This window comes from Elgaria multicarinata, chromosome 11 (assembly GCF_023053635.1).
Source record: "Elgaria multicarinata webbii isolate HBS135686 ecotype San Diego chromosome 11, rElgMul1.1.pri, whole genome shotgun sequence".
Classification (NCBI taxonomy): Eukaryota; Metazoa; Chordata; class Lepidosauria; order Squamata; family Anguidae; genus Elgaria; species Elgaria multicarinata.
In genome coordinates this window covers 17,095,083-17,380,169 of record NC_086181.1, presented here as the reverse complement: position 1 = coordinate 17,380,169, position 285,087 = coordinate 17,095,083, and the positions used below count along the sequence as shown (strand labels likewise).

At 47.8% G+C, this 285,087-nt stretch overlaps 9 protein-coding genes across 21 annotated transcripts; 6 read left to right on the top strand and 3 right to left on the bottom strand.

Moving 5' to 3' along the window:
• The first annotated feature begins 32,196 nt into the window (after positions 1–32,196).
• On the top strand, positions 32,197–44,001 carry LOC134406903 (brain-derived neurotrophic factor-like). The gene is made up of 3 exons (XM_063138557.1): positions 32,197–32,251; positions 40,512–40,871; positions 42,740–44,001. Exon 3 carries the CDS (start codon positions 42,761–42,763, stop codon positions 43,373–43,375), a length of 615 nt encoding a protein of 204 aa, XP_062994627.1. The 5' UTR covers positions 32,197–32,251; positions 40,512–40,871; positions 42,740–42,760; the 3' UTR covers positions 43,376–44,001.
• A 3,738-nt stretch (positions 44,002–47,739) lies between these two features.
• On the top strand, positions 47,740–51,811 carry LOC134406177 (neurotrophin-4-like). Its single transcript, XM_063137469.1, has 2 exons — positions 47,740–47,899; positions 50,947–51,811. The coding sequence occupies exons 1-2, from the start codon at positions 47,890–47,892 to the stop codon at positions 51,612–51,614; spliced, it is 678 nt and encodes a 225-aa protein (XP_062993539.1). The 5' UTR covers positions 47,740–47,889; the 3' UTR covers positions 51,615–51,811.
• A 6,602-nt stretch (positions 51,812–58,413) lies between these two features.
• Positions 58,414–65,781, top strand: SAXO3 (stabilizer of axonemal microtubules 3). Its single transcript, XM_063137923.1, has 5 exons — positions 58,414–58,884; positions 59,454–59,642; positions 62,547–62,708; positions 63,553–63,680; positions 64,073–65,781. The coding sequence occupies exons 1-5, from the start codon at positions 58,591–58,593 to the stop codon at positions 64,479–64,481; spliced, it is 1,182 nt and encodes a 393-aa protein (XP_062993993.1). The 5' UTR covers positions 58,414–58,590; the 3' UTR covers positions 64,482–65,781.
• A 4,919-nt stretch (positions 65,782–70,700) lies between these two features.
• LOC134406651 (lutropin subunit beta-like) lies at positions 70,701–74,474 on the top strand. The gene is made up of 3 exons (XM_063138169.1): positions 70,701–70,721; positions 72,922–73,116; positions 74,241–74,474. The coding sequence occupies exons 1-3, from the start codon at positions 70,701–70,703 to the stop codon at positions 74,472–74,474; spliced, it is 450 nt and encodes a 149-aa protein (XP_062994239.1).
• Positions 74,475–75,422: 948 nt separating this feature from the next.
• On the bottom strand, positions 75,423–101,674 carry MED25 (mediator complex subunit 25). Of its 4 annotated transcripts, none has more exons than XM_063136494.1 (20): positions 101,576–101,674; positions 99,748–99,893; positions 97,782–97,827; positions 95,280–95,404; positions 93,318–93,416; positions 90,601–90,721; positions 87,145–87,301; positions 85,208–85,326; positions 85,021–85,114; positions 84,672–84,868; positions 84,379–84,504; positions 84,195–84,277; positions 83,084–83,141; positions 82,193–82,300; positions 80,230–80,403; positions 79,314–79,415; positions 79,063–79,140; positions 78,262–78,435; positions 76,511–76,718; positions 75,423–75,688 (listed from the first exon to the last, which is right to left on the bottom strand). In XM_063136494.1, exons 2-20 carry the CDS (start codon positions 99,882–99,884, stop codon positions 75,579–75,581), a joined length of 2,316 nt encoding a protein of 771 aa, XP_062992564.1. In that variant the 5' UTR covers positions 99,885–99,893; positions 101,576–101,674; the 3' UTR covers positions 75,423–75,578. The 4 variants fall into 4 exon arrangements, with proteins under 4 accessions (XP_062992564.1, XP_062992560.1, XP_062992562.1 ...); XM_063136490.1 differs by having other exon boundaries at positions 80,230–80,400; positions 101,576–101,653; XM_063136492.1 differs by having other exon boundaries at positions 84,195–84,274; positions 101,576–101,653.
• Positions 101,675–101,932: 258 nt separating this feature from the next.
• FUZ (fuzzy planar cell polarity protein) lies at positions 101,933–112,630 on the top strand. Of its 2 annotated transcripts, none has more exons than XM_063137482.1 (11): positions 101,933–102,094; positions 103,924–104,045; positions 106,788–106,872; positions 107,690–107,758; positions 109,456–109,560; positions 110,436–110,633; positions 110,740–110,835; positions 111,151–111,257; positions 111,423–111,493; positions 111,816–111,917; positions 112,237–112,630. In XM_063137482.1, the coding sequence occupies exons 1-11, from the start codon at positions 101,993–101,995 to the stop codon at positions 112,440–112,442; spliced, it is 1,263 nt and encodes a 420-aa protein (XP_062993552.1). In that variant the 5' UTR covers positions 101,933–101,992; the 3' UTR covers positions 112,443–112,630. The 2 variants fall into 2 exon arrangements, with proteins under 2 accessions (XP_062993552.1, XP_062993554.1); XM_063137484.1 differs by having other exon boundaries at positions 112,203–112,326.
• Positions 112,631–115,131: 2,501 nt separating this feature from the next.
• On the bottom strand, positions 115,132–156,168 carry AP2A1 (adaptor related protein complex 2 subunit alpha 1). 7 transcript variants are annotated; one of them, XM_063138470.1, is made up of 24 exons: positions 156,011–156,168; positions 148,229–148,297; positions 145,463–145,605; positions 143,265–143,458; positions 140,137–140,266; positions 139,491–139,592; positions 135,724–135,832; positions 134,621–134,771; positions 133,773–133,941; positions 132,284–132,421; positions 131,918–132,100; positions 130,583–130,680; positions 127,995–128,226; positions 126,844–127,008; positions 125,949–126,014; positions 125,672–125,832; positions 122,666–122,737; positions 121,832–121,914; positions 121,089–121,177; positions 120,816–120,940; positions 119,908–120,024; positions 119,168–119,237; positions 117,226–117,360; positions 115,132–116,429 (listed from the first exon to the last, which is right to left on the bottom strand). In XM_063138470.1, exons 1-24 carry the CDS (start codon positions 156,075–156,077, stop codon positions 116,352–116,354), a joined length of 2,946 nt encoding a protein of 981 aa, XP_062994540.1. In that variant the 5' UTR covers positions 156,078–156,168; the 3' UTR covers positions 115,132–116,351. The 7 variants fall into 7 exon arrangements, with proteins under 7 accessions (XP_062994540.1, XP_062994541.1, XP_062994544.1 ...); XM_063138471.1 differs by having other exon boundaries at positions 134,621–134,768; XM_063138474.1 differs by lacking the exon at positions 122,666–122,737.
• Positions 156,169–160,901: 4,733 nt separating this feature from the next.
• TSKS (testis specific serine kinase substrate) lies at positions 160,902–195,451 on the top strand. The gene is made up of 12 exons (XM_063137334.1): positions 160,902–161,068; positions 162,561–162,795; positions 166,848–166,943; positions 170,287–170,370; positions 178,936–179,019; positions 182,709–183,043; positions 183,936–184,121; positions 185,755–185,913; positions 188,216–188,351; positions 193,459–193,583; positions 193,992–193,994; positions 195,128–195,451. The coding sequence occupies exons 1-12, from the start codon at positions 160,902–160,904 to the stop codon at positions 195,300–195,302; spliced, it is 1,785 nt and encodes a 594-aa protein (XP_062993404.1). The 3' UTR covers positions 195,303–195,451.
• Positions 195,452–197,836: 2,385 nt separating this feature from the next.
• Positions 197,837–253,267, bottom strand: CPT1C (carnitine palmitoyltransferase 1C). 3 transcript variants are annotated; one of them, XM_063137333.1, is made up of 20 exons: positions 253,239–253,267; positions 252,752–252,817; positions 228,837–229,001; positions 227,303–227,442; positions 225,115–225,286; positions 222,473–222,574; positions 220,768–220,905; positions 220,596–220,673; positions 220,390–220,497; positions 216,641–216,725; positions 212,173–212,368; positions 210,555–210,743; positions 209,985–210,090; positions 209,721–209,837; positions 208,236–208,400; positions 204,468–204,602; positions 201,916–202,068; positions 200,884–200,997; positions 200,509–200,601; positions 197,837–198,270 (listed from the first exon to the last, which is right to left on the bottom strand). In XM_063137333.1, exons 3-20 carry the CDS (start codon positions 228,975–228,977, stop codon positions 198,172–198,174), a joined length of 2,331 nt encoding a protein of 776 aa, XP_062993403.1. In that variant the 5' UTR covers positions 228,978–229,001; positions 252,752–252,817; positions 253,239–253,267; the 3' UTR covers positions 197,837–198,171. The 3 variants fall into 3 exon arrangements, with proteins under 3 accessions (XP_062993403.1, XP_062993401.1, XP_062993402.1); XM_063137331.1 differs by lacking the exon at positions 216,641–216,725 and adding an exon at positions 217,414–217,501 and having other exon boundaries at positions 253,239–253,265; XM_063137332.1 differs by lacking the exons at positions 216,641–216,725; positions 252,752–252,817; positions 253,239–253,267 and adding exons at positions 217,414–217,501; positions 249,321–249,393.
• Positions 253,268–285,087: the final 31,820 nt, after the last annotated feature.

The window sequence follows — 285,087 nt, the reverse complement described above, 5'->3', positions numbered from 1 at the left end:
AGTTGCTAGACAGCCTGTGTGTGTATTCTTCATCATCCTCCTCTCCCTTTCTCTCTGCTGCCCTCTGCAGGTCATCACTTGACTCTGCTACATTTATTTCAACATGCAGCCTTCCCTTTTTCAAGGCCTCAGGGCCAAACTGCACAGGATGGTCCTTGTATATAACCTGCAGGGTTGTTGTTTAAACCAAATAGCATTTGCTGAGCAGGGGAAGGGGTGTGTGTGATCATAATTGGGAAGAGAGCAGACATGGAGGATGAATGTAACCCTCCCTTGCTATAGTCTTAAGGGGAAAGCCTCTTTTGAAGCTAGTATTTACTTTGGGAGTGGGTGTGGGAAATCCCCCAATGGAATGGGGTGGAGGGAATTTCCCATCCACCCCTCCAAAGCATGTATTAGCTTTGGAAGACTATTTTCCCCCTCAGGACTGCAAAAAAGGAGGAAAGGATTAGCACCTCAGCACCGAGTCTGATCTAATTTATTATCATTCCTTCCCCACCCCTTCCCCTGCAATTTGTTTTTTTTTTAAATCTACAATTTGGATGCAAAGTTTGGCCCTCAGGATGAGTAATAGTACAGTGTAAAAGACATGTTGTTAAAGTAGGGTGACCATATGAAAAGGAGGACAGGGCTCCTGTGTCTTTAACAATTGCATAGAAAAGGGGATTTCAGCAGGTGTCATTTGTATATATGGAGATGAAATTCTTCATCACCACAGCTAAAGGTGCAGGAGCTATACTAGAGTGACCAGATTCAAAAGAGGGCAGAGCACCAGCTTTAAGCATTGTGATGAAGAGGAAATTTCACCAGGTTCTTCATATATACCAATGACACCTGCTGAAATTCCCTTTTCAATACAACTGTTAAAGATACAGGAGCCCTGTCCTCCTTTTCATATGGTCACCCTAGTTAAAGGGCATTTGTGACCACTAATTTGCAATCCTATACTCACTAGCCTGGGAGTAGGTCCCCTTGAACTTAATGGGGCCTACTCTGAGGAGTAGACATGTGCTATTAGTTTCCCCATAGAATAAATGCACATTTATTACATATTTATTATAGAGGACTAAGACAATATCCATCACAGTGGCACTTCTGTTCCCATAGTGTGATCATATGAAAAGGAGGACAGGGCTTCTGTATCTTTAACAGTTGTATTGAAAAGGGAATTTCAGCAGGTGTCATTTGCATATATGGAGAACCTGGTGAAATTCCCTCTTCATCACAACAGTTAAAGATGCAGGTGCCCTGCCCTCTTTTAAATCTGGTCACTCTAGTATAGCTCCTGCACCTTTAACTGTTGTGATGAAGAAGGAATTTCTCCAGGTTCCCCATATACACAAATGACACCTGATGAAATTTCCTTTTCAATACAACTGTTAAAGATACAGGAGCCTTGTCCTCCTTTTCATATGGTCACCCTAGTTCCCAGGAAACTGCCTCTTTCCACCACTCAGGTTAGAGCATTTTTGTTACTGAGAGCATGGCATTCTTTCCCCAGATAGTGACCCTGTTCAGACAACATGCTAAGCCATGGTTAGGCTGCTAACCCTTTTGCAGCAAATGGTTAGTGAGCATGTTTAAACCGTGGTTATGTAGCCACCGTGGTTAGGAATGGTTCAGACGACACACTAAGCCACAATGTTTAGCTAAAAATGCTTAACCGCCATCGCTTAGTGTGTCATCTGAACAGGGTCAGTAAGTATGTCCCTTTTGCACTGTTTGCAATGTGGTTACACCAATTATTTACCTATTGGTAAATCCCCCAACCTGAGGATCCCCCAGATGTATTGGACAGCAACTCCAATAATTCTCAGCCAGCATCTGGGGGGCATCAGGTTGGGGAACACTGGGAGCATCATCACACAGGAGGGAGGGAATTGCGTTTCCTTACCATCGTTTCCCTGCCCACGTGTTTGTCCCTCATTACTTCCTCTTTTGAAAGAGGAAGTAAACAACGTGCATGTGGCCCATTCAGTGGGCCATTTTGATCGTGCTGCTTCTCCTACACACTGCCAGAGATAGCGACATTTTCCATCTTTAAAAATAAGTCAGACTTACTGGGGTGGTTTTTTGTTGCACGAAGAAAGCTAGAAGGGGTGGGAGACGCACGGGAGGCAGACAATATTGTGAGAGGGACCCACGAAAAATCCACGAGTGCCCAGTAACAAGCATGCAATAAAAGTCTCCTCCGATGGAGCTCTGAGGTGGTGCCTATATCATCACTAGTGACAAGCAAAATATTTTCCTACTCACTGCACATACAATTTGTAAACTTTAATTTTGCACTTTGCTTGTTCTTTCTTTCTTTCTTTCTTTCTTTCTAAGGGCTAGGTTGGAGATGAGTTACCTCTGCACCTCCCACCCCCACCCATTCTGCCATTCCAGAAACCTTCACTTGATTTTAAAAAACAGCAACACCCTTCCAGTTAGGCACTTCTCCACTGGAAGCCAGCACTGGAGTTCTCATTCAGCTCCATTTACAAAAACAAAATTAAAAAGAAGTTGAGAACAGTGTTGTGAATATTTCTTCAGCAAGGTTTCTGCTGGTGTGGGGATAGGGGAGCGCAACTCAGAATAACATTCCTCAGTAGTCTCTCAAAAGGTATTTCTTTTTACAGGCAAAGGCTTGTACAAATAGATGACTACCTTATGATATAACCCGAACGGGGGAGGAATTCATGTCCCTTTTAGCCTCGGATCTCCCGGTGGCACAAGGTAGCTTGCAAGTTGCAACCGTGACGGCTGGGTAGGGTGACCATGTGTTCTACTTTACAGTCCTCTGTTTGAGGGCTGTCCCGTTCGAGTCCAATTTAAGCATAAAGAAGCATAGGAAGACAAGGCAGAGGCCTTGAAGTTGCCCATCAACTATTAGCAGCTACGCAGCAGCCTGACCAGATAGGCACACAGTTCTCTGATCACAGTGTTTCCGCCTGGGTAGGGTGACCATATGAAAAGGAGGACAGGGCTCCTGGATCTTTAACAGTTGTACAGAAAAGGGAATTTCAGCAGGTGTCATTTGTATGAATTCACCACCTGTTGAAATTCCCTCTTCCTCACAACAGTTAAAGCTGCAGGAGCCCTGCCTTCTTTTGTATCTGGTCACCAGAGTATAGCTCCTGCAGCTTTAACTGTGGTGATAAAGAGGGAATTTCACCAGGTGCTGCCTGCATACAAATGACACCTGCTGAAATTCCCTTTTCTATGCAACTGCTAAAGACACAGGAGCCCTTTCCTCCTTTTCATATGGTCACCCTACCGCTGGGATATCTTGTATTTCTATTTAAATGGTAGTTACATTGACTATATTTGCACCTATACATTTATTCTAGTGTATGCAAATTTCACGCAAATCTGTGTTCTCTTTTGTCTTCATTTTTTGGTAATGCATAAATGGCCACCCTACTGACGGGTCCCAATTTCACACAAGGCTAAAGTTACTTTGTAGCTCCTACCTTGCAGACCTTTATTATATTTGAAGCTGCAGATAAAGCTGGAATTAGGAACTGGGAGTGGGCCAACTCCGCTCATACACCCCCAAAACAGCCTTTGGAATATCCCAAACCCACTGGAGGCATATGAGAGCTGCTCATACAAATTGTGCTGGCCCAAAGCTTATTGTATCGATTGAATCTGTTTACTGCCCTTAGTGCCTTTCTGCCAAGTTACTCGAGGTGGTTTTCAATATTAAAACACTAAAGGAAATGTAAAAAATGAAATAAATAACAAAACAATAAATCAAGAGAAATCTCTCAGGCTGATGGCCTCTTGAGGAGCTGATAGCAGGAGGAAATCTCTGGCCTGGCCTCAGGGCCGGCCCTACCATTAGGTAGAATGAAACAACTACCTCAGGCAACAGATGATGTCCTATCATTAGTGTTGAAGGAAGATTTCAACGGCCAGTCCAGTTAGCTTCTCTACAGTGGGCAAAACATCTTGTCCTTTGCCTCAGGCAGCAAAATGTCTTGGACCAGTCCTACATGGCCTTCTGCTAACCTTCCTACAGGGCATACACAAGGGAAGGGCTGTCACCAACTTTAATTCCCTCAGACCTCTAAAGGTTTCTTCAGGAGATGACTTGATCTCTCCCTGGCCTGGGTTTCTCTTCAGCCTCCCCTCAGCATCTTGGGTAGATGGCGAAGGTGCTGTCACAACAATTCTCTCAGGGCTTCAATGGTCTCTTAAAAAACAGACAGCAGGAGCTGCCTGTCCTAGCCTTCCCCACCCCCTCTTCCTTTCCAGGGCATCAGATCTTTAACTAGCCCCTGGGAATGTGGGGCAGAGGCTGCCCCAGCTGGGATCTTGCAGGCCCTCGCTGGTCTCTTCAAAACCCAGAACTTTTTAAATCTCAGTTACTTATCATTGATTCCAGTATGAGGATGGAGGTTTGCCATTTGGAACCGAAGAGGGATTCCTAGAAGCAAGTGTGCCTTCCCACTCGTTTAACTATTCAGGAACCTTGGATTGCAACCTTGGTACAAATGGATTACTCTGAATATTCTCCCTCTCCAAACACCCCCTGGGTTAGCATGATGGCTAACTAGGCCAAAAGATGGACTTATCCTCAATATTCAATGTGCTTCAAGATAACCAGTGAATCTTTCTCAGGGACTATAAACTATCAGTGAACAAACGTTAACATTATTCATAACCATTATTATTTTTCACAGACTGCCAGTTGTTGTCATCTGGATTTATTGTATGACTGATTTATGACCAATGAAGATACACCAACAACTTTTTTAAAAGATATAAGACAGACAACATCAATGACCACCCTAACCCAATTCAACAACTATTTTCAGAATCATAGGCCTTAGCTAGACCAGGCTATATCCTGGGGCGAACCCCGGGATCATCCCTGTGCATCCACATGATGCACAGAGGATCCCAGGATCAGGGAGGAATCATCCCTCCCTTGCCCCAGGATACAGCCCTACCCTTTGGGCCTGCTTTTTCTGCGGTCTTGGGCTGAGCCCGAGACCGCAGAGCATGTGGCCCATTTCCGCGGGTTTATCCGGCTCCGCGCGCTTACTCACGGGGAGCTGCGCCCATCAGGGTTAGGGTGGGGGAAGTGAGGAAAGTAGGTGTTTTTTTTAAAAAAAAAAACTTACCTTTGCGCACGAGCATTTGTGCGCTCCGTCTCCTTTAAGAAAATTTTAAAATTTTAAAATGGCAAGCGTGATGCCTCTCTTCCTGAGGTCGTCGCGCCTTACGTGTAAACGAGGGCGAGATCTCACGTTAATCGCAACGCGAGGTCTCCCCTTCTCTCCCCCGGAACAAAAGGTAGGTCTAGCTAAGGCCACAGTTTCAATTTTTTAAAATAACTTTTTAATTATTTTTGTAAGGTTTCACACAACAGTCCTCTCTATAAGAATAACAGCACAACCTTATCTGTGTCTACTCAGAAGTAAGTCTCACTGAATTCAATGGTGCTTATTCTCAGGTAAATTGGCATAGGATTGCAGCCTAACTAATTTATTGCGGCATGAGCTTTCATAGGCCAAAGTTGCATCATCAGATGCATCAGACTAACACGGCTTCCCCTCTGAAACCTCTTTCTAAGGTCATTTCCCAGGAGGCAACTGTGCCTGTTTCAAACAAACCTCCAGGAAGCTGAGTTTCCACAGCCCATTAGACAAAAAGAAATATAGACTGAAGAAATTTCTTCACATGTGACCATGCTAATGTGCTTTATGTCATCAAGTGTCCTTGTGATTGATTGCATGTGGAAAAGACAACTAGATTAGCAGGCAGAAGAAACAACTAAAGCAGCCTTCCCTCACCTGGTGCCGTCCAGATGTGCTGGACTGCAGCTCCCATCATTCCCAGCCTGCATGGCTACTCTTCGCATTGATTCATAGTATAGCCAGTTGTGGTCTACAATATTTTAAATATGACAGCACAGGTAGAAATACAGTGATCCTTGAGGTTTTATTTTTCAATCCCATGCCTAATAAAACAACAACAGCATTTACAGAATGTGGCACATTTCAAGTGTTGAGAGTGCTTCCAGAAAGTGTCTCAGTAATGCTAACAGCAGCCGTGCAAGATGGGCTATTCCTAGACATGGGCCACAGCTAGACCTAAGGTTTATCCTGGGATCATCCAGGGTTCTCCCCTGCCTGAGCACTGGATCCCCTGTGTGTCACCTAGATGAACAGGTTTGACCCCTGGACGATCCAGGGATAAACCTTAGGTCTAGCTATGGCCATGGTCTTTTTCTACTCCTTCTGCAAACTGAGTCCATGGGCTCATCTACACCAAGCAGGATATGCCACTATGAAAGTGGTATATAAAAGACAGGAGCCATACTACTGATCTATAGTGGCAGTGAAGTGCACTGCAGGATCTACACTACTGCTTTATAGTGGTACTGAAGTGCACTGACGACTGTGGGGGCCCAAGACACATCTACACCAAGCAGGATATAACACTATGAAAGGGGTATGAAAGGGGTCTATGGTATGTGTCAATGGGCCCCAACAGTTGTCAGTGCACTTCCATACCGCTATAAAGCCGTAGTATGGCTCCTGCCTTTTATATACCGCTTTCATAGTGGAATATCCTGCTTGGTGTAGATGGGCCCTATGTTTTCAGAGAGCTTGACTTCTTTCTTTACAACGGGATATCATGCCTCAGCTCCTGGGATCTTCTGGCTGTAACCCACATAGTCTAATGCTTCCTTATTACCCTATTTCTTAGATTCTAAGACACACTTTTTCCCCCATATAAACATCTCTTAAAATGGGGTGCGTCTTACAATCGAAGAAATACGGTAATCCTCCTACACAGGGTCAGCTTCAAGGATAGGCATGGTTGGGCACCTGCTGAGAGCCCGTACCTCAGCAGGTGCCCTCTGACCAGAGCCCCCTGGACTTCCCCATTTACCATTGCAACCTGCTTCTTCACCTGCCTCTCGCTCTGAACCAGGCAACGGGGTTGGTGAGAAGGAGGAGGAGTAATGACACTGTCTGCTTGCTCCCTGGCTCTCTGCCTGTCAAGCAAGCAAGTGGTACTGTAGAGACAAGTAAGAGGATGAGGAGCAACAGCAGCTGGTGACAGTGATGAAGAGAAGGTAGTCTCACTGAGGGAAGGGGCCTATGAAGTGACTTGCGTATGGGCCCTCCAAAACCTGGAGCTGGTAGTGCTTCTGCATCTCCACCCACCCCACCCCCACCTATACCTTCCCACCCTATCTGGATCCTGTGCCTCTCACTCCCCTCCCATTCTTCCTGTTTTGCTCCTCTCATATGTCAGGTATTAAATAATTTGGCAGTGGCAGGTAAAGCCAGGTCAGTCCGAAATCCACACCTGCTTCAGGGCGGACAGCTTGAAATGGGAGCAGGCTCCTCCACCCCCACCGCCCGCTTACGGAAGAGTTTACAAGCAGACTGGATTGAAACATCCACATAGAAAAGCCAGGTGGCAACTGGGTAGGATTGCGGCCTTGGCTTGGAGTAACTGACTCTACACAGCGTACTGAAGGCGCACGCAAGCACCTTCAGTGCGCCCCGAAAACGCCTGTGTGGATCCTGCCTTCCGAGGCGCAGGAAGAGGCGGAGGAGGAGGTGGCTGGGGAACCGGCCGCATCCTTGCCGCCGCCGCCACCTCCTCCCCGCCAGCCTCCTGCTGCCGGGGTAAGAGCCACCCAGGTCGGAGAGCTCGGCTTCCGTTTCCGCCGAGCTCTCCAACCTAGGTGGCTCTTACCCCGGCAGCAGGAGGCCAGTGGGGAGGTGGCAGCAAGGACGCCGCCGGTTCCCCAGCCTCCTCCTCCTCTGCCTCTTCCTGCACCTCAGAAGGCAGGATCTACACAGGCGTTTTCGGGGCACACTGAAGGCGCTTGCGTGCGCCTTCAGTACGCTGTGTAGATTCCCCCGAGGTCCTACATGTATCACTCACTTGTCATCCTTTCTCCCTTACTTTGTGAGAGGCAAAGATCTCCCTCACGAATTCTGTTGTCACCAGCAGCCATTCCAGCCGGTTGTACTGAGGGTGATAACACATTTTTAAGACTATTATGTCTTTTCGAGGATATATTTGTCCCAAAAGAAGCACCAGCATTTAGGCTGCAGAGTAAATGGATATAGCATACAAAAAGTGAAGCTGTTTCTCTCTTATTGTTTATGTATCTAAGAGCATCATCACACAGGGGGAAATCGTGTTTGCTTACCGTCGCTTCTCCGTCCACGCATTTCTCCCTCATTACTTCCTCTTTTGAAAGACAAAGTAAACAACTTGCACGTGGCCCATTCAATGGGCCATTTTGATCCGGCTGCTTCTCTACACAGGAGGAGATAGTGGCAACTTCCATCTTTAAAAATAAGTTGGACTTACTGGGGTGTTTTTTGTTGTTGCGCGAAGATGGCTAGAAGGAGCAGGAGGCACACGGGAGGCAGCCGACGTCGTGAGAGGGACCCACGAAAATCCATGCATGCCCAGTAATGAGTGTGCAATAAAACGCTTGTCTTATAGAGCTCTAGATCTGAACAGGTCATATGACTGTAATAAAAATAATTCATTCAAAGGTAGAATCAAGTCTCCAGTAATTTGTAGTGTGAGGGAGGACTCAGGCACTGAACTGTTGGAATGGGAACTATGGGGTTCCAAACATGCCCCTATTTTCGACCGTGATGTGCTGATCCTAAGCAATGGCAATTCCCCCAAGTTACTTTTTGTCGGCCAACTCAAAAACTTATCTCTATGTCTGACCTGACTATGTGAGCTGTGTTTCCCTGTTGCAGCCGACATATGTCTCATGGGGGCTATCTATATGTTTTCAAAGCCCCACGGTGAATGCGAATTGATGCTGCGTGGGTATATAATGCAGTGGCCGATTCACAGCCACCACAGGGCTTTCCCCCAAAGCTGTGCTTTCAAAACGTCGGGGACTTAACCCGACTATTTTCTTCAAAGCGAGATCACTATGGCCCTTCCACCACATGACCGTACTCTGCGTTGATCGGGGGGGGGGGGCATTCTGGTGTGGATGGCGACCGATGATTGGTCATTGGAAACTAGGAAGAGGGCAGGGGCAGGCTCCGGTACTCGGATGACCACCAGAAAACCCTGCGCTCCCTCCTGCCATGGGGATTTCCCACCCCCACGCTGCAGCCGTAACACTGCGGGGTTTCAGGGGGAAGGAGCGGCAAAGCGGTGCTGTGTGAACAGGCCCATGTTGTGCTAGTATTGGATACTTGGCTGATCAGGAACCTGTCCACTAACCTGCTTTGGCAGGAGTGTGGGGATTGCATCTGGGGCTGACCATGTATTTACAGCTGATAACACTCGTGTTTTCTATGTACTTCGTTGAACAGGTGCACAAGGTGTCCTCATCCTGGAATCGTGGCTTGGATTCTGAATTGTGATGTCAACCTTGCATCCATCCCCATTACACCCTTTTCTCTGCCCACACGTTGTCCCTGAGCCATGCCGTTGCAACCAAGTGCCTACACAGCGAAAGCGGCTTGTGCTATTACACCACAGTTTCCAGTTCAGCCTGGCGCCATGACTCCTACTTTTGCGACTCACACAAAGCAGCAGGAGGGCAGGACTGTGGTGTTAGTCAACACAATTACTAATGAAGTGCAGCTCAACGGCCAAATACACTCCAGGGGGAAATTTCAATGGGGAGCCCGGGGGGGGGGGGGCTGGGAAGGTAAAAGCCCAGGTGAAAGACAACGCCCAGGTAAAGTAAAGCTGACTGGGACACAGAGATAAATTGCTCTGGGGCTAGTGAAGGACAGATTATTCCCATGGGCCAAGAGCTGCAAGGAGCCAATTTATTTATTTATTTATTTATTTATTTATTTATTACATTTCTATACCGCTAGGGTGACCATATGAAAAGGAGGACAGGGCTCCTGTATCTTTAACAGTTGCATAGGAAAGGGAATTTCAGCAGGTTCTCCAAATTATATATGGAGAACCTGGGGAAATTCCCTTTTCATCACAACAGTTAGTGCAGGAGCTATACTAGAGTGACCAGATTTAAAAGACGGCAGGGCATCTGCAGCTTTAACTGTTGTGATAAAGAGGGAATTTCACCAGGTTCTCCAAATATACAAATGACACCTGCTGAAATTCCCTTTTCAATACAACTGTTAAAGATACAGGAGCCCTGTCCTCCTTTTCATATGGTCACCCTATATACCGCCCAATAGCCGGAGCTCTCTGGGTGGTTCACAAAAATTAAAAACATTCAAAGTATAAAACCATAATATAAAATACAATACAATGATCCCTCTTGGCAAGAAGAGCCCCCAATACTGCAAAAGTAAAATAGCCACATGTCCTACTTTTCAGAAGACAGTCCACTGTTTGAAAGGCTGCCAGAGGACAGTCCTCTATTTGAAAGACTGTCTAAGCCAAAATAATGAGTCACAAGACAGGAAATCAAACAGAAGCTGCCCATCAAGAGTTAGCACCATTGGGGTAGATGTAAATTTTGAAGTGCAGGCGTTCATCATGACAATCCCTGTAGCCATGCTGTCAAGGAGAGTCTAAATTTTTAGGTAGTTCTATGTTGATCATTATCAACAAACCAGTCCTAGCAGTTTTAATCTCTACCAGGAACAGGTCTTTTGTAAAGCTAATGGCACTTACTTGCCTACTCATGACCAAGCTCCCCCAAGTTATGTTGCATCACAACAAGGAAAATGTAAATTGTTGCTGAGAAAATTCCTTTCTCTCCAGCTGCTGTGATGATTGCAGCTAAGCTAAGGACAGATCTACACCAAGCAGGATATGACACTTTGGAAACGGTTTGAAAACTGTCTATAGAGTGTGTCCTGGGCCCCAACTGTTGTCACTACTGTTTTAAACAGTTTTAAAGCAACAGTTTCGATCCTGCCTAAGAGGAAACACGGAATTCTGATCGGAGGTGTGTGGTGGGCAGCAGATGATATCAGCATCCCTGCTAATCAAAAAGTGCTGGTGCTGCATCTCTGAGAGCCCTGGTTGCACTACACCACTGGTTATTATTATTATTATTATTATTATTATTATTATTATTATTTATTTATTTATATAGCACCATCAGTGTACATGGTGCTGTACAGAGTAAAACAGTAAATAGCAAGACCCTGCCGCATAGGCTTACAATCTAATAAAATCATAGTAAAACAATAAGGAGGGGAAGAGAATGCAAACAGGTACAGGGTAGGGTAAGCAGGCACAGGGTAGGGTAAAACTAACAGTAGAAAGTAACAGTAGAAGTCTGCACAACATCAAGTTTTAAAAGCTTTAGGAAAAAGAAAAGTTTTTAGTTGAGCTTTAAAAGCTGCGGTTGAACTTGTAGTTCTCAAATGTTCTGGAAGAGCGTTCCAGGCGTAAGGGGCAGCAGAAGAGAATGGACGAAGCCGAGCAAGGGAAGTAGAGGTTAGCACCTGGGCAGCAAATTGAGCAGGCTGGCACACAGGTTGGGTGACCATATGGAAAGGAGGACAGGGCTCCTGTATCTTTAAGAGTTGTATTGAAAAGGGAATTTCAGCAGGTGTCATTTGTGTGTATGCAGCACCTGGGGAAATTCCCTCTTCATCACAACAGTTAAAGTGCAGGAGCTATACTAGAGTGACCAGATTTAAAAGAGGGCAGGGCACCTGCAGCGGAAATTTCACCAGGTTCTCCAAATATACAAATGACACCTGCTGAAATTCCCTTTTCAATACAACTCTTAAAGATACAGGAGCCCTGTCCTCCTTTCCATATGGTCACCCTACACACAGGTCACCTGGTCACAGCCTTCCCGACTATGGTGAGATGTACTGAATTTCTCTTCAGATTATAGTAGTCATTTCCAAATTTGCATCTGTGCATTAGTACCTGTGAATTTTATGCCCACTGGTGTTCTTTTAAGCTATGGGTGGAGAACCTCTTTCAGCCTGAGAGCCAGATTCAAAAAATACCAGCGAATCATAACTTAAAGCTCTTATAACTGCGCAAAAGTTGAGAAACCTCTAAATGATTGCTGGTGGTTGCAGGGAAAGGGGATGAAGGCAGAACAGGGCTATCTATGAAACCCCAGATGAATAGAATGGGACCCCAAGAGGGCCAAGTTTGGCTCCCGGGCCTGAGGTTCCCCTCCCCTGTCTTATGTCCTCTGTTTTAATGCTTCGTTTTTACCTCAAGATGTGGTGATGGCCATTAATTTGGATGACTTTAAAAGGGGGTTGGATATATTCCTGGAGGAGAAGGCTATCAACAGCTACTAATCCTGATGGCTATGTGCTATCTCCAGTATCAGAGGCAGTAAGCCTATACACAGGAGTTGCTCAGGAACATGGGTGGGAGAATGCTGTTGCACCATGTTCTGATTGTGGGTCCTTGGTCAACAGCTGGTTGCTGGACTAGATGGACCCTCGGTCTGACCCAGCATGGCTCCTTTTATGTGCTTATTTCCTATTTTTTTGGCAATGTGTAAGCGACCACCCAATGCAAAAGGTCTGGGGTATTTGGGGATTCTTCAAAGAAATTTTAAGGGTGCCATTATCTATAGACACTGTAAGGTTCTCAGCGCCTTAGGGATATATCATGTATGAGAGAGAGAGGGCTAAACAAATCTTGGTGGGGGGGCAGGAAGACTAGCTTGGAGTCAGGATGTCGCAGCATCGGCCGTCTTTCCTGTTCCACTCAGCCCCCTCCCACTTCCCACTCCCTTTGCCAACCCAGCCATGCCTCTGGGTTTGGAAGAAGATGGTTTGCATTACCTAACAGAGCAGCCATTGCTCGGCCCTTTTCTCCACTGAGGTGCACTTCCTTGCCTCTAGAGAAAGGAGGCACTTGCAAGACGTGAGGCTCATTTAGTGCGGTACTGCATGGCCCTGCAGGCTTTGACCTCTGACGTCCCACCATTCCTTCCTCACTCACTCAGTACATCTGCAGACTATACAGACAAAGGAAAAACTAGAAGGCTAGAAATGGGGAGGATGGACCGCCAGCCACAAATCTTAATTTGTCAGTCTTCACGTGAAGAAGAGCAAATGACTCTCTTGATAATGGTTACTGTAAAAGATGCATCTTAGGTGCTTCCAGATGGAGGGCTCCTAGCACTCCAGATTAGAAGGCATTGTGCAGCTATTTTGACTTGTTTCTCCTTAATGGGTGTTGGGGTTTTTTTGCAGGAAGACAAATGATGGAAGAGATTATGAGAGCCAGTGGGGTGTAGTGGTCAAAGGGTTGGACTGGGACTTGTGAGATCCGGGTTCCAGTCCCCGCTTGGCCATGAAGCTCATTTTGGGCCAGTCACTCACTGTCAGCCTAACCTACCTCACAGGGTTGTTGTGAGGTTAAAATTGAGAGGAGGAGGAGGGGGAAGAGCAATGTAAGCTGCCTTGGTTTCCTTGCAGAGGAACAAAGATGAGGTATAAATGTAATAATAAAAGGTGGGGAAACACAGGAGGGTTATGAGAGGAATGTCACGGTCCAGACCCCTGTAAAATTCTGTGAATGAAGGTAATGGTGCCATAAAAGACTCATTTGGAAGCAGCTGTTATTTCCAAACTGCTCACATACCTGCTTTCCATACTGAAGTATTGACCTCATTCCCCCCCACCCCCAAGGAGAGTTATTGATATGCCAGTTGTTGATATGCCAGAGCTACTTATCTCCTGCTCTTCTTTCTGGGCCATGTTGAAGTTGGTTATTAGTTCTCAAAACAGAGCTCTATTACTAAACTGAATAAAGACCTGAAGTAGCTTTCCTCCAAACTGGCACCCTCCGGATGTGTTGGGCTAAAACTCCCATCATCCCCAGCCAGCATATGATGGGAGTTGTACCTAACACACCCTGAGGGTGCCATGTTGGGAGAGGCCTAAATACCTAATAAGGAACCAGGGACTAGTAAACAATTTCAACAACTTGCTGTAACCAAACTTCTTCTTCCAGGTCTCAGGAATTACAAGAGGGCTTGTCAGTGATCCCGTTCCTCTGTCTCTTGCTCAGCAGATGTTACATCCAGGCCAGGCCACTAGTTATTTTTAATTTACTTGCCCCTTCTGTCCCTCCCCTTTCCTCATCCATCCACCCATGCATCCATCTAGGAGGGCAAAGGGAAGACTTCAAAGCGCTCACAAACATATCCCTTCAAGCATATTCATTCCTTGCATCCATTTTATTAATTTGGAGAGTGCTTTTCCCCCTTCTTTTTTGAGGGCAAAATGAACAATAAAAGAACAGCTCACATGGACTGTGCACTGGTGGATTAGGGCACTAATATTTACCAAATGTGGGACAATCCCCCACCCAACCCCCCACAATTTCCTATCCCTCCCACTTCAGCAATGTTCTTGATTGGTTCATTCATCTCCCCCTCCGCCCCCCCAGCAAGCCCTTTAAAAAACGTATGATTTGACCCATTATTCTTTGTCAAAATGGTCGGTTTCTGTTTTTCTTAGGACTAAGGGGTGGGTGGGAATTCCAAGAGGAAGGGAGCAAGACGTAGCTGGGAAAACCAGAAATCCTGAGTTCTGTTACAGCACAAATATCAGGAGCTAGGGCAGGATCTACACTACTGCTTTAAAACGGTTTATAACAGTAGTGGCAACTGTTAGGGCCCAGGACACACTCTATATACAGTTTTCAAACTGTTTTCAAAGTGTCATATCCTGCTTGGTGTAGATCTGCCCTTTTTTGACTAGGTTTTCCAGAAGATAGTAGAGTCTGGAGTGGGAGGTAAGGTGTGAGAGGGAGCAAACCAACCCGGTTTCCTCCACTTGTTTTAGACTTCAACTCCCATCAGCCCCAATTAGCATAGCTAATGGACAAGAATGCTGGGAGTTGTAATCCAAAATATCTGGAGGGCACCAGGTTGGAGAAGGCTGATACAGAACTCCACATTCCTGAATCCTTGTAATAGGGCTTACAGCAAAATGCACTAGAGCCTTTTGTGTCAAAGCAGGAAGGTGTGTGACCCTGTTCCGACGACAGCTAAGCCACAGCGGTTAAGCATTTTGAGCTAAACATTATGGCTTAACATGTCATGTGAACCATGACTTAGCAAGATGGCTACATAACCATGGTTTAAACACACTTACTAACAATTTGCTGCAAAAGGGTTATAGGCTTAATCATGGCTCGGCATGTTATCTGAACAGTGTGTGTTTTAAAAGGCAAGAGTTAGAATCTGTTGACGCTATTCTGCTAATATTTCTCCTATATTGAGAGCTTACTGTGATGTAAAGCAGGAGTGGCAGAATCTCAGAGTGATTTGCAGAAGAAGATCAGCAAGGCTTTCCAACTCCCAGTGGATTAACCACAACAAAAAGGTCCCCTCCCCTCCCATCATCTCCTAAATCAGGCTGCTTAAATCAAGAAAGCTTAGGGGGAAATAGGATTCAATTTGTGTGCAAGTTCCAGTGATGTATAGGTAAATTTTGAAGTACAGGCACTCATCATAACAATCCCTGAAGTCACGCCTCCCAAGCGAAGTCCAAAAATGTAGGCAGTTATGTTGATTTATATCAACAAACCAGTTCTAGTAGTTTTCATCTCCACCAGGAGCAAGTCTTTCATAAAGCCAATGAGTCTCAATTGCCCATTGAAGACCAAGCCACTGAAAAATAATTTGCATGAAAACACGGAACAAGATATTGGTGATGGGAAAAGTCATTCTATCCCCTCTTCCCCCCTCGAGCAACTGTGTGGGTTGCAGCTAAGCTGAGAGGAAACACAGGGAAGTCTGAGTGGAGTGGCAGATGACATCAGCGTCCCTGCTAATAAAAAAGTGCCAGGGCTGCGTCCCTGTGAGGCCTAGCTCTATTACACCACACTTGAAAACCTATTCCTGGGCTGAGCACAGGCACCTCGCTCCACAATTCTATGCCTGCTTTTCTGAGCCACTCTTTTGCAACTGGCTTTTCTTGATAGTTTAGATCCTGTAAACCTAAGGTCTGCGGCATCCCTGGTGTAGTGGATACCGTATTGGGCAAACGTGGGTTCAATTCCTTGCTTAGACCATGGCCTCAGCTAGACCTAAGGTTTATCCCTGGATCGTCCAGGGGTCAAACCTGTTCATCTAGGTGACACACAGGGGATCCAGTGCTCAGGCAGGGGCGAACCCTGGATGATCCCAGGATAAACCTTAGGTCTAGCTGTGGCCCATGAATCTCACTGGATGGCCGGCAAACAAGTTCCATTGCTGTTTTAGGAGCCCTGGAACATGTTTTGGAGCTAAGGCAACTAAACAGTGCTTTTGAACATGCCCAAAGGGCCTTTTCCTCACCGATGTCAATTCACGTGCTGTGTGTGTGTGTGTATGTTATCCACAGCACCCTTTATTCCTGTTTGCATGCTCAGAGAGGGCGAGCGAATAGAGGTCGCAACAGCAAGGAGGAAAGGGAGGAGGAACAGGACTGGATCAGCACTGGACCACCTCTGGGAGTGTAGTAGGCCTTGAGAGATGCTCAGTGATGATGCAGCCTCCTTACACCTCTTCCATCACCTACAGCAGGGCCAGGCAGACTTCAGGCTTCCAGGATTGACTTTGTTTTTTCACTAGCATCCCAGGCTCCACTACTTGGAGTCAGGTGAAAAATCGGGGCTGCATGCAGATATGTAGGACTAAAGAAAGAGTGGGCAGAAGGAAGTTCTTAAGATGTTTTGGATTTCAACTCCCCTAAGGCCCTGCTACCATGGCCAATGGACTGGAGGCTGAAGTCCAAAAATCTGGAGAACTACCTTCTGCCCATCCCTGAACTTAGGAACAGGGTGCTCCTGAGCACATGGCTCAGGCCAAGAATTTGTGTTCAGGATCAGAACGGAGCTTGCTTTCCTTTCATGCAAAAACCCACTCCTGATTCCTGATTTGTACAAAAATCCACTTGGAATCTGCAGTCCTTTCATACAAAAATCCACCTAGCTTTCTTGATTTCAGCAGACTTATCTAAGCAATGCAGGGTGGGCGGGGAAGCCTTTTGTTGTTGCTCTTCTTAAACTGGAAGTCGAAAAGCCACCCTCAGATCTACCTTCGCGACCTACCTTCTGCCCCAACCCGACCTAAAGCCCTCCAGTTGCAGATCCCTAGCAAATATGAACCTATGAAGCTACCTTGTATCAGGTCCTCTAGCCCGATATTGCCTACTCCATGGGGTGGGCAGAGTTCAGGCTTGTACGATGAACTATATTTTTAACAGAACACAGGGAACCACCTATGAGAACTTGGCAAGGAAGACATATGCTAAGAATTAAAGTATATTGAGCCCAAGGAATTTGTTTCAAGTAGCACAACTTAACAGAGCTCACAGTCCTTTTGCACACAAATCCAATCCAGTGACCCCAAGCTTTCTTTATTTCAGCAGCATAATTCAGGCAAGGGATGAAGTCATTTTGTTGCTGCTGCAACAATTGGGAGTTAGAAACACTTGCCGATCCAGTGGCCTGGGTGAGTGGCTCAGTGAGAGAGCACCTGCTTTGCTTTCAGAAGTTCCCAGGTAACTCCAAGTAGGCTTGGGAACCCTGACTGAAATGCTAGAGAGCTGCTGTCAGTCAGTGTCAACAATACTGGGCTATCCAGATGAATCCATCATCTGGATTCAGTATAAAGCAGCTTCTTATGTCCCTATATTGCAGTGCAAATCATGCAGAGATCTATCAGTAGATCTAGATCTACCTTCTGTCCACCGCTAGTCCACTCTGACTGGCAGCAGCTCCCCAGGGGCTGAGTCAGAGGCTTTTCCTCTGCTATCTGAGTTCCCTTAGCTGTGGATGCCTCAGACTGAATCTGGGACCTTGGTGCATGTAAGACATGTGCTTTGCCACTGAGCTACAGCCCCCCTTAAACCATGAATGAAATGAAACTGCTTTAATTACTGCTGTTGGGATTATTCAATATTAGATGCCTTGCCTCTCTACTGCTTGCATGTGTTTATGTACAGAAGTACCTTTGATACTCTGTCCCCATGATCAGGGCTGGTTCTAGGTTTTTGGGGCCCTTGGGAAAGACACCCTCAATGGGATACACACACAGACATGTGAGCCTGCCTTTTCACTGCCATTGTCACCAGCTGCCATTGCTCCTCATCCCTCTTTCTCAGCGTTGCTACTACTCGCTGGCTTGAAGTGGAATCTACCATGCCTTCTTCTCATCCCCATCATTGTTTGGGCCAGAGCAAGAGGCAGGTGAACAAGCAGATTGCAATGGTGAAGCAGAAACCCTGCTGGGATGTACGGCCTTGACAGGTGCCTGACCATACCTATTTTTGGCTTCAGCCCTTCACATGATGAACAGGCCATGCCTTCCAAAAATAGAACCTATTTTATTGATACAATGTGTAGGGTGACCACATGAAAAGGAGGACAGGGCTCCTGTAATTTTTCCAGCTGAATAGTAAAGGGAATTTCAGCAGGTGTCATTTGTATGCATGCAGCACCTGGTGAAATTCCCTCTTCATCACAACAGTTAAAGCTGCAGAAGCCCTGCCCTCTTGACCAGATACAAAAGAAGGCAGGGCTCCTGCAGCTTTAACTATTGTGATGAAGAGGGAGTTTCACCAGGTGCTGCATATATACAAATGACACCTGCTGAAATTCCCTTTTCTATGCAACTGTTAAAGATACAGGATCCTGTCCTCCTTTTCATAAGGTCACCCTAACAATGTGCGTTTCCCTGCACAGGCCACGGACCCAAGAATCCATGCGTCGGGATGTGTGTTGAAACACATTTCATGCACGCCTAACTTTGTTGGACTATGGCCAGTATGTCTACCCAACTGGCACTTAATACTGACATGTGCAAAACGATTACGTTCCCATATGGCTGGCCAGATACCAGCTCCGTTGTTGTACAATTTGCTATAAGAAACATGCTAATTTCACTTGATTTCTAATTTCTGAAACTGACAATATTAGATAGATGCCAATGACACACTGAGAAAAATATTCAGGCATGTGGTATCAAAATGCAAAAAGCTAAATGGCAGTGATATGCCTTTAAAAAAACCCATGCACACACTAGTGAATGGACCTGGCATCGCATGGATTAGATTGTAAGCCTATGCGGCAGGGTCTTGCTATTTACTGTTTTACTCTGTACAGCACCATGTACACTGATGGTGCTATATAAATAAATATTAATAATAATAATAATAATAATAGCTCTTTGTTTGGTACAGAGAAGCCTTCAAGCAAACTTACACAAGTGTCAGAGTTGGACACATTTTGCCCGCCTCATCTGAATGAAGCTATGCCTGCTGGCACTCCTAGGGTATAGCCCTTGCCATGGTACATTCCTATTCATTTTATTTATTACGTTTCTGTATCACCCAATAGCCAAAGCTCTCTGGGCGGTTTACAAAGATTAAAAACCTTAAAAATACAATATTATACACAATATAAAAACCATTTACATGCAGAAATATAAAAAGACAGGGCACACATAGGGTGACCATATGAAAAGGAGGACAGGGCTTCTGTACCTTTAACAGTTGTATTGAAAAGGGGATTTCAGCAGGTGTCATTTGTATGCATGAAGCTCCTGGTGAAATCACAACAGTTAAAGCTGCATGAGCTATACTAGAGTGACCAGATACAAAAGAGGGCAGGGCTACTGCAGCTTTAAATGTTGTGATGAAGAGGGAATTTCACCAAGTGTTGCATACATACAAATGACACTTGCTGAAATTTCCTTTTGTAAACTACTGTTAAAAACACAGAAACCCTGTCCTCCTTTTCATATGGTCACCCTATATAAGCAATCTAAACAATCAAGAATAAGAAAAATCCAAGACCTGATTCATACCTTATCATATGTTGCCAAATGCCTGAGAGCAGAGGAAGGTCTTAACCTAATGCCGAAAAGATAACAATGTTGGCACCAGGCGGGAGATACTCCATAATTGGGGGCCACCACAGAAAAGGACCTCTCGCTTGTTGCCACCTTCCAAGCCTCCCTCAGAGGAGGCACATGGAGGAGAGCCTTACATGATGAGCTTAGTAAATGTGTAGGTTTGTGCCAGGAGAATCCCTGAAGGATGGGCCTGTTTGCTCCATTCCCCTGTGGGGGAGATGCCTGGTACAGACATTTAACTGTGTCCTTCGGCCTAGTAATCTCTCCTGGCTTCAAACTGTATGGACTGCAAAGTTATATGCTGGTTAAGGAAGTCTGCCCCTAGTGGCTGAAGATGCTATTGCAGGCTTTAATCACATGGACACCTTCAAATTAATTTAAATTAATGAATGAGTTTAAAACAAAATAACCGTGAGGTGCACACCCTCCTGGGTCCCTTAGTATGCATAATAAATTTAAGGTGTTTAGCTTTCATGGAGCAATGACAGTGACAGATGGACAGACAGAAATCCTCTTTTATTATTATAGATCTGGTTTGCTAGGCCACGAATCCCCTCAAAGTGGCTCGCAGATATCCTTTAACTTCTGTTTCACTAGTAGAAATGTGTTCTTTTGTGCAATAAATGCCAGACTTACCCAACACGGTGCCCTCCAGGTGTGTTGGATTTCAAAACCTATCGACCCCAGCCAGCATGGTGGTTGAGGAAGGCTGGTGTAGGCCATATTCCTGGTATGTGCCAGTATGTTCAAATATTAAACAGAAATGACAAATACAAAGGAGAGAGACTCCCCCAAATAGCAAGGAAACTATAGGCAAAATCAATGGCACCCATAATACGTGAGAAAATGAGTGTTATTACTATTAGAGAATAACAGCATTTCATATTTATTACATTCCTATATTGCCCAAAAGCCACAGCTATTGGGGTGGTCTACAAAATAAAGTACAATACACGATGTACAATATTTTGCAATGCTGCATCTATAAAAATTGCTGTGGCCCAAAAATATTTATATAAACTATTTGCTTACACTGAATCTCAATTGTGGAAAGAGTCTGAGATGACAAGAATTCCGGATTATATCAAGTTTCAGAACCACCTAAGGAAATTTTCTCACGGAAGGTAGTTGAAAATAACCCTCTGGCCACTTGAATATATATTCCAAAGACGGCTTCTCTGATGGAACCCATCTAGAAAGTCTTCACAAGGCAAACTCCCCACAAAGGGGTTTATTATTCCCCATAAGGTTCAATCTGAAAGTCAATTCACAGAAATGTGGAAATCTAAAATAATCAAAAGATGGCGACTGCTCTTCCACTGTAAGCTACAAACAGAATCCCGGTTTATTTATTTATTTATTTATTTCATTTCATTTCTATACCGCCCAATAGCTGAAGCTCTCTGGGCGGTTCACAAAAATTAAATTGACTTTCCACACTATCTGAGGGACACTGCCTTTTCTAAGAGTATACCCTGCTAGGCTCCATCCACACTAGTGGACATGATACCGCCATGTGGTAATGAAATAACTAGTGAAATTCACTTGAACAGCTAGCTATTCAAGTGATCTTTTTTTATTTTTTCAAAAATCAAAAATTAATTTATGCTATTAGTGGGTATATCTGGCTGGGTCCAGGAGGTTCTAAATTCCTCCTTGAGAGAGGAAGTTTTGCTGACCTCTTTAAAAGAGGTGGTAATTAGGCCACTCCTGAAACAATCTAGTCTAGGGTGACCATATTTGGGAAACCAAAAAAGAGGACACCTAGTGTGTGTGTGGGGAAGCAGCTTTCTGAGTCCTGCAGAAAGTACGTTATTCCCCCGCCACCTTAAAGAACCCGACTGGAGTGGAGGAGGGGAAATTATTTCATTCTGCACCACCACCATCCACTCCAATTGGGGCCTTTTCTATAATGTCCACGAATGACCCACTTTCCCCTTTAAGACCTCAATTGGAGCTCGGGGTGGGGGAATGATGTGCCTCAAGAAAGCATGTCACTCCCTCCTGCCATGCTACTGGCAGCCTTAAAGAGGAGGGTGTGTCATTCCAGGACATTATTGAAAATTATAGAAAATCCCCCCTGACACCATGGAAAGAACAAAAACCGGGACAAATCCGGGGAAATCCTGACAGTTGGTCACCCTAATCTAGTCTGGCCCCAGAGGACGTTAACAACTATAGGCCCGTAGCTCACATCCCCTTTGTGGGCAAGGTGCTTGAGGGGTTGGTTGCAGGACAACTCCAGGCAGTCTTGAAGGAAATGGGTTATCTAGATCCATTTCAATTGGGCTTCAGGCTGGGGTTTGGAAGGGAAACTGCTTTGGTTGCCCTGTAGGATGATCTTTGTCAGGACAGGGACAGGGGGAGTCCGACCCTGTTGATTCTCCCGGACCTCTCAGTGGCTTTCAGTACCATCAACCATGGTATCTTTCTGGATAGGTTGTCTGGGCTGGGAATTGGGGACACTGCCCTGCAGAAGGAGGCACCCATAATTCACATTCAGCAAACCTGCAGCCATTGGGCTCATTTCATGCAGCCCGCAGGGTTGGAGTGAGTTCCAGAGAGGGAGGGAGAGAAATGAGGTGGCATAGAAAGAAAGTGAGAAAGAGAGAGGCAGAGAGACAGACACAGGGTAGTACAGAGGGGGGAGGAGACATCAGGTTGTACAGAAAGAGATAGTCAGAAATAGGTGAGATGGCTCAGAGAGAGAGAGGGATGGGATGGTTCAGAGAGAGAAAGAGAATGACAGAGAGCCGGTCTTGAAGAGGGGTTTGCCCCAGAGTGGATTTGGAGTGGTGGCAGGTCATCTATATGACGCAGCTGCCATACCGAAGCCATCCAGGGGCAAACCCCCGATTGGTCGCCATTGTCTGGAGGAGGGCCGGTTTGGGCGTTGCACGTCCCTGTCTTCCTCCCCCTCCCGCTGCCCCATTGCTCCCCCCGTTTTATTTTATTTTAATCTGTACATGCGAACCTTTGCAACTATAGATTTAAAAAAACCTGAACCGGCTCTCCTCCCTCTGATCTCCCTCTGGCTGCCCCATTCCTCTCCCCACCCTCCACTTTTTTTAAAATCTGTAGATGCAAAGGTTCACATGTACAGATTTTAAAAGTGGGGGGGAGAGGAATGGGGCAGCCAAAAGGAGGTCAGAGAGAGGAGAGCCAGTTGCCCCGTTCCTCCCCCATCCCCGGTGCTCGGTCCATTGGTGCCAGGAAGGAGGCCTCGTGCCGCTGTCAAGACAGGGCCAGAGACAGATGGGGTGGGGTGGCACAGGTCGGGGAGAGAGGCAGAGGCAGCGAGAAGGGGTGGCTGAGAGAGGGAAATGGGATGACACAGACTAAGAAAGAACTATACAGTCTTGTAATGTTGTAAACTCCACCCACTTTTGGCTTCAGCTCAACGCCCTCCCCCCACCCTCACCCTGATTGACATTTCTCCTAGGTCAAAGGCCCTTCATAGGAAACAGTTTCCTCACTTCTGCTATATCTATTACTCAAAAACAAGCCCCACTGAGTTCAATGAGTACAGGTTTGCAGCCTTAATTTACTCTTACGATGGTTTCCCCCAAGGGGGAGGGGGAGCTCTGTTTAGATTTTCCATGCTGAAGGGTGTTGGGCTGGCCCTGACTTGAAAACTGTATTGCACATACATGACAATGAGATAACATTGTCACCGCAAAGGCGAAAAGACATTTCACAAACTCCTCCGCTCTTCTCGTGATTTATGTTCAGATGCCTCAGCTGTGGCCTGGTGGGGTCAGGAGAGGTCCTCTCCCCCTGCCCTGCATACGATTTGGGCAGGGATCCCTTCTTTTCTTTTAGGGTACTGCTAGCTACTACCACCATGAGTAGGGTGACCATATGAAAAGGAGGACAGGGCTCTTGTATCTTTAACAGTTGTATTGAAAAGGGAATTTCAGCAGGTGTCATTTGTATATATGGGGAACCTGGGGAAATTCCCTCTTCATCACAACAGTTAAAGCTGCAGGTACCCTGCCCTCTTTTAAATTTGGTCACAGTATAGCTCCTGCAGCTTTAACTGTTGCTATGAAGAGGGAATTTCACCTAGTGCTGCATGCATACAAATGACACCTGCTAAAATTCCCTTTTCTATGCAACTGTTAAAGATACAGGAGCCCTGTCCTCCTTTTCATATGGTCAGCCTAGTAGACATGGCCACAGAAACTTGGGTGTCGCATTGCTGGTGTACAACTACTGTCTCCATTTACCTGGGGCTGCTGCAGTTTTCTGGTACCTGTCCCTGGTACATCACTAGAACTACTTTTTTTGGCCTTTTGTGAGGGATGCCTTCTTAATATTTTGATAATGGATTTCTCTAAACCAGCGATTTATTGCATGCTCGTGATTGGCCACTCATGAAAGTTTGTGGGTCTTTTAAACAATATCGCGAACAACCAGAATATCTCCCATGGCATCCATTGTAAGTTCGTCATGAAAAGGACCACTTTTAAAGTGGTAAAATCTGAAAAAAGTGGGATCTTCCACTACTAGATGGTGCTGTCTCAATGGAACTGAATGGAACTGAACAGAGGGGAAGTATTCAATTCAAACCACATGGTTGCCCCTCTCCATCCATGTAATTAAGCCCCTAACAATTGCGCCAAAAAGCAGGAAGCACAAACGTCCCGGGTAAGCAACACAATTTCCCCTTAATGTAAAAATGCCCAATGTGATTTGCTAGCAGTGTCATACACTAGGGCAGGAGTGGGCAAATTCCAGTTTAAGGTGGAGAAGGCAAACCTAGTGAGTTAAGCTTTAAACTAGCACTTTTGGCCAATTGGTAGTGCCGTTATAGAATTGATGAGGTATGATTTGACCCTCTAGCCCAGGGTTGTTGAACCGCTTTCAACCTGAGGGCCAAATTCAATTTTGGAAAAGCTCTCAGGGGGTGCATTCCAGTGGTGGGCAGGGCAAAAGGAGTGGGGCCAAAATACCAAAAATACCAGCATATTTTAGCTTACAGCTCTTACTGCTAATAATTAAGCTGTGGGAGAGATGTTTCAATTTGAGAATGGGGGAAAGCATGTAAAAGGTGGGAAGCTACCAAACAATTGGTAATCAGAAGAAAGGGGGTGGGACCAGACAAAGGGGCCATGGCCTTCTGGGAAACTGCAGAGAACCCTAAGCAAGCCAGATTTGGCCCACGAGCCTGAGGTTTAACACCCCTGGTGTAGCTCCAAAAAGGGCTCAAGCAGCCACATTCTGAACATTTCCAAGTCATCTTCAAAGGTAGCCCCATGTAGAGCATATTACAGTAATCCAGTCACACAACCATCATTGACTCTATTGTGCACCTCTTCTGTGTGTGGCAGATGATTGTCTAAATTCTGTAGGCTGAGGCGGTGGGAAGAAGCTGGTGGGTGGATTAGGGTTTGGACTCAATGGCTTCGGAGCCTCCTCCATCTCTGAGAATCTGTTCATTGTATCTGAGGAGACAACCTATGAAAACATGGCCCTGCCTTGCCCTTGGCTGTTAAAGCGTTCTTTTCACAAACGTCTTTGTGTGGAATGTCCAGGTTTTGTACCTATATAGCTGCTTCAAAAGAAAGCGTCAGATATGCCCCCTTTGAAGGCTTTTAACCCTCTTTCTAGCAGGTTTTGTTTCCACCTGGAATTAAACCATTTTGAGGGAAATGAAGGGGAGGCAAGGAATATGTCTCTCTCTCTCTCTCTCTCTCTCTCTCTCTCTCTCTCTCTCTCTATTTTCCTGGGTAATTGGAGAAGGCCATCTTTGTTAATTGCTTATGTCTCTGTCCCTCTTTGAGGCAGACAAGGCCGCCTATTCATGCTAACAAAAGCCATGAAGAGACAGGTCTGGGATTTGCAACGCCGCGGCCCACTGTTTGATGTGAGGTGCTGAAAAGAGGCAGCTGCCTTTGTTGTCATGAAGAAGAAGAAGAAAAAAGTCGTGTCACCGGTGCCAGGACCCAACCCAGAAAAGGGATGCTGGGGAAATTCTGCTTTCCAAAAGGTGAGAAAAGATTGGATCCCGAATGCCAGAGAGAAGCGAAAGCAAACCCACCCACGTTTCTGAGACTCTCCAGAGCAGCAATTGTTTTGTAAGAACTTTGCCTTGTTGGTAGGTAGGGTGGCCGGCCACTTAATGCCAAAAGAGGAGGGCATGCATCTCACACACCCCCTAAAAGAGGGAAACGATTTCCATGAAATGTCCATACGTTAATTGATATGTACAGATGCAAATTTGGAAATAATGGGTATAATTGAAATAGAAATACAATATGTCTCACCATTGTGGAGACGTCTGGAACTCCATGTTTGCCTGCTGCCCAGGTTCTAACTACTAATGACAGACAACTGTTGTTTTATACTGTTGTTTTTATATTTTTGATGGTTTAAAATTTTGTATATTTTTTAATGTTCACTGTTTTTAACTTTTGTAAATCGCCCAGAGAGCTTCAGCTATGGGGCGGTATGTAAATTTAATAAATAAATAAAATAAATCAACTTCAAGGACCCTCTTCTCTCTGCCCTTCGAATGGTTCATTATCTTTAAACCAGACTGAGCCCTTAGCTAGACCTAAGGTTTATCCCAGGATCATCCTAGGGTTATCCCTGTGCATCTAAATGACACACAGGGGATCCCGGGAGCAGGCAGGGATGACCCTGGGACAATCCTGCGATAAACCTTAGGTCTAGGTAAGGCCTTAGACTTCAAATAGAGCTCACCAAACTGGTTCCCTCCTAGCATGCCCCAGACATAAAGGAAAGAGGACTCCTAGCAGTCCTCTTTCAAATAGAGGACTGTCGTCTGACCATCCTTCAAATAGAGGACTGTTAAGAACACAAGTAGAGCCATGCTGGATCAGACCAAGGGTCCATCTAGTCTGGCACTCTGTTCACACAGTGGCCAACCAGCTGTTGGCCAGAGACCAACAAAACAGGACACGGTGAAACAGCACCCTCCTACCCATGTCCCCCAGCAATGGTGCATACAGGTTTACAGACTCAGATACTGGAGGTAACACATAGCCATCAGGGCTAGTAGCCATTGATAGCCTTCTCCTCCAGGAATTTATTCAACCCCCTTTTAAAGCCATCCAAATTGGTGGCCATCACTATGAGCATCATCAGAAGAGCATTTTATCTCATGCTCACTACTGCCCATTTACGGATGTCCACATGTCCTTTAGCCGACAACATGCGCTTCCTGCTCCTTCTTGCCTGTTTTCCATCACAAAATGGACCCCTTTTAAACTGACTTTTTTTAAAAAACGGGATGTGCTGCCATTTCCTGCTGTGTGCAGGAAAAGTGGTGTGATAGAAAAACAGCCCCTGAATTGCCCATGTGGTCCTTATTAACTTCCTCTTTCTTCTCCCAGTAGAAAGAGGAAGTATTGTGGGATAGGAGCAGGGACGGAGAAGTGATGGTAGAACCGTGATCCCCCTATGTGATGATGCTCTACATCCTGTGGTAGTGAATTCTATAGTTTAACTATGCATTGTGTGAAGAAGTACTTCCTTTTGTCTTGAATCTCCTACCAATCAGCTTCATGGGTTGACCCCGGGTTCTAGTATTATGGGAGAAGGAGAAAAATGTCTCCCTATCTACATTCTCCATACCATTGCATTATTTTGTACACCTCTATCACATCTCCCCTTAGCCTCCTTTCTTCCAAGCTAAACAATCCCAGTTGATGTAACCTTCCCTCACAGGAGAGATGCCCCAGCCTCGTGATCATTTTAGTTGCCCTTTTCTGCACTTTTTCCAGCTCTATAATATATATTTTTAGGTGTGGTGACCAGAACTGTACACAGTATTCTAAGTATGGTCGCACCATGGATTTGTATAAAGGCAAATGAATACTGGCAGTTTTAGTCTCAATTCCTTTTCTATTAATGCCTAACATGGAGTTTGCCTTCTTTACAGCAGCTGCAGAGTGGGTTGACATTATCATTGATCTGTCCACCACAACCCCAAGATCTCTTTCTTGTTCAGTCACCACCAGCTCAGATCCCATCAAGTTATAGTTGAAGTTCTCTGTTGTCTGTAAAGTTGGGCACATGACCACACTACTTGATGGATCAGGCCATAGTCTGTAATCCAGTATTCTGGAAGATGGTGACGCAATATCTGTGTCCCCAGAATCAAGTACTGACTTTAAACATGGAGGACCCATTTAGTTGTCATGGCTAACAGCCATTGATAGCCATTAATATGTCCTGTCCCTTTAAAACAATATTTCCTGGTCTCCACATGCAGAAAAATGATGTAGGAATTACATGGGGCAAAGCCTGAGGGGATAGGATGGATTGTACCATTTCAGACTGTAGGTGGGCATCTCATTTCGGAATGCTCTGTTGTGTAAAGAGTTCCCTGCTAATGGAAGAAGCTACCACAGCAAGGGATGAGCTGGGCAAAAGACTTTTTCCCTGGAGACAATATTAATCCTCCCTGTTTGACTTAATGGTACATTTGAGTGACTGGCATATGGTTGTTAAACTAACCAATGTTATTGTAGCAATAGACTACTGGATAATAATTTTATGGAAATATGGAGTTGATTTATTGTGTTTTGGAACAACAAAGCATAGCCGTTTGTTTTATTAGGAACATTAGAAATATATAGGATGTTTAAGTGAATAAAGGTGCAATCCTATGCATGTTTAGATAGAGAAAAAAAAAATCTTACCACTCCCAGCATTCCCAAGAGAGCTGTGCTGGCTAGGGAATGCTGGGAGTTGTAGGACTTTTTTCTTTCTAAACATGCATAGGATTGCACCCTAATTGTGTTTGTTTATTTAGTAATGAAAAGAACAATAGTTTTGTTTTTGTTTATAGTTAGACATATGATATATATATATATATATATATATATATATATATATATATTCTATTTTTTAAAGTATTTATCACTTATAAATGATTTTTAAAGCAATAATAATGAAATACTTTCTCCCGACGCTCTACCTTTTACTTGCAGGTTGTTTTATTTATACATGGGGGAGTATTCAAAAATGGCATTCATCTCACCTGTAGTCTGAAGTGGTACAATTCACTCTGCCGCTTCAATATCCCACCCTCTCATCCTGCTTGTATGAGCAGACCAGGACACAGCGAGTGCCCATCACCACATCTTGTGGTAGTGAATCCCATGAGCAAGGATGGCCCAAGACATTTGATTCCCTGAGGCAAAGGGCAAGATGGCACCCCCACATCCATATGCAGAAGCTGACTGGACAGGTACTTGAATCTTACATCAATGCTGAAGATGGGACAACATCCTCAACCACACCTGACAGCAGCAGGCTAGCTTGCCGCACAGGCAGATTGGCACACACAGCTCCATCCGCCAACACCTCACCGCTCCTGAGCATCTGCTGCCTAAGGCAGCCATCTCACTGTCTTCAGGTAGGGCTGGCCTTCCCACATGTTAACTGTGCATTGGAGATCTTGGAGATCCTATGTCAATCTGGAAGAGAAGGTATACCCAATGGTGTGGGTTTTCCAGGACCTTTTCCGGAAAATAGGATCACTTGCGTAGGAAACTTTTCAGTTTACATCAGAAAATGTTCCAAGACATATAATTTAGTCCAAGAGACATATAATTTAGTCCATTTGTTTTATTTATATTTAGTAAACAAAGCTAAAAAAAGTAGCTAATGTTAATTTTTGGTCCCAAAATACCACAAGTATTTGACCCAAAATATTTGAGGGGGGGAATTAAAGCACACAATGTGACTTAAGTTTTATATTATGAAGAACATGCTATTCAAATACATATAATAATAATAAAAAGACAATAGCATGTACTTCCCTTATGTTATTTAATTTTAAGGAAAAAGCACACAAAGGTACTGAAAAATTGTTGACACCCTAATTAATTTTAGCAATCCAAAGACATGTGCAAAATATGTTGACAACCACTCATCAATTCAACTGTCTTGAATTGTTGTTGGGGCACCTTCTCTTTCGTCCTAATACTGTTTGCCTATTTATTAATTAGAAGAATAGAAAGAATTTTGTTATATATCGTCATTATTTGTTAGTTCCATTTCACCCTGAGACATATATGTATTCTGTCACATATTTGCTAAAGATAATCACTTAAAAACATTAATTACAAGTTTAATTAACTGCTAAGCTTGTAGTTGCAACTGGCATATATTAATTTTTACTCATCAACTTATGAAACAGAAAATTTTCCATGGAAAAATAAAGCACTGAAAAAATTTCATTTTGAAAGATTTTCTGTCCCACATCAAGGGGGAAAGTACATGCTATTGTCTTTATAGTGCAGCCTTCCCCAACTGGGGCCCCTCCAGATGTTTTGCACTGAAACTTTCAGGATTCCTGATCATTGGCCATGCTGGCTGGGTGATGGGAGTTGAAGTCCAAAACATCTGGAGGCTGGGGAAAGCTGACCTAGTGAGTTAGAACATGTTGTATGGGATGCAAGGCTCTGGTGTTGTCGGAAAACGAGGATGCCAGAAGAACTGGGACAGGTAGCAGATTGTACTCCTGAATTCTCTGGGAATATAGGTCCATAGCCTTAGTAGGGTGGTAGCTGCATTGTAAATCACTGACCAAGTCTGGACAAAAATTAGCCTTCTGCTTGCGGATGCAGCCCCTTCGTTCTTCCCTTTGCACAAGCTGCTATTAAACTAGGACATCTTTAATTTAACCTTACTTTCTCATTTCATTTGAACTGGGGAACTATGGTTAGCAGTTTTAGAACAAACCAGGATATTAAACCACAGTTTGAAGATGGTTTAATATCCTAGCTTATTCTGAAGCTGGTAACCATAGATTCCAATTTTGGATAAAGTCAAGGTGCATAGAACTCAAAGCTGCCAGGTCATTTTGATATCTGAGGTGTAAAATCCCACAACGGCCTCTCCTTGGGAATAAAATAAAAGGAAATTAAACAATGGGACAATTTGCTGCCCTTTTGTGGCACTCAGAAGCTGCTGCCTGAGGCTGACTATGCACCCTGCCTAAAATGAGGCTGTTGATCTTCTTTCAGCCCAGAGACCGAATTCTATTTCGGAAAAGCTCCGTGGGGGGGGGGGTGCATTCCTGTGGGGTGCAGGGCGGAAGTAAAAGGGGCTGGGTCAAATATATCAGGATATTTTAACTTAAAGCTCTTACTGCCAGTCACTAAGCCTTAGGAGAGGTATTTCAACCTTTTAGAATGGGGGTAAAGCTGCACATAGGCTGGAAAACCACCAAAAATCAGCAATGGTTCAACACTCCTGACCCAAAGAGAGGGCCAACCCCCATCAAGTGAGCGGGAGAGAAAATGTAATCAGTGGGAGACAAATGCCCCACTGATTACAAGTGTCGAGTCCTGTGACAGTTCTACCTAAAGCTAATGGGTAATATCAGTACTAATTTAAGTCCCATTCATTTCAGTGGGCCTACTCTACATAGGACTAGTGTTGTCTATTACCCAATGTAAACAATGTAAGCATAGGACATCAAAGCTTTACATAGGGCTGTCCCTGGTTGAATTTCTTACATTTCATGGTCCCGTTGTTTACAGCAGCCCTTCCCAAACTGGTGCCCTCTGTGTGTTGGGCTACAGCTCCCAGCACGGTCTAGGTGTGAGGGATGGGAATTGCAGTTCAACACATCCGGAGGACGCTAGTTTGCAATCTCTTTCTTTCTCCGTGCATCGAATGAAATTTGCTCCACTCCACCAAGGCTTATGCCAGAATAAATCTGTGTGCCTTTTAGGTGCCCCAAGTATCTTTGTCTTTGGTTTGAAGACTTCGGGGTGGGTGGAAGCACCCCCTGTCTAGATTGCACATTCGATTTGAAACGAAACTGGTCGGTACTGCTGCCTGTCCCGTGTTAGCCGCATTCACACGCGAGGCGTCGGCTATCCCTGTGGAGCCTTTTGCCGTCGCGCCCTCCGGACCCACGCCTTGCCGGCATCTTCCGCTTGGCGGGTTTTTCTCTCTCTCTCTCTCTCTCTGTGCTCTTCTGCTTCGCCCTCCTGCAGGTTTCGCGGGCTCGCTCGGAAAGCTGAGCCGAGCGGCGCCGACGAGAGACGAAGAGAAGGACATTAACTTAATTGCCTCGGGTCTCTTCTCGGAAACCCCAGCCTGGAGGCTTCCGGGCTCAGCCCTGGAGACGGGATTTCGAGATTAAGCGCCGCGAGGAGGAGACGACCGCGATCCTTCGCCCCTCGCGAGCGGCAGGAGGCTAGTCCGCATTGATCCCGGATCCCTTCGCCTGCCGCCACTGGAGTTCCTTCCTTCCTTCCTTCCTTCTTCCCATCCTCGCCGCCTGCCTCCCTCCTTCCCTCCCTCCTTGCAGCGGAGGTGGGTCTTGCATCGACTCCTCGCCCTGAAGACGCCGCCGGCGGGGCGTGTGCGCGTGTATGTCAGGTATGGGGCTCTGTGGGGGCCTGGCGGGACCTTTTCGGAGAGTGACAGCGCCGGCAAGGCCAGCTGCTTGGCAGGCGGCTGGAGAGGCTCAGTCAGGTAGGGCAAGATCGGACAAGCTGCACGGAGGGGAGCAGGGGAAAGCGGAGCGCCGCCGCCTCGACGGAGGGCTTCCTGCGCCGTCCACCTTCCACCTCCACGCCCGCTCTTCCTCGCGCGCTTCCCCATCACCCCTCCTTTTGCATTGCTCCAACAACCCATTTCCTCACGCTCCTTCCTTTCCTTTCCTTCCTTCTCCGACACCTCCAAACCAGTTCCTCCGGTCCTTCCCCACCTGGGTCTTTCCCTTCTCCCCGCGCCGTCCTTCTCCCACCCAGACACCCCCCACTCCTGTTTGGGGAGCGGAGCCTCCACGGACTCTTCTCTCCCCCCCCCCCCCCCCGCTCGCCGTGCGCGCCACGGCCGCCCGCCCGCCCGCGCCAACTGCACCATCAGCCTTTGCGCTCGCTTTAACAGCAAAGCGGGGAATGGGATCCCGACGACGGCGAGCGAGTCCCGCTTTGCATGTGGAGACCTGAACAGACGCATGTCTGGCTGAGGAGGAGGAGGAGGAGGAGGAGGGGGTGGTGTGTGCCCCCCCCACACACACACGCATGCCAAGGGGCAGGAGGAGGACGGCCGGGGGCACAGCGAGGGCACCGTAAAGGTAGGAGGCAAATGGCTGAAAGAGAGTCAGCCCTTACTTACACTCTCTGTGTGTGCCAAGAAGCTCCCAACTCCCTGACTGTAGAACCCAGGCGTCCCTCAGGCTTCTACCAGACCCTCCCCTTCTTCCAGCACGCTAGAAATTACTCTCCCCCCCCCCCCCCAGCACCCAGTCTCCAGGATTCCCATACACTCCTCCCGCCTCCAGGGCTAGATCGTACTCCACTCCTGAAGAACTCAGGTGTCCGGGATTCCCTCGTACTCTTCTCCCCTGCACTAGATCTTATTCCCCTACCAAAGAACCCAGACATCCGGGATCCCCTCACACTTCAGCCCCCCCCCCCACTAGACTTCAATCTGCTTCCAAAGAATCCAGACATCTGGGATTCCCTCATGCTTCTCCCCCCCCCCCCCACATACACACAGTAGACCTTTCTCCCCTCCCAAAGTACCCAGGCATCCGAGATTCTGGTGGTAAACCCCTCCCCAACACACGCACATAAGCACATTAGACTCTTTCCAAAAGAACCCTGGGCATCCGGGATTCCAGCCTCTCCTAGGCATTAGACCTTGCTCCCCTTTTCAAGAACCCAGGGATCTGGTATTGTCCAAAGCGCTTAAAACGGTTCAGCTCACCCCACCCTGGTTTGGGACAGGCATCTGTTCCTGCCTATCCATCCCGCTTAGGTAAAGTTGGGGTGGGGGGAAGAGAGGACATGGCTACGGTCAATATACCACCTTATGCATGCATGCACGCACGCACACACAAACACACACACGCACGCCTATGAGGAGGGTTAGATGGAAACCAGCTGGAGCGAGAAGAATGGAAAAGCGGAAATATCCCTGGCTTGTTCGCCCCTTCATCCGCCTGGTTTGGATTATGTGCTGGTGATGGAAAGCAGGACGCCTGGGTTCCCTGGAAGGGAGAGCGATCCAGAAGCCAGGGCTAGCCCCAAATACACATCAGCCCTTTTGTTTGGATTCATTGAACCCAAACCAATTGATTGGTCGTCCCAAGGAGAAAGGGTAGATTAGAACCCTTGACCTTCAAAGAACAGAAATCAAAGCCAGTTTCTTGTACTTCAAGGGACTACCGCATGGCTGGTATGACGGAAGGGTCAGTATGATAGGATCCAAGGCCAGCCGTCCCCAATCTGGTGCCTTCTAGGATAGACTACAACTCCCGTAATCCCTAGGCAGCATAGCCACAAGTCATGGGAATTGTCACGTTGGGAAAGGCTAATTTTAGCAATCTCTTGTCCAAGATGTAGCCCTGAGTTTACTGGGAAGAGGTGGGATCCAGGTGCAAAGGTGGTGCATGTTTTGTAGGAGCAAAAATGCTGAAGATCGTAGCAGTCTGTGTCGTCATTCCCACCCCAACCTCCGTAATTCTAGTCTTCCCATCTTTCTATTCCACATGGCTAGGAGTGCCATTTCAATGCATAAAGAGGGCTTGGCCAGTTCACAGCCATACTTAAAGGATGCATTCAGGATTAAACTGGAAGAAAGCAGCATAGTGGAGGAGCATTAAGTTGCAGTTACCTCATCATCATATGTTATCTATGCAGTTAGCAAAGTCCAGAACTTTCAGAAATGGGACAGCAGTTAGAGCAGACGCCAAACAGAGTTAGTTATATCAAGACAGGTCAGCCAGTGACTTCCCCTTATCAAATGTAGGCACACAAAGGGGATTTGTGCCTTTGGCATGCACGCTTGGTACAGTTTCTTTATTAAATTTATATCCTGCCTTTCCACCGAAAATGTTGCTCAAGGCGGCTAACACTTATAAAAACTGAAACGAAAACAGAACCTTAATTAAAGCATAGCATAGAAACAAATAAATTAAAACACGGTTACGTCGGCCCTTTTCATTGATTAAAAACCACAGTTGCTGGGTAGAACGGATGGGCTGTCTGGAAAGGCTGATGTTCTTGGGAAATAATAGCATATGGTCTGCAAGAAGGTAGGAGTGATGTATGTGACCCTACCACACATTTTCTTTAAATGGTGCTTCCAAGGTTAGGTCACAAGAGGGTGGAAACTGGGTACCAGGACTCCTGGATATATGTGGGGGGTTTTCTGAATATGGTTTAGTCTTCAGTCTGTTTGTGTAATGGGGGAGTAATTGTTCCTGGATGCTCAACCTAGTAGCTTAGAGCAGGGTGGGCAGAAGTAGATCTGGATCTACTGGTAGATCTCTTGGTGTTTTGCAGTAGTTTGGCAAGGGTTTCTAACTCCAAATTGTTGCAGCAGCAACAAAATGACCTTCTCTCTTCCCTGAATTATACTGCTGAAATGAAGGAAGCTTGGGGTTACTGGATTGGATTTTTGTGCCAAAGGACTGTGAGCTCCGTTCAGTTCTGCTACTTAAAACAAATTCCTGGGCTCCACATTCTTTAATTCTTAGCATATGTCTTTTGTACCAGGTTCTCATTGGTGGTTCCCTGGGTTCTACTAAAAATATTGTTAATCCTACAAGCCTGAACTCTGCCCACCCCTGGAGTATGCAATATTGGGCTAGATGACCTGATACAAGTAGCTTCATAGGTTCATATCAACTAGGGATCAGCAACTGGAGCACTTGTAAGTCAGGGATGGGCAGAAAGTAGATCTGAGGATGTACAGGCAGATCTCAGGGAGACTTGCAAGCTTTCTGACTCCCAGTGATTTAATAACAGCAACCAAAAAACCCCATCCCTTCCCACCCTGCACTGTTTAGATGAGGTTGCTGAAATTAAGAAAGCTGGGTGGAATGGTATATGACTTAGGAGTGGTGTTCTGTATGAAATGTTCTGATCCAAAAACAAATTCTTGGCCTGAGTCATGTGCCCAGAGGCATCCTGTTCCTTAGTTCTATTAGGTGCCTGTCTGCACAGAGCCACTATTTTGCACTTGATGCCAGGTGATGGACCCAGAGATGCTAGTGAAAAACCAGAATAGAACCTGGACTCCTGAAGTACAGTGATGGAGGATGTGTCAGAAGGAGACTGATTTCAGCAGTCGAATTTAGGAGGTGGGAAACGGTGTTTTATTAACTCTCCTTTGGGAGTTGGAAACACTTGCTGATCCACTGCAAATCACCAGGAAATCTACCAGCAGATTGCAATCTACTTTCTGCCTGGAGGCTAGCAAGGGAGGGAGATCCCTGGATTCCTTCTGGGCGCATATGTCAGCAGGACTCCTGGGTTCTCTGGAAACAATTGGATCTCATCATAGCCTGAGTGTCTCACAGGTTCTTTTGTCATGTGATCCAAATGTTGAGCAGAGTTGGCCCTACCGTTAGGCAGAGTGAGGCAGCTGCTTCAGGTGGCAGATGCTGAGAGGTGGCAGCAAGGTGTTGGAGGAGAGAGCTATGTGTGCCACGTGACCTGCTCTGACCCCCTAAGTTAGTCTTTGGGGACGATGCAAGTCCTATCTTAAGTGTTGAAATAAGAATGAGCTGCTTGACTAATTCGCTTTTGTGCATGGAATGGGAGGCCTCAGGTAGTCAAATGTCTTGGGCTGGCCCTGATGTTGAGGCCCTTTCTCTATGTGAGGCCGTTGTTCCAAGGTCATCCTCAGGTGCTGAACTACTCCAGTGCCCCAGCTTCAAATCTCCCCTCTTGATTTCCTGGGGCAGCAATCACACGGAGGCATCTACGTTCTCTTCAGGTTGAATGCAAAGCTACTTGATGGACATAGGGCTCATCTACACCATGCAGGATATTCCACTATGAAAGTGGTGTATGAAAGGCAGGAGCCACACCAAGCAGGATATAGCGGTATGAAAGCGGTTTATGGTATATGTCAGTGCGCCCCAACAGTTGTCAGTGCACTTCAGTACTGCTATAAAGCAGTAGAGTGGCCCCAACCTTTTATATACCACTTTCATACCACTTTCATAGTGCAATATCCTGCATGGTGTAGATGAGTCCACAGTGAAGCATGACAAGTGTTGCTAAAGCACATGAAGAAGCCAGGAGGCAGGGTTGTCGGTAGGCACTTACAAGTTTCAGGGTGCAGGGTCACAGGACACAAAGCTGCATAAAATCTACATATGCTAATTTAGATCTATAGACGCAAATTTAGAAATAATTACCAGGATTTACTCACATTTCACAATGCTAGATACTTAATTTCTCATCCAAATCCCCTCAAATAAATACGTTCTTCTGTTCATTTGCACCCTAACCTAGGTCATCTGAAACCGATGGGAAACCTTTTTTGCTAAGCTTCATTGTCATGCAAGGGAAAAACCTTTTTTGAGGGCGTGTTGCAGTGTGTCTCCTCAGCTGCGATTCCCCTTGAAAACCCCTACATGGCAATTAAGATGAGGGGGGAAAGAACCTCTGGACACTCAGTACCATTGGACACTCTGGGTTCTGTAGCGTAGATCTGGGGTCGTGGGAAATAGTTTTGGGGCCAGGCCTACCCATGCTTCTGCCGGGGTGGGGGAGAGAAAAGACATGGGGGGCAGATGTTACTTCCCAGACTCTATTCATGGCTGTGCCCAGGCAAGGCTACAAGATCCTCTAAAGGGGATTGGTAAGGAGGCTTATAGATTCAGATTTTATGGAAAGGGAGATCTCCTGGACCCAAGGAGGTTGAGAAATTCACCGAAAGCACTTTATTAGCATTAAAACTAAGACTGTATTTCACATGTATTTCCCTAGAGCCGTTTCAACGAATTTGGTGCCTTCGGAATTTTTTCTTTCATTTTATGCAAAAGCAAGTTTCCGACCCTCATGGAAAATGCACAAGTTAAATTTCAGAAGGCGGAATGGATCTTGGGTGGTGGGGTGTTAGTGGTGCTTCAGCGCTTTGCATGTCTCCTCTTAGCTTCTCCTTGTCTACTACCACCTGTTGGCCCAACATAATCCCCTTCCCCACTCTTCTTACCCTTCCCTCTTCCAGTTCCCCTCAGTCCACATGTGGGTGTGTGGTGATGGTGAAGCTTCCGTCTTGGAAGCACAAAGTAACAATAACTGCAATTGCACTGAAAATTCATGTCATTTAATTTGGTTTCGGAATCAGGATTGTCTTGCACAGAATTTGGGGCTCCTCGGTTTTGATACAGTGGGTTGCCAAAGTAGTAGCCACTGGATACAAGTGCTGCCAAAGTAACTGCAAAGGCCCAGATTTCTCCTTATCGGATGGGGTGGGGGGAAGAATGAACAGAGCACCAGGTGCCATCTCTGTGGAAGCTGCAGGCCAGAACTGTGGACATCCTGAAAGTAGCTGCAGCTTCCTGCTTGTTGATGAGCGTTTAGGCTGGGAGGCGGCAGGTCGGAGCCTGCCCGGTGCTAAGCTACGCATACCTCCTCGGAGCAGGGGCTGGTTCTCCTCCGCGCGCGGAGTGCCTGCAGCGTCGCACGACAGGCATCCGCACCCCCCACTCTTTCACACGGGAAGCAGCGAGGTCACGGGCGGGCGCTGGGCATGGTGGGAAAAAGAGAGAGAGAGAGATGCCTATGCAAATAGCCTAAGGGTCAGGCTTAACTCTCTCTGAAGAGATGTTTGCTTAGCCACTAGGCACCACTCCCCTGCCAAAGAAACCCGGGCATCCAAGCCTCGCCCTGCTGTAAGCCAAAGAACAACAGATTCCCGGGTCCTTGCGCTTGCTAACCCTAGGGAAAACAAGACGCCATAGCAGCACTTAGGCCTCCTCATCCCAAGGGACCCAGAAGGCCTGCTTCCTGATCCCTCTGACCTAATCTGTTAGATCTCACTTTGTTTCCAGAGCCCCCGTGCAAAGCAGGAGAGATCTCCCCCTCCCCGCGGCCCTATTTTTTCTCTTCCACTAACCTACGTACTTTGTAGGTAAGATAGGCATATTGGCTCCTAGCTCTTTCCTGCACGCCAGTCCCTTCCGGCTTCTCTCATTCTGCCCACTAGGAGGTCAAGGAGACGTCTGTGGCTTAAGCAGAAACACATGCAGGCACATGTGTACACACACACTCTCCGTGTTCATGGGTCACCCGGTCCAATGCTGAGCCCCCATCTGTGCATCCTCTCCCAACCGCTCCAGCGGAGGAGGGCAGTTTATTTTCTTGCCCCCACTTAGTCCCTGTCCCTTCCATCTTACTCAACCACCACCACCCCCATGATGAAAATGCATATATTGGGGTGGGGGTGCAGTAGGCAGAAAGGATGGGTCCAGCTCTGCCTAGATTGGCTGGATTGGTGGAGGAACGGGAGGGGGGGGAGTAGAGCTCCATCAGTGTCAATTTCAAAGGCGAGAGGGATTAGCCACCCTCCCTACCCCATCCCCCGTGTGGTAGTCCTCCCCAGATGTTGCCACATCTGGATCCCATTCCCTTGGCTCCCGACAGCAGCTGCAGAATTCGCAGGCGTCACCTGATGTTTCCCAGCTGCCCCTGGGATGGGACAGGGCGGCGGCGGAGCTTTTGGGCTCAAAGGTGTTTTGTAAACTGTAATCTCCTTTCAAAAGGAGGAGCTGCAGGTGGGGAGAGGGGGTGGTAGTATTTGTGGCATAATACCAGACCCCGGGGCGAGTTCAGCCTCGCAGGTTGTGCATTCTAGAGGGTGATGTTCTCCATCTCTAATATGAGAAATATTTCAAAGGGGACACGGCAGCCAGATTCACTCTCTGGGTAGCGCTGGAGTCTTAAGCATTGAGCTTTAGGTAAAAGATGGAGGAGCTGTGGCCAGTAATTAAGTCAGCCTTGCTTCAACCTTCCAGATGGCGCCTTCCAGATGTGTGGGGCTGCAAACCCCATAATCCCCAGATAGTGGGCTAATGGCCATGCTGGTGGGGGATCATGGTAGTTGTAAGTGCCAGCTCTGGGTTTTTGAGTCCCTTGGGCAAGACACCCTCATTGGGCTTCCCTTCCTCAGTGAGTCTATCTTCTCCCCACTTTTGTCCCCACCTGCTATTCCTCCTCGTCCTCTTCCTCCTTTCTACTTGACAGGCAGAGAGCCAGTGAGCAAGAAGGCAGTGGCACCTGCTGCTCCTCCTTCTCAGCACCACTGTTGTCTGAGCCAGAATGAGGGCCAGGTGAGCAAACAGGTTGCAGTGGTTAGGAGGAGTTGCCACTCCAGGAATCTCTTGTCAGTGGGCACCTGCTGGGGTGTGGGCCCTCAGCAGGTGCCCAGCCATGCCCCCTCTTGTCACTGGCCCTGGGAGTTGTAGCCCAATACATCTGGAGGGCATCAGATTGTGGGAAGGCTGAAAGAAGAGGTATTGGAGATCAGGTGAATTTCTTGCCTGGAACGTGCCAGGGTGTTGATCAGTACTTAGAAAATATGTTTCTTCTTTATTTTATCTCTATTATATGCCACCTGGGGTATCTTGTATATAGGTGGGATATAAATGGAATTATTATTATCATCATCATCATCATCATGATGCCCTGATGTATTGAAATTGGTAGGGTGTCCCGATACAAAAGAAGACACTATTTAACTTCTGCAGAACGGGGAATTTCATCAGGCATGTCACTCGCTCACACACTGAAGCCTGGGGCTCTCCAAATGTATTGGACTATAACTGCCATCATCCCAACCATGCTGGCTGGGATGCTGGGTCTTGAAGTCCAACACATCTGGAAGGCCCTGCATTGGGACAGGCTGGGGTTCAAAGCAGGGAGAATATTAACCTAGAACTCATAGGTCCTGTCTACTGAGAGTTTGTTTTTGTCTCCTTTGCTAGATCCAGCAAGCGATACTGAGCCCTCGGCAAAGTCTACATCCATTGGCATCTTCCCATCTCCCTTTGCCAGCAGGGAGACAAAGCATTTACCTCTGGGCAAGGGTCCGTTCTCCTCGCTCATCCCATGGAGAAACAAAAGATGCAGCATGAGATTTGCCGAGACCCTGAGGAGTCCAGGCTTTCAGGCACATGAACTGCGAAGAGGTACCAGCACCTGTTAGGGACAGGGAAGCAGGAAGTGGTCCTCGCAGCCCTGCCAAGAAAGTTCCAACTCTTCCCAGGCTGGCTTACATCAGGGAAGGTCATGAGTAAAACCCAGGATCTGCTTGGCTGGGACTGAAGGAAGCACTGAATCCACAGGTAACACTTCCCCACCCCCTGCCACTCGTGTCCATGGATCTCACTCACAACCCCTGGCACTGATTTCTCACCTTCGCCTGGACCTCTCCCCGGTTTGACTGAAGTCACTGAGACCTTACCATTTCAAAAGGCTCAGTCTTTACAACAGCAGTGCCAAACCTCTTTTGGTTCGAGGGCCAAATGACATTTCTGAGAGGCCCACGAGGATTTATTTCAGGGGTGGACAGGGTCAAATGCTGGTATTTTGGAGCCAAAATACCAGCAAGTTGTAGCTTAAAGCTCTTACTGCTTTAAGTATTATAAGGACCTATGGGTTCTAGGTTAATATTCTCCCTGCTTTGAACCCCAGCCTGTCCCAATGCAGGACCTTCCAGATTTGTTGGACATACTTTTTGGGAGGTGGGGAGTGATTTATAAGTGGCCATCCTTGGCTGGCCGCATTTGACCCCTGGGCTGGGGTTCTGCCCCCCCCTCTTCTAGAGCAGGCTGGTCAGTCTTCAAGCTTAAAGGATCTCCTTTGTTATTTTTTTTTTCTTACTAAAACCTTAAGATCCACTAACTGGATCTTGTTGCAGAACACACACCCTTTGCTAGTCCCAAAATCCTGTAATTCAATTTGTTTTGAGTATCAACGTTGAATGGAACCAACAGTCCTTCCAAATCCAACCTACTTTGGCCAAGCTTCCTTCATTTCAGCAGCATAATTTAGGGCAACTCCCAAACCTGGTGCCTTCCAGATGTTTTACAATGGTCAGAGCTGATGGGAGTTGTAGTCCAAAGCATCCAGAGTGGACCAAAGCAAGGAAGCCATTTTGGGTGGGTGGGTGCCATTTTGTTGCTATTGTTAAACAATTGGGAATCAGAAATCCTTGCTGATCTAGTGCAAATCAACCCAGGATCTAGCAGTAGATTCTACACTTCCCTGCCCTAAAGTTAACCTCCAGCGATATGTGACAGACTGAAGCCAGGATGGGCATGAGTTGCCTCTTGCCCGATAACAAATACTTCATTTCAGAGTGCAATATTATGGCCAAACCTCGAAAAAACCTCCAATGTATGACACATTATAGCGATTGCACCACCACAACTCACCTAATATATCTATTAACCCTCTCAGATTCTTGCTTAATGCTGCCAAATTACTCTAGACACCTGCTTTGAGGTAGGTTTGCAGCTACCTAAAGGTAAATTCGGCAGCTGCTAGCCGGCACAGCAGACAAGAGGTCAAGTGTCACAGTATCCGGATACTATGACAATAAGGCTGCAATCCTACACACACTTACCTGGGATCAACGTCCACTGAACTCCACAGAGCTTACTTCTGAGTAGACATGTATACATTGCTTCATTAATACTTTAACCTGTGCAATCCTGTACATGCCTATTCAGAAGTAACTCCTCGGGTTCAGAGGTACTTACTCTGAGGTGCATGTGGATAGAACTACAGCTTTAGTTGCTATACTGATGATGAGTAGCTGCTGCTGTCTGCTACTGCCAGGAACAGTTTTCCTAATCCACACTTGTTTGCTCCTGTATCTTTAACAGTTGTATTGAAAAGGGAATTTCAGCAGGTGTCATTTGTATATATGGGGAACCTGGTGAAATTTCCTCTTCATCACAGCAGTTAAAGCTGCAGGAGCCCTGCCCTCTTTTCAATCTGGTCACTCTAGTATAGCTCCTGCACGTTAACTGTTGTGATGAAGAGGAAATTTCCCCAGGTTCCCCATATATACAAAAATGACACCTGCTGAAATTCCCTTTTTAATACAACTGTTAAAGATACAGGAGCCCTGTCCTCCTTTTTATATGGTCACCCTATGATAGGTGAGACATTTTTGAGATTCCTTTCTTCCTTTCTTTCTTCACAGGTCCCCGCTGTGCAGGGAGTGATGCTTATTCTGCTCCATGCCATGGTCACCCCATTGCTCTGTGTCATCCGTGCCGCTCCCCTTCCCGACACCACTGCCCTCTCTAACACCACTGATATCCTCGGGGGTGAGGCTTCCTTGAGGGATTGGGACCTCTTCTCTCCACGAGTCGCTCTTTCCAGCCATGAACCAGCGGGGCCCCCATTGCTTTTCCTCATGGAAGACTCCAGTGCCCAGCCAGGGCAGGCTGCCAACAGAACGCTCAAGTCCAAACGGTCGCTGGATGGTTCCATCCGCCGGGGAGAGATGTCAGTGTGCGACAGTGTCAACGTCTGGGTGACGGACAAGCGGACGGCTGTGGACATCCGTGGCAAAACCGTGACGGTGCTTTCTGAGGTCCAGACACTTACAGGCCCCCTTAAGCAATATTTCTTTGAGACAAAGTGTAATCCGGCGGGGGGGACAGTGGGGGGTTGCCGGGGCGTGGACCGCCGCCACTGGATCTCCGAGTGCAAGGCTAAACAGTCATACGTGAGGGCCCTCACTATGGATTCTGACAAGATTGTGGCCTGGCGATGGATCAGGATCGACACCTCGTGTGTCTGCACCCTACTCACTCGCACCGGCCGGACGTAGGGAGGAAAGGGTCGTAATCCGTGTTGTTGCTTTGGCTAAGGCCGCCTCCCTGGCCCAGGACACTCTCAGCCATTGATTGGTGCGATCTCTCAGCCCAACATGGTCTCTCATTGGCCAAGGGGCGTGTGCGGTGTTCGCACTGAACAGGAGGAAGGGGGTGGTCCCTACTGATCGACAGACATCTGGCCACCATGCCCGGCTCCGCTTGCGCTCCAGCCAAGCCAGGGTTCCATGTCAACCAGATACATCGTCATGACAACAAGCAGTGGCCATTGGCTGACTGGGGAAAGGAACTTGAGGCACTGCTAGGAGCTAACCAGGCAGCCTTTTGTGGAGTGGAGGGCTGGTTGGGGGAGGGCTGCAAAGACATTAATGGGTCCCTGGTGGTCCAAAGGGTATGTGTGCCAGCTCCAGGTTTTGGAGGGTCTTGAGCAAGGCACCCTCAGTGAGCTCCCTCCTTCAGCGACTCTGCCTTCTTACTGCCATTGTCACCAACTGTTTTTGCTCCTCATCCTCTTTCCCATCATGGTTGCCACTTGCTTGACAGGCAGAGCCACTGAGATAGGAGGCAGGGGCCATTGTCCAGGCCAATGGACCCCTCCGCCATTGTCCAGGCCAGAGTGCGAGGCAGGTGAGCAAGCAGGTTGCAAGGGTGAAGGGGAGGAGCAACTCCGTGAGGCTTTTGCCAGCGGGCCGCTGCTGGGGTGTGGGCCTTCAGCAAGCGGCTGACCATGGCTAACCTTAAGGCCTGTCCTGATGATGTCACCTTGCGTGATCAGGGCGCAGGTGTCTTGGGACCCTTGCATTGAGCCATTTGGGGCTGGCATTGACTGCCTGGCCCGGCCCGGCCCCACGAATCCTCCCTTCGCCGCTTGCAATGCACAGTGCGCTCCGGTGCTCCTCCCTCCGCGTTGTCTTCTAGATCAGGGTTTTTCAACTGTCTGCCCTGGGGGAAGCCTTTCCATCTCAAGACATCTGCCAAGGATTCCCTGCATGCGATTAAAAAAAGTTGTTCTGGGGCACGTTTTCAGGTGCATTGCCTGTACATGTGTGGCCATCAGGCACACCTGCTAGGCCTCACCATTGCTCTGTGCGCACGGAAAGTGCACAGCCTAGAACATGCCCAGCAGGGGAAATTCAGTCGTTGTGGGAGGTTTGACCACCGTCCCCGACCTGTTAATTGAGGAACTTCTGATAAACTATGGAGGAATCCTGGAGTTCTTTTGAAAACCGGTGTGCTTGATGGTGCAAGTTTACTTCTGGAGTCCCCCTTCCTTTCTTTTTTCGTTTCATATTTATTGCCTCCCTTCCCTCCAGCTGCAGTGTTTCTGTCTGACCCGTTCCTGTCATTTTAATTATTAACTTATTTGTGTACATTTACTCTCTGTGGGGGATACATTCTAGGGGAGAGTGTGTGTGTGTGTGTGTGTGTGTGTGTGTGTGTGTGTGTGTGTGTGTGTGTGTGTGTGTTTGGAGCCTGGGGCAGGGAGTGGGGAAGGATTAAAAACAAAAAATATGTCTGCTACTTCACTTCTAGTGTCCTGATGTCTTACTTTTCGGCAGGCAGGGGGTAGGGGAGAGCATCTGGAAAGCAAGGCTCTTGGAAATGAAACATGGTTTGCAACTAGGCCCTGCTGATATCCCAGCCGTCCTAACGTTTCTCAATTGCAACAAGCTGCATTTTGTACACACATGGCATCCCACCCCCTCTGCAGCGGCCTGGAAGTTCGGGAGGAAACTGGTCTCTGGCCCTCAAATGCCACCTTATGGCTGGCAGTGGAAATTGCAAGGCCTTATTGTGAGAGGGCAGAAATGGGCAGAGATCTGGATTTATTGGTAGATCTCTGGGTGATTTGTGGGAGATGGACAAGGATTTCTGACTTCCAGTTGTTTAACAGCAGCCTCAATGAAGCCTCACTGCCCTAAATTATACTGCACTATGATGATGATGATTTATATAGCACCATCAATGTACATGGTGCTATACAAAGTAAAATAATAAAAACAGCAGCACCCTGCCACATAGGCTTACGTTCTAATACAGCCTTCCTCAACCTGGGGCGCTCCAGATGTGTTGGACTGCATCTCCCAGAATGCCCCAGCCAGCTGGCTGGGGCATTCTGGGAGTTGTAGTCCAACACATCTGGAGCGCCCCAGGTTGAGGAAGGCTGTTCTAATAAAATAACAAGAAAACAACAAGAAAGAGAAGAGAATGCACCAAACAGGCACAGGGGACAACAAAAGCAACAGTGTGAAAGTAAGAACAAAGTCAAGTTCTGAAAGCTGTAGAAAAAAAAGAAAAGTTTCCAATAGAGCTTTAAAAACTAATTGAACTCGTGATCCGCAAATGCTCTGGAAGAGAATTCCAGGCATAAGGGGCAGCAAGAGAAAATGGACGAAGCCGAGCAAGAGAAGTAGAGACCTTTGGGCGGGTAAGAAACATGGCATTCGATGAGCAAAGAGCACGAGCGGGGCAATAATGTGAAATGAGGGAAGAAAAGTAGGAAGGAGCTAGAATGTGACAAGCTTTGAAAGTCAACAGGAGAAGCTTATATTGGATTCTGAGGTGAATTGGAAGCCAATGAAGGGATTTCAGAAGTGGAGTAACGTGATCAGAGCGTTGAGCCAAGAAGATGATCTTAGCAGCAGAATGGTGAATAGAAACCAACGAACTGATGTGAGAAGAAGGAAGGCCAGTCAGAAGAAGGTTACAACAGTCCAGCTGAGAAATAACCAAAGCATGAACAAGAGTCTTGGCAGAAGAGTCAGACAAAAACCATTGGATCCTGGTAATATTATATAAGAAAAACCTATGCTGGGGAACATGGGTGGGAGGGTACAGTTGCACCATGTCCTGCTTTTGGTTCCCTGTGGCCACTCTGAAGAGAGTGCTGGGCTAGGTGGACCTTTGGTCTGATCCAGCATGGCGCTTATGTTCTTAGGCTGAAATTAAGGGTGCTTCCAGGTGAGGCTTTATTGTGCAATTGCCCTGCCTCGCTCACAGAATTTTCCGGTGGTTCTCATCGCCTTCCATTTGTAAGCCTCCTGTGTTTCCCCACCTCTCCTTTTGTCTCTTTTTTTACCTCAGAAAATCCATTAAGGGGGGTATGGAATAGCTGACCAATGCCTCTTGGCTGGTTGTGCTAGCAGTTGTCCTTCTGGAAGCACCCAAAGAGAGTTCAGAATTACCAGAAGTGATTCTAGTGCAGAAGGACCGCTCTCCATTTGGCTCTAATACTCAAAACAAAATTCTTGGGCTTAGAATTCCTTCATTCTAAGTGTATGCTGTTCACCCAGAGGTTTTGGTTTCTGGATCTCAGTACCAGTTTAATATTTATTTGTTACATTTTTATACCGCCCAATAGCCGAAACTCTCTGGGCGGTTCACAAAAACAATATACTTTGCAAGCATGGTGACAGGGCGTTGCTTTGGCCATGTATTGGCAGTCCTGCAGAACAGGGCCAGCCCTCCCATGAAGCAGGGTGAGGTGCCCACATCAGGCTGCACCCCACCCCAGCCAGGAGTGTATGAGGTTCTCTGCAGCAGCCACCCACACTCCTGCTTCCCACATTGTAAAGCTCCCTTACTTTTACCACCACCATGTTGGTCCTTTAGAGAGCTGCGTGGTTGGAAGTGGCAGCAGTCGGGCTCTCGCACAACCTCATCCGGGTCTTGTGAGAGCCCCACGACTGCTTCTTCCGGCCTTGCGGCTCCATAGATCTGCCACAGTGGTGGCAATGGGAAGGGAGATGCGCAACGGAGGAAGGGGGTGCGATGTGGCAGCAGAATTAACTAAGCCTTGTGGGAAGGGTTTTGACTGTTTAGAATGGGAGGGGTGGAAGCTATGCAAAACCCAGAAAGCTACCAAACAATCAGCACTTAGGGGGGGGCAGGAGAAGAGGGTGTGGCCCTTTGGGGAACCCAGAGGGCCGGATTAGGACCCTAGCCAGACAAGAGGTTCTGCATCTCTGCATCTCTGCTCTAGAGTTAAACTCCAGTTGTTCCTGACAGAGTAAAATCATGATGGTCTTGGGTCACTAATTGGCCATCATGAGGTAATACTGCTTTTCAATCACCATGAAGTCAATAGAGCGCAATATCACGGCTAAACTTCAAAGATGCTGCCCATGTGTTTGGCCCATTAGCTGCTGTACCACCATAATACTCCTAGCGTGTGTGTTTGTCCTGTCAAATACTTGAAAAATACCTCCAGATTATTCTAGCCCCCTGTTGAAGTATTCCTGAAGCCACCTAAACAAACATTCAGCTGGTGGTAATTGGTACTGCAAACAAGAGGACAAAGTCCTAAACGGTGTAACATCGGATACTGTAACGTCAGGGCTTTTGACCTCTTGTTGTTTGCTGTACCAAGTGGAAGCTGACAGAAACTATTCTGTTGACTTACGGTGGGCTGCACCAGCTACACCATGAACGTCAACTGGGCCTAAAGGGGAGAGACTGATAGAGCGAAAAGGAGAGGGATAAAGAAGGACAGCGAGAAGGAGAGGTCTGAATGGATAAAGGTAAGAATATATTTTGAAAAATTTAAATCAAATTTGGGTGCCATGGGGGCAGATAGGTGTTGTTAATGCTGGGCCGTGAGTCTAGAAAAATTGGAAGTTGGCTGTTATAACAAGTGGGTGAAAGGGCACAGTTTAAACCAGAGGCAGGCAAGCTGGTGTCCTCCAGATATTTTGGACTACAACTTCCATAGTCCCTGGCCATTGGCCATGCTGGGGCTTATGGGGTTTAGACTATCGTTCTCTCTTATTAGCCATGCTCAGGAGTGAGTGCCAATTTTTATGGAGCCAGGATGGCACCACTCACATGCAAGAGCAGCCTTCCTCAACCTGGGGCGCTCCAGTTGTGTTGGACTACAACTCCCAGAATGCCCCAGCCAGCTGGCTGGGGCATTGTGGGAGATGCAGTCCAACACATCTGGAGCGCCCCAGGTTGAGGAAGACTGTGCAAGAGAGAGGGCATGTCTTTCTGGAACCTTGAGCAGGAACACTCCACGCATGAGTGGAGGCTGGTGGCTCTGATTTTGGTGGGGCTGTGAATCCGTTCCAGGTTTCAGTCAGAACCAGCCAGAACTCTAAAAGAGTCTTCCAAGATGCGGAACCTATTTTAGGGATGGAGTTTGGCACCCTGGATAGCTCCTTTAGAGTTCTGGCTGATTCTGACTGAAAACCAGAATGGATTCAAAGCCCCACTGAAATTGGAGCCACCAGTCTCCACTCATGCGTGGAGTGTTCCTGCTCAAGGTTCCAGAAATACATGCCCTCTCTCTTGCACGTGAGTGGTGCCATCCTGGCTCCATAAAAATTGGCACTCACTCCTGAGCATGGCTAATAAGAGAGAACGATAGTCTAAACCCCATAACACCATTTGCTATGATTTTCTTAAATGCAGAGATTCCCAAGCAATCTAGCACCTACCACTCAGTTTGGATCCTTTAGCTTTCATTTTGATAAAAGTTTATAGCCCTTATGATAGAAAGGCAAAGCTTTGCAGGCAGTATGTGCAAAAAAGCCTCAATCTTCTGCGACACAAAAAGCTTCTTTGCCTTTTATGGTTCCTCTTCTATAAATAGGCTTTGCATCATAAATTGGTGAAAATTGAGTTGGGTTCCTTTCTCCCCCCACCCTTTTCTTCCTCTTTTGAGGCAGGGTATAGCAAGAAGTTAGTTTCTGAGAGTCCCCAGTAGCCAGAGCTACCTTGCATTGAGTCAGACCAAAAGAATCTCACGCAATGCTGCTGCTGTCTAAAACAGTAGTGCCGACCCAGTTTTTTGAGGCCTGAGGACCCTCAAATGGAGGTGGATGTGCTCTACCACTGAGGGTTGACCCTCCTGGGACTCTGAACAGATATCGGTGTGGTTGTGGCCCTTGTTGTGCCCCCCGCATGAAATTTGCATAGGGTCAGTTATAATTATCAGTGTAAATTTAGAAATAATTAGAAATTAGAGATATACAGTACATCTCACCATAGTGTGGATGACTGTCATCAGGTGACTTGTGCACTTACCTCTTCAGTCTGCTGTTAAGGTGCTAACTGTTCTAGGGTGGCCATGTCCTCTATTGCAGAGAACAGTCCTCTATTTTGAAGGCACCGTCCAACCTAAGCCTGGTTTAAAGATTCAAAAAACAACCACACCCAATCAGGACAGCAGACTGAGCAAGTTGCACAGATCATAAGAACATAAAAAGAGCCAAGCTGGATCAGACCAAGGGCCCATCTAGCCCAATATTCTGTTCACACAAGGGCCAACCATGGGAAACCCACAAGGAGAACATGGGTGCAACAGCACATGCACACACACACATGTTCCCCAGTGAGTGGCGTATATATGTTAGCATAGGTGACTCCATTAGAAATGGAGTCACCTATGCTAACATTTCCCCCCTTTAAAGCAATTTAAAACTCAAGCTTGCTAGCTTCTTCTAGGTCATCTATGGCTAAGGCTTCATAATGCAAATACATTTGCTGGTGGATTACAGATTTTGCAAGATTTTTTTTTTTTTGAGGGTTCAAAGGTTACTCAAAAGTCCTGGACCCAAGGCTCACCTTCAGAGCCATTGTCTCATTGAATCCTGCCACATTGATGCCTGAACTACAAGGAAAAGAAGATGTTCCAGAGCATGATTTCCTTGAAGCCTTGCAATTTGGCACCAAACCTCGCCCAGACCTATATGATGAAGCTTTAGCAGATGCAGACCTCGAGTTGTTTACCGATGGATCCAGCTACAATTAAAACTTCCTAGCAATTTTTCTGCACAAGCTGCTGAACTCATAGCATGCACAGAGGCCCTGAAACTTGCTTCAGGGAAAAGACTAAATTTACCAATTCAAAATATGCATTTTCTGTAATCCTGTCCCTGGGCGAAGAACATTTATCTAACACATAGGCATACAGCTTCTGATACTGGAGGTAGCACATAAGAATTAGAACTAGTAGCCATTGAAAGCCTTCTCCTCCAGGAATTGGTCAGCTGGTCATGACCTTTCATACCTAATTATTATGTGTTGGACTGTGAGTCAGGAGATCCAGGTTCTAGTATGCACTCCACCATGGAAGCTCACTGGGTGACTTTGGGCCAGTTACAGACTCTCAGCCAAACCGACCTCACAGGGTTGTTGTAAGGATGAAATGGAGAGGAGAGGAACCCAGGCAGGATATGAATGTAAATAAATTAACATATATAACTGTTATGCAAATTGGTGTCCTCTTTTCGGGTGATCCATAATTGCCATCCTATTTGCAAACCCAGCCCACTTTGTAAACTCCACCCCTTTGGCTCTGGCTCCAACCATGTTGGGCTCTGGCTGTACTTAGCTTGGGCTCTGGTCACACGCACTGCTGGAATGTGGACCCCAACAGGTATTAACTGAAGTAATGTAGAACTTGACAACAACAACAAAAGGTTTCCCACCCATTATAGGCTAAGCCAGAGTGGCAGCCGATGACAGAGAGAAAATGGAGGTAGGAATGGGATACCAACCAAAGAATCTTTCTCAGTGACTGACTCGAGCATTTTCCTAGACCTGTTTTTCCTCCCTTCCTGCACAGGTCCCCACACCATGCTTTTTCTACTCCTTGCTGTGGTGACGCCATTGCTTTATGGCACCTGTGCCACAACCCTTTCTAACACCAGTGCCATCTCTGGCATCACCGATGTCCTCTCCACCAAGACACCCCTTCGGGACTGGGAGTTCGTCTCTTCACACGTTGCCCTTTCTAGAGAAGAGCCTACGGTCCGACCCTCATTGGAGGACTCCCATGCCCCGTCGGTGCTGACAGCCTGTGACATGATCAGTACCTGGGTGACAGACAAGCGTACGGCTGTGGACATCACGGGTAGAAATGTGACAGTGCTTTCTGAGATCTACACCCCTCAGGGCCGACTCAAGCAGTATTTCTATGAGATCAAGTGCAGGCCAGATGGGGCCACGAGAAATGCTTGCCGGGGAGTGGATCAACGCTACTGGAAGTCTAAGTGCAGGACAGCCCAGGCCTATGTAAAGGCCCTCACCATGAGCGCTCCCAACGTTGTAGCCTGGCGATGGATCAGAATCGACGCTTCATGCAGATGCACTATATCCTGTGCTTACCCCACACACGGGCCAGAGGGAGGGAAGTGTAGGAGGAGGAATGGGACGTCAGTGGTGCAACTAGGCCTGGACCTCGGGGAACAGCCCACGGGGCCCACAAATGACCCCCCAGAGAGCGGCAAGTGATGGGGGCAGTTCCAAAGAGGCTGGGTTGGCATGGGCATGCTGGGCCCATGAGGGCTGACACTGCTTGCTACAGCATCCTTTCTCATTCTGAAACATTTTAGAGATAAGGAGCAGCCAGCTGGTCGTGTGCATGGTTACAATTCCTCATTTTGTTATTTTTTTACTTTAAAAATATATCATCCTTTTCTGCATCAGAATGGTGCTCATTATTCCCAAGTCAATGTGTTTAGGATCAGGGTAGCAAAAGCATTCTCAATCTTATTCTTATAGTGATGGTGTGATGATTTAAGTGAGTTTAAAATTCAGATCTGCACATGTTCAGAATATTTCTTTTGGGAAAACAGTCAATTTTTTTTGCTCTATGTGAGTGATTTGTTACACACTGATGACTGGCCAATCACGGAAGTTTGCGTTAATTTACATGATGCCATCAACCTCCAAGATTTCTCCTGTGCTTTCCCTCTCTATTCTCAGTATAAAAAACATCGGCATGATGGAGTATTTTAAATAATCACAGGATTAATTCTGCCACTACATTAGTATTAGTATTTTTTTATGGTCATTGGAAGTGTTTTTAATGCTGTATTTTAATGTTGTGTTTTAAAAATTGTATTTTAATATTGTGAACCGCTGAGATATTTTATTATATGCAGCGATATGCAAATTCCACAAATATTGGCCACCAATCATACCTACCAAGTGCTCTCTGTTCCTCTGGAATTCATGCAACATTCACCTTCTGCTGTGCATTTGAAGGCAAGTCCAGTTCCTGAGAAGATAGTTCACTATTACTTATCTTCCCATTAAGGAACCGCTGATATGTTTCTGAGGAATCTTGCAGCTCCTTCAAGCGCATGGGATGGAAAAGTTCTTTCTTGATTCAATTTGTAGTTGCTTGCCATTTCATAAGTCCTTTATAAAACCAAACTGCTTCCATTGAAGGTTGTCTGAGAAAAGCATGTTATAAACCTCAACCTGGTGCCCTCCAGATGAGTTGGATGCTGGGACTTGTAGTCCAACACATTTGGAGGGTAGCAGGTTAGGGACAGCTGCCCTAGGGAATGGATATTCCCTAGTACCCACCCAAATTCCTTTGGTATGGAAAACCACTTGCTGATATGCTGGACAGTGGTGACCACCCTTGGCCAAAAAACATTGCATCTTAACAGTCCTTCCCTCCCTTTGAAGTGGCAAAAACAACAAAATGTCTTTTAGCACCTTAAAGATTAAGAGCTTTTTTACACTAATCTGCTGTATACATTCAGTTTCGTCACTGAATTGAGCTCTGAGCACTACACAAAGAGTGTTTCTTTTCCTGTTTTTCCACTACATAACTTCGAGATGGTACTGTGGTACAACAGAATAGCATAAATACATAAAAGAAAAAAACATTTTATTTCACATTTACAATTAAATGCCGCCTTTCCCCTACTCTAAAAAGAATTTGATTGTAGGGCAGATTAGTCCTAATACAAGCCTCTTCTCCCCCCCGCCCCTGGTGTTAGTAGTACATTTATATCCTACCTATCATTCTTCCATTGTGGAATTCAAGCAGTTGTATCATGCCCTCAGACAACACCCATGTAGAAGATAACTTCATCTTTTACTTTCTTTTCTACAAGCATTGTTGCTCTTTGAGGTTGTTGCTTTTATCTCTGGGTGTGCTGGTGTGAATATGCAAGTTCCAAGACCAAGAGAGGATCTTGCAGGCAGCACTCTAAGGACTAACAAATGTATTATGGCTTAAATGTTTGTGGACTAGAGTCCACTCCATCAGATTTGTTGTTTATTTGTTCAGTCGCTTCCGACTCTTCGTGACTTCATGGACCAGCCCATGCCAGAGCTTTCTGTCGGCTGTCGCCACCCCCAGCTCCCCAAGGTCGAGTCTGTCACCTCCAGAATATCATCCATCCATCTTGCCCTCGGTCGGCCCCTCTTCCTTTTGCCTTCCACTTTCCCTAGCATCAGCCTCTTCTCCAGGGTATCCTGTCTTCTCATTATGTGGCCAAAGTACTTCAGTTTTGCCTTTAATACCATTCCCTCAAGTGAGCAGTCTGGCTTTATTTCCTGGAGTATGGACTGGTCTGATCTTCTTGCAGTCCAAGGCACTCTCAGCATTTTCCTCCAACACCACAGTTCAAAAGCATCTATCTTCCTTCGCTCAGCTTTCCTTATGGTCCAGCTCTCGCAGCCATAGGTTACTACGGGGAATACCATTGCTTTAACTATGCGGACCTTTGTTGCCAGTGTGGTGTCTCTGCTCTTAACTATTTTATCAAGATTTGTCATTGCTCTCCTCCCAAGAAGTAAACGTCTTCTGATTTCTTAAACCAGTCCGTTGTTCCATGGTCTGTTCTTACCGTTGCTACTTGTTCGTTATACAGATTCCTCAGGAGGCAGACAAGATGACTTTGTATCCTCATACCACCAAGAACTTGCCACAGTTTGTTATGATCCACACAGTCAAAGACTTTAGAATAGTCAATAAAACAGAAATAGATGTCTTTCTGGAACTCCCTGGCTTTCTCCATTATCCAGCGGATATTGGCAATTTGGTCTCTATCAGATACAGGATGTCATATCCTAGATTGGCAGGTATATATACACATGGCACACTGTGCATGAGTGTGTGTGTGAATGAGAATTGCAAGCAGTGAGGTCGGAGGGAAATGCCAAAATTACAGACTATGACAATTATGCTAAAGGTTAAATGCATGGGGAAAAACACACCGACTGGACTGATTGAAGATGGGCGATCCGTCCTACCACCCTAACCTTTCTCAGAGCAGCTCAAGACATTTTGCTGCCTGAGGCTGGTGCCTAGGAAATTTCAGCAGGTGTCATTTGTATATATGGGGAACCTGGGGAAATATCCTCTTCATCACAGCAGTTAAAGCTGCAGGTGCTCTTCCCTCTTTTCAATCTGGTCACTCTATTATAGCTCCTGCAGCTTTAACTGCTGTGATGAAGAGGGAATTTCACCAGGTTCCCCATATATACAAATGACACCTGCTGAAATTCCCTTTTCTATGCAATTGTTAAAGATACAGGAGCCCTGTCCTCCTTTTCATAGGGTCACCCTACCACATAACACTTTGTGCACCAGAGGCCAGCATACTTACGTAGAGACTGCATGACAGGTCATATTGTACACACAGACCTCTGTCCTCCAACAGCATGGAAAGGCCAGGAAGGGTTCAGGAAGAGCAGCTGAGGGGCTTGCAACACTGCCCCAGCCCCAGAACCTGCTGTGTGAGATGGGCCTCATTCTGACTAATGTGAGGGCCGGCTTTATCCTAATGTATAAAGCTGCATACCTATCCCTCCCTCCAACCCCATGGGCTGATCTGTAGGAAATCCCATAAGACCCTGCCAGGATCTTCAGAAGGCAAAAGCGTTCTCTGGCCTCGAGTTCCACCTAATGGCCAGAAGTGGAATTGCAAGACTTTATCATCTGAGAAGGATTGTGGTTGATGGGTGGTTGTCTGCAGAGAGAAATCGGTGCTAGAGAGCAACAAGTTAGGTGGACGCTACTGCAAGAATGTTATTGCAAGATGGAAATCATAGAATCATAGAATAGCAGAGTTGGAAGGGGCCTACAAGGCCATCGAGTCCAACCCCCTGCTCAATGCAGGAATCCACCCTAAAGCATCCCTGACAGATGCTTGTCCATCTGCCTCTTGAAGGCCTCTAGTGTGGGAGAGCCCACAACCTCCCTAGGTAACTGATTCCATTGTCGTACTGCTCTAACAGTCAGGAAGTTTTTCCTGATGTCCAGCTGGAATCTGGCTTCCTTTATCTTGAGCCCGTTATTCCATGTCCTGCACTCTGGGACGATCGAGAAGAGATCCTGGCCCTCCTCTGTGTGACAACCTTTTAAGTATTTGAAGAGCGCTCTCATGTCTCCCCTCAATCTTCTCTTCTCCAGGCTAAACATGCCCAGTTCTTTCAGTCTCTCTTCATAGGGCTTTGTTTCCAGACCCCTGATCATCCTGGTTGCCCTCCTCTGAACATGCTCCAGCTTGTCTGCGTCCTTCTTGAATTGTGGAGCCCAGAACTGGACGCAATACTCTAAATGAGGCCTAACTAGGGCCGAATAGGGAGGAACCAGTACCTCACGTGATTTGGAAGCCATACTTCTATTAATGCAGCCCAAAATAGCATTTGCCTTTCTTGCAGCCATATCGCACTGTTGGCTCATATTCAGCTTGCAGTCTACAACAATTCCAAGATCCTTCTCGTTTGTAGTATTGCTGAGCCAAGTATCCCCCATCTTCTAACTGTGCATTTGGTTTCTATTTCCTAAATGTAGAACTTGGCATTTATCCCTATTAAATTTCATCCTGTTGTTTTCAGCCCAGCACTCCAGCCTATCAAGATCACTTTGAAATTTGTTTCTGTCTTCCAGGGTATTAGCTATCCCACCCAATTTTGTGTCATCTGCAAATTTGATAAGCGTTCCCTGCACCTTCTCGTCCAAATCATTAATAAAAATGTTGAAGAGCACTGGGCCCAGGACTGAGCCCTGCAGTACCCCACTCGTTGCCCCACTCGTGGCATGAGAAATGCCTTGTGCTGTGTTTCATACTCAAAGAGCAGCAAGAGTTGCCCTTGCACAAATGGATATGCACACATCCGTGACAGCAGGATAGGGGGAACCTGTGGCCCTCCAGATACTACTGGACTACAACTCCCATCATTGGCCATGCTGGCTGGAGTTAATGGGAGTTGGAGTCCAACAATATCTGGAGGGCCACCGGTTCCCCATTTCTGCAGTATAGCAATTCATTAACTTGTGTTAGAGGGAGAATATTTAAAACTCATCCAAATATGAGTAATGGAGGGGGGGGGACATTATTACTGGGAGAATCCAGGACACTATTGTTGTTTTTTCAAGCATTATATAATTACAGTAGTTACCCAAACAATTAAAAACAATTAACCCTCTTTAGGCATTGCTGTTGGTGTTATTCTAATATTTACATTTATTTGTTCATTCATTCATTCTTTATTTCATTTATTATTTATTAATTGGTAGGGGGCAGGTCCAGCTTTTTCCAGGTTCTGCTTGAAGCAATGCAGAAGCCTTCAAGCACTTAATCAGAAGCTCATGGAGAAGAGAGAGAAATGAGTCTGTGGACTGCAGGCTCTACAATATTGATCCAGGAAGAAGACGACCAATAATCACTAATCGGTGCAAAGATAAATGAATCAGTGCAACCTGAGCTGCGGAAAACTCTTATTTGAGGTAAAAGACAATTCAGATGGTAATGTGTCTTAGGGTGCAATCCTATACACGTTTAGACAGAGAGAGAAAAAGGCCTACATTGTCCAGCATTGCTGGGAGTTGTAGGACATGCCTAGAAATGCATCCTTATTCAAAAGCATAGACATCATCATTGCCTCTGCTTCTGATTTGCAAGCTGTGAATGCGGTTGCTTATGGAGCCAAAATACTACCACTGGTGCTCAAGCACAAGGTCTCAGCAGCTTGGGGAAACCCCGCAATTTGCAGAAGTAGAAAAAAAACATCTTTTAGAATAAAATCCTAAGGTGGGTGGGAACTCCCAAAACTTCCCAATGAGGATTGCATGTCTTCAGTGGTGACTCTTGTCATTGGCAGAAGAGGCTCCCCCTGATGCCATCTGGCCTATAGGATAGTGGGGAGGAGGGACAATCCGGGTCCTGGATCCAAAACTGTTCCCACCCCTCATAGGAGTGCGCAGCACATTTCATTAGGGTGCACACTCAGGGATTTGTTTTTAAAGGCAAACATTTATTGAGTACTCAATCATAAAGGACATTATTTGTATTCATTTATTTTATTAAACACTGTAGACACTGATGCCCTGCTCTGCGTTCGGCTTGCCTGACTGCAGGAGGGCCAAGCATTGGTGGGGCTTTGTGGTGACACTGGCTGGAGAAGGGGCTTACAATGCGATATTAGCGCTCAGGATGGGGGGGTCCCTCATCCTAGCCTCTTTGAAGTGTGGGTCCTGGCAGAGAGGCTTCCAGCACAGCGATTCCTTTTTGCTCCTGCTGCCGTGGAATGCTGACTGTCTTTGGGTGTAGGAGACAAAAGAGGGTGGGGAGGTGCCTGGAAATGGGCATGGCTGTCTGGAAACCAGAACAAGTAGCAGTTCACATTTATAATAATAAAGATGTTGATGAAGATGAAGATGATGTGGCCTAACTAAAGCCGCAATCCTAATGCACCCTTATATGGAGTAAGGCAGAAAAAGACTTATGGCGGCCTTTCCACAACCTGGTGCCCTCCACGTTTTGGACTTCAACATGCTGGCTGGCTGGGGCTGATGGGAGTTGAAGCCCAAAACATTGGGACGGCTAATGAAGAGGAATGTGAGCTTACTTCTGAGTTGCCAGGCAGCAGAGGATTGGGCTGCATGCACTAGAACAGCCTTCCTCAACCTGGGGCGCTCCAGATGTGTTGGACTACAACTCCTAGAATGCCCCAGCCAGCTGGCTGGGGCATTCTGGGAGATGCAGTCCAACACATCTGGAGCGCCCCAGGTTGAGAAAGGCTGCACTAGAAGCTTGCAGCGCTACCTATTGGTGAACAGTAGCAGCGCAAGCTTCCGTTGCATGGAGCCCCATCAGATCCCGTCGATGTCGACTCACTAGCAGCGATGCGTTTATCCAGGGGAAGCTGGTGGCTCCGATTTCGGTAGGACTATGAATCCATTCTGGGTTTTAGTCAGAACCATCCAGAACTCTAAAGGAGCTATCCAAGGTGGAGAACCATGTCCCCAAAGTGAATCCTTTTGGAGTTCTGGCTGGTTCTGATTAAAACCCAGAATGGATTTACAGCCTCGCCTAAACTGGAGCCATCAGCCTTCATTGCTTTTATCCGCCTCTCATCACCAGCGTCTCCTGAAGTCCTGGCTCCCACCTATTGCCACCTTGCTCTTCCCTCCCCAGGGCCCGATCGAATCCAGAGCTGACAAAGGGCGGATGGAATGCTCGGCTGCCAAGCGTTCCATCGCCATAGCAACGTTTGTCCCAAACATTCCATTCGTCCCGCCCCTTTGTTGGTGCCCGCGGCTGCCTCTGCACCCGCATTCGCCTGCAACCATGCCCAAAAAGCAGAGGCGGCCATGGCAGGCACTTTCTCCGCCTACCCCATCGGCTGGGAGGTGGACTCCGAGGCGCTGGGAGCCCCCGAGGGACGCAGGCAAGACTGGAGACTGACCAGCAGCGGCGTGGGGCTCAACTATAGCCCTCCTCTGCCTTTCCCACCGCCCTATGCACGAGTGAGCAAGCAGGCGGCATCGAGGGGGGCTGACTGGCTCGATTCGCTTTCGTGAGATCAATATGATTGGGGGGGGCGATCCCCGACTTCTGGGTTCTCCACCAGCAGGAGGGGCAGTGGTGCTTGGAACCAGGACGCCTGGGTCCTCTGAAGGGAAATGGGTCTAGTGCAGCTGCCGAATCCAACCAGCGGCCTTCCAGATGTGCAGGACTACAACCCATTCCCCAGCCATCTGATTTGGGGTTATGGGAGTTGTAATCCAAGACATCTGGAGAGCACCTATCGCATTCCCTCTGTACGCGTACAGGAAGTGAAATAATGGCATCTTTGTATTATTTTAATATGTATTTTTCTCCTCGAATTTGGTGACCTTGTTAACTTGGCGCCCTAGGTGACCTCCTAGTTTGCCTATATGGTCGGACCGCCCCAGCCCGGTTAGGGAAGGCTGGCCTAGTGGGTGCTACAAGAACACCTGGGGACTGCTTGCATCAGTTCACCCACTTTTTCTGATTGTTTGCTGCCTTTTATATTCCCCCCTCCACCGCCACCACAACCGCCACCCATCACCAGTCTACAGTCCACGAGCCGCTGCCCCCCGCCTCTGAGAAAACATGGCGAGACGAGGTCATTCCCCGGCTGGCCACTACCACGCAACTCACCCATGGCCCGAAGACCCATGGGGGAGTGCTGAGTCAGCCCCGCTACTCTGTCGCTTACGCACACTGGAACGTCCTCTACAATAAAGACTTGCGAGAGAAGGTACTTGATGGCGTGTTGGGAGGGGGAGAGGGAGGCTACAGAAGGTGTTGTTGGGGTGGGGTCCTGTGGTCAGTGGAGGCTGGTGGCTACAACTTCGGTGGGACTGAGAATCCATTCTGGGTTTCAGTCGGAATCTGCCAGAACTCTAAAGGAGCTATCAAAGGGGCTGAACCTGATCACCAAAATAGCTTCAGCATCTTTAGAGTTCTGGCTGAATCCCAGAATCGATTCACAGCCCCTCCAGATTCAGATCAACCAGCCTCCACTGTCTGTGGTGTAACAAATGCCGTGGGACTATAGGAAACCAGTTGATGGCTTTGTTAGAGAGTGAATGGGTGGGAGCCTTGCATCCCAGCAGGAATCACATTATTATTATTATTATTATTATTATTATTATTATTATTATTATTATTATTCCACCTTTTGTCCAATGCTGAGCCTCAAAGTGGCATTACAAAATTTTAAACATATACATTTCAAACCTATAAATAGAGATATACAAAAGTTAAAAGTATATTAAACATATTCCAATATTAAAACATTTAAAATGGCGATTTTCAAAGTTCTTGGCACAGACGGAGGTCCAGATCATTCACCAAAGGCCTACTGGAACAGAAAAGTCTTTGCCTGCCTCCTAAAGCACATCAGGGAGGTAGCCAATCTAGCTTCCCTGGGAAGAGAGTTCCAGAGAATGGGAGCAGCCACCGAGAAGGCCCTCTCCTGCGTTCTCACCAGGCATGCCTGTGATGGTGGTGGGACCGAGAGAAGGGCTTCCCCTGAAGATCTTAAAGCATGGGCAGGCTCATAAGGGAGAATACGTTCCTACAAATAACCTGGACCCGAACCATATAGAGCTTTATAGGTCATAACCAGCACTTTGAATTGTGCCCGGAAACAGACTGGAAGCCAGTGGAGCTGTTTTAACAGGGGACTTGTCTGCTCCCTGTAACCAGCCCCTGTCAACACTCTGGCTGCAGCTCTTTGAACCAGCTGAAGTTTCCGAACACTCTTTAAAGGCAGCCCCATGTAGAGTGCGTTACAAGTAATCCAATCAGGATGTAACTTAAGGCATGTGTCACCGTGGCCAGGTCCGACATCTCTAGGAACAGGCACAGCTAGCGCACTAGCTTTAACTGTGCAACTGCAAATGCACTCCTGGCCACCACTGAAACCTGGGCATCCAGGCTCAGGGCTGAATCCAGGAGTACACCCAAGGTGTGGACCTGTGTCTTCAGGGGGGAGTGTAACCCCATCCAGCACAAGCTGAATCGCATGGCAAGGGGAAGACCAGGCTAGCCCCATCCATGAGCCAGAGAAGAAGAAACTGGAAGTAGCTACTTCCAACCCTCCCTCCCTCCATGACAGATATTTTGTTGCCCTCCACAGATAGTTTGGATTGCAACTCTCATAATCCCGGGCTAGAGTTTACGGCAATTGTGTTCCAAACCATCTGGAGTGTACCAGGTTGCTTACCTTGCCTTGAGTTTGCATGGTTTTTTCCCCTCCTCTCTCCTAACCCCTTTTTCTTCTGTTTTTAAATCCAGAGTGGATAGACTTCAGATTTGCAGGATCTACTTGGGTGGGTTTGTTATTATTTTTTTACCTAGGACCCAGTGATCCACCAACCAAAGCCTGTTGAAAAAGACACACACTTAGAATTAAGAAATCCTGAGCCCAGGATGTGCTTATTTAGGGTGCTAGAACTGAATGACACTCATAGCCTTTTATCCCACAAATCCAATCCTGGTTACCTCAAGCTCTCTTCAGCAGAATCATTTAGCATTGGGGGTGGGGGGTGGGGCTGAAGTGCTTTTTTTGTGCTATTATAAAACTACCAGAAATCCTTGGCAATCTACTCAAATCACCCCTGGTTGTGCTTTTTATATTGTATTTTGTATTTGTGTTTTAACCTGTTGGTTGTTTTATGATGGTTTTAATTTTTGTGAACCACCCAGAGAGCTTCAGCTATTGGGCGGTATAAAAATGTAATAAATAAATAAATAAATAAATAAATAAATCTACCTTCTGCCCACCCATTATGTGAACTGCCCAGAAGAGCTTTGGCTATGGGGCAGTATACAAATGCAATAAATAAATTTAAAAAATCGTAAACCTGAGGGCTGATACTGACTAATTAGTGGTCTTGGGTAGTGTTATTAATGACCTTGCAGGGTGCCTGGTATATCTCGGAGGGGATTAGCCACCTTCGGTTATGGCCCAGGCAGGGGAAGGGAGCCCCCATGGGGAATGTAGAAGAAATGTTCTGGAGAACATGGTGCAAAGAGACTTCTAACTTATGAGGTGAGCCAAATAATCATGAGGACTGGAAGAAATCTTCCGTGTAAATTGAGCAAAGGAGGAGATGGGGATTGGAAATAGCAGTTCCTGTTTCTTTCCTCCAGAGGGCGCTCTTGCTCAGCTTCGGTGGCCGTCCTCCACCCCCACCCACCCCATTTATTTATTTATTTATTTATTTATTACATATCTATACCGCCCAATAGCCAGAGCTCTCTGGGCGGTTCACAAAAATTAAAAACATTCAAAGTATAAAACAACAGTATAAAATCATAATATAAAATACAATATAAAAGCTCAACCAGATAAAAACAGCAGCAATGCAAAATTACGAATTTAAAACACCAAGTTAAAATTTATTTATAGACTGTTAAAATGCTGGGAGAATAAAAAGGTCTTCACCTGGCGTCTAAATGCATATAATGTAGGTGCCAAGCGAGCCTCCTTAGGGAGCTCATGCCACAGCCGGGGTGCCACAGCAGAGAAGGCCCTCCTCCTGGTAGCCACCTGTCTCACTTCCTTTGGCAGGGGCTCACGGAGAAGGACTCCTGAGGATGACCCCCACTTGTATCCACCCCCAACTTTCTGAGCTTGTCTTCTTCCCCACAGCTGAAGCTGAGAGCATGGAGGTTCCCACTGACCATGGGCAACCAGAAGAGTGAGATGAGGGACCACTACTCTGGCTGGCCCAATCTGCCACACGAGCCCACCTTCCACGCCGGGCCTCAGCCATTTGGCTTGGCTGCTCATCACAGAGATGGAGCGTCAAAGGTATTCCCCCACCTCACCCCCAACAGCCTTCGTCCTTCCAGCCAAAACAGCCTTCTCTAGCCTTGCCAGAGTCAGAACTCTCAAATGATGCTTCATTTTGCACAGTTTGCAAATAGGGGTTGGATCCAAAGTCGGCCTTCCTTGCGATGAACCACTCCACTGGTGGAAAGTCCCTCTGCCTTACTTTTGAGGACCCCCCCATACCCCCCTCCACAACAACTCACGTGACTCTCTGTGAGGCATTTTCAGGGGGCTGGAGGGGATGCTGTGGGGAGGTGGGTGGTGCAGATGATCCGGTGTAAATCTGGATCTAACCCATTGCTTGCATGCATTTGCACACTGTGCGTGGAATGAGGTAGATTATTGTTCGCTGTTTATGGTATTCCTGCTGTGTATGCGTGTGCTTGTGTGTCTAAAGGAGTGGGACAGCGTGTGTTTGAGATGCAGGAGCTATGGCTATCTTGCAGTCAGGCCCAGCTCCAGTTTTTTGTGTGTGTGGTGGGGGGAATCTACTAAATCACTGGCCCAGGAAGGCCTTGTCTAGCAGCAGTGGCAGCCGCTCCAGGGAACTGCTGTTTACATTTCCCATAATGCTCCAGACGCAGCATTGCTCCAGGGCATTGTGGGAAATCAGACAGCCCTACAGCCCAGGTGAGTGAGTGTGTGTAGATTTCATTTCAGCACAGCAGTGGGTCCTGCCAGGGTGCCTGTGTGCTGAAGCCAGACCTGGATGGGGCGAATAAACTCCTCACTTGTTTCTTCTGCAATGGAGGGAGTGCTGGCTGAGAGGTACAACATTTCCTTGCCTAATAATGGGCCTGTACGTTTGTTGTTCCATCTGCAGTCCATCGTGGCCAGCACACGGAACGAAGAGCTGGCGGGCAATCCCTTCTACGTCCGTGACAAGGCGGTTCTGCGGCTCAACGAACCCTATATGTCCATCACCACCCAGGACTTCCGGCCCTTCACGCAGTCAGTAGTTTTTCCGGTGTTCTCTCCCCTTGCCTCCAATTCCTACACACATTGCTATTGCGGACAATTCCTTGCGGCACCAAGGGCCGGTCAAATAATAGGCCTTGCCCACAGAGTTCTAAATCTATTTCTGCAGTCATAGGGGCTAGGAACTTGCTATTTGAAATGAAAGGTGATCTTCTTTGGGAGTTGGATTGTATGGCCAATACCATACTCGGCATGGTTTCTGCAATCCCCAAGAATACCAGCACACGTGCACACACACAGGCTTTCCTGTTAAGTGGCCTCTTCCCTCCCTGCAAACATTCTCTCTTGGCTACTTGGTTTTGCTCCCCGTCTAGAGAAAGCAAGCGTTCTGATTCTACCTCTGCTCTCTTTCCGTTCCCCCTCAGGAAAGAACTACAAGGCTATGCCCGGAAGGATGCTCTCACGTACTGGCAGTGCGAGGGTTACCCAAAGGCCCGGGGCCATGGCTTGAAGGAGAATCCCCAGGCACGGGATTCCTACCCTCTGATCCGCGCACCCGGGCCAATGCGGGACATCAGCCAATTTCCAAAGGCCACCCGGGTGCCCCGGCTGCCCCCAAACGTAACGGCTGTTCCCCACCGTGGTCTCCTCAGCCTGGCAAAAGAATCTTACCAAATTCCCAATGACTACAAGCGCACCTGGGACCGCTTCTGCCCCGTGGAGCAGCCTCCCACCGTCTCCTGCCAAGTGCCCGTGGTGGAGATCATGTGCGTGCCGCGCATGTACGAGACAGAGTACAAGTGCTATGGAAGCGGCAAAGCCGTGCCAGTGTGAGAGGCCAGGATTTGGGTCTACTCCTTTCTCCTACTCAAAAAAAAACCCACCCCAAACAATATATCGCTTTTATTTGCTTCTGTCTTGGTTTTGCTGAGGTGAGTTCAAGGCTTGACGTTTAGAGTCGCCTTCCCCAACCTAGTGCCCTCCAACTCCCCATCATCCTGGCTGTGGATGATGGGATCTGTAGTCTGACATTTCTAGAGGGCACTAGGCTGTAGAAGGCTCCTTTAGAGGTATTAGAAAAAAGAGCCGTGCTTTGCAAATTATCTATCCCAAATTCAAAATTAGCTAGTTTAAAAGCCTTCTGGTGTTTTGTGCTTTAATTTTAAGATTTGACTGGGGAAGCACGAAGGCTACAATCTAGGGGTGCAGAGACAGCTTTCGGGTGGGAGACATCTGGCTCTCTTGGGGTCCCCAGTGGCCAAGCTCCCTCTACCCGCACCAGCCCCCAATCATCTCATCATGTGCTGGCGTTTGTGCCTTTTCCCTCTCTCCATTCTAAAAGGTTGAAATGCCTCTCCTAAGTCTTAGTTGCTGGCAGTAAAGAGATTTAAGCTAAAATATGCAGGAATCCTTCAGCCCCACCCACACCTCAAACGCAGCCCCTGGGAGCTTTTCAAATAGGGAATTCAGCCCTCAGATGGAAAGAGGTTCAGCAACATCCCTGCTCTAACAATTACACACTCACCTGGGCATCAGGCCTGTTGAACCCAATGGGACTTAACTTCTGGCTAAACACACATAGGACTGGGATTGCATGGATGGATTCCACAAAGAGCAGTGCATCGCACAATGGAAGATAAAATACATTACTCGTGTCAAAGAGATGTTCCACAGGGGTCTTAAGGAGTGAAAAGAAATGAATTGGGTCCTGAACATCTGCTTGCAAGGTGTTTTAATCTCCCATCTATCTCCATCTATATATGGGAGGTGCTTGGAGCATGGCAATGATGACCTGACTGAACACAGTAGACCGGGGTAGGTGACTCGTGGCCCTCCACCTGTTGTTGGAACGCAACTCCCATCAGCCCTAGGCAGCATTACTGTCGCTGAGGCATAATGGGAGTTGCAGTCCAGCGAAAGGGCCACACAATGGCACCAACACCTGGTAGATAGGGCTAGTGTGTCCAGAAATGTGGGGAGGGAACCAAGACAATTTGCCCGCTGGTCCCGACAAGGGCTCCCTTGGCTCAATTTTCTGGGTGTATCGGTGTCCCCTGCCTTGGTGCTGCTGTATTGGTCACCAGAGGGGGGTTGCAGGAGCAGGGCCCCCAATATTAGGGTGACCATCAATAAAATGAATATGTTAAGGTGCACTCCTATGCATGTTTATTTATTTTATTTCTTTATTACATTTTTATACCGCCCAATAGCCGAAGCTCTCTGGGCGGTTCACAAAAATTAAAACCATAGTAAAACAAACAACAGGTTAAAAGCACAAATACAAAATACAGTCTAAAAAGCACAACCAGGATAAAAACCATGCAGCAAAATTGATATAAAATTAAAATACAAAGTTAAAACAGCAAAATTAAAATTCAAGTTAAAGTTAAGTGTTAAAATATTGAGAAAATAAAAAGGTCTTCAGCTGGCGATGAAAGGAGTACAGTGTAGGCGCCAAGCGGACCTCTCTGGGGAGCTCATTCCACAACCGGGGTGCCACAGTGGAGAAAGCCCTCCTCCTAGACATTAGATATAATGTTTAGACATTAAAAAGAATCCTACAATCCCAGCCTGCTCCAGCCAGCCATTGCACCATTACTTACTTTAGTTACTTTACTTGGGGAGCAATCCTATGCATGTTTAGACGGGGGGGAAAGCTAAAGTTCCCAGTATTTGCTGGAAATTGTAGGTCTTTTTTTCTGTCTAAATTTGCAAAGGATTGTGCACGTACTTTACTTACTTTGCTGTCATTTTAGGACTCCCAAAACTGGCTGCCTTATTCATCTTACTGGTAAGGCCAGCTCATGAGACCCCAGTATCAGGCTGAGAATTAAGTGCAAACTTTACGATTCCTATTTTGTTTTGCCGGCCAACCTAACGTTTCTGTCTTATATCCAGTTGCCAGCCCTGCCTTCGATAGAGGATATGTGCACGTTTAGCCCTTTTGGTTTGATTATAACAGCCTTCAAGTGTTAAAGCTGTGATGAAGCACCTGTTTTGCATGCAGAAAGTTCCAGGTTCGATTCCCAGTGTCTCCAGATAGGTCTAGAATAATCCCTGCTTGAAACCCTGGAGAGCCATTGCTGCCAGTCCATGTTGACAAAACTGGGCTAGATGGACCAAGAGTCTGACGCCGTATAAGGCAGCATCCTGTGCTCCTAAGCTATTGGTTGAGACATAGCAGTGAACTAGCTGGCATTGTTAAAACACATGTTTAAAAATGGCTCTGAAGCTTGAAATGTTTTTTTTCGTTTTCTTTCGAAAGGTCTTTTCAAAACACACGCTGTTGTTCACAGGCGATGAAATAGCTCACGCCTGGAAGCGGTTACATAACGGCATGGAGGGCCTCGTATTAGGTGGCTGTTAATCGATCCCCATGGGCCACCTGCTGCTACCTGGCGCCGCCGTACTCAAAAACACATGGAAACAACAAGAGCCAAGATAGTGTAGCGGCTAGAACATTTATTGTTCTACATTTCCTCCCGGAGGTTCAAGGCAGCACATGTAGTTCTTCCCTGCTCCACTTTATGCTCACAACAACCCTGTGAGGTTGGCTAGGATGAGTGACTGCTCAAGGTCCCCTAGTCAATGTTCATGGCTGAGCAAAGATTTGAACGAGGGCTTCTCTGTCCTACTTTGAAACTCTAACTCATGAGTGGGGTAAGTGTGGCACTTCAGATGTTGGATTACAACTCCCATTATCCCTGACCATTGGACATGGTGCCTGGAGCTCATGGGAATTAGAGTACAACAACATCTGGGGGTTCCTCACCTTCTACTTTAACCACTACATCACACTGCCTCGCAAATGCTGGATTTGAACCTGGGAAATCTGGCTTCAGCTCTCTATCAGGAACAGGTCAATTCTACACATGTTTACTCAGATGTAAGTCTCACTATATTAAGTAAGGCTTACTCAATTCCATTTTTACAGCCAGGAATGGGAGGAAAGGTGCTTGTGGGGTTTTATGTCTCAGGTGCCAAATAACTCAGCTAGCCTTGGGAACGGAGAACCTTGCCTTGAGCAGGGGATGGCTACTATTTGCTGCTCCATCTCAGGCAGCAAATGGTCTTTACCATGCCCTGACTGGGGCTTCCTTTCAATGCAATCAAGTTCACAAGAGGTTGCCCCTCTCCCCCCCCCCCCCCGTTCACAGTAATTTTAGTTATCTCTAATTTATTTCTCTATTCACACTCCATCCTTCCCTCCAAGGACATCATGGCAGCATACATAGGCGTATCCCATTTTCTCCTCATAATAACCCCACGAGGTAGGTGTCCAAGGCTACATGATACGCTTCGCAGTTGATAACCTACCCCCTGCAGTGCCTATTACAAAATGAGCAACCCTGAGCTATTTCAGAGATTGTTTTTGTATGTTTTTCATCCATGATCCCCTCCCACTTGGCATTGGAAATGTCCTTTTAAGCTCTTCATTAGAAAACTACTTTTATCAACATTGCCTACAATGCCGAGTGCAGCGTCTTTTTCTTTCGTTCTTTGGCTGTGTTCTGGCAACTTAATAGTCAATGATGAGTTAATAGTCAACTCCACATTTGATTATCAAGGGGGGACTTCCCACACCTCATGATTATAATCAACCATGGTGTGGCTTAAGGCCAGAATCAAGTTGACCATTTGTCGACTGTTTAATTGACATATCCTCCACCTTCCAATCCTTCTGCTGGTATCCCATCAGCCATTGCTACATTGCAAGTTCTGCTGGTTGGACTAGAGTAGCAGCCACCACTTTGGCCACTCTTGCCCGGGGACTCTGTAGTCACCAAAAATAACCACCTGTGTGCAATGAAATAGTCAGTGGTCCCCGACACCCAACAGGATAATCAACTCTGCACAGCATTGGTTCTCTGGGCTGAGTAACCAACTGTGGTGTGAAAAAGTTGCGACAGACAACACTAACCAACCATTGACTATTTAACACACCATTGACTATTTAACCCACTGTTGGTTAGCGTGTCATCTGAACCCAGTCTTTCATTCCTTCAAAGGCAGGGCTAGGAAAAACTCTTGTCTGAGGCCCTGGAGATCTTCTGGTTAGTGTAGAAAATAATTTGGATCAATGGCCTGACTCTGGCAGCTTCTTATGTTCCAAGAAGAGTCCACAAGAAATTCCAACATGCAATAGTAGAGGGAGTGGAGGCTTGAAAAATGATCCTTGTAGAAGACACACACACATACCACTCCCAATTTTCTACTGTTTGCTCTCAGAACCCAGCTGAAGCCCTGTCAAGGGCAACGATGACATAGGGAAGGGGGCGAATTAGGAAAAGTCATCCTTGGATGAGTCAGGAGAATGGCAACTCAGCCGTGCCAGACCAGCACTTGCCTGCTTTACACGGCAAGCCACACGGATGCCCTTCACGTTGCTACAGCTGGAATTGGCGTCAGGGACAGCACACTCAACAGCCCGGGCAGGATGCGACAAAAGCACCAAGGGATTTCTCACCTAGCAACACACCTGGTGCAGCCCAGAACCAGCGGCCTTGGATGAGAGATGGAAATCCATGGCCTATGGAAAATCTCTAGCGGGTTTCGTTTGTTACGGCTGCCAGGCGAGGAAAGCTGGTTGCCCATCTGGAAACTCAGAAGAGCTTTTGGCCCCCAGGATTAGGTTGATCCATGGGTCAGGCCTAAAATGTGCTTTGAGCCAGCGGAGTCCTTAAAGCGAGAAGGAAGATCAGAATTCGCATGAGCATGTGCAGAGTGCCTTTCCCTTGCCAGTGTGAGCAACCACATCCTGTCCCTCACCCAGTATCATGGATGGGAAGCAAGGGAGGCATTTCAAGGCAACGTTTCCATGATCCACCTCTACCTCTACCTCCACCTCTATTCCAGTGGACTAGGATTCCGGGTTCCCAGTACTTCCCCTTCTCAAACATGAACTACCTACCACCTGATAACCAGCACGTCCTAACAAGACCTACTAGCACCTAATCCTCTCTGAGAACCCAGACTTTCTGGCACCCATATTGTAACCCTCTTTGATCTCCAGATCCCAGCTCTAAAGCCACCTTCCCTTCCCAAACTTTCCTCCCAAAGAACCTAGAAGCCTCGGCCCCTAGAACTGATCAGACCCAAATCCTGCTGCAAACCCCAAAAGCGGGGGGGGGGGGAACTTGGGCAGCCCAGGGCCAATTTCTGACCCTTAGACTTCCTGGGAAGCCACACTACTGTCACCAAACTGCCCACAGTAGCAAAAAAAGAAGAAGTGGCAAACCGCTATGGAGACTCAAAGCTTGAAAACAACCTAAATCTGGCCTGTTTGAGTCTCCTTAGGTGTTTGTGGTGGAATTTCGGCAACAAACTGCCAACGTTTTGCTGCTGCACTGCCAAATTTCAGCAGTGCAGGGGCAGTGGCGGCAGGTGTGGAGGCTGCACTCAAGGCCATCCTGCCCTAACAGGATGCCCCCCCCCATTTCCCTAAAGCCTTGGGATCTTTGCATGGAAGAGCCAGTGTAGTGGATAACTTGTTGCTCTTGGACTGGGGAGTCCAGGCCAGCATCTACACACTATTGCTTTATAACAGTACTGAAGTGCACTGACAACTGTTGGGGCCCATGACACATGCCATATACCGTTTTCAAACTGCTGTCAAAGTGTTATATCCTCCTTGGTGTGGATCTGGTACAGGTTAAGTCCCCTGTTCGACCACGACGCTCACTAGAGAACCTTGGACCAGTCCTTCTGTTGCGATGATCAAACAGGAGTGAAGACACAAATAATGACCCATGTTGAGCTCTTTGCTGTAGGGGTACAGAACTTCAGCCCATTGGCACCTTGTGACATCACCAGGTCTGTTCAAAACTCAGACTGGCTGAAGCAAAAGGGATTCTAACCTAGCAGTGGAAGCGAAGGCTTCCAGGGAGAAGAGTGCAGGTGCCTTTTAGCATCCTTCAAACAACAGGGCACAGCACCTGTCTTTGCTTGTCCTTGAGTCTCCTGTCAGTTGGATGATGGGAGTGGGGAGGTCATATAAAAGAAGATGCAAGGTAGGGGAGAAATACTCTGATCCAGCCCAGCCCAGGAGTCACTATGAAGTTCATACAGGTACGTGTGAATGAAAGAGCAGAGGCGCGAGCAGAACATAGGACGCACGCATAGTCCTTGCTCGCTCACTGCTAAAGGCAATGGCCGGAGGACAGTGTGAGCTACTGTGATTACAAGACAATGGATATCATTTTGTCCTTTTGAATGTGAGATGGGTTAAGAGGGCAGGACCGGAATGAATGAGTGGAAATTGCAAGGGAGCAGAGTTCAGCTAAATTCTTAGGAGGAACTTCCCAACAGTAACAGGTACTTGACAGAAGAACAGAGATTGCCACGGGAGGGGCTGGGAGCTTTTCGCAGGTATTCTTTCGAGAGCCAGTGTGGTGTAGTGGCTAAAGTGTCAGACTGGGAGCCGGGAGAAATGGGTTCTAGTCCCCACTCGGCCATGGAAACCCAATGGGTGACTTTGGGCCAGTCAGACTCTCAGCCCAACCCACCTCACAGGGTTGTTGTTGGGAGGATAAAATGGAGAGGAGGAGGATTATGTACACCGCCTTGGGTCCCTTAAGAGGAACAAAGGTGGGATATAAATGCAATAATAATAATAATAATAATAATAATAATAATAATAATAATAATGATGATGATGATGATGATGATGATGCAGAGGCTGGACAGCTCTTTCAGAGATCCCATAGTCACAAGATTCTTCCACCAAGCAGGGGCTTCGACAAGATGGTCTCCCAGGTTCCTTCCAATCTAATATTCTAAATGTTTCAGGCAGAAGGGAGACAGCAAGCAACCTTTTGCGCTGTTCTTTGGAAGCAAGTCCCATTAAATTTAATGGGCACTGCCGAGCATGCATGCATAACATTGGGCTGCAAATTTAAAAAATTGTGTGTGGGGGGGGGAAGGCGCTTCTCTCTAGCAAAATGTAAAGAGCTCTGATTCAGAGGCTTGGATGATCTATACACCCACAAGGGGATTTAGGAAAAGTTTCTCGTCTTTAGCGATTTAGCACTCTCATTCGTGCCTGCCAGCCCTGCGATGCTGTACTACTTGAGAGTCATCCAGCAGTCATTTTTCTTACCCTTAACACTTGGGATTGAGCAAGCCCACAGACAGCAATAAAGGGAGGGTGTGGCCTAAAGAAAAGGCACCAATTCAAAACGTGGAGGGCACTCAATTCCCCACTAAATAGTTGAGAAGCTGCTCCTTCTCTCCCACCCTGCCCTGCCCCATGGCGTGAGCTTAAATGTAAGGTAATGGAATCCTCATTGATTTATTCAATAATTTTGGATCGATGACATATTTACCAAGTGAGCACCCAAGTGCTTCTCAGTTATCCTGGAGTCTCTGGGCTCACTGACCAGAACACTGGAAAAAAACCTCAACATTTAATTCTGACTGTGCAGTTGGGAAAACCATCTGTACGTTTTCCCTTGTATCAACATAAGTAAAAGAAAGAGCCTTTAAATTAGCATTTTACCATCATAGTCCTTTAACTCTGCTGTTTTAAATCTGCAGTTCAAATCTCTACATTGCTGCTAGGTTTTATTCTGCTTGTACTTTTATATTGTTGTTTTAAGCTTTCATATATATTTTTTATTTTGCATTGTCTCTTATGGTTTAAACTTTTGTGAACCGCCCAGAGAGCTTTGGCTATTGGGCGGTATAGAAATGAAATTGCTTTTTACACACACACGGGAGCGGTGTGTGTGTCTGCTGGAATATTCCCCTGGAGACCAGGCTCCCAAACTGGTCCCTTGCAAATGTTTCAGACTACAACTCCCACAACTTTCAGCCAGCAAAGTCAATGGGGATGATTGGACTTTAGTCCAACACATCTGGAGCAGGCAAGGTTGCGGGAGGCAGCCCTACAGCATCCTCACCACAGCTGCAGTCCTGGGGAGGAGAGAAAAATGAACTGCTTGATCAGCCATGCTCAGCAGCCTTTGAATTTTATCAAGGGCAGGGGAGGAGCATTCAAACCAAATAGCTGCATTGAAGAACATGCTTTCAAGAGATATCTGACCGACTGCAGCCAAGTGGTCACCCTCTCCTGGAATTCCTTTAAGACACAACGCAAACGAGGAGGTGGCCACCTAGGATCTTACTACTTGGGTTGCGAAGTCTGAGCATTCAGGCACTGATGCTCACCAAGATCTGCCCACAGCGACATCAACATCGGATGCAGATCCTGCACTAGTCTTGATCGCCAGAGTTCTCAATACCTATTTCCCCTCTTCTCTCCCTCTGTGTTCAGAATCCCTTGCTGGCAGCCTTCTTATTCTTGGCTGCTACTCACTGTGCCAGCCAGAGGAGTGGCCCAGGCAGCAGTAGCAGTAGCAGCAGCCTGGCCTGCCGCCCTGTCAATACCACCATTGCGGCAGAGAAAGATGACTGCCCCATTTGCATGACCATCACCACCTCCATCTGCAGTGGCTACTGTGAAACCAAGGTGTGTGTGTGAGAGAAAGAGAAAAGGGGGGTGGGGAAAGGGGTGGGTGGGGAAGAAATTCTTTAAAAAAAACACCAGGCATCCACGTAGGATTATTTATTTATTTATTTATTTATTTATTTATTTAGACTATTTATATACCGCTCCCCATTGAAAAATTTCGGAGCAGCGTACAAGGTAAAATGAAAATAAAAACAGAATAAAACAGTTAAAACAAAATTTAAAAAGAAGCAAAAATCAGAAATCCAAGGCTGCAAGTTAAAGAAAGGCTTCTTGGAATAAAGATGTTTTCAGGAGGCGTTGAAAGGAGTACAAGGTTGGAGCCTGCCTGACGTCCAGAGGCAGGGAATTCCACAGGAGGGGCGCCACCCCACTGAAGGCTCTTCCCCTGGTGGATTCCAATCGGAGGATGGATCTAGGTTGGAACCACCAGGAGAAGGCACTCGGATGACCTCAGTGACCGGGCAGGTTGGTAAGGGAGAAGGCGCTCTCTCAGGTATCCAGGATGATGCCATGGAACTGAGAAGCAGTGTGTCTAATGCTATCTTAGCATTAGCCTCATTTAGTGGGTGGTGGGAAGTGTCAACGAGTTCACTGAGCAGCTGGCTGCACTTCTCCAGAGCAGCTCACTCCTTACACTCTTGAGAACCATTTTGAGGAACGAAAAGGTGCGCAGGTAAATGCAAGCACCTTAAACGTCTGGTTTGGGCCTTTCAACGTAAGAGAACCTCACAGTGCCCTCCAAAGAACAGGGCTGGCGTGACCACCACCACGCCCGGCTGGCGTCAGCAGCCCTGGTCTCCCATCACCTTCCGCCAGTAAAGACCCAGGCACCCTACAGCTTGTAGGGAAAGAGCACGCCTGTGGCAACATAGCAGGCTTTGGGATCCCACAGTGTTAGCATATGCATGTCTGGACTATGACAAGAGGCGCACAGCACAACGGAATTCAAATTTACTCACCAGGATAGGATCGTAAAAGCTGGCACAGATGTGCATCAATATCCACCCGAAGTGTAGCATTGTAGGACTTCCCCTTCCTTTAACTGCTGCCTTCCCTATACCTTAGCCAGAGGAAGCCGATTTTGTGTACCACCCCCCTTTCTAACTCCCCATCTTTTTCAGGAGATGCTGTTGAAGACTATCCTCTCTTCCTTCAACCAGAGAGTCTGCACCTACAAGGATGTCCGCTATGAGACTGTGCTCCTGCAGGGATGTCCGGCAGGCGTTGACCCGTCCTTCACGTACCCTGTGGCGCTCACTTGCCACTGTGACCTCTGTAAGATGGACTCCAGCGACTGCACTGTCCAGAGCACTGGGCCCAATTCCTGTAGCAACCAACAGGTCTTTGCCGAATGATTTAAAAAAGGGGGGGGATTAATAATAAATGCCATCCAAGGCCAACAATGGTGAATACATCTCTGGGGGTGTTTCAGTCAATATACGCAAGGAACTCAAGAATCCCGCTTTCCACCCGTTTCGCCTGCTCTATTCCCTTTTCTTCCTTTTAACAGGCTTTACTGCCTTTCGTAAAGAATCCAGATATCCTGATTCTAATTTATTTATTTTATTTATTGCATTTTTATACCGCCCAATAGCTGAAGCTCTCTGGGCGGTTCACAAATTTCCTGTTCTCTTGGGCTTTAGCCCACTAGGACGAATGTTAACTCCTAAAAGGATCCCTGATTCTGATTCTAATTATCCATAGACCTAGATTTCTGCGCGGAGAGAACTTGCACTTCGGAAAACAAGCCACGCAATCCCAGCGATGCAGTCTGAAAACTGGCTTGAACGTGCTGGATATGCACGGCAAGGTTTTGCGTGGTGATGAAACGGGGGCAAGGGTACAGAATTGTTCAGGGGCCTGGCTGCGCAGGGACTGGGTGTCACAGTAAACTGGGAGAAGGACATGAGGGCAGGCGTGCTGGGAGGCTGGTTCAGGACGTCCAGTTTTTGAATCTTCAAGGAGAACAAAGCCAGCTCCGTCTCGCGCTTTGCGCCTCTCCTCTCTCACTGACGCCCCAACTCTCCGAACTGCCTTTCCTCCTTTGAAAGCGTTTAACCCCCTAAACTCCACTCCGAGGACCCAGGGACTGTGGGTCACAGCCCCACATCAAAGCTTGCAGGAGTCCTGCTTCTTAGGCAGCCCCACTTCGAATTCCCAGCTCTCCGTCCTCCCAAGTTGTGTCAGGTGTGGCAGAGCCAAGCGGTATTTCTGAAATGGCAGCGGATGGAGGTAGGGACAGGCAGAGTTGCTAGCATGGTCTCCGTGGGGCAGGAACCACTCTCAGAAAAAACCAAGACACGAAGGGAAGAGGATAACATTTATTAATACATTTGGGGGGGGGGGGGGAATTACGCACAAGAGAAAGGAACGGTAACATTCTCCAGGAGGGAAGCAGCTCCAGAGCACAGAAGCAATTCCAGCCCTGGTTGAGACGGGAGCAGGGCTCTCCTCCGCCATCAGATGAGGTCCCTGAGGATGTCGTCCTCCATGATGCTGGGGGCTGGAACCTGCTGCAGGCCTGGCTGAGATACAGGGCCCCGGGGACCAGTGTTCATCAGCATTTGACCTGGCAGGAGGTACAGTGGGGTAGAGGAAGAGACACAGCCGGTAGGAATGAGAAGGTGCATTTCTGGGATGGCAACTTTGGGAATGGGGCCAAATGTGTCCCTGTGTTTAATTTCACCCTGGAGCATTTCCAGGAACACTTCAACTATTCCAGGGGTGTTGAACCTCAGGCCCGCAGGTCAAATCTGACCCTCCAGGATTCCCCAGAGGGCCATGCTGCTTTTTTGATGCTTTGCTGACATTTGCGCCGATCGTTTTGAGTGTCCTGACATTTGCACATTCCCTCCCCATTCTAAAAGGCTGAAATGCCTCTCCTAAGGCTTAGTTACTGGAAGTAAATGCTTTAAGCTACAACAAGCTGGTATCTTTTGGGGCATTTGGGCCCCGACCCATTTGCCTTGGACGCCCCTCGCCCACACCTGAAATGCAGCCCTCATAACCTTCTCTGAAATTGAATATGACCCTTGGGCTTAAAGAGGTTCAGTGCCCCTGACCTGCTCCCTTAAAGAATGTGGAAAACCTTTTAATTTTCCTGATCAAAAGAGCAGGTGTATCTCTTCGCTTGCCTCCCCTCTCCAGGAACAGTCAGGATACTGTTCCTGCGAATACAATTAGGAATCCATAATACAATGAATTCATTAACTGCTTGTGTGTGTGTGTCTCTGCCCATTGATTCCTGCCCCCGCCTCCACCCCCCACCCCCCCCGTGCTCAGAAAGTCAATAGTTCTCGATAGAAAAAAGGGTTCCCTGCCCTGGTTTTATAACAAAGATCCTTTCCCGGCTCTCAGATGCTTTTTTAGCATGAACATAGCCCCGCTGTACCTTGCAACGGTGCCCGAGGGGCCATCTGGGCCGGCCACTGTTGTCCGGGGGCTTGGTGCATGAGGGGCTGGCTGGAGAGCTGGAGCTGCTGCTGCCCAGGAGGCTGATGCCCCAGAGCCTGCCCCATGGGCTGGTGCGGCAACATGCCTGGAGAGCCTTGCTGGAGGTGGTGGAGGGGCTGCTGGGACTGAGGAACGCCGGGCTGGGGCTGCACAGGGGAGAGGAAGAGGGAAGGGGCAGGAGGTGAGGACCTGAGAATCCACTGGCAGTGGAAGGAGGGAGGGATCACCAAACAGGCCAGTCATCCCATAAGAGGAGTCCTGCTGGATCGGACCAGAAGCCTCTCTGGTCCAACGTCCTCTTTGCCGGAGTGGCCAAACAGGAAGCCGACAAGCAGGACATGACTGCAGCAGCACCTTCCTGCTCAAGTCCCCCAGAAACTGGTATACAGAGATAGCCATCGTGACAAGTAGCCACTGATGGCCTTATCCTCTAGGAATGTGTCGATTCCCTTTTAAGCTGTCCAAGTTGGTGGCCGTTACTACATCTGTGTGCAGTGAATTCCCAAATGTATTTACGCGCCGGTTGAAGAAGTTCTTCCTTTCGTCTCTCCTGAATCTCCCACTGTTCAGATTCATTGGATGCCCTCGGGTTCTAGTCTTATGAGAGAGGGAGATCATTTCCTCCACACCACACGTGATTTTATACGCCGCCAGCAGGTCCAATTACCCTGCTGTCTTTCTAAATTAAGACTCTCTCTCTCAACTTGGCTGGTGTCCTACCTTCTGGGTGCCAATCTCTGCCCTGGGTGGCTCACAAAGGGCCACCCCCTATCCTCCCTCCCCAACAGAACGCAACTTCCCCCCTTCCACCCACATGACGAACGTGGCCGGTGTGTGGAAGCACCTCTCCCGACTCACTGGAAGCTCTGGATCCCAGATCACTCTCATTGTCATGAGGAGGGACCATCATGGAAAAGGGTGGAATATAAATCAAAGGAACATCAAAAGCTGGAGATCCCACTAGAGCTCTCAATATGCCCTGTTCTCCTGAAAAAGACCAGACAGAACCTGATAGGAAAGGGGTGAGGGATGGATTGGCCTCCGCTAAAAGGGGGATAAAGCACGGGTGCAGAACTTCAGGCCCACGAGGGTGCAGAACTTCAGGCCCACCTGGGTTCTCCCAGCCCCACCCCCTTCCTCTGGCCCCACCCCTTTTGACACAGCCGTGGATTGCTTGGTGGTTCCCAGCTTTTACACGTTCCTTACCCAGCCCCATTCTAAAACGTTGAAATGCCTCTCCTGCAGTTTAATTACTTGCAGTAAGATCATTAAGTTAAAACAGGGAGGTATCTTTGGTAGTTTGGCTCTGCCCCTTGGCCCTCATCCCATTTTGCCTTTGGGCACGCCGACCACTGCAATGTGGCCCTTTATTCCAAAACTGAATTTGTCCCTGGAGCTGGAAGATGTTTGACATCCCCGGATAAAGCCGTCCCTCAGGAGACGACCGGGAGGAGCTGCCATCTCCCTGACACGCTCCCTCGGATGAGGGAGAAGAGGTCACTCCTCACCAAGGGCCTGGCACATCCGAGGAAGGAGAGGATTATGGGATATCCTGCCTTCCGCAAGAGTCACTGACAGAACCTCTCACCCCCAAACAAGGTCCCATCTCTTAGCAGGGGTTAATGCTTGCACAGTTCCAAATAAGGACTAGGTCCTTGGCAAAGCGGAAAGGAGGCGGATGGCGCTTACCGGCTGCTGGCTCAGGAGGAGGCTTCGGAGCTGAGGATTGGCTCCTGGGTTTTGGGGCCGGAGCATAGTACCCCCTTGGGTGGCCTGTGGCCCAGACTGTGGGGGGCCTGACGCTTGTGGGGGTTGGCTGGTGGGTGGGGCGGCTGTCTGAGGCTGCTGTACTCGGAGTTGCAACTGCGAAAAATAAAATTGAAATATTATCCCACTCGCTGGAGGTCGCTTAGCACTGTCCATCCTCCCAGTAAAACCAAAGGTGTGGCAAACAAGAGACACGCGCAAAAGAGATCAAGCCACAAAAAGGGAGCTGTCACCGAAGGTTGTGCTAAACTCCGAGTGGGGCTGGGAGGGGGGGAACGAAACTGCTCTCCAGCACGACTAGGTGAGTATTTGCAGGACCTCTGCACTGGCTGGATTACTAAAGGGTTTTAGGAGGCCCTGGGGGAGGGCAAGACAGGCTGAGAGAAAGCTTTTTTTAAGCAAAAGAAACTTGGGATCTTAAGTGCCCCCACAGCCACCCAGCCTGCCTCTGCACTTGGACTGGGTGAGGAAATGAGGGCAGCCCTGAAAAGCAAGGTCTAAATATTGCTGCAAGAGTCACGCGACTTCCAATACAAGCACTACATTCAGTTAAGCAATTAGACGGCTGGGTGAATCCTCTGAACTGACATCTCCCTTCTGGGTCTAGAACCCGACTCCTCGGGGCCGATGAGGCCGAGCGGCAGGAAGCAGAGGACTCCTGGGATGGGATGAGCCCGCACTCCCAACCAACGCAACAGGCTCCTACCTCCGCGAGAGACTCACCAGCCCCTGTTGCTGCCGTTGCTGTTCTTCCATGATCCCCACCTGAGGCATGCCGGGGCTCACCTGCTGGCTACCCATCTGCAAGAAGATTAGGGTGTGGGTGTGCGCGTGCATCTGGCCAGGAGGTGTGGTGGCCAATGAGACAGGGGGACTGATGGCTCAAACAGGCAATAAGTAGCGCCCCCCCCCTCTTGTGTAGCTGCTCTCCGCAAAGGGACCAAGGCAAAAGCTCATCTCATTCACTTTCCTACCTGTTGCTGGACCCCCTGCGTCACTGGCAAAGCGCCAGGCTGCTTTGTTAGGAAGGGCTGGGAGTTGGGCGCGGACCCCAAGGGCTGGGACCCCCCCATCTGCTGTAAAGAGAGGGAGACACAGGAGATGTAAGCGCACACGGAGAGGGGCCAATGGGAACCAATGGGGCGGGGGGAGATTTCATGCCAGGAGAAGGGACCATCTGAAGGCTTCAGTTCGAATCAGCTCCTGCCTTTCCATCACTAAATGTGAATGGAGGCAAAGATTAGTACAAGTCAGGCGTAGGCAACTTAGTGCTTTCCAGATGTTATAGGCCTTAACTCCCATAATCCCAGGCCATTGGCCATGGTGGCTTGGGTTTATGGGAGCTGCCATCCAAAACCTCTGGATGATAGATCGCCTATCCCTGGTCTAAGAGCACACGTGCAGGCAGAGGCACAAATAAAGAAATGGACAAGAGGCTGGATCAGGACGTAAATCCAAGGCGCAATCCAGTATGAAGAATCGCCTGCAGAGCTCCAGTTCATCAGCCAACCCAAGAACCCCACGACGGGTATGTCAAGGGCAGCTGGGAGTTATTCCTGTCGGGCCCACGGGCTATTTCCCATCTTCCCATCTGAAGGCTTCCTCCTCCCCAGGGGGATTCACGGGTCAGACACCAACATGCAAAACTCTGCTAGCAGAAGCGCGAGGTGGGGTGGGTGATTCTGGGGGACGGCGGTAGCATTTTTGCTATGGCAGCCAACGACAGGCGGGCAGCGGTACATTTCGAAGCAGGAGAGAGTGAGAGGTCTCAACCCAGGGAGATCCAAGGGGCCTGGTGGAAGGGGGCCCGTCCCCGTCCCCCCGCATATACCTGGTGCGGGAAGGGGGTGGCGGAAGAGGACGGTGCCTTTTGGGGGAGCAGCCACTGACCTTTTGCTGCTGGACTTGCTTGTGGTTGGTGATGACCTGCCGGATGCCGTTGACGAAGCCGCTCTGGTCGTAGGGAATGAGCCCCATGAAGATCTTCTTCTTGGAGGAATACAGCAGCATCAGCACCCGCACCTCACAGGGGGTCGTGTGAGGGAAGTGAACACAGCCCGCCTGCTCGTATGACAGGAAAGAGGCACATCTGCTAAAGAACCTGCCCTGGCGGGGACTGAGGAACTTTCCTCCTCTCTTCCTCCGAGAGCAGTAAGAAGGCTCTGACCCCTGCGCCTCAGAAGCTTCACCTATGAAGGGAAGGTCCCCCCTACGAGGGCAAGAGTCACCAGCCCCAACTGAACAATCCCACCCCTCTGGGCAGGAAATCCTGCAAAGCATCTGAGAGAGGAGAGGGGGGAGTGCTTTGGGTCCAGCCGCTGATGTCAAGCGAGAAGCTCCCTGGCCGCGAAGCCCTCCTCAGCGTCGTGCGCCCCCCTGCTCATTTAGAGTTTCTCCGTGCAGAGGGAGGCATGGCGCTCTGGGCCTCCCTCCGCATGGGGAAAAAAGGGACTTGGATGGCACTTGGGAGGATCTGTTCTGCCAAGCCGCAGCCAAGTCAAGCACAGCCCTTGTGTGGCAACCTGAGTGGGGCTGTGGGCAAGAGGCAAAAGGAAAGGATCCGGCTGACGCTTGCAGGAGCTCCTGCACCCCCTTGGCCAAGCGCTCCACACTTAGAGCAACGCTCCCCCAGGGGAAGCCCCTTCTTATCACCCATTTGCGGGGAGGGCCTGCGGAGGGGACCCAACTCTCCAAAGGCCAGATGGGGGACCTCCGTGGACCAGAGGTACCCCCATTCCTGATCCCAGACATTTTCGTCATCAAAATCTGATAGCCTAGCTACAGTTATCCATGCTCTGATAACCTCTCGTTTGGATTACTGCAATGCGTTATACGTGGGGCTGCCTTTGAAAACGGTCCGGAAGCTTCAGCTGGTACAAAACAGGGCAGCCCGTTTACTAACAGGGACCGGCTGGCGAGATCACATTACGCCAGTCCTTTTACAACTTCATTGGCTGCCAGTCCAGGTCCGGGCCCGATTCAAAGTGCTAGTATTGACATTTAAAGCCCTAAACGGTTTGGGGCCAGGTTATTTGAAGGAACGCCTCCTCCCATATGTACCTACCCGGACCTTAAGATCATCTACAGGGGCCCTTCTCCATGAGCCCCTGCCAAAGGAAGTGAGGCAGGTGGCTACTAGGAGGAGGGCTTTCTCCGCTGTGGCACCCCGGTTGTGGAATGAGCTCCCCAGAGAGGTCCGCCTGGCGCCTACACTGTACTCCTTTCGTCGCCAGCTGAAGACCTTTTTATTCACTCAGTATTTTAACACTTAATTTTAACTTAAATTTAAATTATACTGTTTTAACTCTGTATTTTAACCTTATATCAATTTTGCTGCTTGGTTTTATCCTGGTTGTGCTTTTTATATTGTATTTTGTATTTGTATTTTTAACTTGTTGGTTGTTTTATGATGATTTTAATTTTTGTGAACCGCCCAGAGAGCTTCGGCTATTGGGCGGTATAAAAATGTAATAAATAAATAAATAAATAAATAAATAAAATCCACCTGCGGCTGCCACCACCCATATGGATGTTCAAAAAATCCTAACAGTGTATATATCAGACTTTGCCAACTTGGTGGCCATCAGGTTCTGGTCTACAGCTCCCAGCATTCCTGACCATTAACAAGGCCTGCAAGGGCTGATGGGAGCTGAAGTCCAAAACATCTGTAGGCCACCAAATGGGGGAAGGGTGATTTATAACATGAGAGGGATGGATGGGTTCTGATAACTTTAACGGTGGACTGATCTGACTTGTCCATCGTGACTAGCCCACAGGGAGGGGAGACACTGCCTCCTCCACATCCATTGGGACACCTCAACCCCCCCCACCTCCACCACCTGTAGTGCCTTACAAATCCATTGCCCATGATCCGGTAGAGCCCCTTCAGCGATTCCAGATCCTTGTTGGTGAAGTGGAACTGTACCATGCGGGAGTTGCGAAACAGGTGGCCCAGAGTCGTCTGCAAGGGAGAGACGGAGGTTAGTCCAGCCGGAGCCTCAGCTCGTGTACAAGCCGTGCCGGTGCGGCCGTAGAGAAGGGGGAAAGAATCAAGGCGCAGCTTCCCGGGGAACACGGAGCGGCCAAAAGCACATCTGAAGAGGCACGGCTCACCCGACCATACGCACTGCAAGGAATATCTAAGGAGGACTCGTACTCCTTTAGAGGGACGGACTAATTTCTGATGCAGGAAGGCGTGGGGAAGAAAGGCCTGCTCAGGGCACAGAAGTTCCAGCCTCTGACAGCTGAGCACAGCCAAATAAAAGATTCAGCACATCTGCTGAAACCTGCAAAAGCTCCAACGTGCTTCTCTCTCCAAGGACACCCACCTGCCTGCTGCCTGTAGTGCGACCCCTGACCTGACAGGCTCCTATGCAAATTGTGGAAATCAGCAGCGGTCCCACAGCTCCAGATACCCTTTCCCACGGCTTTCGGCGTCACGTGAGTGGCTTCCCCTGACCGCGTTGCCCACAGTCTTACGTGGCAGGGCCATTCCACTACCCCACTTTACTGCTGATTCGAAGCCAGACCCAGTGCGCTATCTAATGGTCCTCCCTGGGGCCTTTCTGGGTCCGCAGATGCTGGTGGAGTACGGTTCTCATCCTACTCAAGCCTTGGTCACGCTGGCTTGGGAAGGATGGGAGTCACAGGCCAAAAGCATCTCCAGGCTGGGAGAGGGGAGAGGGTCTGGCGCTAGGCCAGGCTCCGCCCACAGCCGCCCCGTAGGCCCCTTCCCTTCCCTTACCAAGAGCTGCTGGGGGATCAGCTGCATGATGAGCTTCTGGGGCCACTGCTCGGCCTTCCTGGAATGGAACAAGGAGAGGCAAGTCAGCTGCTCGTTCCTCTTCGATTGCATCGGCCTTCCCCGACACGGTGCCCTCCAGACGTGTTGGACTGCAACTCCCAGTAGCCAACAGTCCTCAACTCCCAGCACCCCTCAAAACTAGATCTAATTTCTCAAGAATGATGGGCTCTCGCTCCGGCAGCTCCCAAGATTTAGAGCCGGGGTGGGGATGGGGAACCTGTGGCCCTCCAGGAGTTGCTGGGTTACAACGCCTATCATCCCTGACCATTGGCCATGTTGGCTGAGGCTGATGGGAGTTGGAGTCCAGAACCACCTAGAGAGCCACAGGTTCCCCATCCCTGGTTTTGAGGCTTTCTAGCTCCTCATCCGCCTCAGGCGACAGCCCACCCTCGCCCCATTCAGTTTCCCCAAATCAGGGAGCTTCCTATTCTTTTCGACCTCAACAGACAGGGGAACCTTGTCCTGGCCCTAGATCCTTTCCACATCCCCACCTCCTCAACCAAGGGTGGGGAACCTCAGGCCCAGGGCCAAAACTGGCCCTCTGAGGTTCCACAGATGGCCCCGTCCCCTTACCACCAAACACCAATGGTTTGGTGGTTTCCCAAGGTTTGTGCTGTTTTCCCCCCATTCTAAAAGGTTCAACTGCCTATTCCAAGGCTTAGTTACTGGCAATAAGAGCAGCAAGCTCTATTTTTGTGGCTTTGGCTTCCTCCTTTGGCCTTCCGCCCTGCCCAACACTGGGACGAAGCCCCCGAGAGCTACTCTGAAACTGAATTCAGCCCTTAGCTTGAAAGAAAGCCCCACCACCACACACACTCCTGCCCTAAGCCTACAGCAAGGACATTGCTGAGCCAGGATCGGAAGCCCCCCCCATCCTCTGCATGGCTGGGGATGACCCTTTCCTCGCTTACCTGCCGTCCCCAACACTCTGCCCATTTCCGCTAACTCCAGAACGCCAGCTTGGCTTCGCGCCCCCCAGCTCCCCCACGCCTGCCTCCGCCCACAGTGCCGCCACGCTCCCCTCCCCTGGGCGGCGCAGACCGACACTCACAGGTTCTCTCCTTGATTGACGTACACTTGGCAGGGCAGGGAACGCGTCAGCTTGTTGGAATCCACAGAAGCTGGCTTGGGCTTCTGGGGAAAGAGGGATGGGGCAGACCGTCAAAACAGGCCAGGGGGAGGGTTCGCCTTTTCCCCAGCTCGCCCCTCCTCCTCCTCCACGATTCGTCGCTCACCTCCTGCCACTCCAGCACGCCGCTCCACGCCATCACCTTGTTTGTGACCGACTGCTGGGTGGCGCCCAGCTGGGCCTGCGTCGGCTGGGTCACGTTCATACCGCCGGAAGGCACGCCAGTGGACTGCTGGGGGCGGGGAGGAAGGAGGAAAAGGAGAGGGAGAGATGGGCAACGGGCACTTGTGGGTCAGCCACTTCAGAGACGGAAAAACGAGCGATCAGCCCTCGATCAGGAGGATTCTGTGCACGCATCCCTTCCCCTCCCCTCCCCAGCTGCCGGGGCCTCACATGTACCATGGCCGAGGCACCGGACTGCGGCGGAGGCTGCACGGGCGGCTGGACCAGCAGGCTGGATCCTGTGGTTACCGTGGAGACCAGGCTGGACTGAGAGGAGGCGGGGAGCTTTTGAGGCAGGGCTGGGACGGAGCCCGCCGGGAGCGTCTGCGTGGGAGCTTGGCTGAAGGCGTTCTGCATGTGGCCCAAGGGGGTGACTGCGGAGAGGGGAGAGAAGGCAAGGGGGTCATGGAACCTGCCATTCTTCACACACGCTCCTCTAGCACCTCTTCAACATCCCTTCCTCCCGGTCTAAGCCTACAGAGCCTCCTCTTCCCTCCCCAAGGCTGAGAAACAGGCAAGGACTCACAGCGGGTGCCCAGGCTGGCTTTCTGGTTCTTGGCAGCCTCCACGGCGGACTGAGCGGCGGCCTGGGCAGCGGTGAGAGTTGGGGACGGCGTCACCTAAAGCCAGAGAGCGACGGTCAGAGCAAGGCACAAGCCGCGGGAGTCGGGGTCATCCCGTCCCTCACCCGCCTCCCGGGGCCCATGATGTACCTGGTAGGGCTGAGAAACCGAAGGCGGGGCGGCAGGGAGCTGGGGCGGCACGGTGGGCAGCTGGGGCGGCGGCACGGCCTGTTTGGGCTGTAGGGAGTTGGCGGCGGCTCCTCCTCCAACTGCAGAGAGAGAAGCAGGAGATGGCAGAAGTCACCAGTGGAGTGGCGATGGCGGCGGTCCGACTCCCCAACAGGAAGCGGACGTTCCCCATCCCCTCAGTTTCTCTCTCTCACTCATACAGACACAAAAATAAATTCAAGGAACACCAAAGGCCTGCAGCACATGGCGGAGCTAACCCTGCAGCTTCGACGATTAAAGTTCCTATCTTTAAAATAGTAAAGAAAATCTCATCTTTACTATCGTTTGTGTATAGATTTACTGCAATTGCTTTATGCTCAATGTGGTTAGCCACCGCGAGCATACTAGTGGCAAGGCAGGTGATGCGTTAGAAATGAAAAGCATAAAACCACTAAAAATAAATAAATAAAACCAACGGAGGGCAAGTGATACAGTCCACGTGCTGAAGCTAAGCCAGTCCGGTCTGGGTCAGGGCCTACATGGGAGGCTACCTGGGAACCTCTGCAAGCTACGCCTTGAATTGCAAGATGGAAGAATAGCTCTGCTGGCTACAACAGTGTGGCGTAGTGGCTAAAGTGTTATGGGAGTCGGGAGATCCATGATAGCACTCCTCAAATACTTAAAAGGTTGTCACAAAGAGAAGGGTCAGGACCTCTTCTTGATCATCCCAGAGTGCAGGACACAGAATAATGGGCTCAAGTTACAGGAAGCCAGATTCCGGCTGGACATCAGGAAAAACTTCCTGACTGTTAGAGCAGTACGATAATGGAACCAATGATCTGGGGAGGTGGTGGTCTCTCTCACACTAGAGGCATTCAAGAGGCAGCTGGACAACTGTCAGGTATGCTTTAAGGTGGATTCTTGCACTGAGCAGGGGGTTGGACTTGGTGGCCTTGTAGGCCCCTTCCAACTCTACTATTCTATGATTCTATGAATTCTGAATCTAATGTCATAACTGACGCTTTTTTCTGTGCTTGTGCATTATTATGAAATACATCTTGCTTTGTCAATAATTTGATCCTGCTGGAAAACAGACTTAGTCATGACTAACTTAAGTCCCATCTATTTCAATGGCTCTACTCTGAGTAAAACTACATCTGGAGTTAAGCCAATGACCCCTCGACCAGAGCACGATTCCAGTGAGCCTGACCTTCAACCATCTCCCTGTAGTTAATAGACTTTCTTGAATCAAAGGTTGCCTATTCATAATGCTTAAGCCAGGCAGGTTTGGGAGGTGAGATGGCATATAAAATTATGCACGGCGTGGAGAATGTGGATAGGGAGACGTTTTTCTCCCTGTCCCATAATACTAGAACCAGGGGTCATCCCATGAAGTTGATTGGTGGGAGATTCAGGGCAGATAAAAGGAAGAACTTCTTCACACAGCGCACAGTTAAACTGTGGAATTCACTACTGCAAGATATGGTGATGGCCATCAATTTGGATGGATCTAAAAGGGGGTTGGATGAATTCCTGGAGGAGAAGGCTATCAATGGCTACTAGTCCTGATGGCTAAGTGCAACCTCCAGTATTAGGCAGTAATCCTGTATACAATAGTTGTTCGGGAACATGGGTGGGAGGGTGGTATTGCACCGTGTCCTGTTTTGTGGATCCCTGGTCAACAGCTGGTTGGCCACTGTGTGAACAGAGTGATGGACTAGATAGACCCTGGGTCTGATCCAGCAGGGCTCTTACGTTCTTAAACTGTCCACCCACCCACCCACCCTGCTCCTTGTGGGATGTAAAGTCTTCCCCATTCCTCTGTCCATCCCTTTCCAGGCCAGACTGGTCAGCTTGCACAGACCCAAGAAGATGCTTTCTAGCACTAGCCAACAGCTCACTCCTAGGTCAGCTCCTACCTGGAAGCACCATGCCACGGATGAGGATCATATGCCGGGGGTCCTGGCTGTAGTCCTTGAGCTGGGTCTCCAACATGCCCCCCGTCACGGCTTTCTCAAAGAGAATGCGCAGGGCTGGCAACTTCCGTGGGGAGATAATAGAGAAGTGGATTCCACGCTGGGGGGGTAGATAAAGGCAGAGCAGGTGAGCAGAGAGGATATCGCATCCACCCCTTTGCCCCATGCGATCTCAGGGCAGGATCTGGAAGACAAATCTCCAAAGATCCCCGTCCCCCAATCGCTGATGCTGTCTAGCTCTTTCCTAGCATTTTGGCAACAAGCACAAAACCCAGGCTGTGATCTGAGGGCACGTGAAGCAGCAGCCCTGTTAAAGCTAAGTTGGCCTGGGTCCAGTCAGCGTTTGGATGGGAGACCGACGGGGAACGCCAGGTATGCGATCTGGAGTTCCACAATGGAAAGAAGGCAGGATATACATAGCCTTTCCTAACCGTGCACGCTCCAGGTACGTTGGTCTTCTATATAAAAATGATGTATAAAATCAAAACAAACACACAAATATGCAAGTGTGCACGCTCCCATTCCTGCTACTTTAACCGGAGCAATTCCAGGTTGGGAGGAGGAACCTCGGCAAGGTTGCACTGGGGAACACAGCGGAAGGCCAAGACTGCCACCATTATCCCACAAGGATCACCTTCTCCTATAGACACCTCCCCAAGCCCTAACATCCTCTTGGGGGGCCACAGTCTGTGTTCCCCCACCAAGGGAAGTGAGGCTATTAAGGACAGGGCCTTCTCTGCGGTGGCACCCCAGCTGCAGCTCATCTAGTGCCTCCTTTTTGGTGTCTGTTTATTTATTTGTTTTATTTATTTAAGGATTTTTATGCCGCCATTCAGCCAAAAAAGGCCCTCACGGCGGCTTACAAAAGTATTTCTTGACAGTCCCTGCCCACAGGCTTACAATCTAAAAGACATGACACAAAAGGAAAGGGGATTGGGAGGGAGGGAGGAGGAGGGGGGAAAGGAAAGCAAATTCAGGCACTACAATCTTAGTTGGAAAGTTCAGCAGATACAGTTGACAGCAGGAGGGAGGGGGGGCTCTCAGCTGGAGCTGCACCCAGGCACGGTGGAGAGGTGCCTGGGTGCTGCTTCCTCCCTCACCGGTGGCCTCTGCAGAGACAGTTGGTAGCAGGATGGAGGGGGCTCTCAGCTGGAGCTGGACCCAGGCACGGTGGAGAGGTGCCTGGCTGCTGCTTCCTCCCTCACTGGTGGCTTCTCCAGAGACAGTTGGTAGCAGGAGGGAGGGGGCTCTCAGCTGGAGCTGGACCCAGGCACGGTGGAGAGGTGCCTGGCTGCTGCTTCCTCCCTCACTGGTGGCCTCTGCAGGTCTGTTGAAGACCTTCTTATTTAGCCAGACCTTTTAAGACTCCTTGGACTCTTGAAGTTTTAGTATGGTTTTCAATTCAAGCAGCTAATTGTTTAATGCTGTCTCTATTAGAAGGAAGCGCTTATGCTGCATCTTTAATGTTTGTTGCTCTTAATTATGTTCTTTTGCTCATGTTTTAACATTTTATTTTGCTTTCCTGACCTGTAAGCTCAGGTCAGAGCATATTTGCAGTGGGCGGCCATATACGTTTAACAGATTAAAATCAAGTCTCACAAGACAGTTCAATCCATTGTCTTGTTTTTATGACTGAAACAGTGAGCCATGTTTTTACACTCTCTCTCTCTCTGTGTCTCATTACCACTAGATAAAATATGTTTTTCTGTGTGTTGTATGCCGGACTGGGCATTGAACGGAAATAAAATAGTCAGAGCAGTGGTTGGGGTGAACTTTAGTCTGAAATAAGTCATGAAAACTAATCATACCTACCAACCCATAAAAAAAGCTAAGGGGCAGATTGCAATACCAGCAATCTTCTTTATAACAGGCAAAAATGACACACCATGGGAATCACTGTGACATACTTACTCTTAATATATAAAATTATGACTGCAAGGTATAAGGTCAAGGCCTCTAAGGACACCTTTCCCAACCCTGCATCCTCCAGATGTGTTAAGACTGCAAATCCTGTCTTGGAGCTGATGGGAGTTGTGGTCCAATACATCCGGAGGGCCCCAAGTTGGGGAAAGCTTCTCTATTATATGACTAATCTAATTAGTGGATTTCCTAACATTCGAGTTCTGTTGGGTGAGCAACAGACAGTGAAAAAAACAAAAATGGGAATGTATCAGGGTTACATTTGATATAAAAGGGCAGCAACTCTTTGATGTGACTATCCTAAGGCGAGATCTGTCTGATTTTGCTTGATGAAAGGTTTTATTAGAATTCATTTTTCTAACTAAGTCTACTGTTCAATCAAACTTGGAGATTGCTTCGCACAGATAAGAGATTATTGCCTGTTGAAAAACAAACTGCAACTCAGGGCTATTAAACTAGATAGTTTGGTTTCAACTCTGAAACTGGAAGTTCCTTCAAAGGTAGTTTGGTTGATAGTGAATATTTCTTGGTTAAGAAAATGTTCACAATGGAAAATGCAAATATGTTTTGAAACCTCATGACTTTCCACACTTTCTTTTACTGAGTGGGAGGTAAATGAAATTCAGGAAGTCAGGCAATTTGAGATGACTGGTGACATTCAACTCTCCATCCAGAGAACATGACTGGCCATCATGAACTCATCTCTAGGCTGACTCCCCTAAGCTGCCTGCATATGTAGAATTGCTTCACTATCTCAAAAAAACACATTTATCCATGGATCTGCTATCCAAACATATCTCTACCTGAACACATTGGTTCTCCTTTGTGAGCTACTAAGGTCACAGAGCTTAGGCTCTGGTTAATAGGGCTTGATCTGGGCCTCCGGCTGGCCTAGCCGGATTTAAAAGATCAACACGATGGGGAGGAGGCAGCCTTCTTGAAGAGGCGTTGAAACAGATGGGCAGCAGACACACAGTTCTTTCAACGGATTGCCTAGCAACACGTCTGCAATGCCTCTTTTCAACTTCCTTCCCAAGGGACACATGGTTCTTGCTCTAATTCACTTGGCATTTGAATTCCCTCAGAGACAGACAAGTGGGGAGAGCACCTACCTCATGGCACCTTCAATTCTAAATGATCCAGTTCACCCCATGCCTTACATGTCAGGATTCCCATACATCTCCAAGCTGCGCTCTGTTCCAACCTAGTAGATCAGCCTTGCCAAACAAATGCTCTCCAGGTGTGTTGGGACTACAACTCCCAGAATTCTGGAGGGCACAAGGTTGGAAAAGGCTGTAGATGATGTTTGGGAAGACTGGGGTAGGGCAGTACAGCCAATGGTCAGGATCGCTGGGAGCTGAACTCCAAAACACCCAGAGATTCTACTTTCTGCCCACTCCTTTTCTAAACCCACGATACGTCATCCATAAATCCAGAGAAATTAGAAAGCCAGGTTGCCGCCAGGCGTCTTCCACTCACCTCACCAATCTTCTGCACCAGGTTCTCCGTTGTATAGCCAGAGTATGTGGTGCTCTCCACAGCTGGAAGCAGGTAGGGTGGGGAGTTGCAGATCAGGATGCAAACTTTGTGCGTGGGGCCTCTGTTTGGGGGAGAACAGGAATAGGTGAGGAGCCCTGGAGAACTACATAGCCAAGCGTGCTGTGCTTGGACCCGGTGTAAGGTTTCAACAGCAGTGCGCTGTTGTGGCACATTTGGCCTATCTTGGACCAGCTTTCTGCATGGCAGATGTATATCCACCAGGGGAAGAGCCTTCAGCGTGGTGGCCCCCCTCCTGTGGAACTCCCTGCCTCTGGAGGTCAGACAGGCTCCAACCTTGTACTCCTTTCGGTGCCTCCTGAAAACATCTTTATTCCAAGAAGCCTTTCTTTAACATGCAGCCTTGGATTTCTGTGTTGTTGTTTTTTGCGTCTTTTTAAATTTTGTTTTAACTGTTTTATTCTGTTTTTATTTTCATTTTACCTTGCACACCGCTCCGAAATTTTTTCAATGGGGAGCGGTATATAAATATTCTAAATAAATAAATAAATAAATATGAATGGATGCAATCCTGACATTTCTTTGGGTTTTTTTACTTTAAAGCAGCTGCAAGAGGGGGCTGAAGGGGAAGCTCCAATTATGTTTAGAGCAGAGGTGCTGGGACAGAGTGTTTTAGAAGTTACACAGACATATATTTTTTTAAAAAAAAACACTTCCCTCCCCCGCTGCCTGAAACTTTGAGCCACTTGGTGAATTGGGGAGCACAGAACATTATTTAAAAACAAACAAATGCAAGAAAATGTTCCAGTAGCTGGCACAGACACTCCCAGATCACCGCCTCCCTGCAGGCTTCCATTTTTGTCATATCTTATTATGACTTTCCAAAGGAAATGGTAAAAGGCTCTTTTTAAAAAAAATGAGAAAAAACAAAACTCAGCTCACACTGTTTCTCCCCCTCCAGTGAAACATTTCCGGGCACACAGAAACCACAAAACAAAATAAAACTTTTCAAAAATTTTAAACATGACTCATGAGGATGTGCTAATATTAAAAACAGATGGGAACCTTCATGGACGCTCAACGGAGTCCTGAGATTCAGCCCACCCTTCAACCCTGCCCAAGTTTATTATTATTAATATTTATTTAAATAGCGCCATCAATTTTCAAGGTGCCGTACAGAACAAAATAAAACAGAATACCAAACACCCTGCCATATGGCTTACATTCTAAAATCACAGTAACAAACAAACCGAGAGGGGAAAGGCCAACCAGCGTGGGGGACAATAAAGCAAATAATAAAAACTAGTATCGTCACACTACGGATTATAAGCTTTCGAGAAAAGAAACGTTTTCAAGTAAGATTTAAAAACTGAGATCGACGTCGCGGTTCGCAGGTGCGCTGGAAGAGAATGGAAGGGGAAGGGGGCAGTGAGCGAAAACGGGCGAAGATGAGCGAGAGAGGTAGAAACTCTTGGGTGAGTAAGAGACATAGTGTTATGAGAGCGAAGGGTGCGAGCAGGAAAGTAAGGTGAAATAAGAGACGAGAGACAGGGAGGAGCCAGACCATGGCAAGCTTTAAAAGTCAAAAGGAGAAGCTTGTATCGAATTCTGTAGGAGATAGGGAGGTGGAAGAAGGAGAGGCGAGCTCTGGTGCTATGTGTAAATAAACAATGAACGTTTTTATTTTTGTAACGATGTAAAACGCTTGACGTTTCGGATTCAGAAGAACCCTTCCTCAGGAGCTGTAATGAGAAAAAAGGACGGACAAGCTGCAGACAAGCTTCCTCCAAAGGAAGTGAGGCAGGTGGCTACCAGGAGGAGGGCCTTCTCTGCTGTGGCACCCTGGCTGTGGAATGAGCTCCCTAAGGAGGCTCGCTTGGCACCTACATTATATGCTTTTAGACGCCAGGTGAAGACCTTTTTATTCTCCCAGCATTTTAACAGTCTATAAATAAATTTTAACTTGGCGTTTTAAATTTGTAATTTTGCATTGCTGCTGTTTTTATCTGGTTGAGCTTTTATATTGTATTTTATATTATACTTTATACTTTGAATGTTTTTAGTTTTTGTGAATCGCCCAGAGAGCTTCGGCTATTGGGCGGTATAGAAATGCAATAAATAAATAAATAAAACTGCAAACACAGTTCGCTTGATTAAGAAGCCTCAGCGTTTGTTTATTGAAGCTCACACAACCCAGAAAATTTGTTAGTTCTGATAGCAGGACACACAACAAACGCTGAGGCTCCTTAATCAAGCGAACTGTGTTTGCAGTTTTGCAGCTTGTCCGTCCTTTTTTCTTACTACAGCTCCTGAGGAAGGATTCTTCTGAATCCGAAACGTCGAGCGTTTTTACATCCTTACAAAAAATAAAACGTTCATTGTTTATTTACACACAGCACCAGAACTCATCCCTCTTTCTTCCACCTCCTTACTGGTGCCAATTCTCTTCACCTACCAGTAGGAGATAGGGAGCTAGTGAAGGGATTTTAGAAGAGGGGTGACGTGATCAAAACGACGAGCCAGAAAAATAATCTTCGCCGCAGAATGATGACTGGAAACCGATGGGGAAAGATGAGAAGAAGGAAGACCAGTCAACAGGAGATTACAATAGTCCAAGCAGGAAATAACCGAGGCATGAATGGGAGTCTTGGCGGAAGAGACCGATAAGAACGGGCGAATTCTAAAGATGTAAGACTTACATTTGCTCTCTCATCTTTTTGAAGTCATCAAAGAGTTGCAGAGCAGTGCTGAGCCCTTCGGAGATGAGACTGCAGCTCTCGCCGCCGCCACCCACGAACCTGAGAAGATCAGGAAGACAAAAATTGACCAAGGGCCAGGGCTGGGAACCAACAGCTTCACAGGCCGCATTAGGGTTATCAAAGCCTCTCGGCCATGCACACACGGCCTGTTTGGGGCAGCAGTGAACGCAGCAGGAAAGCTTCCATTAGCGAAGGTCCCCTGTCTTTTCTTAAATGGGAAATTGTGGTTAACAGATTCAGAACGAGCCAGGATATAAAAGGATGGTATGAAATTGACTTCATAGACTGGCCGATTCGAAAGCCGTTATTCGTACCAAAAAACCCAAAAACAAACTAACAAGGACAAGAAAGGGCTTTCTACGAACAAAAAAATTACAATTAAAGGAAGAGTTCCTGGTTTGTTTGTTTCCCCTCTCCTCACTCCAGGGACGAGCAACGAGGCTGCGAGTGTGGCCAAAAGGCTTGTTCATCTCTCAGTTTATTAAGATGAGACATAGTTGTCTGAACAAGCCCATTCTCAAGCATCAGACAGAGCCCAGAGAAGGAATGAAGTGGATGTACTGAGTCAGTGCTTTGGTCCATTTACGGTCTCCAAATTTTAGGCAGAGGTTTTTCCCACCCCTGATTTTTAAGATCCTTTAATGTGAAATGCCTGGGATTAAACTTGGGACCTTAGAAGATGCGTGCAAAGTTTGGGCTCTACCACTGAGCTATGCAATCTTCTGGATGTTGTGGCTAGCACTGCGGTGAGCTTCACCACCCACCCTAACTTTTGCATACTATCCAAGGGACCTAGAAAGCTTGGCTTCCAGCCCACTCACTACAACCCATCACACCCCGTCTTAGCCCTAGAAAACCTAGAAGCCTTCCCTTCCCGTCCTCCTTAGACTGACTGGGCTGGATGAATCCCCCAAAGGCCATCCTGTTCAACCCCCTGTGCCAAACGAACCATCGTCTACCCATGGATCAATTTTGGCCATAGCACTTTGCAAGCAGAGGAGAAAGATAACTGCAAGGCATGGACCCAAGCTCACAGCAACCAAACAGGACCAGTATGTTATCACTTCATCCTGTTTCCCCTACATATTTGCTATACTAATCCACTGAGACACATTTTCTGATCCCCAAAAGTCACAACTAAGACACTGGATTCCTCTCCCATTCTAAAGCATTACTCCAGGAGTAGACAACCGGTAGCATGCTACCATACAGTCTGCCTTCTCCCGTACAATCCACCCTGCAGACTCAGGTCCTCTGGGAAGAATCTATTTCAGTTTGCCAAAATTAGGCTGACAGGTATCACCCAGAGGACCTTCTCTTCTGCTGCTCCCAAACTGTGGAATGGCCTGCCAGAGGAGACTTGTCAACTTAACAGTCTTTTAGCATTTAAGAAAGCGAGACTGATCTCTTCCGGCAGGCCTATCCAGTGGAATTTCAGGATGTTTTTAGGATGTTTTAATAATGTATACTATGTTTTTAATTCAGTTTTATATATTATATACTTCTTGTTGTTCCCTGCCTCGATCCAGATGGAGAGGTGGGTAAGAATAATAATAATAATAATAATAATAATAATAATAATAATAATAATAATAATGGCATTTACTGACACACACACACTCTGGATGTCCTGTTGAAAGTACTCTCCATTCTTTCCCCCAGAGATCCTCATACAAATCACCCTTGCCCTGCTGCTGCTAGTAACAAGGAAAAAGCAATTTGTATCAGAATCACTAGTGTGTGTGTGTGTGTGTGTGTGTAGATGCACATATGCAGCTGTGTTTAGATGCGCAGGTGTGCAGCTCCTGAGCCAGCATCACTTGAGGCCCTCAGGGCCAAAAAGCTTCAACACTGAAACATAATCTCGAGCGCAGAATTAAGTATGTGCTCTCTTAGACTTACTGAATGCTGTCAAGCCACGTGACAAACTCGTAAGCGCTGCTCGTTGGTGCATGGCACTGCACGTATGACTCGGGCGCGCAGTCCACCGTATTGAACACCACCAGGCTGTACTGGGTGCCACCATACTGCAGGAGATGGGGGGTGGGAGGCAGAAGTTGGTTAGGCAGACTGGCTCTGGGCTCAGGTATTTTCAGCACGGTGACTCTTTGGCTGGGCTTCTGCTTGGCTGTGTGAATGTGTCACGAACCAGTGATTTTGGCTTCTGCTACAGCAGGGCTGTGCCTGTACCTTCAAGTTGTCTGTAGTGTGCACATGCTCATGCAAATATTTGTAAGGAGCAATTTGTTATCAGTTAAGTTCCTATATGTTTTTATTTATCCACCAAGAATACTTTTGTCGAAACTGGAGAAAGTAGAATCTAAGCTCAGTGGCAGACTTCAGTTGATCCTCCAAAGGACTGGGAGTGATCTCTGTGCTCACATATTCCTTTCTTCCTTGTCTGCACGCATGAATTCATCTATTACTTTCACATCTGATCTCATTATGCTTTGCCTTTGTGGGCAAAATATGGTTTTATCAAGCCAAGGGCTTGCTGCATTTGGAGGCAACAACAACTAGGCATTGATCAAACCAGGAAGGAACGCACCGGAGCATGCACATGATGGGAGTGGGGGACAGAGTGCACAACGCCACACTTGTTCCCAATCCTTCGAACTATGATTTGGAGGATTGTCTGAATGCAGCTATTGCAACCCAGGTTCATTATAAAATTAAAACACGGTAACTCCATGTAAATCACTGTGTTGAGATCCTTGGAGGAAGAATGGGATAACACTGGCATGTGGCATGGCTCACATGTTTTATTATTATTATTATTGTTGTTGTTGTTGCATTTATATCCTGCCTTTTTTCCTCCAAGGAACCCAAGGCAGTGTACATAATCCTCCTCCTCTCGATTTTATCCTCACAACACCACCCCTGTGAGGTAGGTTGGGCTGAGAGTCTGTGACTGGCCCAAAGTCACCCAGTGGGTTTCCATGGCCAAGTGGGGACTAGAACCTGGATCTCCCGACTCCCAGTCCAACACTTTAGCCACTATACCACACTGTTAACAATAAACTGTGGTTTAGGTTTTGTGTATTAGCCTTAGGGCTCACATGCCACCTCTTCCCCATTGGCATGGCTGCAAGGTGCTCGGAACCTTTCACTAACCAGAGTTATCCATTATGTCTGAACCTGCACAAACTGAGATTTGTCTTAACTATGGTTTAGCTTAGGGAAACAAGCCAATTTCAAACAGTGTTTTATGATCCTGGCTTGTTTCCTTAGACCAGTGGTTCTCAACCTGGGGCACTCCAGATGTGTTGGACTGCATCTCCCAGCTGGGGCATTCTGGGAGTTGTAGTCCAACACATCTGGAGCGCCCCAGGTTGAGAAAGGCTGCCTTAGACCATAGTTAATACTAACCAATGTTTGCCTGGGTTCAAACATAATGAGTCCCAAACAGTTAGCTGAAAATATAAGCCAAAGTTTCTGATCTCCTCTTCATGGCTACACCAGAGGTGAGAAGGGAGGAATGCATGAGCCTGAGGCTCAACCAGGCTTCTTCCCTTAGTGCTAAACTGAGGTTTAGTGTTACATCAAAGCACACTCAATGTGATAAAAACAAAACTAATTAACACCCGTTTAGAAACAAATTTTATGCAGTAGAAGCTTTTATTCTAGGAAATTTCGCTTCTTCATTCTTTGCTTCAGACAACAGCAGCAAATATGGGTTGATTAAACCCACAATAAACGCATGGGTTGTGTTTCTGGCATGTGCCACCACCATTTGGAATATGCAAGCTCTGATCAGAGGTTACTTCATGACATGTGAACCTGGACACTATGGTTTAATCGTGGGTTAAACAACCCACAGTTAACCTAAGAACTAGTTGTAAGTTAACTGTGGGTTGTTTAACCTACGATTAACCCAGTGTCCCGGTTCACACATCAGAAAGTAACCTCAGATTGAGCCAATCGGAGGTTGCATATTCAAAATGACAGTGGACATAATTACATTAAAACTGGAAAACCCATGAATTCAGGCTTCTGGAGCACTGAACCCAGGTTTTTCTATTGTTCTCAAGACTGCATTTGCTACTCCCCAGCCCCTGGTTCCCCTGCACCATTTTTCCAAGCCATGAACTTTCCTGTTTGGATGGGTGGGTAGGAAAGCACTAAGGCAATTTTGCTCAGGAAAACAAAAACAAAAAAGTACATTGTTTACACACATTTGTGGCCTCATGAACATAAATTAATTTTAGCTATCCTCAAGTTAATATAGAAAGGATGCATGTGCAAGGAGAAGGGCACCAATTAGCCACCCTGAGTGCCATTTTCTTAGTGAAAAGGCGGGGCATGAATTGAATAAATAAATAAATAAATAAATAAGGAGCTCCCCAGAGCCTACTCAATTCTCTGCATTCACAAACAACTTCAAAAGTGCATTCACACACTCACATCTCCTCCAAAATCTGTTTCAGCTGGGGGTCCACCATTAAAATATCTGGAAATAAAAGAGAAGAGTCTCTTTCAAACGGGCAAAAGTGAGGAAAGATTGTCTTACACTGAACACACCAATAAGAATTATGAAACGTAACCATAAACTACTCACTCAAGAAAGAGCTTGTGAAATCACAGGATTATTTTTTATGATCACTATTCCAATTTAGTTACTCACCATGTTTTACCACTTGCCCATTTCCCAGGGGCAAGTATAAATTGTAAACACCTCAGCGACCTTTATATTATGTTTTACACCTGATTTAGATCTTGTAAATGTCCAAGTCAGCTTATTTCTGCTAGTTTAATTTGCAAGCTTGCTTCCCCAAGAGAATCTATATCAGGACATTTCTCTCAAATGTCCTGATATAGCATTATTTGGAAACTGGAAGGTTAATTATTCTATGTACTTGCAACTATTTCTTCAACTGGGAAAAAACCTTGATCCTATCCATTCTTACATAGAAGCAAATATGAATGATTTCAGTAAGACTTACTTCCAAGTAGGCGGCAGTATCATGCATACTTAAAATCATAAAATCCCACTGCATTGAACACGGCTTATTTTATCTCAGGGGTGGGTAGATTGGAATTTATAGAAATTCAGTAAATAAATACTGCAAAATATCTAGTTGATTTTCAGTAGATCTGTACAAGTTTCTGATTCCCAGTTGTCTAACAATAGTGACAATTAAAAAGCTTACTCCACCTAGATTAGTGAAAAAACACTAGGAGGAAAGTCATGTATGGATTTTTGTGCGAAACAACTTCCTGCACTGAGCAGGGGGTTGGACTGGATGGCCTTATAGGCCCCTTCCAACTCTACTATTCTGTGATTCTATGAATCTATGATTACGTACTTATCATAAATTTCTGGGCTGAACATATGCTGAGAGGCACCCTAGTCCTAGTTTTTAATCCCATGCCCTGCCACACTTTGCAGACATGGAAAGAGACTGGTTCACATCTGCTAATATTTTATTCATTACATTTCTATATCACCCAATGGTCAAAAGCTCTCTAGATAGGTCACAACAATTAAAATCATAAATACAACATCATAAAACATAACATAAGACTCTGTAAAACTACAGTATAAAACAAAGCAAAAGCCAGCATCGGTGTAAAGATCTAAAGATACCACACCACATTTAAAGACAACAAAAACTGAAGAACCAAAATGCTTGCAAGAACAAAAAGGTCTTCACCTGGCACCAAAGACACCACAATGTAGGTCCCACACAAGCCTGTTTTTGTGGGGGAAGGGGCATTCCACAATTAGGGTGCCATGACTGAAAAGACCCTCTTCTTTACCCTCACTTCAACTGGTGGGGGTACCTGGAGGCGGGCCTCTAAAAATTATCTTAGGGCCGGTGGAGACGATCCTTCAGGTAACCCAGTCCAAGGCTGTTTAGGTCTTTAAAAGTTACTATCAGCACTCTGAATTGGTCACAGAAATGGACCACAAGTTAGTGCGGATCAAAAAGCACTGTTGTAATATGTTCATATCACCCAAATTCTGGTAACGACCTCATTGCCCTATTTTGGATCAGCTGAAATTTCTGGACTGTTTTCAAAGACAGTCCCACCTATAACACATTGTAGTAATCCGCCCATGGAGCTGCAGCTATTGGGCAGTATAAAAATGTAATAAATTAATAATAATAATCCATACGAGATGTTACCAGAGAATGGATAACTAGTCTTGCCTATTGGACCAGAGTTATTAGAAGAGGGCCTCTTGTAAACAAATCTGCATATTATAAGGGTTTTTTAAAGTCAGTATGGTGAGAAAATAGTAGTAATTAAGGTTAATAGTTGCAGCCCTTCCCAAGAAAGGAACCATTTTCCAGCCTTCCCTTCTTCATGAGTATCTCCTTTCAACAAAGCCAATGTTGCATCCTGGGACCATGTGAACACTCACTCAATGGCCGGAAGAAGGTAATGCTTGCGCAAGGATTCAAAGTAGGGTCCGAGATTAGCAGTGCCCTCAATGACGAAGACCACATCAGCAACCATCCCCATGGGCTGAGCAGGCATGTCCAGCGTTGACACCACCATCTCCTCCAGCTATCCGTGATGAAGCATGGATATACAATGGCAATATGGCAATCAATGACTATTTAGCATTTATTCCGTATCAAAACACAGAACTAACAAGGGTCTGGTCAAAAGTCACTATCTACACTAGACAAGCAAGCAAGACAGATGAGAGGGGAGAGGTAAGAGACTGAGAAAAGAGTAACAGGGGTAGAAGCAAGACAAACAGAAATTAAGCTGCAGGTAAGGTATGGACAAAGTGGTGTGTAGGGCAGGAATGGACAGACTTCAAGTATGCACCCAACTGTCCACTAATTAGAGCCAAATGCAAAATAGCAGTAGGGGGCATAGACTTTGGATTGAGGCAACCCAGGCATTTGTTTTGAGAACCATGGTACTTTCACACACAAAAATTACTCCTGGTTTTCTACCAAGCGTTATTTGGGTGTTTCCAGACGAGGCTTTTATTGTGCATCGCACTGCCTCATTCCTAAAGCTTTACAGGCATGGGGTGATCCGTCATACTACATCTTTTTTTCTTAACAGAAAAAAACAATTAAGGAAGGAAGGATGGAAAAGTTGCAGAATGCCTTTTGATAGTTAGCGATAGGAGCCCTCTGTCTAGCTGCTTTTGTTTCAGAAGACTAATTTAGAGGGGGGAACATTTATATAGCTGCTATTGTTGAGTTAATTGGGAAACAAAACCCAATCATCCAGCAGCTCCTAATCTACCTTCTGCCCACCCCTGGTGGAGGGGACACAAAAGCCTTGCTGAGTCAAAGGAAAAGTCCATTTAGCCCTACAATCTATTTCCCGTGGTGATCATCCAGATACTCCTTGGAAGGCATGAAGACAACAGCTTACCAATTGTTCTCTCACATACGCACACCACAACATGTATTCACTCTTGACACTGTACATGGAAGTGCCATTTAACTATGGTGCCTATCACCAGTTGATGAGGTCACCTATGCCTATGAGTTTGTCTCTGCTTTTCTTTCTTTTTTTAAAAGTCATCTAGACTAGTGGCCATCATCAACATCTTATGGCAATGAGTCCTGTACATAAATTGTGCACCGTGTGAATACCTAGGGAGGTTGTGGGCTCTCCCACAGAGGCAGCTGGACAACCATCTGTCAGGTATGCTTTAGGGTGGATTCCTGCCTTGAGCAGGGGGTTGGACTCGATGGCCTTGTAGGCCCCTTCCAACTCTGCTATTCTATGATTCTATGAAGAACAACTACCTTTTGTCTACCTCAGGGGTAGGTAATCTGGCGCCCTCCCGACGTTCTGGACCATAACTCCCATCATTCCTGCCCATTGGCCATGCTGGCTGGGCTTTCTGGGAGTCATAGCCCAAAACATCTGGAAGGCACCAGGTTGCCCACCAGGTTACCTTGAATCTACTCTCCAAAAGCTGGGGAGCGACTCATGACAGAGAGGCAAAGCGGGGTCGGGGGGAGCGACCCTCCCCGTTTCTCCATATATCATGCATTACTTTGGCTTTATCAAGGAGCAACCCGTCTCGAACGAGGATTTGCAGGAAGGGAGGCAGAAACCATGAAGGGATGCATCAAGTAAGAGGGGGACGCAGGGAGAGGAGACATGCCTGGCCTCGGCCTCTGTCCTCCCCCCTCCCCAAATACCGCTCGCAGGCTTTGACTCCCCTCCCTCTTCCGCCCCCTCTGCCCGACCCCCGTCTATTCCCGTACCCGATGCTGACATCCGGCTTCTCGGCCCCGCTTGCTCCACAGCCACCGGAAGTGATCCCCTTCGGGTCCTCTCCTCAGCACGCACGCGCGTAGACGCGCTTCTCCTCCCCCCCCCCCCCCCCCCCCACGATTGACGAAACCTCCAATTCCTCTTCCTCTTCGGTCACGGGAGAAAGCGAAACACACACAAAATTGGGGGAGGGGAAAGAGAAGAAAGCAACCAATCATCAAAGGACGTCCGTTGCTATGGCAATGGCGCCGCTTGTATCCCGGCATGCAGCGGGCTCCTCAAAATGGCGGTCCTGAGCCGGTAGAAGCTAGTAGTGATGGGTGCGGGATAGAAAGAGCGGGGAACGAGGCCCGACGTGGGAGCTACTGCCGGCTGCCCAACTCAGGAAAGGCATCTCGGGTCCCAACATGTGGGAGGAAGCGGGGGGCTCCGTGACCTTGCTGTGCCTCACGGCCAGCAGCGGGGTCCCCTTGTATTGCAGGAGTCGGGGCAGCTCTGCCAAGCAGCAGGTGAGGGCTGTGGTGGCATCAACTCTCCCCACCCCGCCATACATTTCTAAGTGAATCCCAAAGGGTTTTTCGGGACAGGTAGCCTGAGCCTGTGTACAGCATATGGTAGGGTGACCATATGAAAAGGCGGACAGGGCTCCTGCATCTTTAACGGTTGTATAGAAAAGGGCATTTCAGTTGGTGACATTTGTATGCATGCAGCACCTGGTGAAATCCCCTCTTCATCACAACAGTTAAAGCTACAGGAGCCCTGCCCTCTTTGGTAGAGTGACCAGATACAAAAGAGGATAGGCTTCCTGCGCCTTTAACTGTTGTAATGAAGAGAGAATTTCACCAGGTGCTGCATGCATGCATGCAAATGACACCTGCTGAAGATCCCTTTTCTATGCAACTTAAAGATGCAGGACCCCAGTCCTCCTTTCCATATGGTCACCCTAGCATATGGTACAGCACACATTTTGTCTGCAGATAATATCTTTGGGAAAGATCTCTGCTTGCAGAGCTTCTGCAACCTTCAGCCTGGTGCCCATCTCATTGCGTTGTACTACACCTTCCATCTTTCTCATCATGGCCGTGCTTGACTGGGAAGGATGGGTGTCCTAGTCCAACACATCTGGATGGCATCGGGTTGGGAGAATGCCATAGTAAACAATAGTGGACCAACTAGACCAATGGTCTGACTAAATAGCACCCTATATTTCTCAGGAACATCCATAGTTCCGTGATAGAACACATGCTTTGCAGAAGGCTTCTGGATCAATCCTTGGCATCTCCAGCCAATCCCAGCTGATGGATCTGGGAAAGATAATCAGAGGAGGAGTCAGTATACTCAGGAGAACTCCAAAGTTTGCAGAAGTACAAATATTTTTAAAATGAAAAAGATTAAAGGGGGGGAACAGTCCAATGACTTGGTTCACATGTAACAATAAACTGTAGTTTAACCATAATTTGTTGAATTGGGGGTTATTACATGTGAACCTAGAACTATGGGTTAACTATGGGTTGTTAACCATGAACAACTCATGAAGAGAACCTATGGTTGAGCTTATAAACTATGGGTTCTTTAAACCATGGGTTGTCATTACATATGAATCCAGAATCGTGGCTTGTTCTGGTTTCCCCCTCCCCCCCAGGTTACAGAGGCAGAGGATAAAAGCAGTCAAAATACCTAGCTGCTTTACATGCCAGTACTGCAGTGCCTCAAAGGCAATTGGGATACAGTGAGGGTGCAGGTGAAAGAGGAGGAAACAAAACCCAGGGATGAAAAACTAAACCATGGCTTGTTCAATCATCTGCCAGACAAACCTCTGGTTAAGACAACCATGGTTTCAATAAATCATTGGTTAGCGTTATGTGCAAATCAGGCCAAAAATGTTGAGTGGCATTTTGAAAAGAAAAGGGGTGGGAAGAGCGTGGAATACCCTGCTTGAAGAGTATGTTTGCTTGGAACCTGGAACCATTCTTGTTCCAACCACATAGCTACTCCAGAAACTACTCATGTTAGTGTTAGTAACCTATTTCACAGGTTGTTGTGAAGGATGATAACTGTAAAACACTTTGCACACTAGGAAGCGTTGTAAATTTATTCAAGATGGCTCATCAGTTAGTGGTGGTAAGAGTACATGGATTATGTTCAGAGGAGTTCAGCCACAGTCTCTGACATCTGCTTTCAAAAGATCTCTGTTTGTGCTGGTGGGAAAGACCTGTGTGGGAGACCTTGGAAAGCTGCTATCAGTCTGAATAGCTGGAACAGTGGTCTGCCTCTCCACATAGCACCTTCATATGTTCATATATATGTATTATACCAATGCTTATGTCTTATCCTCTAGCTGCCCTTCTCTGTGATAGGCTCCCTGAATGGGGTTCATATGTTTGGCTCCAACCTAGATGTCCTGCTGACAGCTGCCTGCACAGAGAATATTCGTGTGGTTTGGAAAGTGTTTCATAACAGGTGAGCAGCCGTGTTCTTAGCAACCAATCAGTGGCTCAGTTCGGGCGACACATTAGTCAACGATAGACTAGTTAATCAACCGTTGCTTAAATAGTCCACTGTTGACTATTGTGTCATCAGTCGGGCAAAAAACATGCCACGGTTGGTTATTTGCAAAAAAATAACCAATGGAGATAACCAACAGTTTGCGGAGTTGTTTTTCTGCACAACCTTTGGTTATCGTGTCGTATGGTGGGCTCTGTTGATTATTTCTCCTGCTGGCAGAGTCACAAGGCAAGAGGAGCAGAAACCCTGGCCGCTCTATTCCAGTGGGGCTTCATTGGCAGGGGAAACAATCTCGTGTACTTGGGGAGCCCCGATCACGCTGTCCCTTGGTGGTCCTTGGCTCCCTACGCTAGTCATGTGTACGTCCCCTCCCACCCCCCTCCTCCCTTCCATCCCCTCAAGCTGATCCCCAAATGGATTGCAGGGTGGGGCCAAGGATGCCTCCCGCAACTGGACGTGAAATGTCCAACCGTGGGAGAAATCCATCTGTCGATATCGGGCGGGGGAGGATCCGAGCTGCCGCTGTGACAAGCAGGACGGATTCTTCCACATCCCCTCTTGTACCCATTCAAGAGAACAGAAGGGCAATCCTTTGCTGATGCAGGAGGGATGCAGGGGAATCGGATGCGCAAGCATCCCTCCTGCCTCAGCAAAGGATTGCCCTTCTGTTCTCATGAATGGGGATGGGACGGGATGCAGAAGAATCCATCCTGTTCGTCACGGCAGCAGCTTGGATCCTTGCACGCCCCTCCGTTACCATCATTTCCATAGTAACGGGGCAGTGGGCGGTGTTGTAGCTGCCCTCATCCCTGTTGCTATGGAGACGAGGGCAAAGGATGTGTCGGTGCGGAGAAAACTTCTCAGCTGAGAGGGCATCAGTTGTATTGGCAGCGCCTCTTCCGTCCCCATCTAGTTTCGAGGTAGAGAGTGGGGAGACCTGTGATCGTCAACTGGTGCCCTCTCCACACCGACGGGGAAGGATACGTCGGCGCCAAGCCATGTGATCCCCTGTGAAGGATGATGTCGCTCAGCATTGACATGACCTTCGCCAGACGCTGGATCGTGCACCCTAACGCATGAGATTGTTCCAAAGCCTCTTGCTTGAGCTGCGGGGGCTGCACATATTTCTCCATGTGCTGCCGCCACAGAAGCAAGAGGCTTCGGAGCGGTCTTGTGTGTCAGGGCACGCGATCCAGCCTCCGGTGAAGGATGCATCAACACCGAGCAACGTCCCCATTGCCTGTCCCTCTGCGGTGGGTGCAGTGACAACCAACGGGCGCATCGTGGCACACCTGTTGCCAAGTGGCAGAGGATCAATCCCACATCCTGTCAAGAGGAGGGATGGCTCCATCGGGGCTTCTTTCTCCAGGGACAGCCACTGTGAAAGATGCACTGTTGCTGGAGGTCTCTCTCCTCTTCACAGGAGGTAGGATTGATGTGCCATCACTCGGCAGCAGCTTCCCCCCCCCCCCCACGGAATGGTGGCACCCCAGTAAGGTAAGCCATAACCAGTGCCGCCATACACTGGGGAAGGCCGAGGGGGATGGGAAGACGACAACTCAGCGGAGTGGAAATAGTCCACTCCATGGAGCAGCACTTCCATGTCACCCAAGGGCGCCACGCAAATAGCCCTCCATGTAGTGAACTATTTCCACTCCGTGGACTAAAGTGTCGTCCGAATGCACCCAGTGTCTTCAGTTGTATCTAGTACAAACTGGAACTATTTTGTCACCGTAATCAAGAGGCTTCGGTATCTTCATTGCTGCAGTCAAACATCAATAGCTGAGGAATACAGAGGATATGTGTTTCCATGCTTGATAGATGAGCAAGTGTCTAGCATCTATGAATATATACAAAAAAAAATCTAGAAATACCAAATGACTGGCTACTAGTCCAAGTGCAGGATGCCTTTATTCAGCACAGATCTTGGCTGCTTTTCATAGCCCCAAATCCTTCTGCTTTTTACATCCTGAATGTTCCTCAAATGTATTGTTCCAGCGCCAGGCCCCTGCCCCCAAAATCACTCAGCATGGAAAGTATTTTTCAATTAAGCAAGCTTATGTAAATTTGTTAAATTTACTCCAGCTTCAGGATTCAGTAATTTTGCCAGTGGTATCACAGATTCATTTTGTGGAATACAGCTGGACTATCACGTGCCCGTTTGCTTCTGTGTAACTTGAATTACCAGAACCGCAAGTCGTATAGGTGGAGCAGTGAGGTAGTTCAATGTAGATGTGTAATCCAACTCCACCCATTTTCTTGGAAGTAAGTCCCACTTTATTCAGCCTTTTCTAAGCAGATATCCTAGCTCTGGACTTAAAACTACCTGATTTTAGTGTCACATGCACTGCATGTTGATTGCAGCTCAGAGAAGGGTTTTCCTGACTTCCTTGGAGTTGGTTATGGCAAAGGAGGTGCATTTTGTCCTTCCTCCCACCAGAGTGCAGGGATTTTAATCCAGAAGGAGTTAGGTGAGAGAATCACTGTCATCTGCCGAATATCCCATAGCATAGAGTGTTCAGTATTTTATAAACCCAGTACAGTCGTCGTCCCCCAGCTCAAAGCTGCAGATTAAGGGATAGATTATTCCGTATCTGTCCACTGCAAAGGTGTCCAACTTTTCATGGATTTAGCCTCTGTCTGTCTCTCTCTCTCTCACACACACACACCTCTACATTTTATGTTTGGTGTTCTCAGCATCACCCTGATTGTCCTGTCTTCAGATGAAGGTGCCAGCGACTTCAGCCTTGGGAGGCTCCTTGAGAATGTCTTCAGTGCCATGGTGAGCAGTCAAAAAAGCAATGGAATAATGCCCTGTCAGCCTTCATCTGAAAGTGGGAGGCAAGCCCATCCATTGGGGTGTTACATAATCCCAAAGGGAGGAGCTGGTTCCAATGGAGGAGCTGGTCCGCTACTTTGTTTAGGGGTAGAGTTAAGTCATAGCTTTGTATATACACCTCCACTGTCCAAGAACTCATTTTGCAGCTGCTTCTTTACCCAGTCTACTAAACCTTCCATATGCAGTGCTTAATGTACATTACTTACCCCATAGCACACCTTAACCATCGCTTTGAAGTAAATGGGAGCAGGGGACTCTTCCAAGGCATGCTTATGGATGAAGTGTAGATTCTAGACTGCATCATAAGTGTGAGCAGTTGTGAGCATGGAACTGTGTGTGTGTCAGTACTAGATGAATTCATCTGTGGGAACGGGGTGTTGTATATGATGCTAGAGAACGCAAGACTTCTGGTTCCTAAATTATACAGAGGTCCCATCACCACATGGTTTAATCCACTAGAGCAGCCTTCCTCAACCTGGGGCGCTCCAGATGTGTTGGACTGCATTTCCCAGAATGCCCCAGCCAGCAGAGCTGGCTGGGGCATTCTGGGAGTTGTAGTCCAACACATCTGGAGCGCCCCAGGTCGAGGAAGGCTGCACTAGAGCATAGACCTGCTGCACTGGGTCTAGAAACCTATTTGGCTTTTGCCGGCATGGCTGCTGTGCTTCTTTGTGGCAAGGTGGGGCAGAGCTCCTTCTCAGAGGGAATAATTGCAGGGTTTCTCTCTGAGTTAAGAGGAAGGTTCTATGTTTTATTATAGGTGCTGGTATTGGGCTTGGAGGAACTGGTAAATGCACGCAACATCGAACGCCTCAAAAAGGACCTGAAGGTAACACCTGATCAGAGCGCTTCTAGAGAGTCGGGGAGGGGAGTTTCTATCATACTGATAGAAACTGGAGGCAGGAATATGGGCTGCAGATAGACTTTGCAGTGGGACTGGGACCAGAGGGTACAGCCATTTTCACAGAGCAGGGGTGGGCAATGCGTGGCCCTCCAGATGTTGTTGGAGTGCAACTTCCTTCAGCGTAGTGGATGGTGGGGAATGATGGGAGTTGCAGTCCAACAACATCTGGAGGGCCACAAGTTGCCCATCCTGGTCTTAGAGATTGCTTCTCCTGCTGTCTTCCATTGCCATTCTTTGATCAGCTGAGGGTGCTTCTGGATGCTGCTCTCTTTATAGCAAAACCTTAATGGCAGGGAGAGGCGTCCTGGGAATCTGCTCACTGGCTTTGGAGCCCCTTCCATTAGCCTGAACTAGAGTGTCTCCTGGAGGCTTGCCAGGTTATAGGACTTAGAGCAAGGGTGCAGAAGCTCCTTCAGCCCAAAGGCAGAATTCCATTTCACAGAAGCTTTTGGGGGTGGGTCCAAAGGCAAAAGGGGGAAGGGCCCAAATCCCTAAAAAAAAACCAGCTTATCTTAGCCTAATACTCTTACTGCCAGTAACTCTTAGGAGCGGCAGATCAACATTTTAAAATGGGGAAACTGCACAAAAGCCAGAAAACCACTAAAGCTCCTACCCTGTGCCTGCTTACCCTACCCTGTGCCTGTTTGCATTCTCTTCCCCTCCTTATTGCTTTATTATGATTTTATTAGAATGTAAGCCTATGCGGCAGGGTCTTGCTATTTACTGTTTTACTCTGTACAGCACCATGTACATTGATGGTGCTATATAAATAAATAATAATAATAAATAATAATGGTTGGGGGAAGGGATGGCTCCTTCTGGGGCACCTCAGAGGGCTGGACTTGGCCCTGGGCCTGAGGTTTACACCCCTGACGTAGAGACAGTTAATAGTGAGGAATAAACAGTGAATTCCTAGAAGACTTTTCTTAAATGGTATTGACCCTGTTCAGATGATCAGGGGTCTGGAACCAAAGCCCTATGAAGAAAGACTGAAAGAACTGGGCATGTTTAGCCTGGAGAAGAGAAGATTGAGGGGAGACATGATAGCACTCGTCAAATACTTAAAAGGTTGTCACACAGAGGAGGGCCAGGATCTCTTCTCGATCCTCCCAGAGTGCAGGACATGGAATAACGGGCTCAAGTTAAAGGAAGCCAGATTCCGGCTGGACATCAGGAAAAACTTCCTGACTGTTAGAGCAGTGCGACGGTGGAATCAGTTACCTAGGGAGGTTGTGGGCTCTCCCACACTAGAGGCCTACAAGAGGCAGCTGGACAACCCTCTGTCAGGGATGCTTTAGGGTGGATTCCTGCATTGAGCAGGGGGTTGGACTCGATGGCCTTGTAGGCCCCTTCCAACTCTGCTATTCTATGATTCTATGACACGCTGAGCCACAGCGGAGAAGCATTTTGAGGTAAACGTTATGGCTTGGCATGTCATGTGAACCATTGCTAACCATGATGGCTACATAACCATGGTTTAAACATGGCTACTAACCGTTTGCTGCAAAAGGGTTCGTGGCCTAACGTGTTGCTGTCTGAACATGCCCTTTCATGATCTAATCTAAGATCTGAAGGTGGTTTTTATTCTTGGTAGTTTAAATATGAAATTTATCACCTTCTAGGCATGTTTCAAACTGATTGACAGCTTCCTGGAGCCGGGCAAATGCAGTGCTGATCTGACCCAGTGTGTGGAATGTGTCATTATGCCCTCCAGGGAAATACTGCAGGTGAGGCTGGCGTATTCTCTCCCTTTAGCACAGCCTTCCTCAACCTGGGGCGCTCCAGATGTGTTGGACTACAACTCCCAGAATGCCCCAGCCAGCTGGCTGGGGCATTCTGGGAGATGCAGTCCAACACATCTGGAGCGCCCCAGGTTGAGGAAGGCTGCTTTAGCAGGCCCCGACACACTCACTGGGGCTGTTCATATATCACAACAGCCCACCATGGCTTAATTTACCCATGGGGGCTGTTGTGCCCTCAAAGAAACCCTGCCACCTGGGTTCACACGACACAGAACAGGCTATGCGCCATGCAAAAATGGTACCTGGCAGGAGATTGACCCTGCTGGTAAATTAAGCCACGATCAGCTGTTGTGTTGTGTGAACCAGGTCATTGCCATTAACCCGCAAACATGATGGCTGGTGTTAATGTGTGGGTCCACCCATAGTGACCCAGTTCAGTGGAAGCCTGCTGGTTTCCCCAAATTATCCTCTGCTTTATTTCCCCCCAGTTCCTTGCAATACCTCACCGACCATAGTCTCTCCAGCCATAGGAGCTATTTGGCCTCCTTGTAGTAGACTCAAGGTATTCACGAAACCTGTGGAGAGTCCAAGCTGGTAATGATCACAAACTGTTTGGGGAGTGTGCTGGCATCTGTGACAGGGACATATGTAATCTGTTTTCACCGATTGAGAAGATTCCGAAAAATGCAAGCAAGGTCAGGATTTGCCCATCTAGAGCAGTTGTTTGTGACAACACGCCTTGTTTGTATTTTTGATCTCTGCTGACAGCTGTGGGGATTTGAATAGCTCTAGCTTGTATCCATAGCTTAGATATGCAGATGGGCAAACCTCTATTTTGCCTCCTCCTTTCCCCGATTCAGGAATGCCTGGAAGCCTTTGCCTTGGCAGCCGAGTCCCGGTTCGGCAGCCTACTTGTGGGCGGCCGGGTGCTGTGTGCAACGGAGCAGTGGTGGCAGCTGGCAGCCCCGGAAGCCATGCTGCTAGTGTGGCTGGTGCGCTCCCTCCCGCCCCACACCTCCCGCGATCTCCCTGTTTACCTTCCTCATGGCAGCCCCACGGTGAGCAGGTTGGCAATTCATGGCAGGGCTGGGGGGTGGGGTGGGAAAAGGGGGAGGCGTAGGCAAGGGTATCTTTCCCATTCTCCGTGTCCTTCACTCCCAACAGGTTCCCCACCGCTTCCTGACCTTCCAGCTCGTGCCTGGTTTGGAAGTGGTGCTGCTCTGTGGGCCTAATCCCTCCTTACAGCGCGTAGCTGATGAGGTGAGGAGAGGAGGGAGATATAGACCCCCAAGCTTAGGAGTGAAGCGGCTTGCCATCAGCTTCCTTGCCAGCCCCTTGAGGCAGGCAAGAGACAGTTCAATGCATTCAAAGTCTTCCACCTTCCCAGATCCAACCTTGGTTTGTTAGGGCCCTGTCTCCATCATCCCATTGACTCATACAGGGGAGTCAAAGAGGGAGGGGGGCTTGAGGGTTGTTCGTTGTTTAGGGCACGTGACTGGGAAGATTGTAGTGGGTCTGTTGGAAGGAGCTGAAGTTGTCCATCCCTAGCCAGCTCTCTCTCTCTCTCTTCCTCAGCTAGTGAAGAAATTTTGGCAACCGCTGTTGGATCTCCTGAAGGCAAGTGCCAGAGCCCCTCCTCGCTGCCTGCCTCCTGGCATCCCTCTTGCCCCCGGCATCCTGGGGTGAGTCTCACACATTTCTTGGGGTGGGCTAGGGGTGGAGCAGTTTCGAGGATTTGAACTGGGGCCGCATTTGTTTCCCCCCTTTCCCCTCCTCCCTTTCAAAAGTGCCCTGCTAGTTGGGGTACGCACCCACCCAGCTGCCATTCACCACCTCCTCTCCTCCAGGCTGTTGCTGATCAACCAAGAGCAGAGGAAAAGCCTCTTCACCGTGCAGCCTCATGGTACCGGGACTGAAGGTAATGGCTGAAGGGTTACCACACTGGGGAAGGAGAGAACGCAGCCGTTCCCCTCTCAACACTCTATTGCAGTCTGCCTCAACCTGGTGCCTTCTAGTTGTTTTGGACTAATGGCTGGGGGATGCTGGGAATTGTAGCCCAACACAGCTGGTGGGCACCAGTTTGGGGCAGGCTGCTATCTTAGGGGGAAAACCCACCCATTCTATGGATTTTGTAAATTGTACTCATTTGTATTTTAGGCTGAGGTCTGTTTGAGGGTGGGCAGCCTCTCAAAGGAACATTGCAGCTCCATCTCAACCTAAGGCTTTCCCCCGTCTTGCAGGATCTGAGATGCCCCTGAAGAGTCGGCTTTCTGCCCTCCGCTCCTTCTACGCCTTAGCTATCTCCTTGTACTTCCCCTGTGAGAAGCCAGAAGAAAGCGCAGGTGAGTTCCCGATTCTCACCCTTTTTGCCATCTCTATGCCAAATCATGCAGAGTATTTGTAGTTGGCCATTTTACACAGCCTACTTTTCAGGTATTCTTTTGTTAGTTGGAAGACTTTTAGTGGGGGTGTTTTCCAAATTGATTTTTTTTTAAAAAAAATTGCAACCCTAAAGATTAAGAATGTGTTTCTAAAAAGGGCCAACAGAACATTGTCATTCTTTGGTGCCGGACTTGTACCTAAGGGCAAGCCCACACACATGGGCCTTCTGTTGATCTCCGCTGTAGCCCACGGAGCCTGACCCTCTTGTCCCTTCCTCAGCTCCTTTGCAGGAGGAGTTCCAGGCTGGCTTCTCCCACTGCCCCCAGCACTGCTATGTGGTCTACACCACCCACAAGACCTATGCTATCCATAGGAGACGGCATCAGCTCTTCCTGGTCGTGAAGCCCGATGTGCCCACCTTTGCTCTGCGCTCCCTGGCAAGCTCCACACTGCAGGCCCTCACAGCCGAGGACTCAGGCTTCTGAAGGGTTGCGCCCTGCTGGACTCAGAGGTGAAACTGCGGGTGGTAAGATGGGAGGCCCTGAACGTTTCTTGCAGGCTGTGTTTATCTGTAGTGGAGCAGCCTGGTTTTGTGGAAGAACTTTCAAGAGAGGAATTACACAGAGTAATTCCACTCAGCCCCTGCCCCTTTTTTTTAAGGGGAAAGCAACAGGGCTGACAGTAGCTATGGCTACCAGTTTTGGCCTCCTGTCTCTTCTCCCTCCCGCATTTTTTTAAAAAATAAAGTTGGTACAAACACCTGCATCTCTCACTGTTTAGACATGTGTATAGATCAATGAAGGCACATGAGATCAAAATACCATGTCCATGAAATAGGATTGCATGTGCTTCAGGGACACAAGGAGAACATAGGAAGAGCCGTGTTGGATCGGACCAAGGGTCCATCTCGTCCAGCACTCTGTTCTCACAGTGGCCAACCAGCTGTCGACCAGGAACCCACAAGCAGGACACAGGTGCAACACCACCCTATTGCCCATGTTCCCCAGCAACTGCTGTATATAGGCTTACTGCCTTGGTTACTGGAGGGTAGGATGATGGAGTTAGAGCTGAAAAGAGCAGGCTTTTCATTTAGCTACATCTCAACACAGCAACCAGCTGCTGTGTTTTGGGTGATGCTTTTTAGGACAGATGAGAACTAAAATTGCTACTGCCACGTTTTGCTGCCAGCTCCCTTTCTATTCCCGTAACAGTTTGTATTTATTCCACATACTGTTATACTTCCTGTTTATACTAGTTTCTCCTTTGCCACTGCAACTAGCTCTTCTTTAGACGAGGAGCATCTTCTGCTGCTCTCACCAGCTCATGTTCTGCTCTCTGGAAGCAACAGAGCTACCTCACACTCCCAACAGTCGATGTGTTACAGTGACTAAGACTAAGCTGCGAAGCTCCCAATTCAAATCCTTCCTCGGTCATTAAGTAAGACATGATTTCTCAGGCTAAGTTGTCATAATACTAATTCTGACCTGCTTTATAAAGCCGTGGGTAGTAGTAGTAGTGAAATCGTGCCAAGAAGCGCTTTGGATATTCCAAGGCACGATCTATAAATACTAAATCCAGAAATGTCAACACTGATTTGTCTGGGATTAGTAGAATTAATTTGGATTGTAGCTGTAATTCTGTGCACACTTATTTGGGAGTAATTCCGATCAAAATTACTGAGCCGGATCTCGATAAAGGAGAAAGAAATACAGGCTTAGGGTGATCAACCTAAATTAGGTTGGAAGGTGGGGCATTAATAAGAAGCTGAAATTCCTGTTAGGAGTATGCCACGTGTTACAAAAGTTATTCTGAAACCAAGGCAAACCCAGACACATACGTCTGTTGCTTAAGTTCCTCGGAATATCCTAAATGGAATGGATAAAATGGCCATCGAATGGAAAAGCAGGCTGTGTCCAGTTGAGATAGAGCTCTTCCAGTGGTGGACTGAAACATATTCCAGGGATTGGGGTCATTCGTTTTCATGTCCACTGTATTGCATTTCTCACTTATAGAGCAGATAAAGTTGCAGGCTTTCAAGCCGCTACCCCTTCCGTTGGGTTCAGACATGGTGGAAAACAGAATGGCAGCTGAAATTTATTGAAGTTAAGATTTCAAAGATGCTTGCTGGGGAAAAGCTCTTCTTCCTGTACATACATATAGAAACTGTGTGTTTTGAAATCTGTATAATTAAATTGGTATCTTTTTCAGTTTGTTTTTTTAAATCAAGCATATGCTTCTAGCGTTGCATGCAGGCAATTTATGGTCAATCCACATAACATACTTGGACAAATGCTGGGGCTCTTAAGATGGTGCATCAGAGTATCTTTAGTCAGTACAGACCAAATGTCTTTCCTCCAATGTTGTTTTAATGCTAACACTTTTCCTAGCCCCTGTTCTGCCCATCCCAATTTCCACAAAGACTCTAAGAGTCCAATCCTGTGCATGTTTAGACACAAAGAGTTCTGGCTGGGGAATGCTGGGAGTTGTAGGACTTTTTTTCTGTCTAAACATGCGTAGGGTTGTACCCTAAATTTGGTAATCCAAGTAAAAGGCATAAAAATCAAATACATTTATGCAGATATTCTGCCTAAATGTAAGTTTCCTCTTGCAGAATTTGACATCCACTAGAAATTGTACATGTTTAAACATGGCCTCCTATCTTTTTAATCAGCCTCCAATGCTCCCTTTCCCTCCAGTGCTCTTGGCTCTTCAGGAAGAGGAAAAGTTAGAGAGGCTCCTGCCAATGCCTTGTACTTCCTGGGTAGGAGTTGCCTCCTCTTTCTCTTCAAGATCTACCTTCAAGCACGTGGCTCGGGTACCCTACAAAGCATCCCTGCAGTTTAGCGCCAACAAAAGGCAGGCGGCATTCTGTGCATTGCAGAATTGCTGCACTTGGCTTGCGAGATGTTGCCACCCCTTATCAATTCCACCCAGCTTAAGTTGAGCGCCTTTCTATAGTGGCCGGGGAAAACCACCCCACCAAAAATATAGTGGCTCCAACTGGATCGAAAGCCACCATCCAGCGAAGTGGCTAGAAGCCCCAGTGCAATGCATACCCGATTCTGCCTCACAAAACCAAGGGTGTCCCCAGTCCAAAGATGGCCGTGTCTCCATTCCAAGTGTGGGATCTTTGGCTCACGATTTAGCCACATAAAAAGAGCAGCACACAACCAGTCAGTCAGCGGTGTGGGGGTGACCCAGCCTGGCTTGATTCTGGCTCTCCCCCGCCCTCACGGCTTTATTAAGAGTCACATGGAGATAGATACAGGCATTCAAAACCCAGATAAACTAAGATGCGCTAGATAACACCTACACAGCAGAGTAACATGGAGCCCGGGCCAGCATGGGAAGCTGGGACACCCCCACACTAGCATGAACTGAACCCTCCCCCCCTCCCTTTTCCAAAATGCATGGAGAGAAGCATTCCAGAGCCAGTCTCCCCAGACTTTACAGCTGCTTGAAGATCCCAGTAAAGCCCCTTTCCTGGGATTTGGACAGGTGGGGTGGGGTGGGGAGGGGAGGAGAGGAATTGCTAGGCATCTCTTCCCCACAGCCCTCTCCACCTTCGTGCAGTTTTCCTTCTAGAGGTGAGAGAAGGGGGAGGGAGGCCTGCTCTTGAGTAAGATTCCTTCCCCACAGGAAAAACACACACACACACACAAGCAACCGTAACACTGGAATGGTCCATGACAAAGGAAAGGGAGAATTACCCCCCCCCCAAAAGGGGAAATACACAAGGCAAAGAAACACAAAACAGCCCCGTACAGGCATTTCTCCACACACACACACAAACTCTGTCACACACACACACACATACCCCATTCCTCCCCCCAGCCAGCTCAGGGGGAAGCAGGGAAGCTGACATGTATACTCTACCTCCCCAACAGAAAGGGGAAAGGCCATGAATGGGAAAGTAAGGGTAAATGATTGTAAACAAAACCAAAATGCCAGCCTAAATCATACGGCGGTGGGGGGGGGGGGGAAGGAAGGGGGATTAAGACCACGAATCTCAGCCTCATCCTGAGTTAGAACGGACCAGGCTTACGGGCTGGGAGAGATCTTGGCTTTCTGCCAAGGGCCACCCTCCCGCCATGGGGAAGATTACTCCTGGAAGAACGCCCTGCGCCGACACCCCTTGTCCCTCCCCAGCTCTACTTGGTCCATCCCCGGGACCACCGTTCTGCTCCCCCCTCGCTTATCCCCCTTGGTGCTGGCCCGGGCTAGGCAATGAGAACACAGAGGTTATCACGACAACAGGCAGGGAGCAGTACAGTCTTTTGTGGAGGCCTCTGGTGTGGAGGGAGGCAGGAGGGGATGGAGCTAGGCATCCAGTGTGCAGGAACGGCCTTCCCCCCCCCCACCAACCCCCTCCTTCCTCCGGTGTGGCCAATGCCTCAGAACTGCTGAGAGAGCAGCTCGCAAAGGTGCTTCGAAACGGACTCCTTGCTGGTACGGAGGGTCAGCCGATACATCTGGAGAGAAGATGAAGGAAAGGAGGTCAACAGCTGAGCCAAAGCAGTCTTGAGGTTTGGTTTTTGCTACTGTCAAAAAAGCACCTGGGTTGGTTGGTTTTGTGAGCTTCCAACTTGCCACAGTTTCAGCGATTTCCTTGCCATTTCTCCGGGGAACCTGGGAGTCCGGATTTCCAACTTTTTCCTGCCTTAGCATTCCAGCATTACCACCCCTCTCCCAGAAACAAGGGCCACTGGGAATCTGGATTGGCGGCTTCCCAGAAAGAACATCATGGTCAGGGGGGAGACCAACTTGGCCCCTAAGCGTCAGCCAGAGAGGGAGCAACTGCAGGGAGCTCACTTCACCACTCCCTGCCAGAGGGAACACACAACTCAAACAGACAGTTCCCTCCAACTGCAGTCTTGGCCTTGTCTATGGGCCACTGGGAGGCTGCACCTTGCGGCCTCACAGGATGAGACATCACCACAAGAGGGAGAATAACTTAGTCCCATACATCAGCCAGAGATGGGACAGCTGCAGGGAGCTTGTTTTGCCTTTCCCTGCCAGAAAGACTTAAGACACTAAGAACCAGTGCCTGAATTTTCCTCCCCCCTCCCAATTCCTTTTCCTTTTGTGTCGTGTCTTTTACAATGCAAGCTTGAGGGCAGAGACGATTTCGTTACTGATTTTTGCAATCTGCTCTGGAAACTTGTTTTGGTGGAAAAGTGAGGTTTAAAAAAAGTTGTAAATAATAATAAAAAAAGCTGTCAGGCCAACCGCCCCCCCGGCATGTTTCGGGAGTCCTTGCCTCCTCACCTGTGCTTGAGCATTGGGCTCCAGCCGCAGCAAGCACCCAACTTGCAGCGCCTTTGTCTGGATGATCCCAGCTCCTACGTAGTTATCGGGGTTTGGATCCACCTTCTCCAAGAGCGCACTGCCAAAACCTAACAGCTGTGGGAAGAAGGAACGAGTTCAGTTGGGCCGGCCTGCTTGCTGGAGAGGTCCCCATCACCAACTGTACCTTTCCTGAGGAACTCGATCAGGGGAAAGAGGTACAAGCAGGACCACTGCAGAAATCACCACGTAGCGAGCGCTGTGCACCTCCTGTGGCTCCTCTCTCTAAGGCCATTTCCCAAGCCGATCCAGGCCCTTGGATGTGAGCATTCTGCAAGCCTTCCAAAAGAAGAACCTTGCATCTCACAAGGAAATGGCAAGCCTGAATATTTTGGGCCTTCTCTACTGAGGCTAATCTCCATGCTCTTTTACCACTTTCATTCCCTGACACTATTGTTGAAAATAAAATAAAATTCTTTGAAAACATGAAAGCAAGGTTATGCAAATTGCCAGATCACCTAATTTAAACGATTTACAATTCCAATCCCATACATGTTTTAAATTATAACGTTCAGTTCCACTAAGCTCAATGACACTTACTCCCACTTAAGCGGACACATCATTACAACATAATCCTATGCATGCTTCTTTGGATGTGAGTCTCTGTATGTTCACCTACTGGCAGGTGTGTGTGTGCATGTGTGTAGGATTGCAACCTTACTGAAGAAATTACATTCCCCATTAAACTCCAGCAGTACAGCTTTCCAAACAGAAGAATGGAGGAAAAAGAGAATGAAAAGTTGCACATATTGACCTTTTTCACACATAACAAGAAACAGTTTGTTGAATCATGGGTTGTAGTTACATGCGAACCCAGAATTATGGGTTAACTATGGGTTGTTAACCACGAATAACCCATGAAGAGAACCCATGGTTTGTTGAGTTGTGAACTGTGGGTTGTTTAAACCACAGGCTGTTATTACTTGCGAACCCAGAAAAATGGGTTTTTCATGAGTTGTTTTGCCAGGCTGCAGAGGCAGCAGGCAAGAACATTCAACAAAGGCAAAGGCCTTAGGGATACAGGCAAAAGAGGAGGAAAACAACCCCAGGACTGAGAAAACAAACCATGATTTGTTCAATCATCTGTCAAATGCCAGGTAGGGTAACAAACCATGGTTTAAATAAGCCATGGGTTAGCATTATGTGTGAACCTGTCCTAACACTACAGTTGAAGCATGTTCATAGGTAAATATGGCAAAGGAACCCCATCTCTGAGAAGACATCAGCAAATTAATAATTTGTTAATGAATTGCTAGTGTTTATTTTTAAATGCAAGTGACTAGTTTTTTGAAATTTACATATTGCTAAATCCTCAGGAAGTGTGCCTTTCTGAGAGGATCGTGAAAGGTAATGTGCAATTTAATACACCTCTTCCATGAGAGGTATTGTGCAATTTAATAGACAACAGCTATTGACTAGGAGGCTATAAAGATTGTGGGATTGCTATTCAAGCTATGGTTCGAAGGAAAAAGCTACAGCTCAAATCGCAATCAAAGCTGGAAATTTGGAATATTTCTCTTGCAGTTAATGCACCAGAGCCAAAGTGTCTTCAAATATAAACAAGTTCAACACCCATGAGTAGTGTGGAACGTCCAGTTTTTAATAAACATATTGATGCTAACACTGACTGACTGCTGTTGGCTTCAGCTGGTTGTAAGAAGGAACGTGGTGGTCGTTTTCTGTTCAGAGTGAATTCATCTGTTAATTCTACTGATTAGTTGAGGGACAACTTTTAATCTGCCAATTCAAGCTTTAGTTGATTCACTGCACTGATTATATTAAAGCTTGCAGCTGTCCTCCGTAGGAGTCAGACAAGCAGGTTGTGAGAGATGGGGTGGAGGAATTCAGGACCAACACTGCTCACCTTGGCCTTGGTCACTTCTGAATCCATGGGGTGGTTTGCCTTGAAGATCTTCTGGGCTTCCTGTTGTGGCCTGCAGGGACATAAAAGCAGTGAGTCAGTGCCTGCCTTCCTCTTCTCCGTCCACCTGTCACACATCTCATTGCATTTCCTGCTCCTCAGCCATTCACTGAACCTTGGATCCACCAGGATGCTGTGGCAATTTCAAAAAGTGTCCTGAGCAAGGCCAAAAAATCCTTCAAGGCTGAAGTGAGAGCCCTTTGTCCTTGGTGAAAGTTCTAGCAGCAAGTCAGCTGCTGGGCAACCCCTCCTAGGCTGGTCATTATATTGGAGGATCAGTAGATAGAATAGACATGTTTGTGTTGCAGCAACATCTTCTAGGCCATATGACACTACACAAAAATGTTTTAACGGAAGCATCCATCTCTAAAGTGTGTCGGGAGAAGTGCAGTTGCTAGCAACAGAAGAGGACAAATCTCTCCAAAGTCCTTGATATTTTGAGAATGAATGAATGAATGAATGCAGATGGTCCGGAAGGAAAGCTAGGTGCCACCAATGGGTTCCATCAAAAGCACCCTAAAAGCTGCCCTTATTCCAGACCAGCCTTCCCCAACCTGGTGCCCTCCAGATGAGTTAAGACTACTTCTCCCAGCATCCCTAGGGATTTTAGTCCAACGGATCGAGAGGACATCAGGTTGGAGAAGGTGGCTACAGGCAGTGATTGTCCCCATATTCCCACTTACAGGCTGAGCTGTTTCCAGCGCTGGAAAAAATCTTGCGATTGCATCTCTGTCGCCTGGAAAAATTTGTTGACCGTAATAGGCAATTTGAGCGTGAGGTTCTGCAGCGTCCCGCCGTACCTGAGAAGTGGGAAGAGAGAGCCATTAGGGGATGTCGAGAGGAACACAATCTTGCTCCCTTTGACACCACCACATCTCGCTACTACAAGATGTAGTGATGGCCATGAACTGTGGATGTCTTTAAAAGGGGATTAGACAAATTCATGAAGGCTACTAGTCCTCATGGCTACATCATAGCTCCAGGATCAGAGGCAAGCAGGAGAACACAAGCAGGAGAGTACCACTGTGCTCACGTCCTGCTTGCGGGCTCCCCTGGGGGCTTCTGCGGGAACAAAATGCTAGACTAGGTAGGTCTTGGGTCTGATCCAGCACGGCTCTTCTCTCTATACACCTCATGAGGATCAGCAGATACATGGTGCAGAAGAGCTCATTCCTGGCCCACTGAGCACACGATCCCCTTTCCTTCCAGTTCTGATGTATAAACTGGTGGAGGATTGAAGTGGGACAGTGACAAAGCGAAGAACAGATGGACCAGGAGAACGGCTGAGATGTAAGGAGTGACGACTGGAAACACCACCACACCCATCTTGTTCAGTTTTTGCCTGTATGCAGACCTTTCGTTTCTCCGCAACACTGGCTAGAAGCTTTTATGTTTAAACTAGAGCCTAAAGCTCTCTAGCTTTTCCAAACGTTACCCAGATTCCGTATCAACATTTTCTGCTCCAGCATAGAGATGCGACTGGGCGTGCGGATTCAGACGGCCTGGGCTGCAGCCACTTCTGAATGCCTTTGCTCACTCAAATTGCAAAAGCTCAGACCAGGGATAGGCCAGGCTGTTGGGGCGATGGTACCGGAATTTTATGTTGATGAGAGGGGCCTCCGTGAAGTCACTCAGGCACTCGATGTTCAGGACCTGTTGAACTTGAGCGCCTCCCTCCACCAGCGGCTCCACTGCTTTTGTCTGGATGTTGAGCTGTGAGCTGCGCTAAGGAACAAGGTGTTAAGCCTGCAGAGGAGCCGAAGGACAGAAGACCCGGGTGCGCAAAACCCACCCAGAGGCACCACCGCCACTTTCCACCTCCACCACCACCCTCGTCCCACACAGACATCCGCAAAAAGATATGGCTTTGCAGGTCTCCTGGGTAGCTGACTGTAGGGGTGAAGCTCTGGAACTGGACGGACGTTTTGTTCCCATAGAAGAGATACATCCGGCCTGGAGGGGTAAAGAGGAGACAGTTTTAGGGTGTGGAGCTTAGCACGTCCTGTCACCAGCACTGCTTCTACTCTGGCTGCTGTGAAAATGGAAAGGAAAGGAGCCTGGGCAAGGGGAGGCACCCCAGTTCCTTCTGTCTCACAAAGATGCCTCACTGCTTAGAATCCCTACCTAGGGTCCAAAAAAGTAAAGTTCCTCTAGGCTAGGAGTAAGGAACTCTGTTTCCTCTCAAGGGTTGCATGGTGGTGGTGGGTGGGGCTGGAACCAAAAGAGGGAGGGGCATCTTTATAGCTTAAGAAAGCTATAAAGACTGATCTATTCCGGCAGGCCTATTGTTGTTCCCTGCCTTGATCCAAACGGAGAGGCGGGTAAGAAATAAATTTTGTTGTTGTTGTTGTTATTATTATTATTATTATTTCCTTCCTTCTCTCTCTCTCTCTTTCCCCGCTTTCCAACTCCTTCTCCCCCATTTCCCTCCACCTTGCCCCCTGCGTGGAATTAGCCTGAGAGCCGCACACCGCCCTCCTCTAAACAATGGGCAATAATAAGTTTAACTGCCAGACAGCTGCTTTATATCCAAAAGGTCACATGGAGGTTGTAAAACCGTCCTCGACTTTAGCAGGTCTCAAACGAAGCCCGTCCGGAAGCACTCACCCAAATTCTGCCGGAATTCCGATTTCACTCCAATTTGCAGCAGCTGGTTCTCAAAGAGCACTCCGTTATTCTTACACACAAACCTGCAGCGGGAGACGGAGGGTCAGGAAGAGGCGTAAATGCGCCCTGCCACCATTTCTCCTGGCGCCTGCCCGTTTCGACACGCCACCAGCCGACCCCTCTCCTCTCGCCACCTAAGCTCTTTGCACCAGGGGTGTTCAACCTCTTTCAGCCCGAGGGCCAAATTCCATTTCGGAGAAACTATCGAGGGCTGCATTTCAGTGATGGGCGGGGAGGGGGAAAGGGGTGAGGCCAAAATACCCCCCAAATACCAACATATTGTAGAGTAAAGCTCTTACTGCCAGTACCGAAGACTTAGGAGAGGCGTTCCAAGCTTTTAGAATGGGGGCAAAACAATCCAAAAGCCAGGAAAACATCAAATGATTGAGGTTTAGGGCGGGGAGGCAGTGGGACCATCTGGGGAACCCCAGTTGGGGAATCCAATTGGGACCCCGGGCCTGAGGTTCTGCACCCTTACTCTACACTGACCTCTCAATCCCTCTGTTTCACTGGGTTAGTGCACTGAAAACACCCCCTACTCGGGGGAGACCCTTTTCTACCCGATCGCCACAACCAGAGGGTACTCTCTGGAGGCGGGAAGGCAGAAGATGGTGCTGGGTGAAGCTAGGAGCACAAGTGGGATCCAGCCGGAGGAGCCGAGGAAATCTTCCCCCCTCCAGCAGTCCAAGGGGAGCTGCTTTCAGCCCCTACCCCGCGGTTCCTCCCCACCGCCCACCCCTCCAAAGCCACAGCCCCCCTGCCCCAGGCTCTTACTTGTGAAGCAGTTCATCGGCCTCAGCAATAGGCAAAGCAGGGTCCTCAGAGACAGAAGCGGCAGCCCCTGAGCTGCAGGTGGTGGTGAAGGGGCAGAGCAAAGGCAGAGGCAGGGAAGAGAAAGAGCAGAGAAGACGAGTCACCGGGCCGCAGCACCAGGTTAGTACCAGAAAGTGATGTTGGGGGCAGGAGGGGGGGAGAGAAACCAAATACGCACCCGCACACAGACGCAAAGGCAGCATGCAACACAGCAGGCGAGGAGGCAGGAGGAGTTCTGGGCGCCATTCCTAAGGAGCCTCTGAAGTAGGGGTTCGCCACCGTCGGCTGCTCCGGTGTTGTGGGACCACCACTCCCATCATCCCCGACCACTGGTGGGGGGTTGATGGGAGTTGCAGTCCAGCAACATCTGGGGACCCGAGGTTGGGAACAACTGTAAGGGGCGAGTGCGAAACAGTGTTTACGTCATTATCTTGACTAAAACACACACACGTATCCTTTTTTCATGCGGAAATCCTATCCATGAACAATTTGGATTCCAAAGCTTGTTAAAAGAGCTCACTTATTTATTTATTTATCTGTTACATTTATAACTGCTGTTTTTCTTCTTTCAAGCAACCAGAGACGGTTTACACAGTCCACCTCCTCTCCATTTCATCCTCACAACAACCCTCTGAGGTAGATTAAGTTGAGAGTCTGTGACTAGCCCAAAGTGAGCCTTATAGCTGAGTGGGGACTAGAACTCAGGTCTCCAGAGTCCCAGTCTACCTCCCCTAACCACTACACCATACTGGCTCTCACACTTTATCCTCAACCCTAAGAAACTCCACTCCACGCCCCACCCCCACATTCAAAGCTCCTCCCAGGAGTTCAGTATTCTAGGACCCACATCCACCCCAACCTCCCCCACAGCCACCATTGACAATCCCAGGCGTCCTGGCAGCCAACAGCTCTAACCTACTCCCCTCTGAAACAAGAGTGAAATCCAAGCCTCCATCTTCTCTGAATCTTAAGGTCCTCACTCACATGAAGGATGGGAGGGGCTTGAAGCAGTTATGTCCCCTCCCACCCACCCCCAAGTGGCAACAATCTCTGCCTTTTGCAGTCTAGAGAATATGCACAGAGAATATTCTTTCCAGGAAGCGGAATTTCCTTGGGGCCTCTCACCCCTGTTCGGCAGGAGCCCCTATTAATTTACACAGCATCCTCGGCGTCTATGGTGCTTTGCAGAATTCAGGAAGACAGGTCCCTGCCCCACAGAGCTTACAATTTAAAAATCCGACAGAGGGGGGAAAACGAGAGAGAAAGGGAAGCCCGGAACCATATGTGGCTGTTTTAGTTACAGGCTTAGTTACAGGCCGGGTTTACAGCAGCGGCATGAGAACAAGAGGCTGTACCAAAGGCTTCACGGAAGAGGCGGCTTTTGCGGAGGGAAGGAAGCGAGGCAGTGTCACGCAGGTGTTCCAGGAGGCAATTCCAAGCATACAGGGGAGAAGGGGGGGAAGAGCGGTGTCTTTTGAGAGAGCAGGAGACCTTGGGATGATGGAGGGTGGTGGAGCTGGAGGAGCAAAGATCACAGGCAGGGGATGTAAGAGCGGAGAGATTGATGGGGGCAGCGGGGTGGGGAAGGCCATGGAGGGCTTTGAAGGCAAGGAGCTCTTTTATTGGCTATCTACACTGCAGGGGCGGGCCACTGGTGGCCCTCCAGACGTTTTGACCTGCATCTCCCATCCTCCCTCACTACTGACTGATGGGAGTTGTAGGCCAAAGCAGGTGGAAGAACACAAGTTGCCCAGCCGTTCACCAGACCAGCAGAGCCAAACACGTAAGTCCAGGAGGGGCACTGCTGCCTCTTGCAGATTCTTTCAAATCAGGGAAAGCAGAGGGGTGGGAATTGCCCACACCTTAGTCTACACTGATCCACAGAGCACCGGACAGAAGTATCCTGGTACCCGTTCCTTTAAAAAACAACTCACAAGACCTCACAGAATATTCTTTAAACATCTGTCATCATCCCCTTCTCACGGAGGTCTCAAAGTCAAGTCAAATAAAAATAACAATAATTCCTAGATGCTCTCTTCTCCTTTCTGCTGTTGGGAATCCTATCTCATCGGGAGGCACCACAGAGGACGGGGTGATGGGGTGGGGGTTGTCCATAGCAGGGTGGGTTGAATTGGCAGGGAGAACATTCCAGCCCCTTACTCAGCAGGTAGGCCAGCCTCCACCAATAGGGACGCAGGACTCTCGGGAGGCGGCTCCAAGTCACTGCTCCATCCAAGAGAGAGAGAGAGAGAGGAAGAGAGAGAGAGAGAGAAAGAAAGAGGAAACCATTCCCAAGAGGCAGCAGAGAGAAAGGAAGAGAGAGACACAGAAAGATACACACGCACACAGAGGGCAAAGAGACAGCAAGACAAGGCTGTGAGGACTGACAACATGCCCCTCTCCCAGGGAACAGGGGAAGAAAAGCCCAAGAGCTCCCCAATTACTGAGAAACGAGCACCCAGAAACCCATTTAGCTTACCCAGTGCAAAGATTGCATCCGCGGGATTCCCACAACCCCATTAGCAAGAGAGGAAGCCATCTTATACCCTGGTTTGGCTATCTGACCCTCTACTACTCCAATTGGCTGTGATTCTCCAAAAGAGGCCTTTCCCCCGTCAACGGCTACCTGGGCCCTTGGTCTCTGGAGATGCCAGCAATTGAGCCTGGGCCCTTCTGCACACAAAGCACATGCTGTAGCCCCAAGCTACAGCCCCTTCCCCAAGGCCCTCCACCAAACCAGCCGTGAATGAAAGTTCACATCCCCTTCAAGGAAAAGGCCCCGTGGCAAGCCTCCCACCTTCTCTCCAGAAATGGTTGGCTGGAGAATTCCAGGAACCTTGGCCAGGCAGAACGGCAAACTTCCGTCACCCGACACTGTATTCTCTTAGAGCTGCCGCCACCGTCTGCTCCCCAACCCCAGGAAACCGAGGGGAGAGAAAGTCTTTGCCACCACCGTCGCCACCTCACCTCAGGAAGTTCTCTTCAGCACCAGACACCAGGCCGGTTGCGGCTGAGGAGCTGTCGGAGAAAACGTCCACCAAAAGGTTGCCGGAGCTGGCGGGGGCACCGGAGCCGGTGGCCGGGGCGGCCCGGAGGCCTAGCAGGTCGGCAGACGGGGATGGCGTCGACTGCGAGGAAGCAGAGGGAGGAAGCCGGGGACGGGAGGGGGAGAAGTAAGAAACAAAGGTCAAGCCGCTTCCGCGCTCCTGACTTGAGAACTGAACCCAAACACCGTTGTACCTACCTTGGGGGCAGAGGAATAGACACCGGACCCTGCGCTGTGGGAGCATGCTTTCTCTCTACTCCTGCACTAAAATGTGTCCGGGGAAAAAACAAATTCTGCAATTGGAATACTTGGTGCAAAAAAAAAAAAGTATGGACACATTTACATCAATTTCATCACACCTTCCTGGCTCTGCGGTTGAGGGTAGCCTGTGTTGCATCGGTTTTGCCTACGCGAAGTCTAAATAAGAGCCCAAAGACTAATGCAGCCTTCCCCCAACCCGGTACACTCCAGATGTGTTAAACTACAACTCCCGGGATCCCCAGGCAATTGGCTGGGGAATGCTGGGAGTTGTAATCCAACGCATCTGTTTGAAGTGTGCCAGCTTGGGGAGACCAGACTAAGGATTTGGTTGGCTTGAAATATAAGGTGGAAAAGTTGAAGATGAACGGGCAAGTCAGATTCTAAACCAAGGTGTTATCCCCATGGTTTGGACTTATCTTTTAGGAAACACCAGGGGGTCTGCTGGGCCCTATGGTAGACTATGTGTGGCACTCCCAGGGCATCTATCCAGCTAAAGAGGTTTTCCTTGGCCAATTCTTCACCCAGCTGCCATGTTTTGTGGTGGCAGACATTTTGGTGGAATTTTGTCAGCCATGACATAATCTACAGCCCTTCCCATCCCTCCTTTCCCGCCCATACCAAGGTAAGCACCACAGCACAAGGAGGACGCCCCCATTACAACACGATATGCTGGCTGGTAAATCGGGGCCTGCGGTTCTCACCTCCCCTGGCTTTAACTCTCAAGTCCTCCCTTCTCCCCGGAGTCCTGGCCTTACACCCCACAGGGCCACGTTCCGTCCAGGGAACCTTCCCCGTACCCAACCCCCTGCCCCTCCCTTTTTCCTGGACTCACGGCAGCGCTGGCCGAGGGCTCCATGCCCCCGTTGATCTCAGAATTTGGGTCCTTCTTGCCATCCTCCAGTTCACTGCCAGCCCCCGGGCCCTTCTTCTTCTTGAGCTTAGCCAAGATGGACGACTCGCGCTCAGGGAACGGAGGCATCTCCTCCAACACCGTCGCCTAAAGGGGAAAGACAGGAATGAGGAACAGGAAGCCTCATAAGCTCTGGAACAAGATTAAGCGGAGCTCCCGGAGAACGGAACTTCTTTCAGCCCAAGGGCCAAATTCCATTTTGGTGAAGTTCGCAGGGGCCATATTCTGGTGGTAGACGGGGCCAAAAGCAAAATTGTCAGGGCAAAAATATATATATTTAAAAGGCACAAGAGACATTGGCGGTTGGGAGGCAAAGGGGCCATCTGGGAACGCTGGTGGGCCAAATTTCCCCCCTGAGCCCAAGATTCTGCACCCCTGCTTCAGAGATTGAAGATGCTGACAACAGTGTGACCAACTGTTGGGTAAATGGGTCATTTGTTCACTGTACTGACCCTAATACGAGGCCCTGTACGGCCTGTCACTTCCCCATTCCGGCTGCTAGGCCTCCTCTCTCAATTTCTCTCAGAACAGCAAAGTAGCTGAAATCAGGGGATGTTCTATGGTAAAGGGGCAGGAATAAGGCCTCTGACCACATATATTAATACCAAGGGATGGTTCTGATTTGATACCCACAGAAAGAAGCCCTTCTGAGCCAGCTGGATAATTTTTTTACCTCATGAACAGCCCAGAGAATGTGTGTTATTGGGTGGCTAAATAAATGGAAGCACCCTTATAACTGAAAAAGAAGCTGCCTGCCTCTCATTGTTTGATGCTCCCAAAACCAGCTGCCCTCAGATCAGAGCTGACAGATCCTTCGTAATGAAAGGTTGTGGGCTCTCCCACACTAGAGGCCTTCAAGAGGCAGCTGGACAAGCATCTGTCAGGGATGCTTTAGGGTGGATTCCTGCATTGAGCAGGGGATTGGACTCGATGGCCTTGTAGGCCCCTTCCAACTCTGCTATTCTGTGATTCTGTGATTCTATGAAAACAGCCACCTAGCCTTCCCCTGAGACAAATGGCTCGGCTGGCTACCGGCCAAACCCTTCCGTCAGCACTGCCGGCCCCTCCCTCACCAGGACGTCGGTGCTGGCAATGGAGCTGAGCTTGAGGTATTCGACGGCGCGCTGCTGCAGCTCCACGTCGGCGTTGCGGATCTGGCTGTCCGAGCGCAGCACTTCCTGGATTGTGCCCTTGGTCTCGGGGAAGAGGTTGATGAACTTGATGTAGGTGGAGAGGAGCAGGGCCCGCGTGGACACGCTGCAGAGGTGGAACTTGGAGTGGAGGAGGTTGAACTGCACCAGCGGGCTGAGGGAGGAAGGCGAAGGGGTGAGATGGGGTGCCCCAGTGGTGCTTGGGAGTCAGTGCGGCAGGCATCTATGGGTGAGGGAACGGGGTCTGAACTGGAGCATCCTGAACTGAAGGAACGCCTCCTCCCATGTGTACCTGCCTGGACCCTAAGGTCATCCTCAGGGGTCCTTCTCCATGAGCCCCTGCCAAAGGAAGTGAGGCAGGTGGCTACCGGGAGGAGGGCCTTCTCTGCTGTGGCACCCCGGCTGTGGAAAGAGCTCCCTAAGGAAGTACGCCTGGCACCTACACTATATTCTTTCAGACACCTTTTTATTCTCTCAGTACTTCAACAGTCTATACATTAATTTTAACTTTGCTGTTTTAAATTTGTATTTCTGCATTGCTGCTGATTTTATCCTGGTTGTGCTTTCATATTGTATATTACATCATGGTTTTATACTGTTGTTTTATACTTTGAATGGTTTTAATTTTTGAGAACGGTCCAGAGAGCTTTGGTTATTGGGTGGTATAGAAATGCAATAAATAAATAAATAAATAAATAAATCCCTACAGCACTTAGCCTCCCCAAAGTAGCGCTACTTCTCATTGAGATTGTAAACCTCTGTCTGGGCTGTACCACAGGAGGTGAGGGTTCACATGATTGAATGATCCTCGATTCAAATAAATAATCACCATCATCCCTGCACATGGAAAACTAGCATGTCAGGAAGACAGCTCCGAGCCTAGCCTTCTCCCCAAAATACTTGGCCTAGTTCTTAATGAGTTTTGTAAACTTGCCTGGACTGTACCACTTCAGACTGCCTCGATCATGTACATCTCCATCCCAAAAATGTATTCTCTCACAGATAACTAGGTGACATGGAGGACATTTCTAGCCTTCTCCCTGACAAGCTAGTTTTCTACATGCAGGATTCTTTTTCGTTGGTGGTAAGGGAGCATTACATCCTGAGAGACAGCCACCTGTAATATGAGTCCGCAGCCAGGCTTGCTAGAGCAGTCAGAACTAAGCCAAGGTGAAATTCTGATGGCATGGGACCCGGTGTGGTAGAGTATGAGCTTTGCATGCAGAAAATACCAGGTTCAGTCCCCAGCAACTCAGGTAGGGCTGGGAAAGATGCCTGAGATGCCGGAAAACTGCTACTAGTCAGCGGGTCAACAACAATGATCTAGATAGAGCCTTCAGTCACAGGTGCTGATGACTCATGGAAATGAGCCTTTGCAAAGTTCTCTCTCTACCTAGACCCTCATCCATTTCTTGTCTCCAATGATCCTTCCCAGAGAGTGTCACGGAACGCACTTTGGGGCTGCGAGAAATAAATTACAAGGCACTTGTGAACCCCACAGGCCCGCCAACAAAGGAGGCTGCCTGCCATGCCTCTGTGTGATTTGCTGATCTGGTTTTGCTTCCTTTCAATCAGCCACTGCAAAGGCAGGAAATCCTGCCGTGTGTCTGCATCAGATGCAACTGGGTCCTTTAGTCACATCTCACACAGAGACTCAACAGAGGAATGTAAAAAGTGGCGTTATTCCAGGTCAGACTGCTTCTCCATCTAGCTCAGTCTTGCTTACTTTGACTGTCAGGGTCATTCTCCAAGATCTCAGGAAAGGCCTTTCTCCATCACCTGCCACTTAATCCTTCAACACAGGGGTGGGCAACTTGTAGGCCAAAACATCTGTAGGGCCACAAGTTGCCCACACCTAGCTGAGCTGGAGGTGCCAAGGATTGAGGCTGGGACCTCCTGTAAACAAAGCCAACGCTCTCCCCACTGGGCTGTGGTCTCGCCCCACAACAAATTGCCTCTCCTCAGAGGAGGCTGTCTGTCGCATCCCCAAAGAGTCACTGCTCGGAAACTGCCCCTTTCCAAATCAGGACGTACATTCAGAACTGTGAATCTGGGGTGGTCTCCTCTGAGGACGGGCCAGTCTTAATTTTGGCAAACGTTAAAAGTAAACTTTACTGACGTCAGAACATTGAGAAATACTGGCCTAAAGCAGGGTAAGAAACCTGGTGCCCTCCAGTTGTTTTGGAATACAACACCAGCCCCAGCCAGCATGACTAATGGTGGGAACCGTAGTCCAAACTATGTGGAGGGTGCCAATTTGCCTACTCCTGGTCTACAATGATTACCTTTAGGCACAGACTATGAAAATAAGTTTTTGTGGTAGTGTTGTTGTTGTTATTGGAATGTGGATAACCTTGAGCAAGAGGCCCATTTAATGTATCCCACTAGGCTGTCTTGGGGATAAGAAAAAGGAGAGAAGGATATATCTGAACCCTCCTAAAACCTCTGAGATAGGGAGGGAGGGACAAGTGATTTCCTCAGCCACTTCATTTCTTCCCATCATTCCCTACCTGGACCGAGGATCTCCGGCAATGAGGTTCCCAAACTCCCCTAGGATGTAGCCTCCAACTTTCACCATGTTCTCATGGCATGCGGGAGCCTGTAGGGCCTAGAGGAAATGAAACGTATATGCAATGCATTATGGGTGGGCAAGGAGGAGGCAGCAATGATACTAATTGGCCAAGCTGCCTCGGGCCTTTTTAGATTCTTTCAGAGACTCCAGTCAGTGTGACTTTGCCCACACAGACATAAATTCAGTGGGGAGCCAGCTCTGGAAGTGCCTTCACTGGAATATAAGGACAACCATCTCCCCAGGACTGGCCTCAGGAGAAACACCATTTTCCCCCTCCACTGTTTGTTTAAGCCAGATTTGAACAACGCTGATTGGCTGGGCCCTTGTGTCAATTGTTAAGCACCTTTCCGGCTTCTCCGGACAGGCCTGTGTGCAGAGTGCTGATTGGAGCAAGGAAGGCGGCCGGCCAAAGTGCAAAAAAAAAAAGAGAAAGGAGGCCCAAAGCCTTGAAAACAATAATAAAGCAAATAAAAATAATAATTGGGTAACCCTGGTTTGCTGATCAAACCAGAAACAGAACGGTCAGCCTCACGGGGGAAGGGGCGACAAGCAGCATGGACTCTGGAGCCAGGTACACGTGTCCCTTGAAGAGAAAAGGACGGGAAAGGCAGACCACTCCCTGCCCCCACAGCTGCTCCTGTCGGCAGGGGCGTCTGCATGCAGGCTAGGTAATAGATCTGGGGCCTCGTCCAGGAGATCCAAACACCTGGGGCCCGCTTACATGTTCATTGATTCATCTTTGGAATATGAACCAGTGGGATCTGCAACAAAATACTGGAGTGCTGTTCCAAGCAGCCGGCCACGCCCTCCTCCAGGAGGCTCCATTCCATTCCTCCTCCTATCTGGTTTTCCATTCCCTCTCCACAACAGCCCAATGAGAATTGTGGCCACTTAGCCTGCTCAGTCCTCATTGAGCTTATTTTGATTCCTCCCCATCCCTTGGGGAGGTGTTCTTAAGGTGTTTTTTTATTCCGGCAAACCTCGGCGTTGCCCATGCCGGCTGATATCTCCCATTTGGGTGTGGGTGTGACGCTGTTTTGGCCGACGTAAGTGGCGGCACTCACAGCCCTGCACATTGGAAATAAAAGGAACGTTTCACCTAGATTTAATAGAATTGTTTCCTCCTGAGCTTCTTCACATCAATAGTGGGCCTCAAGCGAGGCAACCAGACACACACAGCTCATGCCCCCATAAGGGGAGAGAAAGGCCTCTCTCCAGAGCTAGAAGTGCAGGAGGAAGAGACGGTCAGCATCCCCCCATCAATCCCACCCACCTCAAAGACAGTCTTAGCAGCATAGCCTTGCACGTCGTCCCGGTTGATGACGATCTGGATGACGCGGTACCACACCTCCTCGCTCACGTAGTCCCCGGCGATACGGATCAGGTTGAGGATGGTGTCCACATACCAGCTGTAGTCCACCGCGTATTTCTCGGCCAGGATAGCTACCTTGAGCACCTGGGAGAAGGACAATGGAAGCCGGCCCCTTACGCTGCTGCCAGGCCCTCTCCCTGCCAGACTGAGCAAACCTGAACACCCCCCTGACTCGGTTTCACAGGAATCCAGCCTGATGGAGGAACACGCCTGGCCTTCCACCACCTCTTCCCCGCTCCCGCCCCTGCGTCGGGAGCCCCGACTCACAATCTCCTCGCGGATGGAGTAGTCGGCTGTCTCCAGGTAGCTAAGCATTTCCGAGACGATCTGCTTGGCGTTGGTGCGGTCGCACATGGCGTAGAGGAGGTCAGCGGCCCGCTGGCGCACGCTGACGTCCCTTTCAGTCTGGGAAAAGAAGGTGGGGGAAGCAGGGAGATCCAAGCACTTGCCTTTGGCGTATCCCCAGCCTTTGCTCCAGCCCCCGCGTTGGCCCATGCAGGTACCAACAGCACAGCGGGCATCTTCTGCTGACCTGCTGCAGCACAGGCCAGCAGTGCCACGGAATGGGATGAGCGAGAAGGAGATAAAGATGGCACCACACTGAGGGCTTTCCAGCAGATACGTCTGCCTTCCCTCTTCCACCTCTTAGCCTTGAGGTGCAGAGACTCAGACCAGTAGGCCAAATCCAGCCTGCCTGGGATCACAAGCGATCCTCCGCGGTTACCCAGAAGACCACGCCTCCTTCCCCTGGCCCTAGGCCCCATATCATTTGGCGGTCTTCTGGCTTTTACACCATTTTTTCCCTGTTCTAAAAGGTGGAAATGACTCTCCTAAGACTGAATTTGTGGTAGTAAGAGCTTTAACTACAATATATGGGGTTACACATTTTTAGCCCCGCCCCCTTGCTTTTGGTCCCGCCCCATTTGGCCTTTGGGGCCCTGCCCACCCACTCGAAAGCAGCCTCCCCCAGGCTTCTCTGACACTGAATTCAGACTTCAAGCTGAAAGAGGTTCAGCACCCCATGCTGTCGTCCACCATGCCCCCCCACACACCAGTCACTGAACTCCAGCCAGAACCCCCAGCAACAAAGCCCTGGGGGGTGGGGTGGGGGTCGACTAATCATCAACCGTGATGACTACAGAACCATGCACAAAAACATGGCTCCTAATAGAGTCTAGTCCAGTCTTCCCCAACCTGGTGCCCTCCAGATGTGTTGGAGGACACTTCTGGATCCGCTCCGGCCAGCATAATGGCTGGAGGTGTTGGGAAACTTTAGCGCAACGAGGGCTCTGCAAAACCTCTACGCAAAACTGTATGGAGGCCAAAGCAACGTTTCTTTGATTTAGCAAACGGCATTGACTGTAGATGCAGCCATTTTGACTCCCCCCCCCCTTTTATTCCTCCTGCAGGTTGCTTTTAAATAATCGCCATGTTGGGCTTTAAATGTAACAGTTTGGCTGCCTCCATTCCCTTCAAGGACTAGCAATACTGTCTCATTCGGTATGAACTGAGATAAAACTCTTGAGAATTTTTCTTTGGCAAACCGTTGGGAGAATTCTACGTATCCACCCCTCCACCCCTGGAGAATTTCTGGTGAAAGCTGCCCAAACCCTACAATTTCACCCCTCAAAAAATAAGGTTGAGAATTGAGAGGAGGGGGCCATGGGCACTCAGCCCTACACCCGCGCCCCCACCCACACTCATCACGTAAGCTGTCTTCCCTGTTTGCTCTGTGCGCGTCTCTACAAATCCCAACCTTGAGGGCATTGATGACGGTCTCAATGTGGGTCTTGACGGCCTCGTGGGAGAATTCGGAGCTGGCCAAGGTGCACATGCTCTCCAGGGCCAGGTAGCGGAGGTTAGTCTCCCGATGCTGTAGGAACTGGCCTAGTTGATTGCACGCCCGGACCAACAGGTTGGGTTCACTGTGGGGAAAGCAGACAGGATTAACTCCAGGCCGGGCACTGTAGCTCAGGGCCAACCGCAAACCTCTCAGGACTCCCAGAGTATCAGCAAGACGCCCCCCCCCCCACTCTAACCCAATTCTTTCAAACCGCCACTCATTAATGGTTGATGGCCAAGAGGACCACTAAAACGCTCGCCAGACTGGAACGCCTTTAAACACCTTCAAACCAGGACGTTGGGCACACTTGGGATTTTCTGACAGAATGTCATGGGCGCTCTCACAAAATGGCTGCCATGGAGCGGGGCTTGCCCATTCGTACAACGGCTACCAGGGAGCAGAAGGAGGGTTGGCCAGTCACAAACACACTCCTCTCTCAAGCGGCAAACTACTGAGGCTTAAAGAAAAAGTAACTTGCCCAAGAACCTAAGTGCGAAGCAGAGGTTGGGCCTGCACTGCAGAACAAAAAAAACACTTTTTTGAACTCAAATAAAGATGGCGCAAGCAGGCGGAACTTCACTTTAGAGCATAGCAGCCTCATAATTAAAAAAAACAATAATTTAAAGAAATAAACTAAATATCAGGAGGGGCCAGGAGTCTGGTGGCCACCAAGAGAGTTGTCGGAGCCCCGTTGGAGACCCCGGCTTCAAGTTGTGTTTGTCGTTGCGTTCCCCCTCAGGTCGAGGAGGCTGGGTGCTCACCTGTCGTAGTGGATGATGAGGCTGATGGCTTCGAAAAGGATTGCGTTCTTGGCGTTGGAGTGCTGAACCTTCTTGGACTTGGGCGGCTCCTGGGCCTTGTTTAGGATGGTCTCCAGGCACTCGACCAGGCGTCCTTTCACTGCTGCATCTTCTGTGGGGAAAGTAGAAGGTGCAAGGGCCAGGCAAAGGCCTATTAAAAGGGGCTTGGGCAGGAGAAAAATCCAGAATTCCCGGCCCTCAGCATCTGTTCTCACTGCACTTCCCTATCCACCCACCCAAAGCCCTCTCCCCAAGATACTCCCTTGGGCCAACTCATTCCATTCAATCTCAGGAGTAATGGCTCGCCATTGCACGCTCGGTTTCAAGGCTTCCATGAGGAGGAGGATTTTTCCAACCTCCTTCTCTGACGTTCAAATGAGGAAAAGAGGGGAGCTGGGAGAGCAGCCCAGGGGTGCAGAACCCGAGGGCCGAATTCCATTTCAGAAAGGCTTTCAGAGGTCGTATTTCACTGGTGGGCGGGGCCAAAGGAAAGGGGTGGGGCCAAAATACCAGCACATTGTAGCATAACGCTCTTATTGCCAATCGAGGGGACAGGAGCAGGCAGAAGTAACATCGGGGCCTGCTCCTCTTGGACTCACTCTCTCTCTCTCTCTCTCTCTCTCTCTCTCTCTCTCTTTCTCTCTCCTCCCTCCCTCCCTCCTGGACTCCTTTTCCTTGTGTGTCATGTCTTTATTAGACTGTAAGCCTGAGGGCAGGGACTGTCTTTTTTGCTAAGTGTAAGCCGCTCCGAGAGCCTTTTTTGGCTGAGGAGTGGGGTATACGTATGATAAATAAATAAATAAAATCTCTAAGCTTTAGGGGAGGCATTTCAACCTTCTAGAAAGGAGGGGGGACTGCAGAAAAGCTGGGGAAATCAAACAACTAGCAGCTTGGGGAAAGGGGGGGTACCAGGGGAAGGAGGTGTGGGCCCCTGGGGAACTCTGGAAGGCTGGATTGGCTGCGTTCTTCTCTGGATGCCCATCTCTCTCTCCCTCTCTCCTTCTCTCTCTCTCTCTCTCTCACACACACATGCACACACACCGAAATCCTAGGCCGCTTCCTACCCGGGGGAGGATAGCACTGCAGCAGCCGCAGGAGCTTGACCGAGAGCCAGGGTGCTGGCACGAAGTAGTAGGTGTAGTCCTGGAGGTCTGTGGAGGCCGATGACACGATCTGCAGGGAGGGGATGCAAGAGGAGCGGCACGCAGCATCAGCGAGGGGCCGCAAAAATGGCTAAATCAGAACCTCCTTATTACTCACCCTGTTCCCATAAAAGCCATTACGCCTCTCTTGTTCTTCACATTTCCAACAAGCTCCCGATACACCTTTATGTTGCCATCCTCCGAGGGAAGCTCGGAGGAGGGCAACAAGGGAGAGGGCCTTTTCAGTAGTGGCCCCCCCAGTTATGGAATGATCTCCCCAATGAGGCTCGCCTGGAGCCAACAGTGTTATCTTTTCGGCGCCAGGTCAAGACTTCTCTCTTCTCCCAGGCATTTAACAGCATTTAACAACGCTAAGTTTGTTCGTTTTTTAACGGACCCCCGAACTGTTGTTTTTAAATAGATACCGTTGTTTTTATACTGTTGTTTTTATGTTTTTGATGGTTTTAAATTTTGTATACTTTTTAATGTTCACTGTTTTTAACTTTTGTAAACCGGCCAGAGGTCTTTGGCTTAAATGCAATAAATAAATAAATAAATATGTTTTAGCCAATTTAGAAGGAGACATATACCATCTACGTATACATCATCTTATAAAAGTTCTCTTTCAAGCTAGCACTCAAAGTAAGTTTTAAGCCTCTTGACCACATATTTTCCCATTGTTCCATTGGTATATTATAGCCAACATTTTGGCCCCATTTTATCATACAATCCTTTACTTGTTCTTCCTCTGTTTCAAATTGCAACAAAAGTTTATATATTTTTGCAATAACGCGTTCATCATTTGTACATAACGCCCTTTCAAATTCAGATTTTGTTTGTTCAAAACCACAGGCTTTTAAAAATCTAATTTAAACCTTTCCGTCATTTGTAAATATGAAAACCATTGACATATGTAACCTTCTTTTATCAATCCTTCTTTTGATTTTAATTTTTTGTTGGCTAAATTAGAACCTCCTTATTACTCACCCTGATCCCATAAAAAACATTACGCCTCACTCCCAAGGCCACACTAGATGCGCTCAAAAGCAGTCGTGGGGGGGAGGGGGGGAGAATTGGATCGGGGCCAACGTGAGGGAATTAAACCCCACTTTGTTGGGTGGGGGGCAATTTCCTTCAAAGCCATTTCCCCACTTTAAGCCCTACCCTCCTCAAAGCTTCTATTAGCTGAAGAGGGAAAGGGGGGGGGGGAAGGAACAATACTGCCAAATTGTGACCAATTTCATATCTCAGGTAAAGGAGGGGCATTTGTGGCCAGCACCTGAGGAAGCGTTGTTCTGAGGGTCAAGCTAGAAGAAATGCTAAATGTGACACTTGCTTCTTCATCTTTTTTTTTTTTTAAACCAAACACACAAGAGCAGGTTTGGGGAAGGCCCAGTTTTCATCGAATGTACCGGGGGCGGGGGGAAACACATTCCTCCCTTGCTGCAGTCCTGATAAAATTGTTCCCCTACACTGGTTTTTGTCCCGGGAGAAAGGCTGCCATTGGCATCAATGGGAGCTTTCCTCCCAGGGCTGACAGCAACTGTGAGTGCCCCAAAAGCAGCCCAGGAGAACCTTCTCCTGCCTCCTCCAAGCTCTTTGCTATTCCACGCTCCACCTCCCTACTCACAAGTAGGCCCTTGTTCTGAAGGAATGGCCTAAAGAAATGATTCTGAAGACTATGAGCCACAAACCCTGGCTGCAAGGGGTGAGACAGTGGTTCATCTCAGTTTTCTTGGTCCTATGTCAGAAAGACAAAGCCATTCACCGCCTCCACAGCTGTGTTGCTCTTCCCTCTATGGTTTCACCTGAGTCAGCCTTCTGCCCCCTTCTTTTCCTGGCATGGGCCCCATATTCCTGTCACATTACTTCACATTACTTCAGCCTCAGTAATGTGGGTTACCCTGCAACCCGCTCGCAGTAAATACCATGATGCAAAATGTAGAAACGATATATCAAAAGTCCTATATTGTGGAATGGCCTGCCGGAGGAGATTTGTCAACTTGACAGTCTTTTAGAGTTTAAAAAAGCAATAAAGACTGATCTATTCCGGCAGGCCTATCCAGTGAGATTTTAGAATGTTTTAAGGATGTTTAAAAGATGTTTTAATCATGTGTAGTATGTTTTTAATCACTTTTTAACGTGTATTTTATATCATGTTTTTATACTGTTTGTTTTATACTTTGAATGGTTTTAGTTTTTGTGAACCACCCAAGGAGCTTCGGCTATTGAGCGGTATAAAAATGCAATAAATAAATAAATATATAGGCCATCCTGGTCTTTACATTCTGAGGGGAGGCTTTGCTTACTGTATCACAACCAACTAATCTTAGCTTGGCCATGGTGCAGTGGAGGGCCTTCTTCACTGTGGCACCCACCACATGAAATGATCTCCTCATCAAAATCAGGCTAGCACCTAGCGTGGATCGTTTTGGCCAAAAACTGAAGACACATTTGTTTGCCTGGGCGTTTCCCTTGCTGCTAACACTGACAGCTACCCCTGCTTATTAAACTGAGATGTTTTCCTGTTTTATTGTTTCATTGATTGGTTTGATTGGTTTTTGTTATTTTGTTTTATGAACTGCTTTGGGATTTATTTAATTTGTTAAAAAAGAAAAAAATGCAGTATATGCTTTTTCTCAAATAAATAAATAAGTAAATAAGGGAGCAATCCTACGTCCCCTAAACAGCGTTTGGGGGATTGCTTGGTTTCCTGGCTCCGAGCTCATAAACTGGGCTCCAGGCTCAGAGCCAAGAAACCATGCCCCTCCCCCATCATAAGCGACACAGAGAGAACCGCGCTGGTTCTCTCTCTGTGGTCACAAAATGGAGCATAAAGATGGGAAAAGGAGGTGTTCCCAGGGGCAGGGAGGGGAAGAAACCAGGGCAGCACCCATATGACAAATCCTATGACTGCTCCAATCTCCTTCCCTCCCCTTCCCCAAAGCCTCCACTGGATGGGTGAAAATGCCCACCTAGTTAAATGCTCTGCAGAGGGTACTCGTAAGCCTCCGAGTTCAGTGGCTTATGAGTATCCAGGGTGCATCCCATAGCACTGCGCCCTAAGTGTCTTTTATTTTTTTATTTAAGCATTTTTTATACCGCCATTCAGCCAAAAAAGGCTCTCACGGCGGCTTACAACAGTATTTCTTGACAGTCCCTGCCCACAGGCTTACAATCTAAAAGACATGACACAAAAGGAAAGGGGACTGGGAGGGAGAAGGAGGAGAAGGGGGGAAAGGAAAGCAAATTCAGGCACTACAATCTTAGTTGCAAAGTTCAGCAGTTAAAGTTGACAGTTGGCAGCAGGAGGGAGGGGGCTCTCAGCTGGAGCTGGACCCAGGCACGATGGAGAGGTGCCTGGCTGCTGCTTCCTCCCTCATTGGAGGCCTCTGCGGAGACAGTTGGATACTGAATAACCCCACCGGCTGCCTTTTAATGTGCACAAACTTTTGCCTGCAGCCTTTGGATATTTCAGCTTCGTTCCCGACTTCACTATCTGCAGCCACTTAGGATTCCTGGATCCCACGTACAAGTCCAGCTCCCCAGCACTGATCCTCCAGCAATCCCAAGCACCCCCACAAAAAGTCAAACAAATAAACTCTGAATAAAAACGAACAGTCACATAGTAACGAAAAGGCAGAAGAATCTGCTCCCAGCTACCCTCTACCCCAAACCCCGGGACTCACCCTGCTGAGCCTGGACACCGCCAAGGAGACGCACGTCTTGAAGTCGTCAGGATTCTTCTTGCAGAGGCAGGCAATGAGGCTGACGGCAGCTGTGACCACGCCCTGTGTTGTGGGGGGGAGGGCAAAGATAGGGCACCCAGGGAGACCACAGCCCCAGGAGCTGCAGGAAGTGTGAGCTGCCCACTCCCACCAGGTAAGCGGCGAAAGCCGTCTTGACGGTGAGACAGGAAATGCAGAGTGTCCAGCATGGCAACCCAACCCTGGAGGGGCATTTGGGGGTAAACTGGAGGGGCTGCACGGTAGCTAAAGCTTCTTACATTCCATCTCCTACAAGTCTACCAGCTGATGGGAAAGGAGTTACTTTAAGCATGGGCAGAGTGCACCACCAAGTCAGGAAACAGATCATCAGGAATTCCCTGTGAGATTCTGGCACCGCTAATTTTGAATGAACCAAGCATTGGGTACAAGTGGGGGGTGGGAAGGAAACAGTTCCAAATGCTCGCAGCAAGATGTACCATGTGACAGGGATTGGGTGTGCGTGGCTGGGACATACCACATGCAGATGACTGTGGGGACGGCAGGAGATGCCACCCACTGGCCATTTGAAAGCAAAAGCTAGGGAGGGGAGGGGAGTGGAGTGACGTACCATGTGCTGGTCGTTCAGGAGGTGCACCACGCGCGACGTCCACTCTCCCATGGGCACCAGGTCAGGCGAGGTCTTGTAGAGGCGGAGGAGGCAGAGGGCGGCACTCTGCTTTACACTGTCCATGGTGTCACTGGGGTGCAATTATAGACAAAACATGGGGTGGCAGGGGGAGGATGGTTAGCCAATAGGATGCCTTATTTTTATTCTTATTTTATTTATTATTTCATTTATATCCCGCCCTTTTTTCCTACAAGAACCCAAGGTGGCGTACATAATCCTCCTCCTCCTCTCCTCTTTATCCTCACAACAACAACCCTGTGAGGTAGGTTGGGCTGAGAGTCTGTGACTGACCCAAAGTCACCCAGTGGGTTTCTATGGCCGAGTGGGGACTAAATCCCGGATCTCCTGACGCCCAGTCCGACACTCTAACCACTACACCACACTGGCTCTCCACATCCTATCATGTGAACTCCCACCTGTGGTCTGAAATGGTACAGTCGAAACATAAATGGGTACGCTACTCCCACACTGGCTAGGAAGCCGAAATTTGGTTCAGAATTAGCTCAAGACTCTTGATCTTTGAAAATGGGACACTTTTACAGTGAACATGAACAAGTTGGAGCAAACCAAGCTAATGAGGAGCTGGAGTGTCAGTGACTTCCGTTACCTCATCACATTCCTGAATCATGCTTGGATTTGAAAGGGGAGACTTTCCTCAGGGCAGGCATGCAGATTTTCTTTCAGCCCAAGGGCTGGATTCCATTTCAGAAATGCTCTCGGGGAGGGGCTCATTCCAGCGGGGGTGGGACCAAAGGGAAAAGAGGTGGGGCCAAAGCCAAAATGGGAGGGGCCAAAAACATCTACGATACCAGCATATTGGAGCTTCAATATGGCTGTGTGTATTACCGTATTTCTTCGATTCTAAGACACACTTTTTTCCCATATAAACTTGTCTAAAAACGGGATGCGTCTTAGAATCGCAGGTACGTTTATTATTTCTTAGAATCAAAGCTTTTTTTTTTATTATTATTATTATTATTATTATTTATTTATATAGCACCATCAGTGTACATGGTGCTGTACAGAGTAAAACAGTAAATAGCAAGACTCTGCCGCATAGGCTTACAATCTAACAAAATCATAGTAAAATAATAAGGAGGGGAAGAGAATGCAAACAGGCACAGGGTAGGGTAAGCAGGCACAGGGTAGGGAAAAACTAACAGTATAAAGTCTGCACAACATCAAGTTTTAAAAGCTTTAGGAAAAAGAAAAGTTTTTAGTTGAGCTTTAAAAGCTGCGATTGAACTTGTAGTTCTCAAATGTTCTGGAAGAGCGTTCCAGGCGTAAGGGGCAGCAGAAGAAAATGGACGGAGCCGAGCAAGGGTGGTACTGTTGGTGGTACTGAAATTAGTGTGCGTCTTATTTATTTATTTATTTAATTTATTACATTTATATACCGCCCCACAGCCGAAGCTCTCTAGGTGGTTTACAACAATTAAATCTTACAATCGATGGCGTCTTAGAATCGAAGAAATACGGTACTTTATTTAGACGGCTGTGTGTATTACTTTATTTATGAAGCTCACCATGAACACGTCTCTCCACAGCTCCAACTGTCCTTGCAGTGCTTAAAACCATTTCTGAAGCGTTTGACCAACACCAAAACCATTTGCCAACCCTGATTTTTTAAAGAAGGTCCCATAGCAGTTTTTCATTATAAATTCACTGAAATCACAGCAACTTCATGACGACAAGAGTAAACCCGAGTTTCCTTCTGCACCTGCCGCTTTCTGGGTGGTCATTTGAGGTGGGGGTGGGGGGCATTGGCCCCAATTTCCAGCCGTATCGCCACCACTGTCTCAGGCGGTGCTGGGTTGGGACCCCGGACCTGAGATGCTGCACCCTTGCCTTCAGTTCTGAGATTCTACAGGTTCTGAAGTTTTGTGAACCGCCCAGAGAGCTTCGGCTCTGGGGCGGTATATAAATGTAATAATAAATAAAATAAATAAGAAATAAGAAAAATAAATAAATACACCCCTTGTTCAGCAGCAGGGCTCATTCTCTGCATACAGGGTGGTCCCAGGCGGTAGAGGCCGGTAGCTTCGATTTCAGTGGGGGCTGTGAATCTATTCAGGGTTTCAGCAGAAACAGCCGGAAGTCTAAAGGAGCTATCCAAGAGCTATTTTGAGGACAGGGTTCAGCACTTCAGGTAGCTCCATTAGAGTTTTGAGCTGATCTGACAAAAACTCGGAATGGATTCAAAGCCCCACCAAAATCAGAGCCACCAGCCCACACTGGTCCTAGGTTCAGTCTCTGGGATCTGCAGATATAAGGGTCGGATGGCAGGTGGTAGAAAAGACTGAGATGCTGGAGAGGCCACTGCCAGTGTAGACAACACGGAACCAGAGAGAGAGAGAGAGAGCCTGGGCTGGTATAAGTACAGTTCTGGTCACCACACCTAAAAAAGATTACAGAGCTGGAAAAAGTGCAGAAAAGGGCAACTAAAATGATGAAGGGGCTGGAGCATCTCCCCTATGAGGGAAGTTTACATCAACTGGGATTGTTTAGCTTGGAGAAAAGGAGGCTAAGGGGAGACATGATAGAGGTGTACAAAATTATGCATGGTATGGAGAATGCGGATAGGGAGACATTTTTCTCCCTCTCTCAAAATACTAGAACCCGGGGTCATCCCACGAAGCTGATTGGTGGGAGATCCAGGACAAATAAAAAGAAGTACTTCTTCACACAGCGCATAGTGAAATTATGGAACTCACCACCACAAGACGTAGTGATGGCCACCAATCTGGATGGCTTTAAAAGGGGGTTGGATAAATTCCTGGAGGCAAAGGCTATCAATGGCTAGCCCTGATGGTTATGTGCTACCTCCAGTATTAGATGCAGTATTAGATCCAGGCTGAGGAACATGGGTGGGAGGGTGCTGTTGTACCATGTCCTGCTTGTTCATCCCTGGCTGATGGCTGGTTGGCCACTGTGTGAACAGAGTGCTGGCTTAGACGGACCCTTGGTCTGATCCAGCATGGGAATTCTTATGTTCTTAAGGCAGCTTCCCTCGCCCCTTGACTCCTGCCCTCACACAGCCAATCCTTTCTCCAATGGCGCTGCCTTACCCGGCCACCAGGATGCGGGGGATCTCAGAGGCAAAGGCCTCGGCCATCTCGCGGCTGCCCACGTTGGCGATGCAGTGCAGTGCCAGGCACATGAAGGTGGGGTTGCGGCTCGCCAAGTCGTTCTTGATGGCGTTGTTGATGAGGCGGATCAGCTCACTGTTGGAGTTCACCAGCACCGAAATGAACAGGTAGCCCTAAGACGGTGGACAGGAAGAGAGAAAAAGAGAGAGACAGGAAGTGGTGAGCCAGGAATTGTGGGAGAGGCATGGGCATACCTTTGGTGAGCCAAATAGCATCCCAAGGCACTTCCAGGGTCACTGCCTTGTCCCTTCAGAGAAAAGTGCCAAAGTCCCCAAGGAAGATAAAGGGTCGTGCTGACACATTCCTTAGGAGCTAAACTATTTCCATCCATTGCACCTGGATGGAGGTTAGTTGTAAAGCACCCGGGAGGGCCCAAGGTCGTTTTCTCTTTTCGACTGTCAGCAAGAAGAGCTACTGTTTTATTTAAGACCCGGATGTTACTACCTACAGTCACATTGATACAAAAGGCGCAAAATACAAGGAGAAAGAGCAAACTACGCGAGGGAGCTGTAAGAGGGAGGAGAAATGGTATGCAGGGCCTTGGATTCAAATCCCCACCCAGGCCTGGCTCTCACAAAGCAGCAGGTAAGCCGGAAAACTAATTGCAGTTGCATGTTCATGCTTTTGTAGTATTGTAAACTGCCTTGAGGGGGAAGTGCACCGTGAAAGGCGGATTAAAATAATAAAATAATAATACTAGTTCCTGAACAATACCAGCCCAGACTGCAGGGCGTGGGGGTGTTGCAAAATCAAATGCTCCTTCCTTTTTTAAAAAATAAATAAATTCCTGTACGTAGAACCCCCCCAGATACCAGAGGAAAGATTATAAATGCAGGACCTCTCCCTGATATGCTAATGTTTATGTATATGGATGACCTCCCCCACCATGGGAAGTCATCTAACCATGCCATTCACCCCCCAGAGCTCAAAGTGGTACAGTCCACAAACATATGCTGTTTGTGTGAACAAGGTTTTAGTCACAGGGTTTGGAGTAAATTGCATTCTCTTAGCCCGACTGACCTAAAAGCGGAATATGGGGCATCTCGTATGGTCCACCCTGAGCTTCCCTAAAGGAAGATTCTGCCCCAGATGATTTGAAGCTATGTCAGTTTCCAGAGGCTCCTGTTGTAGGGTTTACCGCATTTTTGGGGGGGGGGGGGGGTTGTTTTTCAAAAACAGCCACTAAAGCCTGTCATAATTTTGAAGCAGAACGTGGAGTTGTTTGGTTTTATGTTGTACACAACAAGTTATGGACTTGCACATTTTATTTTATTAGTATGATTTTAGTCATTTAACTTACATGGGCGCCAATGTGGTACGGCCCTCTATCCGTTTTGCCCTATAATTCCCATCAGCCCTACCTGACATTGCCAATTGTGAGAGCTGATGGGAGTCGTAGGCCAAAACATCTGGAGGTCAGAGTATCAGTCTAGATGGGGAAGACCCAGGGTCAAACCCCCACATAGCCTCTCTCTCCCTCTGACCTAACCTACCTGACAGAGTTGTTGTGAAGTAAAACAGGGAAGGGGAGAATGACGTATGCTTCACGAACGTCCTTTGGGGATGCCGGGGGGTGGGGAATAATAACAATGCTACTAATAAATATTAGTGTCCCTGAATAAATTATATACAGATTCAGAGTTGTCGTTACACTGAAGTCTGGAAGGTAGGCTACTGTTCACATTTTTCTTTCAAATTGGGAACTGAGGCAAAGAGAGAACCAGAACCTGTGGGTTTTTTTGTTTGTTTTATTTATTTTATTTATTTATTTACAATATTTATATACCGCTCCCCATTGAAAATTTCGGAGCGGTGTACAAGATAAAACGAAAATAAAAACAGAATAAAACACTTAAAACAGATTTTAAAAGAAACAAAAACAGTGACTCATGGCTGGATATTACGGAAAGGCTTCCTGGAATAATGATTTTTTTCAAGAGGCGCTGAAAGGAGTATAAAGCTGGCGCCTGCCTGACCTCCAGAGGCAGGGAATTCCACAGGAGGGGAGCCACCACGCTGAAGGCTCTTCCCCTGGTGGACTCCAATCGGAGGACGGATCTATGTGGGACCACCAGGAAGACCCCTACCCCCACCCCAGTCCCCCCAGACCTACTCACAATTTGCTTCTCTGTGTATTTGTTGGAGCTCAGCAGGTTGACTGCTTCCATGTGGCCAAAGTCGATGTCATGGCCGAGCAGAAAGATGAACAGCAGCTTACAGACATATTTCTTCTTGCTGTAACCATCCAAGGCTTTATCTCCTGAGAGGGGAAAGAGTGATATTAGTGTGTGTGTGGGGGGAGAGGGCCAGGGAGAAGGTCACTGGCCCCGTAGGAAGTTGACTAGGAGAGGGAAAGGTCAGCTACAACAGCTCCATGACCACCTACTATCACCTCCCAGAATGCCTTCATGTTGGAAACTGCTCAGGGATAGGTGTATGTCATACAGGGACATTTAGACCACCTTCCAGTTTCTACATGGCCTCTGCAATTTCCCTCTGGACCATTTGGGCCCATTCCCATCCCCAGGATAGGGTTTCTCGGGCTTGGGCAATTCCTGGCTCAGCAGATTTTCCTAGTGGCAGAATTGGGCCTTGGAAGCTCTGTTTACTTTGAGGGTTAGCAAGGACTAATAAACATTTTCCTTCTTTCCTTTCCAGGATATTCTAGCCAGGATTGCAGAGAAGAATGGAGGAGTCTCCTTCTCTTCCTGATGAAGGAGGAATCCTGTTTATTCTGATGTGTGCAACATCAGTAGAGCTGTTTGAACATCACGGTAGCATAGTGTGGGTTATTTAACCCATGATTTGCAGGGTCAAGCATTGCATGCTAGCTGCTTCTATTTTCTGTAAACAACCTCCTATCGACACAAACAGAGGTCATCAGTGTGACGTGCAAGCCCAGAACCGCTGGATTGTGTATGGGGCTAAACAAGCCAGAGGCTAACCCAACAACAAATCATGGGTTAAATAACCAATGTTTTGCCACCGTGATGTGTGAATTGGGTCAGTGTGTACAAACACCCATAGTTGGTTGCCCTACCCAGGGTTTGTCTGACAAATGCCTGAACAAACTGTGCTTTGTTTTCTCCATCACTGAGTTATTTGTTAACCTCCTCCTTTACCTGCCCCTGCCCTGCATCCCAAATGCCTTTGCAGCACTGTAGTACTAGCATGTAGAGCAGCTGGGGGTTTTGATCACTTTTGCCCACCACCTTTGTAGCCTAGCAAAACAATCAATGAATAGCCTACAGTTCTGGGCTCACACATAACGACACCCCATGGTTTAAACAACCCAGAGTTCACAACTCAGCAACAAAACATGGGTTCTATTTCTGGATTCCACAGGCAATTCCTAATTTTTCCCCCTGTAGTTCAGAGCAATGGAGATTTCCTGACAACGAGAATTTCCCCTGATTTGAGAGAAAATGAGGTTTGTCAGAAAAAGGAGCAGGAAACAAAAATGCTAGATTTTCTGGGAGGGAATACCAGGAATCAAGTTCAAAGAAGTAGCCTCAGATTCAGTGGAATAAAGGAAGGATGTTGCATTTCTACTGAAGCCTGGGGACCTCAGCCATATGTGGACTTCAGGCAAATAGGTTAGTTTTTGCCCCATTACTGAAGGTGGCCTAATTGGGTTATCTCGAGTACCCATCCCTCCCCCCAACCCCTATCCAATGTCCTGACCAGAGAGACAGTAGTGGAATGGAGCTTGTTAAAACCTGCTAATCTCAAGTAAAGTGTCTCAATAGTTTTATTATTAGGTAAAACAGATGGATTGCTGGCAAGTAAGAATAAATGGATGACTGCAAATATGTTGGTTTCAGCAATAAATGGGGGAAAACAGAAAGTTCAATTTCTAAGGGGATGGGGAAATAATATTTGGCATAGAGTATTAATGCATAAGATCTCCTATTATCAAAAAAATAGGGGGGAGTCAAGTTACAAAAAAGGATTCTTTAGTTCAATGGGACTAATCTTTTCAGTATTGCAGACAAAAGAATAACGATTGGAATAAAGTTGTTCAACAGTTATAAATGATTATAATACAACTTAGACTGGAAAAAAGCAAGAAAAATATTGAATTTGAGACGGATTGTGTTAAGGTTGTCCTACTTTTTGAAACTGCATTTGCTCTTTTGTGTTAAATTATATAATCCATTTAAAAAATATATTTTTAAAAAACAGAAACACTTTATGTACTTTTGGGCAGCGGAAACAGAGAAAATTGCCCCTCTCCAAGACAGGACACATCGCCTCCCCGGACACCCTGGCCAGGTGAAGGCATGTTCCAGAGGCCTTCCATCTTCCCCCTCAATCTCTGGATCCAGGAGGGAGGGGCTGGCGGTCCATGGGCTAAAAAGGAAAAGGCTGCTGGAAGAAAGATTTCCCGGGTTCCTTTGGACAAGACTAGTTTGAATGGAGCAATAGACTGGGCCGGCACCAGCCGCTCCTGGATTCTCCAGGAGGAGACAGGGGATTTCTGGGTAAATCAGAGAGCCTGGGAACCAGACCTTTTTCCATGTTCATTTCAATGTCCCAGCTGGAGAGCTAGAACTGTCCAGCTGCCTAGCGTTTCGACCCCGAGCCCGCAGGGGTCAGCCCTCAACTGCCGCCTGTGGACGTGCCGCTCACAGCACCTTTCGGCTGAGCATCGCCAAGAGGGAATTAGGAAAGATGGGCAACAGGAGCTAAACCAATCTAGGCAGCGGCTACAGATCAGCATGGTCAGGGGGTGGGGAGGCAGAGAAAGAAAACGAGAGGCAGTGAGTAAGCCGTCAGGCTGAGTCATGGAGCTGCTGTAGGCATCTTTGGTGTGAAACAGCTAGAAAGGTGGGAGAGAAAGAGAGAAAAAGAAGGGAGGAGAAAATACTGCAAGGACTCACCCTTGAATTTGGACCGGATATTGGCCAACTCCTTGTTAATTCGTTTAATTTCAGCCTCTTTGCTCTTACCTGGAAACAAAAGACAGAGGGATTCAAAGAGGAGAAATGCCGGCCTCTTCTGCACATCGCCCACTCAACCCACCTGGACAACGTGCTTGATGTGACGCCTACACATCACATCAAGAAAGAAAGTCTGGGGTGGGAGATGTGGAGAAGAGGGATAAACAACAGTACATTTATTACTTTGTTACATTTATATCCCACCTTTCATCCAAGTGACACACATGATTCCCCTCCTCTCCATTTCAGCCTCACAACAACCCTGTGAGGTAGGTTAAGCTAAGTCAGAGACTGGCTCAAAGTCACCCAGTGAGCTTCATGGCCATGTAGAGGCTAGAACCCATGGGCTCATCTACACCAAGCAGGATATTCCACAATGAAAGCGGTATATTAAAGGCAGGAGCCACACTACTGCTTTATAGCTGTATTGAAGTGCACTGACAACTGCTGGGACCCATTGACACATACTATATACCGCTTTCATACTGCTATAAGCTGCTTGGTGTGGCTCCTGCCTTTTATATACCGCTTTCATAGTACAATGAGCCTCGTGTGGCGCAGAGCGGTAAAGCAGCAGTTTCTGCAGCTGAAACTCTCCCCACGGCCTGAGTTCGAGCCCAGCGGAAGCTGGTTTCAGGCAGCCGGCTTGGGTCAACTCAGCCTTCCATCCTCCCGAGGTCGGTAAAATGAGTACCCAGTTAGCTGGGGGAAAGGTAATAACGGCCGGGGAAGGCAACGGCAAACCACCCCGCTATAAGGCCTGCCAAGAAAACATCAGCGAAAGCTGGCGTCCCCCCAAGAGTCAGTAATGACTCAGTGCTTGCATGAGAGGTTCCTTTCCTTTTCCTTCATAGTACAATATCCTCCTTGGTGTAGATGAGCCCCATGTCTCCTAAGTCCCAGCCCAACACTCCAACTACTCCCCTACACTGGTTCTCTAGCGTGATAGGCAAAAGGAGCAGGGCCCAAAAATGCCAATATATTTTAGCTTAAAACTCTTACTGACAGTAACTAAGCCTTAAAGGAGTCATTTCAAGCTTTTAGAAGGGGGAGGATTGCACAAGAGCCAGGAAACCAAGTGATTGGCGGTCAAGGGGAAGAGGGGGTGTCCAGGGGAGGGGGGTGGCATTGTGGTGAACCCTGGAGGACCACATTGGATGCACAGGAGGGTTGGATTTGGCTCATGGGCCTGAGGTTGCCCACCCCTGCTGTATATGGTGGCACCCGGAGAGCAAAGACTTCATTTCCACGTAGCTCCTGATTTAAGTAGCGCTGTACTGAAAGCAGGGCCTCCCACAAAGAAGGGAAGTGTTGATCCCATTCCTACAAGAGTTCAGTGACAAGGGCTGAGGCCCAGGAAACACCACCACCCCAATCAAGCAGAAGATGACCCACAAACAAATCCGCCATACAGGAGAGGGCAGGAACAGGTACACAGAATCCCTTGCACATTCAACTACTTCTGCTGTAGGTGCTGCTGTGTATAAGAGGCATGGTGGCCGAGCTTTTTGAGCGGGGAAGGAAGAAGCTGTGTATACAAGGAGCTGGCTCAGGAAAGGGGCGGGGGAGGAGCAGCGAATTATTGGAAAACAGGGCAAAGTGTGTCAGACATTACTGCAAGAGACAACCAGGATACAGGTTTCCCCCCCCTTCACACAAGTGGGTAACTAGGAAGGGGATTGCTTCTTGTGATGTCCAAACTGGGAATGATGGTTTGTGTGCCCAAACAAGCCAGGATTATAAACCAGCTTTAAACCAGGGGTTGTTGTTGGCTTATGAATCCTGGCTTGTTTGGGTGCACTTAATCATAATTCTGGGTTCGGACAGTGCAAGGCAGGGACAAACAAGCTATGTGCACAAGCATGCTGGTTTAAGCCATCACTATTGGCTTAAAGTGATGCACCAATACCGCTGGAAAATTATCTGCAGGGAGGGGGCGATGATTTACACCACACAGTGCAAGGCGGTCCTCTCTAAGGCGTTCCCCAACATGGTATGTTTTGACTAAAAGAGCAGACAGGTCCAAAATAGATTCCCCACCTCTTCCACCTGCCACAAACAGAAGGCTACACAAACACACCCCAGTCCTTGTTTTCGTCGTGACTGAAGCAGGAAAATCTGCTTCTTAAAGCAAAACGGTTGCTTCCTCAAAATACATTGCCAGGTGCCTTAAAAAAAAAAAAAACCAGATTCATAGAATTAAACAGCCGTGATTGATCTTTTGTTGTCATTGTCCCAATAGCACCCTGTCAACAGTGTGTGAGTGCAGCCAAACGAACTGTCAAATTAGGAAGGGTGAACAACTTTCTGAGAGCCTGCCACATAAGGGTCCCTCACTCACCCCTCTCAGATGGGGAGGGGGCAAACCGTTTTCAGGGGTGGGGAAACTGCAGCCTTCCAGATGTTGTCAAACTACAACTCCCATTATGCCTGACATTCTGGCTGGGGATGATGGGAGTTGGAGCCCAACAACATCTGGGGTGCCACAGGTTCACTACCCCCTAGATTCACATGGAGATCTATCACCCTAAATAGAAAAATGTTGGATCCTTAAAGTCGGCATGAGTGTATCTTCGAGGAAATCCATAACACGGAGGGACGGCTAGGCGACAGGCCTGTGAAACGTGTTTATTTGTTGCATCCTGCTCTTCCACTTCCACGGGCCTCCTGGGGGATCTCCAATCCAGACACTGAACTTGTCCGCCCCTCTTTAGCTACACCATTGCTAAAGGACACAGTGCTCCCAGGCGAAATCCTGGGCAAGAGACAAGGCCATTTTGGAAGTTGAGATTTCACACATTGACAGCAGAAGGATCCCTTCATCTCCAAAACAGAATGCGTCAAGTGCCTCCGCTCTGGCTGTTCCGGCTCAGGCTGCCCACACATTCCCCAATGTTTCCTCGTCTGCCTGTACCTTCCTTGGTGAGTGCTCCAGACAGCATGAACTGTTGCTCCTTTGAAACTTCTCTAGAGTTCTCTCCACCCCAGCAGCCACCTCTCTTTTCAATGCAACAGGCACCTGTGACTCAAATATCTTCCACGCAACATCCCATTCTAAACTATTAAGCCTTAGGCTTTGCGGTGGAGGAGGGGGACTTATCTGACTCCTTCCAAGTGTTTATACCCTCTCATAAGCATCAGCACTTGGGAATACAATACATCTAGAGTATTGTGTCCAGTTCTGGGCTCCACAATTCAAGAAGGATGCAGACAAGCTGGAGCGTGTTCAGAGGAGGGCAACCAGAATGATCAGGGGTCTGGAAACAAAGCCTATGAAGAGAGACTGAAAGAACTGGGCATGTTTAGCCTGGAGAAGAGAAGATTGAGGGGAGACATGATAGCACTCTTCAAATACTTAAAAGGTTGTCACACAGAGGAGAGCCAGGATCTCTTCTCGATCCTCCCAGAATGCAGGACACGGAATAACGGGCTCAAGTTAAAGAAAGCCAGATTCCAGCTGGACATCAGGAAAAACTTCCTGACTGTTAGAGCAGTGCGACAATGGAATCAGTTACCTAGGGAGGTTGTGGGCTCTCCCACACTAGAGGCCTTCAAGAGGCAGCTGAACAACCATCTGTCAGGGATGCTTTAGGGTGGATTCTTGCATTGAGCAGGGGGTTGGACTAGATGGCCTTGTAGGCCCCTTCCAACTCTGCTATTCTATGATTCTATGAAAAGCAAAGGATTTGGCCCTGTTCATTCACCTGAACCCCCGCCATCATTCTTATGCCCGTTTTGCAGATGGAAATGAAGGTTCTTTTTTTATATGTATAAACAGGGATCCAGGTTTTTCTGGGACTTAGAATGGCCCCCCAAAGGCCCAGGCTTTTGTACCTTTTATGGCTGTGTTCACATGGAGGTTTTGGCAGTGGCCACTTTGGTTAGTGTTGCAGGACAAGCTGCACCTTGCACAAATGCCATCTTGCATGCAATCGCTAAAAGCACAGGACCCCTCCTTCAATTTGGCCCATCTTTACAACACCTCTGCTTCAGAAGTGGGCCATTACCACCACCACCACCCAGAAATAGACCTTTCACCCACTTCCAGGTTTTGTTCCTGGAAGCAAAACAGAGTGCCTCAAAGCAGTTGAGAGGGATACGCATGAACGTGGAAATACCTGAAAGGTTGTCACACAGAGGAGGGCCAGGAGCTCTTTTCGATCATCCCAGAGTGTCGGACACAGAATAGTGGGCTCAAATTACAGGAAGCCAGTTTCTGGCTGGACATCAGGAAAAACTTCCTGACTGTTAGAGCAGTACGACAATGGAACCAGTTATCTAGGGAGGTGGTGGGCTCTCCCACACTAGAGGCATTCAAGAGGCAGCTGGACAATCATCTGTCAAGTATGCTTTAGGGTGGATTCCTGCACTGAGTTGGGGGTTGGACTCGATGGCCTTATAGGCCCCTTCCAACTCTGCTATTCTATGACTTTGCATCGGTACAAAGCGAGCTTAGAAACAGGCCCAAGCTGAGGCCAGAACTAGGACTTGGGATCTAATCTTCCAGTTCTAGATCCATAGGACCATAAGAACATAGAAACTGCCTTACACTGACTCGGTTTGGACAATCAGTGGGGGGAAAAGAAGCTACTGTGGCTTCTTTACCCCACCCCACGCATGCTGTTAATGCACCCACCATTTCCCTAATTACCCTCCCCACAGCAAAGGTTGCTGCGTTGTCCGAAGCTGGTGATGTCTGCAGCAGGAGGGGCTTCCAAACCACCCTGTAACCCCTACAACAAGACATGGGTTGTGGAGTGGTTGGAAGCCACCCCTGCCATGCCCCTCGCCGGGTTCAAATGACACGGCAACCCACACTGCAGCCAGGGCAATCAGGGAAACTGAGCGCACGCGAGCGGTACATGTGGGCCAGAGAAAAGAAACCACTGTGGCTTCTTTCCCCCGCTGATTGTCTGAACCCAGTCACTGAGTCAGACCATCTACTTCAGTATTATAGACACTGCCTGACAGCAATGGCTCTCCAGGATTTTAATCAGCAGCTTTTCCAACCCGATCTGGAGATGCTGGGGATTGAACTTGAGACCTTCTGCACATAAAACAGGGGCTCTACCACTGAGCCACAGGCCCTCCCCATGAAGAAGCTGTACCAAGCCTGACTATTTCTCTAGCTGGCCCAGTTTTGTCTCTACTCTGATTGACATCAGCTCTTGAGCCTCAGGTCAGGAGAGGCCTTTCCTGACACTTCCTACTCAATCTTTCTAACCGGACATGCCAAGGATGGAACCTGGAACCTTCCGCACATAAAGCAGGAGCTGTACCACTGAGTTCTGGGCGCAACTGTAACATTTTCAGAGGTGCCACATCTACCGGTCAAAGGCAGCCTCGAACTCATCCCTGGCAAGCCTCCACCTCCCAAGCAGAACTGCATGAAAAGAACCAATATGCCCCCCCCCACTGGTTCTGACCCAATTACAGTCTTTAGCTATGTCAAATTCACAACAGGATGGACCTTTCCAGGAAATGTCAGTGTAGTGCAGCCTTCCTCAACCTGGGGCGCTCCAGATGTGTTGGACTACAACTCCCAGAATGCCCCAGCCAGCTGGCTGGGGCATTCTGGGAGATGCAGTCCAACACATCTGGAGCGCCCTAGGTTGAGGAAGGCTGCGACTAAGCCATGGTTAGGCTGATAGCCCTTTTACCACAAATGGTTAGTGAGAGTGTTTAAACCAAGGCTATGTAGCCACCACGGTTAGGAATGGTTTACACAACATGCTAAGCCATAATGTTTAGTTCAAAATGCTTAACCACAGTGGCTTAGCGTGTCCACTGAACAGGAGCAATAATTCATTTGCCATGGCCTGGTGAAATTCAGTTGTTAAATGCTGTCTAGGATAGTGACGGTTTGTGCTCTGGCATTCAGGGGTGTTGTTTGGGGGGGGGTGGGAGAGGGGGAATGCAGAGAAGAATCAACTCCAGCAAGACCACAGTCTAAAAATAATCAAAATAGCCCTGCAAGCTGTCATCCATAGAGAGCAGCCAAACTTAGTTTGCATGTATTACTCTTGCAAAATTGTTGTTGCACAACACTTCTTTTTTCTTTCCTTTTTTGCCAAGGAGAGGAAGGGTGGGGTAAGGGAGAAGATTAGGATTCATAAGAAGGAAGTAGGAAAGTAGGCTGAATCAAACAATGTTAGTCTCTGACCACGGTGTAAGTCTAGAAAGAAGGACTTCAGTCTGAATTCAGATCTTCTGGTATTCACCCTTGTTGCCTTGACCACTAGAAACTCCTCTGCAAATCCAAAAGCAAGCTTGGAAAATGACAGGACTCTGAAGACTTTCTATTCAGCCCAGTAACCAGCAATTTTTGGGGGGGAACCATAAATCTATACTTCCCAACCATGCTCTATCAGAATCACACACGCATCTCTCCTCACTATTAACTTTCACTCCTCTTGACTCTAAGTGACATCAATGGGAAGACAAACTCACGGAAAAGATTATTTGGCTCGCAGCAACCAGAAGGAATAGAATCTGAAATGTTATTGACAGGATGTCAATAGCTGTTCCCCACTTGGCTAGCAGTAGCATCCCTACAGGCCCTTTGGGCCAACCTCTGGAGAGGCTTTTGAACCCTCTGCATCCCAATAAACTCCAACGCAATGCTCCACAAGAAGAGCAGTTTATACAGAGCCTAACCCAGCCTTATGGAAATCTGTGAGCAGGTCCATCCTTGTGTTGTGCCAAGGCCTGGATTCCTTGACTGATTCACCTGCAATCTCATTGGATAGATGCCCTTGAGCTATGGGACATTAGGAAGAGGGAGAGAACTGAACCTCTCCCTTGAGCAAAACAGGTGACCTCTCTGCTGCCCTCCAACATCCTCCCTTTCTCTTTTCCTTGCCTCAAAAGCTGCTCCTCCAACTCCCTCTATACAACTTTCCGTTTATGGCCTCCACTTTCTTCTTTGCCCCAAATATTACAGTCCTAGGGTCAAGTAAAACCTGAAGCTTAAAACACACAAATGAGAGCCGCTTTCCTCAAACTGGCGCCCTCGAGATGCGTTGGACTGCAACCCCCATAATCCCCAGCCAGCATAGGTGACTGGGGATTATGGGAGTTGCAGTCCAACGCATCTCGAGGGCGCCAGGTTGAGGAAGACTAAACTGACAGTACACAACCATGTGGGGGGGAAGCCTGGGGTCAACCCAGCATCCTCCAGCGGCCCCCTCCCTAGTCAAACTATCATCCCTGCAACTTCTACCCATCTCCCGTGGCCAACCGCCACCTCCCAAAACGATGCCCATTTCCCACTTGGCAGCCCACGGCCCGCTCTCTGCAGGCATGTCCGAGTGGTCGGTCCGGCTGGGCTGCCGTCGCCCGCTGTAACAAGCCGAGGCCATCACCCTGGCTTCAGGTCGCCTCCTGCCAGCCCTGCTTCCTCGCTCGCTCGCTCGGCTTCTGCCCGAAACCCCGCTGACCCCCTCTCTCCAAGCGGGCTGCAAGAGCCCCTCCCCGCGGCTCAAGCCCTTTTGCTCTCGAGCCAGCTGCTGCTGCCGCTGCCGCCTCCCTCCTTCCCTCCTTCCCTCGCTCTGCCCGCACCACCGACCGCGCGGGCACTCCCCGGCCGCAGGGCCTCGCCCCACGCCCGCGCTCTTGGACCCCTCGCCCAGTCCTCCCCGCGGTCCGATCCCCCCTCTCTCCCCTTTCCATCGGCCCCTCCCCTCTCCTCCAGACTCCCCGACGGCCCCCGCAGTCGCTCACAGTTTCGGATGTCGGAGATAAAGACGGCCAAGCCCCGCATCCCGTCTCCCTTGGAAACGGCCGGCATGGTGGCGGTGGCGGATCGGGACCCCGGCGATGCTCCGTTCCGCTCCGCGCCCGAACCTGGCCCAGCAGCACCGAACCGACCCGGTCCGAGCCGATTGGCCGCTTGCTCCGCCCGTCACAGGACGCTTTCATGTCCTATTGGGTTGAGGCACCGCCTATCAAGCCCTTCCCGATTCCTATTGACTGAAGTCAAACCTGCTTCTTCGATGATTGGTCGATAGGTTGAAATCCCGCCTGCACTCCTCTGTATTGGATACGCTGGGCCCCTTATGTCAAATAAGTCCCTGACCGCTCTGCATTTTCCATTGGGAGTGGGTCACGATAAATCCCGCCTATCCTTCCCTTCCTCCCGCCTCCTTAGATAGTGTCTCTTGCTCGGTGGCCCCAAAGAATTGTCACTCAAGTGAAACCCCTCCTTCCCCCTCCTCTGACTTTAGTGTTGGTTCTTGCGAAATCAGCAAGCTTAACCTCCGCCCCCATCAACACTTCTTTTAGGCTCTTATTGGATGAAAGTGTCCTTGTCCTTCAAGGCAAATTCCTTGTCTCATTGGCTGAACGAGCTGACAGTGTAACGGCGGCAAAAGGAACGTTAGGGAGACTTGGAGACTGGGCTGCGTTTCCGGAGAGGAGGCGCGGATGTCGTCACCACGTTTGGGCCAATAGGCGCTGGGCGTAGAGTGCGAAGGGAGAGAAAAGTCGTGGATTCTAATGCTCCACCGTGGGAGTGGGTTCGAATTCTACATTTCTAGTTTCAGTGGATTCTCTTGCTTAAATCTAGGGCCCTTCATTAGGATCGGAATGGATTTGTTCAAGAAAGGGTTTCGGTGGTCGCTTGGGGAAGTGGCATTAAAATGTAAGAAGAGCCATGCTGGATCAGACCAAGGGTCCATCTAGTCCAGCATTCTGTCGCGCAGTGGCCAACCAACGGGACATGAGTGCAACAGCATCCTCACAGCACAATAGGATAATACCCTTTTAAGACCAACCAAAATGTCAAGATACCCAGCTTTCAAATTCGTCAAAACTTATTTAATTTATTTTGTTTTGTGGAGAAGTGGGGGAAGTATGTATTTTAAGGAAGACCCTCTCTCAACAATATCCTCAGTAAATTATTTGTAGGCCCATTCTTGTGAATGAAAGCCATCGCACGAACTAAGGGAACCTAAGCCATGGGAGCTGGTTCTACGCAGCGAGAAAGCTAAGCAAGTGAAATGTTCGTATTTTATGTATTTTGAAATACATATCCTGCTATAAACCTAAATGGAACTGGAATACTGCTTAGAAAGAATCTAGCATTATTATTTTTATTCATTAAGTTCATTTCCTGGGGTATAAGTATGATAAATAAATAAAATAAAATAAATTTCCTGCCTTTGCCCTTGGTATTCTCTGGTGTTACTCTTCAGCCAGTACCTACTAGACTAGGGCTGAGTTTGGACAACACGCTATTCAACTGGGGGGTGTAATAGGAACAGAATGGGAAACAACTTTGATTAGCGTGTCTTCCGAACTCAGCTTAGGAGTTGAACCCAGATTTAACTGGATCATATGCATTGGTGGGAGAGAACTTTCCTGCCTTCTCCTCCCAGCGGCAACCCCTCTAGCCCCCTGAAAGTGCTACACAGAAAGTTAGGTGACCCAGCGGAATAGGGAGAGGCGGACCACCAAAAAAATCAGGCAGGATCCTACTGTGAGCAGAGCCCTTACTCTCAAAGAAGGGCCCTTCCTATCAAGGAAGGCAGATCCTGGATCCAACCCAGTAACTCTCACTGATACTCCCAAGGACCAAAGAGTGGGATTCAGGCATTGGAATTAATTCTGTTTAAGGAATTCAGTTTCCTTCATCACTAAGAACCTCTGATGGTGTCCCCAGGGAAAGCATGTCTCCATATAGGCCTTTTATGTGTGCCCCTCGCCTATACACGTGTTTTCCATGTGAATCGGCCTGTTCATGTCTTGAGTTGAGTAAATGTTCCAGCAGCACACCTGCCAGGGTGTCATTGCTGGCAGGCTGGTTCCAAATGCAAATGGGCTGACTTGCACAGTAAGTGGGCTTTTTATGTGACAGAGCGCATTTCAAACGCTTACACGAGCAAGCACTTTATCTGTGGGTCCTGTCATGTATACTTCGGATTGTAGGTGTTTGCATTGGAAGCAAGCTTTTGAACTTCTTGTACTTGTTTAATCAGGTATAAAGTGGGGAATAAGGAGTCTCCAACTGTCAAGGCTATCATGTTTACCTGGATGAATCTGTTGCTTTTTAAAACATAGGCACAGGAGGCTATATGAAACTTTTAAGTACATTACAAAGCCTTATTCCAGGGATACAGAGCCTCTTTCAGCCCTGAGGACCAAATTCAATTTCTGAGACACTCTTGAGGGCTGCATTCCAATGCTAGGCGGGGCTGAAAGCCAAAAGGATGGGGCAGCCCCCAAGGACCAGTATACTATAGCTTAAAGCTCTTCGTGCCCAGTACCTAAGCCTTAGGAGAGAATTTTCAGTATTTTAGAATGGGGAGGGGGGACTGCACAAAATGGATGTTTCAAACCAATAGTGAGGACAGTTTAGTTAGCATACATATGTCAGTAGCCTTTGTATATCTAGAGTAACATCTATGGTAGTCAAAAAAACCTGGGTCAAACAAAAGGTTTATCTAATGCAGCATCTGAAGGGTTATAAAGGTGAGCTGCACTGAGCCTTGGATTTGTGCGCTCGTTCTTTCCTTCTCTGATGTGAGTGCAAGGAGGGGATTGGAAGCTTCTGTTTTAGATTAACTATAGCATTGTGTTTAAACCCTAAACTGTGGTTAATCTTAACTATGGTTTGTTAAAACAAGCTAACATCTTAGACAGTGGACTTGTTCAGACATCACACTTAAAGCTCCATCACACCTTGGAAGAAACGCTGGTTAACACTGGCTACTGTCGCTTCTACGTGGACACTTAGTTACTTCCTGTTTTCAAACAGGAAGTAAACAAGGTGCACGAGGGCTATTCAGTCCCTTGTTGTGAACATGCTGCTTCTCCCACACACAGCAGGAGAGAGCAGTAACTTTGGTTTAAAAAATATTTTGTAGTTTTTCTCCGAGGAATCCATGAGTGCCCAGTAATGAGCATGCAATAAAACGCTCGTCGGATGGAGCTTTAAGCTTGGCTGCTAACCCTTTTGTCTCAAAGGATTAGTGAGAGCATTTAAACTGTGGTTATGTAGCCACCATGGTTAGGAATGGTTCACATGACACACTAAGCCATAATGTTTAGCTCAGAATGTTTAACTACCATGGCTTAGTGTGTCGTCTGAAAAACAGGGTCATTGGTTTGAAGTTGCCTTGTTTCAAGAAACTATAGTTAAGATTAACCTCAGTTTGTCAGGTTTTGGATGACACTGCTAGTTGTGGTTAATCAAAACAGAAGTGATTCCTCCTAGCTGGAGGGGGAATGCAGAAACCTGGGAGAGGCTAGGTTTGTTTTTGTAACACTAAACTATGGTTTAGTATTTTATCCAAACTAGCCTATTTTCTCCAAGTATCCAGCTAGATGCCCTGGGCCACAGCAGGTGTCACTATGTGGGAAACTAGTACCTGACAAAACAGATTCAGTTAGCATGGAAAACTGACAAGAAACCTCTTCTCCAATTCCCATCCAGCTGTGAATATAACACAAAACAGGTTACAAGTTTTGCAGATGTAGTGATGAAGGCAAATGTGGTAGTGAGCAATGGGTACAAATCTCTGGTCCTAACAATAGAGGCTTTTGGCCTGCTTTTCTGCCTAAAGAAATGTATTCTGATGCTATCCAAATCACCAGAGGAACTCTGCCAACCTCATTATTTTTACAAAGACAGATGATGTCCATAAAATTTATTTATTTCCATCATCCAGTGATCAGACTCAGTCTCAGCATACCAATTCCATTTCTTGCTGCCTTAGGTAATGGGGGACATAAGTTCTCGTTATTTTATCTAATCCTGTTTTTAATTATAGCCACCTAAACATCCCTTGTGAGTCCCTTCTATCTTGTCACCCTTCCCTGGTGTGTTTAGGTCTTGTTTCCGCAGCTGCAAAGTCCTGTCCCCTTTGCTTGCCTCACAGATGACTACAGCTTTCAAGGTATACCCTGAGTTTATCTATTGGAGGCAGTCTATAATACGATTCCCGTTGTAGCTGCAAATAGGTTCTTCTCTGCAAGTTTCAGTTCAGCCTTTTATCCTCACGAATCCTGACACCGCCCGAATTCAAAAACTCTGTGGCTCATCATTTTTGCCACATTTCAGCTGCAGGGCAGTGCAGTCAGGTATGATGGTAGATTTTCCTTCCCACTCCATCTCAAGCTGTCCTCGTGATCCTGCGTGAGTTCATGGCCAAAAGGCTAGGAAATGAAAACAGAGATCAAGTAGAAATACAAAATCAGCGGCAAGTGAGAGATAAGTCTCCATCTGCAGTTTCTTTCCGATCTTACACCTTTAAAAGGCAGAGGACAGGGCAAAGCAAAACAAAGCAAAGCCAAGGCTGCATCAAGCAGTGGTAGAAAATAGTTGTTAACCTCAGTTAATGCAGCTTCTTCCAGCCCTTTCAGTACTTTACCGCTAGACTAGGCGTCTTTCCCTGTTCTGACATCATAGAATGTTGGTGGCAGAGGCCAAAGGTAGAAGAATGAGGTCATGTGTTCACAGGTACCACGGCAACTGTTGTGAGGTCATGGGGAACAGCTAGGAGATCCCTGCCCTCCTGGGAGAGCCCGTGGGCTTGGAGGCGGTCGATATTCCCTGGTGTGGCGCAGGAAAGGAAATTGGCGCTCAAACCGGATATCGAAACCCATCCCAGTAATGGCCAACTTTGTAGTGAAGACCATCTGGCAATCCAAGGAAATCAACGAGGCTGGAGACACAACAACGGGGACCGAGAGTCGGCCTCAGGGAAGCAAGGAGCACCTGGGAAAGTCTGGCAGCATCAAGGGCTTCCCCAAAAAGAAGAAAGCCGTCTCTTTCCATGGGTGGGAGCCCTGGGAAGGGAGGGGGTGGAGGTGGAGTTCACTGCACTACTTGGGGCATGCTGAGAGGGCATGGGAGGGGGGAAGACGTTGCTCAGTGGTGGGATCTTCAGTTAAAAGGGTCTCTGGTAGCAACTGATGAGAAAGACCCCTTGCTCCTGAAAACCTGCTCCCCACCACAGTGGATGATGGACAAACAGTCTGACCTGGTATACAGCAGCTTCCCGTGAAGGGGGGTTGATTGTTTACAGCAGCCTTCCTCAACTTGGGTCCCTCCAGATGTTTTGGACTTCAACTCCCATCAGCTCCAGCCAGCAGGGCTAATGGTGAGAAATGATGGGAGTTGTAGTACAAAACATCTGGAGGAACCTAGGTTGGGTGTATGGCTCTAGAGGAGGGCATTTCAGAAAACATCGTAGTCTAGGGGCAAGCATGACACAGTAGAATTAGCTTGGCTGAAGTGTGGCCTGACTCAGTCAACAGAGAGAGGCCCCTCTCAGAGAACTCAAGGACTCATTCCTTCCTGCTCCAGTGCACTGTCCCTTGTGTGCACCGTCAGCAGGTGCCCTGTCATGTCATACCCTTGATGCCCGCTCCTGTGCCCCTTTAACCCACCAGATGCCTTCCTCTTTAATCCTAGGATTTCTTTCTCCCATCCTTTCCCTGGGGCTGTCTGTATGTTGCGAAAGCCCTGCAGTGGCTGCAGATCAGTGCTGCATCAGTTACATGACGCAGCCACAGATTCACAGCCACCACGGGATTTTTCTGTGAAGTTGCGCATTGAAAAAGCCGGTGACGTACCCGACTTTTTCAGTGGGAGCGAGGTCAGTATGGCTCTTCCGCTGCCTAACCTTGCTCTGCTGCCGGTCCAGGGGCTGGTCCTTGTATAAGGTGCCTGGCGATTGGTCACCTTCCACCTGGAAGATGGCAGGGGGCAGCTCCAGTACCCAGATGACCTCCAGAAAACCCAGCACTTCCTCATTGGTGTTGGGATTACCTGACACCACCCCACATAAGAAAAAATGCAGGGTTTGGGGTGGGTGGGAGGGAAGCAGTGCCAACTTGGCACCTTGAAGGCAGGTCCCCTATTTTTGAGTACTGGTATCTGTTTCACTTGAAACTGTAGAAGAAGAAATCAAAAATGTGACTAGCTGAGAGGCAAAGGCCTTCTTATATGACAAAGTAGGCTCTCTGGCCTCCAAAAGCTTATGCCGCAATAAATCTGTTACCCCTTTAAAGCAGGGGTGGCCTGCCAGATGTTTTTGCCTAGAACTCCCATCAGCTCTCACCATTGCCTATGCTGGCTTGGGCTGATGGGAGATATAGGCTAAAACATCTGGAGAGTCACCAGCTGTTGTCCCCCCAAGGCACCACATGATTCCTCATTGTTTTCTCTGCAGCAGATTAACACTGCTGCTCCTCTGAAATCTGTTGTCTAATAAGGGATGCCGTCCTGCATCTGCAGCTCACGTATGTGCCCTTTTCCTCACCTCAGGGTTGAGCCTCATTTGACCAGTGAAAGCCCCAACCTGAACCTGAAGCGTTCTTCTGCCTGCACCAACGTTTCCCTCTTGAACCTGACTGACGGAGAGCGTGACGACTCCACCACCGAGAACGAGTCCACAGATGACGGGGGCCCTCCAGGGGGGGCAGGGGGGGAAAGAAGGGATCTTCTCCTCCCCACCAAGCCTGTCTGGTCTGAGGATGATGACGACACCTCCAGCCAGCAGGTGAGGAAAGGAATTGCAGATGTATGTACTGTGTGCTGTCAGAGAAACGTTTCACCCTGAATCAGCATTGTTCTGTTGATAGAACAGCCCCACACACCCCACACACAAAAGAAAGCTCACTCCCCAAAAAGGGACCCTTACCTTTGCTAGGCCTGCAGGATTCTCCCAAGACATTTTTCCGCCTGAGGCGAAGGACGAGACGATGCTTTTCATTTCATGTAGAAAAACTGGCTGGACTGGCAGTTGAACTTAACTTTCACGCTGGCAATGGCACAATGTCCTTCACTGTATCTGAAGGCAGCAGGTTAGCTTAGGAGGCAAAGGGCACCATGCGAGGTACACACAGTTCGGTCCTCAAACATCTTGCTGCTATTCTCCATTGCCACCCCTCAACATTTGCCACCTGAGGCAGCCACCTCGCTCTGCTTAATAGTCAGGCCGTCCCTGCAGGCCTGCTCATACATTTTAAATCCGTATCTCAGCCTGAAGACATTGCTCCCAACCTACACATCCTAGAGCCCTGTGAACAGACTGGGTCGGCCTAAACGTTCAGTTGCATCAACCAACCAAGGCCAGGTTGAAGCCCAACAGAAACTACTGGAGTACATGCCAGGTGGAGGTGGTGGACTCTGTCATTGATGCCTTTGTAACCTCAGGGCATTGCTTCTGCAGTGCACTCTGAATATCTGAGCTGAGGCTGCAGCTGATGCAGAAAGCCGCCATGAAGGCTCGCCTCCTCCTCCTCCTGTGGGTGTGGACTGTTGGGGTCACATTACACCGAGGCTGTACATTTCAGCTCCAGAATCAGCATGGACTTCCTGTAGCTTTCTAGGAAATATTCAAATGTCTCTCTGTCAGGGCTAGCATTTGATCGGGGGGGTGGGGGGTGGACTTCAGTGGTTTTGCTTAGTTGGCTTTTATTTTCATTTTCATTGACACCATGGCTGCTTCCAGGCAAGACTTTTACGGTGCTACCACCCTGCCTTGTGCAATGAATTTTGAGGGGGTCCAGCCGACAACACCTGCTACTGCTTCTGTCTTTTTTTTCTTTTTTTAACCACAGAAAATCGGAAGACAACAGAGTCACAATGCCTTCTAAATGGTAGCACTAGGAGCCCTTTTTGTCTGGAAACACCCATATTAATTTCAACCCTGCACTTCCAGGATCAGGCAGGATTCGTGTCTCTGGGCCAAATCAGGCAGGAGGGCACCTCATTCACATATAAAACAAGAATGGAAGTTTCTTTTTTACATGAGGAGACAGTGGGGAAGGGGAGATGAACTCACTCAACTCCTACCAACCACCTGATCACTCTGCTATTTTCTCTGGAAGCATCTTTCTTCCCTGCCCAGTTAAGTTTTCATTATCGGAACAGGACTGGGAGAAGACATTAAGGTCAAGATGCAAGGGGGATGATTTAGAGTAGCCTTCTCCAACCGGATGCCTCCAGATGTTTTGGACTACAACTCCCATCTGCCCCAGGCAGCATGTTGAACAGTCAGGAATGATGGTGTTGTAGTCTAAAACATCTGGGGGGCATCAGGTTTGGGGATGGCTGTTTGACTCTGTCACCACTGCACTCCTTTTAGCGTGGAAATGAAAAGGGGGGGGGAACAGAATTCCTCTTAAAACTCTTACACACACACACACTCTTTATTTATGGACAAACACATATAGCTGTCCTCACCTCATATAGTTTGGCCCAATATTAGACTCAGTTAGAATGGCCCTATCAGAAATCCTGAGACACCCTCATTTGCATTGCTGTACTCATTGAATTTCATGCAAATTAAAAACCACACTGTGCTGCTGCTTTTTTGGTGGGCAGTGGGGGATGACACATATATGCACATAAAGCCATGAAAAGACTTAAGAGTGACACACTGCCTTTACTTTCTCTCCATGGGACAAACCCTATTTGCCTGCCACTCTCCAAGGGAAAATAGGAAGTGTCAATCAAACAGCACTGGGACAGAGATCCCTTCTGTAAATCAGCAAGCCTCTTTAGATGATTAATTATTGACCCTCCGTTCAGTTTTGACAGGATCTAGATGTGCAATGCTAAAAGTAGATTCTATATTTAGTGGCATCTTTGCCACTCCCCATTTTATCTTCACAACAGCCCTGTGAGGTACGTTAGGCTGAAAGACTGGCCCAAGGTAATCCAGTGAGTTAAATTTCATGGCTGAGCAGGATTTGAACCCAGGTCTCCCCAGTTCTAGTCCAGTAATCTAACTGCTAAAGTATACCGCCTTGCACTCTAACCTCTGCCCCACAAATGGGCTTCCCAAGTACCTTCAGGTTAGGGCTGAGATTCCCCCCTCCCTCCCTTCAACAAGACTGTTCTCCGCAAACTGGTTGTGGTGGTCATCCTTTTCTCTCTTAAATTGATGTCTCTAATATCAATTAACACAATTTATTTTAATTGACATCTAATTTAGATATTTACAATGATGGGATTATTTGGAGTGTCATATGCCTAAGTAGATAATCTTTTTGAAATACAGTTGCCAATTTAGTTTTACTAGCTCCTTCCTCTTGTGACTTTAACAACAGCCTGATAGGCAAAAATTAAACTGGTGACATTTTTGCCATTTATCTTCCTACCAAAAAAAACCCCAGCCCTTTGGTTTTAAATTTCTTCATGTCACATTGTTGTTTAGAAACACAAGAAGAGGGCTGGGGAAAGGGCTGGCAACTCGGTTTTGGAGGGAAATATGAACTGCTTGTATCCATAGGATTTGGGGTTGGGTTGTAAACATTGTAACCTTTCCCAACCGTGGTCCCCACAAATGTCATTGGATTACAACTCCCATCTTCACTGACCATTGGCTGTACTGGCTGGGGCTGATAGGAGCTGCGGCCCCCAAAAAACTACAGGTCACTAACTTGGGTCAGTCCAGGCTTGTGAACTCAGGGTGCTTTCAGCGGAGGCTTTTATCATGCAGCTGCTCCGCTTCACTCACGGAATTTGACAGAGGGTCCATTTGTAGCCCTCCCATGTTTTCCCACCACTTCTTCCATCTTTTTTCCTTACCAGAAAAAAGAAAAGCCGCTACGGAGGAAAAGTTGGAATGGCTGCACAATGCCTTTGGATTGGCAGCGCTAGGAGCCCTCCGTCTGGAAGCACCCAGCAACGGTCATGTTCCCCCCATGTCGGTTTCTCCAGATGGGGAGAGCTGTGGAATTATCACCTCGTTCTGAGCCAGTTTCTCAGGAAAAAGCCTCCCCACTCCTCCCCTAATTTGAACTGTGCTTTGAGAGTCTCGCCTTTAACACTGACATAAATGAATTTGTGCTAGTTAGCAAAATCTCTGAGGATTTCCCCTGTGGCAATAGTTAGCTCCCTTGCTTGGATTCCTTCTCTGGCGAGGACCTTTCCTAAGGTGTTTTCATTCTACCACCTCCCCAGCTCTATATCTCATCACCCCACATCCCTCAGGCTTGGTCTCTCTCCCCAGCCCAAGTAACCCTCTGCCCCCTTCCTCTGATTTAACGGCAATTGCTGGAGGTTTATCATACAGGATCGCCCTCTGTTTCTGCCTTGAGGGAGCTTGCGTCCCTGAGAGTTCCTAATTGTTAATGGCGTACTTCTAATTATTATTATTATTAATAATTTATATAGCACCATCAATGTACATGGTGCTGTACAGAGTAAAACAGTAAATAGCAAGACCCTGCCGCAGAGGCTTACATTCTAATAAAATCATAATAAAACAATAAGGAGGGGAAGAGAATTCAAACAGGCACAGGGTAGGGTAAACAGGCACAGGGTAGGGTAAACAGGCACAGGGTAGGGTAAACAGGCACTGGGTAGGGTAAAACTAACAGTATAAAGTCAGAACAAAATCAAGTTTTAAAAGCTTTAGGAAAAAGAAAAGTTCTAAGGCCTCTTGTCCCAGAGTCTCCTTAATTTAGAGGTGCCTTCAGCCACCTTCTACCCCATTTTAAACCCCTCAGGGTTGAAAGAAATGCTCAGGAAGTGTGGAGAGGTCAGGAGTAACTGGACTATTCACTTGACCCGCCCCCCTCTTGCGCTCTCCCCCAGCAGGAAGTGAGCAATAGCGGCCTGTTGCGAGCCAAGGACTCCATCACCAGCCTCAAGGAGAGGACGTCCAAGGTCAACCGCCATGTTCAGAACCTGCAGGTCTGGAGACTGTCCCCCTCCCACCACCAGTTCCGGCACAGGCCACACAACCGTAGGCCTAGACTCCATCCTGAGCTTGCCCTCTTCAGTTCTTTCAGCTGTGAGCTAGACCACTGGCTCTTTCATTTTGTTCTGTTTATTTATTTATTTATTATTTATCATATTTATACCCCGCTCCTCAGCCAAAAAAGGCTCTCGGAGCGGCTTACACTTAGCAAAAAAGACAGTCCCTGCCCTCAGGCTTACAGTCTAATAAAGACATGGCACACAAGGAACAGGAGTTAAGGAGGGAGGGAGGGGGGGAGGAGAGAGAGTCCAACAGGAGCAGGCCATGATGTTTCTTCTGCCTGCTCCTGTCCCATTGTTCTTTCTTCTTCCCCACTTGGCCAAAATGACAGTTTGCCCTGTGGGGGTGGGTAGGGTGACCATATGAAAAGGAGGACAGGACTCCTGTATCTTTAACAGTAATGTAGAACAGAGAATTGCAGCGGGTGTCAATTGAAGTGGGTGAAATTCCCTCTTCATCACAACAGTTAAAGCTACACTAGCTATAGTAGAGTGGCCCGATACAAAAGAGGGCAGGGCTCCTGCAGCTTTAACTGTGTTGATGAAGAGAGAATTCAACCCTCTTCAATTGACACCTGCTGAAATTCCCTTTTCTACGTTACAGTTAAAGATACAGGAGCCCTGTCCTCCTTTTCATATGGTCACCCTAGGGGTGGGGGAAGAGTCCAACAGGAGCAGGCCATGATGTTTCTTCTGCCTGCTCCTGTCCCCTTGCTCTTTCTTCTTCCCCACAGGGCCAAGATGACAGTTTGCCCTGTGGGGGTGGGGGAAGAGTCCAACAGGAGCAGGCCATGATGTTTCTTCTGCCTGCTCCTGTCCCCTTGCTCTTTCTTCTTCCCCACAGGGCCAAGATGACAGTTTGCCCTATGGGGGTGGGAGAAGAGTCCAACAGGAGCAGGCCATGATGTTTCTTCTGCCTGCTCCTGTCCCCTTGTTCTTTCTTCTTCCCCACAGGGCCAAGATGACAGTTTGCCCTGTGGGGGTAGGGGAAGAGTCCAACAGGAGCAGGCCATGATGTTTCTTCTGCCTGCTCCTGTCCCCTTGTTCTTTCTTCTTCCCCACAGGTTCAAGATGACAGTTTGCCCTATGGGGGTGGGGGAAGAGTCCAACAGGAGCAGGCCATGATGTTTCTTCTGCCTGTTGAGGACTAGTGTGCTGGTTTGTTCACATTTTCTTACCTCCCATCATACGGGACGGTGTTCTGAAGCCATACACAGTGATTAGTCACATGTGGCCTCATGCCTGCCCAAGGTGAAGAACCCACACTGCAGCTGCTTAAATTGTGAAAAAGGCAAGTTTTTTTTTTCCATTTGAGCTTTAAGTGGTCTCTTCAGCTCATAGGGAAAACTTTTTTTAAAGACAACACACCCCTTTTCCTCTACTATTTTAGGTGGCGACCAATAGAAGTTGCGCCCAGGCCACAGTTTAAGAACCATTGAGCTAGACAAACGGCCCTACACTTGGGGAACCATGCCTTACCCTCTTGTGAGAATATGTATGTGAAGGGTGGGCAGCTCCCAACCCTCTTTCAGTATCATAGTCATATGCTGCCCCAGGCTGTTCTGTAAAATTTAAAGCCCCTTCCTCAGTATGCATCCCACCTGGTGCTCCTGTACCGTTAAGAATTTCGCCACAGCAAACAACTGGTGAAAAACTCTGAAAGCACTCCGGTAGATTCTAATTTGATAATTTTGATGACAATATGAATGATTTTTGTGTAGGCTTTCTTAGATTTTCCTCTTTTTTCAGAGTTGATGTTAATCTTGTTTAGAGGAAAGGTTTAAAAAACAAAAGTGGCAAGTTCCTCTGGTCTAAATATGCCACTAGCAGAGCTTCTATTTGAAGGAAAATTGGAGCTGCCAGAGCAGGAGTGGGAACCTCTTTCAGCCCGAGGGGCAAATTCAGAGAAGCGCTCGGGGACCGTATTCCAGTGGTGGACAGGGCCAGAGGCAAAAGAAGAGGGGCTGTCTTCACGGCGCTGGGTTGGCGCCACCTCCCTCTCAAACCCCATGCTTTCCCTCCCCTGGGGTGATGGCAGGTAATCCCAACGCCAAGGAAGGAGCACGGGGTTTCTGGGAGGCCATCCGGGTACCGGAGCCGAGCCTGCCCTCTTCCTGGTGGAAGGCGACCAATCGCTGCTCACCTTCCAGCAGTGCCCCCGGGTTGACCCCAGATTGTCCCTAGAGCGGTCGTACGTCGGAGGTGCCACATTGACGTTGCTCCATTTGAAAAGTTGAGGTAAATCCCTGACTTTTTCAAATAGCAGCGTTGTGGGGAAACTGTGAAGTTGCGCTTGTGTTGTCCAACTGACGCAACGCAGTTCTACAGCCACCTCGAGGCTTTCCCCACGCATAGACAGCCCCAGGGCCAAAATAGAAAGAAATTGTAGCTTCCAACTCTTAGTGATGGCCCTGTTCAGACAATACGCTAAACCATGATGGTTAAGAGTTTAAACATACTCGCTAACCATTTGCTGCAACAGGGTTGGCAGCCTAACCATGGCTTAGCATGTTGTCTGAACAGGCACGATAGTAACTAAGCCTTAGGAGACACATTTCAACCTTGCAGAATGGGGTACAAGCTGCACAAAAGCCAGGAAACCACCAAATGATCAGTGTTTGGGGAAAAGAGGGTGGGGCCAGGAGAAGGGGGTGGGGCCATCTTGGAAACCCCAGGAGAGCTGGATTGAGACCTTAGGACTCGATTTGGAGGATACCCACCAGTGTGACCTAAGGTTTCTTTAAATTAATGGGAAATCGTAGTTCCTTACCGGGTCTTTGCTTCCTGCTTCTCTTGCAAAATCGTAATGGGGCTTCATTACACAGCTGGAGAGGTGCGACCATGTGGTTGGTCTGTAATGGAAAACTTCCCCTCCTCTTGCTGCTTATAGCCCTGAATGGGACAGTGCCCTCTAGTGGGTGATTTGTAGCACAACTTCCCCCATACACAGCAGGAAATCCCGAGATATTTCAGCAAAATCGGAATATCACAGGGATTTTTTAAAAACGGAATTACCGGGAGAAGGCACAGGAGACATGCAGAAACTTTGCCGACATCGTCAAAAGAACCCGCAAACTTCCGTGAGTGGCCAGACACCAGTGTGCCTTTTTAGCCACAAGCTGCTAAAAAGGTAGAGGCAGGGCTGTTTACTTGGCTGGGCTCCTAACTGAGAGGGGCATTTGATCAGGGCAATACGGCCTCCTCGACCCCTTTGCTTGCCTCTGGGATGCACCTGCTGCTGTCTCAGCCGTTTCCCTCCTGCTCTACCTGTGTGCAGAGTGAGTGCACGGTGCTGTGCGAAAATCTGGAGCGCCGCAGGCAGGAGGCGGAGGACCTTGAAGAGTACTGCAGCCAGCTTAAGGTGAGAAGTGGAATGGGATGTGTGGGCTGGCCCTAGAGGTGTTCGGGGAGCAGCAGCTATGCCAGCCCACAGCTGTTTCCAATGTTAATATTTTCTTCAAGTCACCCCCACCCCACCCTGCATAAAGAAGGCCTTATCCTTGTCAAGGAGGAAGTTTATTTATGAGGGTGCCTTCCACAGAAGAAATGGCCACAGAATACCTGAATCGTGGAGATGGTGGAATTGGAGACAAGGCACTGTCATTTAGTTATGATGAATGGATACATTTTGGCAGCTGGTATTGAATGAGATGGAGCTCGGTTCGAATTTATTCCGGGAAAGGAAACCCTGAGAAGCTGCAGCTTGAGCAGATGCATGGTATTGTTTGCTGAATTCTCAAAAGGGGAGAGCGTTCTCGTTACACCAAAAAGCTGAGCAGAGCAGAGCATATGGGCAGCCCTTCTGGATCAGGCCAAAACGCCATCTAGCCCAGCATCTTGTTTTCTGCAGTGCCAAAGCAGACCATCACCATCCTGGGAAGTGTAACAACTACTGTTGCCCCCCGGTAACTGATGCTCAGTGGCAAACTGCTTCTACATTGAATTTAACAAATTCATGATGATTAAGGCTATCGATGTTCACTTGTCATGATTTTATTTATTTATGTTCATTATTACATTTAAATCCCGCCTTTTTCCCCTCTAAGGAACCCAAGATGGTGTACGTGATTCTCCTCCTCTCCATTTATCCTCACAACAATAACCCTGTGAGGTAGGTTAGGCTGAGAGTCAGTAACTGGCCCAAGGTCATCTGGTGAGCTTCTTGGCAGAGTGGAGACTGGAACCCAGATCTTCCGAATCCCAGTCCAATATTCTAGCCACTGCACTAGCCATATATTACCTCCGGTCAGAGGGAGTATGTCTCAGAGGACCTGTTCAGATGACACGTGAAACCATGGTTAGGCCACTAACCCTTTTGCAGTAAATGATTAGTGAGTGTGTTTAAACCATGGTTATGTAGCCACCATGGTTAGGAATGGTTCACATGACACAGGGCTTGTTCCAAAGACACCCACCATGGTTTAAGGTGTCTTCGGAACAGGGCCACACTAAGTCATAATGTTTAGCTCAAAATGCTTAACCACCGTGGCTTAACGTATCATCTGAACAGGATCAATATTTCTTTGTTGCTGAGGAACACGAACAGGATGGTGCTGTTGCACTTAGATCCTGCTTATGGGCTTCCCATGGGCATCTGGTTGGCCACTGTATGAAAAAAATGGTGGGTCAGATAGGCCTCTGTTCTAATCCACCAGGGTCTTTCTTATGTTCTCATGGAGGTTCCACATAATTGTCATGAATAGCCACCAAGCACTTTAATAATAATAATAATAATAATAATAATAATAATAATAATAATATATTTATTTATTTATTACCCGACTTGCCCTCTAGATCGAGGCAGGAAACAACACTGAATACAAAAATACTAAAATACATAAAACTGATTAAAAACATATACAACTAATACATTATTAAAATAACAGCCAGACATCTTAAAATTCGACTGGGTAGGCCTGCCGGAAGAGATCAATCTTTATAGCTTTTTTAAAAAGACTGTTAAGTTGGCGAATCTCTCACAGCAGGCCATTCCACAATCTGGGAGCGGCAGAAGAGAAGGTCCTCTGGATAATGGTTGTCAGCCTAGTTTTGGTCGACTGTAGTAAATTCTTCCCAGAGAACCTGAGTGTGCAGGGTGGATTGTATGGGAGAAGAAGATCCCGCAGGTAACTTGGACCCAAACCACGTAGGGCTTTAAAGGTAATGACCAACACTTTGTACTTCGCCTGGAAACTAATTGGCAGCCAGTGGAGTGATTTTAATGTTGAGGTAATATGCTCACCCCAACCTGGACTTAAAAAAACCCAACAACTTGAGATTTGACACCCTGAGTACTCTGGGTAGAAATCTCTGGCAATCACAACAGTGTGGAGTCTCAGGAACACTGCTCAGGATCAATTCCAGAGTCCTGCAGCACCGCTGGAAGCATAAAAACATAAGAGCCCTGCTGGATTAGACCAAAGGTCAATTCATTTCAGCATTATGTTTCCCAACCAAATGCCCCATTGGGAACCTCACACACAAGGCAAGAGGGCAAAAGCATCATTTCTCCTCCCCCAATGCTGTTGCTCCCCTTAAGTACCTTAAGCTGGTACTTAAATACGTTCTTCACAGGAAGGTTGCATATAGCCATCATTGACTTTATGCACCCACTGATAGCCTTCTCCACCATGAATTTGTTCAATCCCCCTTTTAAACTATCTAACCTGGTGACCCATCACCACATCTTGTGGTATGTAGTAGGGCATTCCATAAATTACGCACTGTGCAAAGAAGTGTTTCCTTTGCTGGTCCTGAACTTCCTGCCAATAATTAGTTTCATTGGATGACTCCAAATTCTAATGTCATGGGAAAAGACTGGAAAAAAATCTTTCCACACCATGCATAATTTTTTAAATAGATATCTATTGTAAGGGTTGGGGGAATCTGAAGTCCTCCAGATGTTGTTGGATTCCAACCTTCATCAGCCCTAGATGGAATGGCCAGTCGTCAGGGATAATGGTAGTTGTAGTCCAATCACATCTGGAGGGCCACAGGTTCCTCACCCCAGCTCTGCACCCATAATTGGTTGTCTTTTTCCTAAACTAGAAAGCCTCGAACACTTTAGCCTTCTCTTGACAGAGAATGTGCTTCAATCTGTTTGATCATTTTAGCTGCCCTTTCCGGAATCTTTTCCTCCTCTGTGATCTCCTTTCTGAGATGGGGCGACTGGAATTGCACACAGTATTCCAAACAGTGCTTATTTTTGTTTATGTATTTGTTTATCCGTTCAAAGATGTATATCCAACCCCACACAAGGCAGTTTACATTACGTTTTAAAGCAGATAAAAATGACTACAATTACAATTTAACCATACTTAAAAGATGTTCATTTAAAAGCATCAGCAGCTGCAATTCTTCAAGTACAGCACATAAATGAATCAAACACAGGCTTGGGGCTTGTCTATACGCCGTGTTTAGCCTGTGGTGGCTGCAAGTGGTCGCTGCACTGTTTATATGAAGCAGCCACCAACTCGCAGCCACCACGGGCTTTTCCCTCGAAGCTGCACTTTATAAAAGTCGCTGACTTAGCGCGACTTTTTCCTTTGCACCTAAGTCACCACCGTCTTTCCTCCGTCTGTTGGTGGTGATCTTGTTTCACAATGAGGCTAGGGACATTCCGGGGGCGGATCAAGGCCCAGGGTAGGTCGCTGGAAGGCCGGGCAGGGGATGGGCTTGACAAACCCAATGGCTGACAGCGCTGCAGCTTTTTCAGCCAGAAATCCTATGCGCTCTCCTGCCATTGAGATTTACTGTTCCCACCTTGCAACTGTGATGCCACAGGGTTTTGAGGGAACAAGCAGCTAAAGCATCATCATAAAGACACCCGCTAGATAAAAAAAAAATCTTCAGAGTTTTCTTAAAAACCAGCTGTGACAAAGACATATGTATTTCCGGGAGCAAAGGGAAAATTCCAGAGGTGTGGGGCCACCACTGAACAGGCACAGGTCTTGGTACCTGCCAATTTACCAGCTCCTTCAGGTGGGCCAGAGTGCAGGGCCTCCAATACTAAAAATTTACAATATTGACATTTTTATTTTCATTCCCTTTCCTCAATAGTCCTTAGTATGCAATTTGCTTTTTTCTCAATGCTACAGCTTAAGGGTGCTCCCAGATTAGTCACTGGGCCATTTTATCGGTGGGAGAGACCGCTCTTCCTCCTTTCTGCTATGAAATCTGAGCTTCCAACTCATGCCTTTGTTTTGGCCAGTTTCCTCATTGTTGTTCTATTTCTTAAACAATGTTATCGGCAAATGAAACTGGTTAAACATTAAAAAGCAATGGTAGTTACTTTGTTCCGTAAGAAAACCTACAAAATCCAAAGTTGGGCAATGCCTTTATTAGGACCAACCAAAGGTTCACAAAATAGCATGCAAGCTTTTGAGTTCTCCAGAACCTTCCATAAGTCTGGATGGTACAAAAAAAGTAAGGGGTGGCATGAAAGGGGAAAAACAAAGAAGTTATTATTATTTATTATTTATTTATATAGCACCATCAATGTACATGGTGCTGTACCTAGTAAAAGAATAAAACAGCAACACCCTGCCACATAGGCTTACATTAGTGGTTCCCAAAATGGGCGGTACTGCCCCCTTGGGGGCGGTGGGATTGCATAGGGGAGCGCTAAGAGGCAAAGGGGTGGCTGGCAGGAGGGCGCTTGAGGTGGTCTTTTCCGAGAAGCGCCTCTCCAGTAGGTCTTAAGGCCCAGGGACATTTTTATGGGAGAAGGTAGTTTGGTCCCAAGCCATATAGGGGAAGAATCCACACATGTATTAATACCGTTTAAGAAGAGTCCTTTTAACGGTGAATTGAAATGTTTCAAAAGCACCAAAACGCTAATAAAGAGACATACCCTGCTTGGTGTGCCCCGCCACGCCGGCTGCAAAACAGAGGCGTTCGCTCTCTTTTCCCTCCCTCCCTCGGCAAGCCTGCGGCAGGTGCTTCCCATTTAAAGGGGCTGTGTGCAGGGGGCACTGGGCGTGAGTTTGTGGAACCAAGGGGGCGGTTACCTGAAAAAGTTTGGAAACCACTGGCTTACATTCTAATAAAATCATAATAAAACAATGAGAGGGAAGAGAACGCACCAAATAGTTACAGGGGACAAATTCGGCTAGACATTGCATAGGGAAGCCATATGAAAAGGAGGACAGGGCTCCTGTATCTTTAACAGATGTATAGAAAAGGGAATTTCAGCAGGTGTCCTTTGTATACATGCAGCACCTGATGAAATCTGGCCAAGAGGGCAGGGCTCCTGCAGCTTTAACTGTTGTGATGAAGAGGGAATTTCACCAGGTACTGCATGTATACAAAGGACACCTGCTGAAATCCCTTTTCTATACATCTGTTAAAGATACAGGAGCCTTGTCCTCCTTTTCATATAGTCACCCTAATGTTTGCAGCCAATAATGTCTGCATTTAGACCCAATCTCAAGCTAGAAATAGCCGACTGAAGGAATTTGGCTCTGCTAGGTACTGCTGGTATTGGGCTAATTACACCTAGAATTCTGGGATGAAGAAGCAATGGCTGACCATCAGTTTTGAAAGAAAGAAAAAAGTAAAGTCTGGCTGCCTGCAAGCCAGTTCAGTCCCTTGCCTTTAGCAAAATGTGCTGGTTCCTCGTTAGAAAATTAATTTTCCTGTTGGAAAATTAGTTTCCAGCAGGGGCTTATACTGTTTTCCACATGGAATGGATTAAAAAGCTGGTGGCTAAGATGCCTATGAAGGGAGGAGGGTTGGGCATGGACTGGGGAGTCCTGGACACAAATCCCTTCTTAGCCATGAAACTCACTGGGTGACTTTGGACCAGGACTGGCTCAAGTCATGTTACTGATGGGGCCCCACCCCCAATTCCATGTACAAAAGCCAGTTGGACTGGCAATAGAATCTTAAACAACACAGGGCTGGTGCCAGACTATTTTGCGCCCTAGGCAGGTGAGCTGCTTTCACCCACCCACCCCACCCCAGCGTACCTAGGCGCAGGGTGCCATCTCGCCCGCCCAGCTGAAGCGAAGCCAGGACGCTGAGGTGGAGGGTGGTGGCTTCGGAACAGCGTGCCCGGCCGGAAGCCGCTCTGGGAGAGCGACTTCCAGGAGTGCCGTTCCGAAGCCGCCCGCCCACCCCAGTGTTCTGGCTTCGCTTCAGCAGGGCGCCCACCCAGCCGAAGCAAAGCCAGGACGCTGGGGCGGGCGGGCGGCTTCGGAACGGCGTGCCTGGAAGCCGCCCTCTCAGAGCCGCTGTGGGAGAGCGGCTTCCGGGTGCGGTGTTCAGCGCCCCCCTTACCTTGGCGCTCTAGGCCAAGTGGCGTCTATGGTAGCACCAGCCCTGAAACAATTTAGGGAGCATAGAGCAGGTCACATGGCAGATCCAGGTCTATCCCCCCCACTCCCTGCCTCCCAGCCTGAGGTGGCTGCCTCACAGTGCCTAATGGTAGGGCTAGCCCTGCACTGGGCCAGTCTTTCGGCCTACCTCAAAGGGTTGTCATGGAGATAAAATGGGATCTACACCACCCTAAGAATCTTGGAAGAAGGTTAGGCTGCGTGGAATAATTTATTTTATCAACATCCCACCCTTCCTCATAAAGAGCTCAGGGCTGCTAATGGCCTACATAAATCACAGTATACCACTTAAATCACAAATAAATGTAAATAAAAATGTTTTGAACTGAGCAAGGGAGGGAGGAACTGCAACCTTGACTTGGCCCACTGAGTGCTAGGCAAGAAAAGAGGCAACTCTCTAACCCCTTCTTCTCCAGCACAAAACACCAGCAGAGGCTTTGGCAAACCCTCCTAATTTGGCGCCTCAGGGCCGGCCCAGGATGTTTTGCTGCCTGAGGCAGAACAGCCAACGGTGCCCCTTCCTATCGAGTAAGGTACATAGTACGCAAGGGCTGGTGCAGTGATGGTGGCACCTGAGACAGCAAATCCCTGGGCATAAAAAATGCAAGAATAATAAATCACAAACAGTTTGCTTCCTTTTCATGACACATAAAACCAGCTGCCTGAGGGGGCTGCCTCCTTCTGCCTAACGGTAGGGCTGGCCTTTCCAGAGCCATTCACTGCACGACCAGTGAAAAGCTGTGAAAAGCTCCAGAGGCTTTTGCTAGGGGCCTTCCTTTCATAGGCATCTTGGCTTCCAATCTGTATGTGTGAGCAAAGACACAGGGATGGATCTAATAATCTCCACTCCTATGTATGGTGTGCAGGGAAAACTCACTTTCCCTCCTCCGCCTGCCTGTGCCTGGTGTGTCTCAGACACCAGGAGACATCATTGCATAGGGATGACATTCTTAAAGGCTTACTCACCTAAAATCCAGAATACAGAGGACCAGACGGTAGAGTCAATTCCTGGATTTAAAATTTAAAAAAATCAGAGATACCTTCCCCAAGATCAGGGCCTATACAGTGTGTTTTGGATTCTCCACACACGTATATCCTATATTTGAATGTTATGTTCAACTCGGACATCCATGTTATGCCCTGGATGTCTGAGTTGAACAGGTGTTCTGAGTAGACTGGGAGGAAAAGCTCACTGTTGCTCTCCAGCATGCGTAGGGGTTGGATCCAAGGAAAGGTGTCATGTGATCTGGCCCAAAAGCAAATGGCAACGAGGTGCTTAAGGAGAGGAGCTTTGCCAAAGAGGAAAGGGTTACAAGGCCCTGGGTCAATGCCAAAACAGACATTATTTTAAAACTGTATCTAGCAGCTTTGTCTTTTTCTCTCTCCATTTTTACTCTAGAGTAGCTGCACACACACATCCGATCTAGATCTTAAAATCCCTTTTTCCCCTCATGCCAGGGTCCCAATCAGAATCAGGCCTCTTTCACCTACTCTAGACCACCCCCCACAAAGTGTAGCTGGTAGATACAAATTTAAAATCATGTCCATTTTGTGTGGGAGAAAGTAACTGAGATTCTCCAGTCTTGGGACTGGAGGCTATTCTGGGTCCCAGATCCACCTCCTGCCTGTCTCTTAAGTAGGTCCAAGTTCAAATCTCCATTGAGACATGAAATCCACTGGTTGACCTTTGGCCAGTCACTAGGTGACCTTGGAGTTTCTAAATGCTACAACTTGAGGATGCTCCCAAATCAATCACTGGGCCAGTTTGGGCCAGGAGAAGCCTGCAATGAAATTTGATTTTCCAACTTTGCCAACTCTCAACTTTAGGATAACAATATAATGAATTAACTGTCCAATGCCTCTGTAGGCTTGATCCTTATTACGATTATCCTTGTAAAGTAACAGAGCTCTTCTGCAAGCTAATTAAAAGCAGCCTTTCAGAACCCAGAGCATTTAAAGCAGAACTCATTGCAAGGTCATGCTTTATTTAAAGCAAATTAAACAGAACTGGGCAAATACTGCCAGGTTGGTCAGGTCACATTAGGGAGGAGAGTTTGCAAATTAAGCTCAACCATAAAGCATAAATGCTTTAATCATAGATTTAGTGAGATGATCTGGGATGAGTACAAACATTTAAAATAGCTCTCCTGTTTTACTCCAAACAGCGGGGCAGTGAGCAGGGGCTTTAAGGTGGGGAACTGAGCCGAATCTCTTGGATTTGCAGAAATTGGCAAGGAGAGTTAGATGTCAGAATGACATCCATCTGAGTGAGTTGGCGAGGAGTGGGCTGAAGCAGGCGGAAACACTGCAAGAAAGTTTCTGTTTGTTTCCATGGCTGCAGGAGAGCCGCCAGAGGCTTAAGACAAATGGAAATTTCCCCTTTCTTTTAGTCAGATGTTTAGGGGTCCTACACACCAAGAGAGAGAGAGAGGGAGAGAGAAGGCAGAAATGAGTTTCAGGTGCCTCAACTCCCTGGGATGACTCTTTTGAAAAAAGGGGGGCAGAGGGCCGAATTAAGAACTGTGTTAGCTGACTCCATTCCCTTTATTTTTCCTGGCTGCCCTCTGCATCCCCCATGTCTTCTCCCATAGGAGAGCTGCCGGAAGGTATCAAAATCAGTAGAGGATGCTGAAGTGAAGACCAACGTGCTCAAGAAAAGCTCAGTACTCCTGGAGGTGAGAGAGGGATGATGTTTGGGCTGGAAGGAACCTGGTGGCAGTGGGCTGTGTTGCCTTGCCATGCTCATATAAACACTGGGCCAGTTCGCATGTAACAACTGCTCGTGGGGTAAACTCTCCCAAGAGCTGTCAAGAAGAGAGCGGGCAACACTGCTACTTTTACTCAACAACCTACACTTGGCTCGTTCGTATTTTTTGAGTGTGACAACCCCAACAACAAACCATGGCTAACTTAAAAACAAACCATAGTTTAACTTCTGGGTTGTGATCCCCTAAACAACCCAGCACTTTGGATTCACACTTCATGCTCAACAATCTAAGAGCGAGCTTATCATAGGTTGTTGATTAAAAGCGGAAGTGACAGGGGCTCAGGAGGCAGCTCACTTCGTCCCTCCTGCTCATGTACAACAACCCATGGGTTGTTTAAATCATGGGATGTCATTATGTGCAAACCAGATCAGGGTGAGGAACTAACTACATGTGTGGGAATGTCAGGACACCGCTTGAAGAAGTCAGATTAGTGCTCAATTAATTGTGAGTAATTAGCATTGTAATCAAAGCCTGGAATTATGCATAATCACAATTGAGGAACACAGGCTGTATTACAGAGTATATCAGTAGCTTGGGAGAAGCCAGAGAAGCCCTTTAAAAATTCTTCCTAGACCCTGGGTAGCAAAATAAAAACATACATTTTCTGCTTACGCTTTTAAAGATCAGCGAGTCCAAGCTGGGAGAGGAACTTCTTAACTATCGCTCTCCTAATCCCTGTTTCTCTGTCTTTCTAGACCTCCCTCCCTCCCTCCCCCACCCACCCACCCACCCACCTTAATTTTGCAAAGGGATCCAATTACTGATAAAAAAAAAACCCTCCACTTTTTACAAATTCCAGTCCTGCAATGCCAATAGCAGAGTGTGTGAATTACATAAGGTGTGCCGATGAAGTAAGTTTATGGAGGTTTGCCCAAGTGACACAAAACAATTTATTCCAGACACGAAGTATGAAGACGGATGTAATACAAAAATGGAGCTGGCTGAGTCACACGGTGAACCTGTCTTCCTCCAGGCCTGCCCACTAAAATGACAGGCGGAAATACTGGCAAACAGAATGATGGCTCAAGCTGTCAGTCTTCCCCCGCTCCACCCCTCATATTTCGGGCAGGGTGTCTTCCTTTCCCCCCCCCCCGTTGTTTTCAAAGTGCTGCTTGTATGTGTAGCCATTCATTCATCACCTTATTAACTGAAAACCATGGAAGTTGTCTTGGTGACACCGCAGGCGATCAGAGCCACATGCAGTTGGCTTCTGCTGCAAACTTGCAGAACTGTTCCCCTTCCCCTCCGAACAGATCTTTTCCCCCGGAGAGGAAAATACATGTTTGAACTGAATATGGTGAGGCTGCTTTCAGCCTGTCCACTTGCTCTTCTCCCAGTGTTTGGGGTTTCTGATAAAAGAACACGTGGTTTTTCAAGGCAAAATTACACATGCGTGCACGCAGGCTCATGTAGTATATGTAGCTCTAGTCAACTTTGGCTAGTGGAATAAAGGCCACTATTTAATGTCTATACATTAAATATCCTTGGGGTTTTTTTTGTTTTGTTTTTTTTGTTATTTAAATAGCAACTGCATGGGGTGTGTGATCAGGACTAAGACTGCACAGAGTTTAACCATCCCCACCCCCAGTGGGACCAGCCTAAGGAAAATCCCCTCATCAAGAAGCTGCTCTCAGAAGGATGCATCCATGGGTGCTATAGTGAAGGACTGCAGGATCACCTGCTGGCACTGTAGACTAGCCTTCCCCAACCTGGTGCATTGGCCATGCTCTCTGGGGAGGATGGGAGCTGTAGCTCAGCACCTGTGGATAGCAACCCAGTCGGGGAAGGGTTCTGTAGACAAAGAAGAACAAGAAGCAATGGAGGTGCAGAGCAGAGAGTAGGAAACCAAATTATGGGTTTAAGTTACAGGAAGCGAGATTCCAGCTGGACATCAGGAAAAACTTCCTGACTGTTAGAGTAATACGACAATGGGACAAGTTACCTGGGGAGGTGGTGGGCTCTCCCACACTAGAGGCATTCAAGGGGCAGCTGGACATCCATCTGTCAGGGATGCTTTAAGGTGGATTCCTGCATTGAGCAGGGGGTTGGACTTGATGGCCTTGTAGGCCCCTTCCAACTCTGCTATTCTATGATTCTAATTAATACCTGTGGTTCATCTGCCCAGAGAGAGGGTGCTCAGTTTGTTCTGGGTAGGATTGTTCTCCCTCTAACGCAGGGTTGCGAACTTGTGATCCTCTGGATGTTATTGGACCATGATTCCCATCATCTTTGGGGCTGTTCACACAACACACTGAGTCAATGGTCGAGTGTGGGTTGTTTTGAACCGTGGGTTGTTTGTTGAACTGTGGGTGCCAGATGATGAAAACTGTTCTAAAGGATTCGCCCGGGTTTCCCACCATGTCACTGGCTTAAATTAAACTGCTGTTTTGTTTGTTGCTGTTATTATTATTATTATTTTTTAAATATTATTTTTTTTTAATTACATGAGCCGCCCTAACTTGCCCTGTCCTGGACGGGGTTGCACTCCCCCTAAAGAATCGGGTCCGTAGTTTGGGGGTGCTCTTGGATCCAGAACTGTCACTTGAGGCACAGGTGAACTCAGTGGCAAAGAGCACCTTTTATCAGCTCAGGCTGATATACCAGCTGCGCCCTTATCTGGACAGAGATAGCTTAGCTACAGTTATCCATGCTCTGATAACCTCTCGCTTGGATTACTGCAATGCGTTATACGTGGGGCTGCCTTTGAAAACGGTCCGGAAGCTTCAGCTGGTGCAAAACATGGCAGCAAGGTTATTAACAGGAACTGGCCGGCGAGATCACATCACGCCAGTCCTTTTACAACTTCATTGGCTGCCAGTCCAGGTCCGGGCCCGATTCAAAGTGCTGGTATTGACATTTAAAGCCCTAAACGGTTTGGGGCCAGGTTATCTGAAGGAACACCTCCTCCCATATGTACCTGCTCAGATCTTAAGATCATCTACAGGGGCCCTTCTCCGTGAGCCCCTACCAAAGGAAGTGAGGCAGGTGGCTACTAGAAGGAGGGCTCTCTCCGCTGTGGCACCCCGGTTGTGGAATGAGCTCCCCAGAGAGGTCCGCCTGGCGCCTACACTGTACTGCTTTCGTCGCCATCTGAAGACCTTTTTATTCTCTCAGTATTTTAACACTTAATTTTAACTTAAATTTAAATTTTACTGTTTTAACTCTGTATTTTAATCTTATAATCAACTTTGCTGTGTGGTTTTATCCTGGTTGCGCTTTTTATACTGTATTTCGTAATTGTGTTTTAACCTGTTGGGTGTTTTACTGTGGTTTTAATTTTTGTGAACCGCCCAGAGAGCTTCGGCTATTGGGCGGTATAAAAATCTAATAAATAAATAAATAAATAAATAATTCTTTTAAACTGAAAGATGGTATATAAATATGCCCAAAAAATCATATATATTTTTTTAAAAAAAATAAAGCTTACAATAATTCTTTTAATGTATTTTATCATATGGATTTGTATTTTTTTTATGATATATGTGTGCTTGGAGCTTTAGCTGTAGGGCGACTCATCCGTTGAATAAATGAAAGAACGAATGAATGCATAGGCAAACCAACAACACTCTCTCCTCCCCACTCTCTTCTTCCATTAGGAGAAGCTGCGTTTCTTACAGCGGCAGGTCCAAGCAGAGGACTTCGGTCGGCAGGAGCGTGAATGGCAGGAGCTGGAGCAGCGGATGGCAACTGGGGTCTCCAAGCATCTACTGGAACTCGTGGGCAGCACGACAGCAGCCGGCCTGAGACCCCCGAGCTCCGAGGAGAGTGAACTGCAACGGGCCACTGCAGCCATCTTGGTATCCATCAACAACCTGCGAGGGGCGCTGGAGAGCGGACACCTACGGTCAGGCCCAGGGGACGAGGCAGGTGCTGACGGGAAGCCAGCCCTGGCCTACACCCCGGTTTGGGTCCCCATGCTGGAAGAGATCAGGTACTGCGGGGATGGAGTGGGAGTGGGTAAGGCGACGTCTTCTTAGAGCAGCCGTGGCCAACTTGTGACCCTCCAGGGGCTTGTCTATACGGTTTGTTTACCCCGACTTAAATGTGCATATTCACGTTTCAGGACACATGACGCAGCCGTCCATTCGCCGTAGCGCCGGGTTTTTAAAGTGATAATGCGCATATTCGCATTCGTGATTTACCGCAGCTTTTCGATCACGTCCAAGCTTGTACCGTGTTATGGTTATGTGTCTTTGGGGGAGTTAAATTGCATTTTGACATGTGGCCAGAACTTTGAGGATAGGACAACGGGATTGGCTGATTTCCCACCAATCAGCTGCTTCATTCCTTCGCGCCGTTTTTAGTTTGAATTCTCTGATTCTGCGGTGCTCCGCAGAGAAAGCTTATTAAAACAAAGAGGGGACTGGGCATCCTTCTCTGCCTCGTTCCTTCCTCCCCCTACTCCCGGTTTCTTTGTTATATGAATCTGCGGAGCTCCACAAATAAAATTTATCGTTTCCATCGTCTCTACTCCGTAGCATCATATATGCATATGTGTGCATTTATAACTGTGCTATAAAAAAAATTCAGGAAATAAATCGCTGCTGCTGCTTGCAGTGTAACACTCTTTACCTAGATTTGAATCAACGAAAACTCGGGTTTATATTTAATGAGGTGCAATCCCGTAGTCGCATAGACGGGGGCGTAATGTTTCAGCCTACCTTTCCTCTTACCCCTTCCCTTTGGCTATGCTGACCGGGACTGACGCGAGTTGCAGTCCCAACAGCATCTGTAGGGCCACAAGCTGCTCACCCCTGGGTTCAGAGGCGCCGGCGTGACGCGTCCACCACCTAACAAGACTGTCTCTTTCCACCGCCGCTTAGGAAATGCGTGCAAGAGCTGGCAGGCCGGTCTCAGCGGGACGGGCTGACCCAGAAGGAGGTGCTGCGATTGCTGGCCCAGCTGGGCGTGCGCCTGGAAGGGGTGCTTCCACAGTGGGAGAGGACCAATGTGGAGCACGGCCAGGTGCTCCGGATGCTGCGAGAGGAATTGGACGAGGTCTCTGCCACGTACGTGCCTCCCCTGAGCAAAGGAGCTTCCCCTTTCTTGAAAGCGTGTCCTCCTCAGTCACCAGGAGTGTTTGGCCGTCTCTCATTCTGCACCCGTAGGATCCAGCGGAGCAAAAGCCAGGCTTAAGAGGTGGCGGTGGCAAGATCCACTCCAGCTCCTGCCTGTTTCTTATTAAGACGAAGTTGGGGTGGGAGACTCAAAGCAAGGAAGGGCAGATAATTCTAGACTCCGGATTTCCCTGCCCCCTTCTCCCCGTGACAACCCCTTGAAATTGCTACACAGAGGGTCAGGGGGCCCTGCTGAATGGTGTGAGCTATGGTGTGCATGGGCAGGAGGCTCCTTCCATGAGCCTTCTGTCCACAGAAAGCAGATCCTGGATCCAACTCAGTGGTCTTACCAGGCACCAATGGAGCCTTTTTAGATGGTCTTGTGTATTAGTTGCTGTGCCCTACAACTTGGCTTTTGCACTAAAAAACCAAAACAGCTTTTTAGCCATCGTGGTTATGAGGATGTCTTCATAGGGTATTGCCATTCCCAAAACGAACTCCCCACCCTCTCTCCATGGTTACCGGCTTCTGTCCGGGGCTTGTACTATGCCCCATTCCCTACTGGTTCTTGCCATGTATACCTTGTCCCACCATCATCCCACCCTTCCTTAAAAAGAACCAAATGGTGCAACAATTCAAATAGCAGTTTCAAGGGGGTGGGAGGAAGAAGGGTCACCTCCAAGGCTTTCATAACAAGCCTTCTTGACTTGAGATGGAATTGGAGCAGGCCTCCCCAGGTGTAATGAAGAGGAAGATATCATGAAATCCAAAGGGTTACTTTGAATCCTCTGCCTGGGAGCAAGCAGGTCAAAGCGGGGTGGGCAATATGCTTTCACCCGTCCTGGCATCACCACAAGCACTCTTAATTGACACGGGGCTTGTCTATACGGCATCTTTACACCGCCTTAACTGCGCATCTTCGCGTTCTCGGACACACGATGCAGCCATCCATTCGTTGCAGCGCCGGTCTTTAAGCCCGAAAATGCGCATATTCGGAGGCGCGATTTAACGCTGCTTTTGCTATACCTTTGAGTTTAAACCACATACACTAGTAATGTGTTGTTGGGGGAGTAAAATCGGATTTGGAAGTGTGGGCGGAGCTTTCAGAGCAGGACAAAGTGATTGGCTTGCCGATTTCCCGCCTTCCCCAAAACCATGGGTGGAACTTTGACGTCACAATTTTCTCTTCCTTTCTTCTTTAATATAAATGAATGTAGAAATCCAAGTAATGCAACCGCTGATCCAATCTCCGTATGTGAATATGGAGGTAGACCAGTCAGCCCACCGCATGACTTCACATATCCCCCTTTTCGTGAAGAGTGATTCAATAGAAATAAAAGGGGGTGGGAAAAGACCATGGAGGTAGACCAGTCCGCCTGCCCGCGATTGTACGGAGGGGCGCATTAATAATGCTGCAGTGTGACGCTCTGTGCTCAGAATCGAATCTGCGAAAAATCGGGTTAAAAAATAATGAGCAATCTCGTGGTCATATAGATGAGGGCATGGTGTGCAAACTTGGATTTATTTATTTAAAAAAAAAAAAAAATAGGCTGCAGGGCACCTTTGATCTCTCTTCCCATTTCAGGGCAAAGCGGACGTCAGTGTCCCTCACGCAGCTCCGTACTGACCTGGACGGGCTGTGGCAAGTGAAGCCGCTCCTGGAAGATGTGTCCCGGCACCTCTCGGCATTCAAGGCCTTGGAGACACCCGATAGACACCCTGCCAGCTGCGCCAGATGTTCCAGGTGCCCACTTCAGACACATCGAGGCGTATGTGGGTCAGGGTTGATGAAATATAGGCCAACCTGGGGCAAGGAGGCCAAGGCTGGGTTAAGCAAAGGTGGAGGCAAGGAGACCAGGGGCCTGATCTACACAAGCGCTTCATCTCGGTACTCTAATGTCTGGCTCTCACACGGTGCACACCCAAAACCCATTGTGTCGATGCTGTTCCTCCCACAATATTCTTATTTCCCAAACCACTTTTATGACAGTTTTGATAGCGCTTAAGACACGTGTGTTCCAGCCTAGCGGAATTATAACTCTTACTGGTAAGAGTGGTTTTAAAGTTGTAGAACCTGTTTTGCAACGATTTCTTCCACTTTCCCCCCTCCTCCTCATGTCTTTTTCCTCCTCCTCCTCCGTTTGCTCCCTGCTTGTTCCTCTCACTGATTTTCATGGGATTTGTGGGAACACCCCAAATGGCACCATGACTTCCTTCCCCCACCCCCACAATGACTTTCTCCTCCTCCTGCGGATTTGTTGATTTGTTTGTTTGCTGTGTGGCTATTTTTGTATGAATGTGTATGGAGCAGCGAAGATGTGATTTACAAGGCCGTTTATTTTTGAAACGTGATTGCTGCACACCATCAAAGGTGTGCACACAGTCATCAGACTCCCAAAGAGTGAGAGAGAATGGGAATTAAATTGAAGCAGCCGCCTACCCGCTCATTTCCCCTGCAATTGCAGCACTATATTAAGGCTTGTTTGTGTCATGTGTTTGCGCTACAAACCCAAACAACAGAACACATGTGATCTTTCAAACTCTCCCTACTTCTCCCACAATTAGAACACTATGCATTGGTGTGTGGTACTCCACTGCATTATAAGCAGTGGATACTATACTGTATTCATAAGCGCTCATTAGTGTGTGCCCCCAGAGCGACAATTGCATTTTTAATAAAAAAAACCCAAAAAACCTGGTACATCCGTGCCTCTCACACAAATGGGTTCTAAAGTAGATCCTCCCTGAGTAGTAGAAGGGTTATTCTCATGATATGCCAGTGGCAGACTTACCAGAAAGAAAGAAAAATGCTTGCACAGGCAGCCTGCACACGTGAGCAGTCTGAAGTCAGAGCTGTGAACACAATCAAGATTGCAGCAATCATCTTCCGTAAATTGGCAGAACTTTGCGATTTTCCTATTCACAGACGAGAAGGGGCAGTATTACACAAGATAAAAAAATTGCTCATAGGATTGGTTATTCTTAACGTTGTCAGACTTGCAGTTTTGTAAAAAAAAAAATTAAATTGGGGTTGTGGGGTGGGGAGGAAATCCAATATCTGCTGCAAGGTTTGGATTCCTGAGAATCTCTGCTTTCGTTTCTTTAAGAAAAATATATATTCCTAGTCCTCACTGGCCAGATCTACACCAAGCAGCGTAGAACACTTTGAAAGCAGTTTGAAAACGGTATATTATTATTATTGCATTTATATCCCACCTTTCCCCCCGCTTCAATGAACCCAAGGCAGCGTACATAATCTTCCTCTCCATTTTATCCTCACAACAACAACCCTGTGAGGTGGGTTGGGCTGAGAGTCTGTGACTGGCCCAAAGTCACCCAGTGGGTTTCCATGGCCGAGTGGGGACTAGAACCCGGATCTCCTGGCTCCCAGTCCAACACCTTAGCCACTACATCACACTGGGTTTGGAATGTGTCAATAGTCCCAACAGTTGTCAATGCCATTATAAACCATTATAAAGCGGTAGTGTAGATCCTGCCACTGTATTGAGATGTATGTTTACAACCAGTGTATCTTAAGCGTGTAATTGTTTTTCTCACGTACCATTCTGGTTATACTCCACACATGCTTGGTTGGATCCAAATTTAGTCCTACTTAAATCAATGGCCCTTAAATCATGACTAATTTAAATCCCACTGGTTGCAATGGTTTTACTCTAAATATGACTAAATTGGGATCCAACCCATTAGCTGCATCCTCCCTATTTACCCCGCCTTTCCACCTGCTAATTAAGCAGTTCCCCTTTCCCTCTCACCCCCAAAATACTTCAAAAGCTCTAATAATGGATTTATACTAACGCTATGTGAAACTGATTTCTATGCAAAATGAGGCATATTTTCATAGATGGAAGTAATTTCTCATTTTATAGTGCAGAAAATCTGGATTTTTGTGAACTGGAGATTACCTAGATGCCCTCATTAGGGCCACTTGTTTTCCAGAGAGGGTAAAGAAGTTAGAAGTGCCTCCCTCCGTCCCTGTGTAAATTGTGTTTCCTCTGTCTTCTCCCTGCCCCATTTCCCGGCTGCAGCTATAGCTTTGTGAACACAGAGACACTACGGCAGATGGTTGAGCATGCTGTGGCGCCCATCTTGGAGGAGCTGAAGCAGAGGGTGCCACCCCCAGGCACGTGCCCCAGCTGCCAACGCTTGCAGAAGAAGATAATGGTACCGTGAGGCACAGAGTACGCTAACCCCAGACCCCTCCGCCCACCCCCAATAAAAAGATTCCAGAGTGCAGTCTTGCTAGAGCATTCTTCTGGCTCTGAGCCATGGTGATCTGGGTTCAGATCCCGCCTATGCTGTGGGTACAGGAAGCTGCCTTAGACTGAGTCAAATCATTGGCCCAGCTGGTCCAGTATTGTCTGCTCTGACTGGCAGCCATCCTCCAGAGCCTCAGGTGGAGGGGTCTTTTCCCATCACCGGCTATCTAATCTTTTTAACGAGACACGTTGGGGGATTGAACCCAGGACTTTCTCCTAGCAAAGCCAGGGCTCTGCCACTGAGCTCCCTGGCATAGCCTCTGGCTATGGCCTGTCCTGTAGCCACTCACTGGGTTGCCTCCTCCTCATCTATGCCCATATTGCTCTCTCCCGTTTGCTTCCATTTCCCTGGGAATAATAGTCGCCTTGTCTTACAGGAAGGATGTTGGGGTGGGGTAATGAAATAAATGAAAAATATTAACAACTCACCCATTAACCTTCCAGGATTTGTGGATCATTATAAACACACTCTTGTGTGTGTGTGCGTGCGTGTGCATTTGGGAAGGGAGGGGGAAGGTGTTTTTTAAAAAAAATACTGAACTTCCCAGCCCTGCGTCTTCCTTGTGATATAATTTTATTCCACATGCAAATGTTTACGTTTCTAGATGGTCAAAATTTGGGATCTCTCTGTGTTTGTATAAATAAGGAAATTATTAACGTGTGTCCTTCTCCGGTTTTCGCCTCCCTCCTCTTTCCCCCAAAATGGCTTGCTGAAATGTGTAGACTGCAATCCCCCTCTTACTTTGAAATCAACGACATGCATGCATAGGATTGCGCGGTGCCTCTTTTGTACTGTCCAATTTATCAACACGTCTTTTGTGTAGCAGAGGGCTTCTTTAGTTTCTTCCTTTGTTTGTTTGCTTTTAATCATATTCTCTGTGACTTACTACCAGTATACTCCAGTGGTTGTGTCTAGAGTAGGGGTGGGCAACCTCTGTCCTACAGAGAACGGGACACTGATAGGCGGAGGGAGTGTTTGTTTACTTACCGCTGGGGTGGGCAACCACTTGCCATTGGGCCTTGGCCTAATTTCAAAAGCCCTTTGCAAGTGATCAGTTCAGACCTCTGGCAAGATCAGTCTGTCCATCTCCTAGGTGGGGAAGGGGAGAGAATAGGGTGACTGCATGGAAAGGAGGACAGGGCTGCTGTATCTTTAACAACTGCACAGAAAAGGGAATTTCAGCAGGTGTCATTTGTGTGCATGCAGCACTAGCATGTCCAGATACAAAAGAGGGCAGGGCTCCTGCAGCTTTAACTGTTGTGATGAAGAGAGAATTTCACCAGGTGCTGCACGAATACAAAGGACACTTGCTGAAATTCCCTTTTCTGTACAACTGTTAAAGATACAGGAGCCCTGTCCTCCTTTTCATAGGGTCGCCCTAGGAGAGAGAAAAAGGGTGGCCCTACCCCCCTTTTGGCTCTGGCCCCGCCCACGGCTGGCTTCAGCCTTGTCTGCTGCGAACATGCAGCTCCGGATGGATTACCTTTGAGGAAATACAGCCTGCAATAGCAACAAGGCTCCTCCGTCCTTGGGCCACCCCAATGCTACTGCAGCTGTTGAAGCATAGCAGGTGGGACGTATCTGAAAGTACCCCCGGAGCCACGAAGAGAAATTTAGTTCTGCCCCCTGCAGTAGTATGGGGGAACCTTTATTTCACCTCCAGCAGTAGGGCATTGTGCAGTTGAAATTTCCAAGTTTAGAGGGGAGCTGCAAGAATTTGGTTAGGGGAGGCGCTGACTGGGTTCACGCAACCCATTAACCTATAATGGTTTATTTTCTGGAACAACTCATGGTGGCTTAGCGTGTTGTCTATGGGATGTGTCCCCCCCCCCCCATGGTGGGTTATTTCTCCCAAATAAGCCACCCTGAGAAGCCAGTCTGCAGTAAGGGTTATTTTACCTACGGTGGGTTAGTGTGCTGTCTGTAGTAGGGTGACCATATGAAAAGGAGGACAGGGCTCCTGTATCTTTAACAGTTGCATAGAAAAGTAAATTCCATTTGTATATATGGAGAACCTGGGGAAAGTCTCGCTTCATCACAACAGTTAAAGCTGCAGGAGCTATACTAGAGTGACCAGATTTAAAAGAGGGCAGGGCACCTGCAACTTTAACTGTTGTGATGAAGAGGGAATTTCACCAGGTTCTCCATATATGCAAATGACACCTGCAGAAATTTCCTTTTCCATATAACTGTTAAAGATACAGGAGCCCTGTCCTCCTTTCCATAGGGTCACCCTAGTCTGTAGCACAGTGTGGGGTTACAGAGATCGCCTACAGAGCTGCTCAGCCAAAGCAGCCCAAAATGCTGCCACCGCTCTGCTCTTCTCAGGTGATCTCCATTCCTGGCACAAATGAAGCTGGGATACTTGTCAACTGGGCAAGAGGATAACAGGAGGAATAGGGGCGAGGTATGTGTGTGAAATAAACTCTTCTGTGTAGCTTGTTTGCCTGATCATCTGACGAGAGCAAAGTAGGTGGTTTGCATAACCTCCTACCCAGCGTAGCTTGCCATGCACCATGGGTTAGTGTGATGTGTGAACCCTAATTTCAGCCTGTGCTTGGCCTTGGTGGCATTTATCACCTTACTCCTCCTGCCCAGCGTTCTTTTAGAGAGTGGCTGTGGGCATCAAAACATTACAAGCACATCTTAATGATGGTGATGTTAAGATAAAGACAAGTCTGCTATGAAAGCACAGTCACGTCCACGTCTGCTAAGTAAAGGCTCAGCAGCCTAATGGGATTTTTTTTTACCTATGTCTCATTCCAAATAGTTAAGCATACTTTAGAAATGTAGAATCAGACCAGGGGGTCCAACCAGCTCAGTATTGTCTACACCAATCTTCCCTAACCTGGTGCTCTCCAGTTGTGTTGGGTTGCACATGTCCCAGCCAGGGGCCATGCTGGTGGGGAAGGTGAGATTTGTAGTCCAACCTATCTGGTTAAGGAAGGGTAGCCTTCACTATGTGGCAACGGTTCTTTAGAGTTTCAGACAGGCCTCAAGCACGGTTAACCATCAGAGTTTAAACAATACCCTTGCTTTGGGCCTGTTCAGACTATGGGCCTCTTCAGACAACACATTAAGCAATGATTAGGCCACTAAACTTTTGGTGTAAAAACCACACTCACTAACCATTTGCTGCAAAACAGTGAGCGGCCGAACAATGGCTTCGCGTGTCGTTTGAACAGGGCTGGTGTTCAAACCGTGTTTATGTAGTCACTATGGTTAGGAATAGTTCACACGGCAGGCTAAGCCGTAACGTTTAGCTCAAAATGCTTACCCACACCATGGCTTAGCATGCTGTCCGAACGGGGTCAACACGTTAACCCACAGTGGGTTAGCGTGTCGTGGGGCAGGTGATTTCCCTCCCCACGGTGGGTCGTGTACCCACTGCCGCTACCCACTTCCTGCAGGATGGTCAGCAGGCATCTGCGGCGGTTCGCATGGTCCCGAAATGACGAAAAAGAAAAAGAAATGGTGGTGACCATAGAGTCCACCAGCAAGAGCAACCACTGTTTCCAGCAATACTCTTGCCGCCACGGATCTTTTCTATGGCCATGTGGCCCTTTCGATGTCTGGGGAGGCTGCTGCAGCCTGAGTCACACCTCGGTGCCCCCTGGGATACAAGGGCATAGCAGCGAGCAGCTGCGAATTTATCCACAGAGCGGCGAAGGGTCATTAAACCACGGTGCTTTGTGGTGTAAGGGTCCTGTGGTGGATGCAAACACTGTGGTTTTCCTACCCCTCCCCACTCCGTGGCTAATGTACCCTCCCACCCTCCGTGATGGTGTGAATGGCAGCCTTTGTCTGCGCACTAAGATTTGAATCCCTGTGAAAGGAGCTCCCGTCCCCACCCTCCCTCCATGCCTATAATTGCCAATAGTTTTCACTTGGCTTCTTTTTGGCAGTCACACATCACACATTCCCCTGCCATCCTGGAGACTACGGAGTCCTGCTTTGCCCAGTATCCTGTTGCCGTGGGTGCCTCATCATGCTGCTAGCCCATTGTGCATGAAGCACGCCCACAGTCTCCCCCTAAAATAACTTCAACCAGGCATGGGTAGTGCTTCACCGAAGCAGGTAACCCGTTGTAGAGATGTCAAGAGGAGACTATGTGAAATAGGCCTTTTCCGGTAAGCACCCATCCGAAGGGAGTCCTTGGTTATTTTGGCCCACCCCCTTGCCTAATGAGGTGAGTGGCGGCCATGGCTACCTGCTCCACTAGCCGTCCCTTGCCAGGACTGCCAGACTAGCAGGCTTTAGGAACTGCAGGCAGCCACAGCATTCGTCTTGAATTATTTTGGCCAGCAGACCCTGGTACATCTCCTGGTATCCTGGGCCCTCTTTGGTCCTGGGCCTTTGCTGCTCCCACCAGTTGCCATGACCCCAGGCCTGGCCACCCCATTGCCTTTTGAGGGTGCACTTGCACGTCCCCCGGGGGTGGAGGTGAGGGGGCAAGAGAGAGAGAGATGTCCATGGACACTGCCAAAAGGGCACAGTCTCTCGGATGGCTCCCTTCGCATGGCCTCTTTCCCAGCAGCGCTTCTTATCCAAGTAGCTGTTTCCATTGCTTCAGGGGGTGGGGAGGGGGAGATAAGCTTTAACCTTACCACCAATGCAATCAGGATTTCTGGGAGGGAGCAAGATGAAAGCCTCCCCCTGCCTTCAGCAATCCTATGTGTGAGTTAGAGAGAAAAACAGGGGAGGTTGTCTGCGGTGAGTGTGCGGGCGTGTGGCGTGTCTTAGCGCCATCCACTTGTGTGGGGCCCCCAATGGATTGTGTGTGGGCCAAGGTGCACCCCCAACCCAAAAAAGTTGTCCACCTGCTTCTCTCATGCCCCCAAAGCTACAAGCTGGCTTTGCTTGCCAAAATAACAATCATTAGCCATCACGGTCGCAAAAGTGCCTCTCCTAAATTGTCTGTGCTGCACTCCTCCCCACTTGGGTGCTGAGCTCTGTAGTCCTTCCTTCTCTCTCTCTTTTTATCCCAACTGCTCCGATCACCGGGAGGCAGGACCTGGAACAGTCAGCCTTGGATACTCACGCACGAGCAGAGGCACTGAGTTCGAATGTACGCCTGGCCCAGGATGAAGCCCTGAGAGCTAAGAACTATCTGGAGCGGGCAAGGATCAACACGGAGTGAGTAAACACGGAAACATCCACTGGTGTCATCTTCCTTGCCTTGCCCATTGCATAAGCCCAGGAGAGATACTTCTGGAGGAGTGCCCTGTCCCTGGGGCCAAACCTTTTAAAAAAAACAACCTGCCTCAACCATAATGAAACTGACATAAAGGGTAACTATACCAAACCAGGGCCATCCGTGGAGTAAAGACATCTGAGTGATTAAGAGTGTCATCAGGCGAGCGTTTTATCACACGCTTGTTACTCCCCACTTACGGATGTTTGCGGGTCCTTTTGCCGTTGTCGTCCAGCCTCCCATGAGTCTCCCGCTCCTGCTTGCCTTCTTTCCCTCACAAAATAGACCCCACTGAATGGACTATGTGGTCATTGTTTCCTTCCTCTTTCTTCCCCTGTGTGAAGAAAGAGGAAGTATTGCAGGACAGAAGCAGGGAGGAAAGCAACGGTAAGGAAACGTCATTTCTCCCGTCTGATGACACTCTAAAACAGCCTTCCTCAACCTGGGGCGCTCCAGATGCATTGGACTACAACTCCCAGAATGCCCCGGCTGGGGCATTCTGGGAGTTGTAGTCCAACGCATCTGGAGCGCCCCAGGTTGAGGAAGGCTGCTCTAAAACTTATGAAGACGGTAGAGCTTCAGATGTTTTGGACTTTTAACTCCCCAGAAGCCTCTGCTAGCATGACCAAAGAACAGGAACACTGGGAGTGAAGTCTGAAACATCAGGAGATCTTTCTGCCCACCCCTGAATCTAATTGCTTAAAACTCTCATGAGTTTTAATCTACTCAGATGTCTTTTCCTTGGTTGACAGCCCTAGTTAATACAGGTATCCTCTGTGTCACTTTCATTATGGTGGAAGGCAGTTGTTTGATTGTTTCTCTGACTCCGATTCTCAATCTTCAGGGGAGTAAAACAGTCATTGAGTTGAGGGGGGGAAGCAGAGTCAAGACAAAACTGGAAAACACCCGTCATCACACGGTAAAAAGGAGACGCAAAATCCCAGCACGTAAAAAAAAGTTTTATTCCTCGGAGCACCTCAGCGCATTTCGGCTCTGCACTGTATATTCCTGGGCCTTCTTCAGGGGTCTGAAAAGTGTGCGTCTCCAAGATTAAATCCTACGACTGGTTCACTTTGTCTCTCCTTTTCACAAAGGGGAAGCAAAGCATTTGTTGTTGTTGTTGAAGATAGTGCTGATTGCAACTTCTGATGCCCGTCTTATAAAAGGGGTGGGATTTTCTTTAGGACTGTAGCAGGGGAGGAAAGAATTGAAAAACCACCACCCTCCACTCTCCATATGCCACAGCCCTGAGAAAAATACCCTCTCCCCCCCCCCCCCCAGCAGCTATTACTTAAAACCACCGCTACGCATTTGGGGCCACATCAAGTTTGGTCCTATTATGGTGCCAGGGAAAGGGGCTGTGCAAGTGATGGGCCAAGAGAGGACAAGCCCAGCTGGGGTCTTGATTGGTTAGGCTTTCTGTCAGTTGGGGTGTCAAATTACGGAGCCTTCTTTCTCACACCCTCTTTCTCCTCCCTTCTGGCAGGGATAAGGCCACCAGCCTGGATTATCTCCAGAACAAACTGAGCTCCCTCCACTCGCAGCTGTCCCTGGTCTCCCAGGAAGGAATGCCCCAGTCCCCAGCAGCCTCCATAGCTGCCCCTGTAGCCCTCACCAAGCGGAGCTCTTGCCCTGCTGAACTAAATCACATCCCCCAATAAAAGAGAGAGAAAGATGACCATGACCTGCTTCGTCCCATTTCCTTTGGAGAACAGGCTCCAGGAGAAGACCACCCACTTGAACAGAGCGGTCCTCGTTCGGATTCGTTGCACGGTCAAACCCACGGAAAGAGTCATTGAGACGGGACGGGACGGGGGAGCCAGCCAAGGAATTGGCAGTGGAGCTACCCGTTGGGGCATAACGTTTGATCTGAATGGCTAGGGGGCTTAGGGCTAAGGCGCACGTTTCATGCAGCCCTGCTGTCGGCTTTCATGAGCAAAGCAGCAGCAGGTGAGGAGTGAGCGCCGAAAAGCAGAGACGTGGCAGGCAAGGGGTCTGGGCTTTCTCCACCTGCTGCCTCCCTGCTCCAAATCAACCTCCCCCCTGCCTCTGTATCATTTCAGATGCAGGGAATGTGAATTTAAAAACACTGCCAGTGTTAGGGGTCGGCTTAGGGGGAAATTGGGAAGTGGTGAAAAGGGTTCAGTGTGGCCTTCCCATCCACCACTTCTCCACTCCTGATTTGCCCCCCTTGGAAGTGGCTTTTCCACTTCAAAAAGGCTCCCTGGTTTACAGCTACACGTTTCGTGTAACGTGCTCTTTGGCTCTTGCTGAGCGATGATCCGTTTCACAGTGAGCAACATGCTAAGCCACGGTTAGGCCGCTAACCCTTTTGCAGCAAATGATTAGTGAGCGTCTTTCAACTGTGGTTATGTTACCACCGTGGTTATGAGTGGTTCGCACAATACGCTGAGCCATAAAGTTTAGCTCAGAATGCTTGACCACCGTGGCTTTGCGTGTCATCTGAACAGGGTCAATGTTTGGGGACTGAGTTGAGTCTTGGACTAACTTTTTTGGGTGCAATAACCTCTGAGAGACGCAGCTCTGTCTCTCTCCTATCAAGTGAGCACAGAAGAATGAACAGCTAACCCAGAAAGTGAGAGTCAAGCCAGCAGGAAACCAGCACACCTACCCGCTCCCCCACCCCTGCTCTGCTGGGATGGGGCAGGGAACCTGTGGTAGCACTTCAGGTATTGTTGGAGCACAACTCCCATCAGCCCCGCTACCTGGGGTAGATGAGAATTGTAGTCCACCACCCCAGGCTAAGAGCTTTGTGAGACCTTCTGTTTGAGAACTGACTGTCCCAAGCACAGCCTCACTGTGAGATTCGAAAAACGTGGCGACTGTCTTGCTATGGTATGAATCTTTGCTTTCAAGGAGGCAGAGCAGTACAGGAGCTGCACCAAATAGTCAGTCTGGATGTCTGGGCAGAAACATGGCAGCTGTGCCTAATCCCAGACACTTCAAACGCCTACACTTAAAGGGCCAGTGCCTCCATTTTCTCACCCCAAACCTCTATTTTGGGGCGCCTTCACCAATACGTTCTATGCAAGGTATTCTTCCTATCCCATTCCATCAATTCCAGGGTTCAGTCCTTGCGACAAAAATAGGCCGTTGATTAAAATCAGGGATGTCGAACCTCAGGCCACCTGCCCCAACCTGGCCTCAGCTACTGGTCGTTCGGTCGTTTCCTGGCTTTTGCATGTTTTCCCTTGCCCCGTTCTAAGGCATCGAAAGATCTCTCCTAAGGCTTAGTCACTGGCAGCAAGAGCTTCAGATTCAACTGTGACGGGATTTTTGGTCCTGCTCCGTTTGCCTTTGGCCCCACGCGCTACTGGAATGTTGCCCACAAGAGCTTCTCTGGAATGAAATTTGACCCTCGAGCTTAAAGAAGTTCAACACCCCTGGTTTACATTAAGCCCAGTCTTACATTGCAAACTTGGGGGAGAGGGATGGTAAAGTTGAAAACTCGGGGGACAAGGATGGTTCTCCCCTTACGTATGTATTCTCCCAATACCTTCTGCCACACCCTTCTCAGAAGCAGGATGGCATCACGTGTTCCCAGAGCTTGACAACACACAAACACAACACACAAACACAGTCACGGTCCCCCCTCCACTGCCCAAGGCCCCCAGCTGACAAAGGCCACACAGGCTTGCTTGTGGTAAGATCTCCCACCCTGTGGTTTTATTCAGGTCTGTGATGCTAACAAACCAAAATGGTAGAGAAAAGACAAACCTGTTCTGCTGCCTCTCCTCACAAGCCCACTTCATCCCCCTCCCCACCCCAAAAAGGCATTTCGTGCGCTACAAAACCCTGCAGTAAAACTGAGATCGCTTCTCCCCGCATTAAATTTGTTGGGATTCCCATTATCCTAGAAACTGAGGATGGAACAGGGTGAAGAGAAATAAGAAACTAGGTTCCCTGCCCAACTTCACCCGTCGTTCCATCTGCAGTGCCTTGTGGGAACAAGGTAACAGCGGCAGCCACACGGACGTAATCCTCCGAAAGTGAAGCGCGAGAAAGGAGATGCAGCCAGCTGCTGTGGATTGCGGTGGCCGGAGTGCAAGTAGAATAGACTCTTAACTGGTGGAGACGGGAGGCTGAAGAAACCCTTCAAAATATCCTGAACAGCCTACAACAGGAGCCTAGGAGAAACCAGACTCCCTAAGTTTCCAAACTCTCCTGATCCATCCAAAGGCCCCAAAAGAACCCAGGAGACCAGACCGTCAGGCCCATCCATCAGACCTCTACCACCCTAGAAGCATGGAAATATTGCCTGGGTGGGTGGGTGGGTGTCATTTGCAGATAGGGCTGTAGTATCCAGTAGAGGGGCCAAACCCCAAAATCCAAGAGCAGGAGAGTATCTCGCCCTTCCATTGTGCTTGTAGGAATCCTCAGGCTTTACCCCCCAGTGCACCCCACCCGCCCCCCTTTCTTTCCAAATGTCCCTGCAGATCACAGAACAGAAAAACACACAAAAAGTGTGTCTTAGTGGCTGGTTGTATAATCCTGTTGGCATTTATTCAGTCACTGGCTATGGCTGGCAGAGACTTTTTGGTCTAGTTGAAAGAGGGCCAAGACGTCCGCCATGGCATTCCGGATGTTTAATCCAAATCGGTGTGCATTCTGCAGAAAAAAAGAAGAGAAAATGAAGTCTGGAAACTTGGCACATCTATAAGTATACCTGACTGGGTGAACTTACCGTATTTCTTCGATTCTAAGACGCACTTTTTTCCCTAAATAAACAGGTCTAAAAATGGGGTGCGCCTTAGAATCGATGGCGTCTTAGAATCGAAGAAATACGGTATCTACCCCTTCTTCCCACCCCTTCGGCGCCAACCAGCTTCCACTACCAACAGAAAACCCCAGTTCAAAGTCCATATAATCCCCCTAAGAAAGGCTCTCTCAAAAGCCTCACCAAAAAACAGCCAAGCGTTTTGTGGCACCGTAAAGACTAATAACACATACATTCGGGCACACAGTCCACTTGCGCGTGATGATGTGGGCACAGCGTCCACGAAGGCTTGCGCCCGAATAAATGGGTCAGTCTTTAAGGGGCCACGAGACTCTCCGCTGTTTTCAGCGCCACACCGCCTCACGCGCCTACGGCAACACCTCACAAAGCGACTTTCCCTCAATCCCGTTCAGCTCCGTTACCAGGGCGATGCCGCCACTGCCCCCCACGTCCTTCCCCTCATGTTGCCAGGGCGATGCCTCTGCGTCTCCTCTTCCCCACCCGGCCGCCCCCACTTTGCCAGGCTTACTCCTCCTTTCTCTGCCTGCCCTCCGGGGAACACCCCAGTTCCGTACCTCACGCTTCCAACCCTCAAGCTCCTGCACCTTCTTCACCTTCAGCCAGGCTCTCCTAGCGCTGCTTCAGAAAGCGCCTCCCTCGGCTCACGAGGGAGAGGCGGAGCGCGAGAAGGAAGCGCCGCCTCAGACTACGAAGGCTAGAACGGGGGGGGGGGGATGTGAGGCCAAGGCATAGAGAGGACAAGGGACAGAAGGGCACACAGCGGAGCATAGAGAGCGCGGCACAAGTTTGAGGCCTCTTCGGAAAGCGTGTGTGGCGGGGGGGGCGTGCAGTCGGACCGTCACAACACACCACGCCCCCTCCCTTTCCTTCTCCCGCCTCCTGGGAGTGCGAGGTTGGCTGGCCTTGACAACAGGCCCCGCCCCCGCCCTCCCTCCTTCTCGCCGCCACAATCCGGAATCGTGCGATGTCGTCCAAGCGCGTGCGATCTTGCTCATGACGAGAGTTTTATAGAATCAAAGCTTTTTTCCCCTGTCGGTGGCACTGAAATTAGTGTGCGCCTTAGAATCGATGGCGTCTTACAATCGAAGAAATACGGTACATAAAAAATAATGCAAATAGTTCTTGCTCTGAGGATCTGCAGAAAATCTTGAAATATCTAGGTAGAATTCACTAACAGCTGATATATAGGGGGAAGTTTCCATAGAGTTACAGAAGTCCAATCCAGGTTGGAATCCAGCTGCATGCACACGCACACATATACTGTTTATGCTACAAGGCAGGACCATTCACACAGTCCAATCCAGGGGCCCCACAGTGCTGTGAAAGTAAGAACTTAAGAAGAGCCCTGCTGGATCAGACCAAGGGTCCATCTAGTCCAGCACTCTGTTCACCCACCAGCTGATGACCAGGGACCAACAAAGCAGGACCTGGTGCAACAGCACCCTCCCACCCATGTTCCCCAGCAACTGGTGCACACAGGCTTACTGCCTCGAATACTGGAGATAGCACACAGCTATTGCCTACCATCAGGGCTAGTAGGCAATAGCAAACAAGGTGCACCACAACCCTTTCCAGATGACTCAAGCAAGCAAGAAAACAAAGAGAAAACCTAGAGTCATTAAGGAGTCTGATCCAGAGAAGAAGGGCATTTCTACATGAGGCTTTTGACCCACCACTTTACTGAGGCTTCTTTCAGATTCTTTGTGAGATTAAGATTGGCTCCTTTACATGTGTTTTTTTTTTAATCAGGGGCTCTGCCTTTGCATATATTCCATTACACAACCACTAGGTAGTGCTATGCATAGCATAGTTTGCTATTCAAACTGCAGATACATGAGGTTTTCATACCAAACTTTCTTCCTTAAAAAACAAAAACAAAACTCGAAACAGTTCCAAAAAATGGAGGATGATAACATTGTATAAAGCACCCACAAACTACTGTGAGTGAGGAATCACAGCCTTACAGTAAGTGCCTCATGTAGAAAGGATCTAAATCTTTCCTGACCCCAATGCCATCCAGAAGTGTCTAGGAAGCTTGGTGTACACCGGGCCCTGCCTCCCTAGCTATCAAGGTGCCCTACTCTCCCCTCCTGGGGAAACTCGCTCACCGTCTCTCGGCTGGAGCATTTGCACGACACGTGGAAGTTGATGAGATCATCACCCACAATTATATATGACACTCCATATCCATCGTCATCGACCTAGCCCAGGGTGGAGGGAAGGGGAAAAAGAAGCATGAGACAGACCTTCCAATTGCAGACGTACATGACTTCCGACAGGAGGCGAGTATTTCTAGGGAACCCAGGAGTCCTAGCTCTCAGACACCCACACCCACCAGCTGTACATCATTAGGTATCCACTTCTCTTCTCCTAGAGAACCCAGGAGTCCTGACTCTCACTCTTAGAGCCCCACCCCCAGCTCTAAGTCATTTAGGCCTCCACTTTCCTTCCCCAAAGAACCCAGGAGTTCTAACCCCACTCACCGGCCCAAATCCACCACCACAAGAAATGTAATCTGGATGGTTTTCGAGGTCAAATAGCTCCATCTGCTGAACGGGAGTCTGGCTAGTAGAGAGGCGCCACGGCTCGGACAGCACCTGACCGAGAACAGAATGGAATCGAAGGGTCACATGGGGAGTTCTGCCACCACTGACTCCCACTCCACCAACACCACTACTGCCACGCTGTTCTCCTCAGAAATTCTGCCTTCTTGACACAACGGGGAGGTCCAGATATGCTGGACAACAAGTCCTATCATCCCCAGCAAGCTTGGCCAAGGAGGCTTGTACTTTAAAAAGTAAGCCTTAAAGTAAGGCAGTGTTAAGAGATGTAATCTTATGGCATCAATACAGAATCTTAGGGCACAATCCTATGTGTGTTTAGACAGAAAAAAGTCCTGGAACTCCCGACACGACACTTTTCTGTCTAAATATGCCTAGGATTGCACCTTTAAATGTACAAATGCTGGCGCCACCTCAAGCAAGAAGCTGGTTAAAAGACTTGCTTGTTTGTTAAACATTTGTAATAGGGCAATTCCAAGCAACAGTGTGATGAACACAACTGCCTGCTTTGCCTTGATTGGGCAAGAACCGGGGAGGTGGGAAAGAGGTAGCCCTTTTAACTATCTTCTGATTGGTTCAAAATATATCCTAGGAATAGCAGAGTCACTAAGGGTGCTACCTTATGCATTTTTAGACAGAAAAAAGCCCTACATCTCCCAGCATTCCCTAGCCAGCAATGCTAGGAGTTGTAGGATTCCCCGCCCTCCCATCTAAACATGCATAGGATTGTGCCCTAAGAAGACCTACATCTCCCCTACATCTCAGCCTTTCCTACTGGTGTCCTCCAGATGAGTTTAGCTACAACTCCCATCTTCCATGCTGCCTGGACATGATGGCAATTGCAATCCAACACATTTAAGTTGGAGAAGTCTGCTTTGGAAAGACTTGCCTCACTTTCAGAGAACCAATCCCATCAACACACACACACACACACAGAGTCCCAACAGCCTTTACCTCACGCAGGAAGGGTGAGTCCAGGCCAAGATATTTGGAGACAACGTAGAGGCAGAAGAGGTGCCTGTCAATGCCAGCACCCGTCATGGCCTGCCGGTAAAGGTGCTGGTGTTTCTTAGCTGCCATATGAAACAGGCGTAGCCTTGTGCCATCCTGGGATGAGAAACGGAATGGCATGAAAACAGAAAGTTCTCCCGCACCTCGACATCTTCTAGACTACCCCAGCTTCCCAACGCCGCCTTCCAAATTAACTTAAAGGGTCGCCACACCACATAGTTCTTTCGTTGGGTACCCCAGCCAGCTAAGACGCAGCAGATGACTACTGGGGGGGGAAGGACTTTTCAGTGGTGGCACCCCAACAGTGTAACGTCCCCCTGCCCAGCTCTGAGAGTTGCTGTTCGAGGTTTCATGCTGCAACGATAAGTTATTTTTTAATTCCTTTTATCTTCATGTTGTAAACTGCCAATAGAACATCTTTGTAATGGGGCGGCTTACAAATAGTGTAAACCAGAGGAGGGGAACTTTTTCTGTCAAGGGCCGCATTCTCTCATGCACTATCTGTTGGGTAGGGCATGACGGCAGGTGGAGAGTAAGGCCAAAGCTGAAACTGGCCGGGGTTATCATAGAATCATAGAATAGCAGAGTTGGAAGGGGCCTACAAGGCCATCGAGTCCAACCCCCTGCTCAATGCAAGAATCCACCCTAAAGCATCCCTGACAGATGGTTGTCCAGCTGCCTCTTGAAGGCCTCTAGTGTGGGAGAGGCCACAACCTCCCTAGGTAACTGATTCCATTGTCGTACTGCTCTAACAGTCAGGAAATTTTTCCTGATGTCCAGCTGGAATCTGGTTTCCTTTACCTTGAGCCCGTTATTCCGTGTCCTGCACTCTGGGAGGATCGAGAAGAGATCCTGGCCCTTCTCTATGTGACAATCTTTTAAGTATTTGAAGAGTGCTCTCATGTCTCCCTTCAATCTTCTCTTCTCCAGGCTAAACATTCCCAGTTCTTTCAGTCTCTCTTCATAGGGCTACGTTTCCAGACCCCTGGTCATCCTGGTTGTTATGGGATGCTACATGGCATCCATGCATCCAGGAATTTTTAATTCCTTTTATCTTCATGTTGTAAACTGCCAATAGAACATCTTTGTAATGGGGCGGCTTATAAATAGTGTAAACCAGAGGAGGGGAACTTTTTCTGTCAAGAGCTGCATTCTCTCTCATGCACTATCTGTTGGGTAGGGCATGACGGCGGGTGGAGAGTAAGGCCAAAGCTGAAACTGGCCGGGGTTATCCCTTTCGGCTCTCTCGTTCTGCGACCCCCTTTGCTCTGTCTCTTTTCTTTCTGACACCCCTTCTTTCTCTTTCTCTCTCTGCCCTGTAAGCTGCTGTAGAAGGACAGATTGTTCTTGCCAGAGATCTAAATTGATCTGATTTCAGAAAAGGGTTGAAATTAGGCCTAGGGCAAAACACTGTCCACCCCCCGATGTAAACAAACAAGCCACTCACTTCTTCCTCCTCCCTATCCAAGTCACATCCATCCATAGGAAGGAGGTGAGGAACGTGGAAAGCTAAACTCATGATGTCCAGTACAGCATGAATTTTAATCCAGTGGCTACTGGTGCAAATCATGAAAACCTAAACAATCCTTATGCCAATCTTCCCACCACCACCACCACCTTAATAGCAAGTTTCTAGTCTTCATAGACGTGGAATTAGCAATTAAAAAGCAAAAGGTATATGAAGTGGTGCCACATGTATGGGAAAGGTGGAACATTCAGCACATCTCCTAACCCAACCCTCATGCTATTGTTCCCTATGCCAAATTCTGATGCAAAATAAATTGAAAATTGAAAATTCTGCACACACACACACACACACAAGGAAAAAAAGAAAAAGAGGCAGGGAGGGAAATTAAGTTTGTAAAAACATTAAAGTACAGCTGTTTTCCTATTCTTGCCCATCTCTTTTCCCTTGTGTATCGTGTCTATTTGACTGTGAGCCGGAGAAAGATATCCGTCAATATCTGTACAGTGCTTAGAAGACTTTGCGCACTTTATAAATGATGGATGGGGGAACTTAAATTGGAGGGGGGGGGGGAGCTGACCTGCCCCTAGCCCTCTGCAGGCAGAATGACATCCCAGGGTGGAGCTAGGTTCCCCCTTGAGAGCATGTAGTCCCTGGCTGAAGGTTCCTCCATTGGGGAGGACGTGAAGACGTCTCGACCGCTCCGGGAGGGAACAGTGCTGTTATCTCTAATCACTTAGCAGAGATAAGAGAAGGGATTCCTCTCTCCACCAGCCCTGAAGGGGTGGGGTCTCAGCTGAGCCCCCATGGGCTGGATGGGCTGGCATGGCAGGGCCAAATTTGGGCCGTGGGCCAGAAGTTCCCCATCTCTGTTTGATGATGATGATGGCGATAATCATGACGATGTATGCAAACCTCATCATTCTGCTTAATTTAGTCCAACATGCAGGACTCTTATAACATTGCATTTTGGACCCGATCCCTACTATCTTCTTGCAAACGCCAACCCCACTTGCATTTCAGGACTCACATTCTGGGTGGGATCCATCATGGCCTTGACAAAGGCACAGGACTCAATGGTGCAGGACCGGACCGTCTCTGTGCGTCCCTCCCGAAAGAGTCGGGTCATGGATGCTTCATAGGTGAGGCAGAATTTATTCTTGTCCTAGAATGGCAAGAGGAGGAAATGCTGATTAGGGAGAAAGGAATCCTTAGCTGAGTACAGGGACAGAGTTGGTCTGGATCTGGAGTGGAACAAGATGGAAGTCAACAACCAAATCCCGTCTGGGACACAATTAGAAAAGGAACTGAAATTAAAACTGCCCATCTCATAATGGCTATTGTGCAACCACACTTAGAATACTGTGTACAGTTCTGATCACTGCACCTCAAAAAGCTAGAAAAAGCGCCAAAAAAAAAAGAGCAACCCAAATTGTCAAAGGGCTGGAACAAATCCCCTATGCAGAAAGGTTACAACGTCTAGGACTGGTTAAGAATAGATGAGTGAGGGGAGACGTGATAGAAGTGTACAAACTTATGCATAGTGCAAAGAAAGTGGATAGGTAGACATTTTTCTCCCTCTCTCATAATACTAGAACCCGAGGTCATCCCATGAAGCTGACTGGTAGGAAATTCAGGACAGATAAATAAAAGCTCCTTTTAACAGAGCGCACAGTTCAAACATGGAATTTGCTACCACACAAGGTAGCGATGGCCACTGGCTTGGATGGCTTTAAAAAGGGGTTATACCGATTCATGAGGGGTAAAGCTATCAATGGCTAGTAGTCATGACGACTATATATATATTACCTCCAGAATCAGAGACAGTATACCAGTTACCGGGGAACAACAGCACAAAGTTGGTTTTGGACGTCATGTCCTACTTGTAGCCAACTGGTTAGTAGCCACTGATAAAGCTATCAACGGCTACTAGTCATGACGGCTATTATTACCTCCAGGATTAGAGGCAGTATGCCTGTGTATACTATTTTTTATTTATTTATTTAAGGATTTTTATGCCGCCATTCAGCCAAAAAAGGCTCTCACGGCGGCTTACAAAAGTATTTCTTGACAGTCCCTGCCCACAGGCTTACAATCTAAAAGACATGACACAAAAGGAAAGGGGATTGGGAGGGAGGAGGAGGAGGGGGGAAAGGAAAGGAAATTCAGGCACTACAATCTTAGTTGCAAAGTTCAGCAGTTACAGTTGACAGCAGGAGGGAGGGGGCTCTCAGCTGGAGCTGGACCCAGGCACGGTGGAGAGGTGCCTGGCTGCTGCTTCCTCCCTCACTGGTGGCCTCTGCAGAGACAGTTGACAGCAGGAGGGAGGGGGCTCTCAGCTGGAGCTGGACCCAGGCACGGTGGAGAGGTGCCTGCCTGCTGCTTCCTCCCTCACTGGTGGCCTCTGCAGAGACAGTTGACAGCAGGAGGGAGGGGGCTCTCAGCTGGAGCTGGACCCAGGCACGGTGGAGAGGTGCCTGGCTGCTGCTTCCTCCCTCACTGGTGGCCTCTGCAGAGACAGTTGACAGCAGGAGGGAGGGGGCTCTCAGCTGGAGCTGGACCCAGGCACGATGGAGAGGTGCCTGGCTGCTGCTTCCTCCCTCACTGGTGGCCTCTGCAGAGACAATGGTGAGGAACAGAAGCAGGAGGGTGCTATTGCACATGCCCTGCTTGTGGGCTCCCCATAGGCATTTAGTTGGCCAAGGCACATAACGCTGAACTAGACAGATCCTTGATCTGCTCCAACATGGCTCTTCTTATGTTTTTACATTCTTAACCCATTGCCTACCTAATCTGAATTGCAGCAGCCATGAGAGTGGGAGCACACATAACAATGGGCCTGTACACACGGCACGCGCCACATTCAATGGTTAAGTATGGGTTGCTGTTGAACCATGGGTTGTTTGTTGGCAACCCACTGGAGTGGGCGTCCAAATGGCAGATGCGGTTCAATGTAAGCAAAGTGTAAGGTGATGCAAGTTGGGGCAAAAGAAACCCAACTTCAAGTATAACCTAATGGGATCTGAGCTGGTGGTGACCGAATAAGAAAGAGATCTTGGGGTTGTGGTGGAAACCTCGATGAAAATATGAACCCTGTGTGCAGCAGCTGTAAAAAAAAGGCAAACTCTGTGTTAGGCATTATAAGAAAAGGAATTGAGAATAAAATTGCCAGTATTCTATTGCCTTTATACAAATCTATGGTGGGACTACACTGAGAATACTGTGTACAGTTCTGGTCACCACACCTAAAAAAGGATATTACAGAGCTGGAAAAGGTGCAGAAAAGGGCAATAAAAATGATTATGGGGCTAAGCATCTGCCCTATGAGGGAAGGATTGTTTAGCTGGGGAAAAAGGAGGCTAAGGGGAGACATAATAAAGGTGTACAAAATTATGCATGGTATGGAGAATGTGGCTAGGGAGACATTTTTCTCCCTCTCTCAATATACTAGAACCAGGGGACATCCCACAAAGCTGATCGGTGGGAGAGTCAGAACAGATAAAAGGAAGGACTTCTTCACACAGCACATAGTGAAATTATGGAATTCACTACCGCAAGATGTAGTGATGGCCACCAATTTGGATGGCTTTAAAAGGGGGTTGGATAAATTCCTGGAGGAGAAAGCTATCCTTGGCTACTAGCCCTGATAGTTGTGTGCTGTCTCCAGTAAGCTTGTGTGCACCAGTTGCTGTGGGTGGGAGGCTGCTGTTATACCATGTACTGCTTTATTGGTCCCTGGTCGACAGCTGGTTGGACTAGATGGACCCTTGGTCTGATCCAGCGTGGCACTCCTTATGTGTTGTTATTATTATTATTATTATTATTATTATTATTATTATTATTATTATTATTATTATATTTATTTGTATCCCGCCTTTTGCCCAATGCTGGGCCTCAAGGCGGCCTTACAAAGTTTAAAATATACATGGGGAGGGGGGGAAACCAAACCATAAACATTTAAAATACACAACAAAATTATAAGACATTAACACAGATGGAGGGCCAGACTATTCTCCAAAGGCCTGCTGGAACAAAAAAGCTTTAGCCTGCTTCCGAAAGCCCATCAAGGAGGGAGCCAGCCTAGCTTCCCCGGGAAGAGAGTTCCAGAGCACCGGAGCAGCCACCGAGAAGGCCCTCTCCCATGTTCCCACCAAGCGTGCCTGTGAAGAAGGTGGGACTGAAAGAAGGGCTTCTCCAGAAGATCTCAAAGCACGGGCTTATGAACCATGGATTAGCGTGCTGTCTGAATCCAGGGACATTTTCTGCAGTGTGGCTTGTTAACCACTCTGAACAACCTGAAAACAAACCATGGGTTCTTAAGGTGGCTTGTTCGAGAAAGGTAAGCCACACTGCATGGTTAACAAGCCACCCTGCAGAAAACATCCTTGGTTCAAGCAATATCCTAACCTATGGTTCAACAAGTAACCCACAGTTCAACAACAACCCACCCTCCACCATGTGGGTTAGCATGTTGTGTGAGCCCAGTCAATAGCTCCATTAGGTTAGGAGAACCCCAGTTCTCATGACGGAAGCACAGCAACCCAAACCACCGCATTTGTGAAATCACAGGCCTTTACAAAATTCAAATTACAAGAACAGAGCAGATGCTCTGCTGAAAAAACCCACCAGCCTCACTAGCCAATCTGGCCCAGAGAGAAGAGTCTTTCTCCAACTCACCTGGCTGTTAGTTGTCACTCTTTGTGAGCCACCCAAGTCATTTATGGCCTGGCAGCCAACCTCGGTCTGACTGTGCCCACTTGCCTGCCTATCAACACCTTCCTCCTGCCAAGTGTCATACCCGAAAATGCGCCAGCTGGAGGGCGAGCTGGATGAAGCCGTCTGGACTGGTGCGGCATTTCTTGATGAGACCTTTGCCAAAGTTCCGGAAGGTGAAGGTGTTGAAGTCAACGTTGTTGGCCAGGGCCTGGGCCACACTGAAGGACTGCATGATCACCTGCTCACACTATGGACAAAGGGGGACAGGAAGCAATGAGGGCACAAAGCAGAGAAGGGAAAAGTCCGTTCTTCCCCCTGTTATTCGCCCACTCCCCAAATTCCCCATTTCTACCCAAAGGGTTTTCCCGTCCGTCATCTCCAAGCAAGCAATAACGTAAACTAACAGTGTTGAACCTCTTTCATCCCAAGGGCTGAATTCAATTTCAGAGAAGCTCTCGGGGACGAATTCCAGCAGTGGGGGCCAAAAGCAAAAAGCGGCCAGGTCAAAAATACCAGAAGCTTTTAGCTTAAAAGTTTACTGCCTGTAACTAAATCTTAGAGCTTCTCTAAACAATCAATTTATTGCACTCTCACGGAAGTTTGCGTGTTCATTACACGACGTCGTCAACATGCAGGACGTCTCCCGCACTTTCTCCCCGGTACTCTCGTTTTAAAAAAGATCAGAGATAATGTGGTATTTAAAGTTATTATTATTTATTATTATTTATTACATTTTATAGCTCCCAATAGTGGTATAACAGTTATAAAAGTTCACGAAGTTATCGCTGGAATATTGCGGGATCTCCTTGGAGCCAGCGTTTCGCTATAATTCTGCCACTAGATGCCGCTATCTCACTAAACACAATGGAGGCTTTCCAAGAACAGAAGTTTTTAGTCCAAATTCACATGATTGCATGTAAAAGTGTCATGAAGGTGGAAAGACTGTGGAGGACGAAAGCCCAGGTCAGGCTGTGGGATTTTTTTCTTATGTGTAGAGAAGCATTTAAAACTTTTAGAATGGGGAAAAAACAGGAAAACACTAAATGATCAGTGGTCAGGGGAAATGGGTCGGGCCAGGGGATGGGGATGGGGCCATCTGGGGAACCATGGAGGGCCAGATTTGGGGACCCCAGGTGGGCCAGATTTGACCTGTGAGCATGAGATGCAACATAGACCCTATATATTATTATTTTTACCTAAATCCACACTGGGGGCCAGCTGTTCCCCAAGGGGAGATGGCTTTATCTTTACACCTCTCAGAAGCTAAAGTAGCCTTCCCTAGCCTGGTGCCCTCCAGATGTGTAGTACTACAGCTCCAATCCTCCCTAGACAGAAGGGCCACACCAAGTTGGGGAAGCCTGCTCTAGGACCACATTCACTGCATTACTGACCCACACACACACTGATTCCCCTCCAAGACTGAAGACTGGGAAATGGGTTCTGGGGTTTTTGCAGCAGAGCAGAGGGCTTGAGCAGTGCTGATTCACGGGCAGGTGTAGCCCACATACTGTATCTCAGCTGGTCTTGTCCCAATACCACTTGGTCCCCACCCTAACCTCAAACTCACCTCTGGTGGGATCTCCCACTGTAGCTTCTGGGGCGGAGGGATGCTGGAGTCCATGTCGCCTTTGCAGTTCCCATTATTATCATACCCCAGCATGAACGCATCTGTGGCCAGGGTGTACTGTGAAAACAGTGCAACCAGGTGAGAGCTCAGCTGTTTTGCCTCCTTTCCTGGCCCTCTTGCGGTGGGTGAGTACCTCCCACCTTGACCCTAGGAGTCCTTCTCCCCACTCCAATCCCATCCTAGAGGACCCAACTGGGCCTTTACCTCCCAGAGATGGCCAATAATGGGTGCATCAGCCCAGGAGTGCTCCGCGTTGATTCCAGACTTCCCGTTGCGGTAAACAACCAGGGTGAAAGACTTGTCAAACCACCTGCGGGAAGAGAGGTGGAAGGAAAGATCCGTCAAGCCATCGGCGATCCAGATTCTTGCCGTGCTGATTTCATTGCCAAACCGACCCCCAAACACCTTCTGGGGGAAAGGAAACCAAGAGCAACTCAGGAGCCAACATGGCCAGACTTAAGGCCTCGGTCGATCCTCACGAGCTCAGGGGGAAAGAGCTGCTGTTGAGCTCCTGAGCTTCAAAATTTTCCACGGCAGCATCGATCTCAGTCATCTCTCCGACAAACAAGGAAGATGGACCCTCCTGAGCAGGGGTCACCACACCATGAGGAAATTATCTGGGGAAGATGAACAGGTGGCGGCTTCGTGGAGGAAGTGACGTTCCCTGCCATGACGTGTGTGAGAGAGGAATATGAAGGCTTGGATTTCCCAGGGGCATGTGTGTCTTTTGGGGTACAGTGAGTGGGGTCTCAAGGCAGCCCGAGAAACACCCACCTGTCACAGCAGCGCCCATGCAAGAGGGACTTTGCATAGGCGTCCAGCGCATGGCCTGGATTGGGTCCTTGCAGCCCCTGCTCACTGGTGTCCAGGGTGACAAAGAAGACCGCTTTCTCGACTATACTCAGCGACTGCTCATTCTTCCCCGACCCGAAGTAGGTCTGGCGGGCCCGGGCCCAGGGATCTCTGCAAAGACAGTCAGATAGCCACGGGTTAGGGAGGCCTGGCTGTTAGAGGAGCATCACTCTGGGCAGGTGACTGACTGGCTTGGGGTCAGTGGATGGAAAACTACCCAACTCCAGCTTTTCTCAAGTTTAAGGAGGAGCCAATCTTTGGAATCACCCTGTGCATTTATAGCTCGTGGGGATTCCTGACAAGCGAGAGGAAAAGATGCAGGGGCAAGAGCAATGATAGAAGGGAGACAGGAGGAGAGGAGTGCAGGGCCAGCTATCCATTGAGTAACAGGACTGCAGCCACCCCATCCCAACCATCCTCAGCAGCAGCGTGTTTTTTATTTTTATTTTAGTGCAGCAGTGCAATGTGGGGTGGGAACAGCAAGTCCTGTTCTTCAGTGGGAAGGTGTGGCAAGAATAAGCCTGTTTTGAATGCTTCTCCTGTCTGTGCCGTCTAGACAGGCCACCGGCGCGAGGGAGTCTGCTGCCTTCTTCAGGATTACAGAACATGGAAGAGCACGGAAGCCTTGCATTTCTCACGTTAGTTGGGTTACAGGATGGAGACATGGAAATATGTCACTTTAGAAACGGCTCTTATCCTAGGATTCAAGACGAGAGCCCTTGATTCTTTTGAACTCGGTCTCTCGGTTTGGAACTTGATCGGCTGAGATGTTCCACAACGCCTCAGAGAACCAAGTTCTTTACTCCTACCTTTAACATGGGTGTGGAGAACCTTTTTTCTGTTGAGGGCTGCATTTGCTTAGGAGTAATTTGCCGGGGCCCACATGATGGTGGTGGGCGGGTTCAGAGCGAAAAGTGGGCAGAGAGATCATCTACACCAAGCAGGATATTCCACTATGAAAGCAGCAGATAAAAGGCAGGAGCCACACTATTGCTTTATGGCGGTATTGAAGTGCACTGCAGGATCTACTGTACTGCTTTATAGTGGTACTGAAGTGCACTGACAACTGTTGGGGCCCATTGACACATCTACACCAAGCAGGATATAACAATATGAAAGTGGTATGAAAGCGGTAAATGGTAAGTGTCAATGGGCCCCAACTGTTGTCCGTGCACTTCAATGCCGCTATAAAGCAGTAGTGTGGCTCCTGCCTTCTACATACTGCTTTCATAGTGCAATATCCTGATTGGTGTAGATGAGCCCAGAGTTTGCAATATTGCAGGGTTATATAGCTCTCTTGTGCGCTCTCTCTGTGCCACCCCCATCTCTCTCCCTCTTTCTGTGCTATCCCATCCCTCTCTATGCCACCCCATCTCTCTCTCTGAGCCACACCCCAGATCTATGAGTTGCATAAAATAAGCCCGACAGCTTCAACAAACTAGGCCAAGGGCCACATGTGGCCTGCGAGCTGCTGGTTCCCCATCCCGCTTTAACAGTTCGGGTTCCCAAGGGCTGGCTCAGGGCAGGCGCTGTTTCTCACCTGTCAGCCGCAGTCAGGGATGGCAATTTCTCCTCCCCCGGCAGAGGGGGTGTGGGATCCCCTAGGATGGACTGAAACTGTGCCTGAAGCTCACGCGGACCCAGCAGCCTTCCGTTGTGGTACACACAGACCCGAAATAAGCGGCCGGCATGGTACACTGCAATGTGCTTGCTGTCCTGCTGATGCTGGATGCTGTCTAGAGAGTTAAGGACATGGAGACGTAAGGAAAGCTCTAGAGAGTTAAGAACGTGAGGACGTAAGGAGAGCTCTGCTGAATGAGACTAAACGTCCAGCTAAGCCAGTATCCTGCCTCCTCCCACAGAGACCAAGCAGGAGAAAAGGAAGGATGGAGAGGCGATAGGTCATAGCATGGTGGGGAGGAACAGCCACTTTGCATAAGGACAGAAGTTCAGCCCCCAGTGTTTCGGGGGGGGGGGGGAAGGACAGTGGGTAGCAGGTGGTTCTTTATATCCAGGGAAGATCAACAGCAACGCTGCCATCTCATTGCCTCTCCAGCGTCAAGCAGTCCTGGGACCAAAGCGGGATCTTTCTAAACCAATGAGCAAAGGTCTAAGAATGGGATGTCGCGCACAAAGAAGAGAAGGCTGATGTTGGTACTCAGCTTCCTCTTTGCAATTTGCCAAATGTATTTAAAGGAGCACAGGCAAAGCCTGACTGAGGACCAACCTGGGTTCTAAACAACCAAAGTTCCCCGAAAGAGGCTGTGGATGACAGTCCCTAAAACCTATGTCCATTTCACCAGGGGCTGTTCTCATTGGGAGCAACAGCAAAGCAATGTCTTGGTCCCCAAACTCATTTGGGTGGGCAAAATACCCTCAAGTGGGTTGTCCCCTTGTATTTAAATTGTAACTACAAATACGGAACTGAAGAATTGCCTCGGAAGTCTACTGACCCCTGTTTGTATGGGGGCTGAATGAATCACTCAGGGAAGTAAGGCTGGTTGAGGAGATTTGGGGCACATGCAGGCAAATCCACCTTTCCCGCCCCACACCTGACAAATGTTTTGGACTATAACTCCCATCAGCCCTAGCCAGCATGACTATTGGTTGCAGGTGATGGGGGTTGTGCTCCAAAACATCTGGAGCACCAGGCTGAGGAAGGCTGGCTGGCTCACAGTGGATGCAGGGGAAACATCAGCCCTGTACATCAAGTGGCAGCTTACCCCAACCTGGGGCCCTCCAGATGTATAGGACTGCAACCCCCATCATCCCCAGCATGGCCATGCTGGCTAGGAATGGTTGGCCTTGATGGCTAGGAATGATGGGAGTTCCAGTTCAACACATCCAGAGGGCCCCAAGTTGGGGAGGCAGCTGAGGGGCATTAGAGAGTTGGGCATCAGCACCATTATACAAAAGCCCTCCCTGGCCACCAAGCCAGCATGTTACTCTCAGCCCAGCCCCACTCTCACCCGAAACTTCATTTGTCCATCAGCTCTAGCTTTTCCTCCACTGCTACCCAAGCTGAATCGCCCCTCTGCCCACTTTCTCTCCACAACTGAATTGCCCCTTTGCCCACCTTCTCACCTCAGCTGAATCACCCCTCTGCCCACCTCCTCTCCACAGCTGAATTATCTCTCTACCCACCTTCTCTCCACAACTGAATTGCTCCTCTGCCCACCTTCTCTCCACAACTGAATTGCCCCTCTACCCACCTCCTCTCCACAACTGAATTGCCCCTCTACCCACCTCCTCTCCACAACTGAATTGCCCCTCTACCCACCTCCTCTCCACAACTGAATTGCCCCTCTACCCACCTCCTCTCCACAACTGAATTGCCCCTCTACCCACCTCCTCTCCACAACTGAATTGCCCCTCTACCCACCTCCTCTCCACAACTGAATTGCCCCTCTACCCACCTCCTCTCCACAACTGAATTGCCCCTCTACCCACCTCCTCTCCACAACTGAATTGCCCCTTTACTCACCTTCTCTCCACAACTGAATTGCCCCTCTGCCCACCTCCTCTCCACAACTGAATTGCCCCTTTACTCACCTTCTCTCCACAACTGAATTGCCCCTCTACCCACCTCCTCTCCACAACTGAATTGCCCCTCTACCCACCTCCTCTCCACAACTGAATTGCCCCTCTACCCACCTTCTCTCCACAACTGAATTGCCCCTCTGCCCACCTCCTCTCCACAACTGAATTGCCCCTCTACCCACCTCCTCTCCACAACTGAATTGCCCCTCTACCCACCTTCTCTCCACAACTGAATTGCCCCTCTACCCACCTCCTCTCCACAACTGAATTGCCCCTCTACCCACCTCCTCTCCACAACTGAATTGCCCCTCTACCCACCTCCTCTCCACAACTGAATTGCCCCTCTACCCACCTCCTCTCCACAACTGAATTGCCCCTCTACCCACCTCCTCTCCACAACTGAATTGCCCCTCTGCCCACCTCCTCTCCACAACTGAATTGCCCCTCTGCCCACCTCCTCTCCACAACTGACTTGCCCCTCTACCCACCTTCTCTCCACAACTGAATTGCCCCTCTGCCCACCTCCTCTCCACAACTGAATTGCCCCTCTACCCACCTTCCCTCCACAACTGAATTGCCCCTCTACCCACCTTCCCTCCACAACTGAATTGCCCCTCTACCCACCTTCCCTTCACAACTGAATTGCCCCTTTACTCACCTTCTCTCCACAACTGAATTGCCCCTCTGCCCACCTCCTCTCCACAACTGACTTGCCCCTCTACCCACCTTCTCTCCACAACTGAATTGCCCCTCTGCCCACCTCCTCTCCACAACTGAATTGCCCCTCTACCCACCTTCTCTCCACAACTGAATTGCCCCTTTACCCACCTTCTCTCCACAACTGAATTGCCCCTTTACCCACCTTCTCTCCACAACTGAATTGCCCCTCTGCCCACCTTCTCTCCACAACTGAATTGCCCCTCTACCCACCTTCTCTCCACAACTGAATTGCCCCTCTACCCACCTTCTCTCCACAACTGAATTGCCCCTTTACCCACCTTCTCTCCACAACTGAATTGCCCCTTTACCCACCTTCTCTCCACAACTGAATTGCCCCTTTACCCACCTTCTCTCCACAACTGAATTGCCCCTCTGCCCACCTTCTCTCCACAGCTGAATTATCTCTCTGCCCACCTTGTCTCCACAGCTGAATTATCTCTCTACCCACCTTGTCTCCACAACTGAATTGCTCCTCTGCCCACCTCCTCTCCACAGCTGAATTATCTCTCTACCCACCTTCTCTCCACAACTGAATTGCTCCTCTGCCCACCTTCTCTCCACAACTGAATTGCTCCTCTGCCCACCTCCTCTCCACAACTGAATTGCCCCTCTACCCACCTTCTCTCCACAACTGAATTGCTCCTCTGCCCACCTCCTCTCCACAACTGAATTGCCCCTCTACCCACCTTCTCTCCACAACTGAATTGCTCCTCTGCCCACCTCCTCTCCACAACTGAATTGCTCCTCTGCCCACCTTCTCTCCACAACTGAATTGCTCCTCTGCCCACCTCCTCTCCACAACTGAATTGCCCCTTTACCCACCTTCTCTCCACAACTGAATTGCCCCTTTACCCACCTTCTCTCCACAACTGAATTGCCCCTTTACCCACCTTCTCTCCACAACTGAATTGCCCCTCTACCCACCTTCCCTCCACAACTAAATTGCCCCTCTACCCACCTTCCCTCCACAACTGAATTGCCCCTCTACCCACCTTCCCTCCACAACTGAATTGCCCCTCTACCCACCTTCCCTCCACAACTGAATTGCCCCTCTACCCACCTTCCCTTCACAACTGAATTGCCCCTCTACCCACCTTCTCTCCACAACTTTCACCCTGCCTCTGCCCACTACGCCAACTCCATCCAAAGTTCTGGGAGAGTTTACCTTTCAGGAAAGGAATTTAAGAGAGAGAGAGGGCTGCTTTCTAAGGCCTGCTGAAATCTCCTTGATTACGAGAAATAGGCAGGGGAAACAATGCAAGAAAATGCCCTGCTCCTCTTCCTGTTTCCCCATCCCCACGATGCCCCTGCAATTCCTCACTTAAGTTCCTTTCTCTTTCCTTTAACATAGGAGTGGGGAAGCTGAGGCCTTCCAGATGTGCTGGCCTGTAACTCCCATCAGCCCCAGCCACGTGGCCAATGGACATGAATGATGCGAGCTATTGCTCAACAGCTGGAGGGCCACAAGTTCCCCACCCCAGCTTGAAAAGCGTGGGTGGGCAAGTTGTGGCCCTCCAGATGTTCTGGCTTACAACTCCCATGAGCCCTAGCCAGCATAGCCAATAGTCAGGAATGCCGGGAGCAATAAGCCCAAACAGCTGGAGGGCTGCAGGTTCAGTAAAGCTCATAGGAGAGGGGCACGGAAGTAGGGTGAGTTTCCCCCGGCACCGCAGGTGATGACGATACGCAGGTACTTTGGGGGATGCTGATGTCAGGGAAGGGGAGCAAGGTGTGCAAGAGCATCCTACCTCCCTCCATGCCTGGGACTCGGGTTGTATTAAACATGCGTTCGTACTGAGCCGAGCACATGGGCAGGCAACCTTGGATCATCATCTAGGAGAGGGGAAAGTGAGGAGAGAAAGCAAGAAAAAGAGAGAGAGAGAGAAAGAGAGAAGTCAAAGCTGCTGTGGGGAGAAAGGAAAAAAGAGGAAGGGGGAACACCTCAGCCGCTAGCAACATCAAAAGCCCTCCCAACAAAATGCCCAGGTAACTTCTCCCCCAAACGGGCATGGTTAAGGGTCAGCCCAAAAGGGGAAGGAAAAGCTGAGAGCACGAAGTTCAGGGGCCTGTCCTGACTTCCTGCGTATGCACCAGTCACCCATGTAGGCAAGAGCAGGAAAAGGTGGCAAGAGATTCAGAAAGGCTGCCGGGATCTAGACCAGGAATGGGTGACTTGTGCCCCTTTAGACAGGTTGGCCCACAACTCCCATCAAGCCTGGCCAGCATATCCAGTGGGGAAGCTTGATGGGAGTTGAAGGTCACACACCCCTGGAGGGCCACAAGTTTGGCCACTCCTGATCTCGACGGGAGGATTTGCAGAATTCAACAAGGGTAAGTCCAGAAATCCCAGAGCATAAAACCCTTTCTTTAAAAACTTGTATGTTACGATGATACGGACAGAGTCAGAAAGCTCTTCGAGAGACACCATAAAGCAGACTCACCCTGCAAAAGGCTCCCAAGCTAGGAGTAGATTGCGGGAGGGCGGGGAGGGTTGTTTCCCAGTGCCCTCCAATTGACTTACCCAGACCCACCCCTGGCAACCGGGTGGTATTGAAGAGACGTTGCCACTGGGCCGTACATAAGGGGATGATGGAATTGGGGACCATGCTCTGCTCTCAGATAGGAGGGAACCCCAGGATTAGAGGGGGTGGGGGTGGGAGGGAGCCAAAAAGGGAAGAGATTTGTGGTTAATACACTCAGTGAACCTAGCACCGTTCAGGAACTTTAAAAACCCCAGACATAAATACGTTTCCTAAATAAGCGTCATGATAGTCAAACCCATGGCAATTCTAGGCCCAGGACCCTGGAGGAAATGCAGCATGTGGCCTAAAGAGAGATCACTGAAGAAACGAACAAGGCACCCATAAGTGTGGGGGGCTTTAACGGCCCACAGAGAAGGATTGGCAATCGCGTCTTACACTCAGCAAGCGGGGCAAAGCTCTCTGATGCTTTTCAGCCTTCTATTGTGATGGCATTTCGAGTTCACATATGTGGCAAAGTTACCTGGCCTCCCCACGCTTCCCCACTTTGGCCTAGAGATGTCAAGGCCTGGAGGGGGGAATTTGGGGGGGGGGACGGTCCCCCCCCCAATTTTTTCCAAAGCCTTTTTTTGTTTGTTTTTTCCCAGAAAAATTGAAAAAATTGAAAGAAATGATGCAAAAACAGGATTATGGAATGTTTTATTTTAGCATGATGAATAAAATGTTAAGACAAAGTGTTCATGTATTTACTTCTCCAAATACTTTCTAAAAACTATGTACAGTATCAGATTATTATGATTTCTGTGCACCGAAGACAAGCAAGTCCTAGGTTGCAAACTGAGACTACAACTCTCAAATGCAAGAGCAAGATGCATTTCTGCCTCTAGAGGGCAGCACTGCCACCGAAGCAGAGACTGAAACTGATAGCGATAGCTCAGAAAACGAGTCTGACTAAATTTCAGGCATATTCATTAAATCTTGATCCTCCCCCTTTTTCTCAGTTCTTTTTATGGGATTGGGTGCTTTATGTCTGTTAGTTCTCTGTGGAGAACTAGTGGAGACATAAATAATTTTCTTTGTTATTAATGTTGGTGGTTTCTTCTGTTTATTTTTAAAATCGTTTTTTGCCTGCTCCTCATAAACTGGAAAAACCAAAGAGGTTCCTTACAGTTCAGGAGCTTGTAGCTCCATTTGTTACAAAAAAAGTAAATTTAAATTGTAATAATTGCTTGAATACACTGTACTTGTAATATACCAAATGTGATGATTTTATGCCAAACCAACTTGTATATAATTGCATTTTATGTTCCTAAAGTAACAAAGTGATTTTGGATCTGTATAAAGTGTTAATATTACATTTTTTTCAATTTTACCGAAAATTTCCGGGTTTTTTCTGGGAAAAAACCCACGTTTTTCCCCCCATGGCTTCAAAATATCCAGAAATGTTACATCTCTACTCTGGCGGTTTACCTGCTGCATGCTCACCAAGAACCGATGGACTGTAGTGGACAGATGTGACGAGAGGATCCATGACTGGACCTCCTGACCCTTTTCTCTCTCTTTCTCTCCCCTTACATTCAACTAACTGCAAAAGCTCCAGTTTTGATCAGAGGAGCAGCAGGCTGGCTTTGGGAGAGAAGCATGTTTTACCAATCAAAACTGGCCCTTCAAAAGCTGCTATGGGGATGGCGGGTGGTGGTGGTAGGAGGAGTATATATTCCTAGATTGTGCTTGTATTGTTTGCTCAGTGGGGCAGGGATGAGAACATTTAGCTTAAGAAAACTGTCAGAGGGAAAGGGTTAAAAAAACGGGGGGAGAAAAGCCCTCCTCTAGCACAGCTCCTCCAATCAAAACCAGAGCTGCCTGCAGCTGCTTTAACCTTAAAATAGGAGTGTTGAACCTTAAAATAGGAGTGTTGAACCTTAAAATAGGAGTGTTTGGCTTGTGGGCCAAATTTGGCCCACCTGAGCTCCCAACAGCCACGCCCTTTCCTTCAATCAGCACTCCTTGGGTAGTTTTTCAGTTTTTGAGCTGTTTCCTCCCATTCTAAAAGGTTGAAATGCCTCTCCTAAGGCAGAGCTTAAAGCAAACATACACAGGTATTTTTGGCCTTTGGCTGTTCCCCTTTGGCCCCCCCCCCCATCACTGGAATGTCCCCACACACACACCGAGAGTCCCTGAACCTGAACGTAGCCCTCGGACTGGATGAGGTTTCACACCCCTGCCTTAAAAAGAATAAACCTATGGGTCTCCCCCAGATCACGTCCATTTCGACTCTTACCCTGGGGAGACCAAATTCAGCCATGAAATTCACATGTCAGCACAAGATTCTAAAACAACATGCAACACTACAAAGGACGATGTTCTGCTAGTGCACACATTTTTGGACCTTGGACCTTGCTTGCTTTATGCCAGCACAGCAGCTCACAGGACTGGGGGCCAGAGGAAGAACATAATCATTAAAAGGAACCAGAAAGTTGCAGTATATATCTATATATAATATTTAAAGGGTTTAAAGATGTAGCTGTGAAAAAGTATGGGCGACAGTTTAACACAATGTCCTCCAAACTAGCATCCTCCAGATGTGTTGAACTACAACTCCCATAGCCTTCAGCCGTGGTTGGGGATGATAGGAGCTGTAGTCCAATACCCCTGGAGGCACCAGCTTGAGGACAGCTGGTTTAGACAGTGAAATGGGCAAGCATGAACCGGTTTTATAAAAGTCCTAGGTGCCTGCTGTGCTTCTGTATTTCAACCCCTTTATCTAGTTCAGCCTTCCTCAACCTGGGGCGCTCCAGATGTGTTGGACTGCATCTCCCAGAATGCCCCAGCCAGCTGGCTGGGGCATTCTGGAAGTTGTAGTCCAACACATCTGGAGCGCCCCAGGTTGAGGAAGGCTGATCTAGTTGCTAGCAATCCCACCTTCTTCTCACTCTGAGCCCTGCCTCCCCATTCAGGAAGAGGGAGCTTTCACTGCACAGCGGCTGTGTCTCTCCATGGATTTTAAACTGACTCACCGGTTTGATCTCCTCCCGGATGAGTTTGCGTCGGTACATCAGCATAGCATAGACAAGATTCCCAGCACGAGCAGCTTGGATCGGGGTAGGAGTTACATATAGGAAATCCTAAGTGCACAGAAAGGGGGAACATGGGGTGAGTGGGTCAGATGAGTTCCCCCCTCACCCAGTACAAAAATATCTCTTCTCAAGTTTTGGAAACTTACCATGACATAATAATTGCTATTTACTATCAGGGGTCCCCGTCCACGGAGATACACATACTCTTCCCACCAGTCGCTCACCTGGGCAAGGGGTGGGGTTGGAAAAGGACAATTAAAAAGAGAAAATACACACCCTTCGCATCCAACACCGCAGGTCCCCCAAGAGCTCACTCACATAGTTGGATGCCCACCAAGACTTAAGCTTGAGGTACCACTGCAGGCGCGGCCCGAGGGTCTGTTCAAAGTCACGGGCGAGACCCGCCATCCGCTGGAACTCGTTGTCTGCCATCAGCGGTCGTACGGACTCCAGATACTAGTGAGGAGAGAGGATGAAATCCTGGTTATAAAAATCCAATTCTGTCAACGAGTAGACAACATATATAAAGAAGTCTGACAAGCCAGTAAACACAGATGGAACAAAAACCATATATTCCTACCAGTACGCACCAGGGACGACCCCCGCCACTGAAACTGCTATTGAATTTGCTGTCATAACGGTAGCAAAAGGAAAAGGAAAAAAGCAGCAATTTTGCTTGCAAACAAGGTGTGTGGGCATTGTGATTTTTTTAAAAAAAGTAAGTAGCATCACAAGGGGGGGATGCTGATAATTACCAGCATCACAGCAGACGTGGAGGGGTGGACTTAACCCCTTCCTCCCCTGGTGTGGTTCTGAGCAAAATCTCTGCTGTGAAGCTGGAATCTACTGGCAGTGGGGGACTCCCTCGCTGGTGCCAAAAACTCTCGACATTTGGAAAACGACAGGGCAGGGGCAGAGTTTTAACTGAGCCTCCTTCATGGCATGCTAATTCTCTACATTTGTTGTTGTTTATTCGTTCAGTCGTTTCCAACTCTTCGTGACTTCATGGAACAGCCCACGCCAGAGCTTTCTGTCGGCCGTCGCCACCCCTAGCTCCCCCAAGGTGAAGTCTGTCACCTCCAGAATATCATCCCTCCATCTTGCCCTTGGTCGGCCCCTCTTCCTTTTGCCTTCCACTTTCCCTAGCATCAGCCTCTTCTCCAGGGGATCCTGTCTTCTCATTATGTGGCCAAAGTACTTCAGTTTTGCCTTTAATACCATTCCCTCAAGTGAGCAGTCTGGCTTTATTTCCTAGAGTATGGACTGGTTTGATCTTCTTGCAGTCCAAGGCACTCTCTGAATTTTCCTCCAACACCACAGTTCAAAAGCATCTATCTTCCTTCGCTCAGGTTTGTTTGTTTACGTAGCAAAGTTTTCAAAGAAGCAGAACTCCACCTTCAGTACAGTCCAAGAAAAGCAGTGCTATATTCCCTGCCTCGCTGCCTTTTTTAAAAAACAAAAATCTGTGAATCAGCCCTCTGATGGCCACTTGGAGCAGAGGTGGGCAAACCTCAGGCCTGTGAGATCTACTTTTTTTCCTTTTTACTACAACCCCGAGATCCAGCAACTGAAACTGGGTACAAACTAGTGGCTCAGGTGTCTGGACATACTCTAAGAATAAAAGAACAGGGTACCTCTGAACATATGCTCAGCCCAGGAATTGGCCACTGGTACCAGAACTGAGCTCCCATGCCCACGCGTGGTCCCCCACCACTTCCCCCCACGTCCTTTTTCCGCAACCTAATTTGAGGTTGGGAGAAAGCGTTTTAGCTGTTGCTATTGTTACAACAACAGCGAGTCAGGAACCCTTGCTGAAAGACGGGAGATCACATAAAGCAGCCTTCCTCAACCTGGGGCGCTCCAGATGTGTTGGACTGCACCTCCCAGAATGCCCCAGCCAGCAGAGCTGGCTGGGGCATTCTGGGAGTTGTAGTCCAACACATCTGGAGCGCCCCAGGTTGAGGAAGGCTGACATAAAGATATGCCAGTAGGTCCTGATCTGGTTTCTGCCAGGGATACTCACCCTCTGCATAGTATCCTTGATGGCTGGAACAGGCAAGCGAGGCAGCGACGCCTGGTAGCTGTACAGCATCGGAGTCCGCCCAGCAAAGATTTTCACCAGAGCCTGTGATGGGGTGTGCGTGTGCGTGCGTGGGAGACACAATGTAGGCAGGAATCAACACAGAACAGTGTTCCTTCCTCCTCACTCCATTGCCACCCTTCGCTTTACAGTCAGCTCTTCCCCCACAACCCCTGTGGCCTAGTTTGCACTCAAGTGGCAAATCTGGATTGTGGGGCCTCACATACAAATGAAAAGAAGGGAAGAAACGAATTCTCAGGATGCGGAACTTTTTATTGTCGATTGTAAAGCCCGACGCGTTTCGGCCTGTTACCTTTTCAAGGCCTTTTTCAGGGGGTTGTAGGAAGATGTCTGCGAAGATCTCCTTATCAACAAAATGTCTTTCTCTGATGGTTAATAGCGACTGAGAAAGACATTTTGCCCCCCCCCCCCGAAGAAGTTCAGCATCCTGAGAATCCGTTTCTCCCTTCTTTTCACTTCAATGGATGCTTTTCTCCCCCTGCTTTTACTCTTGGCTCACATACAAAGCAAGCAAGCAAGGAACCTCTCCATATACAGCAGATGTTGGGGGAAGGTTCTAACTTGGCACTCTGTGTGTGTGTGTGTGTGTGTGTGTGATGTAGGGTGACCATATGAAAAGGAGGACAGGGCTCCTGTATCTTTAACAGTTGCATAGAAAAGAGAATTTCAGCAGGTGTCATTTGGAGAACCTGGTGAAATTTCCTCTTCATCACAAGTTAAAGTGCAGGAGCTATACTAGAGTGACCAGATTTAAAAGAGGGCAGGGCACCTGCGGCTTCAACTGTTGTGATGAAGAGGGAATTTCACCAGGTTCTCCATATATACAAATGACACCTGCTGAAATTCCCTTTTCAACGCAACTGTTAAAGATACAGGAGCCCTGTCCTCCTTTTCATAGGGTCACCCTAGTGTCATGTGAGAACTAGACCCCTATGATTTTGTTCTATTTGTTTCTGTGGCGTTACCCACATTTCTATTCCCTTAGGTATATCTGGTGAGTATGTCTAGAGAGTGGGGAATGTTGGTCTGCGTGGGTGTGGCTGGTGATGCAGTGGAAAGTGGGGAGGAGTATATATGTGGGGGAGCTGAGTGGTTTGAGGGGTTTGGCTGGTGATTGGGTTTGGAGGATAGATGTGTTTAGCTGAGCGATTTCTTGTCAGGTGTGAGGAGTGAGTGAAAATAAGATCATAGGGACTAAGGATCGTTATTATTAGATTGGTTACTACCACTATTATTAAGAATAGGCGGGATTGGAATATAATTCGAAGGAACTAAGAACTGTAAACAACAATAAACATTTTCTTTATTTTGCTACCATAAAACCACGTGTCAGTTTGGCTGTGTCTCCTGCTCTATTGGTTCATAAAGAAGCATATTACATTAAACCTCCAGCCTGCTATATTCACAGAAAAGCCTTTTCCCAAAACTCCTTACCTTTTCCCTCTGCTAAAAGGGAAAGGTTATATTTTTCTTTTTACCCCTTCCTCTGGTATTTAGGTGGTGGTGCTTGGCCTGAGGGAGGTGTGCGCGCCAAAGCCTTGTGTGTGAGGTGGTGGTGGCGCAGTTTCCACAGGTGGCTTTTCCATAGCCCAGTCGGACCTTGCTGGGGCTTGGCTCCTTAGCACACACATCAGGCTTCCCTGCAGCCTGCTCTACAGGCCCCTCCCTATGTCTGCCCTTGCGGGAATTACAGAGCGACCTTTTGCGACTCCTTTGTGATATGCATCAGTACTGTACTGAGTTCCAACCCACGCTCCTTCCGTTCCATCAGCTTCCAGTTGCCTGGGACTACAACTTCCATCATCCCTGTAGTCCAACACATCTCGAAGGTTGGGGACTGCCTTACATCACTTTTCACCATCTAACTACCATGCAGCTTTTCTGCCACCCTTGTTCAACAGCAATATTTCCCAGCCCCGCTAACACAAACATCTGATACCAGCTGTCCCAAATTATAAGCTGCTTTGGGTTCCTTGGAGGAAAAAAGGCAGGATTTAAATGCAATCATACATACATACATACATAAATAAGCCGCCACATAAACCTCATGCCATGTTTCACAATCCTTCCTGCCCCTGGTACCTTCCAGATGTTTTGGCCTATCACTCCTGACCATTGGCCATGCTGGCTGGGGCTGATGGGAGTTGAAGTCCCAAGCATCTGGGGGCACCATGTGGGGGAAGACGGATCTGGCATATTCCAGATTACCCAATGAGACACCCAAGCATAGCTCACAGATGCAACCCCTTTGTAGCTATGTTCCAACCCACATGGCATCCCCTATAGTGGGGATGGACTACGTGTGGTCTTCCAGATGTTTCGGCCTACAACCCGATTCACTCCTCACCATTGGCTCTGCTGGCAAGTGCTGATGGGAGTTGTTGGCCAAAACATTTGGAGGGCCCCAAGTTGTCTGCCCCCTGCCCTAAGGCATGAACCTGCTTCAGCTCCACTGGATTCCTAGTGGAGCAACCCAGGCCATCTTAGCCCCAGCTGCCACCAGCCAGTTCCACCCCACCACATGGTCCTTCTTTCCAGTAGCGTGCGTGTCCTGCAACACATACCAGCCAGACCTTGGTGGTGTTGGACATCTTGCCATGCTCTTCGTACATCCAGCCATGGTAGCACAGCAGCATCTTGAGAATGCTGCGCATGGTCATAATGAGGGCCAGCCACAGCCCTGTGGAAAAGGCCATGGCGCTGAGGAAACTCAGTCCCTGGTCTGAGAGGTACTTACTGGGGACAAAATGGGAGATGGGGAGAAAGAGGGAGTGAGCAGGGAACACACACACACACACACAAACACGCCCCTTAAATGAAAAGAAGCCATCTTATTAGAGAAGAAAACTCCATTCTACCTTCTGGCCCCACTTCTCTAGACTATCACACACATTAAAGAACTGTAAGGATTAACACACAAACCCACCTCCCCTGATTTGCTGTTTTAAACCAAAGAACATAAGAAGAGCCATGCTGGATCAGACCGAAGGTCCATCCATTCAGTCCAGCACAGTAGTTAGTGCAATAGCACCCTCCCAGTCATGCTCCCCAATAACTGATGCATGTAGGCTTACTGCCTCGGATGCTGGAGGTAGCATATAGCCATCAAGACTAGTAATATTCATAGCCTTGCCCAGCATTAATTTGTCTAACCCCTTTTAAAGACATCCAAATTGGTGGCCATCACTACATCTTGTAGAATATCTAAGATCCCTTCTTTGATATAAGTCCCTTCTTCTCACGGAAGGCAGACCCTGGAACCAACCTCAGGGCTGCAACCTTTAATAGCTTAATCGTTCAGATTAACTAATTAAAACCCTGATCGGAGGATAACTTCCAAAATTAAGAAAATGTTCTGCTCCTTTTGAGCTTAGGATGGACAAATTTCCAAAGGATGCTTAGGTGTGGTTTAGAAGTAAGCTTATCCAAAGAACATCAGAGGTATATTGGAAAACCAAGATTTCCCACTACGTAAATGAGCTGCAGCAAGAGCTCACACGCTCACCCCTCCTGTCTCCTCCTCTTTCACAAAATAGATGCAAGCGATTGGAAGCACCGCCTTCAGCTTTTAAACAAACTCCAGTTCCCTCTGATGTCTAAACTCATGAAAATTAAGGGCGCACTCCTATGCAGCAGCATCATGATTATTATGATGATGATGATGATGATTATTTGTATCCCGCCTTTTGCCCAATACTGGGCCTCAAGCCTGTCTTACAAAGTTTAAAACATACATTGTAAAGAAATGTAAAAAAACCACACATTTAAAATACACAACAAAATTACAAGTCATTAACATAGATGGAGGACCAAATTACTCTCCAAAGGCCTGCTGGAGCAAACAAGTTTTAGCCTGCTTCCGAAAGCCCATCAAGGAGGGAGCCAGTCTAGCTTCCCCAGGAAGAGAGTTCCAAAGCACCGGAGCAGCCACTGAGAAGGCACTCTCCCATGTTCCCACCAAACGCGCCTGTGAAGATGGTGGGATTGAAAGAAGGGCTTCTCCAGAAGATCTTACATGGGCAGGCTCATAAGGGAGAATACGGTCTTTCAGATAACCTGGACCCGAGCCATATAGGGCTTTATAGGTCATAACCAGCACTTTGAATTGTGCCCGGAAACAGACTGGAAGCCAGTGGAGCTGTTTAGACAGGGGCAGGAGGGAAACTCATATAACTTCCATCATGCCCTATCACGGGTGGTTGGGGCATGCTGGGAGTTTTAGGACTTTTTTTCTGTTTAAACATGCATAGGATTGTGCCTTTAGTTTGTTTAAACTATGGTTTCTGGACCAGTCAGGATCCATCCAAACAACTTGAACCTGGGCTGTAGGGATACAGAACCTCAGGCCCAGGGGTCAAATCCGCCCCTCCTGGCGTCCCAATATGGCCCTCTGGTGCTCCCCAAAATGGACACACACCCTTCAACCACCACCACCCCTTTCACCTGACTGCCCATCATTCAGTGGGTTTCCTGGCTTTTGTACAGTTTTCCCACCATTCTAAGAGGTTGAAATGCCACTTCAATGGTTCAGTTACAGGCAGGAAGAGATTTACACTAAACTATGCCCCCCCTTTGCCTTTGGCCCCAGCTACCACTGGGATGCCCCCCTTGTCGGTCTTCTCCAAAATGGAATTCAATTCCCAGGCTGAAAAAGATCCAAGCCTCTCCAAAGAGCATCAGAGGTGCAACAGGAGACTGGTTCATCAGGGACCCGCCCCCATCCCCATCTCCGTTCCCTTACCCCTTCCATACCTGACTGACAGGTGCTCCTTGATCTTCTCAATCATGCCCATCGAGGGGTCGAGACGAGAGTACTGGGTCACCAGAATGGCAGTAACCATGAACAGCCAACTGGAAGGGCTGGCTGGGTATACACCTGTCACAAATCCGTTCTGTTGTGGGTCACAAAAAGATGGATGTGAGGGATGGGGAAACCAGGAAGGGGTAGAGGCTCTAACTTTGCCCTGATTTGAGAACTTTGGCTATTGGGTGGTAGAGGAATGCAATACATAAATAAACGGGGATTTCCCCTATTATTTCATCACATGTTTACTGGGTGGAGGGAAAGGTGATGAGGGTTTTAGGCTGCATTCTTATACTCACTTAACTGGGAATAAGCCCCACTGAACTAAAAAATGCTTACATCTAAGTAGACGTGTATAGGAGTGTGCTGTTAATCTGTAACTGGGAATTATACTAGATATATATAGCACTCAAAAAAGCTTAACAATAATACTTAGCAGTTGTATGTAGCAGCCTTTCCCAACAACTGCTCTACAGATGTGTTGGAATACAACTCCCATCAATCCCAGCCAGTGTCCTTGCTGGCTGGGTATGGTGGGAGCTGTAGTACAACACATCTAGAGGCTGCCCAGTTGGGGAAGGCTGGCATAGAGGATTTGAGTGTTCAAAATGTTTCATAGGCGTTATCTATTTGTAATAAGCCTTACAACAATCTTGCAAGGTAAGATCAGTGTTATTATCTCCCTATGGCAGATGAGGTGGAGGCTGATGCTGAGAAAGGCCCACTTGCCTAAGGCCATCTAGTGAGTTCAAGGCAGAAGTGTGATTCAGGCCATTGCTAGACCAGGCCTATATCCAAATGACACACAGGGGATCCCAAGAGCAGGCAGGGACGACCCCTCCATTTGCCTGGGATAATCCTTAGGTCTAGCTAAGGCCCCAGACAACTAATTCATTGCTAATTCATAGCTGAGTTACTAAACTGTATCTGCTTTCCACATACATTATCTAACAATATCTGCTTTCTCTACAATACAGATGGAGACAGTGGCTTGCATTTCGGACACACAATAAATTCACAGATGATTGAATAAAGAACCAGGCTATGACAGTTATTGAACCTGAATCACTGAAGAAACAACATAATCTTCTTTTTGCACTATAAACACCTTCTGCTAAACCCTTGGCTGAACTCCAAGAGGCCTATAAATAAAATGTCAGAGACTCTCGACTCCCAGAACCCTGTGCTCCAATTTGGACAAATATTGGTCTAGCAAGAACCCACAAGTCCCAGCTTCCATTCTGACGACAGGCTCAACCCACTGGACTCATTTCCTTCCGAGAGCCCAAGGGGCCTCACTCTTTAGCCCAACACTTCTTCCACCTACTCATTTCCCCTAGATTACAATTTAATACTTTTATAAGGCTCTTTACATGGAAGATTTGGGGTTCCCAGGAGTAAGCTCTCAACACTTAAAACATCATCACAAAGTAGCTCTGAGTTTTATAGTTTTTAAACAGGTGTCCACTGCTCTTATCTGACCCGGAGCTGGTTGAATTTCTTCTTCCATGACCGCAAGCCCGAAAGATAGACCTCCTTGATAGCCGCATGGCTCAGCTGAAGGTCGATGCCCTCTGGAGAGACAGTGAATTGAAACGCCACAGCCTGGTGAGCTTCCGCCATCTTGAAAAGGTGCTAGATTGTTGGCTAAGAGAAGAGAGAGAGAAAGAGAGAAATACTTAAGTCCACACCTAATTCTCCTTCAAATGTATTTTTCTATTTTAATCACCCAGGAGTCTGTTGAGCAGCAGGGTGGATGGTACACCAACAGAATTATGGGGAGATGCATTGTATTTCTATTTAAATTATAGTCATTATTGCTAAATATGCATGCATGCGTGTGTGTGTGTGTGTATTAACAGCAGGTAGTGTCACTCTTGGAAATTGAAATGGCATCTCCTGAATCCAGGACACGGATCAGGGGAGGGCCTTGTTGGATCACCAGGACCTGGCAGCTTGCTTGAGAAAGCTGTGCCAACGCCCACAACATTAGAAACATTTGTCCCTTCCTTTCTGCCCCCTTGGCTAAAACTCTGGTTCGTGCTTCAGCCTGTCTCCCACCTTTATTTATTTATTTATTACATTTCTATACCGCCCATTAGCTGGTTCACAAAAATTAACCAGCACAACCTCCTTCTTTCTAGCCTTCTCTGCCACCCCTTCTCCTTCTCACCTCTATCCAAATTATTCATGCCTCCTGTCACTCAGACCATATGCTGCCCTTCCTCAAATCCTTTCGCCAGCTTCCCACCATCTTCTGTGTCCAACACAAACGCCCCTTTATTTATTGCATTTATATCCCGCCTTTTTTCCTCCAAGGAACCCAGGGCGGCATACATAATCCTCCTCTTCTCCATTTTATCCTCACAACAACAACCCTGTGAGGTAGGCTGGGCTGAGAGGCTGTGACTGGCCCACAGTCACCCAGTGGGTTTCCATGGCTGAGCGGGAACTAGAACTCGGATCTCCCGACTCCCAGTCCAACACTTTAGCCACTATGCCACACTGGCCCCTTTCTTACCTTTAAAGTTCGCCTTGGTTTTGAACAACCTTCTCTTTCAGCCCTTGTTTCCCAGTATATCCTTGACCATGTGGATTTTAGATTGTAAGCATCTTGGGGGCAGGGAAAAATCTTTCACTTACAAAATTCTATCAAATACCTTGTATACCAGTGGTGTATATACCAGTGGCCTAATTCCTTTTCAGAGCTCTCTGGTGGGGATTTCACTAGTGGCTCAGGCAGATGCCAAAGGGGGGGCAAGGCTAAAATACCAAAAAAATAATAATACTGGTATATTTGAGCTTAGAGTTCTTACTTAAGGAGAGGCATTTCAAACGTTTAGAATGCACAGGGCAGGGGAACCATCCAATGAGCGATGGTTGGGAGGAAGGGGTGTGGCCAAGGGAAAGGGGCGTGGCCATCAGGGGCCAGACTGAGGCTCCAGAAGGTCAGATTTGACTCTGGGCCTGGCTTTCTACACCCTGATGTACACCAGAGGGGATGTACCAAAAAAAACAGAACAATAAGGTGCATCTCTTGAATGAGATTTCTGCACAAACTTTGTGAGAGTGGTCTTTTTTTAACACACATATTAGAAGACAGACTCCTGGAGATGCAAAACGCTTGCTGGATTCCCTAGCACAGACAATCAACAGAAAGCAGAGAGTGCACAGAGTGGATACAGGGTGGGATTGGTCCTAAACGTATGACATCCACTGAGGGGAGATCAAAAGCACATTTCTCCCTTCCTAGTAAGGCATGCAGACCACCCTGTGGTATGGATACAAGGTAATTAAAGGTATTTAAAAACAAAGAAGTGACTGTAACCCCTACTATCTCAGCTTGGTTGCTTCATCGTCATTTGAAACTTAATATGGCAAAAACTGAATTGCTTGTTTTTCCTCCTAAACCTTCTCCTCATCTCTCACTCTCTCTTACTGTCAATGATGTTACACTTACTCCAGTCAAGGAAGCTCGTAGTCTTGGCTTTATATTTGATTCCTCGCTCTCCTTTATTCCTCATATTGAGGCAGTAGCTAAATCCTGTCGTTTTTTCCTGTATAATATTGCCAGGATTCAATCATTTTTGTCTGTCTCTCCTGCCAAGACTCTTGTTCATGCACTGGTTATTTCTCGGTTGGACTACTGCAACCTTCTCACTGGCCTTCCTTCTTCTCACATCAGTTCATTGGTTTCTGTTCATCACTCTGCTGCTAAGATCATCTTCTTGGCTCGCCATTCTGACCATGTTACTCCACTTCTGAAATCTCTTCATTGGCTTCCAATTCACTTCAGAACCCAATATAAACGTCTCCTGTTGACCTACAAAGCTTTTCACTGTCTTGCTCCTTCCTATCTTTCCTCTCTCATCTCACACTATTGCCCCACTCGTGCTCTTCACTCCTCTAATGCCTTGTTTCTCACCTGCCCAAGGGTCTCTACTTCCCTTGCTCGGCTTCGTCCATTCTCTTCTGCTGCCCCTTACGCCTGGAACGCTCTTCCAGAACATTTGAGAACTACAAGTTCAATCGCAGCTTTTAAAGCTCAGCTAAAAACTTTTCTTTTTCCTAAAGATTTTAAAACTTGATTTTGCTCTGACTTTTATACTGTTAGTTTTACTCTACCCTGTGCCTGTTTGGTGCATTCTCTTCCCCTTCCTATTGTTTTATTACGATTTTATTAGAATGTAAGCCTATGCGTCAGGGTTTTGCTATTTTATTGTTTTACTCTGTACAGCACCATGTACATTGATAGCGCTATATAAATAAATAATAATAACAACAACAACAACAACAACAATAATAATAATAATACCCCAAAGGCAGCTGGGAAAAGGATCTCTCTGAAAGCAAAACATTGGACCTACTGCTTCTAGCATAAGGCAAGAAATCCTCAAATATCTGGAACTCCCCAGCAAACGTCGGCATTTGCTGAGGGAACCAACAGGGGAAATCACTTCCAAAAGAGGGGCTTGGGCCTTCTGCACAAAAGTAACTAGACACTTCCTGCCAGATGTAAGCTTGGTTGCTATGGCAACAGCCTCCTCTTACCAGGCAATTAAAGGGAGCGGCAGGAGATCTGGCAAAGAGAGGGGTAAGAACACCTGGCCTAGAAACTGGAGAATACGACTGAGCAGTTTTAACCCACTCCTTATGAGCAGCCCCAGAAATCCTCGCACTTGTCGATGAGAAGGTGCCATTCTTTGTTAACAAAGGCTGGGTTCACATAACACACTAACCCACCAATGTGGCTTGTTGTTGAAATGTGGGTTATCATGTTCTCCGAGTGCAGTGTACTTTCCTCCGGGTTGCTTGTTAACCATGCAGTGTGTACTGTTAATCACTCTGAACATCCCAACAACACAACATGGGCTCTCAAGGTGGCTTGCTCGAGAAAAATAAAACACACTGTATGGTTAACAAGCCACCCCATGAAAAATGCACTGCATTCAGACAACGTGATAACCTATGGTAGGTTAGCGTGTTATGTGAAGAGAGATCACAAGCTGAAAATGAGACAACTGCGTAATGTGGCTGCAAAAAAAGCAAATGCTATTTTGGGCTGCATTAATAGAAGTAAAGCTTTCAAAATGCGTGAGGTACTGGTTCCCCTCTATTTGGCCCTGGTTAGGCCTCATCTAGAGTATTGCATCCAGTTCTGGGCACCACACTTCAAGAAGGATGCAGATAAGCTGGAGCGTGTTCAGAGGAGGACCCCTTTGTTTCAGGGGTCTGGAAATGAAGCCCTATGAGGAGACTGAAAGAACTGGGCATGTTTAGTCTGGAGAAGAGAAGATTGAGGGGAGACATGATAGCACTCTTCAAATACTTGAAAGGTTTTCACACAGAGGAGGGCCAGGATCTCTTCTCGATCATCCAGAGTGCAGGACACGGAATAATGGGCTCAAGTTACAGAAAGCCAGATTCTGGCTGGATATCAGGAAAAACTTCCTGACTGTTAGAGCAGTACGACAATGGAATCAGTTACCTAAGGAGGTTGTGGGTTCTCCCACACTAGAGGCCTTCAAGAGGCAGCTGGACAACCATCTGTCAGGTATGCTTTAAGGCAGGTTCCTGCAATTAGCAGGGGGTTGGACTCAATGGCCTTGTAGGCCCTTTCCAACTCTACTATTCTATGATTCCGGAGAGCTTTGGCTATCAGGTGGTATAAAAATACAGTTAATAAAACAAACAAACAAATCTGCAAATCCTGTCTCTCAGCCACAACTAGACCTCAGCATCCCCTACAGCACAGGTATTGAATGTCTTTCACTCTGACAGCCATGTTCAATTTTAGAGAATCTCTCAGGGGTTGCCTTGCGGGCAAGGATGAAGGCAAAAGGCAGCAGGGCCAAAGTAGCAGCATATTGTAACGTAAAGCTCTTACTGCCAGTAACTAAGCCTTAGGAGAGGCATAGAACTCTCCATAGAACCTTTTAGAACTGGGGCGGGGAAACGTACAAATACTGAAACAACTGGCTGTCAGGGGAAAGATGGTGGGGGCAGGGGAAGGGGAAACCCTGGGAGGGCCAGACCCCCAAGGTTCAGAATCGCTGTCCAACAGAGAACCCAAGAATTAGGCTCTCAAACTATTCCTGTTATCTGTACCATCCTTAGAAAATATCTGAGGTTAAACTGGAGGGTGGGGTGGCTTCACTGAGTGTTACCTGGCTCTCTTCTCCAGCTGTAAGTGGACTGCCCCCACCCCATGCCCTCTGCAGAGCTCTTCCTTGTATACACAGTAGAAAAGGTAGATTGTGCTGACTTCACTGGCAAAGCTAATGTGAGGTCATAATATAACGTCCGGAAGGTTTGGATGAAGAGGACTGCTTGAAGTATTAAGTAAGGATACAGCACACAGCGACTCAATCGATGGAAAATGAGGAGAGGGGTGAATAAGCTGTCACTGGGGAATACCGTGGAATGAAATGTGTGACCTTTCTCAAGAGGATTTCAGCTGCAGTGTGGGAGTCACGTTTGACTCTGTTTGCACCTAACATACCAGGTTTTAACTCATAGCTGTGATGTAGACTGGAGTTAAGAGTGGGCAAAGACCAACTGTTAATCACGTATTCATCAATGGTGGGTGCGAGCAGGGCCAGCCCAAGACATGTTCCAGCCTGAGGTAAAAAACAAGATGGCACCCCGTTCCACATACAGAAGCAATCTGGGCCAACAGATGAATCTTAGGCCGTTTCTACACCTGCCTTTTCCCCCGGGATCATCCCTGTGCATCCAAATGACACACAGGGGATCCCAGGAGCAGGCAAGGACGATCCCTCCATTTTCCCGGGATAATCCTTAGGTGTAGGAAGCGCCTCACTTCAACACTGGTGATGGGATTGTCCTCCATCTCACCTGAAGGAAGCAGATTTTTTTTAAGGGGCTCAGACAAGTTGTGTGGCAAACACACCTCTGCCTTCCAAGGAAGGGGAATAGCCAGGGACTCAGGAAGAACAGCTGAGGGGGCTGCTGTCATTGCACCCCTAACATCTGCACCCTGGGGTGGTCGCCTCACTCTGCCTAATGGTAGGGACAGCCCTGCATGTGTGGACAGGGGAAATGTTATGACATACTGGCAACACAGAAAGGCATGATGGTTCGCAATTTAACAGATCTTTTCTGTGTTTGTATTGGGGTTGTCAAAGCTGTATTCATGGACACCAAAGTGCCCACAAGTACCTCTCTTGTGTCCATGAAACACCTTGCCACATTTGATGTTGCTGGGTTTTTCCTAAAACACGAAACTTTTTTTAAAAAAAGAACAAAATCAGCCAGCCTGGAGTGCTTCAGGCTAAATTACTGGCATCCACCCATTTTATTCCCAGAATGCTCCTGAGCTGTATGTGGACCCAGAGCCATTCTTATTAGGAATTAAAGATAGCGAGCAGCTGAAAGCCAATGCATTGTTTTGAACCGCACAGGGACACACACGTCCAAAAATGAGAGACCCCGTCACTGCTGTCAGGTGAGTGGGGAGGCATGGGGCAACTGGGAGAGGGCTAGAGGTGACCACCAGAGGGAGGAGGAAGAGGGGAGACTGGGGCAGGGGTGCTAAGTGCTGCAGAGAGCAACAGGAGGGGTTGGGGAGGCCTGTATAGCTAGAGTGACCAGATACAAAAGAGGGCAGGGTTCCTGCAGCTGTAACTGTTGCGATGAAGAAGGAACTTCACCAGGTGCTGCATACATACAAATGACACCTGCTGAAATTCCCTTTTCCATTCAACTGTTAAAGATACAGGAGCCCTGTCGCCATAAGTTATGTTATCTGCCTTCCAGCATTGTGTTCTGTGTTGCCCTCAATGCGGAGTGTCGTCACTAAAAGGAATCATGAGGTTCCCTGGATTCTTTGCATGGAAACAGATGAGGTGAGCTGGAGAGATGCCAACTTGGGCCACACAGCCTTGCTTGAGTTATCAAAACAGCCAGCAACTCCTTTGGAAGCCTCCCACACCATTACAGTGATTCAGACGCCAGCCAAAACACAATTGGCTGATGTGAGGTTTGAATCAAGGACTGCCTTGTTTATGGCATGGAGTGTTTGAATGGGGGGCCTCTGGTGAGATACGAACTGAGACTTTCTAGTTCCCAGCTTAGAGTCAAATTAAATTTTATCATAGCAAACAGCTAACTCTATTCTTTTTTCCTTACTCAAAAGCAAACATGGGGGATCTGATCCAGATTGGGACCTTGGAGTAAGGGGCAGCTTTAACCCTTTCTCCCGTGCGCCATGTTTCCAATCCAGATCTGGGCCTCCATACCTGTAGTTTACATAAGGAAAGGGCCTCCACTGAAGTGAATGGGGCTTTTTTTTCCTATGCAAAGACCACACTCAAAAAGCTAATCAATAATGCTTAGCTTTTGTACAGAGCAGTCTTCTTCAACCTGGTACCCTACCTTTCGCTGCCATAAGTTATGAGATCCTGCTTCCATTCCAAAACACTCTGGACTCCAGTCCTCCCACCAGCTCTCAATCTGCAAATCTTGCTAAATCATGGGTGGAGAACCTCTTTTTCCGCTGAAGGCTACATTCCTTTGGGGGTAATTCTTTCTTCCATGCTCCTCTCATTCTTTCTCTCTTTCTGGCATCATCCCCTTCTCTCTCTCATCCTGTTCCATCCTGCCCAGTGGGTTGCTAGGAAAGGAATAGGTTGCTCTAGGTTGCTCTTGCTAGAGGTCCGATGTAATCGCTTGCAGGGCCCCCCATAAAATTAGGCTGAGAGCCACATGAAGCCCTAGGGCCAAAGGTTGCCCACTAAATAAAGTAATAAATAATTGCACTAAACAAAACAGTTGTTTAGAGCCTGGACTTAGCAGGTACAGCAGGAAAAGTTAATGTGTTGCTGTGCCACAACGGTAGTTTGGTATGTGTTTGTGTGTGTGTGTGTGGGGGGGGTTATGCTGGGTCTCAGCAAACACCAAGAATGGTTTATTAAGGTCAGCAGAAAATTAGGAAAGGCTGATCAAGATGGTTTTCTGAGATAAAGTGGAGAATTTGAATGTCCACAGTCATGAAAATACCATAATGATTATTCACTGACTTTCTCAGGCAACTGGGTGTGAACCCAGGTGTTCTGGCCAGATTCCAACTTGACAAAAGTTGACGTTCTTTCACCTAGATTCCTTGCCAGACAAGGCCTTGCACAACCTTGTTATTTTCAAGGCGTTCAAAGCTGCACAGATGGAAGCTAGAATACCCTTCCCCAACCTGGGGCTCCCCAAATGTGTAAGGACTACAACTCCCATCTCCTCCAGCCAGCATGGGGAAAAAAACACAATTTGGCTCTAGGGTGGCCACTTATGCATCACCCAAGAAGAGGACAAAATAGTAATTTATAAGTATAGATGTAAATTTAGAAATAATAACTATCATTTAAACAGAAGTATAATATAGCTCGGAAGGTACAGTACAGAGCGAGGAAGACTGGGACTAGGTGACCTATGTGCCTGCTCAATCTGCTATACACTTGGTAACTGTTGATGGGCTTCAAGCCCCCTGGGCAGTCCTTCAAATGCAGGACACCTTCAAATAGAGAACTGCCCTTTGTAAAGTAGGTCACCTGGTCACCCTACTTGGTCCTTACTAAGGAAAAGGCTTCAGGATTTCCTGCTTGCTGTTTCAGGTCCTAGAGGTAAGCTGGCAGACAAGAGCTACTGTCAACTTTCCTTCCATTCTGAAGTTGCTCAGGGCAGGCTGGCTAGGCAAACATATGGGGTGTTTCCAGGCATGTGGCCAGGGCACCATGGAGAAGTGGGCTCTGGGACTCTGACATGACGTAACAAGATACCCTGTTGAAATGGATTCTGGGAGACCTGGGTCCAAATGTCTGCCTAGCCAAGGATTTCCAGGGCATCCATGGACAAGCTACTCTCTCCCCTTCTCAGCTTCTATTTCTCATCTGTACATAGGAATAGCAATATAATGTATTTCTTAAGGTTATTGCAACAAGCAGCAAGTTCTATATAATTGATTTACAACAGACTTGCCCTTCCCTGGGCCTCATCCCTGAACCTGATGTGACATCATATATAAACGGATATTCTCCACTCCAGAAGCATCTACAGCTCAGCATTTGGTGTGAAAACTAATATGAACTCTTAAAAGTGGGGTGTTAATGGGTTAACGTCTGCTGCACACTGCCTGCCAAGAACCGGATGCAGCTGGGCTTAAATACAAAGGAAGAAACTGTAGGGTTTTTTTCAGCCCCCAGCCTAAGCAAATATTGTTGCCTTGGGTTCAGCCTGCAGCTCCAGCAGATTTTAAAACAGTTCCTATTTGCTGTGCGATGGTAGGGCAGGGGCTAATGCAAACTGTGAGCCAGGACTGGAGTGAAGGTTGCTAGCAAAGTAAAAGATCCAGACACCATTTGGTTCAGCTGACTGCCTACTTTTCTCACTCCAACCAAAATAGCTTTCAGAAGGTTGGATTACAGCTTTAGTTAGTAAGTCCCACGGAATTCAGTGAGGGTGCAAATAAAGAGACCAGACTCCAGGACTCTTTTGAGAAGATTCAGCAAGTTCCATACAGAAGATACAGGATGCCTCCCATGTGGAATTACAATCCCTAGATTATCTGAAAAGAAGCAGTCTGGAGGGTTAGAGCAAGGAGGTTATAAACACAGGACTCCTGAGCTGGAGCAAAAAATTAGGGAAGAAAAGAATCCAGGGTTTTCTCAGACAGGCATGGTGGCTAGTTGGTTCCTTAGGAGGGAATGGAAAAAGGTAGGCAGAGTTCAGGCTTGTAGGATCACCAGTATTTCTTTAGTAGTACCCAAGATCCACCAACCTGCCTGGTACAAAAGACATATACTAAGAATTAAATAAATCTGAGCACTCCAATTTGTTTTGAGTAGCAAAATTGAGCTCACAGTCCTGCTGCAAAAAAATCCAATCCAGTCACTGTATGTCCTGGAGGCTTGCAAACCATGGCTGCCCGCAAAAGCTTTTGGGTGAATGGCTGCTTCTGCTTCTAAGCTAGCAAGCTGTTATTTCAGATGGTTCAAAACCACAATTACAGTGATCTCCTGAGAACATCAGGTGTCTTATCTATGTAGCCTGGTACTGTATTTGGAGGCTCTACCGAGCTGACATTCCAGTCTTGCAATCCAATTAGTAAGTGCACCTGGGTGAAGGGAATTCTTATGCGTGCCAAAGAAATGCCTAGTAATGCCTTGTTTAACAACAATGTAGACTTATGCTATAGGTTCTTATGATGAGAAGAGCTGCTTTGTTATTAACCCCATGCAATTAATCACTTGCTTAACTTGGCAGCAATGCCAAGTTCAGTTATGCTATAATTGGTCCTGTGCCCTGGGGTGGGAGTCCAGACTGGGAGTCCAGACTGTGCAGGAAGCTTTTGCAGATTGGACTACTTTTATTGGGATATGCCTGAATGTGCTGAAAATCTGCCAATAAATTAGTCTGCTCGTAAGCAAACCTGTGAGTCTGACTACTTTGTCTCCTTGGCGACCCTGAAAGAATTTGAAAGCTCATGGCCGGAGCTAGACAGATTGGAACAGTCACCTCAAGCTTTCTTAATTTCAGCAGCATAATTCAGGGAAAGTTGTTGCTTGACTGTTAAACAATCACGAGTTAGAAATGTTTGCCAACCTACTGCAAATCACCCAGAGATCTACACAGCGGATCTAGATCTTTCTTCTGCCCACCCTTAGGCTAAAACACAGACTTACCTTGATTTATGGAAGGCACCCCCTCCCCAATGAGAATCTCAATCTCTCTCTCTCTCCCATACACATACACACACACACACACACACACACACACACACACTACTTCCCAATGTCATTCTAATCAGCAACAGCCACCAAACAGGAACAACCTCATTCTTCTTGCAGAGAGTAGAGCTAAAGTCAAAGTTTGAGCCTACTGATAGGTCTGCCTTCCATTGCACAAGCAGGTTTTGCATGGAACTGTCCCCTTTAACATGTGGACTCTAGATGACCAGCAACCTAATTCAGATAGAGTGGCCATACATCCTTTTTTATAGTCCTCTACTTGAAGGGCTGACAGAGGACCATGCTCTATTTGAAGGTGTCTTCTATTTGAAGAGCTGTCTAGTCCATGTCTGGTTTACAGATAGACCCATAAGAAGGAGAGTCCAGGGGCCTTGAATTTGCCCATCGACAGCTAGCACCTGGACAGCAGACTGAACAGGCAGACACACAGGGCACTGGGGTTGGATCCAGACTTAAGAGTTGACCCACTGAAGTCAATGGGACTTCAAGCATGACTAAGTCTGGATCCAACCCTTGATTACTGCATTTAAATTATAATAATAATTTTAAAATTTGTGTCTATATGTATACATTAGCACATGCACATTTTATGCAAATTCGTGCCCTCTTTTTTGTCCTAGATTCAGAACAGCAATTGTCCATGGAAAACCATTTGAGTGAAAGGACCCGTAGACAAACCACTAAGAATCACATCCTTGAGCCCTGTGATTCTCCATTTTGCCCAGTCCACTAAATTCAACAACTACAATCCAAAGACACAGAACTTTAAACAGAAATTGGCAAAAACTAACCAAGATCCTGAGGTAGCTTCTCTGTCCGTTGAAAATCAAATTCGTTTGAAAAAAAATAACATTTTTATTAATTCTCATAGAGTAGGATAAGAGAGACTTAAAGGTTACAGAAGCCTTGTACATGCAGGAACCATTGCAGAAGCAGGTCTGTTGACATGCTACCTGTACGGACACAACACGTGGCATTTCTTTTCCTCCTATACAGAGATAATTCCAGCATACCTTGTCATGCGCAAAGTCAGTCTATTGATTCTGTGATGTGAATGCATACGTCAGGAACCCAGTGCACACAAGATAAACTCTTGCGCTCACGAAGACATGGTCTGCATGTTTATTCCTGAAAGGAAGTTGTCACTATTGCAGCAGCCTACTGAATCAGTGGAGAAATGGGGAAGCCGATTTTGAAAGAACCTCTGAAATTGTCTCTTCCTCATCTTTGAAAGAAAAGAAAAAATCTCCAAAAGCAAACATCCAAAACCAAAAATCACCTATATTAATCCTTGCCCTCCTAATCCTTAAAGTGTTTCTGTACCACACTGCAGTATATTCAACAGCCATTCTAGTCTCCAGATAGTGGTCCAGTGGTTTTCACCATGCAAACAGATCCCATTATGGATCTGTATTATGGTTGCATAATACAGTAGCTACCATGTAGCAGTAAGAGCTTCATGGTAATAAAAGCATCCACGCCCAGGTAACAATAGCATTAAAAGTGCCACGTTTAGTACGTAGGCTGTTGGAAAGTTATTCTTTAAGCTAGAGATTGCCAAAGAGCTGTACACATAATTAACACGTTAGGTGAATTTTTTTTTTAAAAAAAATTGGTTGGGGAGTGAACCCAAGCGTTCTAGCTAGATGCCAACTGGGCAAAAGTTGACACTCTTTCAACTAGATTTCTTCCGAGGAGTTGGGCACATTCTTGTTTAAATGGCGCAGTTGGTTTTCACCACATTTTGCTTGCAGCCATACATTAGAGAAGAGGCCATAGCTCAGTGTGAAAGAGCACATGCTTTTTCTTTAGGTGGGACTAGGAAAGAATCATGCCTGAAACCCTGGAGAGATGAGCCAACTCATCAACTCAGTATAAGGCAGATTCCTATGTTCATATATATATATTAAAAATATGAAAGACATTCTTAGGGTTGCAAGCAAAAGTTCTACGAATCAATTTTAAAACCTTGCACCTTCCCTTAGTCCAGCCTTCCTCAACCTGGGGCACTCCAGATGTGTTGGACTACAACTCCCAGAATGCCCCAGCCAGCTCTGCTGGCTGGGGCATTCTGGGAGATGCAGTCCAACACATCTGGAGCGCCCCAGGTTGAGGAAGGCTGCCTTAGTCTCTAGGCCGTCCAGCTACGACTTGCTCAGAGCGCTGCCTCAACAGTACAACTAGACTTGTTCTGACCGCAGAAAGTAAGGGAGGCATATTTTGCTGGGGTGCTGTCCACAGACAGCTGGTGCTGATTTGCACCAGGCAATTTGTGGACCAGTTCCCTTGCTGAACTGGGTGCATTGGGGAGGACGGGTAAGAGCGTAATCTGAGCCTCCTGTTGGTTTTCATGTTATCCCATTGCACTGGATTATTAAGCAAAGTGTCCCGAGTGCAATTTGGCAAGTGAAGAAAAAACGCATAAACAAAAATGCCATCCTGCTTACAGATTTCCAGTGTTGCTTCACAGTTTGGTATGAGCAACGAAGCAGGCCTGTTTCAATTTCCTCCAGGGTGCCCACTTGCTTCTCTCTCCACTCCAACCCACTGAGGCTGTCAACTCTTGTCCTAACGGTAGACCAAGGACACCAAAATGCCTGCCTGGCTATGGGATCTTGGCTAGGTGACGACACCAAATTATATAAGGTTGTTAAAACACAAAGGGATTGTGAAGAGCTCCAAAGGGATCTTTCCAAGCTGGGAGAGTGGGCATCCAATTGGCAGATGCGGTTCATTGTAAGGAAGTGTTAGGTGATGAACGCTGGGGCAAAAAAACCCAACTTCAAGTATAACCTAATGGGATCTGAGTTGGTGGTGACCAAACAAGAAAGAGATCTTGGGAATGTGGTGGGCAGCTCGATGAAGATGTCCACCTAGTGTGCAGCTACCGTAAAGAAGGCAAACTCCATGTTAGGCATTATAAGAAAAAGAATTGAGAATAAAACTGCCAGTATCATACTGACTTTATACAAATCTATGGTGCGACCACACTTAGAATACTGTGTACAGTTCTGATCACCACACCTAAAAAAGGATATTATAGAGCTGGAAAAAGTGCAGAAAAGAGCAACTAAAATGGGGTGGAGCATCTCCCCTATGAGGGAAGGTTACATCAATTGGGATTGTTTAGTTTGGAAAAAGGGAGGCTAAGGGGGGGCATGATAGAGGTGTACAAAATTATGCATGGTACGGTGAATGTGGATAGGGAGACATTATTCTCCCTCTCTCAAAATACTAGAACCCGGGGTCATCCCACGAAGCTGATTGGTAGGAGATCCAGGACAAATAAGAGGGAGTACTTCTTCAGACAGTGCATAGTTAAATTATGGAACTCACCACCACAAGATGTAGTGATGGCCACCAATTTGGATGGCTTTAAAAGGGGGTTGGATAAATCCCTGGAGGAGATGGCTATCAATGACTACTAGCCCAGATGGTTGTGTGCTGTCTCCAGTATTTGAGGCAGTTGCTGGGGAACATGGATGGGAGGGTGCTGTTGCACCATGTCCTGCTTTGTTGGTCCCTGGCCGATGGCTGGTTGGCCACTGTGTGAACAGAGTGCTGGACTAGATGGACCCTTGGTCTGATCCAGCACGGCACTCCTTATATTCTTACAGTCATCCCATTCATTCTCCTGATTCCAGCAGTTCTTTCCCACCAAACACACAGAGCTATCTCACTCCTTTCCTTTCCTGAGCCAGCCTTGCTGTGTCCACACTACCTGTGTAGTGTTGGAGCGATCTATGCCGAACAAGAAAGGCACGGAACAGCTTACTGAAACACAGTACATAGGAAGCTGCCCTATAATGAATAATTGATCCATCGAGCCCAGTATTGTCGACACTGACTGGCAGCAACAGCTCTCCAGGGTTTCAGGCAGGATTCTATCCTAGCCCTACCTGAAGAAGCCAGGGACTGAACCTGGGACCTTCTGCATTCAAAGCATGTGCTCTATGACACCGAGCTATGTCCCCTCCATCTCTCTTATGGAGATCTTCGGGAAGCACATCCATTCTTCAGTCCCCTAGCTGATAGCCTCGTACTCCCCAAGAGCAGGTGCGCCATAGATGTGGAGCCCAGGCAATGCCAGCAATACTATACAGCAACCTCCCCTGCAAATGTGTCAGAATGCAACTCCCATCATTCCCATGCCGACTGGGAATGATGGGAGTTGTAGTCTGACAAATCTGGAGGGCACCAAGTTGGGGAGGGCACCGGGCAATTGGGATTAATTTACAGGGGGAGGGGGTTACTAGAACCCTGAGATCCACCAACTAGACCTTGGTGTAGAAGACATACATGGAGAATTTCTGAGCTCATGGTCCTCGCACACAAAAATCCACCCCTGGTTACCCCAAGCTTTCTTCATTATTTAGGATGTTTCTGTGCCACCCTATAACAAAAGAGTCTTACCGACCAATAAAATCAGATCTACTTTCTCCCCAGCCCTGGTATAGAGTACCTGGGTATCCACGAGCAGGTAGAAAAGTTCCAACTCCAGTACTAGCAAAGAGAGAAGAAACTGGCCATCCCTGATGTAGATGGCACGGGAGGCAGATTTACTCTGGCCCGTTTGGTGTCATGTGAAAGGAAGGAGCAGGCTTGCCACACCAACACTGAAATGAGTCTCACACACACACATAGGCTCCTCCCAGTTCCTCAAGCCTCCCATAGCGATGAGACAAGGAGGAGCACGCACAAAGTATATGGGTGAAATGTCAAGCCACAGCAGCAAGACTTCACTAGCTCTTGCAATCCTGCCCCAGGGCTTATTCTATCATCACGCGCCAGAGGAGAGAAGAAAGTTGTTTTGAAGCTAAGGAGTAGCTTCAAGTGAACATTTGGTACAATACGAGCAAGAGTGGACAAACTTCAGGCCTGTGAGATCTACATTGTTGTACTTGTTGTTTTTCCGACAACCAGGGCCGGTTTCACGGGCAGGCATTGTTGGGCCCTTGTGGAGGGCCCACATCCCTGCAGGGCACCACTGGCAAGGGTCCCCTGAAGTCACTGCTCCTCTTCACCATGGCTTGTTCACCTGCCTCTCACTCTGGCCTAGGCGATGGTGGTGGTGGTGACAAGGAGCAGTTGATCCCATGGCCTACGTGCTCACTGGACTCTGCCAAGCAAGTGGTAGCAATGAGGAGGAAGATGAGGAGGCCCCATAGCCGCTGATGGCAGTGGCCCCATTCAAACAACACGCTCAGCCATGCTGCTTAACCACAAAATGGTTAACGGAAGCAGCATGGTTGAGCGTGTTGTCTGAATGGGGCCAATGGCAATGAGAAGGGAGACTCACTGAAAGAGGGGCCCATCGAGGGTGTCTTGCTCAAAGACCCTCAGCAACCTGGAGCGGCTGCCAACTAGAACCTTGAGAACAACCAGCCAGAGCCTGTCTCAGGCATGCAGAAAAAGGCTAAGCATTAAGGAATTTGGGACCAGTACCAGAACCACAAGTCCTTTCACACACAAAATGGACTCCTGGTTGTTCAGCCACCTCACTTTTCTTAGGGGCAGGGGGACGGGGACATGACACTTTGCTATTTGTTAAACAATTGGGAGTCAGAAACTCTTAAGAACGTAAGAAGAACCATGCTGTACCAGACCGAGGGTCCATCTAATCCAGCACTCTGTTCACACAGTGGCCAACCAGGAATTTATCCAACCCCCCCCCCCTTTAAAGCCATCCAAATTGGTGTATTAGGACATCCTGATCGACCTACTGCCTCCCCCTGAAGTACACCCAAGGAATCCCTGATTCCATGTCCTAATTTCACCCTTAACATTTTATATGGTGTTTTCAAGTGTATAATGTGCTAGACGTGCATTATGTAACTGTAATCCTTACAACAGCCCTGTAAGGCAGCCATCCCCCAACCTGGTATCCTCTGGATGTTTTGGACTTCAACTCCCATCAGCCCCAGACAGCATGGCCAATTGTCAGGGATGCTGGGAGTTGAAGTCCAAAACATGCGAAGGGCACCGCCATGGAGGAAGCTGTTGTAATGTAAGCCAATATTATTCCTCTTAAAAGAACCAAAGGAATCCTGCCTGTGACTCACCTCATCCAACCTGTTAGTCCACTGAACCTCGTATCGAAAGTATGCATCAACTGTAACCCATCACATTCGCCTAATGTTAATTTACCAATGCAAAGAGGTACTGTCTTATTACTAACGTCACTCTTTGCATCAACACAGTAACCCACCTACAACAAACAGAGTCACGTTTAAACTTGCAACAGCAGCAACCACAAAATGTGCTGACTTTGCTTTCAGTTGTGTGCCACCCTCTGTCCTTGGAGCATTGCCCCAATTGTTGTGCCTATTTTGTGCAAGAATGGGAGGAGGAGCAGAAAGAAGATCCTGGTCACTAGAAACCTCCCAGTCACCAGAAACATTATTCATGGTTTCTGATAGAAATTCTCAGAGCAAACACAGCCCTTAACGGGAACGCCACAAAGGATTAAGATTATTCAGAAAGTATTGTTACTCTTCCTTTTGAATCATAACAACGTGTATCCATATTCAGCTCCTGAAGAAGGATTGTATATCTGAAACGGTGAGTTTTTTAGATTCATCGTTAAAGATACCCGCTTTTCATAGCCCCAGAGTGTTTCTCCCTGGTGTGTGTGTGTGTGTGTTTTTGCCTTTTCAGTCAACAGGGGTCATTTTAAAAAAAAAGAAAGAAAAAAAGAAAAAGAAAACTTTGAGTAGCCATGAGAACTAGAACCTTTTTTAAAAATTAGATTATTTCTGTCATGTTCCATGCCTGATTCCAGGATAGAGAGAACCCTGCAGTGATCTTTCTGAGCTCTTCTCTCCAGGGAACTCCAAATGAGAGCATGACCATTCGTCATGCTGGCTGGGAATTATGGAAGTTGTAGTGTGACACATCTGGAGGGCACTAGGCTGGGGAAGACTGCTCTAGACCAGTAGCAGACCCGTGTCCTTCTTATCCACATCTGTAATTATAGACTCCTTCCCATGAAGGAAAAGCCCTACGAAGATTAGGAACATTATTCTGTGGGAAAGAAATTATGCCTAATGGTTGGAACAAGTCTTTCTGCTGGGAGCAAAAACCTCCCCAGGTTTCCTTCCTCTCCGAGCAGGTCAGCCCCTTGCATTGTTTTGGAGGGGCCATGCTCCAAGCTGGTGTTAGGTCTTCATTTGGGACCCACCCAGAGAGATGGAGTAAGCAGGATCTGTGGACTGCTCGTCTCTCCATTTCTTTGATGTTGAAATCAGGAAGTACACTTCCGTTGAGGCATCTGCCTGTCAGCCTCCCACTTATGAATTCTATCAGCTAGAAGATGAGATGAATGAATGCAAGGACACCAGCACACTTTCCAAGAGAAAGCGTGATAAAACCAGGAGGGTAACCAAGGCAGTGTTACGGAAGAGATGAACTGGGGACAAAGGTTCTGTGCAGAACGATCCTGAAATATTGGCCACCAGCTCCTCACTAGACTCCATGCCCCATCCAGAGTTGCCAAGTATATTGGACAAAAGCCACTTCTTCCCCGAATACAACCCCATCCCCACGCTAACCTTCTTTTCACCGCTATTTTCTGAATGGGCAAATAGCCCTCACGGCAGCCGTTTTGTTTGCACACCCACAACACTCTCCAAGAATTCCAATTATGCCCACCAACGCAAAAACACTGGGGACCCCTGATGTAATGCCATCTCCCTCCAGTTTTTCCTCGCTGCTTTTTGTCTTGAGCATCTTAGTAGCCTTGATCCATTGCTGCTGAACACTAGAGTGGGGATGGGGAATGTGTGGTCCTCCAGATAGTGCTGCACTACAACACCCATCATTCCTGACCATTGACTGTGCTGGCTGGGTGGGATAGTTAATACCCTGGAAGATTGTAACACACTAACTTTTCATAGAGCCCAGGAGACCCCAGTCCTTCCCAGATGCCCATCCCAAATCATAGCACCTACTCTGTCCCCCATTCCAAATGATGCAACTCCCACTGCTAGCACCCTACTTCCCCTCCCACACACACACCTCTTCTAGAGAGTCCCCCAAACCTTGGAATTGTGGCCCAGCTCACTCTGATCCCCAAACCCTAGGTCAGCTTTTCCCAACATGTTGCCACATAGCTGAGGGTAAGAACATAGGAAGAGCCCTGCTGGATCGGACCATGGGTACAATTAATCCAGCGTCGTGTTCACCCCTGTCCATTAGGGACTAGAAAGCAGGACATAATAATAATAATAATAATAATAATAATAATAATAATAATAAATTTATTTCTTACCCGCCTCTCCTTTTAGATAGAGGCGGGGAACAACATTAGAACAGGAATCAATACATCTTAAAAATTCATGATTTAACATTGATCTGGATAGGCCTGCCGGAAAAGGCTAGTCTTTAAAGCTGCCTTAAAATCACACATAGAGTTAATTTTACGAATCTCCTCCGGCAGGCCATTCCACAATCTGGGGGCGACAGAAGAAAAGGTCCTCTGGGAAATTGATGTCAGCCTAGTTTTAGCTGACTGAAGTAAGTTCACCCCAGAGGACCTGAGTGTGCGGGGCGGACTATATGGGAGAAGGCGATCCCGCAAGTAACCTGGACCCAAACCATTTAGGGCTTTAAAGGTAATGACCAACACTTTGTACTTTGCCCGGAAACCAATCGGCAGCCAGTGGAGCGATTTTAATGTTGGTGTAATGTGGTCATCCCTAGGTGTACCGGTGACCAACCTGGCTGCCATATTTTGAACTAGTTGAAGTTTCCGAACTAGGTACAATGGTAGCCCTATGTAGAGCGCATTGCAGAAGTCAAGCCTTGAGGTTACCAGCGCGTGCACTACTGTCTTTAGGTCTTCTGACTCTAAGAAGGGGCGCAGCTGGCGTATCAGCCGAAGTTGATAGTAGGCATTCCTGGCCGTCGCATCTATCTGGGCTGTCATTTGGAGTGACGGATCCAGGAGCACCCCCAAACTGCGAACACAGTCTTTCAGGGGGAGTGTAGCCCCATCCAGAACTGGCTGACACACCTCCAAACCTAGGTCAGAGCCCTTGACAGCAAGCACCTCTGTTTTGTCTGGATTCAGCTTCAGTTTGTTTTTCCTCATCCAGCCCATTACTGCCTCCAAGCATTCATTCAGAGGAGACACACTATCCTTAGCTGATGCTGTTACTGAAGGCATAGAGAAATATATTTGGGTGTCATCAGCATACTGATAGCACCCCGCCCCATGCCTCCGGATGATCTCTCCCAGCGGTTTCATGTAGATGTTAAACAGCATTGGGGATAGGATGGCACCTTGTGGTACGCCATACAACAGCTCCTTTTTTGAGGAGCGACTATCCCCAAGCATCACCATCTGGAATCTACCTGAGAGGTAGGACCGGAACCACTGGAGCACAGTGCCCCCGATTCCCAAACCCCTCAGGCGTTCCAGAAGGATACCATGGTCAATGGTATCGAAAGCTGCTGAAAGGTCCAAAAGTACCAGCAGGGACACACTCTTCCTGTCAATACTCATGCGGAGATCATCCACTAAGGCGACCATAGCTGTCTCAACTCCGTATCCTGCCCTAAAGCCAGTTTGAAATGGGTCTAGAAAACCTGTATCATCCAAGACTGCTTGGAGTTGGAAGGCAACTGCCCTCTCAATCACCTTGCCCAAAAATGGAAGATTTGATACTGGTCTATAATTATTACGGTCCAGGGGATCCAGGGAGGGCTTTTTGAGAAGTGGCCGTACCACTGCTTCTTTTAAACATGGTGGAAAACTCCCCTCCCTGAGAGATGCATTAATAATATGTTGTAGTTGTAGTCTAACTGCATCTCCTCCCTGGGTGACCAGCCAAGAAGGACATGGATCGAGAGGACAAGTTGTCCTCCTTACTCGTCCAAGCAGCTTGTCCACATCATCAGTACTCACCAACTGAAACTGATCCAGTGTAATCCTACTCACAAAGTTGCTGGACATGGTGCAACAGCACCCTCCCACCCATGTTTCCCATCAACTGGTATACATAGGCTTAATGAACGTTATAATCCAACACATCTGGAAAGCATGAAGTTGGCGAAAGCTGCCCTACATCTTCATTCCTTCTGACAGACAATACATTCCAGAGAGAGCCTGCAAGTCATTCCACTAGCTTTCTCCACCACCACAGCCATCTTTATCTTCATCGCCATCCCATCCTCCATGTATCCTTTAGTCGAAGACCCCACTTCCTACCTGTGCGGAGAACTGGATCTTCTCAGCATGAATGAAAACCCACAACTGCTCCCCACAGCCTCTTCTAGGGAATGTGCTCTCAGACTCTTCCCTCCCTCCTTAAAACAGGTTTGACTTGTATGTCTTGGCAGGGCTGACGCTTTGGTTGATATACCCACTCAACACACACCCTGCATGTGGAAAGAAGAGAGTGGGAGGGTGAGAAGGTGGGGAATCCCTGGGACATGCACATTTCAAAACAAATAGAATGGGACTCAACTAGCCCTACTTTAGTAGAATGACACAAAAAACATTCTGCCTCCTTCCAGATCATATCCACCACCCCAAAGATATATATTAATCCCTGAACTTACTACATCCACTTATAATCCTTGGCCACACATCCACAAGATTATTACCTTTTACACCAAATCATAAACTGGAATAAACTGAGCCATGCTCAGGATGTCCCTACCCTAGCCTACACCCATTCATTTAGAATACTCTCTGACCGATGACCTGTTTTGATTTTGTATATAATACTGCCGCCAAGTATAGCTGTGCAGCTGGTTCAAGTCTACGCACCTTAAGATTTCACTGGCATGCATTTTCCCCCATTGGCAGGTTTTGAAATTGTGAACATCTTAGGAATGAACTGTGAAGCAATAATGATTTTCACATGTGAAAAAGTGTTGGATCCTGGAATGGATCTTGGTTATGTTTTCCATTGCTTGTTAATTGCTGAGGATCTGGAAGAACAGAGGACTCAGCAGAAACTTAAAGGTCAACTCTACACCTGGACATTGAGTGTAATAATTGAATAATTGTCTAAGTGATTGTCTTCAATTAAGGGTTGCAAGGAGTTGCATCATTGTACAGTTTGTCTATAAAAGTAAATGTGTTTTGCATGTTCAGTATCTGCTGCTTGTTCCCCATTACCCACTTGATGTGTGCTGTACTGACTGACCGTTTGTAAGTATTTGTATCTGTACTGCCATAACTAAATTATATGTATTTGCCAGTAAAAAGGTTTGTTTTAACCTACAAGAATCTTTGCCTTAATTCATGTCTTTGCTGTCTCTTTGCTTAGCATTCTCTGCTAGTCTCTGGAGGCCCAGACAGAGACTTAATACAAAAAGGTTATGTGCCAGAATGCCAGTCTGTGCCATAACTAATCAGCTTTTATGCCATAACTCAACAAAAAGTACTTTCCGAGGCATCAGAAGAAGTGCTTTTTAAAGTTGATCTTTCAAAAGTTCTTTGGTGCAGCATGCCACAATATCCCAAGAAAATGTCTCACTCAGTGAGGTTAGCTTTGCTTAATGGAGGTTTATAAGGCCCATTTGCCTGGAGTGGGCTTCTCCAGCGTACTGCCCCGTCCCAGATGTTTTGTATCTTATTGGCCTGACCATTGGCCATGCTGGTTGGAGCTGATGGGAATTGTAGTCCCGAACATCTGGAGGGCCCCAGGTTAGGAAAGTCTGGCCTGGAATAAGAAAAAACTGGACCAGATGTTCCACAGAGGGAGGCATATCAGTTTACCCTGTTTTTTAAAGAAAATAAACATCAGCCACAGCAGGATACAAACAATTGGATGGGAGAAGTGGGCATTTAATTGTCTCTGCTCTGGTCATTTTTCCACTCTATGTTTTCCATATTCTGCCTTTACAAAGAAAAGCAGTGAGTGGAGATTTGATTGTAATCATAAAAATGTACCATGAAGAAAGGGTTAAGCACCCATCCTCTGTAAAAATTCAGTCTCCTATAGCTACTTCTCATTAAATAATAATAATAATTCAGGAGACTCTTACAGAATTCATGCATAAATGTCTAGTTTGGACCTTTAATTGCATCCAAGCATAGAATGGAAGGGGCCTATAAGGCCATCGAGTCCAACCCCACCCACCCAGCTCAGTGCAGGAATCCACCTTAAAGCATCCCTGACAGATGGTTGTCCAGCTGCCTCTTGAATGCCTCTAGTGTGGGAGAGCCCACAACCTCCCTAGGTAACTGGTTCCATTGTCATACTGCTCTAACAGTCAGGAAGCTTTTCCTGATGTCCAGCCGGAATTTGGCTTCCTGTAACTTGAGCCCGTTATTCTGTGTCCTGCACTCTGGGATGATTGATTGAGCATGAGACAAGGAAGCATTTATAAACAGAAAAAGGTTAGGGTCCCCCCACCCCACGTTACAGCCAACAAATAACTAACTTTTTTTGTCAACTAATAACTTTTATGGGCTTATAGGCAAGGCTGTGTTATTTAATGCAGAATGTTGGGGAATGCATCCTAATGAATGCAATCCCCAACATTCCTACATCCTTTTTTGGTGGAGGTTTTAAAAAATCAAAAGCATGAGAAAACCAAAGGAAACCCCCCCCCAATAATTTTCTCTCTGCCTGCTCCCCACAAATGTTTTTCCTGTTCCCCTCATGTAGCTTCCACATTTCTATGGAGAAGGGGGTGGGGGTTGACAAAACTTCATTTTATTTTATTTACATCTCACTCTTTTCCATCACAGAACATGATGTGTTCTCCGGTTATCTCCCATCCAGACACTGATCACACTCAAATCTGCTTTGCTTCAGTAGATGGCTATATCATGCCCTAGTTCAAGCCGTGTCTCAAGAACTTATAACCTAACTAACAGATATTCAATATCGGAAATTTCCCTGCCCTCTTTGAATCCAGAAGCTGACCGCACACACAAGAAACAGCTCTGTGTCATGGGAGTGCAGGCACTCATCATGACAGTCCCCATAGCCACGCCCCCAAGCACAGTCCAAAAATGCAGGCAGCAGTGCTGTGCTGATCCATTTCAACAAACATACTCCAGCAGTTTTACTTTTTGTAAAGCTAATGGGTCTTGATTTCCCATTCAAGACTAATCCTTTTCATCACTTCAGGGAACAATATATCATTTCTGGGAAATTTCATTTCTCCACAGCTGTTGCAACTAACCTTAGAAGGAACAGGGAATTCTGGAATGAGGCAGAAGCTAATGTCAGGGTCCTTGCTAATAATTTTAAAAAAGTGCAATGTGACATCCCAGCTCCAGTGGGTTCCCCATTCCAGGGACCAGCTTGTGGGAGGGAGTGGTGTTGGAGACTTCGTCCTATTTCTCTCCCAAGCTTTTGGGCCAGGCAATTAAAATGTCTGTCCTTCCATCCCCACCATCTCTCTTATGACAAGCAAAAACAGAAGAGGCACAATACTGAAAATCCTATTGTCCACCCCTTCCTTCCAATGCCCCCCCCCCATCATCTGCCTGTGCCAATAGGAAATTGATTGCCTTGTGCCTTGCCTCAGCAGTGGCACAGGCCTGTCTATAAATAGTAGCCAACATAATGATGCCCTCGGGGACTTGCAGCCAGCTGGACGGAGAGCAGCCCCCCCCCCCAACACTTGGCATCACCACCGCAGGACCACAACCCTGCTCTGGCTACCACTTACCTTTTCCACCAGCAAACCTTGCACGAGAGCTCATTGGAGCCCACTGGATGGGTCAGGTTGCCAGCTCTGAGGAAATAAAACACATACCCCAAAAGGAATCAGAGGGAAGCCTATCAGAAGAAGACAACAAAACCCACCTCCCCGGTGCAGCCAAAAGCCCTGGCACCCAGCTGTTCCCACTAGGCACCACTCCCTTCTTAAGAAAACCCGAATTCCTAGTTCCAATCACCACTAATCTATAAAATCTCCACCACCACCCCAACAGCTCTCCATACAGGCAAATATCCTTTTCTACTGCGGACCAGTAACCGAATTTTCCCTTCCATAACCCAGCCCTTGCTCTTACCCCCCCACCTCTTCTCTCTGTAAGGCCCCACATTTCTTTGTTCCCAGCCCCCTTACTCCAAACCATTAGGCCCAATCCGCCCCCCCCCCCACTCTCCTCCTCCTCCTCCTCGGCAACCCAGGAGTCTTGGAAAGTGCTCACCTTGCTGCTTCGGAGCTGACCCCCAATCAAGAGCTTCCTGACCCAATTTTGGGGCTGAGCCATGCCCCAAACCTCACTCAGTGCCTGCCTGCCTGCCCGCCCGTCTTTTGGGGTCACCACCTCCATCCTCCCTTCTCTCTATTCCTCCGCCTTCGCCGCCGCCTCTCCATCCTCCCTTTTCTTCTCCACCCGCTTTTCTCTCTCTCTCGCCTCTCCTTTCTTCCCCACCCTTGAATTCCGCCTTCTTTTCTTGTCGGGCAACGACCTTCTCCTCTGCCCCCTATTCAGCCGGGTCCCGTCCTTCCTCTCCTCCCCGCCCGCCCGCTGGCCCTTTTAGCATCTCTCCCCTGGCCGCCCAGCTTGCCATGCCGGCTCCGGCTGTCCAATGATTTTCCCGAAAGCCCCCGCGCCGCGTTCTTGCCTGCCTGCTTCCAACGTCGCTGGTCGCCGCTTCCGGAGCCCGCCCGGAGCGAATGCGAGGGCGCCTAGACAGGGGCGCCCCCCCCCCCCCGCTCACCCCCGTCCAGTAATCCCCTGACCTACTCGCTCTCCTTGGGAGTTTCATGTATCCCAAATTCCCAGCCCCTTCTCCCTTGTGCTCACTATCCCCTTTTACCAGGGAGCATCCTTATTTCCTGGATCTAATAAAACATTGTCCCTATTTTTGTCATTGGTTTATTAATGTATTTAATATTTAGTATTATTTATAGACTGCGGTGTCTTGTGGTATAGTGTGGTGTAGTGGTTAGAGTGTTGGATCATGGGTTCTAGTTTCCACTGGACCGCGAGGCTTATTGGGTGACTGAGCCAGTCACTGATTCTCCTCAGCCTAACCTACCTCACAGGGTTGTTGTGAGAATAAAATGGAGGGAAGGGGGATTATATACACCACCTTTGGAGAGAAGGCAAGATATAAATCTAACAAATACATTATTAGCATTATTATAGGTACTAGAGTGGTAATTCATAAGAGTTCAGCTCCTGCCCCTGTTTTCTCAGAATTAAATCACTGATGGTGAATGTATGCCCCTCCAGATGTTGGACTACAGCTCCCATCAACCCTAGCCAACAGGTAGAAATGATGGGAGTTGCAGTCCAGCAACATCTGGAGGGCCATATGTTCCCCATCTCTTGAGTTGAATTAATAAGTGGGGTGGTCTTCAGAGCACATGCGCATGTATGTATGAACACTAAAGCTTTACACACAGCCTGCCATATCACACACTGAGGCTGCTGAGGCATATTTTAAATAATAAAAATTAGGGTTGGCCAAAGATATTTTACTATCTGAGGTAAAGGGCATGTATGTATTCCACATACAGAAATTGATTGGACTGGCTGTTGGATCTGACTTCAAGACTGGCGCCAGACAGCGTCCTCCACTATCCCTGAGGGTGGTAGACTAATTTAGGAGGCACAGGATAGACTGACAATGGGCACACACAAATCTGTTCTCCAACAGAGGAGAACAGCCGGGAGGCTCAGGAGAATAAATAAATAAATCTTAAAGTTTATTAATTAAATATCATCCCGGGGGCACGGGCTGCTTGGAGGCCACTGATACAGCGCCGTCTGGCAGACCTGGGGGGCAGGGAGGTCAGGGGGAGGGGGAGCAGGTGTCCCCCTCTCCCCGGGGTTCCTGTCAGCCTTGGGCCGCCCGCCCAGCTCGCATGAGATTAGGCCGGGGCCTCTGCTCACAGCAGGTGTGCCACCTGGCCACCAAGGGCCCCGGCCATGCCTCGCTCATGCTCCGGACCATGGCGCTGCCCCCTTCATGGGGAGGGGGGAGCGAAGAGGCAGAAAGGAGGGTAGGATTACCTTGGAAAGCCCAGAGGAGTCAGGCGAGGGGCTTAGCAACCTGTATCAGCTGAAGCCTTTAGGGAAACATACCTAAGCGTTATATATATATATATATATATATATATATATATATATATATATGATGATGATGATTAAGATTAACATGCGTTAAAAACACATTTGAAAACCATAATCGTCCTACAGTTTCAATAGTTCAAAGCTGGGTAAGAGATTGGTCTACGAATGTGGAAGGTTTGAATTCCTGATTTACTAGGACGGGTGGGCAGAAGGTAGGTCAACATCTATGCCCCACCCACCCCGCCTCCACAAGGTAGTTGTAAGAAAAATTCCAATCCATATAAGTGCAATATCTTTATTAGCTCAAACAAAGCAGCACAAAAAAATGTGCAAGCTTTCAAGATCTCTAGATCTCTTCACCAGTTCTCAAAAGCTTGCATTTTTTTGGTGATGTTTTGGTAGGCCTAATAAAAATATTACACTAATATGGATTTTACAAGTTCTACCGGTAGATCTCTGGACGATTTGAAATAGATTGGCAAGGCTTTCCGACTCTCAGTTGTTTCACAACAGCAACAACAAAAATCCTTCCCCCGTCCAAATTATACTGATGCAATTAAGAAAGTTGAGAGGGTGTATTAGACTAGGAATGGATTTGTGTGTGGAAGGTCTGTGAGTTCAACTCAGGTCTGGTATTCCAAAGGAATACCTGGACTCAGAATTTTTAAAAATTCAAACTGTATGTCTTTTGCACCTAGCTCTGGTTGATGAATCTCAGTGAAAAACAAAATAGATCCAAAAATCTATAATACCTTTACTAGGCCAACCGAAAGATCATAAATAACGTGCAAGGTTTTGAGATCTTCAGAACTCTTAATCAGGCAAGATGTTACAAAAACCACGTTGGCAGAAAGTGGGAAGGAAAGGAATAGGGAACTGGGGAAGCTGATTTGATGGTAAAGAAACATTGTGTGTATGTTCAGAGTCCAAGATGAAACTGGAGTGGGGGGCGGGGCGGGTGGAGAAGGTCTCTGAACACGCAGATAATATGACTTTATCATTAAGTCAGCTTTTTCTTTCTTCCTCTATTCCCCCACCGACAACCTATTTTTTAGAATATCTTACCTGATGAGGAGATCTGAAGATCTCAAAAGTTTGCACATTTTTTGGTGATCTTTTCATTGGCCTAATAAACGTATTACGGAAAAAATACTTTGGAATTTCATTTATGGTTAAAATGCTACCTTTGCTTAAAGTTAAAAAAGGAAACTTTGCTTAAAGTAGATCCTGCAACTCTGACCACCCCTGTTCTAAGAATGGGGTGGCTTTCAAATCAAATCAGGGAGGGGCTGAAAAATTCCATGTTTTTCAACTACTCCTTTTACCTGCATGCACAGCCATCTCACTACAGACAAAGCACCAAAGACACCATTGACGATTCCAGACTGAAAAATCACTTTACTTAACAATCTTTGCTCAAAACACAAACTCATATGTACAAATGAAGCAAAGGATCTCACAAGCCCTGGGGTGCTCCTTTGATTCTGCCCTGCTCACCCCACCCACCCCCGGCCCACAACGTCCAAGTGGGGTAAAGTCAAATTCTCTTTTACAGAGAGGGACTCTTCCGCAACACAGAGATATCCCGGTATCTTTCTGGGGATTCCACAATCCCTTTTGGACCGGTTTCCTCCACACAATGTAACATCTTCTTTCTGCATTCCGGCAGTGCGCTGCTGCCCCAGTGGAGGGCAGGATCTTGGCTTGAGCACTGTGCACATGTACCTCCACCAGGGGCAGTACAGTGCAGAGGGTGATTCCCACCCCAACAAATGATGGACAAGTATCCACTCTGAAAGCTGCATCGTTGTCAAGCTTTGGGTAGACACTAGTGGCCCAAATCTTAGCTTGGATGGGGGGACATGAAAAGCTGAAGGTAGAAGAATATCCACTGCCATCCCAAGGCTCAGGCCATGGCCAAGAAAGTCTCTGTAGGTGCCCCTTGCTGTTTCTGGAGCCTCCAAGTGCTTTGGAATGTCACCCCCAGCCTGTTCTCCTGCTGGTCCTTGCCGGTGCCCAGAACTCGATTCCGTTGGTGCCCATCTTCCCCTCATCAACACAAGATCTCCTAAGTGGGAGTGGGCATGCCATGCCCAGCCGCCCGGCGCTTCCTGCGGCCATAGCCCATGGGGTCACTTGTGCCCTTGTTGTTCTTGTGAGATTCATCTTTCTGGTTGTTGCCCCCGTAGCGGTAGAGCAGATTAGCCAGGTTCTGGATCTGGCAGGTGCCAAGGTGACATCCACGCATGGGAGGAGAAGCCAGGGCCTGCCGGGGAACACGGTGCCCAGGAACGGAGCTGTGGGTGGGGAAGAGATGGTGAGGAATGCTGGAGCCATAAGGGGGACTCTAAGGTCTTAGAGCAGGAGGAACCGTCTCCCAAATCTCTTTGGCGGCTAATGGTTTGGGTGCTTAGCTAAAACGTGAAAGATCGCCTCCTCCCATATATTCTTGCCTGGACCCTAAGATTGTCTTGAGAGGCCCTCCTCCAGGTGCCCCTGCCAAATGAGATAAGCCAGGTAGCTACTGAGGAAAGGGGCTTTTCAGCGGTGGCACCCCAGTTGTGGAATGCTCTCCCCAGAGAGGCTCGCCTGGCACCTATGTTGTGGTCTTTTGGGCACCAGGTGAAGACCTTCTTATTCTCCCAGGCAGTTTAGTTCTTTAGCTTTTGCTGTTTTAAAATCTGTTCTTGTATTTTTACATCTTTACTCTGCTGCTGGTTTTTACTTTGGTTTTATAGTGTAGTTTTAATTTTTTTTAAAAAAAAAATAGATATTATATTTTATCATGTTGTATTTTATGGTTTTAATAGTTGTGAACTACCCAGTGAGCTTCCGCTATTGTGCCGTACAGAAAGGTGATCAATCATTACATAATAAAGTTTGAACTAGGAACATCTCTGATCCTAGAGCTGGTTTTAGCACAGCCAAAATAACGCTCTGTCCTGCTCAGAGCCAGTTCTGGGTAACTAAGTGCACAAATGGGAACCTAACTAGCTTTCAGATGGAGAGCTAAACTAGAAAGCACCTAGTAGGAGTGTACTGACATTTATTTGGAAGAGTCCTAACTAATCACTTCCTCACCACAACAGAAAAAGCTTCACCATAGGCAAAGTTTCTGCCTGTTGGGAAACAATTAAAACCCTCAAATCTCTTTGAGGAAAAAAAGGGACTGGCGCCCCCTGTCTGTAGGAAACATTTTGCATATTTTTTTCTGATACAAATTGTTGATTTGGATACAACATCTGACTAATTTGGTATATCATAGGTCCTTGTCTTAAAGCAGGGGCAGGGGATTTGTAGCCCTCCAGTTATTGTTGGATTCAAACTCCTATCAATCCCAGTCAGCAGGGCCAATGTGTGAAGAATAATGGGGGTTGTAGTCCAATGCTTCCTGGTGGGTGCCAGGTTCCACATGCCTGCCTTCACACAAAAGGAGATTTACGGTTGGTGATGGAGACATTTTGGCATTCTGAAACATAAATCAACCCAAATCTCATATCCATTGGCCACGCTGGCTGGGGCTGATGGGATTCTAAGTCCAAAACATCTAGAGGGCACCAGGTTTGGGGAAGGCTGTTCTACATCTATTGTCACAAAGGTTGGATTGGTTTAAAAACTCTGACTTAAGGCAACATAAATGTGTTCGTTTTTCAAATGCCACAAGACTCTTTATTGTTTTTTCTGGGACTACTAGATTATTTTGGAAGAACTAAGATCTAGTATAGGGCAGGCAAAAAATAGACCTCCACATGTTTAGGACTTCAACTCCCACCATTCTTGACTGTTGGCCATGCAGTCAGGGGCTGATGTGAGTTGAAGTCACAATCTTCTGGAGATCTATCTTCTGCCCACTGCTGGTCTAGTGCACTGGAAGGGAGGAATTTAGAGGTGTCTGGGTTAGGTTACAGGAGGGGGCACAGTTGATTATAGTGTGACCATATGGAAAGGAGGACAGGGCTTCTGTATCTTTAACAGTTGAATTGAAAAGGGAATTTCTGCAGGTGTCATTTGTATGCATGCAGCACCTAGTGAAATTCCCTCTTCATCACAACAGTTAAAGCTGCAGGAGCCCTGCCCTTCTGACCAGATTTCACCAGCTGCTGCATGCATACAAATGACACCTGCTGAAATTCCCTTTTCTATACATCCGTTAAAGATACAGTTGGCCTATCCTCCTTTTCATTTATGGCTCATCTACGCCAAGCAAGATATTCCACTATGAAAGTGGCATGGAAGCAGTATATAAAAGGCAGGAGCCACACTACTGAAGTGCACTGACAACTATTGGGGCCCATGACACATACCATATACCGTTTTCATACCACTTTCATTGTGTTATATCCTGCTTGGTGTAGGTGTGTCATGGGCCCCAACAGTTGTCAGTGCATTTCAGTACCACTATAATGCAGTAGTGTAGATCCTGCAATGCACTTCAATACCGCTATAAAGCAGTGATGTGGCTCCTGCCTTTTATATACTGCTTTCATACCACTTTCATACTGGAATATCCTGCTTGGTGTAGATGAGCCCATAGTCACCCTACAGTTGAAGGCAGGAGTTCTCTAGAAGACAAGGGAGATCCAGTGATTAAATCCAGTCAGATCTAGGCCGTAGCTAGACCTAAGGTTTATCCCAGGATCATCCCGGGTTCGTCCCTGCCTGAGCGCTGGATGCCCTGTGTGACACTTAGATGAACAGGTTTGACTCCAGGACAATCCTGGGATTAACCTTAGGTCTAGCTATGGCCTTAGTCTGAGAAGATGAGTCAAAGGCATAGACGAGTCCCAAGAAAGACACCAGATTCTCATGCACATACACACCCTCAACACTACTGTCTCCCCCACAAAGACACTCACCTCCCAATTTGGTTCAGCTGGTTTCTTGCTTCCTCCAATTGGGTGGGCCTTTCCCATGCCTCCAGTCTAGGGTCCTGAAGGGCTAGGCTATCTGCTCCTCCATGGATCTTCAGGAGCCGTTTCAGGAAGGAGGCAACTGGAGGGGGCTGCCGCCTGGGACACAAAATGTGCAAAGGGTTACAAAATTGAGAGTGCCGTATAATTAGAGAGATGGGGGTCCCTGCTTTCTCTTTCCCTGCAGGCCCTCCCCCTTAATCGTGACCCACCCTAAATCTGCTCCTCACCTATCTGGTATTCCAGATGTCCTCCAGGGCTGACAGGAAGGTGTCATCAGCAAAAACAGCATCACAAGAAGACTTCTTGAATCCATGATCCTGACCTGGGGAGAAAAGGATTGCATTTTACTGTGGGTGGATTATGTGCCAGTTGTATATCACATAGAAATGTTATAATATAAGCGATTCATAAATACTTGTAAATAAAATAAAATAAAATACATAGAGATTAGTTGGAGACACATGTCATCCCCACTTAATTCGGGAGCTTGTATTCAGTATTAAAGTTCACCTATAGAGAAAAGTAATTATACAAGTGTCTCTGAGCATGTACAGACAACCTTTCCCTCACCACTTACAATCATAGAACCTTCACCCACACACTTTCAAGGGAAGGTATGTTTGAGCCCTCACTGAGTGGCATCTTTCCCTTCTTTCAAATTAAGCCATGGAAAGGAATCTTAAAGACTTTTTAAGCATTTCACTCACTTGTACCAGATTATTGATAGCGGAACGATTAGAAGCTTTCCCTCCCCTTTCTTTCCAGTTCACTGTTTGGGACCTTCCACCAGATTGGAAGTGACCTTTTGATGCTCAAATCTACTTTATGCCCTTCCCAAAAGCCTTGGCTTAACTATTTACATATTCCTATGACACAGCCAATTCTGTGGCCTTAGGGTGGATTGCAGCACATTTACCCAAGAAAGCCACAAAAGCCTTTAACACAAGTCCATTAGTCATCTGACAAAACGTTAAATCTGAGAGAAGTCTGTAGTCTTGGGGAGACTGAGACACCCACCTGATATCTCCAGGAATTGAGTTGAGTCTAGTCTGGTCCAGACTGGTCGAGTTGAATGTGGTCTGGTCCGGTCTGATCACTTTTCCACCTTACCAGATTAGTGGCTCTGTCCAGCAACAGCACAGTTTTTTGTGTCAAGCTGGGATTGGAGTCCAGTTTATATGCCACTAGCCAGGAGGTGGAGCCATTGAAGGAGTTTGGGAAGCGGTCACGACTCAACAGGATGGGCAGGAGCCCGTATCCTCTCCCTACCCCCGCTCCTGGCTGCCTTTCATGCTCTCTGTCATGCACACACCATAGTCACAGTGACTCATCATGAACTCTGCATCCTGTCTAGCACTATGGGGGTCTCATTCCCCTCCTTATATGCATGCACCTGACTCTCCCAGAGTCCTTCCAGGCAGACGGACAGACATGCACGCACACAAATAAACAAGCAAACACACACTGGGGCGTTCCAGCCTCCTTGATATTCACACTTCTCCACTCCTCTGCCTTGAGATCTCAGCACTCTCTGATCTCACTCAGCCCCTCTCCATCATTGTCTGAACATGCATAGCAATCTTAGTCTGGAAAAGATGGCCTTGCCCCAGGGTAGACTTTGAGTTGCCAAATGACCCGGAGAGTGGGGGTGGCAGGGAGGGACACCAATCCAGTTTTTGTTTTGTTTTTGTGCACAGGTAAGCAAGAGGGCAAGTGGTGGTGTTGCTATGGATGGACATTGGGACCAAAGGCCCCTCCCTAGGGTGACCATATGGAAAGGAGAACAGGGCTCCTGCAGCTTTAACAGTTGTATAGAAAGGGGAATTTCAGCAGGTGTCCTTTGTATGCATGCAGCACCTGGTGAAGTTCCCTCTTCATCACAACTGTTAAAGCTGCAGGAGCCCTGCCCTCTTTTAAATCTGGTCACTCTAGTATAGCTCCTGCAGCTTTAACTGTTGTGATGAAGAGAGAATTTCACCAGCTGCTGCATTGAATTCGGTAGGTTCGACTACAAGAGAATGGTCCAAAGTCATCCGGCGAACTCCATGGCTGAGTGTGGATTTGAACCCCGTTCTCCTTCATTTAAAGCTAACTAGGGCCTCATCTACACCAAGCAGGATATTGCACTCTGAAAGCAGTATGGAAGCAGTATATAAAAGGCAGGAGCCACACAAAGCAGGATATAACACTATGAAATTGGTATATAGTATGTGCCAATGGGCCCCAACAGTTGTCAGTGCACTTCAATACCTCTATAAAGCAGTAGTGTAGATCCTGCAGTGCACTTCAATACTGTCATAAAGCAGTAGTGTGGCTCCTGCCTTTTATATACTGCTTTCATAACGCTTTCATAGTTTAATATCCTGCTTGGTGTAGATGAAGCCAAACTTTCCCAGCCTTCCCCAACCTGGTGCCCTCCAGGTGTGTTGGACTGAAACCCCCTTCATTCCCAGCCAGCATAAGCCTGCTATCGTTCCATGTCCAACACTGGCTGTCCTAGATTGTCCCCTCTTTTCACCTCAACGTTGCCAGAGACATCTCCTATTCATAGGAGATGCTTCTCCTATGCTTCTCCTCTTTTGAGGTACATGTGGTGAGGCTCTTCGCTCCACTGCGACTGCGGGTTGCAGTTCTGTACCGCCCCCCAGGCTCGTCCTCAAAATTTATCTCTGATTTTGATTCGTGGCTGTCCTTTTTCCTCTCTGACAACTGTCCTACTCTTATCCTGGGTGATTTCAATATTCATGTGGATGACCCTCAAGATGCTGCAGCTCTACGATTTCGCTCATTATCTTCCTCTTATGATCTTAAGCTTTGGTCTGATGCACCCACACATTCCCTTGGACACTGTCTGGATCTTGTTCTCACTCGGAATTGCTCTGTGTTGGACTTTTCTACTGCTCACTTTCCGCTGTCAGATCATCACCTAGTTTCTTTCAATATTACTCATAATCCTCCTCCTTCACGTCCCGCTTCTCGCTCTTGTCGTGACTTGCAATCTATCAATTACGAGGCTTTTTCCCAGTCCCTAGCCTCCTCCCTTCCTTCTGTCTGTTCGGCTGTCTCCTTGGACTCAGCTGTCTCCTTCTTTAATTCCTCCTTATCTTCAACTCTTGATAATCTTGCTCCATCTACAACTTGGATAGTTCGCCCTTCTCAACCCCAACCGTGGCTCACCTCTTCCCTCCGCTACCTTCGCTCTTGTTCCCGGGCAGCTGAACGCCTTTGGCGTAAGACCAGGGACCGGGCAGACTTTGTCCATTACAAATTTGTACTTTCCTCTTTCTCTTCTGCCATCTCACTGGCCAAACAGCAGTACTACTCAACGCTGATCCAGTCAAATGCTAGGCATCCTCAGCGGCTCTTTGCGTCCTTCAATTCTCTTCTGAAGCCTAATCCGCCATCTCTCCCCGCCTCTCTGTCTGCTAACAACTTTGCCTCTTTTTTCAATGCTAAAATCCAAACTATCCGCTCTGATCTGGCCAGCTCTGCTCCTCTTCCAGTTCCTGTTCCTCATCTGTCAGCTCCTCCTGCAAATTTCTCTGCGTTTCCTTCGGTCTCTGCGGATGAACTGTCTACAATACTGCGCTCTTCGAAGCCTTCCACTTGTTCTCGTGATCCGATTCCTTCTCGCGTCTTTATTAATCTTATTCCTGCTATCCTCCCTTCCTTGCTACATATTATTAATCTTTCTCTGTCCTCTGGTTCATTTCCTTCTGCTTTTAAACATGCTACAGTCTCTCCCATTCTCAAGAAACCTACTCTTGATAGGCTATCTCTGTCTAACTACCGACCTGTCTCTTTGTTGCCGTTTGTTTCAAAGATCCTGGAGCGTGCGGTCTACTCTCGCTGTCTTGACTTTCTTTCTAGTAACTCTGCTTTGGATCCATTTCAATCTGGATTCCGTCCTCTGCATTCCACCGAAACAGCCCTTACTAAGATCACCAATGATCTCCTTACTGCCAAGTCTAAAGGCCATTATTCCATTCTTATTCTCCTTGATCTAACTGCAGCCTTTGACACGGTTGATCATGATCTTCTCTTAGATTCCCTTCATGACCTTGGATTTTGTGGCTCTGTCTATAACTGGTTTGCCTCCTATCTAGCGGGTCGCTCTTTCAGCGTGTTGACTAATGGCAGCTCGTCTTCCTCCTTTCCCCTTTCAGTAGGGGTTCCGCAAGGCTCGGTGCTTGGCCCGTTGTTGTTTTCCTTATACATGTTGCCCTTGGGCAAGCTTATTCAATCTCATGGTCTCCAATATCATCTGTACGCCGATGATACTCAACTATATCTGTCATCTCCGGAACTTTCTCCTGATGTTCACGATCGTATCTCGGCATGTCTTTCAGATATCTCAGCTTGGCTGCTTCATCGTCGCTTGAAGCTTAACATGGCAAAGACTGAATTGCTTGTTTTTCCTCCTAAACCTTCTCCTCATCTCTCATTCTCTCTTACTGTCAATGATGTTACGCTTACTCCGGTCAAGGAAGCTCGTAGCCTTGGCTTTATCTTCGACTCCTCGCTCTCCTTTATTCCTCATATTGAGGCAGTAGCTAAATCTTGTCGATTTTTCCTGTATAATATTGCCAGGATTCGATCATTTTTGTCTGTCTCTTCTGCCAAGACGCTTGTTCATGCACTGGTTATTTCACGGTTGGACTACTGCAACCTTCTTCTCTCTGGCCTTCCTTCTTCTCACATCAGCCCGTTGGTTTCTGTTCACCACTCTGCCGCAAAGATCATCTTCTTAGCACGCCGCTCCGACCATGTTACTCCGCTTCTGAAATCTCTTCATTGGCTTCCAATTCACTTCAGAATCCAATATAAACTTCTCCTGTTAACCTTCAAAGCTTTTCACGGTCTAGCTCCTTCCTATCTCTCCTCTCTCATCTCACACTATTGCCCCGCTCGTGCTCTTCGCTCCTCTGATGCCATGTTTCTCGCCTGCCCAAGGGCCTCTACTTCCCTTGCTCGGCTTCGTCCATTTTCGTCTGCTGCCCCTTACGCCTGGAACGCTCTTCCAGAACATTTGAGAACTACAAGTTCAACCACAGCTTTTAAAGCTCAACTAAAAACTTTTCTTTTTCCTAAAGCTTTTAAAACTTGATGTTGTGCAGACTTCTACTGTTACTTTCTACTGTTAGTTTTTCCCTACCCTGTGCCTGCTTACCCTTCCCTGTACCTGTTGGCATTCTCTTCCCCTCCTTATTGTTTTACTATGATTTTATTAGATTGTAAGCCTATGCGGCAGAGTCTTGCTATTTACTGTTTTACTCTGTACAGCACCATGTACATTGATGGTGCTATATAAATAAATAATAATAATAATAATAATAGAGAATCCAAGTCTTCTGTATTAGATACTGTCATTACCTCATTCACTTGCCAGAGCAAGGAAGGTCCATCAATTACCCTGATGCTCCAACAGATGACGTTGGCCTAAAAAATAATAATAATAAAAAAAACACCCAACATTTTGGAGCTGTCCTTGCCTGCACTTCCCCTCCACCAAACTCAGGGCTGGCATCAAAGGTAGGCATGGTTGAGCATCTGCTGTGGCCCCACACACCACCAGGGGTCCCCAGACCAGCGCCCCTTGGAGGTGCTCTTTCTCTTCACCAATACAACTTGCTTGTTCTTGCTCTGGTCCAGAAAATGGTGGTGGTGGTGAGGAGCAGAAGATGCCACCAGCTATTTGTTCTCTGGCTCTCTGCCTGCCAAGCAAGCAAGTGGCAAGATGAGAAAGAGGGGGAGAGCAACAGGAGCTGGTGACAATGCAGTGAGAACGTAGACTTACTGAGGGAGGGGGGCATTGAGGGTGTCCAGCTCCAAGGACCCTCAAAATCCTGGAGCGTGGCCTGGCCATAACATTGGTTCTGAGAACTGGGGGAGAAGCCCAGTTAATGTGTTGATACTGAGCATGACTTTGAGGCCCAGGCCAGCTCCAGAATTTTTGAGGACCACAGTGAGTTTCTTCGGTAAAGCCACTGTGTCCCTCAAAAGTAGGGGCAATATTTTTAGGGGGCACCAGTAAGGCAGTGTGCGGTCTGAGGAATGCATCCCAGAATCCTTTGCCATATTATGGGCCATGCCGAGGCGCACCCCTCCCACTCTTTCATGCAACCACTTGTGTGTGTCAAAAAATCAGGGACTGTTCTGGCTGAGCGGCTTGCAAGAAACCAGGAGGAGTCTGAGGTTCACAGAAATTAGAAGGCTATAATCAAGGCCTTTTTGGTCAAATTCCTGGGATTCTTTCAAAGAAAGGCTCTTTGGAAGCCAGGATGTGTAGGTTCACCCTCCCCCACTTTCAGTCATCCAGTCCAGCCTATTCTTAGCTGTGGGGACGTGCAGATGCGGGGGACCTTTTGGCCAGCTGCTCATGGCTGAGGCCTGACTCACACCTGTGTGTGTAGCAGGGAAGATTCACAGGGAGTGTGTCTGAAAAGATAACTCAGCTGGGAGTAGAGAGGGAACCGCAGCCGTGGCTATAGTCATGGAAATGGTGTAGGATGACAAGCATGGGAGAAAGTGAGCTGGGATGTAGGTCAGCCTTTCCCTACCTGGTGCCTTGGACTACAACCCATGATCCGCATGTTAGCCAGGGATGATGGCAGCTGTAGTCCAAAATATCTGGAGGGCAACAGGTTGAGGAAGGCAGATGTAAGATATCCGGAGGAGACAGTAAGTGCCAGGACCAGTGCTCTGGTTTGTTTGCTTGCTTGCTTGTTTGTTTATTTATTTATTTATTATATTTCTATACTGCCCGATAGCCAAAGCTCTCTGGGCAGTTCACAAAATTTAGTACTGATATTAAAAGTACTCAAGACTGTCTGGTAGTTAGATTCTCGGACCTGAAAGGAAGCCCTTTTCTTATTTCCAGATGTAATTATCTTAGGGCACCACTGCCCCCAAAATTAGGGTGACCATATGAAAAGGAGGACAGGGCTCCTGTATCTTTAACAGTTGTATTGAAAAGGGAATTTCAGCAGGTGTCATTTGTATATATTGAGAACCTGGTGAAATTTCCTCTTCATCACAACAGTTAAAGCTGCAGGTGCCCTGCCCTTTTTTAAATCTGGTCACTCTAGTATAGCTCCTGCACTTAAACTGTTGTGATGAAGAGGGAATTTCCCCAGGTTCTCCATATATACAAATGACACCTGCTGAAATTCCCTTTTCTATGCAACTGTTAAAGATACAGGAGCCCTGTCCTCCTTTTCATAGGGTCACCCTACCCAAAAATTTCTCCCAAAGGCAACCTAAGCATGTCAGTTCTTCAGGTTCTTTGAGTTTCAGAGCTTCCTGCAGGTCTCTAGAAGTTAGGAAAGGAAAGGAACCTCTCGTGCAAGCACTGAGTCATTACTGACTCTTGGAGGGACGCCAGCTTTCACTGACGTTTTCTTGGCAGGCCTTATAGCGGGGTGGTTTGCCGTTGCCTTCCCCGGCTGTGATTACCTTTCCCCCAGCTAGCTGGGTACTCATTTTACCGACCTCGGGAGGATGGAAGGCTGAGTCGACCCGAGCCGGCTGCCTGAAACCAGCTTCCGCTGGGATCAAACTCAGGCCGTGGGGAGAGTTTCAGACACAATAGGTGGGATCCAGACTTAGTCACTCTTAAAGTAGACCCACTGAAATCTGTATTTTAAATAGAATTTAAGCATAACATATAGGGAGGGCGCCTGTCTCTTAAAGGAGCAGCACAACTGTAATGGAGTGCTAGAAGTTCAGTGAAAGGGGGGACCTAGAAATGGGTAAAGACCCTCATTGCAGACCTCACCCAAGATCACATTAGGATCCACCTGTGGTTGATGATGCAAAGTTTGAGAAGCACTGGTTCAGAAGCATCCTTTTTAACAATTATTATTTCTTATGTTTCAGCCTGAACACTAGGGCGACTTAGCGAAGGAGTCTAGATGGAGTACTCCAACATTTACTTTTGTTGTTAATAATACTATCAAGATTTATGTTGTTGATGATAATTATATCCAAGGAGCACAAGGTGGCATACATGTGGGGGGAGTGTCCCCATCCCATCCTCCACATAATGCTATCCTCACACCAACCCTGCGAGGTAGGTTAGGTTGAGAGATAGCGACTGGCCCAAAGACATCTGGTGAACTTCATGACTAAGTGGGAATTTGAATCAGCCTGGCCTGACACTCTAACTTCTATGCCACCACTTACGGCTCTCCATAACTGGTCACGTTCAAGTGAATGTTAATAAGATTCAAGAAAAAATAATTAGCTGGCACAAGCTGAGTACTGAGTAATGAACATGTCCCATTAGCCCACCCCCACCAGAAGTCTTGGCTAGGATGCTAACTTCTCTTCATATAAAAGGTGCAGGGAACATGTGGCTGTCCAGATTTTGTTGGACTGCAATTTCCATCAGTTTGAGCCAGCTTAGCCAAAGGTGAGGGATGATGGGAGTTGCAATTCAACAACACCTGGAGAATGACACATTCCACATCCCTGATATAACTCAATAGACCACACTCCTCTCCCAGTGGATCAGAGCCCTGGACAGCTCTACTAGACCAGGGTTGGGCAGAAGGTAGATCTCCAGATGTTTTGGCCTTCAACTCCCAGAAGCCCCTGCCAGCATGGCCAATGATCAGGCATGCTGGGAGTTGGTGTCTAAAACAATTTCTTTCTGCCCACCACTGCACAAGATTTCTGGCTTCTCTATAGGCCCCTTTACACGTTACTTTTTAGATGTTATCTTAAGGTGCGTATTTTTAATATACATTTTAAAAATGCAATATGAAAGGTGAAACACCACATCTCTCGATCTGTCTGTCTATCTATATTTATAGGTACATCAGAGCAAGGATTAAGCAAGAGCTCCCCATCAACTGTATGTTCCGTCGCAAACCCAGCTTTGATGCCGCATAACGTGTGGAACGGCTCGTGAGAGAGCCATGGATAGAGCAGGTTAGATCTGGAATCAACCTCTCAAGACTCCTTTTGTGGGACCAAAACATCTCCTTCCCGGTGTGGTGACCGGGGCGGGGAGGCGTAGAGGACTTTGTTTTTTTATTATGTCCTTGGACGTTTATGATTTTCCTCAGCAGCTGGAGGGAGCCGGAAAAAATATAGAGGTGACGTTTGCGCGTCCGTGAGGATGGAACAATGGGGAGCCAGAAGGAGGTGGCAAGGAGGAAACAGCTGGTGCTCTGAGTAGGTTGGGGGGCAGGTGGGGGTGAAAGACCAAACAGGGGAGGCTTCGTATTGGAGGGAAGTTGAAGCGAAACCTTCAGACAGGGCTGGTGGAGTATCTCTTCTCTCCGACAAAGAGTAGAGAAGGGTTGGAAAGACCCAAGGGGAGTTTTCACTTTTAATCAAGTAGATGAGCACAAGAGGTAGGTAGGAAAGGAGCGGAGACTGATAATTATCAGAGCAGTTGCGTGGGGGGACACACACACAAATTCCTTGGCCAAAGCAAGAGGCAGGTGAACAAGCAAACAGCAATGTTGACGACCTTCCCCCTCATAATTGGAGCGTCTATTCCATGTTATTAACTATGGAGCAGGTGCAGGCCCATTTCCTGTTGGAGTCCAAGAAGCAAGGGACAATGGGTTGCAGCAGCCTGCCATGTATGGGCTCTCCCCAACATGTGCTCTCAGAAAAAAAGAAGCGGGCAGAACAATGGAGAAACACCATTCTTTCTGGCATGAGAAAATGGTCAGGTATACAAAAGCTTTCCATTGCTCCCTGCCTTGTTACCCTATTTCTTCGATTCTAAGACGTACTTTTTTCCCCCATATAAACACCTGTAAAAATGGTGTGCGTCTTAGAATCGCAGGTGTGTCTTAGGTTTTTTTTTTCTGTTGGTGGTACTGAAATTAGTGTGCGTCTTACAATCGATGGCATCTTACAATCGAAGAAATACGGTATCTTTCTTGCCAAAAAAGCATCTGCAGCTAGAACAACGTACAGATTAATGTGCTTGATTCACATACTTCATAAACAGTTGCATAATATGCGAATTAAACTGCCCATATTTGGGGAACGGGGGCTCCTTCCAAACAGCGCTGACCGGTCATTAGTCTTCCAGAACTGCAGTTGACTTTCCCAAACTCACTTTGTCTGTTTACACGCCACTATGTACCATCCACACAAGTGGGCATGACATAGCCATGCGGTCAGAGAAGGACAATTCATCTGAGCATGCCATTTTGTTAATCCTTTTTAAAGCTATTTTTTTAAAGCAATCTTTTAATTTTTTGCACTAGAATGGTTTAGGCAACGCAATTGCGATACTTGTGGTTTTCTTAAAAGGTAGGCTAAAAATGTGTCTTAGCACTAATTAACGGATTGTAGATGGGGAATAAACTTGGCGTTGAAATGGTGCTGACTAGACAGACAAGAGTTTTGGGGGTGGGGGTGGGGGTTAATCAATGTTTAAATTTATGCTAAAGCATTTTTCATGTATGCACTATTACCTGAATATGTTAATGATGTTTTAAAAATATATCGAGATGAAAAAGTATTTTTGGACAAATTAAAAGGCTATTTTTTAAAAATAAGCGTAATACAAGATGTTGCTAAGTATAGATATCTGGATAGGCTCACTTGATATGTCCCTGCACACATAAAAAACACTCCAAAAAGGCATCAGAGTAGCACTGAAGCCAGGCCATTTCTACACCAGCCCAGTGTAGAGAGAGGGAGGGGGGAGGATCTCACGATATCTTGATCGTGAGATCCTCCCCTTAGTCCGCATGCGGGCGCAACATCCCGGGAGGAAGGAAGGTATTGCGCCCACCATTTAAAAAAAAAAAATTGCTGAGCTCACTTGTGCTCCAACGAAAAGTGAGTGGTGTTGTTGTTTTTAAAAAAAGGCCCAACCCCGCTCCCCCTGACCCCCGATTCCTCCCGACCCGGTTCCTTCCTTCTACTGATCCCCACTACTCACGGGGAGGAGGGAAGAAGCCTGGACAGGTGGTCATACCTCCTACAGTCTCAGGATGATCCCAAGACCGCGGGAAGAATCAGATTTTCCCAGGGAGAACTTATCCCTGGGAAACCCATTCTCTTGACTCTTTCCTCCCATGAGTCCCTGTGCGTCATTTGGATGCGCAGGGACTCGGCCGTGACCAGCCCACATTTTCGGGCTGGTGTGGCCTTGGGGGCATTGTACTACTTTCTCAGTTTTTGTTTTGCTTTGAAGGCCAGTTTTTCTGTGGTTTGAAGAAGGTGCCTAGTACTGCCAATTAGACGGCATTGAATACCAACTTTTTCTCCTTAATGGATTTTCTATGACAAGGAGAAGAAAAAAGAGTGGGGAAAGCATGAGAGGAAGATGGTGACATAAAGTTCAGTAAATGAGGTAAGGTGATGGTGTGAAAATCCTTATCTGGAAGCATGCTGAATGATAGGGAGAAACACAGGAGGACAACAATTTTGAAGAAAATCATGTAGATGTCACGTAAACAATGAGAGAACGAAGCAAAGCAATTCCGCAGTAGATGTGGAAGTACCCTGGGATACAGCAACCCTGCCCTACCAAAATGGCAACCCTGGCTAATGCAAGCACAACAAAAGGATTGAGGAAGCACTAATCAGCCAAAACAACCAACAAAGGAAAAAAAAAAGGATATATTAATACTCAGGAAGGAACATTGATTATCACTGTGATCTGGCCCGAAGTGTTTCAACAGCTGTATTCTACAGGGCCGCTGTAAATGAAAGGAATAAAAATAGACATTCCATTTGCTAAACATTTAAATAAAGCAATGAATATTATTTTTAAGTTAAAAATATACCTCACTATCTGGATGCAAAAAATAGATACGATAATCCATTTCTTTCAATGAAGTTGCTCAGTTGTTGGGCAGATCAGATATTGGCCATCAGTTTTTTTTTCTGATGTATCAGTCTGACCAGGGCTAAACTCAGGGCCAGGCCAACCAGTAGGCAAGAGTAGGGCAGCCTCAGCGAACTTGTTAGATACTTTATTGTTATTTTGCTTTTACTGCCACAGAGAATCGCTTGTGGGATTTTCTGCCTCAGGTGCCAAAATAACTTGCTCAGCATTGAGTACTGTACATTGGGCTCAATTCAGACAACACATTAGTCAACACAGTGTGAAAACTCCACTCAAAGGTTGAGTTTTTAGGAGGTACTCCCCACACAACATGTTCAAACTCCACTGTTATGTAACTGTGGGCTACCGTGGAGTTGAGTAAAAGCAATCACGGTATTTGATTGACAGTTCCTCTGCCCTCTCTCCTCCCGATGGTATCCCATCAGCCATTGCTGCAAAAGAACAATCCTGTCACCTCTAGAGCGGCACTCCCTCCTTTTCTCCACTCTTGCCAGGGAACTCTGTAACCAGTGGGGGGAAACTCAACAGAAAACTCCACAGAGCCTGCCATACAACACACAACACAACGGTTGTGCAGGAACTCTCCTCTGAGCAGGAACATTCCTATTCAGTGTGGAGTGAGTTTTCCCATCAGACAACACATTTCTCAACGGTGGTATAAAAGCTCCACCATGAAGTTCTAAAACCATTGTTGAGTAGGGTGACCAACTGTCAGGATTTCCCCGGATTTGTCCTGGTTTTTGTTCTTTCCATGGTGTCAGGGGGGATTTTCTATAATTTTCAATAATGTCCTGGAATGACACACCTTCCCCTGTAAGGCTGCCATTAGCATGGCAGGAGGGAGTGACATGCTTTCTTGAGGCACATCATTCCCCCACCCCGAGCTCCAATTGAGGTCTTAAAGGGGAAAGTGGGTCATTCGTGGACGTTATAGAAAAGGCCCCAATTGGAGTGGATGGTGGTGGTGCAGAATGAAATCCTTTCCCCTCCTCCACTCCAATCGGGTTCTTTAAGGTGGCGGGGGAATAACGTACTTTCTGCAGGACTCAGAAAGCTGCTTCCCCCACCACACACTAGGTGTCCTCCTTTTTGGTTTCCCAAATATGGTCACCCTATTGTTGAGAAACGTGTTGTATGAACTGAGCCCTTGATTTGGCATGGGGTTGGGGGGAGGCATTTGCTGTTTCACCTCAGGCAGCAAAATGTATTGTATTTCTTTATTTACAGTCAACAGACCAATATAAAACAAGAAGATACACCATTATATAAAACAGTACAAAGTAGGGATAAAAAAAGAGGGAGTGTTACAAAGGCAGCAAAATGTCTTGGGGAAGATCTGGCCAAACTAGACATGATATTTGACATGTGCTTTGACATTCCTTAGCAGATTTCATTAAGCTAAATTTCTGATGGGGTGGGGGGTGGACTGGGACCATGATTTGTCCTTTAACCCTCTGCCCTGTGTGCTTTAACTCTTTGCCCTGTGTTTTCCTTCCATTGCAAACAGCAGGTGCCGGGAAGTGGTGGCGGGGGCATGGTTCTGTTTGGGACTGTGGTGGGGGCAAAGGTTCTCCCCCTACCCCTAAGCAATGGTCCCAATTAGGGTGGCCATTATGCATCATCAAAAAAAGAGGAAATGCATCCCCTAAAAAGATTAAAAGAGGATCGGGATTTGTATGAAATTTGGGTACACTAATTCATATATAAACATAGGTGCAAATTTAGGAATCATTACTAGAATTGAAATAAAAAATACAATACATCCCATCCTAATGGGGAAGATTGTGACCAAGGGCCTGTGTGCCTGCCTGCTCAGTGTGCGAATCAGGTGCTACCTGTTGACGCCGGGCAGCTTCTAGGCCCTTGGCTACTCCTTGTCCTTCTTATGGTTCTTTAAGACAGCTCATGAAATAGAGGACACTTTCAATAGAGGACTGTCCTCTGTAAAGTAGGGCAACCGGCCACCTTACCAGTTTGAACCACACACACTGGCCACTTACTTTTTGAAATCTGCTACACAGCGCTAACAACACGACCAACATCATGTCTAGTTTGGCCCTGAGGTTTTGCCTCTCCCTTTTTTGTTTTTTGACCTCTGGGTAACAGCCTTGGGATTAGGCCCCAAAACTGAGTCAGCCACCGAAAAAGAAATCTGAGGTTCGGAATGGAGGGGCTATTGTGTTTGGAGGGGCTGTTCAGGACTGCAGGGGATGGGGGATGCAGGTTGAGAAGTGCTACAGGCACACGTCTATAACCTTTCCCTCAGAGGCCCTCTCTCCGTGTCCTGGCACCTCAGGCCCAGCTCACGTGCTTTGGTGACATGTTGCCCTTCGGCACCCAAAGAGGAAGCTGTAGGCCCTCCTTGCATCCTCCTTTTAGAAACCACCTGCATCTTTCGTCAGCCATAGCATTGTGAGGGCTATTTCCAGAGCCTGGGACCTTGTCTATATTTATGTCGATTCTGAGTGTGTCCCTTGAACTTTAAAAAATGCACGTTTGGATGGACAAAGGAGCGGAAATGGGTGAGGAAGCTAAAGGAACGCGGCGAGGGAGGGCCAATTGTCTTCGGTGCGACTTCTCATAAATGGGAGGAGTCTTCAAGTGAGAGATTCCAGCAATGCAATGTGTGACTTTAGGAAAGAGGGACTGTTTGCAGGGCCTGCGTAAGCTGGTCGCCAGGACGTCCTTTTCTTTTTAAACTGTCTTATCCCAAATTCTTAGAATGAGGAAACATTTAAAAACGCAAACATGCGTTTTTACATTTCCTGATTGGACGTGGGGGAATATTTTTCTTGTAAGGTGTCTAAGGAAATCAAAGTGCTGCTGATTACTTTAAAGCCCTAAATAGCTTGGGTCCAGGTTACCTGAGGGACTCCCTTCCTGTAGCAGCTTGCCTGCTTCCTAAGCTCTGATGGAGAGGCCCTTCTCTGTGTCCTACCTATGGCAGAGGCAGGTTTGGTTGGGACAAGAGAAAGGACCTTTTTCTTTTTTTAATAATATTTTTATTTGAATTTTATAACACATACAATAATCACACTACATCAACTCAATATACCACAATAATGAAATTTAAAAAGAACATTAAAATAATATAATAATATCTCGTGCACCCCGCCCCCCAGGACCCTTATTCTCCTAGAAAGGACCTTCTTGGTGACTGCCCCACAGATGATTTTATTTATTTATTTATTTATTTATTTATTTATTACATTTTTATACCGCCCAATAGCCGAAGCTCTCTGGGCAGTTCACAAAAATTAAAACCATCATAAAACAACCAACAAATTAAAAAACACAAATACAATATAAAAAGCACAACCAGGATAAAACCACGCAGCAAAATTGATATAAGGTTAAAATACAGAGTTAAAACAGTATAATTTAAGTTAAAAATTAAGTGTTAAAATACTGAGTGAATAAAAAGGTCTTCAGCTGGCGACGAAAGGAGTACAGTGTAGGCGCCAGGCGGACCTCTCTGGGGAGCTCATTCCACAACCGGGGTGCCACAGCGGAGAAAGCCCTCCTCCCAGTAGCCACCTGCCTCACTTCCTTTGGCAGGGGCTCACGGAGAAGGGCCCCTGTAGATGATCTTAAGGTCCGGGTAGGTACATATGGGAGGAGGTGTTCCTTCAAATAACCTGGCCCCAAACTGTTTAGGGCTTTAAATGTCAATACCAGCACTTTGAATCGGGCCTGGACCTGGACTGGCAGCCAATGAAGTTGTAAAAGGACTGGCGTGATGTGATCTCGCCAGCCAGTCCCTGTTAGTAAACGGGCTGCCCTGTTTTGTACCAGCTGACGCTTCCGGACCGTTTTCAAAGGCAGCTCCACGTATAACGCATTGCAGTAATCCAAACGAGAGGTTATCAGAGCATGGATAACTGTAGCTAGGCTATCACTGTCCAGATAAGGGCGCAGTTGGTATATCGACCTAAGCTGATAAAAGGTGCTCTTTGCCACTGAGTTCACCTGTGCCTCAAGTGACAATTCTGGATCCAAGAGCACCCCCAAACTACGGACCCGATCCTTTAGGGAGAGTGCAACCCCGTCCAGGACAGGGCAAACATCACCTCGCCGGACAAATGAACCACCCGCTAACAGTACCTCCGTCTTGTCTGGATTGAGTCTGGATGATGGAATGCCTTGCCCCATGATGCTTGTTTTGCCTGCTCCATTGCCATTTTCCACAGTTTGGTTGGCCCTAGGTATGAGGGGGGTCTGGAGAAGGTGTGCTTGGTGGGTTCTTGTGGGTTTCTCGCTATACCACCATCACAGCCTTCTTTCTACCCCGCTGGTGACTGGGGGCAGTGGAGTAGCAACACCACCTGTGCTACTGTGGGTTCTTGGACACCTTTAATTTTGTTTGTTTGTTTTCCAGCACTCTGTTGAGTGCCAAAAAAAGAAAGAGGGCTCCATTTAAAGTGCCCAGGGCATCACAGGCAGTGCCTCTTTCAAAGTGCTACAACCTAAAAGACGGCTTTATACATGGACTTCACCAGATGGCTGACACCGAAATCAGATTGACTACATCCTTTGCAGCCAAAGGTGGCGGACATCTATACAGATGGTAAAAACAAGACCTGGAGCTGACTGTAGTTCAGATCACGAACTTCTTGTTGCACAATTTAGAATCAAACTAAAGAGAATAGGGAAGACCCACAGATCAGTTAGATATGAGCTGACGAATCCAAGGCTGGAGTTAAAATCGCAGGAAGAAACATTAACAATCTCAGATATGCAGATGACACCACTTTGATGGCTGAAAGCGAGGAGGAGCTGAGGAGCCTTATGATAAAGGTGAAAGAAGAAAGTGCAAAAGCTGGGTTGCAGTTAAACCTCAAAAAAACCAAGATTATGGCAACCAGCTTGATTGATAACTGGCAAATAGAGGGAGAAAATGTGGAGGCAGTGACAGACTTTGTATTTCTGGGTGCAAAGATTACTGCAGACGCTGACTGCAGCCAGGAAATCAGAAGACGTTTACTTCTTGGGAGGAGAGCAATGACAAATCTCGATAAAATCGTTAAGAGCAGAGACATCACACTGACAACAAAGGTCCGCATAGTTAAAGTAATGGTATTCCCCGTAGTAACCTATGGCTGCGAGAGCTGGACCATAAGGAAAGCTGAGCGAAGGAAGATAGATGCTTTTGAACTGTGGTGTTGGAGGAAAATTCTGAGAGTGCCTTGGACTGCAAGAAGATCAAACCAGTCCATACTCCAGGAAATAAAGCCAGACTGCTCACTTGAGGGAATGGTATTAAAGGCAAAACTGAAGTACTTTGGGCACATAATGAGAAGACAGGAGACCCTGGAGAAGAGGCTGATGCTAGGGAAAGTGGAAGGCAAAAAGAAGAGGGGCCGACCAAGGGCAAGATGGATAGAGGATATTCTGGAGGGGACAGACTTGACCTTGGGGGAGCTAGGGGTGGCGACGGCCGACAGAAAGCTCTGGTGTGGGCTGGTCCATGAAGTCACGAAGAGTCTGCTACTCTGGGCTCCCTGGCTCACTTCCACCACTTGGGCCAATTTGTCATCTGGCAGCTGCCACCTCCTCATGTAGCAGCAACTTTTCAGACCGTATTGCCAGGTTCTCTCCTTGCCGTCATGTTCCCTGTTTCTCTTTGGCTCACTGTACAGTTGCACGTTCCCGTGTGCAGCACTTCCCAGAACAAAAGAGGAAACCGCTCACAACAGCTCAGATCAGCTGTATCCAGTGAATAAATATTTATTCTAGGTGCCAAATTCAGAGCCTGACTCACCCGGATGCATATAGACATGCGTGAATGGTGTATAACACTCTCCATTCTGGGCAACATGAGATAAGAAAGCGTTTTCCTAATGAAGGAAGTTTTAAGAAAAATAAAATAAAAACAAAAACATCACATGCTTCGAGGACTATGATGAAGTTTCAATTGTCATAGGGTTCAATTGTCATATTGTCAATTGACAATACGACAATTGTCAATTCAATTGTCATAGGGTTGCTCTTTGATGACTGAATAGGAATAGTGCAGGGGGTGGCAACTTTTGGCCCTCTAGATGTTGTTGGACTGCAAGTCCCATCATCCCTCAACATTGGCTATGCTGGCTAGGGCTGATAGGAGTTGTAGTCCACCAACATCTGGAAGGCCACATGTTCCCCACCACTGGCATTAGCAGAAAGTCTCCTGAGTAGGGTGACCATATGGAAAGGAGGACAGGGCTTCTGTATCTTTAACAGTTGTGTTGAAAGGGGAATTTCAGCAGTTGTCATTTGTATGCATGCAGCACCTGGGAAAGTGGAAGGCAAAAGGAAGAGGGGCCAATGGATGGATGATATTATGGAGGTGACGGACTCGAACTTGGGGGAGCTAGGGGTGGCGACGGCCAACAGAAAGCTCTGGCATGGGCTGGTCCATGAAGTCATGAAGAGTCGGAAGCGACTGAACGAATAAACCACAAAGCACCTGGTGAAATTCCCTCTTCATCACAACAGTTTAAGGTACAGGAGCCCTGCCCTCTTTTGTATTTGTTCACACTAGTATAGCTCCTGCAGCTTTAACTATTGTGATGAAGAGGGAATTTCAGCAGGTGTCATTTGTATGCATGCAGCATACAATTGTTAAAGATACAGGAGCCCTGTCCTCCTTTTCATATGGTCACCACCATATGAAAAGGTGGTGCACCATGAGTGCACCACCACCACCTTCTGAGGTGAGAGGGGTGGTTATCAGAGATAGACTTTCTTGCGGGGCACCCCAAGATGTTTTTTTGGCACCTGCTTTATTGTTCTACTGGCACTATGCAAATATTTTGAGTTAAATCCAGACTTAGTCATGCTTAGAGTTGACCTACTGAAATCAAAGGGACAAATTAGTCATGATTTCAGTTGGACTGCTCTAAGCATGACTAAGTCTGGATCCTATCCATTATGTTCCCTAGCTGTTTTAGGTACAGTTTCAATCCACCTGACTGCTTATATTGCATTTATGATTTTGTGACTTTTAGGCCGCAATCCCATATGGCAGCCTTCCTCAACCTGGGGCACTCCAGATGTGTTGGACTACAACTCCCAGAATGCCCCAGCCTGGCTGGGGCATTCTGGGAGATGCAGTCCAACACATCTGGAGTGCCCCAGGTTGAGGAAGGCTGCCATATGCACTTCCCAGGGAGTAAATCCTATTGAACTCCATGCAACTTACAGCCAAGTAGACATATATAAAATTGGGCTGTTATTTTATTTTATTATTTTTATTTTATTGATTTCATTCCTATACTGCCCAGTAGCGAAAGCTCTCTGGGCGGTTCACAAAAATTAAAACCATAAGGTGCAGCATAAAAATATAAAATGTGGAAGCTTAGTATAGTTCTTTAATGTACATTTTAATTGTTTTATTCTTTTTTTCCTAAACTTATCTGAAAATATAATTGAATAGCAGCATAAACCTAATTTGAACAAGTAAATAATCGAACTATTATTATTCAGGGTTAAGCCATGAAGTAGTGCTGAATCACAGTTCAAGTTTCGCACAAACACATTATGGGCCAGAATGATGATGTTCCGTAATGATGAGTGACTCTCTTGGTGGGAACTATAGTTTCAAAATGGTTTCTTGAAACAAAGCCCAATAGCATCATCACATTGGGGGGGGGGGGGGGAATGTGTTTCCTTACCGTCACTTCTCTGCCCACACATTTGTCTCTCATTACTTCATTTTCAAGGGAGAGGAAAGAGGAAGTAAACAACGTGCACGTTCAGTAGGCTGTTTTGATCACGCAGCTTCTCCTGCACACAGCAGGAGATAGCGGCACGGCATTTTTTGGTCACCCGAAGAAGGCTAGAGGGAGGCAGACGACGTTGTGAGAGGGACCCGCGAAAATCCGTGAGTGCCCAGGAACACGCGTACAATAAAATGCACGTCTGGTGGAACTCAAAGTGGTGCAGCCTCTTCAGACAGCTGTGAATAATCCATAGCAGACAACAGCCACATGCAGTCAGTCACCCATCCCGCTGCAGGCCAAAGCCTTTCCAGCTGAGCAAATGTGAAATGACATGCTAAGCCACGTGTATTACTCTGTGACGAAGCAGACTTCTAACACGTCTCGACCCTCCCCAAACACCAGTCCATGTTTTACAACTGTTTCTACATTCCCGATATGTTAGAACAACAAAATGATTTGCCAACACTTTTTTTTTTTATGGCAAGGAGTAGGGAGTAGTGGGCCATGTGGGAAACTCCCCAAGGGCCTCCTTCCACTCTGGCCTGCACGGGAAACACATAGGGATTGCAACCCTTTCATGCCACCCCCTTTAAAACCACCCGCTTTGCTGCAGGTTTCCCATTTGCACAGGGGTGAAGGTGGCCCTTGGGTGTTCCCCACAAGGCTCATTAATCCCTGCCACAGCAACCCCCTCTTTACCATAAAAAAGAGGGTTGTCTTTTTGCAGATGCAATGCTTTGAATCGCCATCCTTGACTATGGAGATTACCTCCACTGACCTTCATTGGGGATTTAAAGGTGCCCCATGCAGAAAACCAGGGGTGAAGGTTGAATCCAACCACCACCTCCACAGACTGTGGGGACAACACAGTCCTTGGCTGGAGGTTGGATTTCGCCCAACTACCCCTGATTTTTCGGTTTCCCCAGCTCCTTTTTGCACATAATGGGATTGGGGAAATCTTAAAACATCCAAAAATCATGGGTGAGCAGGCGAAATCCAACCCCTAGCCAAGTACTTTTGGGGTAACACAGTCCCTGGTGAGGGATGATGGACTTCACCCTCAATCCCAATGTTCGGATTTTTCTTTTATTTCCCCAGTCCTGTTGTGCGCAAAAAGGGGCTGGTGTGATAAAAAAAAAGGAGGGGGTCCTGACCCCGATCGCCATTGTGAATGGACCTGGGAAGGGGGACTTGGTGGCAGACAAGATGGATCTGCTGCCATTTCCCCTGGGATGTGGGCTGGAGGAGTGAGGGGGACTGAGGGGCTGGGTAGTGGGTGGGTGGAATAAGCTACACACATTATTTGCCCAGTCATGCAATGGGACACAGTGGCCTATTTTTAAACTAAGCTACTGTGCATATCTTATAAGCCACCATGGCTTAAAGAAGTGGTTCCCAAACTTTTTTAGGTAACCGCCTCCTTGGTTCTACAAACTCATGCCCAGTGCCCCCTACCCTACAGTATAAAAATCATTATTCAGAATAGCAGTTTTCAACAACCCACTAAGGAAGATTATAACAATAAAATTCAAAACAGTAACAATTAATTGAATATTTATTCAAAATCCGAAGCACCCGCCGCAGGCTTGCCGAGGGAAGGAGGGGAAAGAGAGTGAATGCCTGTTTTGCAGCCAGCGTGGCGGGGCACACCAAGCAGGGTTTTGGTGCTTTTGAAACATTTCAATTCACCGTTAAAAGGATTCTTCTTAAACAGTATTAATACCGTATTTCTTCGACTGTAAGACGCCATCGATTGTAAGACGCACACTAATTTCAATACAATCAACAGAAAAAACCCTAAGACACACCCGCGATTCTAAGACGCACCCCGTTTTTAGAGATGTTTATATGGGGAAAAAAGTGTGTCTTAGAATTGAAGAAATAGGGTACATGTGTGGATTCTTCCCCTATATGGCTTGGGACCAAACTACCTTCTCCCATAAAAATGTCCCTGGGTTTTAAGACCTTCTGGAGAGGCGCTTCTCGGAAAAGACCACCTCGAGCGCCCCCCTGCCGTCCCTTTGCCTCTTAGTGCCCCCCTGCCCCCCTCTTGCCTCTTAACGCCCCCCAATGCAATCCCACCCACCCCCAAGGGAGTGGTACCGCCCACTTTGGGAACCACTGGCTTAAAGTGACATGTGAACTCAGTCCCTCCACTATGGTGAGATGTCTCGTATTTCTATTTAAGTAATAGTCATTATTTCCAAATTAGCATCTATACATATACATTTGAATATGTGGACATTCTGCAAATCGGTGTCCTCTTTTGTTGTTTTCTTTTTTGGTGATGCATTCTTCTTTCTGCCCAGGCATAGTGGCCACCCTAGGGGGGGGGGCGTTTTCTGGGGAGGGGTCTGATGTGGAGCAATAGATTTGGTTCATGATATGAGTGCTATGCTGTCTGCTCCCATCCAAGCTCAGCTTGTATATTTGTACATAAACCCAAATAGTACATCAAAGTCTGAAGTCTCTGTGGATTTCCCGGCCCAAAGGGAACCAAACTGAAATAAGCGATTCCCCTTGAACAACCCTCTGCTTGGGGAATCATGGAATGGATAGCAATACCAGTGAGTCAGTATGGCATCGTGGTTAGAATGTAGGACTGGGGCTCAGGAGAACCAGGTTCTAGTCCCCACTCGGCCATGAAGCTCACTGAGTGACTTCAGGGCACTCACTGACACTCAGCTTAACCTACCTCACAGGGTTGTTGTGAGATAAAATGGAGAGAAGGAGGGTCGTGTAAGCCACCTTCGGTTCCTTGCAGGAAGAAAAAAAGCACGATATGAACATAATAAATACAATGAATGTTCACCACAAAGGCCACTGAGGGAAATACCTGTTGAAATACGCTTAGCCGTTTGAAATGCATGAGCTTGTGCTGGTTGAAGTAATGGGCGTCATTAGCCACCCGTTGATTCGACCTGATTGATGCTGACACAATGTCCCTCATAAATTGTCCAAAGCACTTTGCCATGGGATGTGACCTAATGGGTTATTTGTTGTTCATGAAAATGGAACCTCTGCACTCAGATGCCATAAATCACGTCCTAGAATTGTGAACGGGGAAGACACCCTGTTGTGGAGGCAGATGAATCAGGACTTGAAATCTTTCGTGGAGGTTTATAGAAAAGGGTGCTTTGGTGAGCGAACTGCCCATCGGGCTGAAGACTCCCTGTAATTCCTGTTGCCACTGGGCCAGCCCTTATATTACATGAAGTAGTGTTGGTTGCTGTTTCTGCACTGTCTCACACCAGACCATGGTTTGACATTCGGAGACTGCCCGTCCGCCTGGGGGAGGCTAATGGTGCAATTAGTCCCAATCTCCTATGCCTTCCAATCTCCCACTGATTTCAATGGGTTTTGACTGTTTGTGTGATTAGGAAAAGCAGCCTTAACCGATAAGGGCTTTGGATAACAGAGAAAGCCTAGCTACTCCGCCACTGTCCCAATGCCAAGGGGAGGCTCGTTTAGGAAAATAAACACACCTGGATTGTATCGGGAAATAAACATAACATTTGCCCCGGCCTATTTCTGGTTAGAGAGGAAAGACATACAATGTCATCGTCCCACCCACCCCGTCCTTTATCACTTGGAAAGCCCCTTCATATTGGAATGAACTTTGAAGGAATTGTTCTCGATTCCCAGAAAAGTGGCCGAGAAATTTTCTTAGTATAAATATTTGTATTTATACCTTTCCGGTTGGGGAAAGTTGCTTTACTATAGGGACTCAGGTGTGTGTATGTATAAATGTATGTAGAGATAGATAGATAGATAGATAGATAGATAGATAGATAGATAGATGCACACTCACACAAACACACCCCTAAATTCCCACAGCAGAGCAATTTTCCCCAACCTGGTGGCCTTCAGAAATGTTGGACTACAACTCCCATAATCTCCAATCAGCATGGGGATGACTGAATTTGCAGCCCAACACATCTGTAAGGTGCAGATTTGGGCATGACTGCCATAGAGGCAGATGGTATCTACAAAGCACACTTTCCCTTCTAGTAGCCAGTGTAGAAACAAGTATGGCCAAGTTGAATCTTGGTGGGCAAACACTTTTGGTGGGAAAAAGGGACTTTGGGGCTCCCAAAAATGTTTTTTACAAGACCTCCTCCCCCAAACCTGCCTTTTTCATACTGATTTGCTCCTGTTTGATATCCCTCCTGGCAGCTGCTTTGGTATATTTTTTAATTTCATTTCACTTTTGGTGAGGTTTTTTAGAGTAGGAAAAATGCAGTATTATTTGTTAAAGCAAAAAAAGCAAACACTTTTTCCACTTGAGTAACTACGCTAATCTGCTATACCACAGTGCCACCTAGAGATTATGTAGCAGAAAAGCAGGAAAGGAAATGCTCTTCATGTAGTGCCTGGATCTCAAGTCTAAGATGAAACTGAAAGTAGATACAGCAGATTAACAGGCTTGTGTAGAAAAGAGAAGGCAATGAAATTTGAGTGAACCTCTCAATGCCTGTGCAAATTACTGCCTTGCAGTGGCCACTCTAAATACTGACTGTGTCTTTACTCAATTGAGGGGAGTGTTGGGAGCAAATGTGAAGTCAGTCTTACTTACTCACTCTTGTATTGCTTGTGTACCTCTGGATGTGTCTCTATGATTGGTGCTTTCATCTTTCTTCAATATTAGTGCATAGTGAAACCTGACCAAGAACATTTCAAAGGATCTAGGGTGTGATACACTTTAATGTACCTTGGATTCCCCCACGAATTTCTGTCACCCTCAACGTGATTATTGCCATGGATGTCCTCCCAGTAACTGTGTTAAACTAGTTTCTGCCTCATCTGAGAAATGCTCTCCTTGCCCATGAAAACCTATCCAAAGTGAAAAATGAATTGCTTCATCTAGCAGTTGGTTGAGATGTGGATAAAACTCTGGCAAAGGAAGAGGGAGAATGCATTACAGTAGATTGATCAACTTGGCAGCAGAAATATCCTAGGATGAGACAAAGAGGAAGCTCTTGCAAGGACCTCAACATCTTTCATCTCAGATGAAATGGGATGAATATTTGATCACAGAGGAGAGAGAGTTAGCTGGTACACCAGCAGAGATAAGTAATACATCTGTAGAATCTAGCAGGAAACAGCTATGCCACAAGGGCTCTCACACTGCTTAGATGCCATATGTATAAATCAGGTCAAAGCATATTCAAGAAGACTATTTACATTGATTTCACTGTGTAATGTACATTATGCAAATGTTTGCACTATCCATAATAAACTCTCTCTCTTGTTCCCTATAATTGGATTCGAAGTATTGTTTTATTTATTTATTATTGCATTTATATCCCCCCTTTTTCTTCCAAGGAACCCAAGGCGGCATACATAATCCCCCCCCTCTCCATTTTATCCTCACAACCACCCTGTGAGGTAGGCCAGGCTGAGAGTCTGTGAAAGGCTCGAAGTCACCCAATGGGTTTCCATGGCCGAGTGGGGACAAGAACCTGGATCTCCCGACTCCCAGTCTGACACTTTAGCCACTAAAACTTGATGTTGTGCGGACTTTA

Excerpts from the sequence above, each read along its gene's own strand:
- LOC134406903 (XM_063138557.1), top strand. The coding sequence starts at position 42,761 with ATGCTTATTCTGCTCCATGCCATGGTCACCCCATTGCTCTGTGTCATC.
- SAXO3 (XM_063137923.1), top strand. The coding sequence starts at position 58,591 with ATGCTCGGCTGCCAAGCGTTCCATCGCCATAGCAACGTTTGTCCCAAA. Across the intron at positions 59,643-62,546 it reads ATAAAGACTTGCGAGAGAAG|CTGAAGCTGAGAGCATGGAG; the intron begins GTACTTGATGGC and ends TCTTCCCCACAG. Across the intron at positions 62,709-63,552 it reads ACAGAGATGGAGCGTCAAAG|TCCATCGTGGCCAGCACACG; the intron begins GTATTCCCCCAC and ends TTCCATCTGCAG.
- LOC134406651 (XM_063138169.1), top strand. The coding sequence starts at position 70,701 with ATGAAGTTCATACAGGTACGT. Across the intron at positions 70,722-72,921 it reads TGAAGTTCATACAGGTACGT|AATCCCTTGCTGGCAGCCTT; the intron begins GTGAATGAAAGA and ends CTCTGTGTTCAG. Across the intron at positions 73,117-74,240 it reads GTGGCTACTGTGAAACCAAG|GAGATGCTGTTGAAGACTAT; the intron begins GTGTGTGTGTGA and ends CATCTTTTTCAG.
- MED25 (XM_063136494.1), bottom strand. The coding sequence starts at position 99,884 with ATGGTGGTGTCAACGCTGGACATGCCTGCTCAGCCCATGGGGATGGTT. Across the intron at positions 97,828-99,747 it reads TACCTTCTTCCGGCCATTGA|ATATTTTAATGGTGGACCCC; the intron begins GTGAGTGTTCAC and ends TTTTATTTCCAG. Across the intron at positions 95,405-97,781 it reads AAACAGATTTTGGAGGAGAT|TATGGTGGCACCCAGTACAG; the intron begins GTGAGTGTGTGA and ends CATCTCCTGCAG.
- FUZ (XM_063137482.1), top strand. The coding sequence starts at position 101,993 with ATGTGGGAGGAAGCGGGGGGCTCCGTGACCTTGCTGTGCCTCACGGCC. Across the intron at positions 107,759-109,455 it reads GCCTCAAAAAGGACCTGAAG|GCATGTTTCAAACTGATTGA; the intron begins GTAACACCTGAT and ends ATCACCTTCTAG. Across the intron at positions 111,494-111,815 it reads TCATGGTACCGGGACTGAAG|GATCTGAGATGCCCCTGAAG; the intron begins GTAATGGCTGAA and ends CCCGTCTTGCAG.
- AP2A1 (XM_063138470.1), bottom strand. The coding sequence starts at position 156,077 with ATGCCGGCCGTTTCCAAGGGAGACGGGATGCGGGGCTTGGCCGTCTTT. Across the intron at positions 132,101-132,283 it reads ACTCCATCCGCGAGGAGATT|GTGCTCAAGGTAGCTATCCT; the intron begins GTGAGTCGGGGC and ends TCCTTCTCCCAG. Across the intron at positions 116,430-117,225 it reads AGCCCAATGCTCAAGCACAG|ATGTATCGGCTGACCCTCCG; the intron begins GTGAGGAGGCAA and ends TCTTCTCTCCAG.
- TSKS (XM_063137334.1), top strand. The coding sequence starts at position 160,902 with ATGGCCAACTTTGTAGTGAAGACCATCTGGCAATCCAAGGAAATCAAC. Across the intron at positions 166,944-170,286 it reads GCCATGTTCAGAACCTGCAG|AGTGAGTGCACGGTGCTGTG; the intron begins GTCTGGAGACTG and ends ACCTGTGTGCAG. Across the intron at positions 188,352-193,458 it reads GCTTGCAGAAGAAGATAATG|GACCTGGAACAGTCAGCCTT; the intron begins GTACCGTGAGGC and ends ACCGGGAGGCAG.
- CPT1C (XM_063137331.1), bottom strand. The coding sequence starts at position 228,977 with ATGGCGGAAGCTCACCAGGCTGTGGCGTTTCAATTCACTGTCTCTCCA. Across the intron at positions 220,674-220,767 it reads CTTGGTGGGCATCCAACTAT|GTGAGCGACTGGTGGGAAGA; the intron begins GTGAGTGAGCTC and ends CCCCTTGCCCAG. Across the intron at positions 220,498-220,595 it reads ATAGCAATTATTATGTCATG|GATTTCCTATATGTAACTCC; the intron begins GTAAGTTTCCAA and ends CTGTGCACTTAG.